The following is a 259,118-nucleotide window of genomic DNA, read 5'->3' as shown; positions in this document are numbered from 1 at the left end:
CAAAACGTTACTGCTCATTAACAATGCACCTGGTCACCCAAGAGCTCTGAGTTGAATGTTATTTTATCCCTGCTAACACAACATCCATTCTGCAGTCCATGGGATCAGGGAATAATTTTGACTTTCAAGTCCCCTTATTTAAGAAATACATTTTCTAAGGTTATAGCTGCCACAGAAGTGTTTCCTCTGAAGGATCTGGAGAAAGTAAATTAAAAACCTTCTAGAAAGGAGTCACCATCTTAGATACAAATCTTCTGGAAAAGATTTACCATGTTAGATGCCTTTCAGAACATTTTGATTCATGGAAGGAGGTCAAAATTTCCACATTAACGGGAGCTTGAGAGAAGCTGATTCCAGCCATCATGGTTCGCTTTGAGGGGTTCAAGACTTCAGTGGCAGAAGTAACAACAGATGTAGTGGAAATAGCAAGATAACTAGAATTAGAGCTTGAAGAGGTGATTGGATTGCGACAATCTCATGATAAAACTTGAACAAATAAGAAGTTACTTCTTATGGATGAGCAAAGAAAGTGGTTTCTTAAAATAGCAGCTACTCCTGGTATAGATGCTCTGAACATTGTTGAAATGCCAACAATGGGTTTAGAATATTATATAAACTTAGTTGATAAAGTGGAATGAGCATTTCAGAGAATTGACTCCAATTTTGAAAGACATTTTCTACTGTGTGTAGAACGCTATCAAACAGCATCACATGTATGGAGACATCTTTCATGAAAGAAAGAGTCAATCTATGCAGCAAACTTCATTTTTTTCTAAGAAATTCCACAACCATCCCAATCTTCAGCAACCACCAATCTGATCAGTCAGTCGCCATTAGCATAAAGGCAAGACCCTCCACCAGCCAAAAGTATTATGGCTTGCTAAAGGCTTAGTTGATCGTTTGCATTTTTTAGCAGGAAAGTACTTTTTAATTAAGATACATACTTTAGGCCGGGCGCAGTGGTTCACACCTGTAATCCCAGCATTTTGGGAGGCCAAAGTGGGTGGATCACTTGAGGTCAGGAGTTCGAAACCAGCTTGACCAATATGATAAAACCCTGTCTCTACTAAAAATACAAAAATTAGCGGGTGTGGTGGCATGCGCTTGTAATTCCAGCTACTCGGGAGGCTGAGACAGAAGAATCGCTTGAACCTGGGAGGCAGAGATTGCAGTGAGCCCAGATCGTGCCATTGCACTCCAGCCTAGGCAACAAGAGTGAAACTCTGTCTCAAAAAAAAAAGATACATACTTTGTTTTTAGACACGATGTTATTGCACACTGAATAGACTACAGTATAGTGTGAACATAACTTTTATATGCACTCGGAAACCAAACATTTTGCATGACTTACTTTATTGCAATATTTGATTTATTGCAGTGGTCTGGAACCAAACCCACAATATCTTTGAGATATGCCTGTACATGGCCAATAAGTTATTTCCCTGTGTTGGGAGCAATGATTAAGAGTTTGGTTATATGGTCTAACTATTTGCTGATCTCTATAAAAGGACTAGTGGTTTACAGAGATATAATTTCTGTTGAGTGAGAAATAACAGAAAACCTGGTATGTTATTTTTATTTATTTGTCTATTTGCCTATTTTGAGTTCAACTCAAGAATTTTGTGCCCATTGGAAGGAGAACAGCTCATTAATATCTGGTCTGGTGAGTTTTCGTGTTCCTGTGTTTAATCTTGACCCATGGTTGAAATGGTAGAATTGAAGCTGTAAATTCTCCATATATCTGTCTGTGTGTCTGTAATTTATAAACGTCTTTATACCTCTCTATGTGAGTATAAGATATTGTCTTGCCTCTGTAAGGTATTACTAATTAAAATCTAGTTTATTTTTGTCAAAGGATCTCTGCTCTGATTGGCTTATAGAGATAAATAAGCACTTACATAAATTTAATTTCTAAAATTACCTGAAAATAAGTAAATCAAGACATTCCAAATGTAATATACTTTAAAGAAAAATAGACGGCCGGGCGCGGTGGCTCACTTCTGTAATCCCAACACTTCGGGAGGTAGGCAGATCATGAGGTCGGGAGACAGAGACCATCCTGGCTAAGAGGGTGAAACCCTGTCTCTACTAAAAATTTAAAAAATTAGCCAGGTGTGGTGGCTTGCGCCTGTAGCCCAGCTACTCAGGAGGCTGAAGCAGGAGAATTGCTTGAACTTGGGAGGCAGAGGTTGCAGTGAGCCAAGATCATTTCACTGCACTCCAGCCTGGGCGGGAGAGCGAGACTCCGTCTCAAAAAAGAAGAGAGAGAGAGAGAGAGAGAGAGAGGGAGGGAGGGAGGGAGGGAGGGAGGGAGGGAGAGAGGGAGAGAGAAAGAGAGAGAGAAAAAGAAAGAGAAAGAAAGAAAGAGAGAGAGAGAGAAAGACATATAGAAACTAACTCAGAAATATTTAAAGAATTCAAGCTAAGAAAGAAGGAAAGAAAAAGAAAAATATATAGAAACAAACTCAGAAATATTTAAAGAATTCAAGCTTACATCATTAAGGTCAATCTGTAGTGAAAGGTGATTTCTTTTTTTGAAGTAGTGTAATGTTAATAAGAAATGGGTAGGGAGAAGCATTGATTTTAGAATACCATTCCACCATAATTGCATATCTAGTCAGGGATTGAGACAATGAAGAAGGGTGGGCATAAAAACCTCAGAGACCAAGGTCTCTGCTAAAGAGAAGGCAAGTATTTTGGACAATCACACAGAGATTCATCTACTATGGATGGGATTCAGGAACTTGAATTGGCTGGGGTGTGGGTAGCCAATATGGCAAAAGTATGAGTTAAACCTCACTCAGAAGGACTGAGGTTTGAAAGAAAATGGAAGTACTTCAGAACTCACATTTCTATGAAATGGAGAGAGCTTGGACACTCTCTGGAAGTTGTTCTCCCTGGCAAAAACTAAAGTAGGTAAGACTGTCCTCTCTTCTACTGGTATTGCCAGAGCTGATTACAGAAAAGAGAGGAGGATTGAGAGGTACAGCGGAATGAAGTCAGTGTGTCTCCCGTCCTGAGAAGTAAATCACTAGTGTAGGTACTTTCAGAGTGTGACCGAGATACAGGGAATCTCATTAAGGACTGTACGACTAGAAATAGAGAAGGCTAGAGCTACTGAAATGTGACAGAGGATGAAACTCAGCATATGAATTTTTCAGCAAATAGCAGAGACCCTTAGAATTATCTGAAAAGTGATTGTTTTTCAGATCCTTGAGCAAGAGAGTGACCATTTCAGCTATCTGGTCTAGAATATCCAGATTGACTCAGGAGACAAGGCAGAGCCAGGTTTATGATGGAGGAAAAATCCAGAACAGATTAGAAAAGAAAGATTTTATTTTGACATGCCTATATAAGGCCTTCATTAGTTTCTACAGGGCAGGAGTCACAAGTTAATATTAATAGCACAAGAGGCTGGGTGCAGTGCTTCACACCTATAATCCCAGCACTTTGGGAGGTTGGGAGTTCAAGATGAGCCTGAGCAACATAGCAGGACCCTGTCTTTAAAAAAATAAAAAGTAAATAAAAATTAGCTGAGCATGGTGATGCACACCTGTGGTCCCAGCTACTCAGGAGTCTAAAGCAAGAAGATCACTTGAGCCTGGGAGGTCAAGGCTGCAGTGAGCTATGATCATGCCACTTCACTCCAGCCTGGGTGACGAAGTAAGACCCCACCCCTGCTCCCTCTCCCCCACAGAAACAACCATAACAAGAGCCTAGCACTTAGCAATTTGTTAAATTCCAATTTAAAAAATCTTTCCAGATACTATTAAAGTTCTATCTCTATACCAGATGGACGCCAATGACATTTGCAAATTCAAAATTCATTCACTCAGTCATTTATTTATTTATCCCCACACCTAGTTTAAGACATAAAATATTACAAATACAGTTGAAGCCTTGGCATCCATCTGCAAACCCTTTTCCCTCCATCTCCCAAGATGAAACTACCATCCTAAATTTAGTGCTTTTCATTCTCATGTGTGCCATTATATATTTTTATGTGTGTAAGTATTATAGACAATATATAAAAATTTTATATAACATATTTTGGAACTATATGTAGATGGTATCATACTCTGTATCTTTCTCCAACTTGCTTTTCAGTCTCAACATTATGTTTTAAGATTTAACCATGTTTTTACCTGCAATTCTGGTTAATTCATTTTTCACTACTATATTCCAAATACAAATCACAATTTATTAATCCTTTATTCTGCTGATATACATTTAGTATTTCTCCTTCTCTCCTCCTTCTCATGCTCTCTATGCTAAGACCTTGATGAATTCCTCAGTTCTACTAATTCATTAATTTTTTCCTTAACTGAGACCAGTCTACACTGTATTTTGTCTATTCAGTATTTATTTCAATTGCTATGTTTTTTTTATTTCCAGGATTTCGTTGTTGATTTTTTCTGCATCCTCCTTTTTTGTTTTATTTCTGCTTGCTTTTATAATTCCTTATTCTTGGCGAGTGTCTCACGCCTGTAATCCCGGCATTTTGGGAGGCCGAGGTGGGCAGATCACGAGTTCAAGAGTTCGAGACCAGCCTGGCCAACATGCTGAAACTCCGTCTCTACTAAAGATACAAAAAATTAGTCGGGCATGGTGGTGTGGCACACCTGTGATCCCAGCCACTTGGGAGGCTGAGGCAGGAGAATCGCTTGAACCCGAGAGGCAGAGGTTGCAGTGAGCCGAGGTTGCACCATTGCACTTCAGCCTAGGTGAGAGGTCAAGACTCCGTCTCAACAACAACAAAATTCCTTATTATTTTTTTCTTTTAAGTCTCTCAAACGATACTAACCATGCTTGTTTTTTGTTTTTGTTTTTTTGTTTGTTTGTTTGTTTTTGTTTTTTTGAGACAGAGTCTTGCTCTGTCGCCCAGGCTGGAGTGCAGTGGTGCCATCTGGGCTCACTGCAAGCTCCACCTCCCAGGTTCACGCCATTCTCCTGCCTCAGCCTCCCGAATAGCTGGGACTACAGGCGCCCACCACCACGCCCGGCTAAGTTTTTTTTTTTTTTTGTATTTTTTTTGTTTGTTTTTTTTTTTGTTTGTTTGTTTTTTTTTTTTTTTTGAGACGGAGTCTCGCTCTGTCGCCCGGGCTGGAGTGCAGTGGCCGGATCTCAGCTCACTGCAAGCTCCGCCTCCCGGGTTTACGCCATTCTCCTGCCTCAGCCTCCCGAGTAGCTGGGACTACAGGCGCCAGCCACCTCGCCCGGCTAGTTTTTTGTATTTTTTAGTAGAGACGGGGTTTCACCGTGTTAGCCAGGATGGTCTCGATCTCCTGACCTCGTGATCCACGCGTCTCGGCCTCCCAAAGTGCTGGGATTACAGGCTTGAGCCACCGCACCCGGCCTTTTTTTGTATTTTTAGTAGAGACAGGGTTTCACCATGTTAGCCAGGATGGTCTCAATCTCCTGACCTCATGATCCGCCTGCCTCGGCCTCCCAAAGTGCTGGGATTACAGGCATGAGCCACCGTGACCGACCCTCCACGCTTGTTTAAAGCTCATTTTCTGATTATTCTGTTATGTTCATTTTGTCTGGAGTAAATTTATCTTCCCTATTTTGATTTTGTTGGTGGCTGTTCTGAGTGTGAATTTCTTCATGTGTTTTGGAACTTTCATGTGCAAACATCCTGATTAGGAGATTTTTATATTTTCTCTCTGTTGACCCTGTTTGTCTTAATTGCCTCTATTCCCCCTCAAGGGACTCCTGGACCAGAATCAGGTTTTATATTGGTGGCTTGGGTCTGTCTAGCTATGCTATCAGAGATATTACATTTCCAGTCTGTGAGCTAGTGGATAGCTTGGCCCAGGTACTGGATGGGAAGCTGTATCCCTTTTCTCCTGCCTCCCTAGGCCATGGCTATAGAAGTAGTCACTGCAGCACTTTTCAGCCTTTCTTCATGAGTAAAGTGGCCCTTAGTTTCAACAGTGAGCCTGAATCCATCCCTTCTCTTTCTTGGGAAGACTTTTAGTTCCTGTTAACTTTTAGTAGCAAAATTCCTAGATAGGAGGCCCAGCATGTCTCAGCTTTGGTGTTTCTGGGCCTCGAAAAAAGTTAATATTGCTTTTGAGCATGATGGTGTTTTCCAGTTCTGTTTTGTTATGATTTCTCTTTTTATATTTTTATCTCTCACTGCTACGTGTTTGGAGCAGAGAAGGTCTTCAGTGCAAGAATTTAAATAGTATCTTCACTAGAAGTACAAATATACAGTATTATGTAATATCCAGAAATAATTTCTTTATAAGCTGAAAGTCTGTTCCTCAAGAATTATTGAGATGTAGTGTAGCACAGTAAAATGGGAAGACTTTTTTTTCTTTCTTTTTTGAGACAGAGTCTCAAAGCTGGAGTGCCAGTGGTGTGATCTCAGCTCACTGCAGCCTTAACCTCCTGATCTAAAGCATTCCTCCTGTTTCAGCCTCCCAAGTATCTGAGCACCACTATGCTTGGCTGATTTTTTATTTTTTTGTAGAGACAGTGTCTTGCTATCTTGTCCAGGCTGGTCTTGAACTCCTGGGCTCATGCCTCCCACCTCAGCCTCCCAAAGTGAGCCACCGCACCTGGCTGGAAGACTCTTGAGTCAAATAGACCTCAGTTTTAACACAGACTCTGACGCTTCTCAGTTGTGGCATTGGGCAAACATATTACCTCTTTGGTCACAGTTACCTGTAAAATGGGGATAATAGTACTTATAAAATATTATGAAGATGGCTGGGCGCAGTGGCTCATGCCTGTAATCCCCGCACTTTGGGAGGCTGAGGCGGGCAGATCACAAGGTCAAGAGATCGAGACATCCTGGCCAACATGGTGAAACCCTGTCTCTACCAAAAATACAAAAATTAGCCGGGCGTGGTGGCATGTGCCTGTAGTCCCGGCTACTTGGGAGGCTGGAGCAGGAGAATCTCTTGAACCCAGGAGGCGGAGTTTGCAGTGAGCCAAGATTGCGCCATTGCACTCCAGCCTGACAACAGAACGAGACTCTGTCTCAAATTAAATAAATAAATAAATAAATAAATAAAAATGAAGATAAATAAAATGATAGATGTAAAGTACCTGTCAAAAGATGCAGAGGGGCAGAAATATTTGGTTTTTTTAAAAAATCACATTTATGTGCAACTTTTTTCATCACATGAACTTGATTAATAAAGTAGCATAGCCGGGGGCGGTGGCTCATGCCTGTAATCTCAGCACTTTGGGAAGGCAAGGCGGGTGGATGACCTGAGGTCATGAGTTCGAGACCAACCTGACCAAAATGGAGAAACCCCATCTCTACTAAAAACACAAAATTAGCTGGGCATGGTGGTACATGCCTGTAGTCCCAGCTACTCAGGAGGCTGAGGCAGGAGAAGGGCGTGAACCCAGGAGGCAGAGCTTGCAGTGAGCTGAGATTGGGCCACTGCTCTCTAGCCTGGGCGACAGAGTGACACAATGTCTCAAAAAAAAAAAAAAAAAAAAAAAAGAAAAAGAAAGTAGCATATAATGAGTAGATACTATACATATAACAGAACTTTCTGCTGTTCTGTTCCTTTGGAAAATAGTACAGAGAAAAATTAAAAACAGAAGACAAAAATTATACAAAATGAGATGTAATATCATACAGATTCAATACTTAAGAGAAGTATCTATGTGATACTTTCAGATTTTTCTGAAAAGTTATCTATTTTGGTTATTGTACATTAGCATACTCCTTTGGAAGACTGATGTTAATCTTTCTGTCCATCAGGAAAATGAGTATCCTTTGTTAAATAAAAATTTCCCTAGTTAGCAGTTACATAATCATATATACATGCTGATAACATGTATATATAATTATAGGGTATAAAAATTACTTTGCTCTTTTCTTCTTAGTCTGTTTTGTGTTGCTATAACAGAATACCTATGGGTAGTTTATAAAGAAAAGAGGTTTATTTGGCTCACAGTTCTGCGGGCTTGGTTCAAAAAGCATGGTACCACCATCTGCTCAGCTTTTGGTGAGGGCTTTTATGTTGGCTCAAGGCATGGCAGAGAAGGTCAAAGGGGAAGGGAACATGTGTAAAATCCCAGGGGCGTACTGGCTTTACAGCAATTCACTCCCATGGGACCTTCCCACAAAAATTAATGCAGTCTTGTAAGACTGAGAACTCACTAACTATTGCAAGAACTGCACCAAGCCATTCATGAAGGATCTGCCCCCATAACCCAAACACCTCCCACTGGGACCCACCTTCTAACACCACCATATTGGGAATTGAATTTCTTTTGTCTTTTTTTTTTTTAAATTATTTATTTTTTGAGACAGGTTTCACTCCTGTTGCCCAGGCTGCAGTGCAATGGCATGATCTTGGCTCACTGCAACCTCCACTTCTGGGACTCAAGTGGTTTTCTTGCCTTAGCCACCCGAGTAGCTGGGACTACAGGCACACACCACCATGCCATGCTAATTGTATTTTTTGTAGAGAATGGGTTTCACCGTGTTGCCCAGGCTGGTCTCAAACTCCTGAGCTCAAGCCATCTGCCTGCCTTGGTAGGATTTGTGAGCCACTGTGCCCAGTCATGGGAATCAAATTTCAGCATCAGTTTTGGAGGGGACCACAGTACCTCTTATAAAACAGAATTTGGCAAAATATAGATTGCAAGGAAAAGCTAAAAAATAAGGATGAAAAGCCCATTCAGAATGTCTCTCAACTCCCACACATGTACTTCGCTCTCAGCCTCCAAATTCTGGAAAATGTTCTGTATAACCTACCAACTCTTTCAATAAAATATCCCAGGTTGTCATGGTGACATAGTTTTTCCCCTACAGAACCTTATAGTCTGTTATGGTAGTTTCCTAATTTTTTATGGTTGTGGAATTCTTTCTTTCTTTTTGGTACTGTTTCTCATTTTTCCAGCTGAATATTATATCTAGGCTTGCTGAAGTGGTAGCAAATTATAGATTTAATTTGAAGCAGGACAGATTTAGCCAATGGTCTTACAGTCATCAGTCAGTCAGTCTGTAACGCTGATAGAGTACTCCATGGGTATGTGTTCTGCAGTGGTCCTTGATGAAAACATCATAACACTTAGCCCTTGCTAGAATGTCTAATTTCTTTCTCTAACATGTGTAGGCTAAGAACTTTTGATGTCCAGGCTTTTAAAATGAAGAACGATAGAAATTTGGTAGTCAGGATATAAAATTTAAGTTAACCCTTCCCTTTCCTCCATCCCTAAACCCTTCTTTTTTTGTCACCTAGGCTGAAGTGCAGTGGTACGGTCTTGGCTTACTGCAACCTCCGCCTCCCTGGTTCCAGCGATTCTCTTGCCTCAGCCTCCCGAATAGCTGGGACTACAGGAATGTGCCATCACGTCCGGCTAATTTTTGTATTTTTAATAGAGATGGGGTTTCACCATGTTGGCCAGGCTGATCTTGAACTTCTGACCTTGTGATCTGCCCGCCTCGGCCTCCCAAAGTGCTGGGATTACAGGCATGAGCCACCGTGCCTGGCCAACCCTTTCTTCTTCTCAGCCCCAGAATGGTGCTTTGCAGATTTGTGACAACTTATACTACAGAGACTTGTGGATGTTATGTAATTGAACTCGTCTCTAGCAGATGACCTTAGTGCCTGGCCTGGTTTGTTTTAGGGTTAAAATGGTTTTTCTGGGAAGGTATTAAGGAGCAGGAGCCAGTCTAAGGGGCTCCTTAGACCCAGGAAAGAATGAAGAGGCTGAGCAATGGAAAGTCAGAGGAGAAATGAGAAAGCTGCATGTAAGAAACAGCAAAAGTGCTTTCTGTGATTGTCTGATACCCATTTGAGGAGAGAAACCATGTCTATTGTTTGTTAAATAATGAATGAATAAATGGCTATTTGGTGGTCACGTATTCTGCCTCTGCCCATGCCAAAGCTAGATATTGATCTGGAAGTAGTGTATGTTCTTGAGGACAATTAACATCAAGGAGTAAGGTATGTATCCTTTTGTTCCTTTTAATGAATGTTTCGTTTATTGATATCTAAACCTTGGGTGTCTGGAATACTGGAGGTTAAAAAAATGATTTAAGGGATTCTTTGAGTTATTATAATATTTTGAAAAAAATCTAATAGAAATGGAAGAAAAATTCACAGCCATAAAGCAAAAGTTCACCAAAACCTCAAGTGTCTTCGTTTTTGATTGATAACATATAAGCTTAATATGGTAAGATTTGTTATTCTGGTCAGAAGCTCAGATCTATCAATGACTTCAATTGGCAAAAACAAAAAAAAAGATATTATTGTAATATATTTAATTTAGTTATACATTAATTGCCTTTTATTTGTGATTCATTAATCTGGACAGCCTTCATTCTACAAAATACAATTAGAACTTCCGGCCGGGTGCGGTGGCTCACGCCTGTAATCCCAGCACTTTGGGAGGTCGAGGCGGCGGATGACGAGGTCAAGAGAACGAGACCATACTGACCAACCAACATGGAGAAACCCCATCTCTCCAAAATTACAAAAATTAGCTGGGCGTAGTGGCGCACGCCTGGAGTCCCAGCTACTCAGGAGGCTGAGGCAGGAGAACCGCTTGAACGCGGGAGGCGTAGGTTGCAGTGAGCTGAGATAGCGCCATTGTATTCCAGCCCGGGTGACAGAGCTAGACTCCGTCTCAAAAAAAAAAAAAAAAAAAAAAAAAAAAGAGCTTCCATTGGCCAATAACAGAAAAATGGGGGCCGGGCGCGGTGGCTCAAGCCTGTAATCCCAGCACTTTGGGAGGCCGAGACGGGTGGATCACGAGGTCAGGAGATGGAGACCATCCTGGCTAACACAGTGAAACCCCGTCTCTACTAAAAAATACAAAACTAGCTGGGCGAGGTAGCAGGCGCCTGTAGTCCCAGCTACTCGGGAGGCTGAGGCAGGAGAATGGCGTAAACCCGGGAGGCGGAGCTTGCAGTGAGCTGAGATCTGGCCACTGCACTCCAGGCTGGGCGACAGAGCGAGACTCCATCTCAAAAAAAAAAAAAAAAAAAAAAAAAAAAAAACCCAGAAAAATGGGTTTTGTAAGATGGGAACAAGGAAACAAAACAAGAACAATAGAAAAAAAAAAACTTGGCCAGGCATGGTGGGTCACACCTGTAATCCCAGCACTTTGGGAGGCTGGGACAGGTGGATCACCTGAGGTCAGGAGTTCAAGACCAGCTTGGCCAACATGGTGAAACCACTTGTCCACTAAAAATGCAAAAATTAGCTGGGCATGGTAGTGCACACCTGTAATCCCAGCTATTCGGGAGGCTGAGGCAGGAGAATTGCTTGAACCCGGGAGGTGGAGGTTGCAGTGAGCTGAGTGGAGTACAAGCGCCCTTGTACTACAACCTGGGCAACAAGAGCGAAACTCCATCTCGGGGAAAAAAAACAAGCAAAAAACAACAACAAAAAACCTAAATGGTTAACATCAGGTTACTTTTTTTGTAAAGGATAAAGTAGAGGAGACTTCCTTACTATGATGACTCAGACTAGAATCTCTTGTTTTCAGAAAAGAAACTGGTATTATTTGGAACCTATGTACTTCCTTAAAGTTTCAGTTTGGTTAGGTGGCATTGAGGGTGAGTGACTCCATTTTGGTTTGGTTTGTTTTGGGCCCATTGCAGGAGCTCAGTTCAAACAACGACCTTTCATAATCTTGTTCAACAATTCTTCCCTTTTTGGTCAGGCTCTCTCCTAGGTGGGAGTGTGACCAAAACTTAGGGTGTTAGTGCTACTCTCAGTTACCAGCACTCTGGGTTTCCAGTCTCAATACACCATTCATAGGTTACAATGTCCTCAAGATCATACATTTCTTTGTTCCAGCCAAAGAGAGATTATTTGACGTTTGATGGATGACTGCATGCAAACATTTAAAGCTTTTGATAGAATACAGCATACCAGAGAGACTTCTATTATGATTATCAGAAGAGTAATCCGAAAGTTTGGAGTATGGGCTTGAGCCAGGGTCCCCATGAACCAAACCAACTAAAATCGATTAGATCACAGAGCGAGCCAGATGAGGAGTCTACTCATTTTAACCAAGTAGCCTGTTTGTTAATTTTTGCAAATAAGGCTCGACAATATCTGATGTATTTATCCATGTGCAACAAGAAATGTCAGCAACTGCACAGACTCATCCTATTCATTTAGCAGATAATCTAGCATCCTATGACAGGGTTAAATTAAAACAGGGAATGAGAACAAGTGGATCCAGAAGTTTAACTCTATAAGAGAGACCATGAGTACAATTTGAAAAAAACAGTGGCATTAGGGATGTTGCTAAAGTTAGCCAATGGGTGAACTAATGGATCTTTAAAGCCATGTAAAGGTTCAGGTTTGACATGACAGATCCAGCACTTCTAGTTGTCTGCAGAAGCTACTGATTGTGAAATTCTAATTACAACATTATCCTGCCAAGTGAAAGAGGTAGGTATAAGCAAAGAAAAATTAAGAGAGGGAAGAGTCTCATTATGATGGGGAGTCTTTTCTGATGTCTTGGGAAAAGCTAAAGCATGAAGTCATCAACCTCCCATGGCCTTCTATAATTTTCATTTAACAGTTGTACACTGTCTTATATCAGCATTCACCATTTTCATAATTTCTAGAAATATGTTTCCGCCATTTTCCATGTTAATTAACAGATCCAAATATGTTTAGCTTCTTTATACTGTACAAAAACAAGATGCCAGTATATATTTTTAAATTCTTTTTTTTTTTTTTTGAGACGGAGTCTTGCTTTGTCACCCAGGCTGGAGTGCAGTGGCGCGACCTCGGCTTACTGCAAGCTCCGCCTCCCAGGTTCACACCATTCTCCTACCTTAGCCTCCCGAGTAGCTGGGACTACAGGTGCCCGCCACCACACCCGGCTAATTTTTTGTTGTTTTTGGTAGAGACAGGGTTTCACCATGTTAGCCAGGATGGTCTTGATCTCCTGACCTCGTGATCCGCCTGCCTCAACCTCCCAAAGTGCTGGGATTACAGGCGTGAGCCACCACGTCCAGCCTATATTTTTAAATTAAGTTCAACAATTAATGTTTCAGTATTTTAACTTACTCAGAAATGACTCAGACATTTCATGAATATCTATCTCATATAATATAGCTAAGATTGCAAGTTATGAAAAAGAATTCTGTAATTATTACATTAGCCTAATTTACTCATTCTTACCAATCATGTTTGAATTGCTCATGGCAAACTTCAGATGATTGCCATGATTACTTTTTAACAAGTCAGGCAAGTATCAAAAATATCACAGAAGCAAATAAATGAAAAAGTTAAGTATGATTTTTCCCTCTGTTTTTCTTTCATTAATGACATGCATTAACCAATTTATTTTCATCATGTATACAGCTCCTAGGTTGAATTTATAGTATTATGACCTTAACCATCTAGGAGATAAAACTTGTTTGACTAGTAAGTTTATGTTTTAAAACTGCATGCTTGGGCCAGGTGCGGTGGCTCACGCTTGTAATCCCAGAACTTCGGGAGGCCAAGGTGGGCGGATCATGAGGTCGGGAGTTCAAGACCAGCCTGAACAACATGGAGAAACCCTGTCTCTACTAAAAATACAAAAATTAGCTGGGTTTGGTGGTAAATGCCTGTAGTCCCAGCTACTCAGGAGGCTGAGGCAGGAGAATCGCTTGAACCCAGGAGGCGAAGGTTGCAGTGAGCCAAGATCATGCCACTGCATGCCAGCCTGGGCAACAAAGCAAGACTCCATCTCAAAAAAAAAAAAAAAAAAAAAAAAAAGAGAGCTTAGAGCGAGCATGTAGGTCCAAATATCTCCAAAACTCACCTGAGTGACAAAGCATCCATTTCTGCTAAAACTGGATTTGATGTATTTTCCTCTAATTTGGTCTTGAGGTTGTCTCTGCAGAGTGGCTATGAATTCTAGCCCTGTCCTGGTGGAAAACCAAGAGATTTGCTCTTGGATATTTACAGTATGCCTTTCATGAGATACTTCTTTATCCTGGAAGGCAGCCTAACACCTAAATGACTGGTCTGCAATGTGTCCCGCTGAAAGGAAACTTGTTTATATTGCAGATGCCCATGTGGCTCCATGATTGACCTGTGTCCAGTTTATTCCTATCATGAGAGCCACTTTCTAGGACAGCCCTGACCAGGAGAAGAGTTAGGCTCAGCTATGTCAGCCAGGCGAGACACAGAGGGAGGCGCCTGTAATCCCAGCTACTCAGAGGCAGGAGAATCGCTTGAACCCGGGAAGTGGAGGTTGCAGTGAGCCCAGATCGCGCCGCTGCACTCCAGCCTGGGCGACAGAGGAAGAAAAAAAAAAAAAAAAAAATTGGCTGCGCGTTGTGGTGTGCACCTGTAATCCCAGCTACTCAGGAGACTGAGGCAGGAGAATCACTTGAATCTGGGAGGTGGAGGTTGCAGTGAGCTGAGATGGCCCCACTGCACTCCAGCTTGGGCAACAGAGTGAGCCTCATTTTTTTTCAAAGGAAAAGAAGAAGCCACCTGTATTTTGTTTCCCAGGACTGTCATAAAGTACCACAGACAAGGTGTGTTAAACAATAGAACTTAACTTTCCCATGATTCTGGAGGACAAGAAGTTCAAGATCCAACCTGGCTGACAGAGCAATACTCTGTCTCCAAAAAAAGAAAAAAAAGTTAAAGATCAAGGCTGGGTGGCTCATGCCTGTAATTCCAGGCAAGGTGGGAGGATCACGAGGTCAGGAGTTTGAGACTAGCCTGGCCAACATAGTGAAACCCCATCTCTACTAAAAATATAAAAAAATTAGCCGGGCATGGTGGTGGGCCTCTGTAATCTCAGATATTCAGGAGGCTGAGGCAGGAGAATCATTTGAACCCGGGAGATAGAGGTTGCAGTGAGCCGAGATGGTGCCGCTGCACTCCAGGCTGGGTGACAGTGTGAGAGTCCGTCTCAAAAAAAAAAAAAAAGAAGTTCAAGATCAAGGTGTCAGCAGGGCTGTTTTCTTCTGAGGGCTTCTCTTCCTGGCTTTTTAATTTACTAATACTAATTGGGGTACAACATGCCCATAGATGCCTATCATCTGTGTCTTCAAATGGTCTTTCCTCTGTGCCCTAGTTTCCTCTTCTTGTAAGGACATAAGTCATGTTGGACAAGGGCTCATCCATATAATTTCATTTTACCTTGATTGCCTCTTTAATGGCTCTATCTTTAAATACAGTCACATTCCGAGGTACTGCAGGCAGAACTTTTCCGTATATGAATTCTGCGGGGACACAGTTCAGCCCATAACACCATCCTAATGAATGTGAATGTGTAGCTCATTGTGGTTTTGATGTACATTTCCCTGATGACTAATGCTACATCTTTTCATGTGCTTATTGGCCATTGGTATAGATTCTTTAGAGAAACATTTTCAGATCATTTGCCTATTTTAAAATTGAGTTATTTATCCCTCTATTGTTGGGTTGAAAGAGTTCTTTATATATTCTGGATACTAGACTCTTGTCAGATACATGATTTGCATATATTTTCTCCCATTCTGTGGATTCTCCTTTCACTTTGATAGTGTTCTTTGACACACAAAGCTTTTAATTTTGATGAATTCCAATTTATCTATTTTTACTTTGGCTGCTTGTGCTTTTTGGTGTCATAGCAAACCATTTCCTATTACAAGGCCATGAAGATATACTTACGTTTCCTTCTAAGAGCTTTATGCTTTTACCTCTTACATTTCCATCTTTAATCTATTTTGAGTTAGTTTTAGTATGTGGTGTTAGGAGGGGTCTAAATTCATTATTTTACATGTGAATATCTAGTCTTCCCAGCACCATTTGTTGAAGACTATTTCTCTGCTCTCCCCATCTCTCCTTCCTATTGATTGCTCTTTGTTGAAAATCGCTTGACTGAAAACGTATGGATGTATGTCTGAACTCACAACCCTATGCCATTATCTATACAGTTACCTTTATGCCAATATCACACTGCCGAGATTACTGTAGCTTTGTAGTGAGTTTTGAAATCAGGACATATAGATTCTCCGATCTTTATTAAGATTGTTTTGCTTTTCAGAGTCCTTTGCATTTCCATATGAATTTAAAGATTATCTTGCTCCTTTCTGTTAAAAAGAAAAAGTTGAAAATAGGGATCACACTGAATATGTATTCAGTTTGGGGAGTATTGCCATCTTAATGACTTTCAATATTTTATTATTTTAGGTGTACAAGCATTACATTTCCTTTGTTAAATTTATTCCCATTAGCCGGGTGTGGTGGCACATGCCTGTAGTCCCAGCTACTTGGGAAGCTGAGGTGGGAGAATCGCTTGAACCTGGGAGGAGGAGATTGCAGTGAGCTGAGATTGCACTGCTGCACTCCAGCCTGGATGATAGAGTGGGACTCCGTCTCTAAAATAAATTAAATTAATAAATAAATAAATTTCCAAATACTTTATTATTTTTGACAGTATTTTAAGTAGAATTATTTTCTTAATTTCATTTTTGGATTGTTCATTGTTAGAGTATAGAAATATAATTAATTTTCATATAGGGGTCTTGTATGTTTCAACTTTGCTAAACTTATTCTTTGGCTCTAAAAGCTTTTTGAGAGTGTGTGTAGATTCTTTAGAGTTTTCTGTATATAAGATCATGTTGGCTGGGTTTGGTGGTTCACGCTTGTAATCCCAGCACTTTGGAAAGTTGAGGTGGGTGGATCACTTGATCCCAGGAGTTTGAGACCACCCTGGGCAACATAGCAAAACCACATCTCTACAAAAAATATGAAAATTAGTCGGGCATGGTGGTGCGTACCTGTAGTCCCAGTTACTGGGGAGGCCGAGGTGGGAAGATCACCTGAAGCAGAGGTAGAGGGTTGGGGGAGATGAGAGGGTGGGTTGAGGCTTCAGTGAGCCATGATTTTAAAAAGACAAACAACAACAACAACAACAACAACAACAACAAAAACTAGAAACAAACAACTTTGGCTGGGTGCTGTGGCTCACACCTGTAGTTCCAGCACTTTGAGAGGCCAAGGCAGGCAAATTGCTTGAATCCAGGAGTTCAGGACCAGTCTGGGCAACACGGTGAGACTCCATCTCCACAAAAAATACAAAAATTAGCTGGGCATGGTGGTGCACACCTGTAATCTTAGCTACTTTGGAGGCTGAGGTGGGAGGATCACTTGAGCTCAGGATGTTGAGGTTGTGATGAGTCAAGATTGCACCACTGCAGTCCAGCCTGGGTGACAGAGTGAGGTCCTGTCTCAATTAAAAAAAAAAAAAATCATATCTTCTGACAATAAAGATTGTTTAACTTCTACCTTTCCAACCTGGATGACTTTTATTTCTTTTTCTTGTCTAATTGCCTCGGCCAGAAGTACCAATACAATATTGAATGGATGTGGAAGAGTGGACATCCTTGTCTTGCTCCTGCTTTGGGGGAAAGCTTTCAGTTTTTCACCACTGAGAATGATGTTAGCTGTGGGTTTTTCATCAATGCCTTTTTTCAGTTTCAGAAAGTTCACCTTCTATTCCTAGTTGGTTGTGTTTTCTTATCATGAAAGGATGTTGGACTTTGTCAAATGTCTTTTCTGCATCTGTTGAGATGATCCTGTATTTTTTCCCTTTATACCATCAATATGGTGTACTACATTGATTTATTTTCATATATTGAACTAACTTTGCATTTCGGGGATAAATCCCACATGGTCATGTCACATAATCCTTTTACTATGCTGCTCAATTTGGTCTGCGAGTTTTTAGTTGAGGATATTCACAAGGAAATTTTTTTTCTTCTGATTATTTGGCTGTGTTACCTGGGTAATACTGGCCTCATAAAATGAGTTGGAAAGTGTTCTCTTTTCTTCTTTTATTTGACAGAGTTTGAGAAAGACGGGCGTTAATTCTTTTTAACATTCAGTTTCACTGAATTCATTGGAAAAAGCTTCTAATCCTAGGTTTTTGTTGACATTTTTGGATACAGACTTAATGTCTTCACTGGTCTATTCTGGCTTTTCTTTCTTCTTGAGTCAGTTTTGTCTTTGTCTTTGGTTCCTTTAGATGTGGTTTTCTTTGGCTTTTTGGATGTATTTAAAATAGCCAATTTAAAATTTTTGTCTATCAGCACCAACATCTGAGCTTCCTCATGGACATAGGTTTTAATTGACTGCCTTTTTATCTGTGTATATGGGTCATACTTTTGTTTCTTAAAATGCTTCATAAATTTTAATTGAAAATTGTTTTACATGTTCTAACATGACAACTCTGAAAGTCAGAGTATCTCTCCTTCCCAGAGTTCATTGTTAGTGCTTATTGTAGTAGTTGTTTGTTTAGTTTTCTGAACTAATTTTGTTAAGTCTGTTATTTGTTGTGTGTGGCCACTAAAGTCTCTGTTCTGTTGGCTTATTAATTAGGCAGAGATTGGACAGCAAATGATTGGACAGTGATTTCCTTAGATGCTGGAACCAAAAAAATAGCTTCCAGTCTTTGCAGAGAGGCCTTGTTTTTATTTTATTTTATTTTTATTTTTTATAGTGACAGGGTCTCACTGTATTGCCCAGGCTAGTCTCAGACTCCTGGGCTCAAGCGATCCACCTACCTCAGACTCCAAAGTGCTGGGATTACAGGCATGAGCCACAATGCCTGGCCTTATTTTAGTTTTCGTTTTTATTTACTTATTTATTTTGAGACACAGTCTTGCTCTATCGTCCAGGCTGGCATGCAGTGGCATGATCTTGACTCACCACAACCTCTGCCTCCCAGGCTCCAGCAATTCTCTTGTTTCAGCCTCCTGAGTAGCTGGGACTACAGGTGTACACCACTATGTTGGGGACCAGCCTCAACAACACCCATAGGGTACTCAAAGTCTGGTGGTGACAAAGGAATGAGAAGAGACAGGTTAAGAGTCTATAAAGGTGGGAGCCAGGGGGCCAGTTGCAAAATGGAGGCTGCAAAAGGTTCAGAGCTCTGGTCTCTATACTATTTATTAAGTACAATTACTTAGATTTAAGAAGCAGATGTTTAGGGTGAAACAGTGAAAGAGTGGCAGTGTGTCATAGGCATAATTTATAGCAATAGCTGTTTAAATGAATCCTTTTTGTGCTCAAACAGCATATCTTTAACTTATCGGAGAGTAGCTAGTGGGAGCGACTTAAATAGGAGCCTGCATGTCTGTCTACATTTCAGTGTTTTAAAGGAGTGTCTTTCACTTTGAAAACAGTGTTTACAGATAAGAGAGCGGGTCTTGCTCTGAGCATGGGAACATGATGGCAATTAGGAGGCTTTCCTCCTCAGAGTCCTCCTGTGGCTTTCCAGGACTTATTGTCCCATATTTTTATGGCCAGTTTATACAGGCACCCCACAAGCCGTTTTCCCGCATGAGAAGAGACAATTTAAGAGTTTATAAAGGTGGGAGCCAGGGGGCCAGTTGCAACATGGAGGCTGCAAAAGGTTCAGGGCTCTGGTCTCCACACTATTTATTGAGAACAGTCACTTAGATCTAAGAAGCAGATGTTCACGGTGAAACAGTGAAAGGGTGGCAGTGCGTCATAGGCGTAATTTAGAGCAATAGCTGTTTAAATGAATCACCTTTGTGCTCAAACAGCACATCTTTAACTTATTGGAGAGTAGCTAGTGGGAGCGGGCTTACCTAGGAGCTTGCATGTCTGTCCACATTGCAGTGTTTCAAAGGAGTGTCTTTCTCCTTGAACACTGTTTACAGAGAAGAGAGCAGGTCTTGCTCTGAGCATGGGAACATGATGGCAATTAGGAGGCTTTCCTCCTCAGAGGCCTCTTGTGGCTTTCCATGACTTATTGTCCATATTTTTATGGCCAGTTTATACAGGCACCCCACAAGCCCTTTTCCTAACACCACTATGCCCTGCCAATTTTTTTTTTTTTTTTTGCATTTTCTTGTAGAGATGGGGCCTCACTGTGTTTCCCAGGCTGGTCTCGAACTCCTGGGCTCAAGTAATTCACCTGCCTCAGCTTCTCAAAGTGCTGGGATTATAGGTGTGAGCCACTGCACCCAGCAGAGGCCTGTTTTTATGCAGGTGTGCATCTTCAACACTCAGCCAGGCAGTTTACAACCCTGCCTTAGCCTTCTCATCTTGCTTGTACAGAGCTTCAAGGTTGGCCAGATGTGAAAGCTTAAAGCCTTCTCAAGTCTTTCCTGAGCATCCACATAGCTCTGGTCATGTGCATGGTCTTCTAGATTCTCAGGAATATATTGGAACTTTTCAAGGCCCTTATTCTTCCAAAGCTTTTCACTCTCCAGCCTTTTCTCTCAAGCTTCTTAGGCAGTTGATTGTTTGCTCAGCTGTCATCCATTACTTCAGGCAGCAATGACAAACACATTTACCTATAAATATTGTGGAAAAATGTCCCCTGGTTAACGGCTTCAGCATTGGGACAAGGTGAAGATAAGCCTTTTGAGTTGGTTTTCTGAAAGCCACCAGACAAATAAGACCAAATATTTATTTATTTATTTATAGTAATCATTACTATTTTATAAAAATGTGGTCTCTTCTCCCTCAGAACTGGTTCTAGGAATGTTGGCTGTTATTTTCAAGGATATCCCTGAGCTGAGGAGCAGGGGATGGGCCTAGGGTAAGTCAAAATGCCAGAAAGTTTGCTGTTCTTAGAGATTCAGACTATTTTCTTTTTCTTTTTTTCTTTTTTGAGACAGAGTCTCGTTCTGTCGCCCAGGCTGGAGTGCAGTGGTGTGATCTCAGCTCACTGCAACCTCCGTCTCCCGGGTTCAAGTGATTCTCCTGCCTCGGTCTCCTGAGTAGCTGGGACTACAGGTGCCCACTACCACACCTGGCTAAGTTTTTGTATATTTAGAAGAGACGAAGTTTTACCATGTTGGCCAGGATGATCTCGAACTCCTGACCTCATGATCCACCTGCCTCGGCCTCCCAAAGTGTTGGAATTACAGGTATGAGCCACCGTTCCCAGCTGCGATTCAGCCTATTTTCTTAAGTAAGTGCTCCTGGGTTGCTGTAAGCTTTTGGTTAGTTTCCAGAGTTCTGAAAGAGTTAATACTGAGAGTTTTGTTAGGTTTTTCATAGTTTATGCAGAGCAGTGAACTTTTGGAGATCCCCCCAACAAAGAATCAGTTTTTGGTTTCATTGGTTTTTCTTTATTGCTTTTCTCTTTTTCTACTTCATTGTTTTTCTCTTTTTTAGAAAATGTCATTGAGTTATTACTCTTTTGTTTATGTTTTTTTCCCTTATTCTTGCTCTGGGGTTTAACATTTTTTTTTTCTAGCTTCTTTTCTTTTTTTCGAGACGGAGTCTCACTCTGTCACCCAGGCTGGAGTGTGGTGGCCAGATCTCAGCTCACTGCAAGCTCCACCTCCCGGGTTTACGCCATTCTCCTGCCTCAGCCTCCCGAGTAGCTGGGACTACAGGCGCCCGCCACCTCGCCCGGCTAGTTTTTTGTATTTTTTAGTAGAGACGGGGTTTCACCATGTTAGCCAGGATGGTCTTGATCTCCTGACCTCGTGATCCGCCCGTCTCGGCCTCCCAAAGTGCTGGGATTACAGGCTTGAGCCACCGCGCCCGGCCTCTAGCTTCTTAAAGTAGAAGCTTAGTTCATGACCCTTCCTCTTGTTTACTATAAGCCATCAAGGTTATACATTTCCCTCTAAGCTCTGCATTAGCTGTGTCCCACACATTATGACATGCTTCCATTTTCATTCAATTCCAAATATGTTTAAAAGTCTTTTGTCATTTATTTTTGATCCAGGAGTCCTTAGAATTGTATTTACTTTCCAAATATTTACGAATTTTATGGGTAACTTTCTATTATGAACTTCTTGTTTAATTCCTTGAGGTCACAGAGCAAATCCAATTTATATTGGTTTTAAAAAATTGGTTAACATTTACTTATTTATTTACTGAGATGGAGTTTTGTTCTTGTTGCCCAGACTGTAGTACAATGGTGCGATCTCAGCTCACTGCAACCTCCGCCTCCCAGGTTCAAGTGATTCTCCTGCCTCAACCTCCTGAGTAGCTGGGATTACAGGCATGTGCCACCATGCCCAGCTAATTTTGTGTTTTTAGTGCAGACAGGGTTTTGCCATGTTGGTCAGACTGGTCTCGAACTCCCAACCTCAGGTGATCCGCCCCCCTCGGCCTTCCAAAGTGCTGGGATTACATGCATGAGCCACTGTGCCCAGCCTGTTAGCATTTATTTTATAGCTCAGGATATGGCCTGACTTGTTGAATGTTTTCCGTACGCTTGAAACAAACATTTTCTGCTACTATTGAGTGGAGTGTTCTATAAATGTCTATCAGGTAGAGTTGGTTGATAGAGCATTTCAGGTTTTCTGTATCCTTATTCATTTATTTGTTTACATATTTTGTCAATTACTGAGAGAAGAGTGTTGAAATCTTTTTTGTTTTTTTGAGACAGAATCTTGCTCTGTCGCCCATGCTAGAGTGCAGTTGCACGATCTTGGCTCACTGCAACCTCCGCCTCCCTGGTTCAAGTGATTCTTGTGCTTCAACCTCCCAAGCGACTGGGATTACAGATATGTGCCACCACACCCGGCTAATTTTCGTATTTTTAGTAGAGATGAGGTTTTGCCATGTTGGCCAGGCTGGTCTTGAACTCCTGGCCTCAAGTGATCTGCCCATTTCAGCCTTCTAAAGTGCTAGGATTACAGGCATGTGCCACCAAGTCCGGCCTGAGTGTTGAAATCTTAACTATACTTGTGGATTTATCTATTTCTTCTTTTAGTTCTAATGGTTTTTGCTTTTTACATTTTTAGTTTTGTTATTAGGTATATACACATTTAGAATTGCTCTGTCTTCTTTATGAATTGAATTCTTTAAGTTTTGTCCTCCTTTATTCCTGATCATATTTCTTTGTCTTAAGTCTTTCTGATAGTGTTTTCGTGGCACACGTTTTTCCACTTTTTAAATTTTTAATCAATAGTATCTGGTAAATCAAAGAAACTCAGAGATCATGGAGAGGAGGTTGCTAAGGATGATCTCAAGTACCTAACTAATGTAATTAAATGGAGAGGAAAACCAGTCATGGAGATAGAAATAGGTGTATGAGGGGAAAAAATGTTGAGCTTTTGATTTGTTCTGTTTCCAGTGGTAGATATATAATAAAGATGTAGGTAAAGTAAGTCAAGTCCTGGAAGAGAGATATGCTGGGAGATAGACATTTGCAAGTCAATGGGAATAAAGAACAAAGGATCAAAGGCAAAATCTTGAGAATATTGAAAGTTTCTGGAAGGAAGAGAAAACAGCAAAGGAGACTGAAAAAAAAGAGTGAGTTATCTGAGTATAAAAGAGAAAAGAGAAATAATGCTGACTCATGTGCTAAGAACACAGAAAAGTTTTAAAAAGTAGAAATGGTCAGAGACTTTCAAAATCCAGAAATATTGGGCAAATTGAGGTCATTGGAAACGATTTTCAGAGCAGTTTCAGAGTAGCAATAAAGAGGTGAAACCAGATTGAACTGGACATGGGTATAAATGGGTGATGATGCAATATTGATGTAGATTACTTTAAAATCAACTTAAACAACTTTGACAGTGAGTGGAAGGAGAAAGAAAGGAAGAAAAGAAGGCAAAATGAATAATGTCCTTTACTCCCTTCTCACCTGGCTAACTCCCATCTCTCTTCCAACATTCAGTCTTCTATCAGAAAGCCTTAGGTGATCTTTCATTCTGAATTGGTATGATCTGTAGCACTCCGTATATACATTCACCGTGGTACTTATCACAATATATGTCTTTATTTTTCCTACTAGATGGTACTTGAGAACAGGCACTATCTACATTTTTTTTTTTTTTTTTTGAGAGAAGTCTTGCTCTTGTCCCCCAGGCTGAAGTGCAATGGCAGGATCTCGGCTCACCGCAACTTGCTCCTGGGTTCAAACGATTCTCCTGCCTCAGCCTCCCAAGTAGCTGGGATTACAGGTGCCTGCCACCACGCATGGCTAATTTTTTGTATTTTTAGTAGAGACAGGGTTTTACCATGTTGGCCAGGCTGGTCTCGAACTCCTGTCCTCAGGTGATCAGCCTGCTTTGGCCTCCCAAAGTGTTGGAATTACAGGCATGAGCCACCGTGCCCAGTCAGAGAACAGGGACTATCTTTGTAACTCCAATGCCAAATTGGCATCATGTGTGGCACATAGTAGGTGGTGAATTCAGGTTTAATGAATGACTAATAGACCGACTTAGATATATGTAGGTTGAAAAGAAGGAGCCAGTGGTGAGAAAGAGATTAAACATACAGAAAGGAGATTTGGAATGTCATTGAAACAGTCTTAAGGTCGGCCAAAGAGGGTGGGATTCAGATCACAGGTGGAGTCATTGGTTGTAAAAATGAGCAAGTAATATGTGCACGTCTCAGACTGGCATGGAAATATGAGAAGATGAAGGAATTGGTACTAATGGTTATAGCTGCTTCTTCCTCTTCTTTTTTCCTTGTAAGAAGGGTGGTGGTGCAGAGAGTAGGGAGGCAAAAGGAAGAGGAACAGAGTCTTTAGGATAACGGCAAAGACTTGCAATGAATATTTTGGGGAATGAAAAAGAACCCCAATCACAAAAAGATAAAGGAATTGCCAAGTGTTGATAACAACTTCAGCTGAAATTGGAAACTGTAGTGAGTGGCTTGGAGAGTTCTAGTGACATATATATTTTTTTCTTTCTTTCAGCCAGAGGCAGACTCCAGATTTTCGAACCTGAGGGGATTTTAAAAAGATTGATACTGGCTTGGGAGCTTTTTGGGTTGGGAGCTTGCTGTGTAGATGTGTTACAGAAAGGCGCTCAATGGAAGGAAATTCGTCTTAGAAAGAAGTAATGAATATGTCTCAGAGAATGAGATGTTGCTGTGGGTATTTAAAATGATAGACCGTGAATAGGTAAGGAAAGAAGGTTCTAGGCTATGCTATCTCTCCATCCCTTCACCACTCCACGTTAAGTTTGTACTACGGCGGGGCGGAGGCAGGGAGGACCACACTCTCCTGGTGTGGCGTGGTTATACCAACTTTCACAAAATCTAGAAGGTGACGGAGCTAGCGTACAAGAAGTCGTCTTTGGTGGAGAGGCCTGAGGTCTCCGCAGTGACGGGGATGGCAGCGTGACCTCTTAATCTTTAACTACAGGCCAGTCCCAGTTGCCCCAAAGGGGTTAGAATCTAAGGGTGTAGTCTCCCCTCCCCCTAGAAGCGGGAAACGGCCTGGCCCGGAAGCTTCTTTGCTGACCCGGAAGCAGAGCTGTGCAGCTGAGGCGCCGCCGTGGAGCCGCCTTGGAGCCACCGCCCCCTCGCCGCCTCGTCGCTGCGTTGGGGAACCTGGACCGCGGCGGCGCCGGGTTGCCCTGATGATCCCGGGCGGGCGGTGGCGGCGGCAGAGGCGGCGGGAGGATGACCTCTTACCGGGAGCGGAGTGCCGATCTGGCCCGTTTCTACACTGTTACCGAGCCCCAGCGACACCCGAGGGGCTACACAGTATATAAGGTCACCGCCCGGGTGAGTGCGGGTGTCGGGGTTGGGATAGGAGCTTGGATTGGGTCCTGAGGATCTGGGGTGGGGACCCTGGTGTGAGGTACCTGACTCTGGCTCAGAGCCGAGGGTGGGACTGGGTGCTGCACCTACTGGCGGGACTTGCGTGTCGGAGGTTGGGATTTCTGGAGTAGTGACTGAGTGTGGTATGCCCAGGGCTTCACGGTAGTAGGTCGTGGTAGAGCCTTTTTTCTGGGGGTGGGGTAGTCACTGGTTGATGGTTTTAAATTGATGACTCAGTTCCCATCCCGTTTGGACTTTCTCTTTTGAGTTCGCAGTTTGCAGAAGTGGTTTTGCTTGCTCCAGGAAGATAATGCAGACTTAAAAGTGTTAATTTATGTATTCTTTGGCTTATGTAATATAAGTTATTTTTTCTCTTGACCTTTATCAGGTTTGCTGTGAGGAAGACAGACTCTTGGGACAGATGTCAGTGTTAGGCCACCAACCTAGGAGCTGTGGATCCGGGCTTTGTCAAACCCTTAAGTTTTTCACGTTTTTCAGTAGGAGACGTGAAAAAGATCTGCTGAGGGTAGCTTGTGTGAGCTACCATAAGGTCATATTTTAAAGTTGGGAGGCTCCTTTACATCAACTAACTGGTCCAACCACTTTATGTTTCATTGCTTTTTCCTTGAGTTTTAAAGAGAGTCTGCATCTTCTAGGAAAGTAAGAATAAATTAAAATTAAATATATATATATATATGTGACGTATGTGTGCATGAATATGTGTATAGCAGGCATTTTGTACACATCACCCAATTTAATTCTCATTTTAATGATGAGGAAACAGATTAAAGGAAGTTTAGTAACTTACCCAACTTTACATTGCAAGGCAATAGCAGATGTGCCTGGGATCCGAAACCAGTTTTGCCAGACTCCAAGTTATATAAAATGTTAAGAATTAACTTTATCATTATCAATTTTTAAAGAGGAGAGGTACATATTAAGTAATAATAGTTCAGTATACATTTGGAGGATGTAAAGTAGGCCTTCAGAAGAATCTTTTTTTTTTTTGAGACAGAATTTTGTTCTTGTTGCCCAGGCTGGAGTGCAATGGCATGACCTTGGCTCACTGCAACCTCTGCTTCCCGGGTTCAAGTGATTCTCCTGCCTCAGTCTCCCGAGTAGCTGGGATTACAGGCATGTGCCACCATGCCCGGCTAATTTTTTTGTATTTTTAGTAGAGACCCCGTTTCTCCATTTTGCTCAGGCTGATCTTGAACTCCTGACCTCAGGCCATCTGCCTGCCTTGGCCTCCCTGTGGCGTGAGCCACTGCTCCCAGCCTGAGAAGAATCTTAAAGGTTAAATAGATTTAGATCAGTTTGGGACATGGGAGTGGCACGTGGTGTATGGAAATGGTGCACAGTTCAGATAAATGTGAGAAGGAGGTATGGATGAACATGTCTGTATAAGGATAAGGAGAAGATCCGACCTGCTGTTGCCGATTGCTGTAAGGAGAATAGAGGGAAGTTTGTTGCTCCCTGTTTGCACAGAAGGTTGTTATATGGGTGGAATGTTAGTTTCAGGTTGTGTAAGAAATTTTGTGAGATTGAGGGGCCCTTATCATACCACTCTTGAAACCTTCTAGTCATTGGGCCCTTTGAAAATCCAGACTTAGTTTCCTAACACATAGTGTATGGAATCAGAACAGTTTTCAACATACGTAATGTTTCTCTCACAGCATCCTACTTATCCCTTAATTTAACAAGAAAGTTATATTGTATTAATTTAGTTGCGTGTCTATGTCTCTTAGTGGATTTAGAGCAGTTCTCTATCATTGACATTTGTTTCTGCTTATATCGAATAATAGATAAAAGAAGATGCATGTGCATGGCACACAGTGCCTGAAAAACATTGTTGAATGTTTTCCTCTTCATTGTACGCAGCACACCCAATAAATGTTTAGATCCAGGCACTAAATACTGTGAGGGACATAAGGCTGAATAAAGCATGGATCTTCCTTTCAAGGATACACATAGTAGAAGAGAGTTTAGGATACTTAAAGAAAAGTGATATAACACCGGAAGTTCCAGCAGACACTGCAGAAAAGGGCTGTGGGAAGACAGATTGCTTCTGGATCAAGAGATTGGGGAATATGTACCAATCAAGATAGTTGAAAGAGGGGAAGAATCCAGAAAAGGAGAGGGTATGAAAGGTAGATAGTTGAAGGGGTAGAGTCCATAAAGACCTGAAGGTGTGAATGTGTGTGGAACTTGAATTGGAAGCACTGAGTATAATTATTTGTATTGTTACTTTACAAAAGGGAAGGTTAACCAAATGCAGATTTTTTTTTTTCCAAGGTGTGGTCTCACTCTCTTGCCCAGGCTGGAGTGCAGTGGCGCGATCTTGGCTTACTGTAACCCCGCCTCCTGGGTTCAAACGATTCTCCTGTCTCAGCCACTCAAGTAGCTGGGGTTACAGGCACCCGCCACCATGCCTGGCTAATTTTTCTATTTTTTGTAGAGACGAGGTTTCGCCATGTAGGCCAGTCTGGTCTCGAACTCCTGACCTCAGGTGATCCACCCGCCCCAGCCTCCCAAAGTGCTGGGATGACAGGTGTGAGCCACCGCGCCAGCCAAATTCAGATCTTAAATATCTGAAGCTGTGACCTATTTACTGAACTAAGTTTTGACAATATAAACTGGAAGATAAAGTAACACATTGCCTTAGAAGTAACCAAATTTATATATATGCGTGTTACATATTGCTGTGGTTATTTGAACTTGAAAATTGCACACACTGCCTTTTTTCTTCCCGTATATGTTTATGTCTTCATTTATTGCTTTTGTTACCGATTTTGTTTTTAAAATGTAACATCTGAGAGTCAACATGGAGACATACTTTCAAAATAACTGTGTTTAGTATTATAAAATATTTCTTGAGAGTTAAGGAGAGAAACACCTTTTTTCAGGATAATTAACTAGGTAAATAGTGCTCTCTTGAGAGAACTTCATGAGATAAAAATTAAGAATGGCTTCTGTATATTTTCTACTACTGGTTTACTTCTAGCTTCAAGGAACAATTTTCTATATTTTTAATCCTTGCAGGGTTATTTCTGTAGGAGTAGAGTTTTAATCATTGGAAGTACCAGTGTTAAATTTTGGATAGCAAAAGAGCTTTTTCATCTTCTTAAATCTCCTGTGTGCTTTTTTGCAGTTCTCTGAAACCTGGCAAGCTTAGATGATTTTGAGGCCAGTTACAAGCGTTCTAACAGATTCCACCGTTAAACTCTGTGTTATTTCTTAATTTTTATCTAGAATAAGTACCTCTATTCAGAATTGGAAAGTTCTTTCATAAGTTCCCTTTGATTCTTTAGTTGAAGGAGATACAAGCATACGAGAACCATCAGCAATGTTTTCAGTTATTTCATGCTAAGTGTACAAAATTCTCATAATGTAGTATAGATTTCTCAGCAACAGTAGGTGAATGGCAGTTCTTGCCTGTATTCATTCCATGAGTATAAAAAGTATGTTTTTATTCTCAAAAGATAGTGCTGCAGTATAACTTACTTTGTTTACGTTGAGTCATAATTTACATACAGTAAAATTCACCCATTTTAAGTGTCCAATTTGATGAGTTTTGACAAATGTATACAGTTGTGTAACTACACCATGTTCATCACTGCACAAGTTCCCTCATGTTCCTTTACAGTCAGTCACTCCCCCTCATTCCATATCTCTAGGCAACCACTGGTTTGCTTTCTGTCATTGTAGATTGGGTTGCATTTTCTAGAATTTTGTATACAAGGAATCATACAGTATGCACTTTTTTTTTTTGGTCTGGCTTCTTCCACTCAGTATGATTATTTGAGATTTATCCATGTTGTTGTGTGTTTCATTCCCTTTTATTGCTGACTCATATTCCATTGTGTGGTTATACTACATTTTATCTGTTCACCTGTTGATGGATATTTGGGTTGTTTCCAGTTTTTGGATATTATGAATACAGCTATTATGAACATTCATATACAAGTCTTTGTATGGACATACGGTTTTATTTCTCGTGATACCACATGGCTTTGTTTATGTAGCTTTATACTAAGTTTTGAAATCAGGTACTCTAAGTACTCTAACTTTCTTTCTCAAAATTGTTTTGGCTATTCTAGATTGTTTGCATTTGTGTATAAAATTTAGAATCAACTTGTCTGGTTTCTCCAAAAATACTTGTCCAGATTTTGATTGGGATTATGTTGAGAATGTAGATCAATTTCAGAAGAATTGGTATCTTAACAGTATTGTCTCTGAGCCATGAACATATATATCTACCCTTTTATTTAGCTCTTCAGTATGAGCAGTGCTTTGTAATTCTCAGAATACAGTCTTGCACATATTTATTTTTGTTTATTGATCTTTTTCCGAGATGGAGGTTTCACTGTATCGCCCAGGCTCGAGTGCAGTAACGCAATCATAGCTTACTGCTGGTTGAACTCTTGAGCTCGAGTGTTACTCCCTCCTCATTCTGCCGCCTGGGATTGTGGGCACAAGCTACCTCATTGGCTTTGCACATATTTAAAGTAGTCTGAGTTTATTTTGAAACCAGGAGAATGTATAAATCCTCATTTTATTATACATAGCTAGTGTTTGTTGAGTAATAACAGTAAACACTTACATGGCACTTACTGAGTCAAGCAGTTTATATTAAATTAAGACGTTTGTCACAGGGGCCCAGTGAGTAGGTGCCATTATCATTTCTACATTTTCAGTGAAGAAGTTGAGGCACAGAGACATTTAGTAACTTGTCCAGGGTCATATAGCCAGCAAGTGGTAGAGTCTACATTTGAACCCAGGTAGACTGGTCCCAATCACAGTGCTTTTAATCCTAATGCAATGCTGCTGAATACCTGTATTATAAAACACTTCATTAGGTGCTGTGAGTGTGCATATGGGGACACCTATGTGTCCCCACAAGGGCATTACTATAGTTTGGCAAAAGTGATGGATACACATGAATAATACGTGACTGTGATGATGTGAACAAAGGGGAGTAAGGGAATTAATGGGAAGTACTGAGCTTCACATAAGTGTGAAAAATTACCATTTCCAAAGCTTCAAATCAAAACGCTATATTGCTTGGAGGGAACCTGTCCTTAATTCCTGACCATATTCTTGAGTAGCCTGCTTGTGCCTGGGAAAGGAATTATTTGTAGTTTCCAAATTAGGCTAGAATACTACGTTCTTCCATATCTCTCTGTTAGATGCCATTTTCTCTGTCTGGAATACTCTTTCCTTTTGTCTTGGCAATCTCTGCTCATCTCATCTCAGGTGTCAGCTATATCCTGTGTTCCAGAAGCTTTTTTTTTTTTTTTTTTTTTTTTTTTTTTTACGCGTTGCTCTCTGTATGTCTTGTATCTCCTCCATTATCATAATGTGCTTGTTTGACACCTCTTCTGATGGCAGAGTCTATTCTTTTTTGAGAGTCTCACTCTGTCACCCAGGTTGGAGTGTAGTGGAATGATCATGGCTCACTCTAGCCTTGACTTCACAGGCTCAAGCCATCCTCCCATCTCAGCCTCTCTAGTAGCTGGAACTACAGGTACATGCCCCCCTGCCTATTTTGTAGTTTTTTGAGAGACAGGGTTTCACCATGTTGCCCAGACAGATCTTGAACTCCTGAGCTCAAGCGATCCAGCCGCCTTGGCCTCCCAAAGTGCTGGCATTACAGGCGTGAGCCACCGTGCCTGGCCGACTCTGTCTTTTTAACTGTGTATTCTTGATGTCTGGCACAGAGCCTGGACTATAGTAGGGATTTGAGGGTAGGCTGGAAGGAGGCAGCACTTTGCTTTTCAAGTGTTGAGTTTTAAATTAACATACAATACAATTGACTTATTCTGTTGTATAATTCTTTGAATCTTAACATGAGTATAAATTCATTTATCTACCACCATAATCAAGAAACAGAAGTTTCATCATCCCAAAAAACTCCTTCATGCTGTCTCTTTTTCATACCCTTCCCCCTACTCCTTATATCCTGGCAAGCAGTGATCTATCTCTACAACTATACTTTTGTCTTTTTGAGAATGTCATATAAATAGAATCATACAGTATTTAGCCTTTTGAGACTGATAATTTGCCTATTTTTTTCTTTGGGTTGTTTGTTTTCTTACTCTTGAGTTTTGAGAGTTCTTTATGTTCTGGGTATCTTTTTTGGGGGGTCCGATATGACATTTGCAAGTGTTTTCTCCTGATCTAGAGCATATCTTTTCATTCTCCTAAGTATCTTTTTTTTTTTTTTCCCTTTGAGACAGAGTCTCCCTCTGTTGTCCCGGCTGGAGTGCAGTGGCATGATCATGGCTCACTGTAGCCTTAACCTTCTAAGCTCAAGCAATCCTCCCACCTCTCAGTCTCCTGAGTGGCTGGGACTACAGGCATGTGCCATTGTGCCCGCCTAATTTTTGTATTTTTTAAATAGAGACCCAGTTTCACCACGTTGCCCAGGCTGCTCTTAAACTCCTGGTCTCAAGCAATCTACCTGGCTTGGCCTTCCAAAGTGCTGGGATTACAGATGTCCACCTGGCCTTTTTTTTTTTTTTTTTTCAGAGATGGGGTCTCGCTGTGTTGCCAAGGCTGGAATGCAGTGACTATTTGCAGGTGTGATCATAGTGTGCAACAACCTCGACCTCCTAGGCTCAAGCGATACCCACCTCAGCCTTCCAAGTAGCTACGACTACAGGTATGCCACTGCACCCAGAACAGTATCTTCTGCAAAGCACAATTTGTAATTTTGGTGAAGTCCAGTTTATCAGTTCTTTCTTATGTGAACCATGCTTTTAGTGTCATACCTAAAATCTCTGCCCAACCTGAGGTTACAAATATTTTTCCCAATGTTTTCTTCTAGATAACTTATTGCTTTGCATTTTATATTTTGCTCTATGACCCATTTTGAGTGTTTTTTTTTTTTGTATAAGGTGTAAGGTTTGGGTGAAGGTTCTGTTTTTGCCTCTGGTTGTCCCATTGCAACAAAACACCATTTGTTCAAGAGACTAACCTTTCTTCATTGAATTGCCTTTACTCCTTTGCCAAAAGTCAATTGACTATATATATATGTGTAAAGCTGTTTCTGGATTCTCTTATTTTGTTCCATACCATACTATCTTGATTATTATAGCTTTATACTAAATCTTAAAATTAGACAATATTGTTTCTCCAATTTTATTCTTTTTCAGAATTATTTTGGCTACTCTAGTTCCTTCGCTTTTTCATATATATTTTAGAATCAGTTTATCTATAGCTACAAAAAATCCTTTTGGGATTTGATTAGGAATGCATTAAATCTGTAGATCACTTTAGGGAAAAATGGACATCTTTTCTATGTTAAATCTTCAAATCTATGAACACAGTATGTCTTGCAATTTATTTGTGTTCTCTGATCTCTTCTATCAGCATTTTGTAGTTTTGAGCAAATTGATTCTCTGTATGTTTTGTTAGATTTATTCCTCACTATTTTGTATTTTTGTAGCTATTGTCAATAGTATTTTTAAAAATTTTGGTTTTGAGCTTTTCTTTGCTAGTATATAGAAATTTGGTTCATTTTTGTGTTGCCCTTATATCATGTTGACCTTTCAAACTGACTTACTAGTTCTAAGACTTTTTAGTGGAATTCTTGTTTTTTTCCTGCATAGACAATCTGTGTTGTTTGCCAAAAGGCATAGTTTTATTTATTCTTTCCAATGTGTATGTCTTTTATTTCTTTTCCTTGCTTTATTACACTGGCTAGGACTTCTACTCCACAGTCTTGAATAGGAGTGGTGAGAGTAGACTTCCTTGCCTTGTTCCTGATATTAGGAGGAAAGCATTCAGTCATTTATCCTCTAGTATAATTTTTTTTTTTTTTTTTTTTTTTTTTTTTTTTGAGACAGAGTCTCCCTCTATTGACCGGGCTGTAGTGCAGTGGCCGAATCTCAGCTCACTGCAAGCTCCACCTCCCGGGTTTACGCCATTCTCCTGCCTCAGCCTCCCCAGTAGCTGGGACTACAGGCACCCGCCACCTCGCCCGGCTAGTTTTTTGTATTTTTTAGTAGAGACGGGGTTTCACCATGTTAGCCAGGATGGTCTCGATCTCCTGACCTCGTGATCCGCCTGTCTCGGCCTCCCAAAGTGCTGGGATTACAGGCTTGAGCCACCGCGCCCGGCCCTCCTCTAGTATAATTTTCATGGTAGAGTTTTCGTATGTGGGAGGCTGCATGTTTTATTTATTTTTATATATATTTTTTGAGACAGAGTCTCACTGTGTCATCCAGGCTGGAATGCAGTGGCGCTATCTCATCTCACTGCAGCCTCCACCTTCTGGGTTCAAGTGATTCTCCTGCCTCAGCCTCCCAAGTAGCTGGGATTACAGGCATGTGCCACCACACCCGGCTATTTTTTTTGTATTTTTAGTAAAGACGGGGTTTTGCCATGTCGGCCAGGCTGGTCTCGAACTCCTGGTCTCAGGTGATCCGCCCACCTCAGCCTCCTGAAGTGCTGGGATTACAGGCGTGAGCCACTGCGCCCAGCCTGCATGTTTTAATTTTTAGTTTTGTTAGCTTTTAAATTTTAAAGTAGTATATAGTCATACACATTTCAAGCAATAATTTAAGTCACTTTAAAGGAAAAAAAAAGAACCTACTGAATTTTAAATCCTTAACCTGTTAGGATTATTAACAAATGTCTGGTATTAAAGCAGTGGGAATTGTTAGATTTCAGTTGTTAAATCAGTAGTTTCTTGAAGATTTCTTGAATAAATACTTAGTTTTGGCTTAATCTGGAGATATTTTCAACAAACAAAATAATCATAAGGATACGGAGGGCAATTAGTTTGTTGTAAAATATATTTATGCTTAAAATTTTTGAAAAACGGCTCTCAAGGTGTCTTGTGTTTCCTGGAGTTTAGTTTTATTCTACTCTTCCTTTGTTTTTGAATTCTAATATTGTTTAGTAGAAAACTATCTAATATACCAAAAATTTCAATAAATGGAACTTAAAAAATGTAAATCATTCCTGATTTCATCTTGTTTGTTGACAACTTGATCTCAGATATTAAGATTTTATGTTAAACTGCAAACTTTCTTTAACATTAAGGATTTTGATTTTCCTTGAACCTTGACTGGAAAATAGTTTAGAATATTGCTATAACTGGTAAAATTTGAGGTGAGAAAAATAACTTTAGCAAACATTATTGAGTATCTAGAGATAATTTGCAGTTTTAGCTTCTTTATTCTCCCTGAGATTTTGGGATTTTAATAATATAGAAAGCCACAACTCCTTACTGTCTTTGTCAGTTTGGATTTTTATAACAAGATACTGTAGACTAGATGGCTTCAACAATAGACATTTATTTCCCACAGTTCTGAAGGCTGAAGGCTGGGAAGTCCAAGACCAAGATGTCAGCAGATTTCTTCCTGATTTGCATACAGCTACCTTCTTGCTGTATGGTCTCATGGCTGAGAGAGATCATTGTCTTTTTCTTGTAAGGGCAGTAATCCCATCATGAAGGGCCCACCCTCATGACCTGATTACCTCTGAAAGGCCTCACATCCAAATCCATCACCTTGGGGATTAGAGTTTCAACATGAAATTCAATATGAATTTTAGGGGGAACACAAACATTCAGTCTGTAGTACTTTTGACATAATGCTTTCATGAAAACTTGTTAGAAAGGTGAATGTCTAAAATTTGTCCCATGGACTTATCTATCTTATATGGGAGTTCTGTCACTCCAGAGAACTAAAAATTATAAAATGTCTAATTATGGTTTGTGTAGGTGTTGCCTCTTGGGTCCAGACTGCCTGGCTGGTGGGTAATAACCAGCCCAAATTTTCTTGCCAACCAGTGCCACCTGTGGCTCTGCAGGGAAAAGCGGGAGAGTGGAACTGAGATGCAGGTAGTCGTGAAAGGGAAGTTGAGTTTGGTAAGGTAACAATTGCCTATGTGAGTTGGGTGCTTTGACCTACTTTTCCTGCAAGACTTTTTTTTTTTTTTAATGTATGAAGTACAGTTTAAATATGTCAGTATATTTACATGAAAGTATGGATTTTATGAAAGTTAATGTTTGAAAATCAGGACTGCTTGCATTATATTGACGAATGTGCCACTTAGTATACCTAATCACCATAAGGATAAATGTTCAGAATAGTGTAGCCTTCCATTTCTGCATATCGTACTATTCCTGTCCCACATTCAGAGATTGATATCTTTGGAAAATGAAAAGAGTGGACATGTTTTCCATGTTAGATTATTTGTAGCTTGACACTTAGTGTAATTACTAAGTATTACTTTTGTCACTTTTTTTTCTTAGCTCTGCTACCCTAAACTAGCAGCTGAACAGTGATAGTGAAGTAGCCCTCAGAAGACTTGATTACAATACTTTGCTCATGAAAGTAGCTTCTTAAATTTTGTATTTAACTTCTTATCAATACTGGTTTCTAAAGGGGCTTGTTTTATCTTTTTTTTTTCCCTAGGAAATATTATAAGATTGAATAATTTTTGTAGTTTTGTTTTCTAGTATAGGTTGAGCATCCCTATTCTGAAAGTTTGAAATCCAAACTACTCCAAAATCTGAAACTTTTTGAGTGTCAAAATGATGCTACAAGTGTAAAATTTCACACTTGACGTCATGTGATAGGTTGTAGTCATGCACACAATTATTAAAAATACTGTATAAAATTACTTTTGGACTATGTATATAAAGGTATATATGAAACAAATAAATTTTGTGTTTAGCCTTGGGTCATATCCCCAATATATTTCATGTATGTGCAAATATTCCAAAATCCAAAAAAAAATCCCTAATCTGAAACAATTCTTGTCTCATGCATTTTGGAAAAAGGATATTCCACCTGTAGCTATTCTTTGTTAATCTTAACAAAGAATGCAGCTTTTTGTATATGTCTGAGTTAACAGTGTGATTTCTAATCATCATTATGGTGATGGTGGTAATCAGATAAGAGAGTGCTTTTGAATCTTTTTTTTTTTTTGGACGGAGTCTCGTTCTGTCGCCAGGCTGGAGTACAGCGGCGTGATCTTGGCTTACTGCAACCTCTGCCTCTCGGGTTCAAGCCATTCTCCTGCCTCAGCCTCCCCAGCAGCTGGGACTACAGGCACGCCCCATCACACCCAGCTAATTTTTGTATTTTTAGTAGAGACAGGGTTTCACCGTGTTGGCCAGGATGGTCTCGATCTCTTGACCTTGTGATCTGCCAGCCTTGGCCTCCCAAGGTGCTGGGATTACAGGCGTGAGCCACTACACCTGGCCAAGACAGTGCTTTTGACCTGACTTTTAAGGAAACCTGGAGATATTTATTAAGAAGTAGATAGAGTAAGTTAGCATACTGGAAACGATTTCAGAGACCCAGTGACAATGTGACCTGTTGATTGTTATGGAACTGACTTAGGCCAAGCCTCAAAGTCTGATCTTTGTTTTCAGAATAGGCAAGGGGGCTGACTTTGGGTCTTTTATTTTACTTTGATTTAGTACTGAGCTGGCAGAAAAAGCAGTTCATGGGCAGTGCCAACATCATTATTAAGACCCCATTCATTTTAGTTCCAAGCCCCTTGTTTTTTTTTCTGCTTTTCCAAAGTGGTTCTTCAATTTCTGTATATTAGTTGACTTATAAGACACAGGGTTTACCTAACTGTAATGCCTATAGGCATTTTGTCAGAGATATTTTGTCAGGAATATTACCTGAATACTTGGAATTTTAATCTTGAGGAGAGCCAAGTGACTTACGTTCTAGAGAGAGCACTTTGGAGTCATGGAGTTGTGAGATCTGGTCCTGCCTCTGTTATTTGATTGAGTCTCTTTTCTAGGTCTTTGGTTATTTCATCTTACCAAGCATGGTTGTTGTGATTTTTGAATAAAGTAGAGTATTTAATTTCTTAGCACAGTAAGAGATAGTTACTTTTGCTTTGAGACATATTTTTCTAAATTCATAATTTGCTGTTCATGAACATAGGCAGATGGACTACAAAAATTGTGGTAGTATTTCTCTAGTGCTTCAAATTTTAGTGGGTGTTGCACTAAATAAATAATGAGGATGATAATAATAATAAATAACATAAAAATAAAAAGTTTAGTGACTAGATGTCTTTGGGAAATACTATGTATCTTCCTTTTGGGGATTTACTAGGCATATTAGTGTATTAAAGGTTTGAAGAATTATTCTGTAAACAACATTCCCTTCTTAAACAGAGGTAAACTGAATTGATTACTAAGCCCTTCCTGTGAGAGCACTGATTTTAAAGAATACTGGTATTCCATGTAACATGGTTTGTGAAGCACTGCTGTTGTTGGGTAATACTTTTTAAAAATTTTTTGTGTTTTTAGTAGAGGGTAAGGTAATACTTTTTAAGATGACTTGGTGATAAATTTCTAAAAAGCAAGAAGCTTTTCAAGATACATAGTACTAACTGAGTCAGTGGCAGTTAATGCTTGCAGTGGAAATTTGTGAACTTTATTTTTATTTTTATTTATTTTTTTTGAGACGGAGTTTTACTCTGTCACCCAGGCTGGAGTGCAATGGCATGATCTTGGCTGTCTGCAACCTCCGCCTCTCTGATTCGAACAGTTCTAGTGCCTCAGCCTCCTGAGTAGTTGGGACTACAGGTGCATGCCACTGCACCCGGCTCATTTTTGTATTTTTGGTAGAGGTGGGGTTTCACCTTGTTGGCCCAGCTAGTCTTGAACTTGTGACCTCAGGTCATCCACCTGCCTTGGCCTCCCAGAATGTTGGGATTATAGACGTGAGCCACTGGGCCTGGCCAAATTTGTCAGCTTTTTTTTTTTTTTGAGACAGAGTTTCGCCCTTGTTGCCCAGGCTGGAGTGCGATGGCGCGATCTCAGCTCACTGCAACCTCCACCTTCCAGGTTCAAGCGATTCTCCTGCCTCAGTCTCCCTAGTAGCTGGGATTATAGATGGATGCCACAACGCCTAGCTGATTTTTATATTTTTAGTAGAGATGGGGTTTCACCATGTTGGTCAGGCTGGTCTCAAACTCCTGACCTCAGGTGATCCTCCCACCTTGGCCTCCCGAAGTGCTGAGATTACAGGCACGAGCCACTACACCCGGCCTTTGTGAACTTTTCTTTTTTTGAGATGGAGTCTCGCTCTTTTGCCCAGGCTGGAGTGCAGTGGTGTGATCTCAGCTCACTGCAAGCTCCGCCCCCGGGGTTCATGCCGTTCTCCTGCCTCAGCCTCGCGAGTAGCTGGGACTACAGGCACCCGCCACCACGCCTGGCTAATTTTTTGTATTTTTAGTAGAGACGGGGTTTCACCGTGTTAGCCAGGATGGTCTCGATCTCCTGACCTTCTGATCTGCCCGCCTTGGCCTCCCAAAGTGCTGGGATTACAGGCGTGGGCCACCGTGCCCGGTCTTTTTTTTTTTTTTTGAGGCAGAGTCTTGCTCTGTTTCCCAGGCTGGAGTGCAGTGGTGCGATCTCGGCTCCCTGCATCCTCTGCCTCCTGGGTTCAAGCGATTCTCCTGCCTCAGCCTCCCGAGTAGCTGGGATTACAGACGCCTGCCACCGTGCCTGGCTAAGTTTTGTATTTTTAGTAGAGATGGGATTTCACCATCTTGGCCAGGCTGGTCTTGAACTCCTGACCTCGTGATCCACCCACCTCAGCCTCCCAAAGTGCTGGGATTACAGGCTTGAGCCACCACGCCCGGCCCTTTGTGAACTTTTAATGAAAGCAATCACTGTTTTAAATTCCAACTTTTGTGGAATTTATTGGTTGAACTTTATGACAAACTCTCTTGAAATTTTTCCAGAGAAAAATTACTGAGTGCTAGCTCAGTTTTATTCATTGTCAGTATGGTTATATTCTTCCCTCTGATTTCTGATTGATATTCTTATTTTTCATTAACTTTTCAGTCACGGAAGATAATTACACAGAAAGAGTTGTTACTCATGGATGTTTGCACTCAATTCACATTATCCTAAACATTTTGTGGTTTTGGTTTCCATTTTGGGGGACACATTTGTAAAGTATTAAAAATGAGATGACACATTTGGGAATACTGAATCCCTAATAGTGGGGTACTAAGTAGTTGAAGTTGATAATGTATTTGGGAAGTGATTGTATTTTTATAATGCAGTCGTGTAAGAATCAGACCTAGTATATTCTCCATTGTACTGCAGTACCTGGCAGCAGAGTAGGCACTAATATGTGTTGAATAGGTGAAATAAACAAAAACCTAATGGTGATGGAATTTTATGGAAATAAGTAAACTTCATTATTGCTGAAAATACCACAGATAAATAGAGGGAGGCAGTGTAATGTAGTGGAAAGAGCACTAGACCAGGAGTCAGACAGTTGAAGATCTCATTCTAACTTTGAAGGTGAATAGCCATGTGACTTTAGACAGGACTCTGAACCACCTTGTTTTCTTATCTGTAAAAGGGGAAGTCATAATAACTACTCCTGCCTAACTCATAGGTTGTTGAGAAAATGAAGTGATTCATTAATATAAAATTCCTTGCAAATGTAAATGTACAAAGTCAAGTTTTCCCTATGCCTAGCACAGTGCCTTGAACAGTATTAGCACAAATATAGACTGTTAATAATAAAAAGGAGGCTGAAATACAAGAGTTTAAAGCTGATTCTTGGAGTGCTCACAGAATACTAGGGGGCAGAAGGATGAAGAATAACCTGCAAAAGAGAAGCAAAAGCACTAGAGAGGAAAGAGGAGAATCAGGGAAGTATAACCCTGTACTTTTAAGACACAATTTTCACTAAACTTTAGGCTTGTCAGGTAATACCTGAGTAGCTTTTGCTTTGATTTTCCAAACCCTGTCTAACTTTCCTCCTTCTTTATGAAGTGTTTGGTGAGCACAGAGTAGTTTCTTTTGTAAGCCTAAAATTAAAGACCTTCACTTAGGTAGTTATACTTCAACTTTGATTTTCTGTATGTTGCTTAATAATCATGAGTTACTTTTGTTACCGAAACACAGGGGTTCCATCTAGGTCCTGCTGCTTGTCACACAGAAAGCAATCTCTGAGACAATGAGTATTGCTAAGGAAGCCGGCTTTAATCAGGTGCTGCAGCCAAGGAGATGTTCAGATCCATTTCCCTGAGTGACTAAAATTAGGAGTTTATATAGCAGGGAGGAAATGTGATTATGTATGGGAAAACAGGAACTACGAAGGGTTAAGGAAGCCATCGTGATGGATGAGAGGTCTGGCATCTCATTGTTTGGATGCAGTGATCTGGTGAATTTCAGTTCATTTGATTCTGTAAAAGGAAAATAAATCTTGGGGCCCCCAAATCACTAAGCTAAAGGTAAAAGTCAAGTTGGGAACTGCTTAGGGCCAACCTGCCTCCCATTCTCTTCAAATTCACCCCTCGGCTCACTGAGATAACTATTAATACATACCAGATCGCCTCATTTGGAGAGACTAATCAGAAACTCAAAAGAATACAGCCGGATGGGTACGGTGGCTCACGCCTGTAATCCCAGCACTTTGGGAGGCCGAGGTGGGCGGATCACAAGGTCAGGAGATCGAGACCACGGTGAAACCTCGTCTCTACAGTAAAAAATACAAAAAAAAAAATTAGCCGGGCGCGGTGGCGGGCACCTGTAGTCCCAGGTACTCAGGAGGCTGAGGCAGGAGAATGGCGTGAACCCAGGAGGCAGAGCTTGCAGTGAGCCGAGATCGCTCCACTGCACTCCAGCCTGGGGGACAGAGCAAGACTCTGTCTCAAAAAAAAAAAGAATACAGCCATTTATCTTTTATCTACCTGCGACCTGAAAGCTCCCTCCCCACGTCGAGTTGTCCCACCTTCACCTCGAGTTGTCCCACCTTTCTGGACTGAACCAGTGTATATCTTACACATATTTATTCATGTCTTATGTCTCCCTAAAATGTATAAAATCAAGCTATGCCCCTACCACCTTGTCACATGTTGTCAGGATCTCCTGAGGCTGTGTTACCGGCACAGATCCTCAACCTTGGCAAAATAAACTTTCTAAATTAACTCAGACCTGTCTCAGATTATCGGGGTTCACAATATTAATACTTTTTGAGAAGCCTGAAGGCCCTTTCCTGAAGGTAACTCTGATAAAACAAATGTTAAGTTTCAAGCTTTATTACCAGAAGGGTCAGTTTCCATGTTTATCCAAAAAAACCTGTCCATGGGACTGTTGGGTCAGTTTCACTTTTATTATCAAGAAGATTATTAAAAGTCTTACATCACTAAACCATGACTGGTTGACTGCTTTTGGGATGCCACTTTGCTCTGCACAGTGAGGATTCAGTGTCATGGGAAGGATCTAGGATGAAGTGTTTCTCAATCTGTTGCTTAGCACACTACTGTTATCTGAGGTATGGAAATACATTTGGGAAATACACCCTCCTCCGCTCTGCACTTCCCTCCCACCCCACCACTGTGTACCACTCGATTGTGAACTCCAGGAAGAAAGGGACTTGCTCACCGATGTAATCCAGCACATAGATGTATGTAAACCACAAAGAGGACAGCTGAGAAATAATAATCAAATTTGTTATTTCTGATAAGATGGTTTTAATATTGTGGCTGTTGTTAGGGGATGGCTAATGGGTTTTTGTTTGTGCAGTACACATGTATTTGATTTCCAGGATGGGCTCATCTGAAGAACACCCAAAATGTGATACTTCTAATATGTATGCCAAACTAAGAAATAAGTTCTTCCGTCTCAAAAATATCATTTGCTTCTATTAAGGAAGATTATTTAAAATAGTTAAGATACCTTAATATATTTATAAATTCAGGAAATGTATTAAATTGAGAAAAACATACATTGTGAAATTTTAAGTACATTTGAATAGATCTTGCTGTGAATGATCATATGTTGTTTTTGGTGGGTGGATTATTAGTGGATTGGTTATCCATGACTTTTCTTCTCAATACATTTCATAAAAATGTAAGAAACGGCAGGGCACAGTGGCTCACGCCTATAATCCCAGCACTTTGGGAGGCTGAAGCAGGTGGATCATGAAGACAAGAGATCGAGACCATCCTGGCCAACATGGTGAAACCCCATCTCTACTAAAAATACAAAAATAGCTGGGCATGGTGGCACTTATCTGTAGTCCTAGTTACTTGGGAGGCTGAGGCAGGAGAATCGCTTTAACACGGGAGGCGGAGGTTGCAGTGAGCTGAGATCGCACCACTGCACTCCAGCTTGGGCGACAGAGCGAGACTGTCTCAAAAAAAAAAAAAGAAAGAAAGAAAGAAATGCTTATAAGAAGCAAAATTAGTCATACTATATGAAATACTATACTTTTGGAAAGCTGTGTGTGAGGGGACAGGCTGGTATTTGAAAGTAATAGTTAAAATCAAATATTTGAATAATGTATAGTTGTTAGTTACCTTTTGTAGTCTCTAATACTAAATCTGTGTTGTCTAATTTGATAGCCATTAACCACATGTAGCTATTTTGATTTAAATTTAAATTAAGGCCTGCAGTGGCTCACACCTATAATCCTAGCACTGTGGGAGGCTGAGGTGCGAGGATTGCTTGAGCCCAGGAATTTGAGACCAGCCTGGGCAACATAGGGAGACCCCCATCTCTACCAAAAAAAAAAAAAAAGTGTGTGTGTGTGTGTGTGTATATATGTGTGTGTGTGTGTGTGTGTATGCCGACTGTGGTGTTGTGTGCCTGTAGTTCCAGCTACACAAGAGGCTGAGGGGGGAGGATCAGTTGAGTCCAGGAGTTTGAGGCTGCAGTGAGCTGTGATCCTGCCATGGCACTGTAGCCTGGGTGAGAGAGTGAGACCCTGTCTCTTTAAAAAAAAGTTTTTTCTGAATTAATTTAAATGAAATAAAATTAATGTAGTTTCTCAAAGTAGCCATATTTCATGGGCTCAGTAGCCACACACATGTGGCTAGTGGTGGCGGTGTTGAACACTGCAAATAGAGAACATTTTTTTCCATTATCACAGAAAGTTCTATTGCATAGCACTTTTGTATAAATTAATGAAAATTGCTACAAGATTTCACCAACTTTATATATTCTGAAAGTTGGAGAATAGAGTGCAAGATACTTGTTCTCCGGAATTCTTAGGTGGGACCGTTTATAATGGTTAACCTGTCTGGTAGGGGACAGAGGGAACTTTTAAATTATAGAGTTCTTGCTATGTTCTTATTTGTTGTTCACAACAGCCAGGCCAGGCAGTTAGTATTATCTCCATTTCATAGATGAGATCAAACCTGTAAGTGGAGGAACTGTAATTTGAACCAAGGTTTGTCTGAGTGTAAATCCTCCATTTTTTGTTCTTGTTTTGGACTTAGGGGTGGTGCTGAATGGATTCTAATCCCTAGTTCATGGTGTATTGTCATTGGCTATCAAAGACCCTTTTCTTCCTCACACTCATAGGCAACCATTTTAATGCGTGTTTGATTTATCTTTTTTTAAAATTTTTTTTAAAGTGAAAGCAAGTTTATTAAGAAAATAAGGGAATAAAGAATGGCTACTCCATAGGCAGAACAGCCCGATTTATCTTTTTGTTTATTTTTGCAAGATACACCATTGTAGCTTCAAAACTGTTAATTTGACACTTACATGGATGGTACTGTATTATATAATCTGAGATTTTCCTAATTTAGGATGCTGTTTGATGATTAAACACCTAGCCTTTTCAAAAGTTTTGTGAAAAAAATCTTTTTACCTGGTGTTAGACTTTTTGGCCTTTGTAATCAGAGAAGTCTGAAAGAATCTCCTGTTTTCCTCTTTGCTTAGGGAGTATTGATAGAAGGATCATTTGTCCCTGAATATTTGTAAATAATTTATATTACTTTTGTTTTCTTCATCATTAGGCAGCCAGTAATTACTTCTCATACTTCTCACATAGTGCATCTGAGCATTGTAGCTGCTTTTTTTTAATTGAAATTTTTATTGTGCTAATTGTAGATTCATATACAGTTGTAAGAAATAATGTAGAGAGATTCCTTGTACACTTTGCCCAAGTGCAGCTGCTTTTTATGCTTCTAATTTGTATGTAGGCTTGCTGGGAAGGGGAGATGTAAACAAGCTTGTTAGAATTATGTTAATTAAGAGTAAAGGCCGGACACTTTTTCTTAAGAATATAGTGAATATATGAACTTTAGCATGTGGACTTACTTTTAGCTGCTTTTTTGCTTAAGTTTTAGTATTGTTAAAATAACATTTTTAGCCAAATTAAATTTAAAGAGTTTAATTGAGCAAAGAATGATTCACAAATTGGTCAGTCTCCTCAGTCAGTTTAGGTCCAGAGAGACGCCAGCACAGCCACGTGGTGGAAAATTTATGGGCAGAAAAAGGAAAGTGATGTACAGAAACCGAAACTGAAACAGCTGCATTGGTTCCAACTAAGCATTTGCTTTATTTGAACACTGTTCGAACAGTTGGCCCCCTTCGGCCAAAACTTGGTGATTGGCACCAGAGTAGGTTACTGTCTTTTTACACATCTATTTACATATCTGTTTCTCCGTTCATTATGTACAGAGAAACTTTTAGGCCAAACTTAAAATATGTAGCCTAAGGGAGGTAACTTTAGGTTAAGCTTGATTTCACAGTATGTATTTCAGATAGTGAAGTTATTATATAGCTGAGTTTTGGATAAATGATATAGTTTTTTTTTTTTTTTAAAGTAAATTGAATTTTTCATACAAATACTATTGCAGGTTAATTATACAAATATGAAATCTTAAATTTTGATAATGATTAGAGATTTCTATGTATGTTTTGTTTTAGGTTGTTTCTCGAAGAAATCCAGAGGATGTCCAGGAGGTAACATTTATATGCAGATTTTATTTTATGTATTTGATAAAAATTTAATTAAATGCTTTTTTTTGAGGAAATCGCCTGAATCATTTATACATCAATCTCTTTTTTTCTGAGACAGAGTTTCGCTCTTGTTGCTCAGGCTGGAGTGCAGTGGCACGATCTCGGCTCACTGCAACCTCCACTTCCCAGGTTCAAGCAATTCTCCTGCCTCAGCCTCCTGAGTAGCTGGGATTACAGGCATCTGCCACCACGCCCAGCTATTTTTGTATTTTTAGTAGAGAGAGGGTTTCACCATGTTGGCCAGGTTGTTCTCGAACTCCTGACCTCAGGTGATCCACCCGCTTGTCCTCCCAAAGTGCTGGGATTACAAATGTGAGCCACTGTGCCCGGCCTGTACATCAGTCTTTATATGTTTGCGTGAAGATTGTCTTCAGTTCACAAAACAGTAGCTGAAGTGTCCTATTTGAGACCTACTAAAAGTGTTAAGTTTTAGTAGGTGTTAAGTTATATAAATAAGAATTTAATGAATTATGGTGCTGTTTACTAAGTGATAATTGTTATGGTAACTGGTGTTTACAAGATGTCGGTATCACTCACGGGTCCCTATTTACCCATTTCAAGATCATAATGCCTGTGTAATAAAAAGTATTTGGTAACTAATACTTATTTTAAAGATTCTAACAGTAAATTATGGGTCTCCAACTACTTTCACTTTTATGTTGAATTGACATGTTGACATCTTGGAAAACTGCTTTAGGCATAGATGTTTCTTTTTTTAAAACTTTTTAAGTTAGTAAGTTCTTTTGCAGATTCTTCTGTGCATTTTTTCCTTCTTTCTATAGTGATACCAACATGTTATGCTTTGCTTAATATTGTGGAATTCTCTGTATTTACTTTGCGCTTGTTGTACATCTTTAGGAATCCTTACTGAGGAGCTTGCTGCATTGAATGTTTCTTGACTTACTTTCATTTTAGTCTCTGCTCATTTTCACTAAGACTAGAAGGAAATATATAGGAATTTTTCCCCCTTCCCTAATGTGTTTAAAACAGATACTTTAAGTTTACAGTGCTGATTCTGCAACAGTGTTTTTTTTTCCCCACAATTAAATATGAATGTCTTTGGGTGGTAGGTTCTTTCTGTTTAGCCACAGGTCTCACTACTCTACAGAAAATACCTGGCTTGATTCATACATTGAAGGTGACTGTTTGGTACTGGTTGGTATGAGTGTATGGCCCCAGGTTTAGATAATATTTAATGTTTTTTTTTTTTTTTTTTGAGACGGAGTCTCACTGTGTCGCCCAGGCTGGAGTGCAGTGGCACGATCACTGCAAGCTTCATTCACCTCCTGGGTTCACACCATTCTCCTGCATCAGCCTCGCAAGTAGCTGGGACTACAGGCGCCCGCCATCACGCCCGGCTAATTTTTTGTATTTTTAGTAGAGACAGGGTTTACACTATGTTAGCCAGGATGGTCTTCATCTCCTGACCTCGTGATCCACCCACCTTGGCCTCCCAAAGTGCTGGGGTTACAGGCATGAGCCACCGCGCCCGGCTGATAATATTTAAATTTTATACGTTATCATTTCTGGCTATGTCTGATTTCATAGTTGTTTTTGTCCTATGATTTAAAACAGACATATTTTTATACAAAAATTCAGCTGGGCATGGTGGCAGGTGCCTGTAATCCTAGCTACTTGGGAGGCTGAGGCAGGAGAATTGCTTGAACCTGGGAGGCAAAGGTTGCAGTGAGCTGAGATCGCATCTCTGCACTCCAGCCTGAGCGACAGAGACTCTGTCTCAAAAAAAAAAAAATAAATAAATAAATAAAAAGAAAAGATTTAATATGATTTTCCTGAATTTTCCTGATGGGTTTTAAGACAATTCCTTCATCAGGAAACAGGAAGAATATTGTAATATTGTTATTTTGAAAGAAATATATATATATATATGTATCAGTGAAAGTAATTTGCACTGTTGATTAAAGTACTTTTCTGTCTTGTATCAATTGATGAGTGTGAACTAGTCTTTAGATTTCTAGTTTACAACTCTTAAAATTGAAAATGGGTGTATTTCCTTTGAATGCACTGTCTGATTGCTGTGCTGTAGTTTGTAGCTTGATGTTCCCATTTTCCAGGGAGAATCCTGAACCAACCTATCCATGAACATACTCTCTGCCATTTTCTTAGTCCTTTTTTCGGGAAAACTCTTTTATAATAACAACTGTTGGTGAACCTTTCATCAGAAAACTCTTGTAAGTGTCTTTTAGTTAGACAATTGCATGGTTCTTTGTTAGAAGTGGTATAAATTTTTAAAAGTCTTCTATTTAGTTGGCTTCTGAAAATATAGGATAATCTTGAAATTATAACAGCACTTTTTTTAGTTTCCCATTTAGTGTATTTAAACATTGGAATTCTCATTTGGGAGAGGAATTCACCCCGTGGAGTTTGTTTTTCACTTCCTTTCACTTTCCCTTTCCATTAACTTATTCATGTATTACTGCTTTAGACTATAGTAAGGCTTCACAAGGGCTAGTGAGGACTAGATGTACTGATAGTTCCACCAAATATAGGGCTAGTAATACGCTAGCCTTATAAAATGGGAGAAATTTTGTTGTTTTTCTTTTATCTATACCTTGGCACATGCCACCACATATCAGTGTTATCTTCCTAAGAATGCTAAACAATCTGTGCTCTCATTCAGTAGATTGTGTAGAACATGAATAGACAGCAGAAAAGTGAAGAAGAGATGGTTTTGAACCCCTTACCCTTTTTTAAACAAATTAACCTATACCTGTTTCTTTCTACAGGTAGGGTATTTCACTGGTGAAATTTGGGGAAGGAAAAGAACTGAAATAGGACTTTCTATGTATTATGTTGGAAATCTCTAACTTTTAAATCCTTTTTTAAAAAAATAGTTTTATTATTTATTTATTATTTTTATTTATTTATTTCTTGAGATGGAGTCTCGCTCTGTCACCCAGGCTGGAGTGCAGTGGCGTGATCTCGGCTCACTGCAACCTCTGCCTCCCAGGCTCAAGTGATTCTCCTACCTCAGCCTCCTGAATAGCTGGGACTACAGGCACCCGCCACCATGCCTGGCTGATTTTTGTATTTTTAGTAGAGACGGGGTTTTACCATGTTGGCCAGGCTGGTCTCAAACTGCTGACCTCAGGTGATCTCGGCCTCCCAAAATGCTGTGATTACAAGTGTGAGAAAAAATCATTTTAGAAAATAAGTACACACTCATATATCAATGAAATATATCAAGGGAAAGGAAAGGCTCTTGAACAGAGGGAAAAGAAAATTCTTAAGCAAATGGTATGGTAGTGCTGTTGATTGTAGGAAGAGATAATCCAGCAAATTTTAAATATTAATACTATGCGAGAGTGAAAAGGACAAAGTTAATTCAATTGGTGGTTCTGTAAAATACAGGAATCTAAAAGGTTTTTGGTGTTATTAAGTGTAATTATCTGAAAAGGAAACATTTATGTAAAAAATATTTAAGGGAATGTTTTTAATGAAAATTAAGTTTTTATTTGTATTTTTTATATGGTTATCACTGAATTAATATTTCATTGAGACATTTTCTTCAGAGTGATTTTAATAAATAAGGAATTTGTGGAGACTTGGTTCAGTAAAGAAATAGGTGTTATAGACCTATTTTTCCCGATGGGAAAGTACTGAACATTAATTCGGGAAAATAATTTCTATATGTGTCTTTGAGGACTTTGTGTGGTCCAGGTATGAACATCAGTACTTGCTGTTGTAGTGGAAGTATACCTTTGTTCACTTTTGTATTTTGAAGATTTCTGGAAACTTCAAAACTCAGAAGGAGTAAGAAGAAAAGGAGGCAGTGGATGTGACATTTTGCGATGCTGTTAGGTATTTTGGTTTTGCAGCCATAGGGTTGAGAAGAAGGAATATGAGAGTGAATAAATTAGGGCATGGTGAAGAAACACAGATTCTCATTTGGGGGTTCTAATTCTTGCTTTGACAGACTATCTACTGGTTCATATACCATGGTATTTTAATAATTATCATGATTAAATTGTTGAATTTTGCCCCTTACGTTTCTCTTGCAGTATTTAAAAAAGACCTTAACTAGAATAAAATATTTATCTGCAAATCTAATTGTTTCCATGAGCTACAGTCTTTTGAATAACTTTCATGTCCAGGTCATAATGACCTTAACCTTAGGTAATGTCCGGTTTATAATGACATTCACTTTATATAAGGTACTGCTTACATAAGCCCATCACCCATTTCTCCTTTAATTCCTTGGCAATGTAGTACAATTGTATTTTGATATATTTTAAAAATACAAAAATAACAATATTTTGTTCCCATCATTTCATTGTTAGAATCCTCACATCTCATTGCACATGCTGAGAAACCTTTCCTGAGTGATTACTGCCTGTCTGCTACTGATCTTTTAATCTATGGGTTAATAGGTCCTGCTCAGTTCTTGCTCTTCAACCCTAAACCTGTCTATCTCATTGAATAGCTCCAAGCAGCTCCCTCACGAACTCCTAAGTTAAATGTGTTGAAAATTGAACCTCTTTCTTGCCTCGGAACTGCTGCTTCTTCCTTGCTGTTCACTTCAGGGCATGGCACCACCATTCTGTAGCAAAACTTACTACACAGCTATTTATTCTTCAGTGTTCTTCAGTTTATTTATCATTTTAGGCAAATACTGAGTATGTACTTTTGTTTAAAAATTGCCTAAATTAATTGCCTTCATTTAGTAATATATACTTGACATCTCACTCTCCTTTTAGAAACTTCACCCCCAGTTCCCTCCCCTTTTTTAAAAATTTTTATCAGTCTACTGACCACTTCCCTTCAGAACTCTCTAAGGTAGTACTTTTTGTGAAGGCTTCTCAGACGTACAAGTCTGATTTAGGTACTACATCTGCAGCACTCTTGAGCTGCCCCTCTCAGCATTTTTCAAGCCATCTTATGATGTTGTTGTTTTATGATGTGTTGGCTTATTCTTCCTAACTAGGCTGTGAACTGTTTGAAGGCAGGGCCTGTATTTCCCTTGTCTTCATACTTTGTGACAATATGATGCTTAGTGGAAAGTAGGGCCATAGAAATATTTGTTTTGGTGACTCTTTTTGTTGTTGAGTAAATGAATACAAAGGAAGCATCAGGAGGAAGCAGTTTTTGAAAAATGAATTCATATTATAGTCTGCCTAGCCTCCTAGGATTATAACTGTATTAAAAACAATAAACATTAAGGTAGAATTTTTGGCAGCATGAAAAAGTTTGCTGAAGAATTTTATACATGCAGAGGGTAGGTTTTTTGGCAAGAATCTCTTAAATCACACCTGATTACCTGCTTGACCTGTTATTTGCTCATTGGCATTATACTCTATTGTACATGAAAAACTTGTTAGAAAAGTTTGTTAGAACTGAGATGGTTAAGCTTTTCAGAAGTAAAGACCCCAGTATCTGAAGTAATGGGATTTAAAACTCAATTTTACCCTATTTTCTAGAGATCGAGGGGCTGAATCTGTGATATCAAGGCCATGTTTCAAATCCTTTTTCTTTACAAGGTTTTTTGATTTTTTTAAATATAATCTGAGTAAGGTTAAATAATAATTCAGACTAATGAAGGAAAACACACTTTTACATGTTGTCTAATCTAGGTGATAGTTTTGTTTTGTTTTTAAAAATATACTAATTTTAATGATGTTCTGGTCAGGATTCAGCTTGCCTGCAGACATCTTATTACTAGTGTAAATTAAGATTTATGACATGAAAGTCCATGTTAATTGCTTACTGCATAGCTATTTCTTCGGTGTTACTCAGTTTATCCTTTTAGGCAAATACTGAGTATGTACTTTTGTTTAAAAATTGCCTAAATTAATTGTTTTATCTTTATAAATGTATTATTTTGAGAAAGAATACATGTTTTGACATCTAACTCATTTGTAGGCCAATTGTAATTGGTTTTTGAGCAGATGAAGTGACATTTTATATAGAATACATCTTCTCCATATTGGGTTGAATATTTTTCCAGTGTGAATAAAACCATACTTGTTTAAAATGAAAATTTGAAACCAAAACAGAATAGTTTGAGGAAGAATTGCCACTTTACATGTAATATATTTTTACTTTTTTTTTTTTGTGCCCCTGGTCAGCAGGAATCTGCCTTATATTTTTAAAGCAAATACTATTAGTTAATTTCAGTCAGTTAATCATATTGGTTAGGACATGTGTTTGCCTTTGCATGACAATTTTGAATACTTTAATGAAAAGATTATTTGTTGTTCAGATATCTGAGCCTAAATGGTTATGAGATACATGTTTAATTTTTTTCTCTCTTTAGATAATTGTATGGAAGAGATATAGTGATTTTAAGAAACTACACAAAGAACTATGGCAAATTCACAAAAACTTATTCCGACATTCAGAATTGTTTCCTCCATTTGCTAAAGGAATAGTGTTTGGTAAGTGATAATTTTGAAATTGTAATTTAAAAAAGTGATAATTCATTTTATATATATACTGAACTCTAACATAACTACACTATGAAGTCAGAAGCCCCTTTGCTTATTGAGATAATTCATATTGTTCAGCAAGCACTTGAAATTGTCTTTTCTTCTTCTTGTTATAGTTTTGTGTACCCAGAATATATTTACTCTTCCCATCTGTGAAACAAAACAACTTCAGTTCCAACCAACCAAATAAAAAACCCTGTTGTCAAAATAATTGGTGTAGTTTCTGTCCCCTGTCTGGATTTTGACTGGGAATATAGAATATTCATGTGTTTTTTTTTCTATAACTGTAACGTAAATGTTCTTATAGGGACAGAATTTTTTTATTTTGAAATGGAGTCTTGTTCTGTCACCTAGGCTGGAGTGCAGTGATGCAATCTTGGCTCACTGCAACCTCAACCTCCTGGGTTCAAGTGATTCTCCTGCCTCAGCCTCCCGAGTAGTTGGGATTACAGGCACCTGCCACCACGCCCGGCTCATTTTTGTATTTTTAGTAGAGATGAGGTTTCACCATGTTGGCCAGGCATGGTGAAACTGACCTCCTCACCTTAACCGGTCCGCCTGCCTTGGCCTCCCAAAGTGCTGGGATTACAGGCATGAGCCAGAACATTTTATCCTGTTACTTTTTGCAACCAATTTCTGCATATGGAATTGCAGAGTCAATGTATATGCACATTTATTTTTCAAACTAGACAGTTTTTTTTTCAGGTTATGAAAGTAGTATATGCAAATAACTCAGATGGTGCAGAAAAATACTTAAAACTTAAATAGAAAGAAATTCAACAATAATACCATCTCCTAGATAGTATAATATTTTGGCATATTATTGTAGACTGTGAGTGTGTGTGTGTGGCGTATTTTTGTGCTTATGAATATGTGTATGCCTATTTACCCATCTATGTATAGAAACCTCAAAAATGGAATCTTGCTATGTATGATTTTGTAACCTGGTTTTATAAAACAGTATATACATTTTTTCTTTATTTTTTATATGACAGTATATTATGATTGTCTTTTCATGTCAATAAAAAGATCTGTATTACTAATTTTAATACGTACATAGTATTCCAGTTTTTGAACTGATTTATTAACCAGTCTTCTACTGGTATATTACTTTTGGCCTTTTGCTGTTATAAATAACATCACAGTTAATATTCTTATTCATACATTACTGTGCTGGTATACAGTAGGGTGAATTCCTGGGAGGAGAATTACTCATTCAAGGGGTCTGCATATATTTGAGACTTTTGATGCATATTGCCTCTTTTTTTTTTTTTATTATACTTTAAGTTCTAGGGTACATGTGCATAACATGCAGGTTTGTTACATATGTATACTTGTGCCATGTTGGTGTGCTGCACCCATCAACTCATCAGCACCCATCAATTCATCATTTATATCATGTATAACTCCCAATGCAATCCCTCCCCCCTCCCCCCTCCCCATGATAGGCCCCAGTGTGTGATGTTCCCCTTCCCGAGTCCAAGTGATCTCATTGTTCAATTCCCACCTATGAGTGAGAACATGCGGTGTTTGGTTTTCAGTTCTTGTGATAGTTTGCTAAGAATGATGGTTTCCAGCTGCATCCATGTCCCTACAAAGGACACAAACTCATCCTTTTTTATGGCTGCATAGTATTCCATGGTGTATATGTGCCACATTTTCTTAATCCAGTCTGTCACAGATGGACATTTGGATTGATTCCAAGTCTTTGCTATTGTGAGTAGTGCCGCAATAAACATACGTGTGCATGTGTCTTTGTAGTAGAATAATTTATAATCCTTTGGGTATATACCCAGTAGTGGGATGGCTGGGTCATATGGTACATCTAGTTCTAGATCCTTGAGGAATTGCCATACTGTTTTCCATAATGGTTGAACTAGTTTACAATCCCACCAACAGTGTAAAAGTGTTCCTATTTCTCCACGTCCTCTCCAACACCTGTTGTTTCCTGACTTTTTAATGATTGCCATTCTAACTGGTGTGAGATGGTATCTCATTGTGGTTTTGATTTGCATTTCTCTGATGGCGAGTGATGATGAGCATTTTTTCATGTGTCTGTTGGCTGTATGAATGTCTTCTTTTGAGAAATGTCTGTTCATATCCTTTGCCCACTTTTTGATGGGGTTGTTTGTTTTTTTCTTGTATATTTGTTTGAGTTCTTTGTAGATTCTGGATATTAGCCCTTTGTCAGATGAGTAGATTGCAAAAATTTTCTCCCATTCTGTAGGTTGCCTGTTCACTCTGATGGTAGTTTCTTTTGCTGTGCAGAAGCTCTTTAGTTTAATTAGATCCCATTTGTCAATTTTGGCTTTTGCTGCCGTTGCTCTTGGTGTTTTAGACATGAAGTCCTTGCCCATGCCTATTTCCTGAATGGTACTACCTAGATTTTCTTCTAGGGTTTTTATGGTATTAGGTCTAACATTTAAGTCTCTAACTCATCTTGAATTAATCTTCGTATAAGGAGTAAGGAAAGGATCCAGTTTCAGCTTTCTACTTATGGCTAGCCAATTTTCCCAGCACCATTTATTAAATAGGGAATCCTTTCCCCATTTTTTGTTTCTCTCAGGTTTGTCAAAGATCAGATGGCGGTAGATGTGTGGTATTATTTCTGAGGACTCTGTTCTGTTCCATTGGTCTATATCTCTGTTTTGGTACCAGTACCATGCTGTTTTGGTTACTGTAGCCTTGTAGTATAGTTTGAAGTCAGGTAGCGTGACGCCTCCAGCTTTGTCCTTTTGACTTAGGATTGTCTTGGCAATGCGGGCTCTTTTTTGGTTCCATATGAACTTTAAAGCAGTTTTTTCCAATTCTGTGAAGAAACTCATTGGTAGCTTGATGGGGATGGCATTGAATCTATAAATAACCTTGGGCAGTATGGCCATTTTCACGATATTGATTCTTCCTATCCATGAGCATGGTATGTTCTTCCATTTGTTTTGTGTCCTCTTTTATTTCACTGAGCAGTGGTTTGTAGTTCTCCTTGAAGAGGTCCTTTACATCCCTTGTAAGTTGGATTCCTAGGTATTTTATTCTCTTTGAAGCAATTGTGAATGGAAGTTCATTCATGATTTGACTCTCTGTTTGTCTGTTACTGGTGTATAAGAATGCTTGTGATTTTTGCACATTAATTTTGTATCCTGAGACTTTGGTGAAGTTGCTTATCAGCTTAGAGATTTTGGGCTGAGACAATGGGGTTTTCTAAATATACAATCATGTCATCTGCAAACAGGGACAATTTGACTTCTTCTTTTCCTAACTGAATACCCTTGATTTCTTTCTCTTGCCTGATTGCCCTAGCCAGAACTTCCAACACTATGTTGAATAGGAGTGGTGAGAGAGGGCATCCCTGTCTTGTGCCAGTTTTCAAAGGGAATTTTTCCAGTTTTTGCCCATTCACTATGATATTAGCTGTGGGTTTGTCATAAATAACTCTTATTATTTTGAGGTACATTCCATCAATACCGAATTTATTGAGCGTGTTTAGCATGAAGGGCTGTTGAATTTTGTCAAAAGCCTTTTCTGCATCTATTGAGATAATCATGTGGTTCTTGTCTTTGGTTCTGTTTATATGCTGGATTACGTTTATTGATTTGCGAATGTTGAACCAGCCTTGCATCCCAGGGATGAAGCCCACTTGATCATGGTGGATAAGCTTTTTGATGTGCTGCTGAATCCGGTTTGCCAGTATTTTATTGAGGATTTTTGCATCGATGTTCATCAGGGATATTGGTCTAAAATTCTCTTTTTTTGTTGTGTCTCTGCCAGGCTTTGGTATCAGGATGATGTTGGCCTCATAAAATGAGTTAGGGAGGATTCCCTCTTTTTCTATTGATTGGAATAGTTTCAGAAGGAATGGTACCAGCTCCTCCTTGTACCTCTGGTAGAATTCAGCTGTGAATCCATCTGGTCCTGGACTTTTTTTGGTTGGTAGGCTATTAATGATTGCCTCAATTTCAGAGCCTGCTATTGGTCTATTCAGGGATTCAACTTCTTCCTGGTTTAGTCTTGGGAGAGTGTAAGTGTCCAGGAAATTATCCATTTCTTCTAGATTTTCTAGTTGATTTGCGTAGAGGTGTTTATAGTATTCTCTGATGGTAGTTTGTATTTCTCTGGGATTGGTGGTGATATCCCCTTTATCATTTTTTATTGCGTCTATTTGATTCCTCTCTCTTTTCTTCTTTATTAGTCTTGCTAGCGGTCTGTCAATTTTGTTGATCTTTTCAAAACACCAACTCCTGGATTCATTGATTTTTTGGAGGGTTTTTTGTGTCTCTATCTCCTTCAGTTCTGCTCTGATCTTAGTTATTTCTTGCCTTCTGCTAGCTTTTGAATGTGTTTGCTCTTGCGTCTCTAGTTCTTTTAATTGTGATGTTAGAGTGTCAATTTTAGATCTTTCCTGCTTTCTCTTGTGGGCATTTAGTGCTATAAATTTCCCTCTACACACTGCTTTAAATGTGTCCCAGAGATTCTGGTATGTTGTATCTTTGTTCTCATTGGTTTCAAAGAACATCTTTATTTCTGCTTTCATTTCATTATGTACCCAGTAGTCATTCAGGAGCAGGTTGTTCAGTTTCCATGTGGTTGAGCGGTTTTGATTGAGTTTCTTAGTCCTGAGTTCTAGTTTGATTGCACTGTGGTCTGAGAGACAGTTTGTTATAATTTCTGTTCTTTTACATTTGCTGAGGAGTGCTTTACTTCCAATTATGTGGTCAATTTTGGAATAAGTGTGATGTGGTGCTGAGAAGAATGTATATTCTGTTGATTTGGGGTGGAGAGTTCTATAGATGTCTATTAGGTCCGCTTGGTGCAGAGGTGAGTTCAATTCCTGGATATCCTTGTTAACTTTCTGTCTCGTTGATCTGTCTAATGTTGACAGTGGAGTGTTGAAGTCTCCCATTATTATTGCATGGGAGTCTAAGTCTCTTTGTAAGTCTCTAAGGACTTGCTTTATGAATCTGGGTGCTCCTGTATTGGGTGCATATATATTTACGATAGTTAGCTCTTCCTGTTGAATTGATCCCTTTACCATTATGTAATGGCCTTCTTTGTCTCTTTTGATCTTTGATGGTTTAAAGTCTGTTTTATCAGAGACTGGGATTGCAACCCCTGCTTTTTTTTTGTTCTCCATTTGCTTGGTAGATCTTCCTCCATCCCTTTATTTTGAGCCTATGTATGTCTCTGCATGTGAGATGGGTCTCCTGAATACAGCAGACTGATGGGTCTTGACTCTTTATCCAGTTTGCCAGTCTGTGTCTTTTAATTGGAGCATTTAGTCCATTTACATTTAAGGTTAATATTGTTATGTGTGAACTTGATCCTGCCATTATAATATCAACTGGTTATTTTGCTCATTAGTTGATGTAGTTTCTTCCTAGCCTCGATGGTCTTTACATTTTGGCATGTTTTTGCAATGGCTGGTACCGGTTGTTCCTTTCCATGTTTAGGGCTTCCTTCAGGGTCTCTTGTAAGGCAGGCCTGGTGGTGACAAAATCTCTAAGCATTTGCTTATCTGTAAAGGATTTTATTTCTCCTTCACTGATGAAACTTAGTTTGGCTGGATATGAAATTCTGGGTTTAAAATTCTTTTCTTTAAGAACGTTGAATATTGGCCCCCACTCTCTTCTGGCTTATAGAGTTTCTGCCGAGAGATCTGCTGTTAGTCTGATGGGCTTCCCTTTGTGGGTAACCCAACCTTTCTCTCTGGCTGCCCTTAAGATTTTTTCCTTCATTTCAACTTTGGTGAATCTGGCAATTATGTGTCTTGGAGTTGCTCTTCTGGAGGAGTATCTTTGTGGCGTTCTCTGTATTTCCTGAATTTGAATGTTGGCCTGCCCTACTAGGTTGGGGAAGTTCTCCTGGATGATATCCTGAAGAGTGTTTTCCAAGTTGGTTCCATTTTCCCCCTCACTTTCAGGCACCCCAATGAGATGTAGATTTGGTCTTTTTACATAATCCCATACTTCTTGCAGGCTTTGTTCATTTCTTTTTCTTCTTTTTTCTTTTGGTTTCTCTTCTCGCTTCATTTCATTCATTTGATCCTCAATCGCTGATACTCTTTCTTCCGGTTGATCAAGTCGGTTACTGGCGCTTGTGCATTTGTCACGTATTTCTCGTGTCATGGTTTTCATCTCTGTCTTTTCGTTTATGACCTTCTCTGCATTAATTAGTCTAGCTGTCAATTCTTCCACTCTTTTTTCAAGATTTTTAGTTTCTTTGCGCTGGGTACGTAATTCCTCCTTTAGCTCTGAGAAGTTTGATGGACTGAAGCCTTCTTCTCTCATCTCGTCAAAGTCATTCTCTGACCAGCTTTGATCCGTTGCTGGCGATGGGCTGTGCTCCTTTGCAGGGGGAGATGCGCTCTTATTTTTTGAATTTCCAGCTTTTCTGCCCTGCTTTTTCCCCATCTTTGTGGTTTTATCTGTGTCTGGTCTTTGATGATGGTGACGTACTGATGGGGTTTTGGTATAGGTGTCCTTCCTGTTTGATAGTTTTCCTTCTGACAGTCAGGACCCTCAGCTGTAGGTCTGTTGGAGCTTGCTTGAGGTCCACTCCAGACCCTGTTTGCCTGGGTATCAGCAGCAGAGGTTGCGGAAGATAGAATATTGCTGAACAGCGAGTGTACCTGTCTAATTCTTCCTTTGGAAGTTTCCTCTCAGGGGTGTACTCCACCCTGTGAGGTGTGGGGTGTCAGACTGCCCCTGGTGGGGGATGTCTCCCAGTTAGGCTACTCAGGGGTCAGGGACCCGCTTGAGCAGGCAGTCTTTCCCTTCTCAGATCTCAACCTCCGTGTTGGGAGATCCACTGCTCTCTTCAAAGCTGTCAGACAGAGTCGTTTGCGTCTGCAGAGGTTCTGCTGCTTTTTTGTTGTTGTTTTTTATCTGTGCCCTGTCCCCAGAGGTGGAGTCTACAGAGACAGGCAGGTTTCCTTGACCTGCTGTGAGCTCCACCCAGTTCGAGCTTCCCAGCGGCTTTGTTTACCTACTTAAGCCTCAGCAATGGCGGGCGCCCCTCCCCCAGCCTCGCTGCTGCCGTTTCGGTTAGATCGCAGACTGCTGTGTTAGCAATGAGGGAGGCTCTGTGGGCGTGGAACCCTCCCGGCCAGGTGTGGGATATATTCTCCTGGTGTGCCCATTTGCTTAAAGCGCAGTATTGGGGTGGGAGTTACCCGATTTTCCAGGTGTTGTGTGTCTCCGTTCCCCTGGCTAGGAAAAGGGATTCCCTTCCCCCTTGCGCTTCCCAGGTGAGGCGATGCCTCGCCCTGCTTCAGCTCTCTCTGGTCGGGCTGCAGCAGCTGACCAGCACCGATTGTCTGGCACTCCCTAGTGAGATGACCCCAGTACCTCAGTTGAAAATGCAGAAAGCACCGGTCTTCTGTGTCTCTCGCGCTGGGAGTTGGAGACTGGAGCTGTTCCTATTTGGCCATCTTGCTCCGCCCCCTATGTGTTATCTGCCTCATTGTTTTAAATAATTGTAGCATCATTGTCCTTTATACATTGGAAAAACTTTTAAATTATTATTATTATTATTATTTTTTGAGACAGAGTATCACTCTGTCACCCAGGCTGGAGTACAGTGGTGTGATCTTGCTCACTGTAGCCTTGACTTCCTGGGCTCAGGGGATTCTCCTACCTTGGTTTCCCAGGTAGCTGGGACTATAGGCGCACATCACCATGCCTAGCTAATTTTTCTATTTTTGTAGAAATGGAGTTTCACCACGTTTCCCGGGCTGGTCTTGAACTCCTGGGCTTAAGCGATCTGCCTACCTCAGCCTCCCAAAGTGCTGGGATTAAAGGTGTGATCCACTGCGCCTGGCAGGTAACTTTTAAAGAGGCATGTGGCTAAGTAAAATAAAAACAAAACAAAACAAAGGTAGTATTGAAGAATATACAATAAAAACAAGTTTCCTGCTCCTTCCCTCCACCCAGTTTTGCTTCCAGACATAACTGAATTTTATTCCTATTTTTTGTTTTTCAAGTACTTTTTTCTGTATCTGTAATAAGCCTATACCATTTTTTCTTTTTTCTTTTCTTTTTTTTTAAAGATGGAATTTTGCTCTTGTCGCCCGAACTGTAGTGCAGTGGAGTGATCTCGGCTCACTGCAACCTCTGCCTCCCGGGTTCAAGCGATTCTCCTGCCTCAGCCTCCTGAGTAGCTGGGACTACAGGCATTTACCACCACACCCAGCTAATTTTTGTATTTTTAGTAGAGACAGGGTTTCTCCATGTTGTTCAGGCTGGTCTTGAACTCCCGACCTCATGATCCGCCCACCTTGGCCTCCCGAAGTTCTGGGATTACAGGCGTGAGCCACTTCGCCTGGCCCATTTTTTCTTGATTTAACAACTTTTACGTATCTATTGACTCACTACTCTGGTGGGTATTTAGCTTGTTTACCCTGTTTCTCTGTATTATTACATAATGTTTTTAGTTCTTCTATTGACTTTCTCATTCCGTAACTGTGGACAATATCATTTGTCTAAGATGATTCTAATAGCATTTTTGATCTTCCTCCTACCTCTTTAGCTCTCTTCCCCACTTAACATTTGAAATCTATACTTATATTTTAACATTTGTCAAAGGTGGTGATATTTATATTCTTTTTATTGGTTATAATTAAGCTTGTAATGTATAGAATAATTCTCAAAGCTGTAATTTAATGAACTTCATTTATAACATTATTATTTTTTGAGACAGAGTCTCACTCTGTCACCCTGGGTGGAGTGCAGTGGTGTGATCACACAGCCTCCACCTCCTGAGTTAAAGCAATCCTTCCACCTCAGCCCCCTGAGAAGCTGGGACTACAGGCACGTGCCACCATGCCAGTCTAATTTTTGTAATTTTTGTAGCAACAGGTTTCCACCATATTGCCCAGGCTGGTCTTTAACACCTGTGCTCAGGCAATCCTCCTGCCTCAGTCTTCGTAAGTGCTGGGATTATAAGCATGAGCCACTGCACCCCGCCTTATAACGTTATTATGACAGAGCAAATATTGTTCATTATAAAGTCAGGTTGTGTACCACAATTACCTTTTGTTCTGCAAGGTTCGATAGTTACAATTACTGTGTCAACATAAGAAAAATGTGTAAGTGAAGTCTCTGTTTTCCTTATACTACATTAGGGAATTGAAATCATGCTACATTTTAGTTTGCTAAATATTTGGACCATGCCTTTTGTGATAGCCAGCCTCCAAGATAGCCTCCTATGATTCTCGCCTCCTGGTATTCACACCTTTGTGTCTTCCCTTCTGTCTTAGTCTGTGTAGTGTTGCTACAAAGGAATAGCCGGGGCTGGGTAACTTATAAAGAAAAGAGGTTTATTTGGCTTATGGTTTTACAGGAGGTAAAAGATGCATGAGGCCTCCATCTGCATCTAGGAAGGGCCTCAGATTGCTTCCACTCATGGCAGAAGGGGAATGAGAGGCCACCACATGGTGAGAGAAGGAAACGAGAGAGAGGAGGAGGTGCCAGGCTTTTTCCAACAGGTTTAGTTCATGGGAACTAAGAGTGAGAACCAGCAAGCCAGTCATGAGACATCCATTCCCGTGATCCAAACATCTCACACCAGGCCTCACCTTGAACATTGGGGATCAGATTTCAACGTGAGACTTGGTGGGGTCAAACACACCATATCTAAACATAGCACTTTCCCAGATTGTACCAGGGTTGGTCTGTGTGACCAATAGCAAAAGTGATGATATATCTCATTCCTGAGATTTGTTTATAAAATACTGTGGCATCTCTCTTAAGGTTTTTTTTTTTTTTTTCCCCCTTTCTCTTTCTCATAACTTGCTCTGAGGGATACCAGCTTTTCCTATGGTAAGAACATTGTGGTAGCATATGAAGAGGCCCACATGGTGAGGAACAGGGGCTTCCAGCCAAAAACTAGTAAGCATGAAACCTGCCACAGCCATGTGAATGAACTTAGGAGCAGATTCTCCAGTCCCAGTTGAACTTCGAGATAACTGCAGCGTTGACTGACACTTAACAGCAATCTCATGAGACGCCTGGGTTAGAGCCACCCAGCCAAGCCACTTTTGAATTCCTGACCCTCAGAGACTGATTGAGATAGTAAATGTTTGTTGTAGGCTACCATGTTTTGGGATAATTTGTTACACAGCAATAACTACTTAATAGACTTTGTAACAAAACTGAAAATGTGGAGAGTGGTTTTGAAATGAGCTGTGGGCTTTGAGGAAAGTGTTGATAAGTGCCTGAAGTACCTTAAATAAGTGATTAATTGGGCCTGGCGCAGTGGCTCATGCCTGTAATCCCAGCACTTTGCGGGGCCGAGGCGGGCGGATCATGAGGTCAGGAGATCGAAACCATCCTGGCTAACATCATGAAACCCCGTCTCAACTAAAAATACGAAAAAAAAAAAAATTAATAAAATTAGCTGGGTGTGGTGGCTGGTGCCTATAGTCCCAGCTACTCGGGAGGCTGAGGCACGAGAATGGCGTGAAACCGCAAGGTGGAGTTTACAGTGAGCCGAGATCGCGTCACTGCACTCTAGCTTGGGCGACAGAGAAAGACTCTGTCTCAAAAAAAAAAAAAAAAAAAAAAAAAAAAAAAGTGATTCATTGGAGCCTCATGGTATTTGGTAAGACTGCAAGTGAGGATTCCCAAGGAAGTTAGGTAATTGTTACTGGAAACTGGACGGAAGATCCCTCTTATGTAGTTGCAGAAAGTTTAGCAACATTGTTGCCTATAGTTATGTGGAAAATTGAAAACGTACCAGATGAACTGGGTAAGCTAGCTGGAGATTTCCACCCAGAGTATTTACAGTGTGGTGCTTCTTGCTGCTCATAGTAAAATGTGACAGGAGAGAGAGAAACTAAAGGAAGGATTGTTAAACAAAAAGGACCTGGGACTTGTTTTGAAAGTGCTGTCTTTCTGGATAGCAGAGAGTACTAAAATTAAGAAATGACTTCTGAGCAAACGTGGCCTAAAGATGAAGCCCAGTGTGAACTAAAATGTTTCTTAAGACCTCAGAAAGACTCAGTCAGACAAAATGCTTTCAGTAGAGATTAAGGTTGTGCCTTACAGAGCCTCTCAAATAGGGCTTCGTGGAAGTGTAAGCCTCAGCCAGCTCAGTAGAAGCCAAAGCTACAGAAGGGTTTAACTTGAGATTTGTGGCTATCACTTTTGTCTAATTGAGTAAACCCCAATAAGAGTCATAGGTGACCCCCCCCAAAAAAAGTTAAAAGTATATATGCAGAAGCATTGTTAGCTTGGACTGACAAGCACAAAAGCAGTACAAAGTGAAAAGAGACTTTTGTCTCCCCCAAATTTTACTGGCAGGAAGGCTAAAAACAACCATGAAGCCATACACCTTGCTCTTTTTCATCGAAAAGGAGGTATGACTCAGAGGGTGGAACCAATAGCTCAGAGGGCAGAGCCATAGCCTTGGAGAATTTATTCCCAGCCTGTGAGCCTTAATCAGAAACTTCTAACATTTGCCCTGCTGGATTTCAGAATTACTATGGACCCATTGATTTCTTTGGGGCTTGCATGTACCCCCTTTTTGTACAGGAATGTCTATAGCAGTTATTCCATGCCTATCCCACTGTTGTATATTGAGTGGGTAGAGGGGAGGTAACTTGTCTATAGTTTCACAGGTTAGGAAGATTGTACTTAAGGGGCTCCTCTTAGGGAATGACACCTGAAGAACCTCAATCACACATGGATCTGACTTACATGATGAGATCCTGGACTTTGAATTGCTGCCATAATGGGATGAGACTTTTGGGGACCTTGGGAGGAGGGTGAGGAGATCTTGTATGTGGGAGGAGTGTGAATCTTTGAGGGCCAAAGAGCGGTCTGTGTTGGCCAGCTTCCAAGATGGCCCCCAGTGGTCTCTGTCTCCTGATATTTATGTTCTTGTGAAGTCCCCTCCCACATTGAACCAGGACTAGTCTGTATGACTAGTAGCATATGCAGAAGGGATGGTATGTCACTTCCAGGATTAGGTTATAAAAAAAGACTGTAGCTTCCATCTTGTGCGCTCATGCTCCCACCTCGCCTCCAAGTGTCATTACATGTTTTGAGGAAACTGGTTGCTGTATGGTGAGAACACTCAGGCAGCCTCTGGAGATGAGGGATGTTTCAAACTTATAGAAAGTTGCAAGAAGAAGAATAGTACAAGAACTGCTGTATACTTTTCAGCCAGATTTACTTACTGTTAAGCTTTTATCCCATTTACTTTATCATTTGCTGGTGTCTCTCTCTTTCTCCTTCCCTTTCTCCCTTTCCCTCTCTTCCTCTATCTCCTCTCTCTCTCCCTCTTCCTCTCTCTTCCCCAGCACACACACATAAAATATATGCACATAATTTTACATTATTTTAAGTTTTAAATTTTTAACTTTTCTTTTTTTGAGACAGGGTCTCACTTTGTTGTCCAGGCTGGAGTGCAGTGTCAGAGTCAGGGCTCACTGCACCTCGACCTCCAGGGCTCAAGTGATCCTCCCACTTTAGCCTCCCTAAGTGCTGGGATTACACGTGTGAGCCACCACACCTGGCCATAATTTTTTAATAAGTTATTCCAAATTATATTCCAAGTTTCATGTCCCTTTACTCCTAAGCACTTCAGTTCTTCACTAAGAAAAGGGATATTCTGTTACGTCGATGAAGTTCACTTATCAATTTGAGTAAATTTAATATTGATACAATACATTTTTATAATTTACCATCTGTATTCCAATTTTGTTAGTTGACCTTTTAATGTCATTTTTCTTCTCTCTGGTATAGGATCCATTCTAGGATTGGTATTTTACTTAGTTGCTGTCTTTAGTCTCTAATCTGGAATGTTAATATAGCTGTTTTTTGTTTTTCATTATATTGGCATTTTTTTTTCTTTTTTGAGACGGAAGTCTCGCTCTTTCGTCCAGGCAGGACTGTAGTGGCGCTATCTCGGCTCACTGCAAGCTCTGCCTCCCGGGTTCAAGCCATTGTCCTGCCTCAGCCTCCTGAGTAGCTGGAACTACAGGTGCCCGCCACTGGGCCCGGCTAATGTTTTATATTTTTAGTAGAGACGGAGTTTCACTGTGTTAGCCAGGATGGTCTCAATCTCCTGACCTCGTGATCCACCCACCTCAGCCTCCCAAAGTGCTGGGATTACAGACGTGAGCCACTGCGCCCGGCCTATGTTGGCATTTTTGAAGAATACCTTCTCCCTCTCTATCCATATCCTTTTCCCCGCTTTTAATGAGAGTGATCCTCATTTTAGGTTCTCTGATGTTTTCTCATGTTTTGTTCTAGGTTATGAATTCTTCCTGGCTGGATACTACATAGGTGTCCTCAGAGTATCTCATCTGAAGGCACGTGATGTCTGTCTGCCCCTCATTAGTGATATGAATTTATGTCACTTGGTCAAGGTATTGTCCAGCTTTTCCACTATGTTAGTTTCCTGGGGCTGCCATAACAGATTACCATACACTTGGTGGCATAAAACAATGGAAATTTATTTTCTCACAGTTATGAAGCCCAGAAGTCTGAAATCGGTACCACTGGGCTGAAATCAAGGTGTCGGCAGGGGATATCCTCTTTTCAGAGGAGAGACACTATTCCTTGCCTCTTTCAGCATTTGGTAGCTGCCAACATTCCTTGGCTTGTGGCAGCATTACTTTAGTCTTCAGGGCCCTGAACTTCAAACCTCACTCTGCTCCATCTTCATATTTCCCTCTTTGTGAAATCTCCCTCTGATTTTCTTATAAGGACATTGTGAGACATTTAGTGCCTATCCAGATAATGCAGGATAATGTCCCCATCTTGAAATCCTTCATCATATCTGCAGATTCTTTTTCCAAAAAAGGTAATATTTACAGGTTCCAGGAATTGGCTTTTGGGGACCATTTTTCAGACTACTATACAATGTATATTCATCTTTTTTTCTTTCTTGAAGCTAATAAGTAACCTTTGGGGAGACATTTGTAAGGTCATGAAAACATCTTGCTCTTCTACAAAATTATCCCCTGGAAGCATCCATTGATGATTCTTGCCTAACCCAATGTTTATATGATAGTTACAGAATAATGATTTTCCAATTCCTGTACTCCACCACCTTTGCTATTACCCTTCCTTCTCCCTTTATCTGTATCTGTGTTTATGCATCTATGTTTCTCTTTGTATCTATACAGCTGTGTATCTGTATCTGTATCTGTATAGCTATATATTGTATCCATGAATCTGTCCATCTATCCCTGATTGATCTGGACTCACTTATCTTTTTTTTTCTAGTAGTTTAGAATTCATTAATACATTTAATTATTTTGATGCACAAATTGTCCCAGCTTTGATCAGTAGGAGCCCTTTTAAGCTGGATTCTGTGTCCTTGTAACTTCCTCTCATCCTGTTTTCTTTTTTTTTATTTCAGCACTTACTATTTTTAGGCATAACAAGATGTTCAGTGCTCGTCTTGAATTTATTCTGCTCCTGCCCTGAAATCTGCCATTTCTTCAAGGAACCCTGGTTGCTTTTTGTGGATAATGGTGTTAAAGACTATGCTGCTTCTCAGTTTATTGTATTTTAGCTCCAAATCCATCCTTCATTGCCTTGTTAGACCTCCTTTTCCAGCTGGTATGGATGAGCTTAGTCAGTAGAAGGTGTTGGATGGACGCTGTAGGAAGTAGGGTTTGGGTGTGCTTCTGTTCCTATTTGCTCTGTGTTGCCAGTGGCATGTGTGGGATGCCTGGTGGTACTCATCCCCTAGGAAATTTTGTTGTCAGTTACTGGCTGTGGCTCCTTCCCTTCCAACCTGGATCTGCTGGCACCACAGCAGAGTTTCCTGCTTGCCATTCTCGGCCTGTAGTTCCTTGCCCATGAAGTTTGACCCTCCTAGTATTATATTAGAACAGCTATGTCAGGGGCAACCAGTGGGTTACAGCCACATTGCCTCCAATGAGATCTGAATTCTAGCTTTGGGGAGGAGGCACCTCTTTCAGGTATTTCCTTTGGTTCTCCTCCTCAACCTAGGCATTCCTAAGAGTTGTCTTTTATTTCCTCTTAGTAGTTAATACTTTGTAGATAGTTAATACTTCTTTATAAGACTACCTGTTCAAATTGCTGTATGGATTTCATTTTCTATCCGGACCCTAGCTGCTACTGAGATCACTACCTGGGCAGTAGGTATGCTCCTTGCAACTTGCTTCTAAGCTTTTTTTCAACAGTCAGAGTTAGGAAATGTAATACATTTATCTATATGCATAGGTATAATGCACATATTTATACATACCTCTAATAATTTTCAAACCTCTGTATATATGTATATGTGCACGTGTATTATATAGACATACATATATTTTAGAATTGTTTATAATACCTTTAGTGAAACAACATTTTATATGTTCAATTATATATTTAGTTCTTTCCTCCCACCCCCTGCTTTTGGGTTTCTGGTCTTGACTAGAAATGTCTCCTAATGTCTACATGTTTTTCAATGATTATTATAGTAATAATTTTAAAAAAAGTTTAAAAAGTAATTATTGAGGAACTTATATTTGAACAGGGTGTCAGATGATGTTTCACTTTTTTTTTTTTACAGATGAACTTATAAGATCACTTGTTAGATAATTCACCTTTTTCTCAAAGAAGTTGAACTATTTGTTATGTATAGACTTCATATGAGTTTTCACTAATTAAAGATTTTCCTTTTTTGGCATTTATTTGTCTATTCTTATATAAATACCTATTTCTATATCACATTGATTTTTGGGCAGTGGCTTTACAGAGTATGTTCTGATAGCTAATACCAGCTGTATTTGTCATCAACATTGGGGAAATTGTTGCCTTTCAAGATCAGTCTGGAGTTCCTGGGGCTCCTACAGTGATAATTCTTTGTTTTTTGTTTTTTTTTTTTTTTTTTTTTTTGTTTTGTTTTTTTTTTTTTTTTTTTGAGACGGAGTCTTGCTCTGTCGCCCAGGCTGGAGTGCAGTGGCCGGATCTCAGCTCACTGCAAGCTCCACTTCCCAGGTTCACGCCATTCTCCTGCCTCAGCCTTCCAAGTAGCTGGACTACAGGCGCCCGCCACCTCGCCCGGCTCTTTTTTTTATTTTTTTAGTAGAGACGGGGTTTCACTGTGTTAGCTAGGATGGTCTCGATCTCCTGACCTCGGGATCCGCCCGTCTCGGCCTCCCAAAGTGCTGGGATTACAGGCTTGAGCCACCGCGCCCGGCCGATAATTCTTTGTTTTAAGAGGCTGTGCCAGTTATCCCTTTATTGCTTCTTAGCTTCAAATCTCTTCATTTACTGCTTGGTTAATGGTAGGATTCTTTCAGTATTTTTTCTTTATGGTGAATGCACTGTTAAGCTTAGCAACAGAGGGCACTCCATTGCTAAGGTTCCAGGGATTGGCTTTGGGGGACCATTTTTCAGACTACTATGCAATGTATATTCATTTTTTTTGAGTATAGGGGGCTTGTCTTCCTTCTTCCAGAGTCATGTGGATTTTTTTTTTCTTGCTCTTTTTGCATTGTTGCCAGAGCCATTCTGCCTTGGCCACCCAATCTCTTGGTAAGCTTTCAGGCTCAGCCCATTTGGTGATCACCTAGCTAAGGACACCAAGGTGCCACAGGCCTATTGGAGACTGAGTTACTAACTCTCTGACTCCTTCTGTGTACCTGGAATTTGTCTGTGTATCTGCCCCTCACCTTTGGCCTGCTAGCACCCTGCAGAGTTGTTTCCTGTGTCCCCTGTTCCCCCTCCCTGGCAACACATTTTGAACTCTAGACCTGGTTGCCCTTCTGGAGAGTGGGCTCCTAATAACCCCCCTCCTTCTACATGCCTGTCTGCTAGCCTTGGCCTGCTTTAACCGCAGAAAGTTGTTTCCTATGGTCTTCCCACTGCAGATACTAGGTACCCCAGGACTTGCATTATCTTGCTGGTGAGTTCATTCCTCACACCATGACTGTGTGCTCACCTGCCAGCCTTGGCATGCTTGAATTCTAGAGGAGTCTTTCCTGCTTTTCTGGCAACTGTGGTTCAAGGTTGGCCCAGGGAACCTAGCAAACTTTTTTTCCATCCAGTGGCTGCAGCCACACCTTCTCTACAGAGATCCGAATCCCAGCCTTGGAGAAGAGTTCCCCTTTCTAAGTTGTTCCTTCTTTGGGTATTCTCCCTCACCCTAGGATATTCTTCAGAGTTCTCTTTACCTTTATTTTTACTCCACTCTCATGACTAATACTTTTCTTTTTTTTTTTGAGATGGAGTCTTGCTCTGTCGCCCAGGCTGGAGTGCGGTGGTGTGATCATGGCTCACTGCAATCTCCACCTCTGGGTTCAAGCGATTATCTGACTTCAGATTCCCAAGTAGCTGGGTTATAGGCTACCATGCCCAACTAATTTTTGTATTTTTAGTAGAGACGGAGTTTTGCCATGTTGCTTAGGCTGGTCTCGAACTCCTGAGCACAAGGTGATCCGTCCACCTCAGCCTCCCAAAGTGCTGTGCTGGTATTACAGGCGTGAGCCACTGCGCCTGGCCTCATTTTTTAATATTAAACTTTTCCCTGTTCAAATTACTATGTGGTTTCTGTCTCTTGATTGAACCCTATATTGATACTCTGATTTAGGAAGAGTTCTGAATAATCTGAAGTGATTCTGAATGACCTGTTTCCATTGGCTGGTAGTCTACACGGAACAGGGGTTTCTCCAGGCTGATTGCAGGATTACAGTATTCATGGAACTTGACACTTGCTTCCTCAGAATGTTTTACGTTTCACACCTCTTTGAGATTTGGGGACAAGATACAGAGAATCTTACATAGTATAGCAACATCAGTGGCATTTGTGCCAGAATGAAGTGATCATCAAAAGCTTATTGCTACAATTCTTTAATTTTAACAAATATTTAATAGTAACAATTTATGAGTTTTTAATATCTTGAGATATATGTAGTAGTGGTAACTTGGGCACATAATAAAAAGAAAAGCATTTATATTTTCTTATGTGAAAGCAATTGAGGGATGTGGGCAACAGTCAATAGCAGTAGAACCATTAGTTCTGATGGGGTCTTCAATCCATTCTGTTCCCCTACCAAGCATTAGGGAGTTTGTGAACTCTTACTATTGTAGGCTGTTAGCATGTGACTGCCTGCTTATGTCTTTTAATCTTATACTCCATGGTGCTTCACATTTCTGTTTTCTCTTTTAGTTACTATCCAATATCAATGGTTCCTTACTTTTTTTTCTTGATACCTTTCCCATTTAAAGATGTATGTGCTCTTTGCCATTGCAGCTACTACCGCTTTTGACCGCCATTTTGCTGTTTTTTTTTGAGATGGAGCTTTGCCCTTGTCACCCAGGCTGGAGTGCAATGGCGTACTCTTGGCTCACTGTAACCTCCGCCTCCTGGGTTCAAGCGGTTCTCCTGCCTCAGCCTCCCAAGTAGCTGGGATTACAGGCGCATGCCACCACACCCGGCTAATTTTTGTATTTTTAGTAGAGACGAGGTTTCACCATGTTGGCCAGGCTGATCTTGAACTCCTGACCTCAGGCGATCCACCTGCCTCAGCCTCCCAAAGTGCTGGGATTACAGGCGTGAGCCACTGCGCCTGGCCCCATTTTGCTGTTAAGGTGCCTGGCAAGCATGTTTACATGCCAAAAATCTATTACTTCATACTTTTATTTTGCTCAACTTATTTTTCAAGTATTTATATGTCAGGTACGGTCCTACATGCTGAAGATACATTCGTAAGACTGAAGCAGTCTCTGGATCTTGTAGCTATTAATAATCTTTGACTAATTTCAGTCCAGTTATCAATTATCTAGAAATTTTATGGGCACATTTAATTCAAGAAGCTTTCTAAAAATTGGCACTGAGGATATCATGATGCAAAGAGCTCCTCTAAGAAACTTAGAGTCTTATGGTTGAAGAAGTGAACATTGGATCCAGAGTTGAGAAAGAGAACTGTTTCAGGATGTGGGATCCTCACTGTCAAGTTTTTAACACTTGTGGCACTCTAAATGTGAAGATGAAGATAATTTTAAGAAGTCATCAGTCTGAGTTTTAAGAATCATGCTTCTAAACCTGCAGCCAGTATTGTTTTCTTGTGTTCTAAAAGTAAGAACCCTCCTTTGCCCTTTAATTATAGTTTTCTCCTTTTCTCTTTGATTCCTTGACAACACCCAAGCTGCTTCGGTCTTATGAATGTATCTTCAGCATGTAGGACTCTGCCTGACATATAAATACTTGAAAAATAAGTTGAGCAAAATAAAAGTACGAGTTAAGATTTAAAAGGTAGAGTAGTTATAGGTAATGATGTCATTGGAAGTCAATCCCAAGGCCAAAATTAAAATGTTTGAATATACCTAGTTTGGAGCAATAGATATACAACAGGAAGAGTATAAATTCACACAGTTTCTTTGGAGGGCAGTTTGAAATAAACCTTTTCTATTCTGTTTTTAATTAATTTTTATACACATCTATTCTCATGTCTACATGGGAGATATGTATCAATGAGTATTAGATGTTTTGGTCTTAGAATTGCTCTTTATATTCTTAAAAATTGAGGACTTCAAAGGACTGTTGTTTATATAGGTTATAGCTATTAATATTTACCATACTAGAACTTTTAAAAAATGTATTAAATAAAATTAAAAAATATACTACATGTTAACATAAAAGGACCTTTTTATGAAACATGATTCTTCAAAGCAAAAAGAAATAACAAGAAGAGTACTGTTGGTTTATGTTTTTACAAATCTCTAATGTCTGGCTTAAAAGGAGATAGTTGGATTCTTATATCTGTTTCTGTATTCAGCCTGTTGAGATATGTTGTTTTGGTTGGAGTATATGAGTAAAATTCAGGGTTACACAGATAATGCAGTTGAAAAAGGGAATTTTTTTTTTTTTTTTTGAGAGGGAGTCTCGCTTTGTCGCCCCGGCTGGAGTGCAGTGGCGCGATCTCAGCTCACTGCAAGCTCCGCCTCTTGGGTTCATGCCTTTCTCCTGCCTCAGCCTCCCGAGTAGCTGGGACTACAGGCACCCGCCACCATGCCTGGCTAATTTTTTTGTATTTTTAGTAGAGACAGGTTTTCACCATGTTAGCCAGGATAGTCTCGATCTCCTGACCTTGTGATCCGCCCACCTCGGCCTCCCAAAGTGCTGGGATTACAGGCATGAGCCACTGCGCCTGGCCCGGGAGGAGGGTTTTATTTTTTTTTTTTTATTTTTTTTTATTTTTTATTTTTTGAGACGGAGTCTCGCTCTGTCGCCCAGGCTGGAGTGCAGTGGCCGGATCCCGGCTCACTGCAAACTCCGCCTCCCGGGTTCCCGCCATTCTCCTGCCTCAGCCTCCCGAGTATCTGGGACTACAGGCGCCCGCCACCTCGCCCGGCTAGCTTTTTGTATTTTTTAGTAGAGACGGGGTTTCACCGTGTTCGCCAGGATGGTCTCGATCTCCTGACCTCGTGATCCGCCCGTCTCGGCCTCCCAAAGTGCTGGGATTACAGGCTTGAGCCACCGCGCCCGGCCGGGAGGAGGGTTTTAATACCATTTTCAGATAATTAAAGGTATCCTTTGATACACCAAAACGATATGTGGTAATTTCATGAAGGCTAGTTGCATTGTGGAATCAGAACCCTATAAATGAACCTTTTGTACTTTGTTACATTATAATCCATTTGTATGTCTTAGATTTGAATATGTATCTTTTACCTGGGCATGAGTTTGTAACATCACGTATTGGTCATTTGAAAAATATTGGTTTCCTGAATTATGCAGATTTTGTAAATGCTTACCCATTTTATTATACAGTGTTAAAAATCATTAATATCATCACAGATTTCTAAGGAAGAAATTTTAAAGTATTGGGAAGCTGTCAAGCTCACAGTGGTTTGACAGCTTGAATTTTATCACTGATAATAATACTGTTGGTTATTTTCCTTGAATTGTTAGCCCCATGTTTATGTTTGAGAAAATGTCTGTCAGATATCCAAATCTGAATAGTTATAGTTTGTTTCATTTCACAGAATTTAAAAAAGAAATGTTCTCAAGGGTTGAGATTTAATAAAGTTAATAATTTTTACTGCTTTATCAAGGACATTCGAAGTGAAACTGGCATGACTTTTTTTTTTTGTTAAATATGAGTGAATGGCAGTAAGGAATATAATAATTGCAAGTAAGTATACTTTGGTGCTGTTGCCTTGATTTCATGCTAAGAGGTCAGAAGTTTTATTACCATTGCTTTTAGACCATCAGTGCAAATGTTAGTGCAATAAAAATATGCAACTGCTTTTGTAGTATTATTATGAAAATGGTTTGACCTTGTTAATTGCCTGAAAGGCCCTTCAGGGACTACCTGCAGTCTGTGGATGACCCATAGAGAACACATGTGCACACATATATACCCATACACAGTGTGTTTATTGCAGCATTATATTCAGTAGAAGAAAACTGAAAATTGAATGTTTCTCAATCTGTGATTATGTGGATGTGCCATAATTTAGCCAAGTAATAGGATTCTGGGGCTGTTTGAAATACACCTGTATGGGCCGGGCGCAGTGGCTCATGCCTGTAATCCCAGCACTTTGGGAGGCCGAGGCGGGCGGATCACGAGGTCAGGAGATCGAGACCATCCTGGGTAACACGGTGAAACCCTGTATCTACTAAAAATACGAAAAATTAGCCAGGTGTGGTGGCTGGCGCCTGTACTCTCAGCTACTTGAGAGGCTGAGGAGAATGGCTTGAACCCAGGAGGCAGAGCTTGCAGTGAGCCGAAATCGTGCCACTGCACTCCAGCCTGGGCGACAGAGTGAGACTCCGTCTCAAAAAAAAAAAAAGACACTTGTGTGGAACAATGTCCAAGATATGTTTTTAAGCTAAACAAAACAAATGTTGCATATAATGATGTTTAGTAAGATCCTGTGTATGTGTAAATAAACATATTTGAGTCATACCTATACACATTTGTGTAGTGTCTGTCACCTCTGAAGGAATGGTAGGAGGGATATTTTTACTTTTTGCATCGCACTTTGTATACTGTGGAATTTAGCACATTTATCTTTAATGTTAGAGGATACATAGCTGGCTTCTTAAAAAAGAAGCTTGTCACTGGGTGAAAGAGAGTGGCTTTTAAATTGGTTGAAGTTCTTAGCTGTTACTATCAGCTGCTAATGGATTATCTTAAACTTTTCTCCACATCCTTCCATATTATAGAATGAAAGTTTCTTATTAATCTTAATAAGTAAGTAAGCAATTTATTTCTTTTAATAAATGGTACAGTCCATTTGTAATATTTGATAACTGTAATGAACCTTGTAGGCAGCAGTTGTGGTTGTGTGGAAGGAATTGTTGGTTAATAATTACTTTTTTTTTATGAGGCGGAGTTTCGCTCTGTCACTCAGGCTGGAGTGCAGTGACACCATCTCAGCTCACTGAATCCTCCACCTCCCGGGTTCAAGCGATTCTCCTGCCTCAGCCTCCTGAGTAGCAAGGATTACAGGTGCCTGCCACCGTGCCTGGCTAATTTTTGTAGTTTAGTAGAGATGGGGTTTCACCATGTTGGCCAGGTTGGTTTCAAACTCCTGACCTCAGGTGATCTGCCCCCCTCAGCCTCCCAAAGTTCTGGGATTACAGGTGTGAGCCACTGCACACAGCCAATCATCTACCTTTTTATAGGTCCTCTTACATTAGTAAGTAAACTTCAGCAGCAAAGGAGTCCTATAGTAATTTTACATATCATCGAGCTGATGTAGTTATTGTTCTAATGGTATGGTGAGAAGTACTTATTTTTTGCAGTCAGATAGATTTAGACCCATATCTTTTGTTAACTATTTACCACCAGTGTGATCTTACACAAATTAACATCTGAGTCTAGTTATCTTATTGGTAAGGTAAGGATAATACCTTACTGTTGTGACAATTATATCTGTATTATATTTAGCTCCATGCTAGACGCATATCAGCTAATGTTAACTATTACCTGTTGCTCAGTGAGTTTGCCATTCCCTAGCATGCCTTACTCTCTTGTGTCTCCTTCTTTAGTTTTATGTTGCTCCACTGTGGAGTTTCTGGTCAGGCTTTCAGAAGATGTCTCTTCTAGGAAGTTTGGCATGCTTCTTTTCAGCTGAATTAGCTGTTTACCCTTCCTGGTTATTCATCTCATCAGTATAGCACTCAACTCATGTATTTTTCTCTATTTTGTTTTTAAATTGACAAAATTTCAAATTTACGCTCCACCCCCCACCAAGAGAATAGTATAGTGAACACATATATACCTTTTTTTCCCCCCAAATTCACGGATTGTTAACATTTTGCCACGTTTTCTGCATTTCCGTCTCTATGTGTGTGTCTCTCATTTTTTCCTGAACCATTTGAGAATAAAATGCAGACATTATGATATTTCATGCCTACTCCCGATATTTCTGCTATGATCATAATAACATGTTGCACCTATGAAATTTAACATTGATGCAATATTATACAATAGGCAGTCCATCTTCAGATTTCTGTAGTTGTCCTTGAAATGTCCCTTTTAGCTTGTTTTTTTGTTTGTTTGTTTCATAATCGTGCCTCTCTTGGTTTGTTTCTTTAATCTAGAATAGTCCTTATTTTTTTTCTTTTTGATTTTTCATAACACTGACATTTTTAAAGAGCGTAGAACAATAGTTTTGTCAGTTTCACAAGCTATGTCTGTCTGATTGTTTTCTCATGAATAGATCATTGTTTGTTGTATCTGTCATCAGAGTATGACTTCCTGTGAGAAAGAGACAGGCAGCTCCCAATAGCTAAGAACTGGCCAGGCACTATATTGGTTTGACCTTGGTGTTTCTTACAGTTGGCCTGGAATTCACAATTAGGCTGTGTTGTTCTCCTATTGAACACAAACAATTTCATAGAACATGAACATTAGACAAGATCACTCCATGTCCTTGGATGACAACAAAAACAAGACCATCCTGTAGTCATGTCTGAACACAGACAAAAACATAAACATTGTTCAAGTCACAAAAATGACCAAATATCCTCATTCTGGTTACAATGAATGACTACTGCTTCTTTATAAATCAGCCTTAGCCTTGCTTCATTTTTCCTGCTTCATAGTAAGATATGTTAAAAATCATAGAATCATAGAATTAGAATTGAGAGAATCACAGGATTACCTCCATTTCCTGACAGCATCCAATCCAGGACAGAACCCCACATTCTTGAACCCTTCCCAAAAGTAGCTAACACAGGCCAAAGCCCTATAAGTCCTTTCTGATACCCTCTTGGTGAAATGCCCCAGTGTTCCCAATGGTATGTATTCTCCTTAGTTGCAAGAAGTAATAAATTCAGCTTGTTTAACTACAAGTATGTTCCTGGTGCAGTTTGGCTAGAGAGAATTTAATGCAGAGAATCTTGACCTCTCTTTCTTTTTACTTTGTGAATGAACTTTTGATATAGTTAAGATTCGTCAGCATTAAGCTTTTCTAGATAATTTCATACTGGTCACGTATAAGTTTTAGTTCCATGAACTAGCTTTTGATGACTAACATGTGCATTTTAAAAAAGTTGTAAACTCTGCTATTTAGGAGTTGTTCTAAATAATAAACACAACATAGGGAAGATTCCAAAGACAGTTATAAATCAAACAGAGAGGCTTTATTTCTAGTGACTAATGAGCTTAGTTAGAACGTTTGGATTTAATTCCCTCCCCTCCACAGCTTTTAATAAACCATTGTTGGGTGATTGGGGGTAGGGGAGTGGTTTATATATATTATACACACACACACACAAATATATAGGTATACCTCAGAGATATTGTAGATTTGGATTCAGACCATCACAGTAAAGTGAGTCATACAGAATATTTTGGTTTCCCAGTACATATAAAAGTTTTGGTTTATACTGTACTGTAGTCTATTAAGTGTGCAGTAGCACTATGTCTTAAAAAATATACATACCTTAATTAAGAAATACTATATTGCTAAAAATGCTAATTTTCATCTGAGCCTTCAGTATGTGGCAATCTTTTGCTGGTGGTGGGTCTTGTCTCCATGTTGATGGCTGCCGACTGATCAGGTGGTGGTTGCTGAAAGTTGGGGTGGTTGTGGCAATTTCTTTTCTTTTTTTTTTTTTTTTTTGAGACGGAGTCTCGCTCTGCCGCCCAGGCTGGAGTGCAGTGGCCGGATCTCAGCTCACTGCAAGCTCCGCCTCCTGGGTTTTACGCCATTCTCCTGCCTCAGCCTCCGGAGTAGCTGGGACTACAGGCGCCTGCCACGTCGCCCGGCTAGTTTTTTGTATTTTTTAGTAGAGACGGGGTTTCACCATGTTAGCCAGGATGGTCTCGATCTCCTGACCTCGTGATCCACCCGTCTCGGCCTCCCAAAGTGCTGGGATTACAGGCTTGAGCCACCGCGCCCGGCCTATTGTGGCGATTTCTTAAAATAAAACAACAATGAGATTTGCTGCATCCATTGAGTCTTCCTTTCACAAAAGATTTCTCTGTAACGTGATGGTGTTTGATAGCATTTTACCTACTGTAGAACTTCTTTCAAAATTGGAGTCAGTCCTCTCAAATCCTGTGACTGCTTTACCAACTAAGTGTATGTGACATTCAAAATCCTTTGTTGTCATTTCAACAGTGTTCACAGCATCTTCACCAGGAATAGACTCCTTTTCAAGAAACCACTTTCTTTGTTCATCCATAAGAAGCAACTCCTTGTTCGTTTAACTTTTATCATGAGATTGCAGCAATTCAGTCACATCTTCAGGCTTTTCTTCCAGTTTTCGTTCTCTTGCTATTTCTACCACATCTGCAGTTACTTCTTCCACTGAGGTCCTGAACCCCTCAAAGTCATCCATGACGGTTAGAATCAACCTCAAAATTCTTATTAATGTTGGCCAGGTGTGGTGGCTCATGCCTGTAATCCCAACACTTTGAGAGGGCAGGGTAGGTGGATCACTTGAGGTCAGGGGTTCGAGACCAGCCTGGCAAATATGGTGAAAAATTAGCCGGACGTGGTGGCACATGCCTGTAATTCCAGCTACTTGGGAGGCTGAGGCAGGCGAATTGCTTGAACCCGGGAGGCGGAGGTTGCAGTGATTTGAGACCGCACTACTACACTCCATCCTGGGTGACAGCATGAGACACTGTATCAAAGAAAAAAAAAAAAGTTGATAGTTTTACCTTCCCCTATGAATCACAAATGTTATCAATGGCATTCAGGATGGTGAATCCTTTCCAGAAGGTTTTCAACTTCTTTTGCTTAAATCTGTGAGATGAATCACTTGTATGTCATCTATAGCCTATGAAATGTGTTTCTTAAATAATAAATAATAAATCAATGTTGGGTAATTGGGGGTGAGGGAGAGGCTTATATATCTTATATACACACAGAAATATATAGGTAAATAAGGAGGATTGAAAGTACAGAATTACTCCTTGATCCCATGTACTGCAGAATTGATGTTGTGTTACCTGGCATGAAAACATCATTAACTCCTTGTACATCTCCACCAGAGCTACGAGTGAACCAGATTCATTGTCAGTGAGCAATAATATTTTGAAAGGGCAGGGCGCAGTGGCTCACACCTGTAATTCCAGCACTTTGGGAGGCCAAGGTGGGTGGATCACGAGGTCAGGAGTTCAAGACCAGCCTGGCCAACATGGTGAAACCCCCATCTCTACTAGAAATACAAGTTAGCCAGGCATGGTGGTGTGCACCTGTAATCCCAGCTACTCAGGAGACTGAGGCAAGAGAATCACTTGAACCCGGGAGGCAGAGGCTGCAGTGAGCTGAGATCACACGACTGCACTCCAGCCTGGGACAGAGTGAGACTGTCTCAAAAAATTTTGTTTTGAAGGGAATCTTTTTTTCTGTGCAGTGGGTCTCAACAGTGGTCTTAAAATATTCAGTAGACCATGCTATTAACAGATGTACTGTCATTGAGGCTTTGTCTGTTGATGGAACACAGGCAGAGTAGATTTAGCCTAATTCTTAAAGGCCCTAGGATTTTCAGAATGGTCAGTAAACATCGGCTTCAACTTAAAGTCAGCTGCATTAGCTTCTAACAGAAGACTCAGCCTGTGCTTTGAAGTGTTGAAACCAAGCATGACTTCTCCTCTCTGGGTATGAAAGTGTTGGATAGCATTTTCTTGCAAAAGAAGGCTGTTTTGTCTCCATTAAAAATCTATTCTTTAGTGTAGCCATCTTTGTCAATGATCTTCGCTAGATCTTCTTTATAACTTGAAGCAGCCTCTACAGAGCAGCCCTTGCCGCTTCACCTTGCACTTTTATGTTACGGTGATGGCTTCATTCCTTAAACCTCATGTACCAACCTCTGCTAGCTTCCAACTCTTCTTTTGCAGCTTCTTCACCTCTCTCAGTCTTCATAGAATTAGAGAGTTAGGGCCTTGCTCTGGGGTATGCTTTGGTTTAAGGGAATGTTAGGGCTGGTTTCCTTTCTCCATATCAGCAATAAGGTTGCTTCACTTTCTTATCATTCATGTGTTCATGGGAATAACATTTTAAATTTCTTTCAAGAACTTGTTTTTTGTATTCACGACTTGGCTAACTGGTGCAAGAGGCCTGACTTTCAACATTTCTTCGTTTGTGTTATGCCTTCCTTACTGAGTCTTGCTCTGTTTCCGACGCTGGAGTGTAGTGATATGATCATGGCTCACTGCAGCCTTGACCTTTGGGACTCTAGCGTCCTGCCACCTCAGCCTCCTGAATATCTGAGACTACAGGGGACTACAGTCATGCTACAGGCATGTGCCACCGTGCCTGGCTAATTTTTTTTTTTTTTTTGTGGAGATGGAGTTTCACCCTGTGTTACTTAGGCTGGTCTCAAACTCCTGGGCTCAACTGATCAGCCCACCTCACCCTCTCAGATTATTGGGATTATAGGTGTGAGCCGCTGCACCGTGCCTTATTTCTAGCTTTTGATTTAAAGTGAGACACCTGTAACTCTTCCTTTCACTTGAATACTTAGAGGCCATTGTAGAGGTTAGTTGGTGTCCTTTCATTATTGTTGTGTCTCAGGGAATACTGCGGCCTGAGGAAAGGGAGATTGGGTACAGCTGGTTGGTGGAGCAGTCAGAACACATACAACATCTATCACCTAAGTTTGTGTTTTATATTCTTGTGGTCTGTGGTGCCTCAAAACAATGTTATTGTATTGCAAATGCCAGTACCAAAGATGACTGATCATAGATCACTGCAACAGATATAATAATAATGAAAAAGTTTGATTGTGACATTTACCAAAATGTGACACAGAGACATAAAGTGAGCACATGCTGTTGGAAAAATGTTGCCACAAATTTTCAATTTGTGAAAAATGCAGTATCTGTGAAGAGCAGTAAATTGAAATTCAATAAGATGAGGTATATAATGTTGCACAGTAAACCTTGGGAACAATTTGTTCTGCATTTTCTCTGTTTACCTATAATTTTTCTACTCTGTTCACAGGAAAATAAACATTGGTACTAGGAGTGGAAATTCAAAGCTGCAGTAGGAGAAGCACCTGATTATGATTTCTCATGTTGTTACAGCCTTTCAAGTGAAATTTTGATTACGTTGAAGGATACACAAGTACAGAGTAGTTGCAAGGTTATTGTCTGTCATGAGGATGACTATTGAATCTTGCTGCTACTTTTTTGAAAATTTTCAAATTAGGTTGTCTTTATTAAATATATTAATTGTAGAAATTATTTCATTAAAATTCATCTGTGTTTTTTCATTTATGCTACCATTACTGTTTTTTCTCTTTGTGGTGGACTTTATTTACACAACATTTTATTGTGAAAATTTTCAAGCATATAGGCAAGTTGAAAGATGTGTACAGTGACATTTTGCTATATTTTCTTTATCATATATCTCTCCATAATCTGTCTTGTTTTTATGCATTTCAGCATGAAGTGCAGATACAAGTGTCCTTCACCCATAAATACTTTAACATATTATCATTAATAAGAGTTCAATATTTGTTAACATTTTGTTTAGATAAGTTTACATACAGTTAAATGCACAAATCTTAAGTGTCCCATTGTATGTGTGACAAACATATACCTATATAACCCAAACCCCTATCAAAATATAGAGCATTACCAACACCTAAAAGTTTGCTTCTTGCCCCTTCCCTGTCAATCCTTGCCCTCAAGCTCCCCAGAAGGAACGTTTTCTACTATGTATTAGTTTTTGTACGTCCTGGATTTTAAATGGAATCATGCTATACAGACTTTTTGTATCTGACTTCCCTCCTGCAACATGTTTTTGGGATTCATCCATACTATTGTGTTCATCAGAGGTTCATTCCTTGTTATTGCTGTTTGGTTTAAATGTACCACAGTCTGTTTATCCACTGTCCTGTCAATGGGCACCTGGAATGTTACCAGTTTGGGGCGATTTTTAAGTAAGTCTATGATAAACATCTTTATGTGGACATATGTTTCTCTTGGTAAATAGCTAGGAATATAATTTCTGGATCATAAGATAGGTGTATATTTTATTTTATAAGAAACTAAGAGACTTTCCAAAAGTGCTTGTATCATTTGATATTCGCATCAACAATGTATGAAATTTCTGGCTGTTTCACACTCTTACCAACACTGGGCGTTATCAGCTTTTTTAATTTTAGCCATTCTGGGGCATGTGTAATGGTATCTTATTGTGGTTTTAACTTTTCAGTTCCTTGATTACTAATAGGCTAAAGATTTTTTCACATGCTTATTAGCCACTAATATATCTTTTTTTTTTTTTCTGAGTTATCTGTTTACATCTTTTGCCTATTTTGTGGGGCTAGAGTTCTTTGTATATCTTAGATACCAGTAGTTTGATGTTTTGCAAATGTTTTCTCCCAGTCAGTTGTTTGTCTAATTCATGTGTTAATGGTCTCTTAAAAATTTTATTATTATCAGGAAACGAGAAAACATTATTTCTTTTTAGATTCAGCAGGTACATGTGCAGGTTTGTTACCTGGGTATGTTGTATGGTGTTGAGATGTGGGCTTCAAATGAACTTTCCACCCAAATAATGAATATAGTACCCAATAGATAGTTTTTTAAACGGTTATCTCCCTCTTTCCATCCCCACTTTTGGAGTTCTCAGTGTCTGTTGGGCCCATCTTTGTGTCCATGTGTACCCAGTGTTTAGCTCTCACTTATAAGTGAGAGCATGTGGTATTTAGTTTTCTATTCCTGTGTTAATTCACTTAGGATAATGGCCTCCACCTGCATCCATGTTGCTGCAAAGGACATTATTTCATTCTTTTTAATGGCTATGTAGTATTCCACGGTGTATATGTACCACATTTTCTTTATCCAGTCTGCTGTCGATGGGCACCTAGGTTGATCCCATGTCTTTGCTATTGTGAATAGTGCTATGATAAACGTGAGAGTGCAGGTGTCTTTTTGATAGAACGATTTATTTTTCCTTTGAGTATATCCCTAGTGATGGGATGGCTGGGTAAAATGGTAATTTTATTTTTAGTTATTTGAAAAATCTGAAACATGCCTTCCACAGGGGCTGAACTAATTTACGCTCCCATGAACAGTTTGTGAGCATTCCTTATTCTGTGCAACCTCGCCAGCATCTGTTATTTTTTGACTTTTTAATAATAGCCATTCTGACTGGCGTGAGGTGGTGTCTCATTATGGTTTTGATTTGCATTTTTCTAATGATCAGTGATGAGCATATTTTCATGTTTGTTGGTTGCTTGTATGTCTTCTTTTGAGAAGTGCCTGTCTGTTCATGTCCTTTGCCCACTTAATACCATTCTTCTGTTGTTATTCTGAAGTATTTTAGGAACAAAGAAATGAGTTTGTTCCTTTATCGTATTTGTTCTGATAATAGGATTCAATGTAATTGAAGCTTATTTAATGCATAACCCTTTATTTTTGGTTGTGCACTATTCTGAAAAAAATGTCTCAATTCATATCTGCTTGTCAAAGTTTAGTGGAATAGAAGCAATAAATCAATAGAAGTACAAGAGGATATGCTTTTGGCATTTATTCCATTGCTTAAGTGTTTTACTTTAGCTTAATGGGGAAGATTGAAGCTTCCAATTTTTTTTGTATTTGTTTCAGATAGAAATAAGATCTTTTTAGGATACTATTAAATATTAAGAACACTTCCGTTAAGATTTCTCAACAAGTAGTTAATGCATTTAAAGATATTCTTAGGTAGTCTAGTGGGTCAAAGCATAAAATAATGTGTGCATTTTCTGGGTTACTGTTCTAAGCTTTTAGATATTTACGCAATTATTAATATTAATTTATAGGCACTTGAATTTACTTTTTTAAGGGATAAATATGTTGTACTATAATCATAAACACTGATTCATACTTTCTTATTTAGGCAAAATAAGGAATAATGAGCATTTAATCTAGCTGGCCAGTAGATTTTTTCCTAAGATTAACTCATTTAGATTGTTTTCAAGCCAGAGAATTGGTTTTACCTATTGGGGTTCTTGCAAATTTGTTTCTAGATAATATTAGTGATAGGTAAGTGAGTAGTGTCATTTTAGATTTGGTATTGTTATTGGGAGGGTTGAATTTAATTGTTGCACTTGAACTGAGAACTAACAAAAACAAATGTAGCATAATGGATTATGTTGGGTTTGGTTATTTGTGAGAAACTTAAGATAGAAGTCAATTTCTTCCTCATGACAGAAGGTTTGGAGGTAGCCTCAAGCATGGCAGCTGCACAGTGACCCGGAATCCAAGCTCCTGTCTTGTTGCTCTGTCATTTTTTAATGAGATGTAGTCTTGCTATGTTGCCCAGGCTGACTTGAACTCTTAGGCTCAAGTGATCCTTCTGGCCTCAGCCTCCTGAGAATCTGGAATTATAGGTTTGCACCACTGCACCCTGTTTGTGTCATTTTTAACCTTCCACTTCTTGGTTCTTCTTGGAAGGGGGAAGAGACAAAGAAGAAAAGGAGAGAGAAGTTGTATGTCATTTGTCTTTTAAAAAGATTTCTGGGAAGCTACAGTATAACTTGTTTATGTGCTGTTTGCCAGAACTTAGTTTATATGTATGCCTAACTGCAAAGCAAGCTGGCAATTACAGTTCCCCCCACCACCCCCACCCCCGGGCTGTCATGTACCCATTTGAATAAAAATTGAGGAAGAGACTGGGCACGGTGGCTCACGCCTGTAATCCCAGCACTTTGGGAGGATGAGGTGGGCGGATCACAAGGTCAGGAGATCGAGACCACGGTGAAACCTCGTCTCTACTAAAAATACAAAAAATTAGCCGGGCGCAGTGGCGGGTGCCTGTAGTCCCAGCTGCTCAGGAGGTTGAGGCAGGAGAATGGTGTGAACCCGGGAGGCGGAGCTTGTAGTGAGCCGAGATCGCACCACTGCACTCCAGCCTGGGTGACAGAGTGAGACTCCGTCTCAAAAAAAAAAATAAAAAAAAAAAAAAATTGAGGAAGAAAGCAAGAACAAATATTTGGATAGCAGTGGACAGCCTATTCTATAGTAAGTAAAGCAGTATACAGAATGTTAGGAATCTTCTAATTGGCTGCCACTTGCCTGCTGACCTTTATTTGGTCCTAGGCTCTTTCAGGATACTGGTAAAAGTTATAGACCCTATCCTTAGAAAAATGCACCTGTGTATATATATATGCATGGAATTCTGTGGGATTATTGTCTCTGGAACCCATCCATGAACCATTGCCTAAGAGGTTGTGTATGGATCCACTGTAAAGATTTCCTGTTATAGGCTGAGTATGGTGGCTCATGCCTGCAGTGCAATCCCAGCACTTTGGGAGGCCTAGATGGGAGAATCACTTGCATCCAGGAATTCGACATTAGCCTGGGCAGTGTAGTGAGACCCTCTCACTACAAAATAATTAGCTGGCTGTGGTGGCATGTGCCTGTAGTCCCAGCTCCTTGGGAGGCTGAAGTGGGAGAATTGCTTGAGCCTGGGAGGTTGAGGCTGCAGTGAGGTTGAGATCACTCTGGGTGACACAGTGAGACTGTGTCTCAAAAAAAAAAAAAAAAAAAGATTGTCTGTGATAACATTTTACTCTAAGTCAAATATTTATTTATTTTTACATGGCTTTTAAAAGTTTTTGTTATTCACTCACACAGTCAATAGAAGTTTGCTAGCATGCTCTGTATTTTAGTCACTATGATAGAACTTGAAGATTCAAACCGTAATATTCTGTTAAATGCTTACTGTGTGCCTGGCATGGAACTGGGAACCTTAAGTACATTATTCATTTCCTACATTTTACAAATAAGGAAATAATCTGCCTGAGATTTTACAGCTAGTAAATGATAAAGGTAATATTTGAACTCAGGCCCTTTTAGTTATCATGAAATAGACACTTAACCATAAGCGTGAGACACACTGGGCAGAGGATATTTTAGTGGTTCAGTTTCATTTGCCAGTCATATAGGCACTTGCCTTGCCTATATAATTAGGAATCTCTTTGTGCCTCAGTTTTCTGTTAATACTCTGCAAAAGCACTTAAAATGTTTAAGTATGTGATGATGCTACTTTTCTGATTTTGTATTTTTTTATTGCAATCAGTATGATACATGGCATATGATAAATGTCAACTGGTAATCTAAGAGTACTACAAAATGATCATATTTGAAAATGTCTTATCAGCATTTAAATTGTATATATCATTTAAAAATTCTATGGAAACCACCTTTTGATCACCTTGTAAAGCAGAACTGGCTGGTGCTGTATGTGTGTTCTTTTTTTCTCACAAGCATGCTGTTATGTATGCTGACAGCATCACACATGGAATTTAGCATAAAAGCTTTTTGCTTCAAGCTGAGGTTTTTGACCCCGCTGATAATACAGATGTTCTCATAATTTCCTCTCTTCAGCCCCGTTATAAATCAAAAAGAGTAGAAAAGGGAAAATTATATGAGTAATTACAGTATTAGATTACTATAGAAAACCATTTCACTTCTTTAAAATTCTCTTTTCAACTTTAGTTTCAAATCACTAGCTTCTTAAATGGTAACTTACTTAAATTGACAGGCTCTAAATTATGAACATACCGTTTATTTATCAGTTGACACCTTTGCCTCTTGTTTTATCAGAAACATTTTCTTTTCTAGCGAGAGTACTGCTGATTCTAATTGTAGAGATTAGATTTGACTTCAGAAGTTTGCATAATAAGCAAAGCAACCAAGTGATAGGCCTGCTGCTACTTTCTGATCTGTGGACATAAACTATCATAAACCAGTTTTTGATCATTCTTCCCTTAAGAGTTGATTCTTATTTAATTGTAGGGCGATTTGATGAAACTGTTATCGAAGAGAGAAGACAATGTGCTGAAGACCTGCTACAGTTCTCTGCCAATATTCCCGCTCTTTACAATAGTAAACAGCTTGAAGATTTTTTCAAGGTTTGGTAGTCTTTCTGGAATATTTTCTATTTTATTAAATACTTTTGTTTTGTAATTCATAGTAAAGTAAAATAAAAAATGCCATTTACTTTTGAATTTCATTATTCACTATAAAAGTAGAAATTAATAGCTCTATAATAATGCTTATGGCATATCTCCTATTTTTTGTGTAGAAATTTATGCTTTTTTTTTTTTTTTTTAAAGGAACTGGTTCTGCTCTATTGCTTAGCCTGTTGTTCAGTGGCCATTGACAGGTGTGATCATGGCGTACTACAGCCTTGAGTCCCTGGGCTCAAGCCTCCTGTTGCCTCACACTCCCAAGTATTTTTGATTCATGGATCTTAAAAAATTGGTGCAAAGAGCTTAGAGATTATTTAACTCACTCTGTCATAATTGAAATACATTAAAAAAATGAAGTATCATGAAACTCCAGTACTTACCTTCACTTTTTGAAGTGTCTTTCAGTGGCAGATTACTCTTGGAATATAAGCCACCGTAAGTCTATATTACATTTGTTATAATTATATTGACTTGTATAAAGATATAACAAAAATATAAAACTGCACAGTTTTAGAGAGCAGACCAGTGCAAATTATATTGCTGGAGATCATTAGATATTAGTGTTTTAAGTTCCTAGACATGTAATGCTTTCTTTTAAGTGTTCTATTTTTTTTCACCATTTTTAATAATAATTTTCTAATTTATTTTGAACTGAATCGGTGTATGTTGTCAGTTGATATCATTGTATTTAATTACCACATTTTTCCTGTTGCATTGAGTTAGCCTTCTAAAAAAAAGAAATCTAAGTGATTGTGCTGTAATTGTTTTTACTTCTTTAACTAAAATCTACTCACTTGTATAAGTTAAATTTCTTAGACTATATAACCAGTGATATGTATGAAAGGTGAGATATTTAATTTTTCTGATTTTAGTGGATCTACACAGATTATTTATTTATTTATTTGTTTATTTATTTATTTTTGCCAGTGCTTCGTCACCCAGGAATTTATTTTTTATGATCTGTTTCATCTACTGAAGAAAGTTCTTTTGAAAGACATTGCAAATTTACAGTAATAGAAATAATGATAGTAATAGAAGAGTAAAAATAACATTTCTCATGATTGACCATGTTGCTTAACTTTTCACCATTCTGCAAATTAGGCTGAGATAATAAATGTGATTTCTGCCTATGGCCCTATGCAGATCTTTAGGATAAAGGCCAAGTCAAATTGATAGAGTATTTATATCTTTGCTGTTCTTTGTTACAATTGTTTCTATGTGTCAGGGAGTATGTTTTTTATGGAAAAAGACTTTATTATTAAACAAGAATATTGCTTTATAGAAATTGTGAAAAGCTGTCGTGCAAATTACCACATGCCATATGACTAAAAAAAATTAGGGATTACGGAAGTCCTTTTGAAGACTAAACAATTTAAGTAAAAGTTATGTGTTCATTGTTATTTCTTCTGGATCTGGGAATTCGTGATTGTAATCATTGCTGTAAGTCACTGGGAAATGAGACTGTCAGTTTCAGGGTTTGTGAAAGATTGGACAGTTTAAGAGAAGTCAAACTAATCTTGGAAAGTATCTTAGAACTATCTTTAACAGTGTGCTAGGCAGGAACAGCATACTGATTTGAGAATATCACAACAGTGGTATTCAGTCATTTTAAATAGAGGTAATAAAGCAAGCAAGAAAAAAACAAAACAAAACAAAACAAAAAAAACAACTTGTTCCATTAGCTTGAACAAAAAAAAGGTATTTATTTCTCATATGACAAGATGTATGAGTGAGGAAGGTAGTCCAGGGCTGGTATAGAGCTCAGTAATGTCATCAATGACATAGGTTTCTGGGTTTGGGTGTGAAAGGCAAAAGGCCAAAAGAAACATGCCAGTTTTTAAAAGCTTTCCCAGAAACATGATCTAGAGATAGTCCTTCTTACATCTCATTGGCCAGAACTGGGTCACATGCCCATCCTTAATTTGAAGGAGTCTGGGAAGGTGACTCTTAGCTTTCTAGTTCTGATCATGGATGAAGGTTGCGGGGAAGGTTTGGGGTAGCTAATTCACAGGGTGTGCTATAGTATCATAGTTTATTTTTCTCTTTAGAGACATTGATGATGCCACATGCAAATGACCATATAGCCACTTGCTTACAAAACTTTACTTACTTTAAAAAACCACATATATAAGAGTAGAATGAATAGTATAATGGATTTCTATGACCCATTGCCTGGTTTCAGAAATTATCAGTATATTGCCAAACTTGTTTTATCTACACCTTTCCATCCCATACTCTTCACTGGTTGGTTATTTATTAGTATTAGTACAGTTACTAATTTTAAGTGTACAATTCACTGATTTTCAGTAAATTTATAGAGTTTTGCACCTGTCACCAACATACAATTTTATTTTATTTTATTCCTTTTTTTTTTTCCCCTGAGACGGAATCTCGCTGTGTTACCCAGGATAGAGTGCAGTGGCAGGATCTTGGCTCACCACAACCTTTGCCTCCCGGATTTAAGTGGTTCTTCTGCCTCCACCTCCCAAGTAGTTGGGATTACAGGAGTGCACCACCACACCTGGCAAATTTTTGTATTTTTAGTAGAGATAGGGTTTTGCAATGTTGACCAGGCTGGTTTTGAACTCCTGACCTCAAGTGGTCCGCCTACCTTGGCCTCCCAAAGTGCTGGGTTTACAGGTGTGAGCCACTGTGCCTGGCCAACATCCAATTTTAGATCATTTCCATTACCTCACCTCTGGGTCTGCTTGCTATGGTGATCCCCTTTTCCATCCCAGCCTGGGGCAACCACCTTGTTCTGTCTGTAGATTTGCCTTTCCTCATCATTTCAAATATATGGAATTACACAATATATGAGCTTTTTGTTCACAACATATGTATATAGGTTTCTTTCACTTAGCATAATGTTTTTGAGCTTCATTCATGTTATGTATCAGTATTTTGTTATTTTATGTTGTGAAATGTATTTCATTGTATAGATAATACCACATTTTCTTCATTCATTGATAAATTCATGGACATGTTTGGATGTTTCTACGTTTTGGCTGTTATGACTAATGCTACTGTGAATATTTGCATACAAATCTTTGTGTGGATGTATGTTTTCATTTTTCTTGGGTGATTCCTGAGGAGAGGAATTGCTGGGTCTTCTGATAAGTTTATGTTTTTAAGAAATTGCCAAACTGTTTTCCAAATGGAAAATAGCCAGTAATGTCTGAACTTACCAGTTGTTCCACAACCTCATCAACACTTGGTATTGTCTGATTTTTTAACTGTAGCCATTCTAGCATGTGTGCAGTGGTATTTCACCATAGTATTAATTTCAGTTTCCTGATGGCTAATGATGTTGAGCATGTTTTCCTATGCTTTTTTCATATATCTTTGGTGAAATGTCCATTAAAATCTACTCATTTTCTTGATTGGGTTGTCACTGAGTTGTAAGAGTTCTGAATATATTCTGTATAAACAGTCTTATCAGATGAGTGATTTGTAAATACTTTCTCCCCAATCTGTGTAGCCTTTTAGTTTTCTTAATGGTGTCATTTGAAGCACAAAAGCTTTTAGCTTTGATGACGTATAATTTGTATATATTTTTTCTTTTTTGGGTTATGCCTGTCATACCCAGGAACTTTTTGAGCATGCCAAGATCATGAAGATTTTCTTCTGTGTTTATTTTTAGAAGTTTTAATGTTACAGTTAGGTCTATGATTCATTTTTAGTTCATTTTATATACGGTGTGAAGGAACAGTCTAAATTCATCTTCTGGTATGTATATATCTAATATTCTGAGCATCATTTGTTGAAAAGACTATCCTCATTGAATTGCCTTGGGACTCTTGCTGAAAATAAATTGACTGTAAATATGATGACTTATTTCTGGACTGTTGATAAGTTCTATTAATCTATGTGCCTGTTCTTATCCTAATACGATACTGTCTTGATTACTGTAGCTTTTTAAGTATTGAAGTCAGCTAGTGTAAGTTTGCCTACTTTACTGTATCAAAATTGTTATGACAGTTTTGAGTTATTTGAACTTCCGTAAAAATTATTAGTGTCAGCTTATCCATGTGAACAAAAAGTTCTCATAGAATTTTAAAATTATTTTATTATTTTACTTTTTTTTTTTTTTTTTTTAAAGAATTGGAGTCTCACGTTTGTCACCTAGGCTGGGATGCAGTGGCACAATAATAGCTCACTTTAACCTCAAACTCTTGGGCCCAAGGGATCCTCCCACCTCAGCCTCCCAAGTAGCTGGGACATGCACCACCACACCCAGCTGATTTTTAAAGTTTTTGTAGAGACAAGTTCTCACTGTGTTGCCCAGGCTGGTCTTGAACTCCTGGCCTTAAGTAATTCTCTTGCCTCAGCCTCCCAAAGTGCTGGGATTACAGGTGTGAGTCACCACACCTGGCCGAAGGTATTGGAAACACCTGCTAAAATCCTCCAGTTTGATGCTCTCCCAGCTGAGCTATTTTGGCTTGCGCCTCAGAATTCTGATTGGAATTGTATTGAATCTGTAGTTGTTTGGGGAAAGTTGTCATTTTAACAATATTATCTTGCAATCCATGAAAATGAAATGACTCTACATTTATTTAGATATTCTGTAATTTCTTTTTCTTTTTTTTGAGATGGAGTCTCGCTTTGTCGCCCAGGCTGGAGTGCAGTGGTGCCATCTCAGCTCACTGCAAGCTCCACCTCCCAGGTTCACACCATTCTCCTGCCTCACCCTCTCAAGTAGATGGGACTACAGGCACCCACCACCACGCCTGGCTAATTTTTTTGTATTTTTAGTAGACACGAGGTTAGACCATGTTAGCCAGGATGGTCTCGATTTCCTGACCTCATGATCCACCTGCCTCGGCCTCCCAAAGTGCCAGGATTACAGGCGTGAGCCACTGCACCTGGCCCAATATTCTGTAATTTCTTTAAGCAATGTTTTGTAATTTTCAGGGTATAAGTCTGGAGCTTCTTGCCTTAAACTTATTTGTAAGCATTTTAATCTTATGATGCTATTTTGAATGAAACTGTTTTTTTTTCCATGTAGTAGTATGTTTTAATGGTTCATTCATGTTGTAGCATGCATCAGTACTTTATTCTTTTTTGTGATTGTATAATACTCCTTTGTGTGGCTATGGATATACCACATTTTGTTTATCTACAATGTGTGTGGGTGCATATTTGGATTATTCCCCTTTTGGCTATTATGAATGGTGCCGTTATGAATATTGACATGTAAGTTCTTGTGCAGATATGTATTTTTGTTTCTCTTAGATATACTAGGAGTGGAATTTAGGTGGGAAGTTTTTTTTTTTTTTTTTTTTTTAATTAGAGATTTAGAGGGTGTGTATGTGTGTACATATATTTATGGTTTTTTTTTTGAGATAGAGTCTCACTCTGCCACCCAGGCTGGAGGTGCAGTGGTGCAATCTCGGCTCATTGCAAGCTCCACCTCCCAGGTTCACGCCATTCTCCTGCCTCAGCCTCCCGAGTAGCTGGGACTACAGGTGCCCGCTACCATGCCTGGCTAATTTTTTTTTTTTTTTTAAATAGAGACGGGGTTTTTTTAGGTAGAGACCATCCTTGTTAGCCAGAATGTTCTTGATCTTCTGACCTCGTGATCTGCCTTCCTCGGCCTCCCGAAGTGCTGGGATTACAGGTGTGAGCCACCGCGCCTGGCCACATATATTTATGTTTTGAAGGTTAACCCAGGAATTTTGATTTATTTATATTTGCTATTTCATGAGTCATAGTCCTTTTAATTCTTTAATCATGTTTTCCTGTGATAATTTGAACATATTTTTAATAGCTGCTTTGAAGTTTTTGCCAAGTCCAACATCTTTGTCCCCTCACAGATAGTTTTGATTGACTGGTTACCTCCCATGTTTGGGTCACATACTTTCCTGTGTCTTTGTATGTCCTGTAATTTTTTTTTTTGTTGGAAAATCTGTATTTTGGATAATATACTATAGAACCCTAGGTTCTGATGTTCTTTTCTCCCTGAGGATTCTTGCCATTTTACGTTAGTGTGTTTAGTAACTAACACTTTTTGTTAGTGTGTTTAGTCTGTAGTAAATCTTTGGAGTCCATTTCCTGTGAAGTGTGTGACTGCTGATATCTCTGCCCAATATTTAATTTTAATTTTATTTTTAAGCCAGGCTATGTAGGGGTTAGACCTGTGTCAGCATAGCTTTGTGGTCAGCCAGTGCTCGGTCATTGCTTGTGCTTAAACGCCTGTGCATTATATGCTTTCCTTTTAATGCTGATGATTTTTAAATGTGTTTTCAAAGTCTCAGCTGTTTTAAAATTTGCCCTGGCTTTTACTTTCCTCTGAAGTCTCTAATTTCCTCTGTGCCTGTGCACTGTCTCATGGTTTACCAGGTATTTGTGGATAGCTTGACCCCTCTCTGGTCCCTACATAGATGCGTAGTGAGCTTTATGAAGACCCCCTATGGCTATGTTATTTTTCTGGATCTCCCTGCTGTCTGGTCTTTTCCTGACTTCAGCTTCAGGCGTGCTGAGCCATCACTTTTCCTTGCTATATATTTGGCCCTGAGATTGCTACTATTATTGACAATAATATTTGGGGTGGATTTTTATTTTTTTCTGTACTTCAATCCAAATCATGTTAGCTTCCTCAAAAGTGAACCTGCTGGTTTTCAAGACTTGCCTTGCCTTTATATAATTACTGTCACCACCCAGCTGGCATGGGGGTTGGGAAGAACAGAGGCAAGAACATCACAGACTTCCATAGTTCTTACCTGTGGTTCCGTAGTTTCTTAGTAGCCACTGTTTCATTTGCTTTATGCTTTTAGTCAGTTTCCAGAGCCCTCCATGGTGGTTTTGACAGATTTCTCCAGATTTATAATTGCCTTTTGGGGAAAACATTTGCTGGATCTCCTAACTTCACTATACCAGAAGTCCTTCCCTGTTAGACTCTTCATTAACAAAAAAACTTTGAGATACTATGTATCCCAAAATTTCTGTGAAATTTTTTTACTGCATACTCAGAAACACCCAAAAGGTTATTTTTGAATTAGAAATTTAAAATTAGGATTGTGTCATTATTTTACTGCTACATCCCTCTAGTTCCTGTATAATGGTTTTTGTTGTGTTTCATTAAATATTTGTTCTTTACTATTTATTTTTTATAACAGTGTTTATTAAACTAGGTAAATAAAATATTTAGGATTATGAGCTAAAACATTTTGCATTTTAAATTTTACCTTACAAGATCTTATGTTAACTAATAAACATCTCTTGAGTGCCTACATTGTTCTAAATACTTTGTATTTTTTATTTTGCATGAAATATGTAAAATAAAATAACATCTTAGTTAGAAGACATTTTATAGGTAGGTAACTTAAATCGCACACCTAGTGGTAGAAGAGGTAGTTGATAGTTGTCTTTTAACATTCTCTAGAATACTTGAAAATCTTGATTTGGTTTGGATGTTGTTTAAAAGATGGTTTAGTCTACAATAGATACTCTTTTTGCATTTTAAATTTTATCTTACAGGAAGATCTTATGTCAACTAATAATAAACATTTATTGAGTGTCTACATTGTTGTAAATACTTTGTATTTTTTATTTTGCATGAAATATGTAAAATAAAATAATGTCTTAGAAGACATTTTATAGGTAGGTAACTTAAATCGCACACCTAGTGGTGGAAGAGGTAGTTAATAGTTGAAAGATACTTTCTTTTAAAATTTATTTTGTCTTTTAACATTCTCTAGAATACTCGAAAATCTTGATTTGGTTTGGATGTTGTTTAAAAGATGACTTAGTCTACAATAGATACTCTTTTTGGAGAAAAGTTCAAATATAAGCTGTAATCTGAATATTGTAACAAAGGGCAGAATAAAGTAATACAAATTGTTGTTCCTAAAGAGAATAATCATTTTTAAAGTTTTAGTTCACATAACACTCAGGGAAGTAAAATTTGGTAATTTGAGAGGGACCATTTCCAACTTCTATTCCTTAAAATTAAGTTGACAGAGAAGGGACTTCTGATTAGGTAAAGATAGTCATTGATGGCCGGGCGCCGTGGCTCACACCTGTAATCCCAGCACTTTGGGAGTCCGAGGCGGACGGATCACGAGGTCAGGAGATCGAGAACATCCTGGCTAACACAGTGAAACCCCATCTCTGCTAAAAATACAAAAAAGTTAGCCGGGCGTGGTGGCGGGCGCCTGTAGTCCCAGCTGCTCGGGAGGCTGAGGCAGGAGGATGGCGTGAACCTGGGAGGCAGAGTTTGCAGGAAGCCAAGATCACGCCACTGCACTCCAGCCTGGGAGACAGCAAGACTTCGTCTCAAAAAAAAAAAAAAAAAAAAAAAAGATAGTCGTTGAATTTTTTTGTGCTGAAGTAGAGAGGAAATGGGGGCTTATAATTCTTTTGAGCTTTATTATTCTGTTAGTTGTGTTTGGAGGGATAGAACTGTTGGTAGAAGGTAGAAGGGAAGATATTAAGGAGCAGAAGAGCTATTGTTTTAATTATTTAAGGATTATAAGCTCTTATATCGTGATTGGAGCATTCACTTCATAAAACCATAGCACAACATCATACCACCACTACTTGTCTGATGGTATCATTCTCTAGCTGCATGTAGAGTAAGATAACTTTTTGAGGCTGAATTTGCAAACCTAAATAGGGAATTAAAATGATGGCCACATAGAGAAATCAATTTTATATTTTTTTATATCTTTAAAAAATATCTCTACTGAAAGTACCTTAATTTTTTTTTAGTTTTACCTGTATTGTATACAAGTGGTTCTCAAAGTTTAAATGGCTTCTCAGATCACCTGAGGTGCTGTGTGATATGTTGTAGGGTATAATTTGATAAAATTCAATGAATTCCTGATGGACCATCATTTATCACTAATTAAAATGACCAGTCCCCAAGGATACTGAACAATATTCTTTAGTTCGTGTTTTTTTTTTCTTCTTCTACGTTTGCTTAATGAGTACTTGGGTAGAATTAACATAATATACTTTTATAAAAAACCACATATTATTATAAACATGATAATATTCCTATTGAATTTTAAAATAATAGTCTATTTCTAGAGCAGTTTAGGTTTATAGAAAAATTGTGCAGTAAGTACAGAGTTTTCTCATGTATCTCTTCTTCCCCCACAGCCCCCAGTTTCTGCCATTAAATATCTTGGGTTGGTGTAGTACATTCGTTACAGTCGATGAACCAATATTGATATACCTATTGATTTTTTTGAAAACACTTGTCATCTAGTTTAATAGATTAGTTGTTTCTGTAAATTTTTACACATACTTATTTGGGATAACTTTTTAATTTAGTATAGTTTATGCTCTTAATGCTAATGAAGCACAATTGCTCTTATCTTTTTAGGGTGGAATAATTAGTGATAGTTCTGAGTTAATTGGTCCTGCTGAAGCTCACTCAGATTCCCTCATTGATACCTTTCCTGAATGTAGTGCGGAAGGTAAGAGATTTTAATTTTTTTGCATTTCGAAGGTTTTGATTGCAGAAGACTATAAATCATATCTGCATTGCAAAAACACAGATGTATATAGGAATTTGGGAGTATTTCACTGACTCTAAGATACTTTTTTTCTTCACATTTTACTGTCACTGATATTGGGTGCATGATATTGGGTCAGTGATATCATATTTATTTGACAGCTTTTTGTCTTAGTGGTATATAAAATAATCCTCCAATTAATGGCATCTTAGAGGTGATGAAATGTGTAATGAGTAGTTCTGAATTTGTGTTGTCTAGTGTAAGAATGCCTTACCTGGCCGGGCATGGTGGCTCATGCCTGTAATTCCAGCACTTGGGGAAGCTGAGGCGGGTGGATCACCTGAGGTCAGGAGTTTGAGACCAGCCTAGCCAACATGGTGAAACCCTGTCCCCACTAAAATAGAAAAATTAGCTGGGCGTGGTGGCAGGCGCCTGTAATCCTAGCTACTCGGGAGGCTGAGGCACAAGAATCGCTTGAACCCAGGAGGTGGAGTTTGCAGTGAGCCGAGATTGTACCACTGCACTATAGCCTGGACAACAAAGCGAGACTTTGTCTCAAAAAAAAGAAAAAAAGCCTTACTCATTTCTTTAGTGCATCTGACTTTTAGACAATTAATTTCAAGACTGGCTTTAGAGATTTAGTCATTTATCCAGAAAGAATAAACCCTAAGGCAGTTTTAGTGTTTTTGATATGTTTTTAGATAAAATGAGTCTAAATCAAATTTTAATCACTTTCATTCAAGAATGGTTAATCTCTTGTTTTATTCCTCTATTAAGGCACACTTGAATTTATAGGAAGATGAAAATATGTACATTTCAGCCTTTGGATTTCTGTAACTAGTTTTTTTTCAGGGAAGGTTACGATATTGAAAAAAGATTTGGGGACGGGTAGGAGGGGTTTTAAAATCAAAGCAGATAGATTTGTTTTATCTGGCTTAGGTTTGGTTTATTAAAGGTAAAAATAATAGACTAAATAGTATTTCTTATCTCAGTAAGAATTTATGGTGGAGGAGGATGCTTTATGAGGATGAGGCAGCCATCATCTCATTGTAGTGCTATTTTTGTGAGAGTATGTACTCTGTCATACAGCAGCAGCCACGCTGACGTAAATCTGTTGCAGTAAATTTCCATCGTGATTTGGTAATAGCAACATGTTCTTATCTATTATGTGGGCTGATGCACTTACATTTTTTTTCTTTTGGTACTACCATATTGAGAAGTGGTTAGCTTTTATTGTTTTTCATTGTACTTTCCATTGACTTAACATCTATTTATTTAAACTTTGTGTTCTGTGTAATGCATGGGGCCCACATGCCCAGGGGTCTTCATTGAGTTCTCAATACCTTTGACTCCACCCTGATTCTGCCAGGGTCATAGAAAAACATTGTTGACAGTAATTTTACTTTATAATCTATTATGGTTTTTTTTGGGGTGGTGGTGGTAAAATCATCTTTTTTGTGACCTATTTTAATCAGAGATCCTTGTGAAGGTTTGGAAAATCTAGTCCCTGCTTGGGATCCCAATGTGATTTTAATAGAACTAGTTTCTTTGGAAGGTGACTTTTCTGGATAACCTAAGCTGGCTGTTGCCTCAGTTTCCCTACTCCTGAGAAAGAGGAGTACACATTTTCCACTTGATTCCATGCTGATTCTGTGACACCCAATAGAGAACAAGTAGGAGAGTTAGAAAGATTTGTAGGAGAGGCTGGGCATGGTGGCTCATGTTTGTAATCCTAGCACTTTCGGGAGGCCAAGGCAGGAGGATCACTTGAGGTCAGGAATTTGAGACCAGCCTGGCCAACATGGTGAAAACCCGTCTCTACTAAAAATACAAAAATTAGCCAGACAAGGTGGCTGGTGCCTGTAATCCCAGCTACTTGGGAGGCTGAGGCAGGAGAATTGCCTGAACCATGGGGGTGGAGGTTGCAGTGAGCCAAGATCACACCACTGCACTCTAGCCTGGGCAACAGAGTGAGAATCTGTCTAAAAAAAAAAAAAAAAAAAAATTATGAGAGTGTTCAACGAAGAGTGCAATAGTCAGAAATGCAGAATGTTTCTTTTTTCTATTTTTTTGATAGAAGAATCAAAGGTTTTGTGATACGGGAGTAGTTATATTCTTCTGATACCTACTGTAAGCTTCTGTTATTAGGTGGGAGTCAACCATGGTGAGAGAAGAGTATCTCGGGAGCCTATTTTAGTGTAAGGCAATCATGGATGCAAGTTCTGCAGAGATCTTTCTGTTCTTTGCTCTAGTCTAGGCCAGAAGGGGAGAAGCATAATTATTAGGAATGAGTTTGCTTGGGATGGTATTCTAAAATATCGATGGCTGTTCAAGGTGAACAGATGGCTGTATTAATGCTAAAGGAGACACAACCTAAAGCCAGGGTCAGCATGTAGTTTATTGTCCAAACTGGGACTCTTCTGAGAATCATAGACAGTGCTATGAATAGTTATACCAAGGCCGCGAACATGACACAGGACAGCCTCAGGCAGATTGAGCTGTAAGGGTGACCCTTCCTAAAGTAGTTGTTTCAGAGTTTACCTCTGAAGTTTCAAAAAGATGTGTTTTCTTTGGAAGGATTTACCTTTTAGGAATGTGCTTTTATGAAAGAAAGTGGGGCCAACATTTCTGTTAAAAACATGGAAAACGACTTATGACATTTAAAAAGAATGTTGACATTTTATCCTGTCAGTGCGGTTTAGTTTTTCAACTACGTTACCATCTCTGAAACACACTGTGATCCATGAAGAATGAAAAACATGGGACTGGTAATGCTGTTAATGGTTATGTTGTTTTTCTCCCCTCCCTTTAAAAGTTGTATGCCTGGCAAATTAATCCTGCGGAAAGATACTAGGTTGATAAATACAGGTAGATCAATGTGTCAGACAGCTTGCAAATTCATTGTTATTTTAGAGGGAAAATGGCTTTTAAATATCCTGAGGTTGTTTGGCATAGTGGGAAAGTGGAAGATATACTTAATACCAAAAGGTCTGCAAACTCTGGAGACAACCAGGGAGAGGAACATCTAGTAGCAAAAGAGCAGGAAAGTCAGCAGCCAGCCAAGCCCCACAGGTATGCAGCAAAATGGAGGGTTGTTAGAGGGATCGTGGTGACAAATGCTTCAGTTTTGGATTTAGAGCTAAAATGTGAGGAAGTGATTCACCTTTTGAAAACTTCTCTAAGTTTACTGTTTTAAGCCGTGTTTTAAAGGTGGATTGTCATTTTTCATATTTGTGAATTAGCTAGCTGGTGGAGTGAGCCGGAGGGGGTAAATCTTAATATATAATCTGCTGTTTCAATGTTCTTTAGTTACAGTTAGAGTGACATGGCAAGTTGATCACTTCTCAGAGAACAGATGTAGAGGTGAAGTGATCATTATTTTTGTTAATACCTTAAAAATGCAGTTGACAGATCCTAATATACTTTGAAATGAAAGTTTTCTGAGGAAAACATGAAGATCTGGATTTCTGTTTATTTGTTTTGTGATAGGGTCTCACTGTGTTACCCAGGCTGGGTGCAGCCTTGATGTCCTGGGCTCAAGTGATTCTCCTTCCTCAGCCTCCTGAGTAGCTGGGACTACAGGCAGGCGCAACCATGCTTGGCTAATTTTTCTTTTTAAATTTTTTGTAGAATTGGGGGGGGGGGTCTCACTATGCTGCCCAGGCAGGTCTCGAACTCTTGGACGCAAGTGATTCTCCTGCCTTGGCCTGCCAAAGTGCTGACGTTACGGGTGTGAGCTGCTGTGCCTGGCCTGTTTTTAAAAATCACGGTTACTTTGTAGTAGCATGGGATAGAGAAACCCCTTTAAGGTTTTGTAAAAAAATAATTTGGTGATAAACTGGTAAATATATTTTGTTTAATATGAAATCGAAAATTAGGAAATTATTTAGTAGGTTTTTAAACAAAAAGTTAATACTGTTTTACATTTTAAAAATGAAATCCTGGTTACTCTTGATCTCCTTTGTTCAAAGAAGTTAAACTATATTTTTTCAAAGATGAAAGAAGATATAATTTGTTGCTAACATCTTATTTCCATTATGTCTCTTTCAACTTACGTCTTTTCCTTGAATTAAATTTAGCTGTGAAGTTACTAGGACATTTGTGGAAACCTGCCCAAATCGGTGCTTATCAGTTGAGCTCCTTGACATATTTCTCTCACCTGTTGGCCTTTTTGAAGGGCGTAGATTGCTTCACTGCCATGCTGGCCTCGATATCAGAGACTTGGATGTTGGTATAGTCTCATGTGGCAACCTGTGTCATTTCCTCTTCCTAACACATTACTTTTCAGTTTGAGGAGGGACATTTTTTCTGGTTCATGCAGCAAATGAGAGAAAATAATTAGGTAATTGTAACCATAAAGAAAAGCTGAGTGATCAGCTTATTGTATGTAGCAGATCTTAAGAATGAATATACTTAAATGTCTTCTGGAATAACAAAATCTACCCCCGCTTTTTTTTGGCTGGAAATTGTGGATTAAGAACTCCCCAAATGCTTATTGTAACAATTGTAGAGATACAAAAGGATCTATTAAACTGTCTTGAGTTAACCATTTTAAAGTAAATGAAATGTACATTTTGAGAATAGCATCTGTTGCTGGTCTTTGTAACGGATCCCTTAAACGACATTAAGCTCAAGATTTGTATGTTTATTTGATGGCAGGTGGGGGTAGATTTTGTTATTCCAGGAGACATTTAAGAATATTAGTTCTTAAGATCTGCTGCATACAATAAGCTGATCACTCAATTTGTCTTTGTGGTTACAGTCACCTAATAATTCTTTCCCACGTGTAGACATGAAGATTATGATTAAGCTGTGTTAAATTGAATGGTGTTGATTATATTTAAAGCACTGGTTGGTCTAATTGGAAAGGTGTATAGTTATTTAAGTTTGAAAAAATCTTCTGTATCAAAATACCATTTATTATGTCTTATTATTTGTGTTATTTCATTTAATAGATTTAAACTTTGACACTTTGAGGAAGGTTATTTTAAATAGGAATATTTGTCACATGATTGGTTACTTAATAACCTAAATCTATTTTCAAGACAAACTTAAAGTCTATTTACTACATGGTGTAGTTTAAGCTGACAAAATATAGAAAGTATGAAATATTAATTTAAATGTAAATGTATAGAAAGTGCAAGTAATTTAAATTAAAAGTAAAATTAAGTGCAAATGTCCACTAGGTGGCACCATGAGAACTCTAAATCTTGTTACTGGCATTTTTCTAGGCCCTTTGGTGTTATGTATATTAGAATATCTCTTGCATACTCCGCTGAAAGAGATTCTGTTTTGTTATGTGCTTGTTTACCCAACTTAGTTTTATTCTCTGACCCTAATTGAATTTTCTTTGGTAGTGGAGCTTGACAAAAAAGAATAGGTCATTTTTTTTCCCCCAAGATAATCACAAATGAGAATGTACCAGTGTGTGTAAATTATACACATGACACCGATGATAAATATTGACTCTTAAAAATTCTAGGGCTATTGAGGATAATATTGGATATTAGGAGTTTGGGGGTTAGGTGGGACAAATAACAGATTATCATGGTATGCTATGGGAATCATTAGAAATGATATACATAAATGTCTTGTTTTACAATACAGAGTTTGAATTTCAGAGAAGTTTAGCCATGTGCCTAAGGTACTCCAGGTATTTGATAGCACTTACAGAACTATATTTTGAAATGAAGAGATTCCATTTTATGGAGAGGAGGCAGGGAGAAGGCATATTTGGTATAGAAAATTCAGCATGAGCTACTTGCATACTGGTAATGGGCTTGATATCCTGGAGTCTAGAGAAAGTTATGGAGAGTAGCAGAGTACAAAGTTCATTTGGTAAAAAATGAAGCCAAGCAATGGATCTTTATTATGATAAAATAGCAGTATTAGGGTTGTAATTAAGATTGCTGTGTTGTTTTCTGGGCTTATTTTGTTGTTTTACCAGATCTGTATGAGATATTCTGATGCTCTTTTCATACATTTTCAAGGAACCATAGACATGACCCAAGAACGTTATAAAAATGTGAAACTTCAAAGGAAACGTTCTTTTTTGTAACAATAGCTATTACTAAATGATGAATAGAGAATTACATACAGGAATCTTAACTAGCATTAAGTTTTAGATTTAGGTATTCACTTAAAATCATATTTATAAGGGCTTCTTTCTTAATGGAAACTGATATGTGTGTCTTCTACCTTAGGGTAACCTTTGTTCTGCTGGCTAGATAACTTGCTTTGTGCATGGAGCATGAGTCATTGCTACTAGGAAAAATAGAAATTCCTTTTTGTTGACTATGGCAATATTTGAACCTCAGGGCTCAGTGAAAGCTATCAGCTAATAATAATGAGGCCATGTATTTTATATATAGTCACCCATGAGAGACCACCTGTTGTTCTAAAGGAAACCGATCTCTTTTTACAGATGGTCTTCAAATACAGATTTCTGATAGTTTATAGTATAAAGATTTATTCTATGGCAACTCAACCTGTTCCCCTGGGGCCTGTCTTTCAGAGATGGTGTCCTAGACAGATTTCACTATACTGCCCTACTCTGAGCAGTTCAAAGCACAGAGGTAAGGGTAGGTAGGTGAACTGGGATGCTAAATAAACGCCTATGTCTGTAGCTGCTTTTTAACAAGTCACCTGGGGCCCTCTAATAGCCCTGAGACTTGAATTTCTGTGATATGAACCTGGAGGCAGAATGCTTTCATAGAACCTTTGACTTTTTCCCCTTGTATCACTTCCAAAAAAAGCTTAGGTTTTTGCCTTGATGGTGTTGGTGAAGGATGCACCTTTTACTCTTGCGATGGCCCAGAGGGCCTCTTTAAGTATGGGGTTGACTTCAGGTTGGTTTAACTTTTGACAAATAGTCTCTATATTATATCAAATGTCAGTAGTTGCCCTGCCTTATCCACAGTATCCTTCCTACCTGGACTGAGAACCTGTCACTTGCTTGTTGCTCCCTGTATCTTACTAGTTAACTTTTTTCTGGGCTTTAGGGAGCTAGTTTGCGCTTCGTATGATATTTATATGTAGCTTTGTATAAAATAAGTTGAATCGTAGTGTGATTTCTAGGAGTTGAACAAGCACTGTATTAAGCAGATGTGTTAAGTATATAATATAAATTAGGCATTGAATATTTACGTATAGTATGTTTATAAATAAGATTCATTGCTGTGGTGGTGAAGGGAGTTTTTAAATGTTATCTTCCTTGAACTGGCTGGAAAATACTTCATTGAGAAGAAGGGAATTTAGAAACTGCTTAAATATGGAAGAGAAAGATACCAGTGAGTACTAGAAGATGATTAGTTGCGTTGTATGGTCGAGGAGATATGGTAGGGTTAGGCTTTTCAGGCATGGTAAGGTGCAACTTCAAGAGGAGAGTTAAAGGAATAAGGTGGGCAAGGAAGAGGTGTCCGGGGTTTGCCTGCTTTAAACAGATCTGTCTTTATACTCATGTCTAACTCCTTTTTTAAGTTTGGGATTCTTGGCACTAGCTGCTGGTTGATCCATATAGGTTTATATTTCACAAATGATGTCTGTATAACTTTCTTTTACTCAAATAAATTCCCAATATTGGCCCCTGATGCATCTCTTTTGATATTTTTCAGATACTGAGCTTAAGGGCTTACTAAATACACAAAGTATATTATTAAAATCTATATTATAGAATTACCTATAATCTTACCATACACAGAAAATCACTGTTAATAGTTAGTGTGTCTTTCAAGCCTTTTTTCTATGTGTGTTGTTTTTAAAGTAGAATTATAGTATACATACTCATTTGTAGTTTGTTGTTTTTGCATAATATATCAAAAGACACTTTAGCATTAAATATTCTATAAAATGATTTTAATAGCTGTATAATATTTTATCATAAGGAGCTATTATAATCTATTGTTAGGAATTTGTTATTGCCACCTTTTTACTAATTTTTGTGATGGACAGATGGACATTCTTGTATGTAGATCTGTTTTGTACATTTCTGATTGGTTTTGGTATAAATTGCTGAATTTCTGGGTGAAAGATAGAAGCAATTTTGCACTTTTGGTATGCATTGGCAAACTGTCCTCTAAAAAGGTTAAAATAAATGTCTTTTTATTTCTCTTTGCTCCTTCTGGTTTGGCTATATAAATTTCTCTTTTTTATCTTCTGGGGTGTATGTGTGCTTGCTTTTAAAGATGCTGAATTAAGAAATTATTTAGAATTTAAAAAGGAACACTTTGTATAGAATGTTTACTTAATCTTACTGTCTTTCTAGGTATTTTAATCATCTTACTTTTTTGATCTAATCTCATTTAATTATGATTCTCATTGCTAATAAAATGAGATTTGAAAAGTAAGAGGAAATATGACTATGGTACTGGTTTTTTGTGGTCAAAAGCCAAGAAACAGAGTATACATAACTTTGCCCTCTTGCCCTTTGGTGTTATTGTTATTGTTAAAAGGAAAAATGGGGCAAAACATGAAACAGAACAATGTGATAGATGGTGTGAAGGTTGTAGTGACAAGACACCAGAGAACAGACAAAAGAGATCTCTAATACAGCATTTCCTTTCTTTTGTGATTAGCTATATAAACCGGAACTTTTTTCAACCTTGTCTATTTGTTTATTAGTTTCAGTGGGCTAGGTTATATATTGGCATCATTTTAGGAAATAAGTTTACATTGAGATACATAACATGTTTTAAAATGATTTAAGAAAAATCTCATAAAATTTATATATATTTCTTAGGATAATAGGTAAATAACTTTGTAGATTGCTATAAAAGATTCTTATTATGAAGTACTGTTACTGTCTGTATGGTTGAAATGTCAGAGAACTGAAAAGATTTTTACTAGGCTCAATGAATCTCATTTGAGATTGTTGGTTTAATGAAATCTGTTGCTTTTTGGGAATAGAATTTGTTCTTTTTGGGCATTCTAAGGACTTGAAAAAAGTTGGAAATGAGGATATATATTGACAGGGTACCAAAGCGGCATCTAAAGCTGATTGGAAATTTGAGCTTAGTGGCCAGTAACATGTTTTTACCCTAACTTACTTTATTCGATATGAAGTAGGCAATTTGAATTTAAAATAGGGGTTGGCAAAACTGTGTTCTATGGGCTGAATCTGGCCTGCCACCTGTTTTTGTATGGCCTGAAAACTAAGAATGGTTTTTGCATTTTTAAATGGTTAAAAAAATTAAAAGAATATGATTTTGTGATTTTGTGATGGGGAAATTATAAGGAATTCACACTTCAATGTCTAAATAAAGTTTTACTGGAACAGAGCCATGCTTATTCATTTATATATTGTCTATGGCTGCTTTTGCACTATAACAGCAGTGTTGAGTAGTGACAGAGACTACATATGGCCTGCAAAGCCTAAAATATTTACTTTCTGGCCCTTTATAGAAAAAGCTTGCTAATCCCTGATCTAGAATTTTATAGTCTAATTCACTTTTAATTTTGATTTAGTATATAATCCTGAGGAAATCATTTTCTTTTTAATTTTTTCTTCTGAGAAACTTGGCAGATAATGTTCAGTGGTGAATGCAGATCTCATAGTTATTTCTAAACTAGTTTTTATATAACTGTTGTCAATCTTATTTAATGATATAGATCACTGACTCTCAAATGTAATCTTCAGATCTCTGGGTGTTTCCGAGATATTTTCAGGGAGTTCATAAAGCAAAACTATTTTGATCATAATGCCAGAACATTCTTTGTCTTTTCACCATGTTGACATTTGCCCCGATGATGCAAAAGCCGTGGTAGGTGAAACTGCTGTGCTTGGGCATGAATCAAGGCAGTGTCACCAAACTGTAACAGTACTCATTGCACATACTTATAAAACCAATGCTAATTTTTCCTAAGTAGTAGAAACTGTTAATTTTATTAAATCTTAACCCTTGTTACTTGTCTTTTTAATATGCTGTGTGAAAGAACGAGAATTATACATAAAGCACCCTGCATCCTGAACTACCATGGTCATCTGGAGGAAAAGCACTTGTGCAGTTGTTTGAGCCATTAGCTGAACTAGCTGGTTTTTTCATGGGACACCATTTTGCTTAAAAGAACAATTGACAAACTGTCATTATTCAGACTTGTGTATTTGGCCCATTTTTTCTTGAAAGGGAGTGAAGTTAGCTGACACTTCAAGGAAAACAACTGATATTATTTGTTGCCAATAATAAAATTGGAGTTTTCGTTTCAAAATTAGGATTTTCCGATAACCTCTGTCTGCCACTTTGGGTTTGACAGTTTCCCAATACTTAAAGAATTTTCTGATGAGATTAGTAGATAATGAAATGTTGACATATAATTTTTTGGGATAATGAAATGTGCTGTCAACATTTAGAAGATCTTTGTAACTAAGGGAACCAATATTTTCAGGATGACCAATGGGTGATGTTATAAATTCATGCACAGGTGAAAGATCCATTCAGTGTGTAAGAGAGACCAGTGGATCTGAATGTAACAGAAACAAAAATTTCATTCATAGGACTTTATATTCCACATTACAACTAAGCTTTAAAAAACTGTCACTTGTTGAGTTTTGGTGTAGTATCAGAGAACAATATTCATAATTATTTGAAAAGGCTAATACTTGTTTCTTTTTCAGTTACATTATCTATGTGACATTTCCTTCATATCTTTCATCCGAAACAACATATGACAACAGATTGTGAGCAGAATCAGATACGAGAGTCTGGCTATCTTCTGTTAATCCAGACATTAACAAGATTTGCAAAAATGTAAAACAGTGCCACTTCTTTCACTGACTTTTTTTGTTTTGGAAAATATAGTAATTTTTCATAAAAATTATGTTAACCATGTAATGGGGCTTTTTTCTTTTTTTTTTTTTTTTTTTTTTTTTGAGGCGGAGTCTCGCTCTGTCGCCCGGACTGGAGTGCAGTGGCCAGATCTCAGCTCACTGCAAGCTCCGCCTCCCGAGTTTACGCCATTCTCCTGCCTCAGCCTCCCGAGTAGCTGGGACTACAGGCGCCCGCCACTTCGCCCGGCTAGTTTTTGTATTTTTTAGTAGAGACGGGGTTTCACCGTGTTAGCCAGGATGGTCTCGATCTCCTGACCTCGTGATCCGCCCGTCTCGGCCTCCCAAAGTGCTAGGATTACAGGCTTGAGCCACCGCGCCCGGCCGTAATGGGGCTTTAATGCTTTATTTTAAACATTTCTAGACTTCTTTTCTAAATATCAATATTGGTATTTAATAAATATTCACAGATACAGTTCACATGAACAAAAGCTTTGTAGAGTCCACAGTGATTTTGAAGAATATAAAAGGCAGTCCTGAGAGCAGAAAGTTTGATATGTATTATAGATCATGCTCGTTTACCATGATGTCAGTTATATGAACTAAGAGAAGGAATTTTCACTGCTAAATAATTCAGTAGCACCTATTACTTATTTTTTGTCTGAAAACTAAGGTGGAAAAATACCTTTCCGAAAGCTTGTAGAAGAGGTTAAGATAAAATGTCTAAAAATTCAGTCTTTAAGAAATGCTAAATAGTATACATTTTCCAGATATGGATGGCTACCTAAAAGCACACTTCTGAGGACGCATTGTATAGTTGTTATATAGTTACAGGTTGAGTATCTCTAATCTGAAAATCTGAAATCTGAAACACTTCTGTCCCGAGCATTTCAGATGAAGGATATTCAACCTGTTTATATAATTGTTATAAAAGTTATAATATAATGATAGTCTATTATGCTTTATATGCATTAATTCTATTCCTCATTTAAAGTCTTGCATAATGAGTAATACTATGGAGTAACCTGCTGTTGGTCACATAGTGAGTTTTAAGAGCTGGAGCTGGGCTTGGTGGCTTATGCCATCTAAGCTACTCAGGAGGCTGAAGTAGGATTGCTTGAGCCCAAAAGTTGGAGTGCAGGTGAACAACATAGCAAGGTACTGTCCTCAAAAAAAAAAAAAAAAAAAAAAAAAAAAAGAGAGAGAGAGAGAGAGAGCACTGAGATTCAAGTACTTTTTCCTTTATCAAAATGCTATTATTTATAGCAACTGTGTGTACAGGCAGCAGTTTTCTGTAAATAGCTTACAGGATCTTGTGGTAAAGGTTCTTTTTGACAACCAAACTAGATAAAGATTTGTCTTCAATTTTAGTTTGATGGTTAAGGCAAGAAGTTGTCTTCCAGAGTTACAGAGAGACCGTAAAGTGAATGGACTAAGCCGAAACAAATTGCTAGGCACTGACTTCCATCAGTAAATTACAGCCTTCCAAATTGACTTGGATAATACGAAAAATGAATAATTAGTATGATTTGTATTCGTTTGGCTGATTCTCAATTTAATATCTGTTTACTATTGTGATCATATTTCTAGGCTTCTCCAGTGACAGTGATCTGATATCTCTTACTGTTGATGTGGATTCTCTTGCTGAGTTAGATGATGGAATGGCTTCCAATCAAAATTCTCCCATTAGAACTTTTGGTCTCAATCTTTCTTCGGATTCTTCAGCACTAGGGGCTGTTGCTTCTGACAGTGAACAGAGCAAAACAGAAGAAGAACGGGAAAGTCGTAGCCTCTTTTCTGGCAGTTTAAAACCCAGGCTTGGCAAGAGAGATTATTTGGAGAAAGCAGGAGAATTAATAAAGCTGGCTTTAAAAAAGGAAGAAGAAGATGACTATGAAGCTGCTTCTGATTTTTATAGGAAGGGAGTTGATTTACTCCTAGAAGGTGTTCAAGGTATGATTTTATGTATATTAATATGTTTTGGCATGCTCTTTTGTTGGTACATGGGAAAAAATTACATACATATATCTTCTGTTTAGTCTTATGGAAATAATACTGAAAATGAGAAATTACTGAAGCTTAAAAGACCTATGTATGGGTATATACTTTAAGTTCCATGAGATGTTAGACATTATTGGAGGTGCTTAACCCTCTATTTTTAATCAATTAATCCACAAAAACAGGATTAAAAAAAAGTCAACATGTCTCGAAGTCTCTTGTATGAATAATAATCTTGCTTTTCTGACTTGAAAAGGCAGTGTTTTACCGGCCTTCATCTCTCTCAGGAGTAATTCACAGAGATTCTTGATGACCTGAAGAGACAAAATGAAATGGATTTTTAAACTAAGAGCATAAAAGGTTCTTGGGTTTGCCTACTATTCTGTTCTCTGTAGTTGTAGTAAATTCTCATTTAATTAATGGAAGTGATGTGGGACATGTAGAGCTGAATGTAACCAAACGTCTATATATAGAACTTACTTTTTTGAAGTATTAGCTATTGTTTTAACCCTTAAATTTTTCCTTATAGAAGCAGAGTTAAGCATTCTGCGTTTAGTTACATGACTTTTTAGATGCAGTATTCAAAGATTGATACTGACATTCTTCCAGTGGTTTCATTTACAGAAAATCATCATTTTCATTGTTCTGTGGTCTTGGATTTGTCAGTACAATTCAGATTATCAGTCTCCTGTACTGCTAACATTTTTTAACAACAGTACTTCTCACTATGCCTAGTATCCTGTAGTCCGGAAGCCTTTTGTAATTTCTGGAGTATAAACTTTCAGTTTTATAAAATGGTGTACCTGCTTGTTTATGGAGGGTCCTAACTGCTTCTTAACCAAGATTTTGACCATTTCTCTTATTTTTAGGTTTCACTCCCACTTCCTGATGCCACCAATTCCTGAATTTTTGGAGAGTTTTACCATGCCATGTAAATCAGGCACCTCTCTTGATTTTCTTTTAGTAACCTCTCATCCATCTACCTTTTTTTTTTTTTTTTTAAATTATATTCCCATGGCAGCTTTTATATTCTAAAATTTTGTCGCTGTTACCTTCTCAGTTTCTTTGTCCTTGTGGGGTTTTGTCTTAAATAATTTTTTTGACTGCCATGTTAATAGAGTTTCTGGAGGGAGAGTAGCTAAAGAAATGTGTTCAATTTGCCATCTTCACCTGGGAATTCAGATTTCACAATTGCTACTTAATTTTGGTGGGCCCGAGGATCAAACAGCTATTAATGTTTTGTGTGTATAGCAATAAGAGGAGCTGGAGTCTTGTTTCTTTTTTCACTAGTTATTGTCTTACTGAAGCTGCTAATATAACTATTTGGAACCTGTTAACACAGTTTTAAATAATTGATTCTAAATTCATTTCTCATTAATTTTGTCATCTTGATATGATTATATAATAGCTATCACTTTTAAGGTTTCTAATTGATAATCTAATTTTGAAGTTACTTGTTTTCATGCTTTGATGGAAAGATCATTTTCATCCTAATTTTATTTTTCAAATGGTTTTATAATGTTAGGTTTTTTTTTTTTTTTTTTTTGAGATACAGTTTTATTCTGTCACCCAGGCTAGAGGGCAGTGGCATGATCTCAGCTCGCTGCAGCCTCTGCCTCTGGGGTTCAAGTGATTCTCCTGCCTCAGCCTCCCTAGTAGCTGGGACTACATGTGTATGCCACCATGCCCGACTAATTTTTGTATTTTTAGTAGAGACAGGGTTTCACTTTGTTTGCCAGGCTGGTCTCGAACTACTGACCTTAGGTGATCTGCCTGCCTCGGCCTCCCACAGTGCTGGGATTACAGGCATGAGCCATCGTACCCGGCCATCTGTTGGGTTTTTTGTTTGCTAGTGGAGCATTCTGGTCTTAAAGATCTATTCATTTTTATTCTTTGCCTTAACTCTCATTTTAGGTTGGGAGTTTAAAATCGGTATGAGTTATAAAAAATTCTGCTCTGACATTTTTCCGTTTCTTTTCAGATAATTATGTGCTGAAACATCACGGGTGTTTAACTGACAAATAAAACACATCAGTGTGGTCAGTGTGACATTTTTCTAAGTTATTTGCATTTAATCTTAGAACATTTCATAATGTTACCACTTGATGGCACCAGAAAAATAAAAATCTGTGCTTCAGAATGAGAATTATAGATGCATGTCAGAAAATAACAAATAATGTGTCATTTGGTTAGTTACTTTGCTGATGATGGTAGTGAATTATTTCTCCACTAGAACTTGATACCAAACCTACTAGACTGCTATTGTAAGGAGCATTACCATTTAGACATATATCTCCTATTTAATGCATGTTTGTCTTTTTGAAACCACAATATCCATTCCTGCTCTGGATTGGTTTCTGTTGTTAATATGTCACAATTCCAGAAGTTAATAACTGACTAAATTGATTTTAGTCTTTTATTGTTTATTCATAATGTGATCAATTTTTATTCAGACAAACTATGGGAACCACAATCATAGAAATCTAATTTTTAACCAGTATATAAAAGAACCTTTGTTTCAGTCCTTCTGGTTACACATTTGACCCTGTGTCAAATGTAAGGTCAGGACAGTGCTTCCAGTCCATGGGTTCTGTACTAGCATACTAGTCACCATCTGACAGACATATGGACATTATCCTTCAATTTCTAGGGAAACTGGGGGCTCTAGTTGTGAGGTTGATTTGACCTTTATGCTCAGAAGAGATGTTTCCTTGGGCGAAGTTTGTTCTAGGGTGACAAAACTATTAGTTAAATATCTCTATAGCCAGTAAAACCTATGAATCATTTAAATTTAACTCTTCATAACATTTGTTCTTGTGACCTTTATTGACATGGATTGGCATGCCTTACAATAAAAAAAGTATTTCTGGATATCTGATAATTCAGATAAAAGAATCTTTCAGAGCTAAGTAGTGCTTTATACAAAGATTCTTGTGGTTTGGCAAATTTTGTTATTTTGTTACTAAGCTATTCATCCTAAAGAAGTTTATCTGGGTTGTTAGTAGGTCTGATAAAGATGGCTTGATGTTTTTCTTACTTAACTGATATTTGCACAGCTGAGACCACATGCAAAACACAATAGCAACAGCTCTCTTTGCCCATCGGGCAGAGAATAAGTATACCCTGATAGTGGTAACTTTGAATTCTCTTTGAACCTGACACTTCACTTACTCCCTTTTAGAAATGGTTCTTGGAATGAAAGTACTGTCTACTCTTCTAAATTCTCAAGTCTTTATGGATTTAAGACAGAAAATCCAAAAGTCAGAGTTGAAGGAATCAACTTGAATTTTTGAAAAGGATATTGCAATATATATCACACTTTCCTGTCCATCTTGTTTATATATTACTGAAAGTGGCTGATATGATTAATCTATGTGTGGGCTTATTGGAGTCGTTGTGATAATATAAAGTGATAAATGGGTTACATAAAGGTATTAATAAAATATTTAAGTAATTTATTACATGCCTGTCACTGTACAAGGTATTTTTCTTACATTATTTTTAATCTTCAAAAGAACCCTGTAAGTTGAACTATGACTGGCCATACTGGACTTTGTCTAAGGACACCAACATTTAGAGGGTGCAAACATTTAATATAATGATTCTAAAAGCTTGGCACCTAGTTAGCAAGAATAATTATTTAAAACAGGAAGCTACCAGATGGCGAGCATTGTTAGTAACACCCATCTGTGGGCTACATTATGAATTACAGAGCTGATTTGAGAGCTGGTTTTGTGTAGTTTGTTCCAGGTGCCAAAAGTACTGGTTTGATGTCTTTGTAAGGTAGATGTTGTGATCCCTGTTTTATAGGTGGAGAAAACTAAGACTTACATAAATTAAGTAATTTGCTCAAGGACACAAGCCAGTAAAAGTTGAGCTAGGATTTTAATCTAGGCCTTTCTGAGCCTAAATCGTGTCTTCATATTGTGCTGTACTACCTCTCACATGTTCCCCCTAATTAGATTAGCATTTTAAAATGAAGAAGTGGGAAATCCTCTCCATTGTCGAATATTTGAAAACTTTCTTATTTTGAGTATTTGTCATTTTTTCTTCTATCGATTTGTTTGTTTTCACTCAGCCATCTATTCATCTAGTTGATTGTTCAATAAGTATTTATTTCTTGTATGTACCTGGCCCTGTAATAGGGAATATAAAATGGTTATTTTCTAAGAATATAAAATAAAATTGAGCAATGGCCCTTCAAGAAGAGATGTTTCTGTCAACTTAATAGCATGCTAATAGGACCCATGATTTTGTATTGTATATCTTGTTGAAAATATCTGGTAGATTTGCTGCCATAGTCATACCTGTTGCTTTTCACTTAACTTGATGTTGATGCCCCACTTAAAAAATGCCCCATTATTTCCCCCTGCCCTTCTCACTCTTTTTCTTTTCTTCTTCTCTCATTCTCTCCCTTCTCCTCTCCTTCCCTTTTACCTCCTTTCCCCTCCTCTTCTCTTCTCTTGCATACATTATGAGTGAAATTTCATAATATATTTCTGGATATTGTTGATATCCAGTTTTTCTTTGAAGATTTTATTGGTATTTTTGACCAGAGAGACTATTTTTAATATTAGTACTCAGATAAGAGATGCAAACATTTTCATTCTGGTAAATGGTATAATAAGCAGTACCAAACCATTTTTTTATAGTTTATTCTTGGGTAGATGTGTGCTGGGCTGTCAGGGATGTCCAGATGTATTTCAAACACCATGATTTTATGTGGAGCTTGGACCATTGATTTATTCCATGAATAAGAGTTATTCAAATATTTAGAAACCCAAAGGATAAAGTTTTTGGCTTTGGAAATAGATGGATATATGAAAAAGGTAGTAAGTTTAGGTTTGATAAAGGGAAGCAAGTCATATAATTTTGGTATTTAGGGAATCTTAGAACCAATCCCCTGTGGATACTGAAGGGCAGCTGTGTAAGATTATAATTCTGAGACTAGAGGTAGTTTTTCTTCTTCCTTTTCAATTTGGATGGCTTTTATTACTGTTTCTCACCTAATGCTCTGGCTAGAACTTCCAGTACAATGTACAAGAACATTGGGAAAGCAGACATGCTTGTCTTGTTCCTGATATCTTAGGGGGGAAGATTTCAGAATATGATGTTAGTTGTTGGTTTTTCATAGACGCCCTTTATCATGTTGAAGAAGTTCTATTCTATTCCTAGTTTTCTGTATGTTCTCTTGCAAGGGTGTTGGATTCTGACAAATGCTTTTTCTGCATCACTTGAAACAATCACATGCTTTTTTTCTTCTTTGTTTTGTTAATGTGGTATATTACATTGATTTTCTCATATTGAACCACTCTGGAATTCCTAGGATAAATCCCACTTGCCACAGAGATTTTTATCTTAAGTTTGAACCCAGTTGTGCCTTTTGGTATCTCTTATGTATTTTGTTTATCATTGTAATACAGTTGGAAAAGAGGGACTACTTATTGAGGTATGAGCCTTCTATCCGTCTCCGTCTGGAAGTTGAGATCTTATTTTTCAATAGGGAGGAGTATTAAACAAATACAGAATATTTCTTATTTTATTTTATTTTTTCCTTCAGTTGTGACCTGTGACCTGAATGTCATGAAAATTTTCTGCAGCCTTTTCTGTTTTAAAATAAAATGTGTACTTTTCACGATGATTTAATAAATTGCCTTAGTTGAGAACTTTTCAGATCTTAACTGTTTTGAAACTGGCTAGAAGGAAGCATTTTAAATCAGTCTAATTAAGATTTTTAAAAATAGAGATTTGAAATGATTGAAATATGCCACTTAGTCTTCTGTCTTCCCTCCTCATCAGCATTCTGTTTTTTCCTTTCTTTAATTGATCCAGGAAGTGTCTGCCAATAGGAGAAAGCAGTTACTAATGCAGAGAACTCAGAAGGAACTATTTCATAGGTTCAGAGAGAAGACTTTAGATTCTGTGTTCTCGATATTCACAAATGAAAAGAGAGTTGTTTTTTAAATTATCCTATACTCAGGTAATTCTCTTTCAGGTTTTGTGTTAAGACTAGATTTTCAGCTCCAGGTAGCAAAAACCTAACCAACTCAAAGAGGCTCACATAGAAAACATTGTTTTAGTCCATCTGAAAAAGAGTGTTTTATTCCATATGAATGATTACATATAGCTCAATTCAGGTGTTCAAGAAATGCCAACAGGTCTGTCTTTTTATTTGCCTGTCTCTGTTCCCACCCTGTACTTGCTATCGCCTTTCTCTTGTTTGATTTTGTCTTCATGGCATGAAAGATAACACCTGACTAGCTCCAGGTTTACAAAGACTTTGTCCTTAGGATCCTGGAGGAAGAGGGTTTCTTCTCTCATAGCTCCAATGAAAGCCCCAGGGAGGATTGGCCTGGCATGCGTCACATAGCTTTCACCTCTGTCTTTGTAACCTGATTAGGCATAGGTTATTTGGTCATCCCTGGGAAGGTGGACAGAGCTATCCCTGATGAACTGCATGAACTGAACAGCATAACCATGGAATGTGGAAGGAGTGGATCAAAATGAGGAAGGGATGTTAGGCAGAAACAAACAAAACACATTGAAATGTTATCTTCTACTTATCTGTCATGGCCCAACAGTGTCGTTTATTATCCTTTCTCCCCTGGTGTTAAAAAACAAAAATGATTGTTTTGGTTGTTCATGTGTGTTCTCTTATATGTTTCTTAGATGATAATTCTCTAGAGAACAGGCATGATATCTGTTTTTTTTTTTAAACTTTTAACCGAAGTATAGTATATATACAGAAAAGTAAATATCGTAACCATATCGCTGAATGTATTTTCACACACATGACATGTGACTGGCATCCAGATCAAGGAGCAGAATTTGGCCAGCACCCTAGAAGCTTCCTCATCTCCCCTCTTCAAAGGTAATTCTTTAACAGTGTTGAGTGGAAGAGGTCTGCTTTTTCTTTTAAAAAATACTTTGGAGAAGGAGTCTCACTATGTTGCGCAGACCATCTTGAACTCCTGACCTCTAACAATCCTCCTGCCTCAGCCTCCCAAAAAGCCAGGACTTCAGTGTGAGCCATGGCACCTGGCTCAGGTCTGCTTTTTTCTATTCCCATTCCTTACAAGGGTAGGGTTCCAGTTTTGAGAACCTGCTTTCTGTTGTTTCCACCCTCTTCTCTGCAATTATGGATGATGATGATGGGGAATGGGTTGGTGTCTTGTTTCTCTTTTATTTCTGTAGGATCCTGACCTTTCTCTCATTTTCTTTTTTCCCTTTGGCCTTTTACTGCCACATCTTGAAGAGGTATCACTCATTTTCTATATATCTGATTTTCCCCAGTAGGAAGGCTTTACCAAGGCTCTCACTTTTTATTTTCTTCACTTTCGAGTCTATAAAGCCTGTTTTTTTATTTTAAAATTTTATTTATATATTTATTTTTTTGAAATGGAGTTTCACTCTTGTTGCCCAGGCTGGAGTGCAATGGCACAATCTCGGCTCACCACAACCTCCGCCTCCCAGGTTCAAGGGGTTCTCCTGCCTTAGCCTCCCAGGTAGCTGAGATTACAGGCATGCGCCACCACACCAAGCTAATTTTGGTTTTTTAGTAGAAACGGGGTTTCTCCATGTTGGTCAGGCTGGTCTCGAACTCCTGACCTCAGGTGATCTGCCCACCTTGGCCTCCCAAAGTGCCAGGATTACAGGCGTGAGCCACCACGCCCGGCCAAAGCCTGTTTTTTAACTATCAAATGCCAACCTGTGTTGGTTTAAGTTCAATTTGCTCTCCCTCTCTCTCTCTCTCTCTCTCTCTCTCTCTCTCTCTCTCTCTATATATATATATATATATTTTTTTTTTCTTTTCTTTCCTTCCTTCCCCTACCCACCAAGGAATCTCTTAAACTTTTCTTCCTCTGGTCACCACATCCATTGGCCTGCAATGGGGGGCCCTGGGAGTGCTATTGTAATTTGGTTTGTTTTTCTGTTTACAGGTAATTCAAAGGTCGTGGTATCTTTGTTTTCTAGTGGTGCTGAAAATATGAGTCATATGTGGGTTTATTTGCACTCTTGGTTTTTTGTTTGTTTCTTAGAGTTATGTGGAGACATTTGAAATTTGGTGACCACTGTTGTCCTCTAGGCCCAAGAGTTCACACAGATTGATTTCAGAATGTTCAACAACTTTTGTATGCCTAAAATAAACTTTACTTTGTTGTGATATGCATTATCCTTTTTATATCTCATTGGATTTAATTGCTAATATTTATTCATTTATGTACAGGCTTACCTTGTTTTGTTGTACTTTGTGGCACTTTGCAGATTTTTTTTTTTTTTAAACCAAAAAGAAGTTTTGTGGCAGCACTGTATTGAGCAAGTCTTTTGGGGCCATTTTCTTTTTTTTCTTCACAACTTTCATTTTAGGTTCAAAGGGTACGTGTGCAGGTTCGTTACATGGGTAAATTGTGTGTCACAGGGGTTGATGTACAGATAATTTTGTCGCCCAGGTAATCAGTGTAATATTTGGTAGTTAGTTTTCCAGTCCTCACCGTCTTCCCACCCTCTACCCTCAAATAGGCCCCAGTGTCTACTGTTCTCTTCTGTGTCCATGTGTACTGAATTTTAGCTTCCACTTATAAGTGAGAACATGCAGTGTTTGGTTTTCTGTTCTTGTACTTAGATGATGGCCTTCAGTTCCATCTTTTGTTGCTGCAAAGGCCATGATCTTATTTTTTTTAAAATAGCTACTTAGTATTCTGTAGTATATCTGTACCATATTTTCTTTATCCAGTTCACCATTGATGGGCATCTAGCATGATTCCGTGTCTTTGTTATTGTAAATAGTGTTGTGATAAACATGTGTGCATGTGTAAAGACATGTGCATGTGTAAAGACATGTGCATGTGGTAGAATAATTTATATCTTCGGACATAGACCCAGTAATGGAGTTGTTGGATTGAATGGTAGTTCTATTTTCAGTTCTTTGAGAAATCTCCAGACTGCTTTCCACCAGCAGTATATAAGAATTACATTCCTACCGGCAGTATATAAGGATTCCATTTTTTCTGCAATGTCACCGGCATGTGTTATTTTTTGACTTTGTAATAACAGCCATTCTGACTGGTATGAGATACTGTCTCATTGTGGTTTTGATTTGCATTTCTCTACTGATTGGTTATATTGAGCATGTTTTCATATGTTTGTTGGCTGCTTGTATGTCTTCTTTTGAGAAGTGTCTGTTCATGTCATTGGGGTTGTTTTTTACTTGTTGATTTGAGTTCCTTATAGATTCTGAATATTAGGCCTTTGTCAGATACATAGTTTGCAAATATTTTATCCTGTTCTATGGGTTGTCTGTTTATTCTGTTGATAGTTTGTTTTGCTGTGCAGAAGCTCTTTAGTTTAATTAGGCCTAGTTGTCAGTGTTTTTGTTGCACATGTTTTTCGAGTCTTTGTCATGAAGTCTTTTCCTGGGCTTATGTGTGGAATGGTATTTCCTAGGTTTTCTTCCATGGTCTTTATAGTTTTAGATTTTACTTTTAAGTATTTAATCCATATTTAGTTGATTTTTATGTATGGTAAAAAGTAGGAGTCCATTTTCAATCTTTTGCATATGGCTAGCCAGTTATCCCAGCACCATTTTTTGAATAAGCAATCATTTCCCCATTGCTTGTTGTTGTTCGCTTTGTCGAAGATCAGATAGTTATAGGTGTTCTGGGTTCCATAACCAAGAAATAAAGAAGGGTTTCATTGGTTTGTGTATCTGTTTTTGTACCAGTACCATGCTGTTTTTGTTACTGTAGCCTTATAGTATATTTGAAGTTGGGTAGTGTGATGCCTCCAGGTTTGTTCTTTTGCTTAGGATTGCTTTGGCTATTCAGGCTCTTTTCTTATTCCAAAGGAATTTTAGAATTTTTTTTCTTATTCTGTGAAAAAATGTCATTAATAGTTTGATAGGAATAGCATTGAATATGTAAATAGCTTTGGGCAGTATGGTAATTTTAATAATATTGACTCTTCTATCTATGAGCATGGAATGCTTTTCTATTTGTTTGTGTCATATCTGATTTCTTTCAGCAGTGTTTTGTAATTCTTATTGTAGAGATCGTTTACCTCCCTGGTTAGCTGTATTCCTAGGTATTTTATTATTTTTGTGGCTGTTGTGAATGGGACTGCATTCTTGTTTTGGCTCACAGCTTAGACATGACTGATGTATACAAATGCTACTAATTTTTGTGCAGTGATTTTTGTATTCTGAAACTTTGCTGAAGTTGTTCATAAGATGTAGGAGCCTTTGAGCAGAGACTGGGGTTTTCTAGGTGTAGTACCTTGGGAAGAAAGATAGTTTGACTTCCTCTTTTCTTATTTGGATGCTTTTTATTTCTTTCCTTTGCCTGATTACTCTGGCTGGGACTGCAGTACTATGTTGAATAGGAGGGGTGAGAGATGGCATCCTTGTCTTGTTCTGGTTCTCAAGGGGAATGCTTCCAGCATTTGTTGATACAGTATGATGTTGGCTGTGGGTTTGTCATGGATGACTCTTACTGTTTTGAGGTATGTACCTGCGATGAGTAGTTCATTGAGGATTTTTAACAAAAAGGGATGTTGAATTTTATTGACAGCCTTTTCTGTGTCTATTGAAATCTATTTATGTGATGATCACATTTATTGACTTGCATATGTTGAACCAACCTTACATCCCAGAAATAAATCCTACTTGATCATGGTAGATTAGCTTTTTGATGTGCTGCTGGATTCAGTTTGCTAGTATTTTATTGAGGATTTCTGCATCTTATATTCTTCAAGGATAGTGGTTTCAAATTTTTTTCATTGTGTCTCTGCCAGGTTTTGGTATCAGAATGATGCAGGCCACATAGAATGAGGGAGGAGTCTCTCCTCCTTGATTTTTTTGTGCTTTTTTTTGGAATAGTTTCAGTAGGATAGGTACCTCCTTTTTTTTTTTTTTGAGACAGAATTTCATTCAGTGCCCAGGCTGGAGTGCAATGGCATGATCTTGGCTCACTGCAACCTCCCCCTTCTGGGTTCAAGTGATTCTTCTGCCTCCACCTCCCAAGTAGCTGGGATTACAGGCGCCCATCACCATGCATGGCTAATTTTTGTATTTTTTTTTTTTTTTTTTTTTTTTTTTTTTTTGAGGCGGAGTCTCGCTCTGTCGCCCGGGCTGGAGTGCAGTGGCCAGATCTCAGCTCACTGCAAGCTCCACCTCCCGGGTTTACGCCATTCTCCTGCCTCAGCCTCCCGAGTAGCTGGGACTACAGGCGCCGCCACCTCGCCCGGCTGATTTTTGTATTTTTAGTAGAGATGAGGTTTCATTATGTTGGCCAGGCTGGTCTCGAACTCCTGACCTCAGGTGATCTGTCCGCCTCAGCCTCCCAAAGTGTTGGGATTACAGGATTGAGCCACCATGCTTGGCCACCTCCTCTTTTTTGTACATGTGGTTGAATTTGGCTATAAATTCATTTTGTTCAGGGCCTTCTGTTTGGTAGGTTTTTAATTACTGATTCAATTTCGCAACTTATTATTGATCTGTTCAGATATTCAGTTTCTTCCTGGTTCAGTCTTGGGAGGTGGTATGTTTCCAGGAATTTACCCATTTCTTCTAGGTTTTCTAAGTTTGTGTGCATAGAGGTATTGGTAATAGTCTCTGAAGGTTTTTTATTTTTATTTTTTGAATTTTTGTGGGGTCAGTAGTAATGTCCTTTTGGTCATTTCTGATTGTGTTTATTTGGGTCTTTTCCCTTTTTTTCTTTTTTAGTCTAGCTAGAAGTCTGTGAATCTTATTCTTTCAAAGAACCAACTTAAAAAAATAGTTTGTGTGGTTTTTCTTGTCTCCGTTGCATTCAGTTCTGCTCTGATTTTGTTTCTTTTATTTTGCTACCTTTGGGAGTGGTTAGTTCTTGTTCTTCAGGTTTCTCTTGGTGTGACATTAGGTTGCTTATTTGAGATCTGACTTTTTAATGTTGATGTTTAGCACTGTTAACTTTACTCTTAACACTGCTTTAGCTATGTCCCAGAAATTCTGGTATGTTGTATCTTTTTTTTTTTGTTAGTTTTGTTGGGTGGAGTGTTCTGTAGATATCTGTTAGGTCTGTTTGGTCAAATGTTGAGTTTTGGTTCTGATTATATTTGCTGATATTCTGCCTCAATTATCTGTCTAGTTCTGTCAGTGGAATGTTGAGGTGTCCCAGGATTACTGTGTTGTTCTCTAAATCTATAGGTCTCTATGAACTTGTTTTGTGAATCTGGTTGCTCCATTGTTGGGTGCATATGTATTTATGATAGTCAAGTTTTCTTGTTGAATCGAACTTATGTAATGCCTTTCCTTGTCCTTTTTGATCATTGTTGATTTTAAGTCATTTTTTTTTTGGAATGAGAATGGGAACCCTGTTCTTTTTTGTTTTCCATTTGCTTGATAGATCTTTCTTCATTCCTTTACTTTGAGCCTGTGGGTGTTACTGCATGTGACATGGGTCTCTTGAAGATAGCATATAGTTGGGTCTTGCTGTTTATCCAACTTGCACTCTGTGCCTTTTAATTGGGGCATTTAATCTGTTTACGTTCTTCTGGTTAAGAACCATTGCTGGGGAGCTAGTGCGGTCTTTTGGATGTAAGGAGATGCTCTGGCTCCTAGAGTTGCCAGAGTTCTTGCACTGGTTCTTTCTCGTCTGTGTGGGCTGATCTTCCTTTAACTGTGGTGTAATTTGAGTATGGTCAGTTGGCTTTATTTCTGGATGTTTTCAGGTGGATGAAAGTTTGTAAAGGGTCTTTGCTTGTGGCTGAATTCTTGGCATTGGTTTCACAAGGTTGCAAATTATTTTTGATGTTGAAGTTTGGGCTGCCATCCAGTAGATGGCGGTTAAGCAACCACTACCCTGATCAGTCAGCAGCCAGCAACATAGAGGCAGTATTCCCTCTACAAGCAAAAAGATTGCCACTTACTGAAGGCTCAGATGATCATTAGCATTTTTTTAGCAATATTTTAAAATTAAGGTATGTACATTGTTTTAAAAGATGTAATGCTATTGCACACATAGTACACTATGAATGGTGTAAATGTAATTATTATGTGCACTGAGAAACAGAATGTGTGACTTGCTTTATTATCATATTCACTTTTTTGCAGTGGTCTGGATCAGAACCTACAATATCTCCAAAGATATGCCTGTATATGTATTTTTATTTTTCATAGATTATGTATATTTAGCAAATTTAAAAGTAAATTAAAGGCATCATGGCCTTTACTACCCCTGTGTATTTTATATCTCTAGAATATAGGGTCATTCTTCTTCATATCAACAATGTATTTATTATACTTAACATATTCTATGGGAAGGATTTTAATTGTAGATTCAATTTCTTTAGTAGATATTCAGCTATTATATATATTTCTTCTTTTGTGAAACTCAGCAAGTTTTATTTTTCAAGAAATTTGTCTATTTCACATAAAAGCTGAAATTTTATTGTAGAAGAGTTTATAGTATCTCCTAATCTTTTGGATGTCTGTTGAGTTTTTCCGGATTTTGGTTATTTGTTACATATTGTTTTCTTAGTCACTCATGTTAGCATTTTATCAGTTTTTTTAATGTTCAAAAGAATTAACATTTATTTTGCTGTTCTATGTTTTCTGTTATACAGATTTGTATTCCTTTCTCTCCTTCTACTTACATGAAGTCTGAGTATTCTTTTTATATTTGAGTTAGAAGATTACATCTTTGAGTTTCAGCCTTTTTTTCCATATGCATTTAGGATTATTAAATTTTCCATTAAGTATTTGTTTAGCTACCTCCTATAGATTTTGATATGTCAAACCTTAGTTATTATCAGTTCAAAATATTTTTCATTTTTTGTTTTGATGTTTAAATCTCATTTTATTAGTTTTCTATTGGTGCTATAACTACTTAACATAAACTTAATGATTTTCGAAACGGATTTTTAATTTTATGGTTTTGTAGGTTAGAAATCTGACATGAACCACACTGGGCAAAAATTATGGTGTGAGCAGCACCTTTTTTTTTTTTTTTCCTGGAAACTGCACGTAAAAATAACTGTTTTCTTGCCTTTTCTAGCTTCTGGTGGCCACCTGCATGCCTTTGCTTATGGTCCCCTTTGTCCATCTCAAAGCCAGCAGTTTTGCATTGCTCTGACCATTCTTTCATGCTTACATTTCACAGTGATCTTCAGCCAGGAAAGTTTATCTGGTTTTAAGGAGCTATATGATTGGATTGGGCTCATGTGAATAATCTAGGATAATTGCCCTATATCAAAACCCTTAACCTTAATCACATTTGTAAAGTTTCTTTAGCCACATAAAATAACATAGACACAGGTTCTGGGTTTAGGGCATGAACATCTTCAAGAGTCCACTCATTATTCTGCCTCCTGTACCTGTGAATTACTTAGAAGTATGTCATAAATAGCATAAGCATATTGTTTAATTTTCTGGCAGTTGGAATTCTTTAGTTTTTTGGTTTATAGAGACAGGGTCTTGCCTTGTTGCTGAGGCTGGGGTACAGTGGCACGATCATAGCTCACTGTAGCATCAAACTCCTGAACTCAAGTGATCCTCCCACCTTAGCCTTCAGAGTAGCTGGGATTGCAGCTGTGAAAGAATTCATAGAAATGGGAGTCTCACTGTGTTGCCTAGGCTGGTCTTGAACTCCTGGCTTCAAAAAGTACTCCAGCCCCAGCATCCCGCAGTGCTGGGATTATAGGTGTGAGCCACTGCACCTGGCCCCCTTTCTTGACCTTTCTAAGTCTACTTTGCCAGCTTCTTCTTCCCCACCTGATCTTTAAATGCTGAAATTCATCGTGACTTGGTTATCAACCTTCTTAGGCTCTTTACCCTATTCTCCTTAGGTGATTTCAGGATTACATACTTTAATAACTGTCTACAACAGCAGTGTACAATAGAAAAATCATATCAACACATATGTGATTTTGAATTTTCTAGTAGTCACATTAAAAAAAAAAAAAAGATTTAGGGCCGAGTTCAGAGGCTCACACCTATAATCCCAGCACTTCGGGAGGCTGAGGCAGGCGGATCACGAGGTCAGGAGATCGAGACCATCCTGGCTAACATGGTGAAAACCCATCTCTACTAAAAATGCAAAAATTAGCTCAGCATGGTGGTGGGTGCCTGTAATCCCAGCTACTCGAGAAGCTGAGGCAGGAGAATCACTTGAACCCGGGAGGCAAAGGTTGCAGTGAGCCGAGATCGTGCCACTGCACTCCAGCTTGGGTGACAGAGCAAGACTCGCATCTAAAAAAAAAAAAAAAAAAAAAAAAAAAATTTATACTACTGACCAAGATGGGTAACTAAAAATACCAGACAATATATTTAACAATGATTTTCAAGACACTGGGTGTCAGGTAATGAAAGACAGTGATTTCTGAGAGGAAACAGATGAAGTTAGGCTCACGATTGTCTCAGGTTGCTGTCTTGAATTTCTAGGTTGTGGTGCAGGGAGAAGTAAGCCATTTGGATCCTGGCAGAACCTCTGAGTTAAGAAGATGAAGTTGAGAGGCTAGGAAGAATGAAGTTAGAGTTTGTAGTTAGAGCTGCCAGGATACGATATTTAGAATTATTGCCTGATGTCCAATGTCTTGTCTAGAGGAGAGATAATAGTACAGAGATTGGTAATGTCTCCTGGAATATACACAGAGTACTCATTAGTGTATGCATGTGGGGAAGCTATTCAAGACCAAAAAAGATATCCCAAAAGGATTCCGAGACTCAATTCTGGTTGCTCACACGGGGCTGGGAATAATGTCTTCCTAAGAAGTAGTCTCAGAAACCTCAAGTATGTGGCATTAGATAGAATACATAGAAGAAATAATAATACTGTGGAATAATAGGCCCATTCCCACAAGAATTTAAAAAATATATAATTTTATTTTTTTTCAATTGTTTGGTAGGTACATAGTAGGTGTATATATTTATGGGGTGCATGAGATGTTTTGATACAGGCATGCAACGTCAGATAAGTACATTATGGAGAATGGGGTGTCCATCCCCTCAAGCATTTATCCTTTGAGTTACAAACAATCCAATTACACCCTATGTTTTTTTAAAAAATGTACAATTAAGTTATTATTGACTATAGCCACCCTGTTGTACTATCAAATAGTAAGTCTTATTCATTCATTCTGTTTTTTTTTTTTTTTTTTTTTGGTACATGTTAACCATCCCACCTCCCCGCAACCCCCAATTATCCTTCCCAGAATCAGGTAACCATCTGTGTGCTCATGAATTCAATTTTTTTTTTTTTTTTAATATTTAGATCCCACAAATAAGTAAGGACATGCAATGTTTGTCTTTCTGTGCCTGGATTATTTCACTTAACACAATGATTTTCAGTTGCATCCATGGTGTTGCAAATGACAGGATCTCATTCTTTTTCGTGACTCAATAGTACCTTTTTGTGTATATGTACCATTTTTTCTGTATCTGTTCATCTGTCAGTGGACACGTAGGACACATAGATTGCTTCCAAATCTTGGCTATTGTAAATAGTGCTGCAGTAAACATGGGAGTGCAGATATCTTTTTGATATACTGATTTCCTTTCTTTGGATTATATACCTAGCAGTGGGATTGCATTTTGTTTTTTTGTTTTTGTTTTTGTTTTTTTTTTTGAGACAGAGTGTTGCTTTGTCGCCCAGGCTGGAGTGCAGTGGCGTGATCTTGGCTTGCTGCAACCTCCACCTCCTGGGTTCAAGCAATTCTCCTGCTCATCCTCCTGAGTAGCTGGGATTGATTACAGGCACCCGCCACCATGCCCGGGTAATTTTTTGTATTTTTAGTAGAGATGGGGTTTCTCCTTGTCAGCCAGGATGGTCTTGATCTCCTGACCTCGTGATCTGCCCGCCTCTGCCTCCCAAAGTGCTAGGATTACAGGTATGAGCTACCATGCCAAGCTGTGGGATTGCAATTTTTTTTTTTTGTTTGAAGAACCTCCAAACTGTTGAACTATGTACAGCATAGTGCTTGTACTAATTTACATTCCCACCAACAGTGTACCAGGGTTCCCTTTTCTTCACATTCTCACCAGTATTTGTTATTGCCTATCTTTTGGATATAAGCCATTTTAACTGGGCAGGGATAATATCTCATTGTAGTTTTGATTTGCATTTTTCTGATGGTCAGTGATGTTGAGCACCTTAAGTCTGTTTGCCATGTGTATGTCTTTTGAAAAATGTCTGTTCATATCTTATGCCCATTTTTTGATCAGATTATTAAATTTTTTTCCCTATAGAGTTGTTTGAGCATCTTACATATTCTGGTTATTAATCCCTTGTGAGATAGGTAGTTTGTAAATATTTCCTCCCATTCTATGGGCTGTCTCTTCACTTTTTTGATTGTGTCATTTGCTGTGCGGAAGCTTTTTAACTTGATGTGATCCAATTTGTCCATTTTTGCTTTGGTTGCTTGTGCTTGTGGGGTATAACTCAAGAAATCTTTGCCCAAACGAGTATCCTGGAGATTTTCCCCAATGTTTTGTTGTAGTGGTTTTATAGTTTGAGTTCTTAGAGTTTGAGTCTTTAATCCATTTTGATTTGATTTTTGTGTATGGCAAGAGATAGGGGTGTAATTTCATTCTTCTGCATATGGGTATTCAGTTTTCCCAGTACCATTTATTGAAGAAACTGTCTTTTCCCCAGTGTACGTTCTTGGCACCTTTGTTGAAAATGAGTTCACTGTAGGTGTGTGGATTTGTTTCTGAGTTCTCTATTCTGTTCCACTGATCTATGTGTCTGTTTTGATGCCAGTACCTTGCTGTTTTGGTTACAATGGCTCTGTAGCATAATTTGAAGTCAGGTTATGTGATTCCTCCAGTTTTTTTCTTTTTGCTTAGGATCACCTTGGCTATTCTGGATCTTTTGTGGTTCCATATAGATTTTAGGGTTGTTTTTTTCTATTTCTGTGAAGAATGTCTTTGGTATTTTGATCGGGATTCCATGGGATCTGTAGATTGCTGTGGGTCATATGGACATTTTAACAATATTGATTCTACCAATCCATGCACATGGAATATTTTTCCATATTTTGATTTCCTCTCCAGTTTTTTTTCATCAGTGTTTTATAGTTTTCATTGTAGAGCTCTTTCACTTTTTTGGTTAAGTTAATTCTTAGATATTGAATTTTATTTGTGACTGTTGTAAATGGGATTACTTTTTAAATTTCTTTCTCATATTGTTCACTGTTGGCATGTAGAAATGCTGATTTTTGTACAATGATTTTGTATCCTGCAACTTTACTGAATTTGTTATCAGTTCTAATAATTTTCTTGTGGAATCTTTAAGTTTTTGCAAATACACGGTCATATCGTCTGCAAACAAGGATAATTTGACTTCTTCCTTTCCAGTTTAGATGCCCTTTGTATCTTTCTCTTGTGTGATTGCTCTAGCTAAGACTTCTAGTACTATGTTGAATAACAGTGGTAAAAGTGGACATCCTTCTTGTGTTCCTGATCTAAGAGGAAAGGCTTCAATTTTTCTGCATACAGTATACTATCTTTGGATCTGTCATATATGGCTTTTATTAGGTTGAGGTGTGTTCCTTGTATACCTAGTTTTTTGAGGGGTTTTATCATGAAGGGACATTAAATTTTATCAAATGCTTTTTCAGCATCCGTTGAAATAATTATTTGGTTTTTATCTTTCATTCTGTTGATATGGTGTATCATATTGATTGATTTGCATATGTTGAGCCATCTTTGCATCTCAAGGGATAAATCCCCTTGGTCATGATGTGTGATCTTTCTAATGTATTGTTGAATTCAGTTTGTTAGCATTTGTTGAGGATTTTTGCATCAATATTTATCAGAAATATTGGCCTATGGTTTTCTTTTTTTTTTTTTTTTTTGATGTGTCTTTGTCCGGTTTTGATATCAGGGTAATACTGGCCTCATAGAATGAGTTTGTAAGTATTCCCTCCTCCTCTATTTTTCAGAATAGTATGAGTAGGACTGGTATCATTTCTTCCTTAAATTTTTGATAGTATTCAGCAGTGAAGCCATCAGGTCCTGGGATTTTCTTTACTGAGAGACTTTTTACTGTGGCTTCAATCTCATTATCTGTTATTGGTCTGTTCAGGTTTTGTGTTTTTTACTGGTTCAATCTTGGTAGGTTGTATGTAAGTAGGAATTTGTCCATTTCTTCTAGACTTTCCAATTTATTGACATATAGTTGCACATATTAGCTACTAATGATCCTTTGAATTTCTGCAGTAACAGTTATAATGTCTCCTTTTACATTTCTGATTTTGTTTATTTGTATGTTCTTTTTTTTCTTAGTTTGGCTAAAAGTTTGTCAATTTTGCTTACGTTTTCAAAAATCCGGCTTTTTGTTTCATTCATCTTTTGTATTATTTCATTTCAGTTCATTCATTGCTACTCTGATCTTCATTATTTTTTCTACTCATTTTGGGTTTAGTTTGCTCTTGCTTTTCTAGTTCTATAAGATGTGTTGTTAGATTGTTCATTTGAAGTTTTTCCTCTTTTTTGATGTAGGCACTTATAGTTCTAAACTTCCCTCTCAGTATTGCTTTTGCTTTATCCCATAGGTTTTGGGATGTTGTGTTTTCATTATGATTTGTTTTAAGAAATTTTCAGTTCTTTTCTTAACTTCTTCATTTACTTGCTGGTCATTCAGGAGCATATTGTTTAATTTCCATGTATTTCTGTAGTTTCCAAAATTCGTATTGTCATTAATTTCCAGTTCTCTTGTGGTCAGAGAAGATCCTTGAAATAATTTCAATTTCTGTTGAATGTTTTAAAACTTGTTTTGTGACCTAACATATGGTCTGTCCTTGGAAATGATCCATGTAGTGAGGCAAAGAATGTGGATTTTGCAGCCCTTGGATGAAATGTCCTGTAAATATCTATTAGATCCATTTGGTCTGTAGTGTAGATTAAGCCTGATGTTTCTTTGTTGCTTTTTCTGTCTGGAAGATCTGTCCAATGCAGAAAGCGGGGTGAAGTCTCCAGCCTTATTATATTGGGGCCTATCTCTCTTGTTAGCTCTAATAATATTTGCTTTATGTTTTTGGATGCCGCAGGGTTAGGTGCATATATATTTAAAATTGTTATATCCTGTCACTGAATTGACCCCTTTATCGTTATATAGTGACCTTGTTTGTCTCTTCTTATAGTTTTTGTTTTGAAATCTATTTTGTGTGATACAAATGTATCAGAAAATATTTTTAGTATCCATTGGTGTGGAATATCTTTTTCTCTCCCTTTATTTTCAGTCTGTTTGTGTCTTTTTACGTGAAGTGTGTTTCTTGTAGGCAACAGACTCCTGGTTCTCATTTTTTCATCCATTCAGTCAGTTTATGTCTTGATTGTAGTTTAGTCCATTTGCATTCAATGTTATTATTTATAAGTAAGGACTTACACCATTTTGTTATTTTTTTTCTGGTGGTGTAGTGGTCTTTCTTCTTTCTTTCCTTCCTGTCTTTCTCTAGTGAAGGCGATAGGATTTAGTTTCTTGCTTTTTATTTTTTTGTATGTACATTATATGTTTTTTTGTTTGGGGTTACCATGAGGCTTGCAAATATATCTTAAAACCCATTATTTTAACTTGATAACAACTAACACTTGTATAAACAGACAAGCAAAAGGAAGACTAATAAAAACTCTACACCTTAACTTTGTCCCCCAGCCTTTAAACATTTTGTTGTTTCTATCTTATTGTGCTGCCTGTGTCTTGAAAAGTTACTATTTTTCACTGGTTTATCATTCAGACTTCCTACTTAGGATAAGCACTGCTTTCACATTCCATACATTTAGATATATTGCTTTCATTTTCACTCAGCTTGAAATAATTTCCAGTTATCTTTGTTTCTTCTTTGATTCATGTATTTTTTAGATACGCATTCTTTAGTTTTCAAATATATGTGAATTTTCCAATTTTTTATTGTTGATTTCTAGTTAATTGTTATAGTTAGTGAATATAGTTTGCATGATTTAAATTATTTTACATGTGTTAAGACTCGTTTTGTGGCCTAGTACATGGTCTGTCTTGGAGAATGTTCTATGTGTGCTTATAAGGAACACATACTCTACCGTTTTTGTGTGGAGTATTCTGTAGATTCAGAATTTAGGTTGGTTGATAGTACTGTTCAAGTTTTCTACATTATTACTGATTTTCTGTCTCTCTGTTCTAGCAATTATTGAGACATCTCTGATGAGTATTGTTGAATTGTCTATTTCCTTATTTCTGTCATTTTTTGCTTCATCTGTTTTGGAGATCTGTTAGTAGATACATGCATGTTTATAGTTGTTACAGTTTCCTGATTAATATAGCCTTTTAACATTATAAAATGTCTATTATTGTCTGTGGTAACTTTTTTTCTTAAAATAGATTTTGTCAGATATTGGTATAGCTGTCCTCTCTTATGACTACTTTTTGCACAGTATGTTTCCATTTTTTTATTTATAACCTGGTTGCGTCTTTGAATCACTGTGTATCTTCTGTAGACCGGATATAGTTAGATCCTGTATAGTTTTTTTAAAATCCAGTCTTAGAAATAAGCTCTGCTTTTGATTAACATGTTTAATTTATGTACACTTAATGTTTGACAATGTATAGAATTCAGCCGTTTGAAATGGTATTAGTTAAATACATTTGTAGATGTGTAAGCCCGGTAACTCAGTATTATGACTTCTTGCTACTCTCACCCTGTGTTTGATTACTAGCCTTAACAGGTAAGATCTGTCTTGTTCTCTTGCCTTGTCTTGGCAATGTGTTTCTTATTCCAGCACCCTTGAAACTAGGGCTCTGTTCAGTTTTGATCAGACCCACCTACAGGTTCCCGAAAATAACCATTTGACCTAAAACTCAGGCTTGGCAGCTGGGAAACAACATTTAAGTTGTTGTAATACTTTTCCAATCTTTGTGGGAACAAGGTGGGGATAGACAGATACCCATAACATCACAGTAGCTAATATTCAGGGAAAGCAAAGTTTAATTAATTTTAGTTTATTCTACTTACAAAAGGAGTAGCTCAATTTAGAACAATTTGCATCAAAACAAAGAGTTAAATAAACTTGGACACATAGGGCTACTTTTCCAGTATTTTTTTTTTAACTTTTTTTGAAAATATGTAGACAAAAAGTCGTGTTCCCTGAAAGTTGTTTATTACCAAGGTTTTTCTGTGCTAAAATTAGTAGTCACAGATATGTGAAAAATTGCCCTCTTTTTTAAGGAAGAGAAGGAACCCTAGAAAACTAGTGTAGGTTTGTAGTTCTTCCTTAATCTTAGATTTAATTTGCTCTGGAAACATAGAACTTTAGAGATTACTTACCTAGGGCCACCAGGAATGTCCATCTGGGAATGATTATTGGTATACACTATTACTTATTATATAATAGTAGTAGTAGTAATAATGGTTATGATGATCTCTCATGTAGTGAGAACTCAAGAAGGACAAAGTTCATATGCAAAACAGTATGTTTGCTTTTTCATTTGTCATTTCAAGATATATGTTTGGTGGATCTAGATGGAATGGATTTTACATCATTAAAAAAAACAATGAACCCTTAAACTTCTGTTGATACTCAGGAGGCTTAGTGTACTATAGCCTATTGGCATAAAGTGCTGAATTTCCCACAGGGTTACCACAGAAGGAAGAAAGTCTGGATGAGTAGTTTCCTGGCATATGCTTCTTGAATTGTTGGCTATTTTGGTGTCAAATTTTATGTTGAGAGTTTTCATGTTTTAATGACAAAAATGTTTACTGGAAATTATAGCTTGGAAAAGAGAGCCACTTTCCTGCTTCAGTAGAAAGCTAGGTAAAGCACTGATGTGGGGTAAAGTAGCTGTGGAGTTTTATATTCAGATTCTATGAACAGTAAACAGAGCATCTAAAATAACCACTTGCACATTGCAACAAACACATCATCATTTGCTTAAAAAAGAGTTATAATTACAGTTGATGAAGCATGGACACCATAAAAAATGCATTAGTTTGGCTTGACACATTAATTACCTGTTTTTGCAGATGTTTTTATGTATTGTTGTGTGAACAGTTTACAAAATAATTACAGGAAAGTCATATGGAAAATAAACTAAGTGGGTGGTTTCTCATTTAAATATTTTCATTCATGTGAATCTGTGAGGCACAGCTGCTCTATAGCAAAAGCGGAGAGATAGATGAGGATTCTCGAAGTGTTTTTTATTAGCCGATCTCTGTCATCAGTATCACCACGTTTTTATATCTTTAGCAATACAGTTTAAAAGCATTTGAGATGGCTGGTTTATTCCCTGTGAGTACTCAAAAAATTTTTGATTCTGATCAGAAGAAATGTGATTATCTATGATTATTTTAAAGTAAACCAAATGAAACAAAAAACTCTAAATGAAAATCTATTATTTTAGTACTGACAGGGTATTAGGCACCTTGAGAAAGAGTTAATCGTTATTTTGTAATTACTTGAGTTATGCAGTTTTATATTACTTATAGCTTGTTATATCTTTATAATTGAAGTTTGTCATGTGTAAATTACACAGTTTAGCTTATTTCTTCTGTCTTATGAAGTATTAAAACTGTAAATCTGCTTTTTCTCAGAAGCATACTGTGTTGCCATTAGTGTTCTCAAAATGGGTTTCATCTGAAAAATAGCCAGGTCATTATACAGAGATATTTTACCTTTACAAAATATTAAGGGACACATCTTTCAAAATTATAACTGTCAAACAATAAAAAGATAGCTTTTTAGACATCATTCTGTTTACACAGTGGTTTATACTTACTTAGAGTATCTGTGCTATATTTTCCTCGTGTTGTGACAATTTTTCGTAAAATTAAATCAAAATATAGATTCTCTTTTTAGTCCAATCATGCTTCTTTTGGACTATGTTCACCTGTATTCCTTTTGTTTGCATTTCAGCTACACAGATGATGAAGACCATAATTAAAGATACTTTCCCTGACATGCATTTTATATAGCTATTGTTTAAGTTAGAGAAAGGCACTAAATTATAGAAAGAGGTAATTGATACATCAGTAGGCATGAAGGTATTGTTATCAGACCTTATAATAGTGGTGGCAAGTCATATACACCATGGAATACTATGCAGCCATAAAAAAGGATGAGTTCATGTCCTTTGTAGGGACATGGATGAAGCTGGAAACCATCATTCTGAGCAAACAATCACAAGGACAGCAAACCAAACACCGCATGTTCTTACTCATAGGTGGGAATTGAACAATGAGAACACTTGGACACAGGGCGGGGAACATCACACACTGGAGTCTGTCGTGGGGTGGTGGCATGGGGGAAGGATAGCATTAGGAGAAATACCTAATGTAAATGACGAATTAATGGGTGCAGAAAACCAACATGGCACATGAATATATATGTAACAGACCTGCACATGTTGTGCACATGTACCCTATAACTTAAAGTATAATAAAAAAAAAATAATAGTGGTGGCAAGTAATTTATATACTTATCCGTTCATTTGTTTAACAAAATTTTATTGAAGGTCTTCTACATGTAATGTTCTATGACAGTGCTGAGACGACTATAAACATTGAGATGACCATGTGCCTGGAACATAGTAGATAACTCAGAAACTATTAGGCATCTTTTAAAGGGGATAGGAGGGGCAGGAATAAATGGTAGAGAACATTTTCACTCTGGTAGCTTATATAAAGAAAGTTAATTGTTGGGGAGGATTTTCTCTGTTACTCTGAAATTGTTTTCAAATGTGATATAGTCTGAGAGTATTACTTGACTCATTCTTTTTGTTTTTGGAGACAAAGTCTCACTCTGTCACCCAGGGTGGAGTGCAGGGGCACCATCTCAGCTTACTGCAGCTTCTGCCTCCCAGGTTCAAATGATTCTCCTGCCTTAACCACCTGAGTAGCTGGGATTACAGGTGTGCACCACCATGCCCAGCTAATTTTTGTATTTTTAATAGAGGTGGGGTTTCACCATGTTGGCCAGGCTGGTCTTGAACTCCTGACCTCAAATGATCCACCTGCTTTGGCCTCCCAAAGTGCTGGGATTACAGGTGTGGGCCACTTTACCTGCCCTCATTCTTTGAATTGTTTAAATATGGAGATATATCTGTTCGTGTTAACAGCCATTTGAAGAAAGATGGAATGGGGTCTGTTCTAATTCTGATGTATTAATACACTAAGTCAATTTAATTTTTAAGGTAGAGATGCATTAAAGGAGTCTGAAACTTCATGGGTTGAGAATAATAAACTGCTTGTTATCAGTAATTCTCTTGATCACTTTACATCATTTCAAAGGAAAAATATGGGAATTAATATCATGGCATCAAGAAAACAATTATTGGACTCTAGATTCTTCCGTAGATTTGCTACTTCTCTTAAGATGTATCTTATGGCCAGTGAAACAATGAGCAGAATCCTATTTTGGGGGTCAGGAGACTTTCCATATTTAACAGTATGGCAGATTAAAAATTCATAATGTACGTGGTGTTTCATTTCCAAATTTTCTCTGATTATATTTTTATTCCTTCTCATAAGGAAAAATTTTAGTTCCTTAGTTTTGGCCCTTTCTTTTTCCTTTGATGTCTGTCATTAGCTCTTTGTGATGTTTTATTCTAAATTTTTTATAAGCCATTTGACTTTAGAACAAGAGAAACTTAAGGGATTGCTATTATTATTATTTGGACAAGAGTTTGGACTGCAAATTATTATTTGGACAAGAGTTTCTCATCACTAAGAGACTGGCCATTTTTATTGCCTGGCCAATATCTCTATCTGTTGCCCAGGCTTGAGTACAGTGGTGCCATCACAGCTCATTGCAGCCTGGAACCCCTGAGCTCAAGCAATCTTCCCATCTCAGCCTCCCCAGTAGCTGGGACTACAGGTGTGTACCACCAGGCCTGGCGAATTAAAAAAATTTTTTTTGTAGAGGTGGGGTCCCACTATGTTGCCCCAGCTGATCTCAAACTCCTGGGCTCAAGCCATCTTCCTACCTCAGCCTCTCAAAGAGCTGAGATTACAGGCGTGAGTCACCCTACTTGGCCAGCAATGTTATTTTGAAGGGAGTAAATAAGTCTTTGGATTCTCTCTTTAAAATTGCATAACAAGGAAAAATAGGTTAGGGAGCAGAAATAAATTGTTGAGTCTAAAAGAACACTGTCTCTGTAGGTATTTAACACTCTATGATATAATGATGTATAATATGTGTTTTCATTTAGTGTTACTGATAGCAGAAAAACTGCTAAACATCATTGAAAACAATCATAATTGAGGCATTGCTTGGGCATCAATATTATGACTTTTGCTTTTACTATTCTTTGGTGACTCTCTGAATTTCTAGGGGTCACATGAAATTGGTTTTGAGAAAACATTAATAGGGGGTTGACTAAATGCAAATGGAAATCAGATTCCCTGACTGGTTCATGTTATACATGGAAAGGCTGATGGCTTCAGAGTTGTGGTAGACATGTAGCACTATAAATTACTGTTCTTCTCAAGGTTGCCTTTTGTTGTCAGAACACTTAGCATAAGGCAGAAATGGTAGGCTGTACCTGAAAAGAACAAAACACCATTATACGTAATAAATCAGCACTTAAAAAAAAACTAACTATAACTACCAAGGCCATCTCAAGTGTGAGTTTTCTTTTATGTGACTAAAGTTGTTAAAAAAAATAAAAAGAAAAAAGAAAGCAAAAAAGCAGCAACAAACAGAAACTCAAACCCGGTTTGATTTGGATGTTCTTTCTATTGTGATAAATCTGAATGAAATCAAGCATGCTCGACTAAGCACAGGGCCCACTGGGAGAGTATTTGTGGTGTAGCGAAATAAAGATAAGAATATAATAAAATGTGACTAAGTAGAGTCTTATGTGGGGATTAAGTTCTGTGCATGTGGCCAAAATCAAATGGAGTCAAAATACTCTTAATAACCCCTTAAAATTTCCCATGAAACACAGATACAGACACATTGTCTTTCAAGATGTTTAAATTGGCTTGTTCTTCCTCCAGCATGGCTTTTCTTTTGTTAAACAAATGATGAGGCTGTTAGTTATATTCTTTTTAGTGACTAGGGGTAGAATTGGAAGAACTATTTTTTATTCTAGGTTGCTAAATGAATTGTATTAGTTCCGTGAGTAAAAATGCCCCTTGAGTTTTTTTTTAAATGGGTAAATGAGAAAAGGCCATTGTTTTCCAAATAAATATTTGGGTAATAAAGATGTTCAAGAGACCAGTTTTTTCCAGAAAGGCCTATTCTCTTTTACATGGTATGACATATACCTCTTTGTAGCTCCAGTTCTCCTGTATGTTTGTCTGTTGTCTTTGTCTTTCCATTCTGATTCCACTTTGTTTTGTTGCCTGACAGGCACCTTTCTCAAATTCTTACGTTTATTTCTCTGTATCTTTGTTTCCATACTCACCTGTGCTTCTCCCATGCTCTGTATTTTTCTTGTTCTATTCAGAAACGGTTGAATAATCAAATTCAAATTCAGTTACGATACTTTATATTGAAAGGTAGCTTAAGATAGTGGCAAGTACCCTGAAGTATGGTGTATGACATGGTTTAGGTTCAGGCTCTTAAAGTAACTGTGTAACTGAGAAAGACATTTCACATTCCTGAGACTTAATTTTCTTATGAAAGAGAAGAAATATATTTCTTATAAATAGAATGTAGTATAATGAAGGGTGCCAAATGGTGATGGCTTCTTGGATAAGTTAGAATTTCTGGATTCCGTTATCTGTATACCATGCCTTCTATAAAACTTTTCTTAGTGACTGAAGTCAGAGATGGTGCACTGAGAAACACAGGATGGGTAATTGAGTGTTTCTGTAAATTTCATCAACAACTTTGGATTTTCTCCTCACATCTACTCAGCCACTCCCTGTCAGAGATCACACACTGTAATCACCCTGTATGATCAGAAATTGAGAAGGTGAAGAAACACAGGTTGTCACAATCCACATTAAGACATCTTTCATGATACACCAGAACTTTTTAACATAAAGGTTATTGAATAATGGGAACAGTTTTTCTTTAAAGATGGAATCTTGCTCTGTTCCCCAGGCTGGAGTACAGTGGTTCATGCAGTGACATGAGCATGGCTTACTGCAGCCATGATTTCCCGGGTTCAAGTGATCCTCCCGCCTCAGCCTCCCAAGTAGCTGGAACCACAGGTGCACACCAAACATGCCTGGCTAGTTTTTGTATTTTCAGTAGAGACAGACATGGGGTCTTGCTGTGTTGCCCAGGCTTGTGTTGAACTCCTGGGATCAAGCAGTTCTCTCACCTTGGCCTCCCAAAGTGCTGGGATTATAGGAGTGAGCCACAGCCTAGTTTTTCTTTTTTGAATGCGTAAGCCCAGTAGAAATTCTTGATCTAGCTGAATGATTAACAGATAATCATTGTGGACTGTGTGTGTGCGTATTTTAAAATGGAGAACAAGAAATCAAGCAGGTTAGAGTTAAGTAAACATTTTTTAGTCAATTAAAATCTGTTTAAAGTCACATTTGTCAGTAATTTGACTAGTTAGAAATATCCTGGAACTCTGTAGAGTCATCTTTTTTTTTTTGTTGCTGATGCTGACAAACCTGAATAAACATCCAGGAGCAGAAATCTTCAAGAGATAGTTTTTATTCTTGAATGCTGCTATTGATCAGCAGTGATGATGACCTCCTTTTAAGGGACTGATAAGGAAGGAACCATAGTATTTACGTATAAGGTTACTTTTTTTTTTCCGAGACCGAGTCTCGCTCTGTCACCCAGGCTGGAGTGCAATGACGTGATCTCAGTTCACTGCAACCTCTGCCTCCTGGGTTCAAGTGATTCTCCTGCCTCAGCCTAGTGAGTAGCTGGTATTACAGGTACCCGCCACCATGCCTGGCTAATTTTATGTTTTTTGTTGTTGTTGTTTTTGTTTTTTTGAGATAGAGTCTCTCGCACTGTTGCCCAGGCTGGAGTACAGTGGCATGATCTTGGCTCACTGCAAGCTCCGCCTCCTGGGTTCACGCCATTATCCTGCCTCAACCTCCCGAGTAACTGGGACTACAGTTGCCCACCACCATGCCCAGCTAAGTTTTTGTATTTTTAGTAGACCAGGATGGTCTCGATCTCTTGACCTCGTGATCCACCTGCCTCGGCCTCCCAAAGTGCTGGGATTACAGGCATGAGCCACCGTGCCTGGCCAATTTTGTGTTTTTAGTAGAGACGGGGTTTCTCCATGTGGGCCAGGCTGGTCTCAAACTCCTGACCTCAGGGGATCCGCTTGCCTTGGCCTCCCAAAGTGCTGGGATTATAGGCATGAGCCACTGCACCTGGCCTATGTATAAGGCTACATTTAAAAAGCCTTTCAGTATTTCCATCACTTCATTGTAGTTTCCTTGGAAGTGGAACCACCATATTCAGCAGGAGTCCATTTCAACTTCTGGCTTCTGGTTCTTGTTTCTCTGTTGCTATGGAGACTGCCTAGAAAGTGGCAGAAAAACCAAAAGTTTAAAAAATAGTAATTTGATTATAAAATATGACTTTAACTCTAGCTTTAACTAGGTGTTCCATATCTTGGCATTTTCAAATTCCAAATTATTTTGTGAGATGAGTTGATTTTTTTTCACAAAGCAAATTTTGAAACGTTATTAAAGCTTAAACACACTGAATTTAAAGGTAAATTGCCATAGTTTTTATTATATTTGAGCCTAAGGTGAATCAAAAATCTTAAATGGGGATTTAAATTAGGGCTTGGAAGGCATAATCTGAAACGAGAAGAGCTGGTGAGAATGGAAATAGCAGACTGCAGACACAGTAAACCCTAAACCAAAGGACTAGTATTGTGTAGAAATAGTGAATAGCTGTTATTATATGGCATATTTATCTTCAAAGTATGTTATAGTTATTTAAGTGATTTTCACAGCAGAAGATACTCATTTTTCAACTGAGTAGAAAAGCCCTCTAAAACCTTGCATTTAGAAGTAAGCAGATTGTAAGGGTAGAGGTAGAAGTACACTGACATTTTAATTGTGGGTTGAGGAGTTGGAGAGTTAATAAATAAATGTAGATGGTTCCACGGTTAAAAAGCAATAGAATTTTTCCCCCCACCAAGACCAGTTATATTTGTGAATTCCTCATAAAAGAGAAGAGGTGGAATAGTAATGTAAAAAGCGTGAAAGGAAAGTTACTTAGCAAAATTGCAATCCCAACTTTGTTGCAGCTTTTCGTTGAGGTCTGTATTTAGTCAGAATTCTTTGGTTTGCATGTGCGGAAATCCAAATTTGAACTACTTCAGGGAAAGAAGGGCAGGAATGTGGCTTTGCCTGAAATCAGGGATGCCAGTTACGTTAGAGGAATGTAGGTTCACCTGAAAACACTGGGATTTCTTTCTATTTTCCTTTTAAGTCTCCCATATCTGCTTTCTGAGTCAAGTTCGTTTTTTCACATTGGCCTTTTTTTGCATTGGCAGAAACCGGCTGTTGGCAGTTCGTACTCCTCTTATTTACAGCTTGAGTAACAAAGACGGTCCAGTTTGTGTTGTGCCAATTCCTCCCTTCTCAAACTGTGGCCAGGAGGATAGGATTCTATGATTGGCTCAGCTTGTGACTAGGGGGGCCCACCCTTGGCTAAATGGACCTTGGTGATTAGAGGGACTGACATCTGAAACAAGAAAGCAGCTTTCATTCAAACCACCTGGTTAGTGATGGGGGAAGGGGTGGAAGAGTATGATGGGAAGAAGAAAGGGTCATTTCCCAGAGGCAGGAGAAGATGCTGTTCCAGGCAGAAATAAGAAGAGGGTTCTACTAGTAGTCTTTTGGGGGAAATTATCTCTTTTTTATAATTCATTTCACTTCAGTTCAGCAAACTAGGAAACGTTATTTTATAGGATTTGGTTTTTAGAAAAAACCAAGGTTGTAAACACACACACACACACACAAAACATCTGTTGCATTTGGTCCTATTTGTTGAGTTGCTTAGCTGTATAATGTCTGGACTACAGCTAGTCTTTTTGTCTTCAGAGCTTTTTACAGATAGACATTTCTTATATATTTGACTCCTACTAAAATACGTCAAATTATCAATACATATTTAAATAGGAGAATGTTAGAATTTGGATAAATGAAATCAGTGGGGGGTAATAGTTAGACTTGGTTGATATTAATAACTTTCATGTCTTTTCCAATTTTGAATATCTCTTCTTTTCAGTTAGAAACGTGAATAAGCAGCACATTGGGTACAAGGAAGTTAATTTTCAGGTTGAACTGAAGAAAGTTTATTTTTTACATATTCAGATTTTTTTTTTTTTTTAGGAGAGTCAAGCCCTACCCGCCGAGAAGCTGTGAAGAGAAGAACAGCTGAGTATCTCATGCGGGCCGAAAGTATCTCTAGTCTTTATGGGAAACTTCAACTTGATGATGTATCTCAGGTATGTCTCATATTTTGTTGTGTATTTTCTTCAGTGATTTTTTGCTGTCTAGTCTGTCAGCTTTATTTGTAATTAGAATGTTATAGGATTTTGATTTTTTGAATTTTATTAATACTTTTCATAAAGGTTGTTGGTAGAAAGAAAAGCATTATAGCAAACCACCAAAAGTGGAATAAAATGAGACTTGCTTTCTCCTTTTCTTGGTCTTTTATTAGTTTCTTACTGTACCCTTAATTTCCTCATCTGTAGATTGACAGTAATTTATACTGTTATGATATCTATTTGTATTTGGACTTTTTAAAGTTAGATTGTGATTCTTGTATAATTGTTCTCCAGTTTTATTGATTCATGTTAAAACTATTCATTTTAAGCATAACTTACACAAGTATATGCTATTGGTCACTTGAAATTATAAAAGCATAATTCTAGCAGGGATAGTTAGGTTATTTGGGACTTCCCCTAGACTTGTCTAAGGCAGATGAATGCTGAAAACGTTAGAAGCATTGCAGGTTATTATTGTTTTTATGCTGTATCAACCTGGATTTGGCAAATTTCTGGAGGAAACTTTTCTGTTATTTTTTTCTTTATATCACACTAAGTTTTTCTGATGCAATTTAAGAATTGTGTCTTCTGGAGATGGGAAAAAGGGTTTAGTTTTTTTTTTTTTTTTCTTTTTTTTTTTTTTTGAGATGGAGTCTCAGTCTGTCCCCCAGGCTGGAGTGCAGTGGCACGATCTAGGCTCACTGCAAGCTCTGCCTCCTAGGTTCACGCCATTCTTCTGCCTCAGCCTCCTGAGTAGCTGGGACTACAGGTGTCGCCACCATGCCTTGCTAACTTTTTTGTATTTTTAGTAGAGACGGGGTTTCATCATGTTAGCCAGGATGGTCTCGATCTCCTGACTTCATAATCCGCCTGCCTTGGCCTCCCAAATAGTTTGTTGTCTTCATTGATCTAAGAGTCAGGCAGCCTTGTTCATATCCAGCTCTGCCACTTGAAGTCATAGAAGATTGGACAAGATGCTTAATCCCACTTCTGAATGTCAGTTTCTATATCTGATTAATGAGAATATAGTAATTTTTTGCTGGGTAGTTACTAGGATTAAATGAAGTAAAAAAAAAATCACTCATGTGGATTACACAGGTACACATAAATCAAATGCCTCTCTAGCACAAAGATCAGCCCATAAGCCAAAAACTTAAGTTTTAGCCTCATTCTTCATTTCCCATTCATATACCGCCTTACATACTTTTTCCCACACATTTTTATGCTTTGTATACTTTTTGAAAATGATAAGATAGCAGTTATCAAAACTGTACTGATCAGTGTAAGACATTCTGAGAATTTCTGATGTTAAGTGTTTGACCATGTCTTATAGAACAAAAGGATTGTATTTCAGCTTGCAAGCAATATACTTATGTTGCTTTAACATAATGATTGTGTTTTAAATGACATTATTCTGCTGATTCATTTTCAGATTGTGAATTACTGTGACTCTTCTAGTCTGTATTCTGTTTGCTAATCTATCCTATTCTCTATCATGGTTCTTTTAATTATATTATTAAGTTTACTTCCTTTACTTTTTTGCCATTGAATTTTATCTTTTTAAGTGGAATATTTATGTGAACATTACTTTTTCCATGGGATTGGCAACCTTCCTCCTGTGTAGTACTAATGTGTATATATACTCAATTTCATTTTGGAGGGGGGCATTGATAAAAGCATTAACATAATTCCCTGCAAACTTGTTTTACTAAATATGTCTTATAAATATTATAAAAATTGTTTTAAATTGTTTACTTTTTAAATTTTTTTTTTTTTTTTTTTGAGATGGAGTCTCGCTGTGTCACCCAGGCTGGAGTGCAGTGGCGTGATCTTGGCTCACTGTAACCTCTGCCTCCCGGGTTCAAGCGATTCTCCTGCCTCAGCCTCCCAAGTAGCTGGGACTACAGGTGCATGCCACCATACCTGTTTAATTTTTGTATTTTTAGTAGAGATGGGGTTTCGCCATGTTGGCTAGCCTGGTCTCTAACTCCTGATCTAAGGTGATCTACCCGCCTTGGCCTCCCAAAGTGCTTGGGATTACAGGCGTGAGCCACCGCGCCTGGCTAATATTCTAAAAGTTTTAGGGATTTAAAATTATCAGTATTCTATTCATTCTTATAACATTAAATTTGAATGGTCTACCTATACTTATTTATGTAATCCTCCCACTTTTGCATTCCTGTTAGTTTCCTATAGGCATGTCTATGAAGCAATAATTTCTTAGGTAAATAAGTACGTTGAGCCTCCTGTGTAGTTTAGACTAGAAGAATAGAACCATGAAGTATATCAGTCAGAATTTCTTCAAGTATAACTGCTAATGAGAATAAAACAGAAGAGATCTAATATAGGAAAGGTGATTACATTTGATTATACACTAACTCGTTAAGCATCTGTTAAGACTGTGTATAGAATCAAACTAGGTATACTTTGGAGTTATACAAAAGATGATGACACAGCCTGCTCTTGCAAATCCTGTAGTATAGTTGAGGACCTATATATGTACATAGTTGAGCAAACAAAGTTACACTGGTAAGAGCCATGTAGAAGAATGGGAAATTCTATCAGAAAGGATAAAAAGGGGTGTCATCTGAATCTGATTTGACATGTAGGATTTTTTCAGTTCTTAGGCAAGGAGGCTAGAGGAGAGTAGGCACAGTATTTTTCTCTCATGGTAAACATTTGCTTTTTAAATTTTCCTTTTGTATGTTATTTTGTTAAGCCTGGCCCTTTTTGGCCAAGAGCATGCTTGATTATTTTCTTATGTATAATTTAAAAGTCTTTCAGAGGATTGTGATTAGCTTGGTGCATTTATTATTCCACCTCTTTAACCATCTTTGGGCCTGAATGTCAACCAACACGATGAGAAGATTTGTATAAATGATTTCTAAGGCCCCTTTAGTTCATATTTAGTGCAAAGCAGATATTACTTCTCTCTGGAATCAGTGTGCAAACATTTCTTTCTAGCCTGGTTGATTAAGACAATAAAGGAACCCTTTTTGACTTTTTAAATTTTTGTTAGTTACTGTTTTCTCCTTTGGTACAGTCTGTCATGACTCCTTCCACCCAGGTTTTCTGTGATGTTTTAAGTGTTTGCTTTACTGAACTTTAGAGATCCTTATATAGTAAATACAAAAGTTCTAAGTTTCCCAGTCATTCACGTTAATGTCCTTTTTGCAAAAGCACAGAAAGGAAAAAAAGCACTCTCTTACTCTTTTTCTTCATTGCTTCATTACTAGAAGGTTCCAAGAAAATTTAGGAGCAGGTTTCAGAAAAAAAAGAAATGAGGTTTTTTTTGAAGCAAAGGTTGAATCTTAACTGAAGGAGACAGATTTCTTTCTTTCTTTTTTTTTCTTTTTTTAAAAAATAAATCTTAGGCAACACTGAATGATTTAAGAAGTAATGTTAAAAGAGGCTCTCCCTGGAAAAGATTTAGAATAGTTTTTTTGCTTTTTTTAGCTGTAGGAATTTGAAACTCTGGATCAAATTTAGAAAAATACAATAAATGATCTAAATTTAGAACAAAATATTGTGTAGTTTTTAAAGTGTGGATATGTTTTTATTTAGTTACAAGGTGTGAATGAAAATTAATATGTAGAATGTATACCTTTCCTGAATATTTGTAGATTTTGAATGCAACTGATATAATAATACTGAAAGTGTTTTTCTATTGTGCATTTTGTTTGCTTGTATTATTAATTGATATTATTCCATTATTCCTTAGAAAATATTTTAAATTTGCTCTCAGTGAGACATTTGCTTAAGTCAGTAATAGGCCTGCAATTCAGTGTCAGGCTTGAAATGTGACCTAGTGCGGCTCAGGAGACTGGGTATTAGGGTTAGTAGATTGCCCGTGAAAGTCTTTGCAAAGCCAAAAATTCAGGGATGAAGCCAAATTCAGGAGCTCTGGCATAATTAGACATTAGAGTTCAGAGTGTGGTTTCTTGATACACTCTTTGTGGTACTTTCCTTTTGCCCTTGATTGCTTATTTTCCTGCAATAATGGTTACTCTCTCTCAGGTTATTTGAGGAGTAAGTAAACCTCTTTTAAATGTGGTTGGTGAACCAGCATCATCAGCATTACCTGAGAGCTTGGTGGACTTGCAGAATATCAGATCTACTGAATCAGAATCTTCTCTTTAACAAGATCATCAGGTTTAATTTAATTTAATCACATTAAATCACATTAAATCACATTAAAATTTAAGAAGTACTACACCAACAGATTGGGAAGAATAGAGAGAGCTCATTGAGAACAGGAAATAATATCAAGTGAAAAAGACAGTGGGCAGGCTGAACAGCAACTTCAAAAACAAATCCCCAAACAGAAACAAAGCCTTTTCAAGAATGTACAACAGGTCTATAATCCCAGCACTTTGGAAGGCTGAGGCAGGTGGATCACTTGAGGCCAGGCATTCGAGACTAGCCTGGCCAACATGGTGAAACCCCATCTCTACTACAAAAAAAAAAAAAAAAAAAAAAAAAAAAAAAAAAAAAATTAGCCAGGTGTGGTGGCACATGCCAGTAACCCCAGCTACTCAGGAGGCTGAGGCACAAGGCTATCGTTTGAGCCTGGGAGGTCGAGGTTGCAGTGAGCCGAGATCGTGTCACTGCACTCCAGCCTCAGCGACAGAGCAAGAACAACAATAGTAAGTAGGTTTTAACTGGTGTGCCAATTCTAATCCATGAGTAGTGGCTGCCAGGAGCGTTGTATTGAGAAGAGTTGTGAGACTGTGGGATTAGCAGAGATTCCTGCCATGGAATTGACCAGTTGAATGATATGTACTTGCCACCTCTGCTTTTGAAGATTGTTGGGTCATGATGTATTCTTATCTCTTCCCTTGTCTCTCTTCCCATCTATACCAGGTATAGATGAATACAACTATTCTTTGCCTCTCTGGGCATCTTCTGCTATAATAGCTAATAAATATAAGTGAAAATCTTACTTTTCCATCAAGGAACTCAATCATATTACATAGAAATACCCTGCTTCTCCCATCGCACTTCATAGCACAATGGGCTGAGTTTCACCTAACAACATTCTTTTATTTCATGAGTAAGATTTAATCCTCTGTTATCTATTACCTACTTTTGCTAACCTTGCTGCGTCTCAGTTTTCTCATCTAAAAAAAAAAAAGTTGGACTTGATCTCTAAGGTCTGTTTCTGCTCTTAAAATTCTGTGGATTTGTATGTCCTTTTGCCATCTGAAGAAAGGAGTAGATCTATAGGATTCTACCCAATTTAAGCACTACATATGAGAAATACAATTTTTTTATTGATGATTTTATTTCATGATCTTTCTTTGTTCATTTCTGTGATCTCAAACTTTTATAGATGGTTAAAGTAGAAAGAGAACTTTAATGATCACTTTGCCTTTGGTCATTTCCCCTTCAATTTCCCCATTCACGTCTTTCCAAGAGTAACCTTATTAAATCACTGTTTTCATTGGGTTACTTCTCATGGAAAAACTTGTTGTCTAGACTTCGGAGACTGTATAGTCAAGACTTTTCTTCTTGGCATTCAAGGCCTGCGAAAACTGACCCTAAGTATATAATTTTATTTTCTTCTGTTCTCCAATTTGAACAACTTTTGCCCACCAGGCTAATGCTTTCCAGTTGTATACAGTATAGAATAACTTTTTCCTAATCTAATTTCCACATAACATTTAAAATCACCTTTAATCCCACATCTTTCTGAGACCACAGTTTTTCATACACTAATGACATATTTGTGTAGTCCCATATTTTTAAGATAATGTTTTATTGTTATTTAACTTTTCATGTATTTGTCTTATCTCCTCAAATAAATGGTGAACTTCTTGAGGTTAGACTGGGCCTTTTGATGATTTATAGCCCTTTCGGTTATCATGCACATAGTTGGTGCACAGTAATTATTTGTTGAAAGTTGCGATAGGGATTTTGTAGTTTGCTTTCTTTGCTCTTTAAATTGCCAAAGTGAACCAGTAACTTTCTTTGGAAACTGAAAGAAACAGTGACATCTGTGAATAAGAAGGTATAAATAGGAGATAGGGATGTTGGAGATACTTGGCCATATTTTCTAAGACAAATGTAGTGGACTAAATATCATTTAAAGTATTCTTTTTTTCCCTCCCTACAACTTTTCCTTAGCATTCCTTTTGCCAAAATCACAAACAGTTCTTACTTGTTCTTGTAGCAAGAAGCAGCAGCAGAAAAGAATTTTTAATTTTCAGAATGTGTTGATTAGTAAAAGGACTGCAAGCTTTAGAATAGTAGTTGGAGTTCTTCCACTGTCTCTCTTTCTGACCACAGACAAACATTCCAGCATTCTGAGAATCCCTTTATTCATAAAATGGGAATTATATAATACTAACTTCCTGTAGGTGCATCGCCTGGTATGGGGTGAAGAATAGAGATGAAACAACGTAAATGAAGATAGAAAAGACTATTTCTACTGGCTGGGTGTGGTGGCTCATGCCTTCAGTCCCAGCACTTTGGGAGGACGAGGTGGGTGGATCACCTGAGGTCAGGAGTTCGAAACCAGCCTCACCAACATGGTGAAACTCCGTCTCTACTAAAAATACAAAAATTAGCTGGCCATGGTGGTGGGTGCCTGTAATCCCAGCTACTCAGGAGGCTGAGGCAGGAGAATCACTTGAACCCGGAGGCAGAGGTTGCGGTGAGCCAAGATCGAGCTGCTGTACTCCAGCCTGGGCAACAAGAGGGAAACTCTATCTCAAAAAAAAATTTAAAAAAGGCTATTGCTGTTACATGTTGGTTACATTATACACTGAATGACTATAATGAATATAATGTTACATTATACACTGAATGAGTATACACTGAATGAATATAATGAATGCTGTTACATTATAACACTAAAATACCTTGCTGAATGTTTTTATATCCCTAAAAAGGTTCCCCTTAGTTTAAAGGTTATTATCTAGTCTAATTGTCACTATCACCAACTTTCTCAAGCATCTTTAAGAAATAAAAAGTCTCTTTTGAAACTTAAATACCATTTCAGGTACAGTTAAATTATTGTTTTCTTGCTAAATCTAAAAACAAAACAAAAATGGAAAACAATTAGAATTGCTGCTTTCAGAGAATTTCACAAGTGGTAGTTTTCCCAGTTGTAAGTGACACCTAGTTTTCCAAGATTCCTTCCTTTCTCCCTGCTCGCCTCATTTCTGCTCTCCCTCATGTTTTCCAACTAAATACTAGCAATATGCGAGGCACTGTGAATATAGAGATGAATAAGACACATTTTCTATTCTCAAGGAGCTGCCTGTCTGGTGATGTTGGTCTGTACAGGGACAAAAATGGTATCTCAGTAATTCCCTTACCATGGTGTTTGATCAGGATGTTTTATCTTCAGTTCATAGAATCAGAATGTTTCTTCTGTATTCTAATAGATTTTTGATAGCAAGAAGGTCTGCTTTAAGTATGTAGTAAGGCTTTGTGTCTCCTGTTGTCCTTTGCAGCATCACCATTTTAATATAGGATCAATATAGCAGTACTTTATAGTTGTAAATGTCATATGGAGGTGCCCTTAGAATTTATCTAATTTAATGGCTTATGTTACTGATAGAGAAAAACTAAAACTAATAAATGGAAGTTGGGATTATTTTAAAATTGTGTGCAGAATTTAAATGTTCCTTCCTATGTTCACTGATTTTTTGAATCTTTTTTTGTGTGTAGCTAACAGACTGTTTTCCACATCGAAGAAAAATTTATTTCTCTTGTAAATCATCTCATAAGCAGGCTCAGTTTTAGTAATTATTGGTTATATGATGAAGCTTCTTAATTTTTCACCATTATTGGTAATTTTTCTGGTTGAATTTGGATGGACCAGTCCCTCTGAAAACACATAATACGTAAAGTAACAATTATAGAGCTGTAACTTCATGATGAGAAAGAATGGCTTGTGCCTCTCCCTACCCATGTGTGCTTATTATTATTTTTAGTTTCCCCACTTCCAAATTACTGTTGAGGTGTCTGGGGTAAATATAATACTGGGATTGATTGTTGGCCCAGTTATCCATTTGTTACAAAGTTTTATGATAGCTGTATGGTCTGAATTGAGTTATTGCTCTAGCAACTATCAGCTCATTAATTTTTCTTTTTAAAATTTTTTTCAATGTTATGATTTATTTACTTGCAACTTTTTTCTTGCTTTTTCTTTTTGATTTTCTTTAGTTTTTATTTTTAATCATATTACAGACAAACAGAAACTTCCTCCTTTCATCTTTCCATTCTCTGATTTATGATGAATTTACTTTCCTTTGGCCTGGCATTTGCTTCAGCAGGCAGCCTTCCTTCAAGTACCTCCCTGATTGATGTATAATCTTTGATATCTTCCATTAGCCTCCAGGATCACTAAGTTCAAGGCCCCCTTGGAACCTAAGGAGCCCTGCCGAGGAGCTGAAGGCCTTCAGAGTCCTTGGGGTGATTGACAAGGTAATTCTTCAGTGTCTCTTCAAGAGTTCAGTCATAAATCGACTGCATGCTGACATTCTGTCTTTGAAGCTTTGGATCTTAAGGATATGAAACAAAAGGAGAAAATGACTCAAATGCATCTGCACTTTAAAATAACAAAAGCAGAAGAGAAAAAGCTTTTATCTGAGCAATTCATGTAAGGTCATGCAAAATATATTTGAGCTAAAGGAGAAGGTGCATATTTGTTGGCATTCAGTTGAGTAAGGGATTTGGTTTTATAAAAGTGTTATAGCAGAGTAAAGATGTACTTTGTGTTTAATTACAATTGTGAGCCAGTAGTTGTTCAACATTAATTAATACAGTCATTTTAATGGTCAAAAAGAAAAGTGGAATCCCCTTATAACTACCATTTGTTGAGCACCTACTGTGTGTCAGACCCTATATTAGGCATTTTATATGAAGCAACTTAATCTTTCTTACAATTTTGTTTGCATCTTGGTGGAAAAGTGATGTTTAGAGCAGATTAAATAACTTGGCCCAAAGTCACGTAACTAATTTAGGATGGTGCTGGGATTTGAATATTAATTTTTGTGACTCAAAAGCTGTGCTTTTTCTAGTACACTAACCCCTCACTTCTCACACACATGCATTTTAATTTTGGGGGTAAAAATACTGGCCTCACAGAGATATCTGCCATTGTGTATGTGCAAATTTGGTGACATCTCACACCAAATGTTAACAATACTGTTCCTATCAGATGGTTTACAAGTGTAAACTAAAAGCCACAGACAACAAACTATGTTTTAAGTATATTTGCTCAACCACCACTTTACCATTCAAAGTAAATAAAATGCTTTATTTAATATTAAGGGATAGGTTAATTTAGATATTTTTTCACCATTAGCTGTTTTTTATGAAGCACCTTAATGTTCATTTTTAACTTAACTATTCATTGAGTATTTGTAAAGTATGCATGTGAGTCCATGCTAAAATTGAACAATATGTAGTATTCTCTAGCAATTTAGACAGTAATAGTTTGAAGCATTCCCAAGGGAACATTAAGTTGGATATTATATAAAACTGTCAGTGTCTTAAGTTCTGGCAAGGATCATTTTTCTCACATTCATGTTACTGAATTTTGAACTTAAAAAATTCTAAGCTGTAGGATTTTTCTTTTTTTAAGAGCCTGAAATATTTCCATAACCATGTTTTCTGTGGCTTTTCCAGTTTGGAAAACATTCAATTTGAGAGTAGATGAAGACAATATAGTAATTGAGTAGTTTCTAGATTCTCAGATTTCTTTGCAGGCAAGTATACCTTCTTGAGGTACAGTGTCTGCCCCCTCTCTTAGATCTATTTATTTGACAAAGTATGGCCTTTCATTGCTATACTATAAGTGTAAGTAAGTTACCTAGTTACTAATACTAATAGCTATTAGTCTCTCAGGTTTGTTTAAATAAGGGCTTTTGGCTGGGTGCTGTAGTTTACACCTGTAATCCAAGCACTTTGGGAGACCGAGGTGGGCAGATCACTTGAGCCCAGGAGTTTGAGACTATCTGGGCAACATGGTAAGACCCTGCCTCTACAAAAAAATAGAAAAAGTAGCTGAGTGTATAGTCCCAGCTACACGGGAGGCTGAGGTGAAAGGATCCCCTGAGCCTGGGGACTTTGAGGCTGCCGTGAGCCGTGGTCATGCCACTGTACTCCAGCCTGGGTGACAGAGTAAAACTCTGTCTCTAAATAAATAAATAAATATCAAGTCTTTAAAAAAAAAAAAAAGAAAAGAAAAAAGCCAGGCGTGGTGCCTCACGCCTGTAATCTCAGCACTCTGGGAGGCTGAGGCGGGTGGATCACTTGAGGCCAGAAGTTCGAGACCAGCCTGGGCAACATGGTGAAACCCTGTCTCTACCAAAAATATGAAAAATTAGCTGGGCATGGTGGCACACACTTGTAATCCCAGCTCCTTGGGAGGCTGAGGCAGGAGAATCACTTGAACCCGGGAGGCAGAGGTTACAGTGAGCCGAGATTGTGCCAAGAAAGAAAATAGAAGGACTTTTGACAGTGGAAGAATTCCTAAGTTCTGCTGAGGAATAATTTGGTACTGTCTTTTCTTACTCTGTTTAGCTGGGAAAGGTGTTTGGTGTTTAAAAGGTGACATTTAACTTTTTTTTTTTTTTTTTTTTTTTATAATTAACAGAATCTCACTCTGTCGCCTAGGCTGGAATGCAGTGGCACAATCTTGGCTCACTGCAGCCTCCACCTCGTGGGTTCAAACGATGCTTCTGTCTCAGCCTCCTGAGTAGCTGGGATTTACAGGCGCACACCACCATGCCTGGCTAATATTTTTTTGTATTTTTAGTAGAGACAGGGTTGCACCATGTTGGCCAGGCTGGTTTCGAACTCCTGACCTCAGATCATCCACTCGCCTCAGCTTCCCAAAGTGCGGGGATTACAGGTGTGAGCCATGGTGCCTGGCCTAATTATTCTTAGTAGAGATAAGGGAATATGTATTTGGGGAATTAAGAAACTTTGGGAATTAATAAGTCTTTAAAATTTATAACATATTCCTGTAAAAACATAAGTAGGTATAGGCTGGGAGCTGTGGCTCATGCCTGTAATCCCAGCACTTTGGGAGGCCAAGGTAGGCAGATCACCTGAGGTCAGGAGTTTGAGACCAGCCTAGCCAATATGGGGAAACCCCATCCTACTAAAAATATAAAAATTAGCTGGCCATGGTGGTGGGCTCCTGTAATCCCAGCTACTTGGGAGACTAAGGCAGGAGAATTGTGTGAACCTGGGAGGCAGAGGTTGCAGTGAGCCGAGATTGTGCCACCGCACTCCAGCCTGGGCAACAGAGCCAGACCCTGTCTCAAAAAACAGAGAGAGAGAGAGAGAAAAAAAAAAGCAGGTATATTTTTTGAAAGTTGAACTGTTTTTTAAAGATAAGTTACTTTCCATTCTGCTGAGGACTACCTAAAATTTGGGTTTTAGAAACTTGAAGTATGGAAGAGAAATGTTGAATAAATTCAAAAGGTTAGAAAATACCCAGGTTATATTGATCTAGTCCTGCAGAACACAGTTTCTTTGATTCTGTTTCATTACAGTATTTGTTTTTTATGAGTTATTTTGAGTGTTATCTATTAACTTAGGAAAAACATGGTTCTGAATTGAACTGCATTAGGATTAGTATTTCACAAACGTTTATGTAGAAAAAAATAAAGCAGATTTTTTATTAATATCTAGATTGTAAGCTCTGTGAAAACAAGATTGTGTCTTTCTTGGTCACCACTATGTTCTCAGTACCTAGAATCACTTGGCACATAATGGGTGCTCAATAAATATTTGTTGAATAAAATAATCAAAACTTAATTTAATTTTAAGTATATATAGAGTGACACCTACTGGTACAATATGAGACTGCTATCTGGTACCATTGTATGAGGTGACAACTCAGAAAGTGTTTACCCAGAGGGATAGTAATTCCATAGCTGTATGTTGATCTGGTATTCAAAGAGAAGTAAATGACTTTCTGCTTTTGAATTGGGATTATAAAATCCCTCATTAAAATAGATACACAAAAATCATATATGAAGAATAGCCAGAAAACAGGGAAATACTTAACCTGATTAAATAAAAAAACTGTGTAGTCTTCAAGTAGTTGAGGGCTGTCTTGAATAGGGAAACTCTATAACGTTTTCTCAAATCTTGAGGGTGAAAAGGGCTATTAATTGTGTCAGAACAACAGGCATAAACTAAAATTAGATAAACCAGGATGCCTGGTTTCTCTGTGAAAAAGGTAGTTAGGGAAGAGACTTGCATGTTATGTCCTCATAGGCTATAAGTAGAACCAAATTAGTACAAATTCAGGAGAAACAAATTACTGCTCATAAGAAATGCCTTTTGAGAATTAGCATATTGACCAAAGGCATACTGAATTCCTTTAGATCTTATGAGTTTCTTGTCATTTGAGACATTCAGGTGAAGGCTGAAAGATTGATTGTTGGGATGCTATATAATGAACTGGATGGAATTTTACATTAGATAACTTTTAAATATTTCTTTGATCCTGCAGGTTTATTTACACAGTCTTTGTGTAGCAATAGCAGGGGAGAGTAGAAATTAGTGGAAAAATATTATAAGTTTTTATGGACACAGGTGCAATTCTTTTTGTTGTATGTGTGTGGTAAGAATATATGGGATGTGCTTATATTTGTATGTGTATAAAGATTGTTTATATATGATAATTTGTAATTGGGTTAGAAGAGTCTAGATTGGTAGTTTGACTGGTAGTAGAATGCCCGAGTGCTAAGAGAGTTTCCGAGAAAGGTCACTGTTGTATAACTTCTCTATAAAAAGTATAAAGGAGCCCATAGTTTAGTATACAGTAATGTACCAATGTTAGGTTCCTGGTTGTGATATTTAATTAGAACTATATAAGGTGTCACCACTGGGGGAAGCTGGGTGAAGGGTACACGAGACTCTTTGTACTGTTTTTGCAGCCTCCTGTGAGTTAAAAAAAGAAAAGGGTAAGGGGAACATTGATTACTTGAAACTCAGGGTATACTAAGATTTGATTCCCTCATGGCCAGTTAACTGTTCTGGTTTGTGTGTGGCCTGAATCATTCTGTGTGTACATGTGTGTATGGTATTCACAAGGAAGATCAGTGAGGATCATCTATCTGGATTGCCAAAATTGTCACTGAAAAACTACTTAAATATGATGCTTTGCAAGTCATTGATATAAGAGATGCCACACATTTTGTAAGTCTGTGACTATTTGCCAGGTCAGATGCCTTGGCATTTTGTAATCAAGATATCTTCCCAACTTTTGTCTGATGCCTGCCAGGCAGAATTCTTAAGCTCACTTGCCATTGGAAAAATGTAGGCATTTCTATTTTAGAGCTAAAATATAATTGAGAAAATGTGTGGAAATTGCTCAAATTGAGTAGCTGTTTAAAGACTGGTACTTATTTTTTAAAGTACCTAAATAATATCTTCTCTGATAATATGTGGAAAAACCTTCTGTATTTGGAACACAGAAGCATCAATATTTGGGTATTTGCTCATTCAGGGAACACTGGGTTGAACTGGATTAAATCAAAAGGACATAGCACAACATTTTTTAAGTGCTAAAAGGAAAGAACTATCAACGCAGAATCTATATCCTGTGAAAATGCCTTTCAAGAATTAAGGGAAAATAAAGGTATTCTCAGATGAAGAAATGCAAAGAGAATTTGTTGCTGATGAGTCTACCCTAAAAGAATAAAGTGCATTCTCTAAACAAAATGGAAACAATACATGCAAGAATCTTGTCACATTAGGAAGAAAGAAAGAACATTGGAAAGGGTAAAATATAAGTAAATACAATGGATTTCCTTTCTCTCTAGCTTTAGAAATTATCTTTTATGGTTGAAGCAAAAATTCTAACACTCTCTGATGTAGTTCTAAGTTTTTGCAGAGAAAATGTTTAAGGCAATTATAAATGTGGGAGAGTAAAGGGACATAAAGGAAGATAAGGTTTTTATGCTTAGCTTGAAATGGTAAAATGATGATAACTATAGACTACAATAGGTTATGTGTATATAATATAACTAGAGCAACCACTAAAAAGCTTTTTAAAGCATACACTCAAAAATGCTATATAGGCTGGGTGCAGTGGCTCACACCTGTAATTCCAGCACTTTGGGAAACTGAGGCAGGCAGATCACCTGAGGTCAGGAGTTTGAGACCAGCCTGGGCAACATGATAAAACCCTGTCTCTACTAAAAATACAAAAATTAACCATCATGGTGATGCACGACTGTAGTCCTAGCTACTCAGGAGGCTGAGGCATGAGAATCACTTGAATCTGGGAGGCAAAGGTTACAGTGAGCTGAGATCATGCCACTGCACTCCAGCCTGGGCAACAGAGTGAGACTCCATCTCGAAACAAACAAACAAACAAACAATACTATAGATAAACCAAAATGGAATTCTAAAAAATGTTCAAATAACCCACAAAAATGCAGGAAAATAGAAACAGAACAAACAGAACGCAAAAAATAGCTGCAAACTTAAGCCCTAACACATTATAAATATGCCAGTTAAAAAAACAGAGATCAATATTGGATTAAAGATATGACCCAACTTTATGGTATTTATAAGAAACTCACTTCAAACATAATATAATGATATAAATATGTATATCATGATGTATATGTCATATATAAACCATGATATATATATGTAAAAAGTAAAAGGATGGAAATGACATGTCATGCAAACATTACTCAAAGAAAACAGGAGTGGCTATATTAATACAAGATAAAATATGCTTCATACCAAAGAAAATTACGAGAGACAGAGAGGACATAAGATAATGATAAAAGGGCAATCTACCAAGAAGACATAGCAATCCAACAAATGAATGTGCCAGACATCAGAACTGTAAAATATATGAAGCAAAGGCTGATAGAAAGTGAAAGGAGAAATAGGCAGTTACAGTTGGAGACTTCAACACTCTGTCTGAAAAACTGATAAAACAGACAGAAAATCAGCAACAATACAGAAGAACTCCATAATACCATCAACCAACAAAATGTAACTGACTTTTATAGACCACTCTACCCAAGAACAACAGACTACACATTCTTTTTCAGTGCCCATGGAACATATACCAAGACAGACCATTTCTAGGACTGAAAAACCTCAACAAATTTGGAATTATTGAAATCATACTGGGTGTGTTCTCTGACCATATCTGAATCAAATTATTAATCAGTAACAACAGGAATCTCTCCAAATACCTAGAAATATAGTTATACTCCTAAGTAATTCATGGGTTAAAGAAGAAATCTCAAAGGGTATTTAAAAAAAAAACCAAAACATATAGTTGAATGAAAACAAAAGCAGAACGTATCAGAATTTATGGGACACAGCTAAGCCATTGTTCAGAGAGAAACTTATAGCACTAAATGATTATGTCAGAAAATGGGAAAAATCAGATCTAGGTTCCTAACTCAAAAGAACTAGAAAAAGAACAAAATAAACCTAAAGCAAGCAGGAGGAATGAAATAAAGGTAAAGAGCAGGAATCACTGAAATTGAAAATAAAAAACCATAGACAAAAATTATTGAAACATAAAGCTGGTTCTTTTCAAAGATCAGTAAAATTGACAAACCTCTAACAAGAGTGACAAAAAGAGAGAATACACCAATTATTACTGTCAGGAATGAAACAGGTGTGGATCCTGCCTACATCAAAAGGATAACAAGGGAATACTACAAACAGCCCTACACATGTAAATTTGATAATTCAGATGGAATGAACCAATTCATAGAAAAATACAAACTACCACCCAAAATAAAATAGATAATTTGAATGGCTCTTTAACTATTAAGGGAACCAAACTTATAATTAAAATATCACTAAGATGAAATCTTGAGACCCAAATAGTTTCACCAGAGAATTCTACCAGACTTTTGAAGAAGAGTCAGTACCAGTTCTACACATATTCTTCCTGAAAATGGAAAAAGGGAAACAGTTTCCAGTTCATTTTATGAGAGCAGTATTACTCTGATATCAAGACATTAGAAGAAAGAAAATTAGAGACGAATATTCTCATAAATGAAGATGCAGAAATCTTCAACAAAATATTAGAAAATAGCAACAAAATCCAAAATGAATTCGATACCATGAATTTATTATTTAAATTCATTGATTTCATTAAATTCATATTACATTTATCTTTTCAAGAAAACCAACTTTTCTTTTCATTGATCTTTTGTATTTTTTTTGTCTCAATTTGATTTATTTCTGCTCTGATCTTTATTTTCTTCTACAAATTTGAGGTTTGGTTTGTTCTTACTTTCTAGATCCTTGAAGTACATTATTAGATTATTTGAAATTTTTCTTTTTTTAAAAAAATGGGCATTTATTGCTGTAAACTTTTCTCTTAGTGCTGATTTTGCCATATCCCATAGATTTTGGTATGTTGTGTTTCCATTTTCATTTGTTTCAAGAAGTTTTTACAGTTTTCTCAATTTCTTCATTGACCTATTGATCAGTCAGGAACATATTGTTTAATTTCCATGTGTTTCTGTATTTGTGACGTTCCTGTTATTGATTTTGAGTTTTATCCCATTGTAGTCAGAAAAGATACTTGACATGATTTTTAAAAAAATGCGTTCATACTTGTTTTATGGCCTTTTTGTGGTCTGTTCTATAGAATGTACCATGTGCTGATGAGAAGAATGTGTATTTTCTGACTGTTGAGTGAAATATTCTGAAAATGTCAGTAGGCCTATTAGATTTAGTGTGTAGTTTAACTCTGTGGTTTCTTTGTTGATTTACTGCTGGATGATCTGTCCATTACTGAGAGTGGCAGTTAGAGGTCTCCTATTATTGTATTGCAATTTGTCTTTATTAGATCTATTATGTTTGTTTTATCTACTTGGTTTTATAATCTTAGATTTGTAGTCTGTTTTATCTAAGTATAGCTACTCCTGTGCTTTTTTGTTTTCCAGTTGCATAGAATATCTTCTTCCACCCCTTCACTTTCAGTCTATGTGTCTTTATAGGTAGGGTAGGTTTCTTGAAGACAGCATATAGTTGGGTCTTATTTCTTTATTCAGCCACTCTATGCCTTTTAATTAGAGAATTAAGGCCCGGCACAGTGGCTTATGCCTGTAATCCCATCACTTTGGGAGGCCAAGGCGGGTCTTGAGACCAGCCTGACCAACATGGTGAAACCCCATCTCTACTAAAAAATACAGAATTTAGCCAGGCATGGTGGTGCGTGCCTGTAATCCCAGCTACTTGGGAGGCCGAGACAGGAGAATCACTTGAACCCAGGAGGCAGAAGTTGCAGTGAGCCGAGATTGTGCTGTTGCACTCCGTCCAGCCTGGGTGACAGAGCAAGACTCTGTCTGGAAAAAAAAAGAGAATTAAGATCGTTTAAATTGAGTATTGTTATTATTATTGATAAGTAAGGACTTACTTTACTTTTAACAATTTTTTTTTTTTTTTTTTTTTTTTTGCTTCTGGTTGTTTTGACACTCCTGTCTTTCTTTTTTTCTTCCTTTGTGGTTCTGTCTGTCTTTGTGGGTAAGTACTTTTCTCTGGTAGTATGTTTTAATTTGTTGCTTTTTATTTTTAGTGGAGTCTTACAAGTTTTGTTCTGTGGTTAGCAGTTACCATGAGGCTTACAAAAAATACTTTATAGATATAACAAGAGACAGTTCATCTTAGGTCACAAATAATAAGAATAGAAGCAAAGGCAAAAAAAAAAACTACACAAAAATAATCTGCAATTTAACATCATCACCCCCACATTTTGACTTTTAGTTGTCTCACTTTAAATTTTCTATGTTACCTGTTCTTAACAGGTTGCTGTAGCTATTATTATTTTTGATAAGTTTGTCTTTTGGGCCTCATACTGGAGTTAGGAGTGGATTTTGCATCACTGTCACAGTATTATAGGATTCTGGGTTTATTTATATACTTAATTTCACCAGTTTTTAAAAAAATTTTTTCCCCTTCAAATTGAAGAACTCCCGTTAGCATTTCTTATAATGTAGATCTGATAGTGGTGAATTCTTTCAGCTTTAGTTTGTCTGAGAAATAGTTATTGTCTTCTTCATATCTGAAGTATAATTTTGCTAAATACAGTATTCCCAGATGGCAGTTTTTTTTTTTTTTTTTGGTTTTTTAAGCACTTTGAAAATGTTGTTTCACTCTGTGTGCTTTCTGTTGAGAAGTCTTGACAGACAATGTGGAGGTCTTTTATATGTTATTTGCTTCTTTTCTCATGCTGTTTTTAGAATCCTCTCTTTGCCCTTGACCTTTGAGAATTTGGTTATTACATGCCTTGAGGTAGTCTTATTTGGGTTGAACCTATTTTGTGTTCTGAAATTTTTTTGTATCTGGATATGTATATCTTTCGGAAAAATTTCTGTTATTTTTTTGAGTAAGCATTCTAGCCCTTGGTGTTGCTCAACTCCCTCTTGAACACTAATAATTCTTAGCTTTGGTCTTTCGAGGTAATTTTTTATATCTTATAGGCAGCTTCTTTCTTTTCCACTCTTCTTTTTTCTTCTCTGATCCTGTATTTTCAGATAACCAGTCTTTGAGTTTGCCAATTCACTCCTCTGCTTCATTCATCTTCTTTGAGAGCCGCCAGGAAGTTCTTCAGTTCAGCAAATGTGTTTCTCAGTTCCAAGACTTCTGTTTGATTTTTTGTTTTTGAGACAACGTCTCACCATATTGCCTAGGCTTGACTGCAGTGTCACAATCATGGCTCATTTCATCCTCTATTGCTTAGGATCAAGTGATTCTCCCATTTTAACCTCCTGAGTAACTGGTACCACAGGCTTGTGCCACTATGCCTGGCTAATTTTCTTTTGTAGAGATGGTGGTCTTCCTGTGTTTCCCAGACTGGTCTTGAACTCCTGGGTTCAAACAGTTCTACTGCCTTGGTTTCCCAAAGTGCTGAGATTACACCATGCCTAGCCTTTGATTTTAAAAGATTATTTCAATTTATTTTTTAAAAATTTTCTCTTTTTTTTTTTTTTTTTTTTGAGACAGGATCTCACTCTGTCACCCAGGCTGGAGTGCAGTGGTGTGATCTTGGCTCACTGCCGCCTCCACCTCTCAGGTTAAAGTGATTCTCATGCCTTAGCCTCCTGAGTAGCTGAGACTACAGACATGCGCCACCACGCCTGGATAATTTTTGGCATTTTTAGTAGAGACGGGGCTTTACCATGTTGGCCTGGCTGGTCTTGAACTCCTGACTTCAAGTGATCCACCTGCCTCGGCCTCCCAAAGTGTTGGGATTACAGACAGGCATGAGCCACCATGCCTGGCCTAATTTTTTTTTTTAAATTTCTTTGATAAATTTTTGAGTTGCTTTTCTACGTTATCTTGGAGGTCACTGACTTTCCTTAAAACTACAATTTTGAATTTGTGGTTAGAGAACTCGCAAATTGCTTTCTTGTTAGGATCAGTTGCTGGATTTTTGTTTTGTCCTTTTGGGGAGGTCATGGTTCTCTGTTTGTTGTTGTTTCTTGTGGGTGTATTTTATGTCTTTGCATTGAAGGATAGTTATTTATAGATATTTATGGAATAGTTAGTTATTCTAGTTTTTTTTTCTGTCCATCTTGTTTTGGTTTCTCCTGGATATATTTGCTTAGTGAATCTTTGCATCTAGCTCACTGCCTCTTTTTAGCTCTAGGAGGTACCTAAGCTTGGGTTGACCTCGGCTCTGGTAAATGATCAGAGTGATGCCTGCTCTGAAGGTGAGAGGTCCCAAAGGGACTAGGCTGGCGGTGTGTTAAGGCTAGCTAGAGGTTTGTGCCTAGGAGTCCAGTGGAACATACCTCTTCTGCTGAGCAGCCACTCAGATTGGGCACCTCTGTTTGCTTAAGAGCAGAGCAGACTTTCCAGGGTTGGGGATGATAGTCCCACCTCCTGTCTTTGTCTCTACCTGTTCTCAGGAATATTTCTCCCTTTAGGCAGTCACGATGCTTCCCATGGATTAAGGTGGGGACAGGTCTCCTGCTTGGGAACCCAAGATGTTGGGGAACCTGGCTGACCACCTCAGTCTTACCTTTTCCAATACAGAAATGTGAGTTGGGTGGAGGAGGGGGCAAGATTTCTGCTCGATGCCAGGCAGAATGGAGGGGGAAGGGTGTCACAGATGTGGAGGTCTGATTCCCTTAGCATCTGTTCAGAGTTGTTTTTTGTTTGTTTGTTTGTTTGCTTTATTCTTACTTCTCTGTGGCTCCAGGAATTATCTCATTATCATATTTGAGTTCCAGGTAAAAATCTTGGCACTTGTATATTTGTTTGTTTGTTTGTTTTTCTATTGGAGAGGGAGGAGTGAAAACAGCTTGCACTTATATTTCTATGTATAAACAATGCACACATAAAAACTGGAATTAAAAATACAATACCATTTATAATAATATTGAATTACTAGGTGTAAATATAACAAGACATACAGAGCTTTTATGCTGTAAACTTCATAGCATTGATGAAAGAAATCAGAAGTCTGAATAACTGGAGAAATATATTCATTAGCAGACTCACCATAGATGTAAATTCTTTCCAAATTGATACACAGTTTTAAACACAGTTTCTGTCAAAATTTCAGCAAGATTTTTTAAAAAACATAAATATAGACCCAATTATCTTAAAACTTATTTAGAAAGTTATAGGAACTATAATAGCTAAAATAGTTTTCTAAAAAGAGTAAGGTGGGAGAGTCACTCTTTTTGATTTCATGACTTTACAGTAATCCAGGTTGTGTGGTGTTGGTATAGAGACACACATGTAGAGAACAGTATACAAAATGTAGAAATAGTCCCACAAATATGGCTAATTGATTTTTGACATAGGTTGAAAGCAGTGTAATGTAGGAAGGTTAATATTTCCAATAAATATTGCTAGAGTAATTGGGTATTCTCTAGCAATAAAAGTGTACCTTGGCCAGGCATGATGGCTTACGTCTGAACTCCCAGCACTTTGAGAGGCCAAGGTGGGTGGATCATTTGAGGTCAGGAGTTCGAGACCAGCCTAGCCAACATGGTGAAACCTTGTCTCTACTAAAAATACAAAAATTAGCCAGGCATGGTGGTGAGCGCTTGTAATCCCAGCTACTCGGGAGGCTGAGGCAGGAGAATCGCTTGAACTCAGGAGGCAGAGGTTGCAGTGAGCCGAGATTGTGCCAGTGCAGTCCAGCCTGGGTGACAGAGTGAGCCTTTGTCTCAAAGAAAAAAACAAAAACAAAAACAGTGTATGTTGACATATCCTCACACCTCTTAAATTGTTTTTGTTTTTAATTTTTGTGGGTACATAGTAGGTGTATGAATTTATGGGTTACATGAGATATTTTGATACAGGGATGCAATGTGCAATAATCACATCAAGGGAGATGGGTATCCATCCCCTCAAGCATTTATTCTTTATGTTACAAATAATACAGTTACATTCTTTTAGTTATTTAAAAATCTACAATTAAGTTGTTATTGACTATAGTCATTCTGTTGTTTTAGCAAATTCTAGGTATTATTCATTCTGTTTTTTTGTACCCATTGACCCTTCTCACTTCCCCTTCCCAACCCTACACTATCCTTTCGAGCCTCTGGTAACCATCTTTCTACTGTCTATCTCCATGAGTTCAATTATTTTAATTTTTAACTCCCATAAATAAGTGAGTACATGCAAAGTTTGTCTTTTTGTGCCTGACTTATTTCACTTAATGTAATTTGACCTCAGCTTCCATCCATGTTGTTGCAAATGACTGAATCCCATTACTTTTTATGCCTGAGTAATACTTTGTTTTGTATATATACCACATTTTTAAAATCCGTTCATCTGTTGATGGACACTTAGGTTGCTTCAAATCTTAGCTGCTGTGAATAGTGCTGCAATAAACATGGGAGTGCAAGTATTTCTTTGATTTATTGATTTCCTTCCTTTTGGGTATATACCTAGGAGTGGGATTGCTGCATGGTAAGGTAGCTGTATTTTTAGGTTTTTGTGGAGCCTCCAAACTGTTCTCCATGGTGGTTGTACTAATTTAGATTTCCACCAAGAGTATGAGGGCTCCCTTTGGTCCACATCCTTGCCAGCATTTATTATTGCTTGACTTTTGGATAAAGGCCATTTTAACTGGGGTGAGATGATGTCTAATTATAGTTTTGATTTACATTTCTCTGATGATCAATAATGTTGAACAGCTTTTCATATGCCTATTTGCCATTTGTATGCCTTCTTTTTAGAAATGTGTATTCACATCCTTTGTCCATTTTAAAAATTAGATTATTATTTTCCTTAAGAGATGTTTGAGCTACTTATATATTCTGGTTATTCATCCCCTATGAGATGGGTAGTTTGCAAATATTTTCTCTCATTCTGTGGATTGTCTCTTCTTCACTTTTTTGATTGTTTTCTTTGCTGTGCAAAAGCTTTTTGCTTAATATGATCCTGTTTGTCCATTTTTGCTTTGATTGCCTGCACTCGCAGCATATTACTCAAGAAATTTTTGCCCATACCAATGTCCTGGAGAGTCTCACCAGTGTTTTCTTTTAGTTTCCTAGCTTGAGGAATTACAGCCTTTAATAATCAATTTTGATTTGATTTTTGTATATGGTGAGAGATAGGGAGTTAGTTTCGCTCTTTTGCATATGGATATTCAGTTTTCCCAGCACCATGTATTGAAGAGATTGTCCTTTCCCCAGTGTATTTTCTTGGCACCTTTGTCAAAAATGAGTTCACTGTAGATGTATGACTTTATGTTCCCTATTCTGTCCCATGATCTTTGTGTCTGTGTTTACGCTAGTACCATGCCATTTTAGTTACTATAGCTCTTCAGTATAATTTAAAGTAATGTAATGTGATTCTTCCAGTTTTGTTGTTTTTGCTTAGGATTGCATTGGCTATTCTGGGTCTTTGTGGTTTCATATAAATTTTAGGATTGCCTTTTCTATTTCTGTGAGGAATGCCATTAATATTTTGATAAAGATTGTATTAAATCTGTAGATTCCTTTAGTTAATATGGTCATTTTAACAATATTGATTCTTTTAATTCATGAACATGGAATATCTTTCCCTTTTTTTGTGTGTCTTCAATTTTCTTGCATCAATGTTTTATAGTTTTCATTGTAGAGATCTTTCATCTTTTTGGTTAATTCCTAGGTATTTAATTTTATTTGTAACTATTTTAAATGGGATTACTTTCTTGATTTCTTTTTCAGATTGTTTTTGGCATATAGAAACGCTACTAATTTTTGTGTGTTGATTTTGTATCCTGCAATTTTACTGAATTTGTTTATGAGTTGTAATAGTTTTTTAGGGGAGTCTTTAGATTTTTTCAAATGTAAAATCATATCCTCTGTAAACAAGGATAATTTGACTTCTTCCTTTTCGATTTTGATGCCCTTTATTTCTTTCTCTTGTCTGATTGCTCTAGCAAAGACTTCCAGTACTGTATTAAATAATAGTGGTGAAAATGGGCATCATTGTTATATTCTAAATCTTAGAGGAAAGGCTTTCAGTTTTTCCCCCATGCAGTGTGAAACTAGATATGGGCCTATCATATATGGTTTTTATCACGTTGAGGTAAGTTTCTTCTTCTTTTTTTTGAGATGGAGTCTCGCTCTGTCACCCAGGCTGGAGTGCAGTGGCATGATCTTGGCTCACTGCAACCTCCGCCTCCCGGGTTTGAGTGATTCTCCTGCCTCAGCCTCCCAAGTAGCTGGGACTATAGGCATGTCACCATGCCTGGCTTATTTTTGTATTTTTAGTAGAGACAGGGTTTCCCCATGTTGGCCAGGCTGGTCTCGAACTCCTGACCTTAGGTTATCCACCCGATTTGGTCCCCCAAAGTGCTGGGATTACAAGTGTGAGCCACTGTACCTGGTTGAGGTACGTTTCTTCTATCCCCAGTTTTGTGAGGATTTTTATCATGAAGGGATGTTGAATTTTGTAAAATGCATTTTAGCATCAGTTGAAATGATAAGGGTTTTGTCTTTCATTCTGTTGGTATGATGTATGAGATTAATTTATTTGCATATGTTGAATCATCCTTGCTTCCCTGGGATAAATCCCACTTGGTCATGATAAATGATTTTTTTAATGTGTTGAATTTCCTTTGGTAGTATTTTGTTGAGGATTTTTCCATCAGTATTCATCAGACATGTTGTTCTATGGTTTTCTTTTTTTGATTATCTTTGGTTTTCATATCAGGGTAATACTAGCCTCATAGACTGAGTTTGGAAGTATTCCCACCTCTGTTTTTCAGAGTAATTTCAGTAGGACTGGTGTTCTTTAAATGGACATGGATGCAGCTGGAAACCATCATTCTTAGCGAACTATCACAAGAAGAGAAAACCAAACACCGCATGTTCTCACTCATAGGTGGGAACTGAACAATGAGATCACTTGGACTCGGGAAGGGGAACATCACACACTGGGGCATATCATGGGGAGGGGGGAGGGGGGAGGGATTGCATCAGGGAGTTATACATGATATAAATGATGAATTGATGGGTGCTGACGAGTTGATGGGTGCAGCACACCAACATGGCACAAATATACATATGTAACAAACCTGCACGTTATGCACATGTACCCTAGAACTTAAAGTATAATAAAAAAAAAAAAGAAAAAAAAATAAATGTTTGGGATAATTCAGCAGTGAAGCCACTGGGACCTGGGCTTCTCTTTGCCGGGAGACTTTTCATTATGCTTTTGATCTCATTACTTGTTATTGATCTCTTCAGGTTTTGGATTTCTTTATGGTTCAGTCTTGGTAGGTTGTATGTCTCTAGGAACTTACCCATTTCTACTAGATTTTTCAATTTATTGGCACATAGTTGTTCTTAGTAGCCACTAATGATCCTTTGAATATCTGTGGTGTCATTTGTAATGTCTTCTTTTGCATCTCTAATTTTATTTCTTTGGGTCATCGCTCTTTTTTTTTTTTTTTAGTCTGGCTGAGGTTTGTCAATTTTGTTTACCTTTTTAGAATACCAACATTTTGTTTTGTTGATCTCTTGTATTATTTTTCTCATTTCAAGTTTATTTCTGCTCTAATCTGTATTATTTCTTTTCTTCTAATTATGGGTTTGGTTTGCTCTTTTCTGGTTAAGATGTATCATTAGGTGGTTTATTTTACATTTTTCTTTTAATTTTGATGTAGACACTTCCAGGTGTAAACTTCCCTCAGTACTGCATTTGCTATATCCCATAGATTTTGGGATGTTATGTTTCCATTATCATTTGTTTCAAGAAATTTTTCAGTTTTTTCCTCAGTTTCTTCGTGGACCCATTGGTCATTCAGAAGCGTATTTCTTAATTTCTGTGTATTTCTGTAGTTTCCAGAAATTTCTCTTCTTACTGATTTCTAGTTTCATTCCATTGTCAGAAAAGATGCTTCATATTATTCCAGTTTTTTTTTTTTTTTTTTTTAACTGTTTTAAGACTTGTTTTGTGACCTACCATATGGTCTGTTCTTGAAAACGATCCATGTGCTGAGGCAAAGAATGTATTTTCTATGGCCATTGGAAGAGTGTTCTGTAAATACCTGTTAGGTTCATTTGGTCTATAACACAGATTAAATTTTATGTTTTTTGATTTTCTGTTTTCTTTTTTTTTTTGAGTCAGAGACTCGCTCTGTTGCCCAGGCAGCAGTACAGTGGCACGATCTTGGCTCACTGCAACCTCTGCCTCCCAGGTTCAAGCAATTCTCCTGCCTCAGTCTCATGAGTAGCTGGGATTACAGGCACATGCCACCATGCCTGGCTAATGATTTTGTATTTTTAGTAGAGATGAGTTTTTACCACATTGAGCAGGCTGGCCTTGAACTCCTGAACTCAAGTGATCTGCCTGCCTTGGCCTCCCAAAGTACTGGGCTTACAGGTGTGAGCCACCATGCCTGGCCTCTTTGTTGACTTTCTGTCTGAAATATTTGTCTGATGCTGAAAGTGGGGTATTGAAGTCTATAGTTTTTTTTTAGTTTTTATTTTTATTTTTTCTGATGGAGTCTCACTACATCGCCCAGGCTGGAGTGAGTTGTCAAGATCTTGGCTTACTGCAGCCTCCACGCTCAAATGCTACTCCCACCTCAGTCTCCTGAGTAGCTGGGACTATAGGTGCGCACCACCATGCCTAGCTAGATTTTGTATTTTTTGTAGACATGGGATTTTGCCACGTTACCTAGGCTAGTCTCAAACTCCTGGATTCAAGCAATCTGCCCATCTCAGCCTCCAAATGTGCTGGGATTGCAGGAGTGAAGCACCATGCCCAGCCTACAGCTATTATTGTTTTGGGGTCTATTTCTACCGCTCTAATAATATTTGCTTTATATATCTGGGTGCTCCTGTGCTGGGTGCATATGTATTTACAATTGTTATATCCTCTTGCTGAATTGACCCCTTTATCATTATATAATTACCTTTGTGTCTTCTTATAGTTTTGTCTTGAAATCTATTTTATCTGGTGTAAATATAGCTACTTCTGCTCTGCATGGTTTCCATTGGTATGGAGTATCTTTTTCCAGCTCTTTATTTTCTGCCTGTGTGTCTTTATAGGTGAAGTAGGTTTCTTGTAGGCAAAGGATCATTGGGTCTTTTAAAATCCGTTCAGCCACTCTGTGTCTTCTCATTGGAGAGTTTAGTCTGTTTACGTTCAGTGTTATTATTGATAGTTTAGGACATACTTCTGCCATTTTGTTTTCTGATGATTTTGTGGTCTTTTCTTTTTTCCTTTCTTCCTGTATTCCTGTTAGTGAACATGATTTTTCTCTGGTGGTTTGATTTAACTTCTTGCTGCTTATTTTTTGTGTATCTATTGTATGTTTTTTGATTTGAAGTTACCATGAGGCTTGCAAGTACTGCCTTATAACCCAGGGGTCCCCAACTGCTGGGCCACAGACAGGTGTTACTCCATCGCCTTTTAGGAGCTGGGCCTCACAGTAGGAGGTGAACTGCAGGCAAGTGAGCATTTATCACCTGAGCTCTGCCTCCTGTCAGATCAGTGGTAGCATTAGATTCTCATAGGAGTGCAAACGCTGTTGTGAACTGTGAATGTGAGGGATCTAGGTTGCATGCTGTTTATGAGACTCTAATGCCTGATAATCTGAGGTAGAACAGTTTCATCTCAAAACCATGCCCTACATGTGCCCCCTGCCCCCAAGAGAAATTGTCTGAGGTGGAACAGTTTCATCCCAAAACCATCACCCTCACTAGTCTGTGGAAAAGTTGTCTTCCATGAAACTGGTCCCTGGTGCCAAAAAGGTTGGTGACTGCTGATTTATATAACATTCTTAAAATGACAAAATTAGGGAAATGGAGAAGAAATCTATGGATGCTAGTGTTTAGAGATGGTGGAGGAGAGAAGGGTGTGTGTGCGTTGGAGGGTGATTTTCAAGGGGTAGCAGCAAGGAGAGGTTTGTGGTGATGCAACACTTGTTTTTTAATTTTCTAGTTTTTTTGTTTTTGTTTTTGTTCCTTTTGGAGAAAAGGCAAACACATTTATTTAACAAGAGAATCACAGAGTGATCGTCCTGATGGAACACTTCTGGGTCTTGATTGTACTTGTGGTTATGAGAATGTACACATTTGATAAGATGCCATAGAACTATTAATATGTACACACATAATTTTCTGTTGGTCAGTTTTCTGACTGTAATAGTATACGGTAGAATACATACGATGTAGCCCTTAGGGAAAACTTAATGGAAGGTACGTGAGAATTTTCTGTACAATCTTTGCAACTTTCTAGTGACTCTACAATTATTCCTGAAATAAAAAGTTTTAAAAATTTGCAGTGTATTTATTGGTCTGTCTTTTAAAATTATTTCAATAGTTTTTGGAGAACAGGTTGTGTTTGGTTACATGAATAAGTTCTTCAGTGTTGATTTCTGAGATTTTGGTGCATCTATCACCCAAGCGCTGTATACTGTACCCATTGTATAGTCTTTTATCCCTCACTGCCCTTCCAGCCTTTCTCCCGAGTCCTCAGAGGTCATTATATCATACTTACACCTTTGCATCTTCGTAGCTTACCTCCTACTTATGAGTGAGAACATATGATGTTTGGTTTTCTATTCCTGAGTCACTTCACTTAGCATAATGGTCTCCAACTCCATCCAGGTTGCTGTGAATGCCATTATTTTATTCTTTTTATGGCTAAGTAGTATTCCATGGCGCATGTGTGCGTGTGTGTGTGTGTGTGTGTGTGTGTGTGTGTGTGTGTGTGTGTATACACCATATTTTCTTTATCCACTTGTTGGTAATGGGCATGTAGGCTGGTTTCATATTTTTGCAATTGCAAATTGTGCTGCTATAAACGTGTGTGCAAGTGTCTTTTTCATATAATGACCTGGTTTCATATAATGACTTGGGTTGCTGGATCAAATGTGAGTTCTACTTTTAGTTCTTTAAAGAATCTCCATACCGTTTTCCATAGTGGTTATACTAGTTTACATTTCCACTAGCAGTGTACAAGTGTTCCCTTTTCACCATATCCACACCAAAAATAATTTTTTTTGATTGTTTAATTATGGTTTTTCTTGCAGGAGTAAGGTGGTATTGCATGGTGGTTTTGATTTGCATTTCCCTGATAATTTGTGATGTTGACCATTTTTTCATATGTTTGTTGGCCATTTGAATATCTTCTTTTGAGAATTGTCTATTCATATCCTTAGCCCACTGTTTGATGGGATTATTTGTTTTTTTCTTGCTGATTTGTTTGACTTCCTTGTAGATTCTCCATATTAGTCCTTAGTGGGTTACATAGTTTGCAAATATGTTTTCCCCCTCTGTTGGTTGTCTGTTTACTCTCCTGATTATTTCTTTTGCTGTGCAGAAATGTTTAGTTTAATTACATCCCATCTATTTTTCTTTGTTTTTATTACATTTGCTTTTGGGTACTTGGTCATGAAGTCTTTGCCTAAGCTAATGTCTAGAAGAATTTTTCTAATATTATCTTCTAGAATTTGTATGGTTTCGGATCTTAGATTTCAGTCTTTGATGCATCTTGAGTTGACTTTTGTGTAAGGTGAGAGATAAGGATCTGGTTTCATCCTTCTACAAGTGGTTTGTCAATTATCACAGCACCATTTGTTGACTAGGGTGTCCTTTACCCACTTTATGTTTTTGTTTGCTTTGTTGCAGATCTGTTGGCTGCAAATATTTCGCTTTATTTCTAGGTTCCATTGGTCTACATGCCTTTTTTTTTTTTTTTTGAGACGGAATTTTGCTCTCATTGCCTAGTCTGGAGTGCAATGGCGTGATCTCGGCTCACCGCAACCTCCACCTCCTGGGTTCCAGCAATTCTTCTGCCTCAGCCTCCTGAGTAGCTGGGATTATGGGCATGTGCCACCATGCCTGGCTAATTTTTTTTATTTTTAGTAGAGACGGGATTTTTCCATGTTGGTCAGGCTGGTCTCGAACTCTTGACCTCAGGTGATCCACCCGCCTCAGCCTCCCAAAGTGTTGGGATTACAAGCGTGAGCCACCGTGCCTGGCCTCTACATGCCTGTTTTTATACCAGTATTATCCTGTTTTGGTAACTATAGCCTTGTAGTACAGTTTGAAGTTGGGTAATGTGATGCCTCCAGATTTATTTTCTTTGCTTAGTCTTGCTTTGGCTATGTGAGCTCTTTTTTGGTTCCATATGAATTTTAGGACTCTTTTCTAGTTCGGTTAAGGATGATGATGGCATTTTGATGGGAATTGCACTGAATTTATAGATTGCTTTTGGGAATATGGTCATATTCACAATATTCATTCTACTCATCCATCAGGATAGGATGTGTTTCCATTTGTTCGTGTCATCTATGATTTTTTTCAGCAGTGTTTTGTAGTTTTCCTTGTAGAGATCTTTCACTTCCTTGATTAGGTATATTCGTGTGTGTGTGTGTGTGTGTGTGTGTGTATGTATGTATTTTTTGCGGTTGTTGTAAAAGGGGTTGAGTTCTTGATTTGATTCTCAGATTGGTCACTGTTGGTGTATAGCAGTGCTGCTGATTTGTGTACGTTGATTTTGTATCCCAAAACTTTATTGAATTCATTTATCAGATCTGGGAGCTTTTTGGATGAGTCTTTAGGGTTTTCTAGGTATATGATCTGTCTGTTTTGTCTGCTATTTGAGTAGTTACTCCTGCTTGCTTTTGGCTTTAATTTGCATGGAATATATTTTTCCATCCCTTTTCCTTAATTTTATGTGAGTCCTTATGTGTTAGGTGAGTGTGTTGAGGACAACAGATACTTGGTGGATTTTTATTCATTCTGCCATTCTGTATCTTTTACATGGAACATTTAGGCCATTTACATTCAATGTTAGTATTGAGATATGAGGTATTGTTCTATTCCTAATGGTAGTTGTTGCCTGAAAACCATGGCCTTTTTTTCATTGTGTTAGTGTTTTATAGGCCCTGTGAGATTTATGCTTTAAGAAGGTTATATTTTGGTGTATTTCGATGTTTTGTTTTAAGATTTAGGACTCCTTTTAGCATTTCTTGTAGTGCTGGCTTGGTAGGGCACGTTCTGTCAGCATTTGTTTGTCTGAAAAATACTTTATCTCTCCTTCATTTATGAAGCTTAGTTTTGCTGGATACAGAATTCTTGACTGATAATTATTTTGTTCAACAAGGCTAAAGATTCCCCAATTCCTTCTGGCTAATAGAATTTCTGCTGAGCTGCTTTTAATCTGATAGGTCTTCTTTTATAGGTTACTTGATGCTTTTGCCTCATAGCTCTTAATATTGTTTCCTTTGTCTTGACTTTAGATAACCTGATGACTATGTACCTAGGTGATGATCTTTTGCAATGAATTTCCCAGGTGTTCTTTGAGCTTCTTGTATTTAGATGTCTAGATCTCTAGCAAGCCTGGGGAAGTTTTCCTGGATTATTCCCTAAAATAAGTTTTCCAAACTTTTAGGTTTTTCTTCTTCCTCAGGAATGCCACAGAGTAGTAGGAGGGAGGAAGGAAGAAAAGATACAAAATGTCAAAACTCAAACGGGAAGAATAGACTACTGAGCCAAGTGTATATCTTTTCAAGAAACTGAATCAATAATTAATAACCTTCCAAAATAGAAAGCACTGGGACCAGATGGTTTTACTGATGAGTTTTACCAAACATTTACAGAATAAATTATATCAGTTCTCTACAATCTCTTCTAGAAGACAGAAGTAGAAGGAATACTTCCAACTCATTCTATGAGGCCAGCATTATTCTATTACCAATTTTTAAATTTACCCAAATAAAATTAAAACTTCAGTTCCCTCAGCATGCATCCACCCAAGACTGAACCAGGAAGAAGCTGAATCTGTGAACAAACCAGTAACAGGTTCTGAAATTGAGGCCGTAATAATTAGCCTACTCCACCTCCCTACCAAAAAAAGTCCAGGACCAGACAGATTCACAGCTAAATTCTACAGATGTACAAAGAAGAGCTGGTACCATTCCCACTGAAACTATCCCAAAAAAATTGAGGAGGAGGGACTCCTTTGTAACTCATTTTATGAAGTCAGCATCATCCTTACACCAAAACCTGGCAGAGATACAATGAAAAAGGAAAACTTCAGGCCATTATTTTTGGTGAATATCAATGCAAATTCCTCAACAAAATGCTGGCAAACCGAATCCAGCACCACATTAAAAAGCTTATCCACCATGATCAAGTAGGCTTTATCCCTGGGATATAAGGTTGGTTCAACATATGCAAATGAATAAACATGATTGATTCATCACATAAACAGAACTAAAGGACAAAAACCACATGGTTATCTCAATACATGCAGAAAATGCTTTTGATAAAATTCAACATTTCCTCATGCTAAAAAAAACTCTCAATAAACTAGGTATTGAAGGAAGTACCTCAAAATAATAAGAGCCATCCATGACAAACTCACAGCCAACCTTGTACTGAATGGGCAATAGCTGGAAGCATTCCCCTTGAAAACTGGCACAAGACAAGGATGCCCTCCCTTGCCATTCTTATTCAACATAGTATTGGAAGTCTTGACCAGGGTAATCAGGCAAGAGAGAGAAATAAAGGGCATTCAAATAGGAAGAGAGAAAGTCAAACTATCCCTGTTTGTACAGTGCTATATCTAGAAAACCCCATAGTCTCAGCCCAAAAGCTTCTAAGCCAATAAACAACTTCAGCAAAGTCGCAGGATACAAAATCAATGTGCAAAAATCACTAGCATTCCTATACACCAAGAACAGTCAAGCCATGAGCCAAATCCAGAATGTAATCCCATTCATAATTCTCACAAAAAGTTTAAAATACTGAGGGATAAAGCTTACTAGGGAGGTGAAAGATCTCTACAAGGAAAACTGTAAACCACTGCTCAAATAAATCAGAGATTATGCAAACAAATGGGAAAACATTCCATGCTCATGGATAGGAAGAATCAATATTGTTAAAATGTCCATATTGCCCAAAGCAGTTTATAGATAATGCTATTTGTGTTAAACTACCATTGAGATTCTTCGCAGAACTAGAAAAAGCTATTTTAAAATTCATATGGAACCAAAAAGGAGCTTGAATAGCTAAGGCAATCCTAAGCAAAAAGAACAAAGCTGTAGGCATCATGCTACATGACTTCAACCTATACTACAAGGCTACAGTAACCAAAACAGCATGATACTGGAACAAAAACAGATACACAGACAAATGGAACAGAATAGAGAATCCAGAAATAAGACTGCATATCTACAACTATCTTATCTTCGACAGACCTGACAAAAACAAGCAATGGGGAAAGGATTCCCTATTCAGTAAATAGTGCTGGGATAACTGGCTAGCCACATGCAGAAGATTGAAACTAGATTCCTTCCTTACACCATTTTCAAAAATTAACTCAAGATGGATTAAAGGCTTAAATGTAAAATACAAAACTATAAAAACCCTGGAAGACAACCTAGGTAATACCATGAAGGACATAGGCACTGGCAATGATTTTATGTCAAAGATGCCAAAAGCAATTACAAAAAAACAAAAATTGACAAATGGGATCTATTTAAACCAAAGAGCAAACTTTAAACTGCACAGCAAAAGAAACTATCAACAAACAGACAATCTACAGAATGGGAGAAAGTTTTGGAAACTATGCATCCAGCGAAGGTCAAATATCCAGCATCTATAAGGAACTTAAATTTACAAGAAGAAAAAACAACCCCATTAAAAAGTGGGCAAAGGACATGAACAGACACTTTTTAAAAGAAGACATACATGCAGCCAACAATCTTATGCAGGAACAGGAGACCAGATACCGCATGTTCCTACTTATAAGTGGGAGCTAAATGATGAGAACACTCAGACACATAGAGCAGAACTACAGACACTGGGGCCTGTCAGAGGGTGGGGGGTGGGAGGAGGAATAGCTTCAGGAAAAATAACTAATGGGTACTAGGCCTAATACCTGGGTGATGAAATAATCTGTGCAACAGACCCCTATGACACAAGTTTGCCTATGTAACAAACCTGCACATGTACCCCTGAACTTTAAAAAAACAAACTTATGTTCATACAATATCCTGCACAAGGATGTTTATAGCCACTTTATTAACAATTGCCAAAGTGTGGAAACAACCAAGTTGTTCTTCAGTAGGTGAATGGGGAAATCAACTGTGGTACATTTAGACAATGGAATGTTACTTACCGGTAATAAAGAAATGAGCTATCAAGCCTTAAGACTTGGAGAAACCTTAAATTCATGTTACTGATTCAAAGATGACAGCATGAAGAAGCTTTATATTATATAATTCCAATTGTATGACATTCTGGAAAAGTCAAACCCATGGAGACAGTAAAAAGGTTAGTGGTTACCAGATACTGGGCAGGAAGTAGAGATGAATGGTGGAGTGCAGAGGATTTTTAGGGCAGTGTAACTATCCTGTATGCTGGAATGATGGATTGTCCCAATCTATAGAATATACTACAGCAAGATAGAACCCTAACAGAAGCTGTGAACTTCAGATGATAATGAGTCATTGGTGTAGGTTCATCAGTTGCAACACATGTGCCACTCTAGTACAGAATGTTCTTAGTTGTGGAGGTTGTGCGTGTTTGAGGCCAAAGGAACTTTTTATTTTCTGCGCAACATTTGTGTGAATCTAAAATTGTTCTAAAAAATGAAGTCTGTTTAAAAGGAGAAAAATCAATACAGTCACTAACCATGTTTGGTGAAAGGCATGTGATACCTTCAACAGTGTGCCTTCATCTAAAATCGTAATACTATAGTTGATGTTAAAATTTTAAGAGATATAGGGGAAATTTTGAGCTGAGCGTCCCAGACAGCGGGTTAGGTTTTCCAGATGTGGGACCGACCACTGTAAGTTTCTGGGTGGTTTTTAGTTTGCTTGGGATTACATATTATGTCTTAGGATTACATATTATGTGTACACCATGCACAATTCTAAGCTCTCTACATACATTATTTAATGCTCTCAATCAGTTTTCTGATTAAAAAAAAACCCCGAAGCCAGAGAGCTTAAGTGTTTTGTATAAACACACTAAGTTACAGATCAAGGGTTTGAACTCAGGTCTCTTTCCAAAACTGTAGCTCTGTATCATTATTCAGAACTGAATTTCTGTGATGATTATAACATTTATATTCCTTCTCAACTTACTGTATTACAATATCATTATTCATTAAACTTCCTTTAAAAAAATCAGTGTGCCCTAATTAACGAATTTACAATATGAATAATAGCATTTAGAAAAACCACAGCAACTGGGCGTGGTGGCTCATGCCTGCAATCCCAGCACTTCGGGAGACTAAGGCAGGTGAATCACTTGAGATCAGGAGTTCGAGAACAGCCTGGCCAACATGGTACAACCCTGTCTCTAATAAATATACAAAAATTAGCCAGGTGTGGTGATGGGTGCCTGTAATCCCAGCTATCCGGGAGTCTGAGGCAGGAGAATCACTTGGACTCAGGAGGCAGAGGCTGTAGTGAGCCAAGATCATGCCACTGCATTCCAGCCTGGGCAATAGAATGAGACTCAGTCTCAAAAAAACAAAAACAAACAAACAAACAAAAAAAAACACACCAAAAAAAGCAGTCAAAACCCCCTACAATGACAAATAGGGTTAATTGAATGGCTGAGCTAGGGTCATATTTTATCCTTACTAGACACCATCATTGCATGTTTTATAAATACCTTGATGCTTTCCAACCATTTTAAAAGACAAACGTATTTTAATTGTGATTATATTTATTGATTAAAAAAATTAAAAATGGGAAACATAACATTATTATGCTATTCTAAATTATTCTCTTTAATGGTCTCATAGTTTTCTACTGTGTACTGTGGTTTATTTAATTCATTCTCTTTAGGTTGTTTTCTTATTTTTTTTCTGCCTGTGATGAATATTCTTAGAGGTCAATCATCTTCTATTATGTTTTCTTTAGTATGTTTTTTCAGAGTTGGAGATTATGGGTCAAACAGTATATATGCATATTTTAACCTCTCCAGAAATATTACACTATTTTAAACTTCTGCTAGTAGTACAGATTGAGTCCTTTATCTGACGTGCTTGGGACCAGAAGTGTTTCAGATTTTGAATTTTTTCAGACTTGGGAGTATTTGTATTATGTACATTTACTGGTTGAGTATTCCAAATCCCAAAATTTGAAACTCGAAATGCTACAATGAGCATTTCTTTTGAGTGTCATGTCAGTTCTCAAAAAGTTTCTGATTTTAGAGCATTTTGGATTTTGCATTTTCAGATTTGGGATGCTCAACCTGTATGTGAGAAGGTTTACTTCCTCATATCCTTACTGACAACATCTGCCATTTGCTGATGAAAATTTGGATTTCACTATCATTTTAATGTGCAATTTTAATTGCTATTAGGATGTATTTTAAAAAAATTTTATTGACTTGTGTTTCTTTTTATGAAATGCCTATTTTAAGTCCTTTTCCTAAATTTTTTTATTAGAGGTTTATATGTTCTTACTGAATTTTTAGGAGCTCTCTCTTTATAAGAATATGTAAACTTTTGTCTTGAATATACAGGTATATTTTCTTTCAAGACAAAAATTTTCTGTTTCTTACATGTTCATCGTAGAAAAATCAAACAATAAGCTAAAAAAAGATATAATTCACCTATAACCCTGATACCTACTGAGAATTATTTTTACATTTCGATGTATACTCCTACTGTCTTCTTTCTGTGCATATATACACTGTTAAGGCCCCATTAGCCTGTGTTTTCACATAAGGCCATAATGACATTAACATATAAATTATAAAGACTTGGTAGCTTTTACCTGTTAATAGTGGGGTGTCCTTTTCTACCTTTCCCATCCTGTAAGTATTTCTGAGAGTATGGTCTCAAATAAGTTTGAGAATGAATGTGTGTCTGCTGGAAGCTCCTGTTTTTCCACCATTTTCCAGTCCTCCAGAAGTTTGCTGATGGTCCCATGTCTGAATTAGACACCCCTCTTCTTTGTTGCAGTTGCACCTGTAATTCTTCAGCATAGCACTTCTTAAACTGTTTTTAATTGCCTGTCCTCCATGCTAAACTTTAAGCTCTTGTAGAACACAGACTCTGTCTGCTGTGTTCATGGTTTTTCTTTATGTCTGATATCTGTATGTACATAACAGGCATTCAGTAAATATGTGTTGAATTGACTTTTGTTGAATTTTAATACTCGATTGGAGGGTTAGACACCTTTCTATCTATTTGCACACTTTCCCTTCGTATATCCAAGTATATATATATGATGTCAATTTTTTCTTTTATCTTTTTATTCTTTTCCTTTATGGTTTGCTTTTGGTGCTATTAATTAGTTTCTTTTTAATAACCCGAAAGATACCTTTTTGTATCCTTTCTTTATTTGTAGTACAATAAAGTTTGTTTTCCTTGTTGGTAAGCCTGAAAAATCTCACTTTAGTATTGTTAGAGTATACTGGAATAGATGATATAAATACCTCTAAACTCTCACTTATAGCAGCCTAAATGTTGTAAAGAAACGTTTACAACATTTGTAAAGAAAACGTTGTAATAATTTACAACGTTGTAAATTATTGTTGTAAAGAAAACGTTTTTTAATAATTTGCCAATCAACAATTTCTAATTTAATTGTCATTTTTTTGTCTTTTTTTTTTTTTTTTTTTTTGAGACAGGGTATCATTCTGTCACCCAGGCTGGAGTGCAGTGGCATGATTACGGCTTACTGCAGCCCCGACCTCTTGGGCTCAAGGAATCCTCCTACCTCAGCCTCCCATGTAGCTAGGACCACAGGTGTATGCCACTATTCCTGGCTAATTTTTTTTTTTTTTTTTTTTTTTTTGTAGAGATGGCATCTTTCTTTGTTGTCCAGGGTAGTCTCAGTCCCCCGGGCTCAACGAGATTCTTCCACTTGGCTTCCCAAAGTGCTGGGATTACAGGCTTGACCCACAATGCCTGGCCTCACTTTTTATAATATACTTAAATGAGTTTGGTGATTTTAAAAGTACCCTAGCATTTAGCACATGAATACATCTCATTTCGATTAGTGGCCAAAGTATTTTTGGGCATTGTGAGCATTTTACCAATCCCGGGCTGCTTATGGTATGTTATAGTATCAGGTACCTCTTTTTGGATCTGTGCTCTAAGTAGAATTGTGTTGTATACTTTGCTTAGTCCATTAAATTTTTACTTGTCCGTTTGAGGATCAACAAGAAAAAGTCAGAACGTACTTTCTACTTTTTAATATACTCTACTGACTCATTAGTACACAGCCATGGTGAGACACTTGAGATGTTCTGCTGAAGACAGTTATTACATACTGAGATTCTGGAAGGACAGCAAGTTAGATAAAGATAACTCATGCTTTTAAGAGTCCCATGGAACTTCAGTCATTGTGAAGTGAAGAAAGTGATAAGGTAATAATGCATGAAGCAGTTTGAGTCACTGTGTTGTGGATGGTGGGAGGTAGCCCTCTTAATCAAAGCTTTAAGAACGACCAGGAACCTAAGGAATAGTTACCTATACCACCAGATTATGCAGATAATGTTGATGACAACAAACTTATATCATATATATATATATATATATTTCAAAAGCATGTAGCAGTCCCATAGGTTTTATATATATGGAATCAGTATAGTGTTTGATTATAATTAATGATATCATCTTAAGGACTACATCTAATATACTTATTTTGAAAATAAGGTGCAACCACATATTTTTGACATAAATTATAGTTATTTTTCTTCAATTCAGTGCTTTGATATTTTATTCTGTACCCCTATCAGTTAAGTGTATATATTATTTAAAATTAAGAGTATACAAGTTAAATATCTCTTACTCGAAATGCTTGGGACCAGAAGTGTTTCAGATTTTGGTGTGTTTTTTCTTTATTTTGGAATATTTGCATTATATTTACCAGTTGAGTGTCCCAAATCCAAAAATCCCAAATCTGGAATGCTCATTGGAGCATTTCCTTTGAACATCATGTTGGTGCTCAAAAAGTTTTGTATTTTAGATTTTGGATTTTTAGATTTGGAATGCTCAACTTGTATATACAGTGCATTCTATACTTGCATTTGGATACTATATTTGGATTTGTGGGTGTTTTTATTCCAAAGAGCTCAACTTCCCTTAGTATTTAAAGCATGGTTTCCTAACATTTTTAGAGATAGCATTGTATGGACACTTTTATAATAGGACAACCTTTAAGTAATTTTGAAATAAAGGGACTAGTTTCCTTTTACCTCCTAGGGCTTGGGTTTTATAATCTTAGGATTAGAAAGGGCTTTAAGGTTATCTGACCCAGTGCATTACAGATCTTGTGGTCTATCTACAGTGCCCCATTAAATGGCTCTTCAGCTTCAGGGCCTTTTATTTATCAATTTAACAAATACCTTTTGAATGCTGCCCTGGGGCAAGCACTGTGTTAGGTGCTGGACATATTACAGTATATCAGACATGGTTCTTCTTTTTAGTCTGGTTGGAAAGATATAAGTAAATACATAAATTGTAAAGCAGCACAGAAGAGGCCATAAAAAAGCATGAAAAAAGACAGAGCCACTTAATGTCACAAAGTCATTTCATTTTACACAGTTCAAAGTCTTAGAAAGTCCTTTTTTCTCTTGAGCCAAATACTGCTTCTTTAGGTCTAAATACTGCCCTTCTCCAGTGACCATCTTTCAGTTATTTCAAGATAGTTAGGTTGTGTTTCTGATTGGTATTGTTTGTGTGTTAATTTCTTTAAAATTTTATCTTGCTAAAAATTGGCCTAAATGACAATTTGTTATATATTTTTGGGTCTTCCTTGTATAAAATGTTTTTTCTTGGGGTTAATATATTGCTTCTAGGGCCAGGCATGGTGCCTCACACCTGTAACCCCAGCACTTTGGGAGGCCAAGGCGGGCGGATCATGAGGTCAGGAGTTTGAGACCAGCCTGGCCAGCATGGTGAAACCCTGTCTCTACTGAAAATACAAAAATTAGCCGGGCATGGTGCTGCGTGCCTGTAATCCCAGCTACTTGGCAGGCTGAGGTAGGAGAATCGTGACTCCAGGAGGCAGAGGTTACAGTGAGCTGAGATGGCAACACTGCAGTCCAGCCTGGGCATCAAGTGAGACTCCGTATCAAAAAAAAAAGAAAAGAAAGAAATATATATATTGCTTCTGTGGAATAAATATGCCACCCCAAAATATACTGCTTTGGCACATTTTGAGATGGCTATTCGGAAAAGCTACAGAAAGAGGAATAGCTCTGAAAAACTGTCCATTTGTTGGGGAGATTTGCATCTCTGGTAGAAATCCACACTAGGAAAGTAAACAGCAGACGGAAATGGACTTTCTTTGAGAATCCCTTATCTGCCTTGTTTGGATTTAGGAAAAAACTAACTCTCAGGAAAAAGAGACTGAAAGTCTGACACTGTTGAAGGTGTGACAGAGAAACTTTTTCAACGGGCTACCATCTATTCTTTCTGAGGGCTGCTGCCTGAGAGATTTCATTTGCAATACAAAATAGCTTTTGTTCAGCTTGCATTTCTTCCCCTCACCCTTCCACAACCTGTAAACTACCTTCCCCGACCCTGGAACTCCAAGCCCCTGACTCTTTTCTGTATGTATACAAACTTTAGTCATTTGGCCCTTCTTAGAGTCTCATATTTTGTGTGGCTCCCCTGCACATGTGCATGTTTATAAATTTGTATACCTTTTTTGTTGTTGTTTTGTTTTGTTTTGTTTTGAGACACTGTCTCACTCAGTCACCCAGGTAGGAGTGCAGTGGTGTGATCTCAGCTCACCACAACCTCTGCCTCCTGAGTTCAAGTGATTCTCCTGCCTCAGACTCCCAAGTAGCTGGGATTACAGGTGCCCACCTCCATGCTGGCTAATTTTTCTATTTTAGACATGAAAAGACATGAGACAAGGTTTCACCATGTTGGCCAGGCTGGTCTTGAACTCCATACGTCTAGTAATCTGCCCACTTCAGCCTCTCAAAGTGCTGAAATTACATGCGTGAGCCACCATACCTGGCCTTGAATACCTTTTCTTCTGCTCATCTGTCTATTGTCAGTTTGTTTTATAGACTCAAATTATCAAACCTTCAGAATGGGGAGGAATTAAAATTTCCTTTGCTCTTATACGTTACTTTTCCCCCCATTTGCTGTATTTTTATATGTATTCATCTCTATTTCCCAACACTCTGATATAACTTTAAAATATCTCTCAAGTACAGACACCTCAAATAATCCATCAGATACATGGTTTCCTCAGAGCCTCCTCTTCTGGATTCTTCATTATTCTGCTCAAGTCTGCATTGGTTTCTTCTCTTGGCATACTACCTAGCTCTCCTCTTTATACTTCCACTTTTTGTTATTCTCGGAATCTCTTCATCAGTCTTCTGTATTACTTTTCAATTCCTGATTCTTTGTGTGTGACTTGTTTTTCCTCCTTCTCGGCCTTTCTCTTCGGAGGCCTGTAGGATTTTCTTTTCGTCCCTGGTGTTCTATAATTTCACAGTGATGTTGCAGTGTGGAACTCTTTTTCATTTTTTGAGCTGTGCCTTTGCTCATCTTTTTTCCATTTGAGTAACAATCTAGATGTTTTGTTGAGAGATCAAACAAATGTCAGTATCTGTGTGTTTTATCTCTTGGGCCAATTGGTTTTCTCAGAGAAGAACATCATAATCTACTTAGGGAGTTAGTTTAAGACCAGCATCATTGTGGGAGCCCAGTGGTGTAAGCAGGAATGATGTCCTCACCATTTGGTGTACAGGTTTTCACATAATGCCTCTGTTTTCAGTACCACTCCTCAGTCCCACCTTTGGCTGTTTGTAGCACCTGTCTCATTCCACATCTTCAGAGGTTGAACCTTTAGTCTTCTGCTTGTGTGGAAAAGGGTGGCTATCTCACTGGCTCTGCAGTGGCATGGATTGTATATACTTTTTTCATGTCTTCCTGTTTTTAGGAGATAATTTCAGGATATACTTAAAATCTAAAACCTTTTCACAGTTTTAAGGATAAAGTTTAAACTTCAAGCTAAGCTTATAAAGTTCTTTGTGATCTAGTCCTTCCTTTCTCTATTGGTTCTTAACTTGGTTTTCCCCCTTCTGGATGAACTAAGACCACACCACAGCATATTATGTTGCTATAGCCCCATGGAACTTGGAGGGATACAAATGCATCACATTTCACACGTTATGTACCCCTCTACCTGGAGTGCCTTCTTTCCCTTTTCTTCCTCAATTTCTTATTCTTTTTTTTTTTTCCTTTTTAGACGGAGTCTTGCCCTGTCGCCCAGGCTGGAGGGCTGGAGTGCTGGAGTGCTGGAGTGCAGTAGCACCATCTCGGCTCACTGCAAGCTCCCCCTCCCAGGTTCACGCCATTCTCCTGCCTCAGCCTCCCGAGTAGCTGGGACTACAGGCGCCCGCCACCACAACCGGCTAATTTTTTGTATTTTTTAGTAGAGACGGGGTTTCACTGTGTTAGCCAGGATGGTCTCGATCTCCTGACCTCGTGATCCGCCCGCCTCGGCCTCCCAAAGTGTTGGGATTACAGGCGTGAGCCACCGCGCCCGTCCCAATTTCTTATTCTTAATTGTTGTTTTCTCTTAATAGCCCCCCCTCGCTTTCATCTGCTGTCTGATTTAAATATCTTTTACCTGTATTCTTTTACCACCTCAAACTCATCTTTGATAATGTTACCAGAAAGGAATATTGATCCAAACCCCAAGAGAGGATTCTTGAATTTCACGAAAGAGAGAATTCCGGATGAGTCCGCAGAGTAAAGTGAAAGCAAGTTTATTAAGAATGTAAAGGAGTCCGGGTGTGGTGGCTCATGCCTGCAATCCTAGCTCTTTGGTAGGCTGAGGTGGGTGGATCACCTGAGGTCAGGAGTTCAAGACCAGCCTGGCCAACATGGTGAAACCCTATTTCTACTAAAAATACAAAATTAGCTTGGTGTGGTGGCACATGCCTATAATCCCAGCTACTTGGCAGGCTGAGGCAGGAGAATGGCTTGAACCTGGGAGGTGGAGGTTGCAGTGAGCCTAGATCATGCCACTGCATGCCCATCTGGGCAACAAGAGCAAAACTCTGTCTCAAAAAAAAAAAAAAAAAACAAGGAATAGAAGAATGCCACTCTGTAGGCAGAGTAGGAGCATGGGCTGCTTGACTGAGGATACTTATGGTTATTTCTTGATTATAGAAACTGAATAAGGGGTGGACTATTCATGAGTTTTTTGGGAAAGGGGTGGGAATTTCCCAGAACTGAATGTTCCTACCCTTTTTAGACTATATAGGGCAACTTGCAGGGATTGCCATGGCATTTGTAAACTGTCATGGTGCTGGTGGGAGTGTCTTTTAGCATGCGAATGCATTGTAATTAGTGTGTAATGAGCGGTGAGGACGACCAGAGGAGACTTTTGTCATTATATTGGTTTTGGTGGGTTTTGGTCGGCTTCTTTACTGCATCGTGTTTTATCAGTGGGGACTCTGTGACCTGTATGTTGTACCAACCTTGTGTCTCATCTGTGACTAAGAATGCCTGACCTCCTGAGAATGCAGCCCAGCAGGAGTCAGCCTCATTTTACCCAACCCCTGTTCAAGATGGAGTTGCTCTGGTTTGAACACCTCTGACAATAACATTTATCTTTATTATACAGTAGTTTTTGATGTTATTTCTGTGCCTTTTGCAGTAAGCCTTCAGATTTCTGAAGTATACTTGACCAAGTATACTTGTTGAGTAAGTTTGAAGGTAACAAAAAGAGACGAAATTGAGTCTTAACATTTCACATAATCTGTAAATCTGTGTCTCAAAATATATACTTCAAGCATCAGAGCAAGAGGATATTACAAACTGAAAACCGTCCAAACATTCCTGCTTGTCCTGTTTCCACCGTTTCTCACAGAATATACCTGTAGATTGTTGACAGAGTACTTTGTTGCAGTCGATGAACTTGTCAATTTGAGAATGAATATTGTGCCTTTGTGTTTCATATGTGCTTTAAAACATTTTGAAATTTTTCAGAACATGAACACGTTGTGTCTTATACTCAATAAATTTTCTAGGTCATTTAAAAATACTGTTAAATTTTAATCAATACCAGAAGTTTGGCTCCATCTGCTACAAAAGTACAAACTCATTAAACACATTTTAAAATAATAGCATTTAAAGTTTCCTTGCCCTCGAGGGATTTTCTTCTGAATTGGAATCAGGCTACCTTTGACATTGACAGCTTAGTTGGATATGTATTGATTGACTTGAGAATGTTGTTTCTGTGTCTATTATCATTATGAGAGAACATTTATTAACTGTCTGACTACATACTGCCCTAATTCTATAAACGAGAACTATGTGGATGTATTTGGTGCTTTTTAGGGACTTATTTTAAGCGTATTTATAGAGCACATCTAGCAGCAGACAGAAAATATTAAACCAGGGTATGAATGGACAGTGAAATAGTTTACATCAACATCAGAGTATTTGGTTTTTCTAGCAAATGCAAATAAGAAGCTAAAGCTAGATACAATAGACTATACTTTTAATTGAATTAATTTTCATCTAAATTTAACAGTGTCAAGTTATCATCCCACGTGAACTTCAGAATTCAAACTAGAAAAATAGAATAAATGCATTCATTATGGGATTGAATGGCATGAGCTGAACTTGGGCCTATAAACCCAGAACTTTAGAGTTTTAACCTCTCTTTAGCATAATCCCTTTATGGCCTTGGGCAGATTCTTCACAAAAACAGAAAACAGACTATCAAAATGAGAATGACAAAGTTGTAGAGAGATCTAGCTTTTAAAGCATTTGGATATGAGAAGAGCCTCCTAAGTGGTTGTTTTTCCTAGCTCGTTAGCAATTCTGTTTTAAACCCAATTTCTCTGTCTTTTATGTTCTGCCTTCTGCTGTATTTATATCCATTTTCCTTACAAAGACACACCATGTCCTTTGGAAGCAGGTTTTATGAAGTAATAGATGTATAGGCCTAGAATTTGAAAAATTATACAAAGTAAAATTTTTTTTACATAAATGATATTTCTTTGGTAGGTTTATTGTTCACTAAATCATTAACTTCACACTTTAGTGTGAGACGTCATTGAGGAATGGCTCACGTTCATTGACATTTGGCTCATATGAATATGAGAGATTTTAAATTTGTGTTTGTAATTTATTTATTGGGGAATAACCTGGATTTTGCATCACTTTAGTGTAGGACTCGTTTTAGTTATTTGTGTAAAGATATGTAATCCAAGGATCTGGCCAAGTGATTTTTAGATGGGAAGTAGAGAAGCGTTTTGTTTTTTAAGACTATTTTTTGAGGGCAGTTTTGGGTGACAGCAAAATTGAGAGAGACAGAGTTTTTCCATGTGCCCCCTTGACCTCACCCATGCATAGCCTCCCCTATTGTCAACAGGCCCCACCAGAGTGGTACATTTATTACAATTGATGACCTTTCATTGACACATCATAATCACTTACAGTTAATAGTTTATATTAAGATCATTCTTGGTGTTGTACATTCTGTGGGGTTGGACAAATGTATAATGACATGTGTCTAGCATTATAATATCATACAGAGTATTTTCACCACCCTAAAAATCTCTGTGCTCTGCTTATTCATTCCCTGCCAACATGTGGTAACCACTGATCTTTTCTATCTCCACAGTTTTACCTTTTCCAGAATGTCATATAGTTGGAATCAGTATGGAATCAGTATGTAGCCTTTTCAGATTGGCTTTCTGATTTGTTTTTCTAAAGACCTCCAGAGTGGGCACAAAAGAACCAGCGAGTAGGCAAGGGTAGGAGCAAAACTGCAAATTTATTTTTGGTCACCTAGCTTCAGGGAAGGAGGTGGGTAGGGAGAGGTCTGTCGGCCTCCGGCAAAGGAGGCCAAGAGAGTCGCCCAGTGAGCTCTCGTACGAAGTTCCTGCAGTCCCGACAGGAGTGGGGGACTAAGGAAGTTTGCGTGGCGTGCTGGCCGGGAGCGGCTTTTCTAGGAGTGGGAGGGCAATAGGTGGGGCACGGGCGTGTCGGGGGCATTCCGCAGGTGCGACCAGGTAAATCTTGGTCTCTTTGGATTGATGTCACCTGGCGCATGCCCGGTTGGTCTGCACCTTCCCGGGCGCCGGCTGCATTTTCGCACACACGGGAAAAGTTGGTGATGAAGAACCCGGAAGTGCGCCATCTTGCCTCCATTCATCCAGTCCAACCTTTTATTGATAATAGTGATAAAGGGCGCCGTGGTCTGTCTGGCTACTTCCTGCTGTTATGGGGCGTCGTTAAGGTCGGGGCCTATGGTTGGTATTTGGACGTACGGATGAAGAATAAAATAAGGCACAGTATTAGTATAGGAATGAGGAATGGAAGCATCTGTTGGAATATGGGCAAAACCCAGAAGGATAGTCCTGGCAAGGCTGGGGAGTATGAGATAGTTAAGAAAATTTAGTAAGTTTGAGGCGAGTGGGGGAAAGTTGAACTGATTTCTCGGCCTAGTAAGGGGGTAGGGCATGAGGGTATAATGAGGAACGAGTGCGCAAAGTAGTTGTTGGCCAGGCAGCAATTAAGGAGTGGAGTTTTTCGTGGAGTGGATGGCTTTCCGCTTACTCCTACTACAGAGATATTGGATGGAAGGCTAGGTCCAGAGAAGGACGGCAAAACAGAATAGGTAGCCTCGCTGTTGATTAAAAAATTGTCTTACCCGCTACCAGGAGAGTTACCCGCGGCTCGGCGAGGGTGACGGGGGTCCCCAAGTCTCGGCACCTTCAGTTGTCGTCGTCCAGATGTAGGAGCTGGAAGGAGCTCCCAGGATCCTGGGAAAGGGGGTCATGTGGAGATGCAGCACCTGTTCTCAGGGTGGAGCAATCAGACTTCCAGTGTCCTCCCTGCTGGCAAGCAGGGCAGGGGGTTGCTGGTGGACGAGGGTTAGGACATTCACTGGCCCAATGTCCTGATGCCTTGCACTTATAGCAAGGCTGCGTTGGGGCTCGGGGACCTTGCAGACACCTGTTGGCATAGTGTCCTGCCTTGCCGCACTTATAGCAGGCTCCTTTTGTAGCCTTGGAGTCTGCGGGATGTGTGCTCTCTGGTTTGGGGTTACGACTGGGCTGTAAAGCCGCCGCTAGGATGCGCTTTTGCTCCTCAGGGTGTAGGGTAGAGGTTAGGATAACCTGGAGGTCATGCCAAGTTAAGTCATAGGCCTGACAAAGGTATCTAAATTCCTTTATGTATATGGTAGGGTTAGCTGAGAAATCACCTAAACACGTCTCAATTTTGGAAAGATCTGCCAGTGAAAAAGGGACATGTACTCTGACTACCCTCTCCGCCCCAGCTACCTCTCGCAAAGGTGCTAACACTGTAGGAGGGTGTGGGCGCAGATAGGGGATTCAAGACAGCCAGTTGGGGGCCCCGAAGGAGGCATGGGACCGAGTGGATTACTAGTAGATAAGGAGGAGGAAAGAGGAGTCTGGATGGGGGGAGGAGGAGGAGTCTGGGCAGGAAGGGAGGGGGTGGAGAGAGCGGGGAGAGAAGGAGGAGTATAGGGCAGATCGGGACGAGAGCGTAAGGCCCAAAAGCCTTGTATGTAATTAATTTCAGACCACTTGCCTAGCCGCTGGCAGAAATTGGTGAGGTCGATCATGCCACAGTGGAAAGGAAAATTAACCGCTTCCTCCTAAGGAGGAAGACCTTGTTCCTAAGGAACAAGACCTCCTAAGGTCTTGTTCGAGCTGTAAGGTTTTTAAATTGGCTAGGAGGCACCCTAAGGGGGTGCTCTTTGGAAATTTGGACTGGGGGTTTCCCATTTGTTTCCTCTTTACTTACACAATGGACACAATGGAAATGGAAGTGGATCTCTGCCTGGCTTCAAAGCGTCCTTTGGAACCACCAGAGACAGACTGGAGGCTCTTGGAGCCAAGGTGGAGATTACCTTCAGGCGGACGTCTCCGTCCTGAACGGGTCTCCCGAGCCACTTGGTGGCTCAAAAGTGGGCCTTGGACCTGCGCAGGATTTTTGGCCGAGGGAGGTAAAGAGGAGACAAGGGCACTTACCCCAGAGAGGCCGTGAGAGTGATGGAAGCGGGTCTCAGGTCCTGGTCCGTCTGCGGCGTGGGAGCAGGAGGAGGTTCCTCAACCCTTAGAGGCCTGAGGAGGGGTCTCCTCCCGGGTCTTCGGCACCAACTGATTTTTCTAAAGACCACCAGAGCGGGCACAAAAGAACCAGTGAGTAGGCAAGGGTAGGAGCAAAACTGCAAATTTATTTTTGGTCACCTAGCTTCAGGGAAGGAGGTGGGTAGGGAGAGTCGCCCGGTGAGCTCTCGGACGAAGTTCCTGCAGTCCTGACAGGAGTGGGGGACTAAGGAAGTTTGCGAGGCGCGCTGGCCGGGAGCGGCTTTTCTAGGAGTGGGAGGGCAATAGGTGGGGCACGGGCGTGTCAGGGGCATTCCGCAGGTGCGACCAGGTAAATCTTGGTCTCTTCGGATTGACGTCACCTGGCACATGCCCGGTTGGTCTGCACCTTCCTGGGCGCCGGCTGCGTTTTCGTACGTGTGGGAAAAGTTGGTGATGAAGAACCCAGAAATGCGCCATCTTGCCTCCGTTCGTCCAAACACTTTCTTCACTTAGTAATATGCATTTAAGGTTTCTTTATGCTTTTCATGACTTGACAGCTCATTTATTTTTAATGCTCAATGGTATTCTGTTATCTAGATGAACCCAGTTTATTTATCCATTCACATATTGAAGGATGTGTTGGTTGTTCCAAGTTTTGGCAATTATGAATGAAACTTCTGTAAACATCCATGTGCAGGGGTTTTTGTGGGCATATATTTTCAGCTCCTTTGAGTAGAGACCAAGTAGTGTAATTGCTGGTTCATTTATGGTGAGGGTATGTTTAGTTTTGTAAGAAGCTACCAAACTGTCTTCCGAAGTGGATGTGTTATTTTGCATTTCCACCAGCAGTGAATGGAAGTGTCTGTTGCTTTGTATCTTTGCCAGCATTTGGAGGTGTCAGTGTTCTGGATTTTGCCAATTCTAGTAGGTATGTAGTGATATCTTGTTTCAGTTTGCACTTTCTTGATGACATACAATGTTGAGTATCTTTTCATATGCTTATTTGCCACCTGTATATCTTGTTTCGTGAGGTGTCTGTTAGTCTTTGGCCCATTTTTTAATCAGGTTTTTAAAATTATTAAGAGTTCTTCGTATATTTTGGCTAATGGTCCATTATCAGATGTATCTTTTATAAATATTTTCTCTCTGGTAGTGGCTTATTTTCTCATTCTCTTGACACTGTTTTTCATGGAGTGTAAGTTTTTAATTTTAATGAAGTCTATCATCAATTGTTTCTTTCATGAGTGGGTTCTACCTTTGATATTATATCTAAAAAGTCATCACCATACTCAGAGTTATCTAGGTTTTCTCCTGTGTTATCTTCTAGGATTTTAATAATTTTATGTTTTACATTTAGTTCTATGATCCATTTTGTTAATTGTTGTTAGGAGTGTAAAGTCTGTACTAGATTCACGTTTTTGCATGTGGAAGTCTAGCACCATTTTTAAAAGGGCTCTTTGCTCCATTGTATTCCCTTTGCTCTTTTTTCAAAAGTGAGTTGAGTGTATTTATGTGGGTCTCCTTCTGGGCTCTCTGTTCTGTTGCATTGATTGATTTGTCTGTTCTTTAGCCAGTACCACACTGTCTTGATTACTGTAGCTTTATAGGAAGCCTTGGAGTCAGGAAGTATCAGTCCTCCAGCTTTGTACGTCAGTATTGTGTTAGCTATTCTGGGTCTTTTGCATTTCTACATGAAGTTTAGAATCAGTTCATTGATAACCACTAGAAAAGCATTTAAATTTTTTCTTTATCTTTAATGATCCTGATATTAGTCTGTCAAAAAAAACTTTGCCAATCATATTTCACTGGCCCTCGGAGGAATGAAACAATGTAGGAATGACTAGCTTTTGAATTTTGAGTAAATTTTATTTGTAAATCTGTTTTAGTACTATCAAAATATGCTTATTTTCTTTTTCTAATATTATTCATAATCTATTCATATCTTGGAAGATAAACTTACTCTGGTAGGATTTGCTCTGTTTTCAGCTGTTGTCACAATGACAAACTGATTTTTAAAAAACCATCATACGGCCGGGCGCGGTGGCTCAAGCCTGTAATCCCAGCACTTTGGGAGGCCGAGACGGGCGGATCACGAGGTCAGGAGATCGAGACCATCCTGGCGAACATGGTGAAACCTCGTCTCTACTAAAAAATACAAAAAAACTAGCCGGGCGAGGTGGCGGGCGCCTGTAGTCCCAGCTACTCGGGAGGCTGAGGCGGGAGAATGGCGTAAACCCGGGAGGCGGAGCTTGCAGTGAGCTGAGATCCGGCCACTGCACTCCAGCCTGGGCGACAGAGCAAGACTCCATCTCAAAAAAAAAAAAAAAAAACCATCATACTTACCCAAATTACTAAGTATTTATAGGTATAAATTGAATTCACATGGGATATACACACACAATACAGTATTGTGTCATAGAAACTATTGATATTGGCATTCAACAGGCTATGTTTGTATTAATCAAGTTTAAATATAGGGTAAGATAAATGTGCTTTATTACTTTTATTACTACAGTTTTTATGGTACATGAATGTTTAATAATGCCTTATTTTTAAGTTAGTTTATAACTAATTCTCTGTGGAAGCATTGAAGAATCTTTAAAAATCTAGATTAAGATCAGAATTAACACAAAACAATGCATCTGCTGCCATTTTATTTTACTTTTTTGAAATGGAGTCTTGCTCTGTCACCTAGGTGGGAGTGCAGTGGTGTGATCTCACCTCACTGCAACCTCTGCCTGCCAAGTTTAAGTGATTCTTGTACCTCAGCCTCCCAAATAACTGGGGTTACAGGCATGTGCTACCTCACCCAGCTAATTTTTGTATTTTTATAGAAAGAGGGTTTTGCCCTGTTGGCCAGGCTGGTCTTGAACTCCTGGCCTCAGCAATCTGCCTGCCTCAGTCTCCCAAAGTGCTGGATCGCAGATGTGAGTCACTGTGCCCAGCCTTCTGTTGCCATTTTAAAACTAAGAATTAAAAGATGCTTTTGTGTAATTTTCTGGAAAATATCTTCTATACTTATTTTCTTCTAACTACATTTAAAATACATTTTAAAAAGCAGAAAGCAAAGATGAAGTCTAAGAAAATTTCCTATGAATACATTTCTTTTACGATGAATACATACCAGTTATTCAATGTTAGAATTGAATATAGTTAGATTCTTGAGATTCTGTTTTTAAAAGACACCACAGTATTTTGTTTTTATATGAGGTATTATGGTAAACATGATCATTACCTTAAATATATGGCATCAGGTTTTTAAAGTGGTATTTTGCAGATTTTGTTAAATCTGTCTCAAAGTCTATTTTCTCATGTTATGTTTGAAGTATGGATATGATAGTACCAGAAAAGCAAGCCTTTCAAAACATAATACTCTACTTTTGTGACTTCATAAAAAATACAATCTTTATTATTATCCATAGACTAAATAAAACACCTTACATTTTATATTTCATTTTATTCACCATAATCCATATTTTCAATTAAATTGCAGGTGATTTTAAATATGACTAGACTTTTTTTTTTTTAATAGAAAGATCACATAATGACTTAAATCTATTCCATTAGGAGTAGTATTTCTCTTGTCTTTTTGTTCAGCCATTGGAGTCCCCTGTGACCTTGGGTACTTTTTCCATAGGCTAACTGATGGTTCATGATGTTCTGTATTTTCTGGTAGTTTGCCTGTTGCCTGCCTCTGGGTTCATCATCCCCCTTATGCTGACTTAGGCAGTATTTCTTCAGTCTCTTATCTCGGGGCTTTGATGCATATGTTCTGAAGGTGGCCACAGTGACTTTGGGTAGCAGCAGATGGTAAACCTTCAGGCTGCCACAGGCTAAACTGGTGTTAAGTTGGAAAGTTGACGTTTGATGAAGAATCAGTAGTGCATATGAAAGAGCTTTGACTGCTGAAATATCTTTTAATTAAAAATTAGCATACTAAAACCTTTGTGAATGTCTGGGAGTTTAAAGAAATCTACAATTCGTTGTGTTCTTATAGAAGTAGTTATTTACCAGTTTAGTCTTATGTTACTTATTCTTCCTAACCTGGTTCCTTTTCCCCTGTTTCTGCCCCAATTTGTTGGTAGTTAAGATAAATAAGATAACTACATAAATTGAAAAATAGGATGCTTTTAGGAATCCCAGGTATTTGGATAAACAGAGTATATTTTGAATTATGGCATTTTGGATTTTAATAACTATGAAGAGATATGGATTTTAAGTACAATCTTCATATAATTCTGGTAGATTTGGTCTGTTTTTTCTACATTTGAAGGTATTTCTGGATCAAATAGGAGCCTGAAGAACTCAACCTGCCTCAAAGAGATATTTCATTTTGTTCTAAATTAGTTGGTGATTCTTGACTCTGACATTCTTAACTTTGTTAGCTTTGCAGAAATTGATGCAGCGACTTCTGATGAGCTAAAGCTGTAGGCGTAACATATTTTGCTTTTGGAGTTACTGAGCAGTGGGTACAGGGAACATTGCTAACCTTTTTGGATTATTTGTTCACTTCATGATAATCTGCTATGTGGGAAGTTCTAGCACAAATAAAACATTGGTAAGGCTCCAAAGGATTTTCTTTGTTACCCATAAATCTTAGGGGTACCTTATATATTTTTCTCAATTTAAAATGTATCCTTGAGAGTAGTAGCTGAAAATATCTTTTAGACTGGAGTTATAAGTATCCATGTCAAATTTTACTCTTTAAGCTTGCATTTTCATCAGTGGAAAACTTACGAAACCAAAGACAGATTGGTTTCATGGCATAACATGAGAGAAGTGTCTCTGCATGGTCTGTTCATTCTGATGCTCTTGATGGTGCAGCTTCTGATGGACTAAAACTGTAGGAGCAACATGTTTTGCTTTTGGAGTTGCTGGGCAATGGTACAGGGAACATTGCTGGCCTTCCAATGCCAAAGAAAGAGAAGTTAGACCGCAGTTGGGAGAATTCTTGATATTAAAGGTTGCCGAGTACTATTCCTTGTTTTCTAGTAGTTGCATTTTTATAAAGATGCCTTATGAAAATAAGGTGTGGAATTAAGAGTAGAAACGCATTTTGGATGTTTTAAGAATACAAAGTGAGTTTTATTTTAGCAGAAAATATGAATAACATTTGATAATCATGCATGGTGTTAGGGGAGGAAAGCAAAGTTTTAATGCTCTAGGTTTGTTGTTCAAAACCATTTCTATAGAAGGATAACGTTACCAGCTTTTGTAAATTTGCCCATCTAGTTAAAAATTCAGATCTAATACTAGTCAAGTATGGACTATTTTTGAAAGAGAGTATAGTAAGTGCAATCATGTTCATATGAAAGTATGTTGGGAAAAACTCTTACATGCAAAATTGGGCTTGTAATATTTTCTCTAGTTTCTTTATTGTGTTGATTTTATTCTTTCTGTTATCGTTATTTATATATGAATTACCAGGAGCATGACTTAACACAGTTGATATCTCATTCAGATTATAAGCAGCAAACACAAATCAGATTATATGCGACACCATTAAGGGATGCTCTGTGTTTGTCCTGTAGTCTTTTTGTTTCTTTTCTTTTTTTCAATAGTTTTTGGGGTACTGGTGGTTTTGGTTACACAGATCAGTTCTTTAGTGGTGATTTCTGAGATTTAAGTGCATCCATTACTCAAGCAGTGTACCCTGTACCCAATACGTAGTATTTTATCCCTCACCCACCTCCCAACCTTCCCTCCTGTGTCCCCAAAGTCCATTAGATCATTCTTAAATGCCTTTGCATCCTCATAGCTTAGCTCCCACTTACGAGAACATACGGTATTTGGTTTTCCATTCCTGAGTTACTTCACTTAGAGTAATGGCCTCCACCTTCATCCAAGTTGCTGCAAAAGACATTATTTCATTCCCTTTTATGACTGAGTAGTATTCTATGGAGTATATATACCACATTTTCTTTATCCACTCATTGGTCGCTGGGCACTTAGGTTGGTTCGGTATCTTTGCAGTTGCTAATTGTGCTGCTGTAAACATGTATATGCACGTGTCTTTTTCATATAATGACTTCTTTTTCTTTGGGTAGCTACCCAATAGTGGGATTGCTGGATCAAATGGTAGTTCTACTTTTAGTTCTTTAAGGAATCTCCATAATGTTTTCCATGGTGGTTGTACTAATTTTCTGTAGACTGAAGCATTATTTTAACTAGTATTAATTGTTCTGGAGTCCCATGAAGTAACTGGCACCAAAGTAGAGACAGACGTTCCCTCAAATTACCCAAGTAATCTTTCTTTTAAAAGGAATTGGAGCTGAAGTTATTTTCAGGGACTTCCAAACTTCCATTGTCAACATTTAAATGAAATATCTTAAGATTCATGAATGGGGAGACACTTAATCCCCACTGAAGGGAACTCTCCACACTTCTTCACCACAGTCATAGTTTCTTCGTAGTAGCATATCTCTTTTCTCTTCTCCATATTATTTTTCTTTCTATGCTTAAAAATCATCATTTGATACTTTTGGTGTACCCCTTCTCCCTCTTTTCTTTGCAAAGATGGTTGCCTACTTAAATATTACTCCTTTCTTAATTCTAGTTAACAAATAGACTCTAACCTGTAATCAGTTGGAGCTTTTCCTACTACTATTATGAAAGAAAAGTGGGCAAGTTTCACTGTGCTGTTGGAATTGAAGAACAGATGAGGCTAATCCTTAAGGAATAAGTTGTCTGCTTCCCCCTTGCACCCTCCCTCAAGTTAGGAGCTGTTATTTCATGTATTAGTATGGGCAAAGATGAAGTAATCTCTTCTGTTAGACCATATGCTAATATAGGGCTGATAAGTAAGTGTGAAAAATGAAAGGGAGAAACACACTAATTGTATTCTTTCAATAAGGTATGCTATCCAAGATAATTATTTCATGACAGTTTTAGTTATAGTACTTGTTTTATCATGAAATAAAAGATGGTTTTAGGAGGCTTTTATTGGAAAGACAATTGTATCAAGCTAGTACAAATTAGATTTTTGTCTTTATAAAGGTGAGCAAACCCATGAGCAGTTTTTAAATTGATGTGTTCTAGTCTACAAATGAACAAATTCTGTTTGAGGGTTAAAGAAGCTATTATTTTGTCCTTTATGCTGACAGTTCCATTACAGATTGGCCTACTGTTGGCATTAAAAAAAATGTTTGGCTCCTTATGATCTTTGTGCATGCAACTATAATATTAATGCAGCACCATAGCACTGTTCATTAAGAAATGACTTTAAATGAGGTTGAAGCGTGTAAATTTGGAAAGATACAGATGTTAAATGCAGTCGTTTCTCTTTGTGTACAGCTGTATGGCTAATAATTTCCAAGCGGCTAAAGCTCTTGTTAGCAGGAGTGCTGGTGTGTTAAGAATGGCTCTATAAATAACTTTAAGAACTGAAGTTGAAGGTGCTTCTTTTAAAGACTATTGTTAACTAAACATTATTGCCAAACAGATGGAAAGCATTCACCAGCCTGATGTTTTTGGGTCTAATTATATTATCACCAGCCCTGTACGGCTCAGTTGAAGAGGTGTATCCAGAGGCCAATTTATAATCATTTAGCCAACACCTGTTTGGGAGAAATTGACAGTCAAAGGGCACATTTTTAAAAAATCACATATGTTCTTATGTTTACTGCCTCAATGTGAACGTTGTCTAGTTGCACACAAACTTCATAGGAGAAGAAAATATAAACAAAGCAGCATTTCCCAGCCTTGTTTATCCATCTTAATTTTGTTTTGTTTTTTTTTGGGAGATGGAGTCTCAGTCTGTTGCCCAGGCTGGAGTGTGGAAGTGGCATGATCTCAACTTACCGCAAGCTCTGACTCCTGATTCAAGCGATTCTCATGCCTCACCCTCCCAAGGAGCTGGGATTACAGGTGCCCACCACCATGCCCGGCTAATTTTTGTATTTTTAGTAGAGACGAGGTTTCATCATGTTGGCCATGGCTGGTCTTGAACTCCTGACCTCAGGTGATCCATCCACCTTGGCCTCCCAAAGTGCTGGGATTACAGGCATGAGCCACTGCACCCAGCCAATTTGACCTTTTTATCTGATCTGCTTCATGCTTCATGGCTAAGTGAGATCAGTAAAGAGGTATCACTCCTGATTTATGCAGGTATATTTTGTTGAGTCAATTAAGAGGCTTTTTATAGGGAGAAGTTCTTTCCTTTGATTGTACAGCTTCCATGCCTTTTACCTAGTGAGATGTATTCTACTTCATATAGATGTGTCTTGTTCAAATAGAATTGGCTTTCTGGTAAGTGACTTAACAGTCTCACCTCATATAGGCCAAGTGCGATGGCTCACTCCTCTAATCCCAGCACTTTGGGAGGCCAAGGCGGGTGGATCACAAGGTCAGGAGATCGAGACCATCCTGGCTAACATGGTGAAACCCCGTCCCTACTAAAAATACAAAAAATTAGCTAGGCGTGGTGGCGGGCGCCTGTAGTCCCAGCTACTCGGGAAGCTGAGGCAGGAGAATGGCGTGAATCCAGGAGGCGGAGCTTGCAGTGAGCCAAGATCATGCCACTGCACTTTAGTCTGGGCAACAGAGCAAGACTCCATCTCAAAAAAAAAAAAAAAAGTCACACCTCATATAACAACAAATGAGACTGAAGGAACACTAAATGTCTTCACAGATTCAACAGATGTTCAAAATATATTTATTGAGCTCTCCTTTGCAGAAAGAGGGCCATGGTGCCTCCTTTTACATTCTTGATATGTTGATTTAACTCTTAAAGTTCACAGATGTGTTTTCATATTTTGGAGGCTCAAGATTTGTGTTGATTATAACTCAAAGGGCAGCTATGGAAAGAATAAGTCTATCCCATCTGAAAAATAATAAAAGTCAAACCCTTTGTTTCAACTGATGATCCCACTATTTCGTTTCAGTGTTTTTCCTTCTTCTGACATACTTTGCTATTGAAAGGCTTATATATGTCACCTCTATTTTCTTATCACTCATTATTAACTCCGTGCAATCTGGCTTTTATCCTCAGCAGTTCACTGTACAATGCTGTATTGAAAGTTACATATGACTTCCTAACTGCCCTAACTAGTGATGGTTTCTCAGTCCTCATTCTTCTTGGCTTCTCTCTGTTGTTTGGCATAGATTACACTCATCTTAAGCATCGTCTTTCTCTGTCATCTGAACCACCATGTTTTCTCTTTGTACTTTTCTCACTACACTTTTGGTTATTGTTTTATTTACTCACAATATTTCAACTATATATATTTTCAAAATTCAGAAATAAATAGTATAGCTTAGCAGTTAAAGAGAAAGAAACCTGGAGCCAGACTACCCTCTACCACTTACTGTCTTTGTGAGTATGGACAAAGTCCCGAGGTTAAAGAAGTTCCAGTGTTTCAGAGTGCACTCCAGAGAGATACAATCAGTTTTATGTTTATTTCCTTATCTGTAAACTTGATTAATAAAAGTTACCTACCTCTTTGGATTATTGAGAGAGTTACATGATTTAATTCCTTAAAGCCCAGCACAGTGCCTGAAATAAAGGAAGTGTTCCAGTGGGATTCATTCTTGTGTCTTTAGTTTTTATCTTTATGGAGAATGCTCAAATATAAATCATTAGTACCGACTTATTTTCTAAGCTCTATTCCCATGTCGTCATTTACCTTACAAACTTTTAGACTTGAATTCACTAACCATATGTTTATTAAACATTCACTGTGTGAGAACAGTGTATTGTGTGATAGAATAATTTTTATGCTATTGGTTTTCTATTGCTGTCATAACAAATTACCACAAAGTTGGCAGTGTATAACAACTAAATTATTAAAGTTCTATAGGTCAGAAGTCTAACACAGTTGCTGGTTTGAAATCAACGTGTTGGCAAGGCTATATTCCTTACTGGAGGCTCAGGAGAGGAATCTGCTTCCAAGCTCATTCAGGTTGTTGACTGAATTCTGTTCTTTCCACAGAGTTGTAGGACTGAACTCTGTTTCTTTGCTGGCTATCAGCCAAGGACTGCTCTGTACTCCTAGAAGTTGCCTAGGTTCCTTCTTAGGCTTGCTATGAGATCCTAGAAGCCTCTCTTCAGTTCTTGCATGTGGGCCTTTGCACCTGAGAGCCAGCAGCCATGCATCCCTTTCATGCTTTGAATATGATTTTCCTTTCAGCCATATCATTTCTGTGCTTTGCATTTCTTTTTGTAGAAGATAGTTCTCTGTTTTTGAAATGGATTCATGTGATATTTTGGAACCCACCCAGATAATCCACTGTAATCTCTCTGTTTTAAGGTCCGTACCTTAATTATATCTGCAAAGGCCTTTTTGCCAGTAACATAGCACGTTCACAAATGCTGGGGATTCTTAGGGTATGAACATCTTTGGGGCCCATTATCCTGCCTTACCGCATGCACATAAAGAGCTTGAAGTCTCATTGGGAGACAGACCCCCAAATTGAAGGGTTAGAGATGCTACAATAGATGTTGGTGCTGTGTAAAACAGCAGAAGAAAGGAAGAAAGTAGTCAGTGTTACTGAGAGATAGAGTGACATTTGTGCTGTGTATGGAAAGATGCATACTTGTTTGATAAGTGGCTGGGGGAACATTTCAGGGAAAAAGAAGCAATAATAGTGATAGCAGTAATAGCAACTGGCTGTACTTTTATAAGATTATCTTACTGAAATCCTCACCTTTGTTAGATACTGTTACCGACCTTTATAGCTTCTACATAATAAGAATGTCTTATGTCCATAAGAAGACATGTCTGTAATGTCTTTTAATGTAGAATAGGATGGTCAAATTATTTCACTGGGGCAGACCTGGTGGCTTATCCCTATAATCTCAGCACTTTGAGAGGCCAAGGCAGGTGGATCACTTGAGCCCAGGAGTTCAAGACAAGCCTAGGCAATACAGTGAGACCCCTGTCTTACCAAAAAAAAAAAAAAAAAAAAAAAAGATTCATCCAGGCATTGTGGCACATGCCTGTAGTACCAGCTACTTGGGAGACTGAAGTGGGAGGATCGTTTGAACCTGGGAGGTTGAGGCTGCAGTGAGCTAAAATCACACCACGGCACTCTAGCGTGGGTAGCAGAGTGAGACCCAGTCTCAATGAAAATAAAATAAAACAAAATAAATCATTGACTTGTTAGGAGGATTAATATTGATTACACATGGGTAAAGTATAGGACATAGTAAATGCTTAAAATATGGCAGATTAGAGAATAGAGGGTGGATAAGAGAAGTGCTTAGGAGGTAGAATTGATTTGATTGGTTTAGAATTGATTCTAAATACTTGGTATTTAGAAGGTGATCAGTGTATAATTGTTGAATACTGGATCAGTCACTTGTTCTGAAGGTGGGAGACAGGAGAGAGTTCATAGTAACTTAGACCACTGTTTCAGAGCATGAATGGAAGATGGTGTTACTTAGTACCATAGGAGGAGGAGCAGGCTGTTTGTGTGTTTGTTTGATGAAGTCAGGGCCTTGGGAAGAGGATATGCGGTACCTGTGAGAATATTGTATTGAAATTAATGGAAATTTAAGTAGTGTAGGTCAGACACTCAGAAGAGAAGACAAAGATGAAGTTGTCACTATTGTTTCAACTTGATTATCTAAAATGGAATTTTCCATCTTCTCAAACTGGTTTTCCATCTCAACTTTCCTGTTTCTTCTCACCTTTTAAAAATTCTTTGTTTTTTTTAAGCTTAACATCTTTTTTTTTTCATCCTTAATTTCTGTCTCTTCTTATCCAGTGGTGGGCTGGTAGATATTTGACAGCTCTCTGGTAGGGTGAAGAGGCTCATTTGCAGTGTTTGCTGATTTCTGTAGTACAAATCCTCCTCCCATGGCCAATTTCAGTCTGCGGCTGCTTTTGTTGTATAATGACAAAGTTGAAAAGCTATAACAGAGACTGCATAGGCCAGCAGAGCCCCAAATATTTACAGTCTGGCCCTTTAAAGAAAAAGTTTACCAATCTTTGCTATTGTAGTATTTCCAAAATAATAAAGCCTTAATAGGGTGGGATAATTTCATACTTCTGTTAATTTATTTTATCCATCAAGATGAGGGGTGGGAATGAGTAGTTTAAGGGGGCAATGTGTGAGAGGTTATGAAGGGTCTTGAGGTCATTTTATGGGCTTAAGCTTTTTCTCTCAGTGAGATAAGAAGAGTGCCATGTTCTAACTTATGTTTTAAAAAGAAAACCCTGGCCACTGCTTTGAGCATAGACCACAGGGCAGCACAGATGGAAGCAGGGAGGTCAGCTGGGACACCATAGTTACAAGTTAGGTGAGAGCTGGTCTTTGCTTGAATCAGAGTATTAACTGTGGAAATGGTAAGGTGAGTTCAGATTCTGGATACATTTTGAAGACAGAGCTGATAGGATTTGGTGGAAAGAGGTGTTAAGGTGAATCCAGGGTGAAGTGGTACCAAAAGGATGCCTTAGGCTAGAGCCTGAGTTATTGAGATCACATTATAGCAAGTTGCTACATAGGAGATTTTAGAAAGAAAATTGAGACTTGAACAATTTTTTTTGAACCACTTCCTGTTGATCATATATGTTCCAAGAGGGAAAACTCTGTTTAAAATAATATGTCCTTTACTTCTAAGAAATACATTTTAAAATACTTTAGGAAACAGTAATGTTTCTAAAATATGTCATTTTTAGAAAAGGAAACCATAATAAAGCCTATTTTGGATAAGATTATTTTGATCCTATAATTTGCCAACTTAAAAAAACTTATTCAGAAATGAACAATTTTGGGGAGGGGATTAAATTTCAGCCCTGCCCCACTCTTAAAGTTTAGTTTAAAGCTAAGACTTAATGTTTCATTGTATTGTTAATCAATTATTACTCATGTCTTTTATGTAGGTTTTACTTGTAATGGACACAAGGACAGAACAGACTTTCATTTTAAAAGTAAGTAAAATTTGTAGCCAGGTGCGGTGCCTGTAATCCCAGCACTTTGGGAGGCTGAGGTAGGCAGATCACCTAAGGTCAGGAGTTCAAGACCATCCTGGCCAACATGGTGAAACCCCCATCTGTACTAAAAATACAAAAATTGGCCGGGTGTAATGGTGGGCGCCTATAATCCCAGCTACTCGGGAGGCTTAGGCAGGAGAATCACTTCAACCCAGGAGGCAGAGATTGCAGTGAACCAAGATTGCGCCATTGCACTCCAGCCTGGGCAACAAGAGTGAGACCCTGTTTCAAAAAAAAAAAAAAAAAGAGTAAGTAAAATTTATATGTTTAATGAATTTAAAATTTTAATTTCAAATTATGCTTCTGAAAGAAAATATTTTAGTTAGTATTTAGTTAATACTAACTAAGTAGTTAATATTTCCCCCCTAGGTTTTGAATGTCTTTTAATGTTGTTTCTGGTGATATTTATTTACTTTTTTTTTCTATCCTTCCATCATGGTTGATAGCATGCATTTAACAATATTTTTTTTTTTGATACAGAGTATGGAGGAAATAATTTGGATAAATTGAAGAATCATTTCATGTTGTTTGAATGTGTAGTGTGTAAATACATCTCAAGAACATTTTTTATAGTCATGAAGACTACACACAGTCTCACCTTTGATTATCACTACAGTTCTTAAGAGCTAAAATTTTGCCTTAAAGTCTTGTTACAGGTATTTTGGGAAAGCATTATCTGCATTCCTGGTCCTCTTTTTGATCTAAATTTAATTTTGATTCTATACATAATATAATTTATAACTAAATTAATCAGGAGAGAAAGAACCCTCAATTTTGAAATTTTGAAATTGTATTTGGAATGGGCTGTGCTAGTACATATTCTGAAAATAGCCTAATTTAAGCATTTTCACAGCATTCAGAAGATGAATTTATTAATTTTATATTTCTTTTTCTGATGCTTTTTCTTTTGCTGATAAGGCATGGCAGTAGGTCACATTGACACATACTGAAACGTGTGTGTGTGTGTGTGTGTGTGAATATACTTTATCATTGACATTTCCCCAGTTTTTGAAAACAGAGTATGACACCAGAAAATAGACAAACCTTATTCCTTGTAAGAAGACTTAATATTGTTTGCATTTCTGGGGGATAGGATTTTAAAATTGCCTGCTTAATCTAAGAATATGTTTTATGTCTCAGGAGTTTGCATTGGTCTTACAATGTCTACTGCTTTAAAGATATAGATAAGTAAAATAAAGCTTAAGAAAAGGTCACAGAGAAATAACTGTGTGTCATCCTGATGACTTAGTTTGAGAGCATCTCTAATAAAAACACTGACCCACGTAATTGATTTTAATGGCAGCTTTGTGGCATCTTCCTTCTCTGGATTCACGCCAGATGCCATCAGCAGAGCCTCCAGGGACTGGGGGGCATAGAGCAGCAGATGAGTGGTTTCTCTGAAGCCCAGAGTAACTCAGATAGATTAGTTTGGTTGATAAACACAGAGCACAGCAGGCTCCAAAGGCAACTGAGGATACAACTGACCTTTTTGTTCTCTGTCAGGGTCTAAGGAAAAGCAGTGAATACAGCAGGAACAGAAAGACCATCATCCCCCGCTGTGTGCCCAACATGGTGTGTCTGCATAAGTACATCATCTCTGAGGAGTCAGTATTTCTTGTGCTGCAGCATGCGGAAGGTTGGTTTGTAGTTTGGATTGTTTATGCAGTGAAGAATGTCACCTGCTTAGCTTCCAGTTTCTCTCTGTCATTTCATGAGCAGATAGAATATATGAAACATGTTTAAGAAACCATTTCCTATTCCTCTGCTCTACCTCCCTATTTTGAGTTGTGAGGGAAAATGAAAACCCAGGTGAACAGCAGATTTCATGTGAACTATGGTACCATTTGTAGATTTACTTCACTACTTACTTTCTCATGAAATTTACCTAATATAATGAGAACTTTAATGTGAATGTGTGGTAAAAGAGCTAGATTTTATTTTAGTGATATTTTGTTCGCTTGTTCCCTGCTGAAAGGATACATTATGTTAGATGACTAAAATGAAAAGCATCCCCTGAAGAATTAATTAATTACCTCCTTCTTTTAGAAGTCAAGGGTGTTTGCTTAACATTTGACGTTACCTAGTTATTCTGATCTGAGTTTTTATGAATACAGCCATTGGCATCACATATGGGTACAAAGCAGAGGCATAGTTCTCTGCCTTCAAACTGTTTATGAAATTTCAGCTCTTTGTAGAGGGAACAGGTGGCAAAAAATATTATGTTTTGATTTTTTTTTTGCCCTTTAATACCTGAATTTAAATAAATAGTTTTTTATTTAGGATGACTGCAAACACATATAAATATAAATTCACTTAATACATATTGCCATTTGACTTTTAAGAGGTGTTCGTAAAATAGTAAAAAAATTTTAATTGTTTCCCATATTTCGTGAAGGCATTATTATTTTTATATAACTATTGTACTTTACTAATAGGCATAACATTTGTATTTAATACAATTTTTTAGGAAAAGAAGTCATTGCTTTCTGGAATGAGGTCTCATATGATAACGAATGCAAGATTTTTGATGGGGGCAATAAACAATATTGTTTATTGTGAAGTACAGCACAAGATAACTACAGATGGAGGGAAGACCTCCATATGCAGTATTTAATAGGAAATTCAGAAGGGGCTCTATGGTCTCTCAGGTATTAAGAGAGTTAATTGTGTGTGTGAATTGGATAACTAATTCACCTTTGTTCAGACATTATAGACAGCTTTTATCTGAGGATACCAGTGCATTACAGACATTATTGAATTAGAGGTCATGTCATCTGATAGCGAAATACAGCCACCTCTGGTGTGGAACAAAATAACTTGCGTAGTAATAATCCATAATAATTTAGAACAAGGTCAGTAGGATGAATGTAATTATAGTCAATATTCTATTACCCAGTGTGGATTATTCATGTTGGAGATTATCTATGGCAAAATTTTCAATCTTAGCTTACCTCTGTTATTTGTAGCTGTATCTTCCTCTTCTTCCTCTTCCTTTTCCTTCTCCACATAATTTTTCAGGTTTTTTCTACCATCTTCTCACTATCCCTTATACCTCTTGAAGCTGATGTTTCAATTGATTTTACTTGAATAGTGTGGAAAATTTTTATAATCTTTTAAAGTCATAGACTTATGACTTTTAAATTTTCTACTATTTTAGATCCTTCTTTACTATCGACCATACCTGACTTTGAATGGTCACATGACCATAAAATTTGTCTCTTTTGACCATTCATTGTAGGTGTCTATTGTTTAATTTTAAGATGGTTTTGTAATATAAAGATAGTAAATTACAATGCAAATAGAGACTCTGGATTCATTAAATATTCAGCAAATTTATTGAGCATGTACTGTATAGTAGGCTCCTTTTTAGGTGAGCAAGACAAGAACATTCTTTTTTTTTTTTTTTTGGTTGGGGGTGGTCAGGGTCTTGCTCTGTCTCCTAAGTTAGAGTGCTATGGTACAATCATAGCTCACTGTAACCTTGAACTCTTGGGCTCAAGTGATCTCCTGCCTCAGCTGGGATTACATGCATGCAACATGTAATCCCTGGCTAAGTTTTTAAAGTTTTTGTAGAGATTGGATCTCTCCGTGTTGCCCAAGTTGGTCTTAAACTCCTGGCCTCAAGCGATTCTCACGCCTCAGCCTCCCAAAATGCTGGGATTGCAGGTGTGAGCCAGCACGCCAGGCCTGCAACTTAAAATTCTTGTTGTGAAAAGTCAAACAGAAAAACAAAAAGCAAGAGAACATTGGATAATAAAAGGAACTATACAGATCTTTAACAAAGGGAGATCTAACAGATAACAACTGGGGGACTATGTTGAATTAAGTAGTCGAGGGAGCTCTCTCTGAGAAGGTGGCATTTAAGAGAAGTTCTGAATGACGAAAGAAACAATCATCTGAATGTAAGATACAGGTACGGGGATGAGTGTAAAAACAAACTTGGGATGTTTGATGACCAAGAAAGGCATCATTTGGTTGGAATGGAGCAGAGCGAGGACAATGTGAGGCACTTGTTGGTACATGAGGCTGTTGGAGAAGTAGACAGGAGCCTTGTACAGCAGAGTAAGGACTTTGGCTTTTATTCAGGTGCATTGGGAAACCATTGGACTTCTTGAGGGGTGACACAATCTGATTTACATTTTAAAAAGGTCACTGGCTCTTGTATGGGGAATAGGTTGTAGAAAGGTAAGAATAGAAGCAGTAAAAAGGCGAATACTGGAGGCTAGTCAAAAGGTGCTGCTGGCTTAGCCTTCTGGGGCACCAGTGGAGATGTTTGAGGATAGAGTCAATGGGACCTGTGATGGATTTGAGATTAGGAAGAGGAAAATCTGCAGTAATTTCTCAGATTTGGCTTCAGCAGTGCAGTGAACTGGGTGATGAACAGTGTGTTTTCTTTTACACATCAGTGACAGCGCCGTAGATTAGGAAGTTGGTCTGTGTCATAGAAAAGTAACTTTTCATATGTGCGAATAGTTATTACTGAGAAAGCAAACCTTGAACAGTTGTTTTCTCCATAACATGAATGCTTTGAATATTTATGATTTGTAGATTTAGCTTTCCATTGCTTACAGAACTACTCATAATTTATGTGAGTGTCTTGGACTCTTTCTTTCCGTTTTTAATTCATTTCATTAGAAATATATTGAGTGCTTGCTGGGACACAGGCATAGTTCTAATTTGGCAGTGAACAAAACAGAAGACTTTGCCTGCATGGAGCTTACATTACATTACACTATAGAGGCAGAACAGACAATAAGCAAATATTTAAGTAAATGTATGACAGATGGAGGTAAATATGCTATGGAGAAAAACTAAAGAAAAGGGGAAGGGAATGCTAAAGGGGTGAGAAGGGGTGGTTTGCTATTTTTATATAGGGTGGTCATCTTATTGAGAAGGGACATTTGACCAGAGACCTTCAGGAAGCGAGAGAGGGAGCATTGTAGATATATAAGGAAAGGATGTCTTGGCAAGAGGAGACAAATAGGTCCCCAGGCTTAGAGGCAGGGGTGTGCTTGGTGTTCAAGAAGCAGCAGGATCAGTGTGGCTGAAGCAGAACAGAAAGAGCGGTAGGAAGAATGCTTAGAGAAGTGAGGAGGCAGGCAGGCAGATCCTGTATAGCATTATAGGCCACGTTAAGAACTGGACTGTTATTCTAAATGAGCTAAGACATTATTGGGTCATGCTGAGCAAAGGATTGATGAGATAGGGATCATTTGCTACTTGGTGTAAAACAGAATGTAGGAGAGCAGAAGGAAAAGCAGGGAGACCAATTTTGGAGTTGCTGCAGCACCCCAGGTGAAAATGCTGATGGCTTGGACAGGGCATAAGTGGTGTAGGTCAGGGGTCCCCTGGCCACAGACAGGTACCTGGAGGTGAGTGACGGACAAGTGAACATTACTGCCTGAGCTCCGCCTCCTGTCAGATCAGCAGTGGCATTAGATTCTCATAGGAGCACAAACCCTATTGTGAACTGCACATGCAAGGGATCTAGGTTGCACACTCCTTAGGAGAATCTAATGCCTAATGATCCGAGGTGGAACAGTTTCACCCCAAAACAATTTCCACCCTCACCCCCACCCCTGTCCCTGTCCATGAAAAAATTGTCTTCCATGAAACTGGTTCCTGGTGCCAAAAAGATTGGGGACTGCTGGCATAGGTGGTGAAGAATGGTTATTAGAATCTGAATGTATTTTGAAGGTACAATGGGCATGATTCTGTCTTACATGATTTCAGAGTGTTTGGCTCAAATAATTGAGATAATGTAGTTTCCATATACTAAGCTGTGGAAGAAGTAAATTTAGAAGGAAAATCAGGGATTCCGTTTTGGACATGTGAATTTGAGATGCTTATTAAATATTCAGGTGATGTTGAGTAGACAGTTAGGATATATCAGGCAGGATTTTAGGAGAGAGGTTTAAAATGTTTACTATTCCTTTTAATAAAGCTCTTTCTTAAACTATTTGAGAGAGAAAGGTGGGGAAGCAGAATGTATTCAGTCAAGGCCATGAGAGTTTAAGTTTCTCAGCTTAGGGATTGTGTAATATTCATCATCTATATGATGAATTAGTAAAATACTTGGTATTTAGAAGGTACTCAGTGTATAATTGTTGAATACTGGGTCAGTCAGAGAAAAGATGAAAGACCAAATTAAAAGACAGAAGTTGCAAAAGTCTCTGACTGTGGATATACAAAATAGAAAGGAGGTAGAAAAGAATTTCTCTCCAAGTTACTTAAGGCCCCAAGGAGTAAAATGATTCTCCTTTTATTAGTTAGTTTTCTAAAATTATAAAACTAATTTATAAAATAAATTCAAACAAAGTAGAAGTTTGTAAAGTAAAAATAAAAATTATCCCTCCCTATTCACTTTGTTGCCTAGACCTATTCCCCAGAAATAGGCACTCTTTTAATGGTTATCATATATCTTCCAATAACTTTCCTACCTACCTGTCTGTTTTTAAAAAACTTAAATGGGTGTTACATATTGCCTTGAGCTTGAATTTTTTCCCCCCATCTTAACAGTGTACCTTGGACACCTTTAATATATCTGTATATTTAGGTATGTATTAAGAGAGGCAGTACAGTATAGGGATTAAAAATAAGCACTATGGAGCCATGCTGTGTGAATATAAATGCTGGCTCACCATTACTAGTGTGACTTTGGGCAAGTTATTTAACCTTTCTGTGCCTCAGTTTCCTCATTTGTAAAATAGAGATAATATTAATTACCTACCTTATAGGGTTGATGTGAGGATTAAATAGTTGTATATGTAAAAGGCTTAGAATAGTATCCGGTACATGGTAAGCACTATGTATTTGCAAATGGCTATTATTGATATTTACATTGTTTCCAGTACTCAATATAAATACATGTATTTATACATACATGTTTTTGTTTGTTGTATTTTTTGAGAATTATATGTAGGACAGATTTTTTTCATGTTGAATTGCTTGGCCAAAAGATGGTTTTTGATTGCTGCGATAGTAGTGTTTTATTATACATATGAAATTTAAGTACTAATTCTGACCAAGCAAATTAACAAACTTACTTTGCAATCTTATAGAAAACCAAGAGATTTAAAATCTGAGGAGAGACAAAGAGTTTTAATTAAACATTATGAATTCTTAGTTTTATATCTTAAAATGGTTCAATATCTACAATTTTATGTCCTTCAAAAAGACTTAGAAAAGTATCATTTATAATCTTAAAATTAGACAAATTTTAGGTACTTTAGCAATAACAGGTTTTTTTTAAGGTTAATGTATATCTTTGGAAGAACATATGACCCCCAAAATGATGTTATACTTATAGATCCTTATATTCTTACTTATAGATTCTTTTCCTTGAAAGTTTTTCAAAAAAAAATGTAAAGATATTATCTTTTTATAACTCAGTTTAATAAATATTTATTTAATACCTGTTTTACAAGCTAGATAGAATCCTCTGCCTGCAGCTATTAAGACTTCTCAGTCTCGTAAAGGAGATAATAAAAGCATAAAAGTAATATTAATATGATGTTGTAAATGTCATAAAGGGTATGAAGGTGAATGATAGAGGATTCAGAGAAGATATATATTGTGTCCAGTTAAGGGATAGAAAGAAATTGGTAAAAGAAAACAGATTGTGAAGGACCTTCAAGAATAGGTAAGATTTTCACAAGCAGATAGTGGGGAAACTATTAGGAAAAAAACATTCCAAGTATAAGCATGGTATGAGGAAAAGCCCATCATGAATTCTGTGTTGAGTAAGGGGAGAGGACCAAATCACGGGTTGATAACTGTATTACTCAGGAGTTCAAATGCCTATGCAGAGTTGGTACATGATTCAGTAGGTGGAGGGAATTTGGCTTCTTGAATGCAGAAATGGCATAAGATCTGTGCTGAAATAGAAGATTAATTAGGTAGCAGTTAGTAGGGTAGAATGCTACAGGAGGGACTTAAAGTAAGGATCTAGTTGTAGTTATAGCATTATCCCCAAAAATGAAGACTTTAAGTACATTGAATTTTAGATTTCAGTAGTTTATTCAGGTGGAATTGGCCTAGGAATGAATGGAGCTTTTCTTAGAACTTTATTAAAAGGTACCATTCCTTGCTGATCAGTGGAACTTTACAGATGCAGGTACTGCTTATACGGTACATCTCATCATCTGATTTAACAAGCAGTGACTTTTATGTCGTGCACATTGTGTAGGCAGTAGACATACAAAGATGAAAAAGACTTGATCCTTTCCTCAAAGTAGTCATCATCTAGGAGAATTGAAAACCACCCAAGTCATTTTATTTGGATTGCACACAGGAATCTTAGGTTTAGGTTCCAGCATTGTTAGACTGACACAATGTAGGTATTTGTGGTAAGACAATGTGAGTATTGTTGTCAACAGACTAAAGAATATAGACTCAATGCATAGCTCCTTTTAAACTTCAGTTGAAATATGGGGAAATGTGAAACACTGAGTATACTCTAAAGAGGACAGAAAGCATTAGCTAAGAAAAAAATGAAAGGAAAAAGTTAAATGCCATAACGTCCTGTACCACTAACTGTTATCAAAGTGGGGAATATGACACAAAAATTAGCTGGCTGTGGTGGTGTGTGCCTGTAATCCCAGCTAATTGGGTGACTGAGCAGGAGGTTAACTTGAACCTAGGAGTTGGAGGCTTCAGTGAGCTGAGATCCTGCCACTGCACTCCAGCCTAGGCTATAGAGTGAGGCTCTGTCTTTAAAAAAAAAAAAAAAAAAGTTAAATAAATAGAATAGGGAAGATGGTTAACTACATCACTGCTACAAAGAGGTGTATGAGAATTCTATGATTAATATTATGACCATTAGCCTTTATTGAGCATTTATTCTATGCTAGGTACCATGTCAGGTGCTATATGTATTTATTGAATTTCTTGAAATGAAATGTGAAGTAGGAAGAGGTATTTTTGATATTTCTGTTGACTTTTTTACACATGCAATTGACTGTCAATGATTATTTTCTGGTTTAGGTACTCTTGGCATATGATGCTTAATGATTACACTAAATATGTGCTGAAAAATTGTCTTCTTTATATGAATAGAGGGATTTATTTTTAACACATCATTCTTTTTTATTTTTATTTATTTATTTTTATTATACTTTTAAGTTCTAGGGTACATGTGCACAACATACAGGTTTGTTACATATGTATACATGTGCCATGTTGGCGTGCTGCACACATTAACTCATCATTTACATTAGGTATATCTTCTAATGCTATCCCTCCCCCCACCCTCCCCCCCACCCCACAACAGACCCCAGTGTGTGATATTCCCCACCCTTTGGCCAAGTGTTCTCATTGTTCAGTTCCCACCTATGAGTGAGAACATGCGGTGTTTGGTTTTCTGTCCTTGCAATAGTTTGCTCAGAATGATGGTTTCCAACTTTATCCATGTCCCTACAAAGGACATGAACTCATCCCTTTTTATGGCTGCATAGTATTCCATGGTGTATATGTGCCACATTTGCTTAATCCAGCCTATCATTGAACACATCATTCTTAATTTTTCATTTCTTTGCAACTGCAATTCTGTCTCCACAAAGTATACTTCTGAAGTTACTGTTTTTGAGATTTCTGGATCAAATTTAATTAATTATTCTTTCTTATAATACTGTTCCTAGTCACTACTGTTATAGCAAGTTTTTGATACTTAGCTATAATTGTTTAACATAAACATTATAATTGACAAAAGGGATTGAGGTGTTTTAATGGTTAAAATAAAATAAAACTATGGTGAAATAATAACTACAAGTATTGCTGGTAAAATACTGTATTTTTTTTTATTTCTCTGATTTACATGAAAGTGATTTTTATGATTTTAGTTTTAAAGATATATGTCAGAATACACAGTCAGAATTTCCATAACTTGCTTCATTAATGGTTGCCCAATTAATCTTCCTCAGTAGCTTTACTTATACAACGTATTACATATGTGGCAGGGCATAAAAGGGGAAATATATTATTAATATGTTATTTATAAAGGCATAATTATATACCACATGCCAAATTCCTCCAATCCTGGACCGGGACATTTTCAAAATGGAATAATAATATTGTTGATTTTTTCCCCCCATTGTAGTATACAATTTAAACAGCACTTATTTATGTATTTCCTTTTGACCAAGGGGTCATGCTTGAAAAATTATTATGTAAACAGAGCAGAACATAAACAGATGCTTCTAAGACTAAATGATACTTAACTTTAGAGTAGAATTTTAGCTGTGAAATTTCATATTAGTGTTTGTTATAACTAATTTCCCTTCAAAGGAAGAAATAGGTTGTCACTTAAAAAAATTGTTATCAGGAGATATGCTTGAAACCATACTCACCATTCAGCAATAACAACCATTTTATTAAATATGCTTATCTTATGGCACACTTGATGTTAATGACTATTATTGACTTGTTTTGATTGATTTTTTTAAGATAGCTTTTGCTTTTCTAATGGCTTAAATAAATAACTGTTAATTTGGAGATGTTAATACTTTTGTTTGTTTTGTTATACTTGTTCACAGGTGGCAAACTGTGGTCATATATTAGTAAATTTCTAAACAGAAGTCCTGAAGAAAGCTTTGATATCAAGGAAGTAAAAAAATCTACACTTGCAAAAGTTCACCTACAACAGCCAACTTCTAGTCCTCAGGACAGCAGTAGCTTTGAATCCAGAGGAAGTGATGGTGGAAGCGTGCTTAGAGCTCTGCCTTTGAAGAGTAGTCTTACTCCAAGTTCTCAAGATGACAGCAACCAGGAAGATGATGGCCAAGATAGCTCTCCGAAGTGGCCAGATTCTGGTTCGAGTTCAGAAGAAGAATGTACTACTAGTTATTTAACATTATGTAATGAATATGGGCAAGAAAAGATTGAACCAGGGTCTTTGAATGAGGAGCCCTTCATGAAGACTGAAGGGAATGGTGTTGATACTAAAGCTATTCAAAGCTTCCCAGCACACCTTGCTGCTGACAGTCACAGCCCCAGCACACAGCTGAGAGCTCACGAGCTGAAGTTCTTCCCCAATGATGACCCAGAAGCAGTTAGTTCTCCAAGAACATCAGATTCCCTCAGTAGATCAAAAAATAGCCCCATGGAATTCTTTAGGATAGACAGTAAGGATAGCGCAAGTGAACTCCTGGGACTTGACTTTGGAGAAAAATTGTATAGTCTAAAATCAGAACCTTTGAAACCATTCTTTACTCTTCCAGATGGAGACAGTGCTTCTAGGAGTTTTAATACTAGTGAAAGCAAGGTAGAGTTTAAAGCTCAGGACACCATTAGCAGGGGCTCAGATGACTCAGTGCCAGTTATTTCATTTAAAGATGCTGCTTTTGATGATGTCAGTGGTACTGATGAAGGAAGACCTGATCTTCTTGTCAATTTACCTGGTGAATTGGAGCCAACAAGAGAAGCTGCAGCAATGGGACCTACTAAGTTTACACAAACTAATATAGGGATAATAGAAAATAAACTCTTGGAAGCCCCTGACGTTTTATGCCTCAGACTTAGTACTGAACAATGCCAAGCACATGAGGAGAAAGGCATGGAGGAGCTGAGTGATCCCTCTGGGCCCAAATCCCATAGGATAACAGAGAAACACTATGCACGGGACGATCCCAGGATGTTATTTGTAGCAGCTGTTGATCATAGTAATTCAGGAGATGTGTCTTTGTTACCCAGCTCAGATCCTAGGTTTCAAGGACTTGGAGTGGTTGAGTCAGCAGTAACTGCAAACAACACAGAAGAAAGCTTATTCCATATTTGTAGTCCACTCTCAGGTGCTAATGAATATATTGCAAGCACAGACACTTTAAAAACAGAAGAAGTATTGCTGTTTACAGATCAGACTGATGATTTGGCTAAAGAGGAACCAACTTCTTTATTCCAGAGAGACTCTGAGACTAAGGGAGAAAGTGGTTTAGCGCTAGAAGGAGACAAGGAAATCCATCAGATTTTTGAGGACCTTGATAAAAAATTAGCACTAACCTCCAGGTTTTACATCCCAGAGGGCTGCATTCAAAGATGGGCAGCTGAAATGGTGGTAGCCCTTGATGCTTTACATAGAGAGGGAATTGTGTGCCGCGATTTGAACCCAAACAACATCTTATTGAATGATAGAGGTCAGGAACTTTTGCAAATGCATTTCTTTTTATTCGCTGTTGCTTCCAATTAACTGAGTAGGCGTTTTATCTTGTAATTAGTATCTTCATTTCCTGTCTAGAGCTTCATTATCAGTGCAGCAAATTCACCCCCAGTAATAGCTTCTAGTACTTAATGATGCCATTATTCTTAATGATACTGTTTTTAGCTACAAAAGGAGTAATTACAGTTCACTTCTGCAGAAAATGGAAGAGAAAAATGTTTTGATTTCTCCTGTCGTTTTGTTTTTAGGACACATTCAGCTAACGTATTTTAGCAGGTGGAGTGAGGTTGAAGATTCCTGTGACAGCGATGCCATAGAGAGAATGTACTGTGCCCCAGGTTAGAGCAATCTCCTAAAATGTTTCACTTGAAAAAGTGATTCGGCAGCTCTCATTTCTTTATAGAAGTTGTATTTTTGTATTTTTCACTAGCAGTTTACATATGTGTTGGATTGGGTTATCTGTTTAACCCTTCAAAAAAAGAAAATTTGGGGCTGAACCAATTAAGTAATTCATAGGTATATATGTGTATGTGTGTCCATATATTTATTATTGTTAAATGAGTTTATATCTCACTAAGAACTGCAGTGAATTCTTAGAAATGTCTTAGCTTCTTAGTGATTACAAGGACCTTTAAATACCCTGACCCTCTTTAGATTTGTAATTTCTTTCTTTCTTTCTTTCTTTCTTTCTTTCTTTCTTTCTTTCTTTCTTTCTTTCTTTCTTTCTTTCTTTCTTTCTTTCTTTCTTTCTTTCTTTCTTTCTTTCTTTCTCTTTCTTTCTTTCTTTCTTTCTTTCTTTCTTTCTTTCTTTCTTTCTTTCTTTCTTTCTTCTTTTCTTTTCTCTTCTCTTCTCTTCTCTTCTCTTCTCTTCTCTTCTCTTCTCTTCTCTTCTCTTTCTCTTCTTCTTTTCTTTTCTTTTCTTTTCTTTTCTTTTTTGAGACGTATCAAAAAAGATCTGTTTGAGACACAACAGATCATACAGGCTGGAATGCAGTGGTGCTGTTATGGCTCACTGCAGCCTCCAGCTCCTGGGCTCAAACAGTCCTGTTGCCTCAGCTTCCGAGTAGCTGGGACTACAGGTGTGCACCACCATGCCTGGCTAATTTTTTTTACAGCATTTCTTGTAGAGATGAGGTCTTTCTGTGTTGCCCAGGCTGGTCTAAAACTCCTGGGCTCAAGGGTCTGGGATTACAGGTGCATGCCACTACTCCTGGCTAATTTATTTATTTATTTATTTTTTGTAGAAACAGGGCCTTGCTGTGTTGCTCAGACTGGTCCTGAACTCCTAGCCTCAAGCAATCCTCTTGTCCCAGCCTCTGGAATAGCTGGGATTATAGGCATGAGCCATGGCACCTGGCAAAATGGAGGTTTTTTTTTTTTTTTTTTGAGACGGAGTCTTGCTCTGTCGCCTGGGCTGGAGTGCAATGGCCGGATCTCAGCTCACTGCAAGCTCCGCCTCCCGGGTTTATGCCATTCTCCTGCCTCAGCCTCCGGAGTAGCTGGGACTACAGGCGCCGGCCACCTCGCCCGGCTATTTTTTTGTATTTTTAGTAGAGATGAGGTTTCACCGTGTTAGCCAGGATGGTCTCGATCTCCTGACCTCGTGATCCGCCCATCTCGGCCTCCCAAAGTGCTGGGATTACAGGCTTGAGCCACCGCGCCCGGCCCAAAATGGAGGTTTTAAAAATGCAATATGATTTTAGTGATGTGCCAGCCTGGCATTTTATAACAGATTTTTGTAGACACAACAGTTTTATCTTGCCCTTACTGTATTGTCTTTATTTTTTAAAAATTAGAGATTTATTCTAATAATAATTCTAATAATTTATTCTAAAAATTTAGATTTATTCTAATAAATCAAGCAAAATTTATTTATTAGATCTTTTACTGACAATTATAGGTAGCATAAGCATATGAATTGCATTTGAGTTGGTTTTTCTTAGTCATCAGTGCAGATGGGGCTGTGTTATGAATCCAAAGTTTGTTCACCTTTTGCTTACCGTTTGGCCTCTTTGGATGGCCAGAGTCACTTCACCTGTCACCCCATTGGCCTTCAAAGGAGTTTCAAGCTGATTTTTTTGACATAATCTGCTTAGGTGTTGATCAATATAGTATTTAATACTTACCAGCTAACTAATGTATTGATGCTAACCTTGTTTCTCTGCATAATGGGAAGTGATGATAATAAGGATTAGAAGAGCTAGATTGTTTCTAGTTACAACTTTCATTGTTAAGAATTATTTATGCAGTAGAGAATACCAAAGTTTTCCAGCCTATAAAATAAATATCCCAAAACATTCCTGAAAGCAACTGTTAGGGTTTTATTTTCTTTCCTCCTTCTTCCTTCAAATTAAGACTGTTTGGTTTTTATTTATTCTTAGACACAATAGAGCACACCTACATTTTTTTTCTCAAATAGATAATGTGATGCTATATTTTGAAATTATATTAGTTAATAGGATAAAAAATTTCATGTTGAATTCACTTTATTACAGTTACTTGATTAAGAAAAAGCCAGATCCTCCCCACTTTCTAATTTGATAAGAAATAACATTTTAGGTTCCAATGTACTTAGAAATATATTTGTTAATTATAATGAATTTGAAAGTTTTAGGATCAAACTTAATTTGGGAGTTTTTTTGAATCAAGCCTGTTACATCCTAAAGTGAAGTCTGGTGCAAACCATATAACAAAACCAAACATTTATGGAATATTGTTTAATATTTGTAAGTAGCCCTTATTTCTAATTTTTGTTGTATTTTCCTTTTTTTCCCCTGGTTCCTAGTAAGTGTATATGTTGTTACTTATTGGAAACTATCTGTAAATTTGCGCTTGAGCATTATAGCAGATGGTTTTTCTTTATTCTCAAGCACAGTCACATTTACTTTAATGTCCATAACATGTTGGTATCCTGAGAGTTTTACTATGTGTAGAACAGAACCATATTACATTCATCAACAGATATACACTTTCAATTTCATATACTGAAATAAACCAAATTTAATACAGATCAGTTTCTAAGTTCTAATTTTTAAGCCTTGTCCCAGAAATTACAAGTCTCTTAGTTGACCAGCAGGTGGCAGTCTACCATTAATGGATTTTGCTGTCCTCTTCCAGGTTGTCCTTCACTAGCATTTGAAAAAAAGCTGTAGTCTGAAGAGGTGCTTTGTTGTCATTATTTGCATAAAAGAATTGTGCTTCCAAGCTTTGTGAGTTGCAAAAGTGTTCTAGTGTTATGGCATGCTTTGTGAACAATGTGGAAAGGCTTTCCATTCATTGGGCCTGTTAATTTTAGCAACTAGGTAAAACAAAACAAGTAATGGCCTTAACAGAAAAGTAACACCAATGTTCTAATTAAGATGACCTTAAATCTAGAGAGTTATAGAACTCGGTTAAGTCTATGTGCTCGCACCCCTCACTTACAACTCAAGGGGAATTAGAGCAAAAATTTGTAAATTACTGTTTGCCCCAAAAGTTCATAGCAGTGCTACTGATAAATCAAACCTACAAATAGGTTTCCCTCTCCTCGAAGGATGGAAGCAATGATAATATGTTAATATTTCAATGCTTAAAAATACAAATCAGTAACTACATGGGACATAGATTGTTTAACCACCTTTTGATCTACTCTTAGGAACACCAAGGGTTGAAGTATTTTCCTCTCATATGATCCCCTCCCTCTTACTTCCCAAGCCTAACCTTAGTATTATTGTCCAAGTAACTCTAAAGCATGTTAAGCAGCTGATGTTTGGTTAGAAAGAAAAGTTGTCACAAGATTATGATGAGAGCAACTCACTTCTGTTTAAACAGTGTGCACCCTCTACCCTGCCACTTCACCTCCTGGGAATCCTTATCACATATTTGTCCTGAAAACATTATCCACCTGCCCTGTACTTTATAATATCAGCAGTGTATCTTTTTATCTTGTGGATGATGTGCCTTTATATTTTGAGAAAAATTTCCAGTAACAGATTCGATTTGCATGGACAGAAACTTGAGCAAATGCCAAACTAGCAGGGGGGCCATTATTCTGCTCTATAAATAAGTTTAAAAAAGAAAAAACACACACACAGAAACCTGTGAATCAACATGTTTTGGTCTAATTGAGGGGAAAAGCAAGACAGATAAATTTTGAAATGCAAATGATCACCTTCTGTTATTTAAGTATAGTTTCTGCCAACTTTGTGATCCTAGATTTTAAAAAGTCGTAATTATTTCAACAATGTATACTCCCAAGGATGCCCAAGATTCACAAGTTTCTATAACAAAACTGAGAACTTTTTAAAAAGTTGCCACTTTTTTATATTAAAGAAAACAAATCCAACAACAAAAAGACAAAAACCATGGAGCTTTCTCTGTCTACATCTGTGAAAAAGCCAGCACATAAATGGCTGCAGCTGCAGACCCATCAAGAGGGTCTTGAGAATACGAATTCACTGATCAAACCCAGCCCTGTTTTCAAAGTAGAAGCCATTCCTTTTAGGTTCACTTTGTATCCTTAGATTATCTAGGATGATTCTCTAGAAAGGTTTTATTTTAAATAAACATCATTCATGGTAAATGGGTTCCTTTCATACCACAGAAACACAGAATGGAGTTCAGGAAGAGAAAAGGCAAAAGAAATAGTCCACAAAGTAGGAACAGATTGTATAGTATGACAATGTAAATATAACACTGTCTGGTTTCCACATTAGGAGACTTTTAGATACTTTATTAGGATACTTTTACACAGGTTCTTGTATTTTTTTTTTGTTGTGAGAGATTAGAGAATAAAAACTGGAGTAAATTGGTTATTTTTCTCTGGAGGACTTTCTTTTGGTTACTCTGATTTTATATCCGTTTTTACACACATAAACACAAAAGTTTTAGCCAAAATATTTTATGTGCTTTATCATTTGATTTATTAACTTATGATAAAGAATAAACCTTTGGTTATAGTGTTTTAAGTATAAAGGAAAAATAAAATGTCAAGAAAGTATTTTTTTACCACTTTTTTTCTTGACTCCTATCATTCAAAAACAGCTAGAAAATAGAACCTGTACTACTAAGCATATAAAATACAAAAAAAAAAAAAAAGAAAGAAAACTGATTCTGAGGTGGGAGGATTGCTTGAGGCTGTGAATATGAGACTGCGGTGTGCTATGATCATGCCTGCAAATAGCTACTGCACTCCAGCCTGGGCAACATAGCATGACCTTGTCTCTTAAACAAAAATACAAGAAAATGATATTCGAAAGCTTAATATACGATCTGACACAAGTGCATAAAATTATTTGTGTTAGTTAACCTAATATAGTCACTTAAGTTTCCCATTCTAGTTTTGAACAAGTTGATATGGTATCCTATCAGTATGTGTCCTTCACTTTTATTTTCTGCCCCGTTATGAGTCTTTAATTTGAAATGCTTGAAATTTACATTGATATTTGTCATGAATACTTTTCAGACTTGAGGATTTATAGGTGCATATATGTGTAAATTGAAGAAGTCCAAAATGCTTTTCACTGCAGCCCGATCTCCATGCTCCCAGATGTCAAATGACAGCTTTGCTTCCTCTCTCAGGCAATTTCACACTTGCAAACAGCTCACAGCTGACGGTGAAAAGTGAAACATAGAAAAATCATGCTGAAAACTATCTGTAAAAATTCAGTTTTAGAGCATGACATTTATTGACTACTTTTCTTTGTTCTTCTAGCCTGACTTTATCAAATAATCCATGAATATGTTTTGGGGAATAGTTTTCCCTGCCCTTCTCCATAAACATGCTTTCTATGGCATTTGATTCTTTATAGGCATGGAGCTCTATGTAATAGTTATGTATCTGATAATTAAAACTAGGACTCAGACCATGGATGGTTTAAAATATCTTTAGGCTAGCAGAAGTTTTTAAGGTTTAGAACATTTACACGGAATTGAGAACTACCAAACCTGCATATTGTCCCAGATCAGGTATAAACTCATTGCTTGACCTCGGGAAATTTATTTAAGACTTTCTAGGCCTCAGTTTAACAGTAGTAAAATAGATTTGTTGGGTGTAAGTAAAATCACAGATGTCAGATCATCTGACATCCTCCTTACACAAAATGTACTCAAAATGGAAGTTTATCTTATTAAGGCAGGCTTTTTCCCCCAAGGGTAAATATTGATTTCTTATCTAATGTTAGTAGAGTTAAAAAGTTATTTCTTTTGGATGACTTTCTGAGTATATATTTTTACTCATTTGTAGAATTTGTACATAAAGTATATCATGTGGAAATAAGGGATTTATGGAAAATACTTTCATTTAGAGGAATGAAGCCAAAACAACTTTTATTTGGGGTAAAAGTTGAATGTCAAGATTCTCAACAAACAAAATTGTTTAAATAAGAAAGAAATATTTAGATATGAGAATTTATGGGACCTGGATAATTTCAGCAAACATGAGAAATCTAATTTTAAGAATGTGAGATTGATAGGGAAAGCAAATAAATATAGATGTATATTTCAAAATAATAATGACATAACCAGGAGGTACTACTTTTTTTCCTAAAACAGAAAGAAGGTGGCAGCAAGAGGGAACTATAGGAATAATTTTCAGTAAAATATTTATGGTTAATATTTAAATATTATGTTTCAGACAGTAACTGTTTTATTTACCCTTAAGCAAAACTTCAGCAATAGCTAGCTCTCTTGTACATAGTATTTTAATATTTTCCTTGAATGATTAACAAGTATGTTTAATTCTTTGCCCTCAGTTCTTACCATCAAAAAAAAACAAATCTATTTCTTCTTCAGGAGAATCAGTTAATTTTTCAGTTTGCCATAGAATAGTGATGCTTTTCCACTGAAGAAAATTTGATACACTTCACCACTGTATATCCATGAAACTTGTAATATGAGTATAGAGTACAAGCAAAAAAGGCTTCAAGTTAATGTAAGTCTTACATTGTCTAGGCAAGGCCTTTGTGGTGCAAAGAAGATCAAAGGATCACTTTAGGAGGACTTGAGGGTCTAGAATCCTGGAATCCATGGGCCAGTCACCATCACATCTCAGTTAAGGTTGCTCCATATTGAAAGAGACTAGTCTGAAATCATGATTCTCCTATGAGGCCAGAATGTGATTTGTCTCTAGTGGTGAGAATGAGACAAAGTAAGAGCGAAGAGTTCAGTCCCTGTTATATGGCATCTTAGCAACTGACGCATTAGCACATCCCAAGAGAAGTTCAATGAATTGATGTTTTGATACAGAAAAGGTGAAAAACAGTATCTCTGTACATTTCATAGTACTACCTGATATTTGGAGTGGAGGGTTTATGTCAAACTTTAGATTAGATTATTAAAAGTAAGTTAATCTTAACCTTTTATTTACCCCAAACCTTTTTCTTGATGATCTTGGGCAAATTTCTTTTTCAGAAGAGGAACATGAGACTAGAGACTTATAAAGTATTAGCTACAGTGTAATGCTTTTTATTTTTCATATATCAATTGACTTTTGTCAAGCTATTCAGTAATTGGCCTTACCTCTGCATTATTATAAAGAAGAAAGTGAACTGTCTTTTGCCTCTGATGTTTAACAAAGATGTAATGCTGAGTCTTAAACATTATATACTAGAGCAATTGGCTAACTACTTTTATCAAATCATCAGTTTCTGTATCCCATAACATTTTATAAATTTTAATCTCCATTAGGTTACCAGGTCTTAGTCCTCCTAAGCAATTCTTCACAAATTCTTCCTTCGAATAAATGTTTAAAAATGCTAAGGTTTTAAAAATTGAGTGAGGATAAGGCAAGTAGGATTTCTGAAGCTCCTTTAATAGCAATGCATGTAGTTCTCTGCCTAACACAGCAGCAGAGCGGCAGAGAGGGAGCAAGTGAGCGAGAGAGCTATGCCTGTCATTCTCACAATTTTCAGTTAGCCTTTTTCTCATCAATCAACTGTAATGGCTTTGGTTGGGTAACACTATGACACCCGATGGCTATTCAGAATGGAGTTGTGATATGATCAATGGAAAATGGAGCATGCTGTTGGTTTTTTCCTACTAGAAATTCAGGGTGAGAGAGTAAGCAAGATTGTTTAGAGCTCAGAATTATAATTATAATCAGTCAACCAGAAGTCATGTGGTAGTTACTCATTTCTTATTTTATCTCACGAGAAAACCGTATAGTAATGATACCTATAAACTCCCTTGAACAAGTATTCTTGGCTGTGGAGTGCTGAATCAAGTGGAATTAAGGCGTTTTGACCCAAGTTGTACAGATAATTGCAGGGAAGCTCAGAACATGGTTGCCAGGTCACCAGGACAACAAGAAATTCAGAGCTAGGTAGTGGGAGAAAAGTGGAGTTAAGCCTAGCCTGAATTAGCTGAGTGTGGTCCGCACTCAGGTCCAGTTCCCCACAATATAGCAGGCCCAGGGGTTCAGGTAATTGAATTACCTAAAAGCCAGCTGAATAAATAATGAGGTGGTGGCAGGAAGCAAGGCTAGAGACCGAGGTGAGCCAAAACGAATGTGTGTAGGGTGGAGCAGCACCACATCTCCCCTGTCACCTTGCAGCACTGGGAGAAGAACGGGGCCCCAGCTGCTGCAGACTTCTCCCTCTGGACCGTGCCAGTCTCTGTCGTTGGTCTTCTTTGGATAATACGCTAATTAGAGTAATGTGATTCCAGGAACTTTCAAACAGTTCGTGTACCCCGCTCAACAAATACGGCATTTGAATAAGCAATTGAGTACAATGCTGGAGGACTTTATGGAATAGAGAATGGATAATTAGGCAGTCAATGTTTTCTGAAATAGTATAAAATAAGAAAAAAGGAGCAAAATGCCCATTTGAAAGGATGGGCTAGGAAATGAGAATTCCAGGCTCTAGTTAGTCTGTCACCTAAGAATGAAGATCTGCCTCGGAAATGTGAGACTGTAGGGAAGTTTCTTCTGTCTGACTTGACTCATTTCAAGTACAAGGCCCCTGTGAACAGCTTTGCATCTTTGAACACTTGTAAACTTTAAGCTATTAAGCTTTGATATTTTAGTTTGTAACTATTAGAGGAGCATTCCAAACCTGGAATTAAAATGAAATTTTATTGTCATAGTTGCTGTGGCTTTTAGTTTTGCTTTTGGTTGTAACATTTTCTATTGTCATATACAAAAACTTTAAAAAATTTGTCTCTGTATTTAAAATAGTACCCCGGCTAGGTAGCGTAGTTGTCCTACAATGCATGTAATAATGAATTTGTTTTTGATAACATTTAAAAAATATTTCTAATTGATACAAATGATCTCACCAGCCCACCAGTCACATAGAACCAGCTTACAAATTTGTGGCACATTTTATGGAATTAGGTGCCTAAATTCCTTTAATTGAACAGGAATAGAAAAAAACTCTTGAGTTATCTCCCTGTTCTGTCTTCTTTATTCCCCCAGGGTTTTTCAGCTTTTTTTTTTTTTTTCCGAGATAGAGTCTCGCTCGGTCACCCAGGCTAGAGTGTGATGGTGTGATCTCGGCTCACTGTAACCTCCACCTCCTGGGTTCAAGCAGTTCTCCTGCCTCAGTCTCTCAAGTAGCTGGGATTACAGGCGGCCACCACCATACCTGGCTAATTTTTTTTACTTTTAGTAAAGTTGGAGTTTCACAAGTTGGCCAGGCTGGTCCTGAACTCCTGACCTCAGGTCATCCACCTGCCTGGGCCTGCCAAAGTGCTGGGATTACAGACGTGAGCCACCATGCCCAGCCCAGCTTTCTTTTCTTGATGTAGCACACGCCACCTGTGCCAGAGCAAACTGTACCATCCAGAGGCAGTCATTGTGCTTTGCATGGAGAGCACTGGAAGGTGTCCATTCCACCACCTGAGTTTAGGCTGCCTTCATCTCTTGCCTGGAATAGTGTAGTCAGCTGACTGGCCTCCACTCATCCTCTAATCTTTGTTTCTTCCTGCGGCTGAGTATGCTTTAGATAATGTTTTAAACTTTTTAACCTACAACTTGTAAAAGTGCAAAAGAACTTGATGTAGATCTGCATGCTCAATGGAACGTAAAGAAAACGAATGTGATGAGGGCTTTGGTGGTGCTTTGAGTGCCTTGAATGGACAGTGCTACAAAATACAAGATTGATATATTTATTCAACAAACATTTATTAAATGGCTCCTGTGTCCCAGGCACTGTGCCTAGGAGCCAGAAATAAAAGACACAATTGGTATAATATTGACGGTTACTTTTGAAGATTTACATGAAAAGGAGTCTACCCAAACAGAAGAAATATACAATTGGTTAACTAGGATGTTAATAGACCTTTATAGGTGAATAGTTGTATTTATAGAATGGTAATTTTCTGAGCTAACAAAAGACATGCTTAGCTGTCCCCCTTCCCACAGTTTAGTTCCATATATTGTTGGATACAAAAAATGCTTTCTTCTGTGTTTCTTTCTCTTTGCTCTTTAGTCATCAGCTGCAGTGGAAGACTAATGCTCAGCTCCTGCATAGAAAATCTTTATACACAGCAAGAGCTGGTGAGAGAAATTGACTAGGATTTTGTAATTCTAGTCCCTTTCAATTAGCAACAGATGCTGCAGGGAAAGATTGTCTGTATAGGAACACAGTACTAATGTTTCTGTGCCCTAGCTGACATGGAATGCTCATTGCAAAAGAAAGATGTTCTTTTCCTTGGTCAAAGTTGTCACCAATGACAGATTAGATTTTTTTAACCTTTCTCCTAAATCCATTTAATGAAGTCTGACTCCCTTAGAAGAAAGTTAAATTCTTGACCAATTGTAACAGCATTTCTAATTGAACACTTAAAGAATTTATAGAAAGTTTAGACGTTCCAGCTTCCTTTCTGATAGTATAAAGGTATACAATGTGCCTAATTTTAAGGTTTATAAGAATTTGCCTTTGTTCTTATGTTGTCTTATTTGTTCCTTATGGGTTTTTTTTCCCCCAAAAGAGAGCTTTGGAATCCTTGAGGTCAAATATTTAAAGTGAACATTTTTATTATTTTGAGAAAAAGAATCCTGTGGCATTAGAAAACGATATTTACCTTTTACCTCCTTCCCTAGTGTATTTACTACTGATTATCATTTTAATGTATTGTATGGATCTTGTGGCCTTAAGATTGGCCTGTCATTCTGATATTTGGATAAAGCATTATGTTACTTATGTGATAAATTCTTCCAGCATCTAACTATTGGTTTAGAGTATTACATAAACACTATTTACAATGATTGCTGCTTTTTAATTAAATTTATATGACTTCTTAATAACAGTTCCACAGTTGCTATAACTTTGAGAGTGAAAAGAAATGAGGCTTTTAAGATTCTATTCATTTAAAAAAGCCTAGTTAAGAAAAATAGTTTAAGAGTTCTGAATTACAATAGAATTTCTCTATAAGTGAAATTCTCTTCTAAGAAGATTCTGAACATACTGTATTTCCTTCTGTTTCATGGGGAGAGAAGAGAGTAACAACAGAGCATATTGCCAGAAGGAGGTTATGGACTTGTCTCTGGGAATTTTTGGAATGGGGATGGGTAACTATATTGTTAGTAAAGGTAAAGTGAAGAATTAGATGATTTATGTGGTTCTTCTTTAGTGGAAAAACCAGGGGACTGAGTCAAATGGCTCACCAGTCTGATGGTGTGTCTTAACATGTATCTGTAAATGTGGAATATCAGATTCCCTTATTAAGCATTTTAAAAGTGATGTCTTTTAAAGAAAAGCAAATTCTGAATTTGGGATGTTGAAAGCCCCACAGTTGCTTGAAATGCAAGATGCTTCATCATTATAAAACTTTATGGAAACATTTTTGTTTAAAGCTTGAGTTTAACTTGCAGTTTCTAGTTTTCTCAATTTTGTATACAATTTCCAGTATAATGTTAGATCTGTCTTTGGTTATTTTTGCATCATGTCTGACAAATCTATGCAGTTTAAATTGTATAATCTTAAAAGGCAGTGCCTGTACCCTTAGATAAGCATACATCATGAAGCATACATCATGATTTTAATATGTTGGAATCACATAGTCTCTCCAATGTCTTTCAAACTTCCTCAAGTCTGAGAGTATGTACTGTTCTTCTTTCCCTTCCTTTCTCATCGCTATATAGACATCTTATGGTTGAGTTCAAGCTTTCTGCTTTTTTGCTCCTTTACTTTTGGGTGCTAAGATTATTATAGTTGCATGTAGGGTAAACATTATTATTTTGGCTGTAAGAGGGAGACTTGGAAGACTCTGAATATCATAAGGACTATAAAACTTTGTTATTCTGTGTTTTAGCAAGCTCTTTGGCAATATGGGCTACCAAGACAGCATTATTTTTCTGAAAAATATCTTGGCTTATTGAAGAGTGTTCTATGAGGTGTTAAACATGAGTAAAGCAAAGGTAGGCAAAGCACATTTTATGTTGTGATATCTTTGTTTTATTTAATCTTGTTTATTCACTTGTGAAATATGATAGTTTGAATCATTAGTATGAATCAGTAAGATTCTATATTGTAGTTAGAATATCAGAATACTGAAGTGAAAGTTCTAGAATTTGACTCAACAGTTTGCACATATTTGATGTCCTTAAAAATTTATGGATGAGTTGAAATTTAATCAGGAACTGATTCTGTATCTCCATTACATTAAAAGATGATAATGGTTAGATTTAGTGACCCTGATTCATTTCACTTACCACCAGGTAATTAGTCTTTTAGGGAAAGAGAGGAGTGGCTGTGTATAGAAAGGAGAAAAGGAAGAAGATTGAGGAATGCTTGCTCATCTTAGCATAATCCACTCTTTGGGCATCTTAGGTTAATGGAGGGAGAAGAAGTTATGAGAAAGGCTCATGAGTGCTTTTGAAAACACTTTCAGGATCATAAAATTACAGATTATAAGAGGTTGAAGGAATGTTAGAGGTCTGGCTGTTCTCATTTTCAGAGAAGCATAGTGATATACTCAGCCAAGCTCAAACAGCAGCATAACCAGAGCCTTGGCAATACATCTGTTTGACTTAAGGATAAAAATCCAGGATTCTTTGATATCACTATCTCTTTTTGAGTTTTTATGGGAATAAACTGAGAAATTATTTTCTGAGGTAATAGTTTATTTTTCTCTGATCATGTTTCTTAATGCCCGTAGTGTGCCACTGCACTTGTAGAGAATAAGGATACTGTTTTACCAAGCCTAGAAATTGCAATTATAGAATGTAGTGGTAGGGAATGGGGCATGCCCAGAAACTTAACACCTTGTGTTTTATAGGAAAAATGTTTTGAAAATTGGCCAAAAAAAAAAAAAAAAAAAAAAAGTGGTAGAGTTTATCCTTTAAAATATTTTTCTAGGCCAGACGTGGTGGCTTATGCCTGTAATTCCAGCACTTTGGGAGGCCAAGGCAGGAGAATTACTTAAGCCTAGGAGTTTGAGACCAGCCTGAATAACATGGTGAAATCCTCTGTCTACAAAAAATAAAAATAAAAAAATTAGCCAAGTGTGGTGGTGCATACCTGTGGTCCCAGCTACTTAGGAGGCTGAGGTGGGAGGATTGCTTGAGCCCAGGAGGTCGAGGCTGCAGTGAACCGTCATCCTGCCACTGCACTCCAGCCGAGGTGACAGAATGCGAACCTTTTAAAAAAAAAAAAAAAAAAAGAAAGAAAACAAAACAAAATGTTTTTCTGCTTGTTTCCAGAGATTTTTCAAATTTGAGTTAGGAGTTAAAGGGGATTTCTCGACTTCACTGTGTTATTCTTTTAAAATAGCCTCAGAGACTTACGTGGTATTTCTTTTCATTCTCTACTTTTGATTTTAGGCACATATACCTGATGTTTGTAGTAACTATCATGTTGCTTTATGTATAAATCAGTGTTGTTGGTTTATGCTTGGGTTTTTTTATATAGAGTTTGCAAGTAAAGTAGTTTTAGAGTAGTGGTCTTTGACAGCCACACAACTCAGGTTTCTTTTTGGCAATATGGTTTCAGTGTATATCTTAAAATTTTTAATCTAAGAATTACTGGTATTTAAGGATCTTAAAAGGGCAACCAAATAAAGTCCTTTGACTTTATTTTTTTTCTGTTTTAACACCTATAAAGAAGAAATTCTACAAGTACTGACCTTCACCTGTTCTCATATTTAAGCTTCCTAGCTGTTAGGAAGTTCTTCTTTATATCTTACCTAAATACAGCCTAAATACAGAACTCTTTGTCGTAACTTAGAGTCATGTATGAAAATCAAGGACAGTTGGTCGTGATATCAATATCACATTAATTAATGAATCCCTGCTTGATATAAAGTCATTTTGAACAGTTTCAAGCTGCATTGTTAAGGGGATAGATTTAAAAATTGTTCAATGTCTTCTTTTCTGGTTTCCATGAAAAACCAATTTACCTGTTTACAGTTCTTATCCTTCTCTACTACTCCAATGTGATTAAAGACATTCAGCCTAGCTGCCTTCATAGTTTCAAAAGCAGTTTTTCTTAGATGGGACCAGCAGTCTCCTTAGACCTAAGTGCTGTTAGAAAGCTGAACTAATCATATCCAAGAGGAGGCAAGAAAGAAAGTCAATGGGGAGGAAATGAAGCAGGCTGTCTGTAGAAGAGAGAAGAGATGAAGATCCAGGAAAGATGGAAAATGGGGAGTGACAGAGGTAGACTGGTTGACAGCACTAAAGTGTCTCCAACAGTTATCTCAGGTGCCACTTGGTGTCTTCTTAGACTAACTAGCTAGCAAGCCCACTGAAGAGTGGGAATATAAGTAAACTTTGCAGGGGTGTCCAATCTTGTGGCTTTCCTGGGCCACACTGAAAGAAGAATTGTCTTGGGCCAAATAAAATACACTAACACTAATGATAACTGATGAACTAAAAAAAAAAAAAGTCGCAAAAAAATCTCATCATGTTTTAAGAAAGTTTACAAATTTGCATTGGGCTGCATTCAGCCCACAGGCTGTGGGGCGCTCAGGCTTCCTCTAGAGGATTCTTAGGTCTCTTCCTGCTGTCTGTGTTGCCTCCCATTCGATTGGGGCTCATCAGACACTGTGGCAGTCCACATTTGGAGCAGACACTGGTCGTTATTTACCTGTTAAGGACCCTGGCAGAAGATTACTTAGGGATTTCAAAGCAGCATAAAGCCTAGTTCTTAGACTCCGCAGTTGAGCAAGTTCACAGAAACCAATACAGGAATCAACCTTGTCTGTCTCATGAAGTGCCTCTCAAATTTTTCTGCTTATGTACTTGACTGTAGAGGTGATATGAAATGAGTATGTCAGGGGACCAGTGAAATAAGATTCTGAGGTTTCTTTGAAACCTTTTTATCTTGCAAATCCATGCAAATTTTACATTGTGTTCCATAATAGGTCTATTTATTTTAAAAAATAGTAATTGTAAAACAATACTGCACCCCCTCTTCACAAACAAAAGTCTTTGAGACTCAGGAATAGGCACTGTACTTACCTTGTGACTTCAAGAACACACTCCCCCTACGCCTCCCCACTAACACATTTCGTCTGGGGTGCATGTTACCTGCAGTGGTGTGGAAAACAAACATGTAGCTTTTGAGGATCTAGGCTACATTGTTGATGGCACTTTGGACCTTTTGCTGAATTTAAAAGGTACCTTTATAAATATGTTAGCCATTGATTAGACAGACCCATCTGGGCAATCCTCTGCTCAGTTTTAGTGGGGAACCTCATGAGCAGGGACTTAAGAATGTGGCTTCAGTCTAGAGCTCCTTAGCACATGTTATTGGACCCTATAAACCATCTCATTAATTTTTACATTTCTCGAAGCTAACTGGATCAACTGTCCCACTTCTTCCTGGACACATAAATACAATATTCTCTCCTAAAGTCACCATACCCAAATAAGTTCTTCCATAAGGTTGCTTAGAGATTGTAAATAATTCCTGTAAAGTGTTCAATATGGTTTCTTACATGTAGTGAACAGCCAGGAAACGGTAGCTGCTATGTTATTATTGCTGCTATCATTATACAATGTGTACCTACTGTGAACAAAACAGCATTATAAATGGAAAGTTTTTAAAACTGATAGCTGACAGATAACTTTGGATCTTGAATTGTAAACAGGTAAAACTTTTTTTTTTTTTTTTTGATATGGAGTCTTACTCTGTGGCCCAGGCTGGAGTCCAGTGGCATGATCTTGGCTCACTGTAGCCCTTGCTTCCTGAATTCAAGTGATTCTCCTGTCTCAGCCCTCCAAGTAGATAGGACTACAGGTGTGCACCACCACACCTGGCTAATTTTTGTATTTTTATTTTTTATTTATTTTTTGAGATGGAGTCATGCTCTGTTGCCCAGGCTGGAATGCAGTGGCGCAATCTCGGCTCACTGCAACCTCTGCCTCCTGGGTTCAAGCAATTCTCCTGCCTCGGCCTCCCAAGTAGCTGGGACTACAGGTGCCCACCACTATGCCTGACTAATTTTTTGTATTTTTGGTAGAGACGGGGTTTCACCGTGTTAGCCAGGGTGGTCTCGATCTCCTGACCTCATGATCTGGCCTCCCAAGTGCTGGGATTACAGGCGTGAGCCACCACACCCAGCCTATTTTTGTATTTTAGTAGAGATGGGGTTTCGACATGTTGGCCAGGCTAGTCTCAAACTCCTGACTTCAGGTGATCCTTATAATACTAAGAAGTATACACTGCTTGTGATATGATTAAAGAAAATGGAATAAATGAAATTCTTGAACAAAATGATACTTAAGAAATAAAACCACTAACTACACTAGGAGGAAAACTGATTATAGCTTCACATTATTTAACAGTGTGGCCAAGGCATAGAATTCTGTGGAGGAATAGTGCCTAGTAGAGTGCTTAGTTTGTGCTGCTTCATGTGTATTGGTTGAATGAATTTGATGGGTTGATACCTTATTATGGAAGCCGAATTATATATATATATATACCTGATTAAGCAAGAAATTTGAATGTTATCTAATGGTCAGTGAGAATTTTGAGCAGGGAAATGATGTCATTCATTGCTTGTTTTAGATTGGAAGGAAATGTACAAAAGGTTGTATTTTATGATAGAACTATGATAAATTTCCCTTTTACTTTGCTAACATTTCTAAGAACGCACACCCTTTATAAAGTCTAAGAGTACACTTCCAAAGGTGATAGTGGCTCCCTGTGAAATGGGAATGGGGGTGAGGGCAATGTATTTGCATCTGGGAGGGGTAGCATATGTACTTTGAAAGAGAGCATCCAGGGATATGTCCTTCATGAGTATCATTATTGTAGAGAATCCTTGAGTATCAAATCATAGAACTCCTAGAGCCCCTCAGCTCTTACCCTCATGTTATAGATGAGATCAAGTGAATTTCTTGACTCAACCCAGGACTCCTGATTCCTAGTTCATTGTTCTTTTTAATGCATTAAAGTTGTGGAAAAAAACATGCAGGTAAACAGAAGGGAGGATTGGTTTATGTAATTTTGTCTTCCCTCCTCCAGAGTAACTTTTCCAACAAGCCTCAGTGTTTTCATATCATCTTGCTGTACTTTAAAAATTTAAAAATTTGTGTCAATTACATATTCATGTAGGTAATAAAAAAATCTCACTGGCCGGGTACAGTGGCTCATGCCTGTAATCCCAGCACTTTGGTAGGCCAAGGCGGGTAGATCGCCTTAGCTCAGGAGTTCGAGACTACACAGGGCACATGGTAAAACCCCGTGCCTATTAAAAATACAAAATAATTAACCGGGTGTGGTGGCATGCAACTGTAGTCCCAGCTACTTGGGAGGCTGAGGCAGGAGAATCGCTTCAGCCCCAGAGGTGAAAGGTGCAGTGAACCAAGATTGCGCCGCTGCACTCCAGCTTGGGCTACAGAGTGAGACTCCTTCTCAAAAAAAAAAAAAAAAAAAAAAAAAAAACTCACCAACCCAGAGGCAAATCAGTAAAACATCTTGTCATATTTTCTTACCAGTCTTTTTTCTAAATGTGTACTTTTAAAATTAGAATTGTATTGTTTTACAGCTTTTTAAAAAGCTATTGTTTTATAGCTTTTTATATGTTTTTATATACAAACATTCACTTAAGTATATGTGTTTTTATTTTATTTTATTTTTTGTTTTTTAATTTTTATTTATTTATTTTTTTGAGATGGAGTTTCGCTCTTGTTGCCCAGGCTGGAGTACAATGGCATGATCTCAGCTCACTGCAACCTCCGCCTCCCGGGTTCAAGCGATTCTCCTGCCTCAGCCTCCTGGGTAACTGGGATTACAGGTGCTCACCACCACACATGCCTAATTTTTGTGTTTTTAGTAGAGATAGGGTTTTGCCGTGTTCGCCAGGCTGGTCTTGGAACTCCTGACCTCAGGTGATCCACCTGCCTCAGCCTCCCAAAGTGCTGGGATTACAGGCGTGAGCCACCACGCCCGGCCCTATTTAAAATGGTTATGTAGTAGTAATCCATAATACAGATGTGCCACAACATATATGATTAAATCTCTATTGTTAGGTAGTTCTCAGTTTTTCAAACAAGCAACTATTTTATAAATGCAAAGAGTTCTAAGAATATTAGGAGACTTCGAGTCATTCACTTACTAGTTTGAATTAGTTAATATCTGCTTTCTTTTTACTACCTAGTTGAGAGCGGCTAGTTGGAGAATGGAAACTGTGATTTGGCATGAAGCACTTTAGGAAGAGAGTGGGCTCAGAAAGGGCTGTGAAGGGGTAGAGTTCCATATAGACTATTTGAACCTCGGAAAAAGGGATGTAGAAAAAGGTTGCTGAATGGAGTAATTTCAGTGTTTTGCATAGGAGTGACTCTTTTTCTGGTCCATGTGACTTTTGCTTGAAGACTATTGCTCAGGCTATTTTGTAAGTTTGGGGTTCTCCCACACAAATAGATTGACTAAGCACTGGTTAAAAGGCTAGGCACCTGAGTACCACTTACATGTTGTACTTTCCAAGTTCTAACCTAACTACTTATAAACTCGAAAATAGTTACGAATTGTGGGTTACCTATAGTCAAATAGTAGGGTTTTTTTTTTTTTTCCAGTCAATTGGAAATGAAAGGGCAGGTATTGGCAAGGCTTAGGGACTAATTCAATGCCATTAGGAAAGCACAAGATAATTTAAGGGCTAAAAGCCTCAAAAAAAAAAAAAAAAAAATGGTGAAATGAAGAGTTGTTGCTGATTGGTGCAGGAACCTGAAAGATGAGACCTGAAAACTCAAATTACATTTCAGGAACTTGTGCTGGCGAGAGATAGGGATAACACAGATAAAAGTGTAATTTGTAGATACTCTAAAATCCCTTATCTTGGCCAATAATTTCAGCCATGGCTTAAAATAATGTATCTATCTGTACTTTAGCAAAATGGGTAGATTTGCATTTCACATGTTCCTCCTTTGGTTGAAAACAACTGATTACATAGGAAAGGGAAGATGATACTCTAAACTAGGTCTTCATTCTGCTACAGTATGACATTGGACAGGGCATTTCATCTCTCTGCTTTCTAACCTGCAAGTAAAAGGACGATTAATATTGGTTTAGATAATTTTTAAAGTTCCTTTAGAACCTGAAGAATCTTTATTTCTAAAACAAAAATGTCACCCATGAGGTAGAATTGGCTATACTTTCTCAACTGTAAGAAATTAAGCAAAATGCTGATCTAGTAGGTTCACATAACTTTTAAGTAAAGCATCTTGAAGGTGTCCCTCTATCAGCTGAAGAACAAATGTCTGAGTTTAATATATGACTGCATCAAAAAAAAAAAAAAAAAAAAAATGCAACCACAGTAGGTGACCAAAAGGATAAGTAACTTTCAGGAATTTTGAAAGCCCAGTAGTATTTAGTATATGCCCTCTCAGCATTAAAAAGGTCACCTTGCTAATACATGTTAATTTTGAAAGTTTAATTGACCTTTGGAATTTTAATATCAACCTTTTTTGGTGTGTTTAGAGGTTGGAGCAATCACTGAAGAAACTGAAGCCTGTGATTGGTGGAGTTTGGGTGCTGTCCTCTTTGAACTTCTCACTGGCAAGGTAAGCAGTGACCTGGATGTTTAATAAATGTACTCAGGTGCTACCTTGATTTCAGATTGAGAATATTAGCCTTCACCCTTAGTTTTTAAATCAGGGACTAAGCAAGAAAAACTTTGATACCGAAAGCAGGTAGACAAATACAAGTTTATCGAGATTCCAGATTTTTTTTAAAGTTGGATTGCATTACATTGAATAAATTGATGGTAAAATTATTTTATGTCACAATATTTCATAGTGAAATATGACTAAACCTTTTTTCTTTTTAATTTTCCATGATTCAGCTTTAACAGGGTCAAATCTGTAAGGTTTATATAAGGATGTATTAAAATTCTCTGGATGTTTTAAACATCTTGTCTGAAACCAGGAGGGAGTTCTTATTTAAGAAAATTAATGTAGATATTAAAGTTAGCATTATCTTTTTCTCAGTACCATAAATTTTTCCTATCTGTTCTAGCTTAAGGACAGAAATTATACTCTCAGATGAATGACTTTTGAGTATGATGTTTGAGTTAGTAGACTTTAATAAAGTATTGTGCAGATTGCTTCCTGGGAAGAAAACAGAGAAAATGTACAGTTACGCTTTTGTAAATAGTCATCTACCTACGTGTGTAGATAATACTGACCTAAGATTGTTGGAGAGTTTACAAATCACCTTTACGGCCATTTAAACTGTAAAGCGCTATATATGTATGTAAAGTATTATAACTAACAATTTCTAAACTTTGAAGAGTTTTTAAAACATTAAAACATTTTAAAGGGATCAGATCCCTTTTTAGTTTTGCATATAATTTAAGCATTTCTATAATATTCTGAGCCATTAATTTTATAACCAAGGACGATGGGACAGTAGCATAAGCTTATGATGTGATCATGGTGATTGTCTTCATTTCAGTTAAAAGTTCTATAGGCTCATAGCCCTCATCCTAAACAGCTTAGGCGGCACTGTGTTGATTACTACACCTCCAATTAAAATGGTTGTTGAGCGCTCTGTACTTGCTGTCCCTAAATCCTATGATACAACAAAATATGATGTTATTTGGGATAAGAAGTGTGCCTGATTGATTGTTTCAGACTCTGGTTGAATGCCATCCAGCAGGAATAAATACTCACACTACTTTGAACATGCCAGAATGTGTCTCTGAAGAGGCTCGCTCACTCATTCAACAGGTAATTTAATTGACCTCTCGGCCAGGTTTATCAACCATGCAGATTAGCAGAGCCCACACCTCCAAAACCTTAAAAAGAGATTAGTTTGGAGCAAGAAAAACCCATTTAACCTAAAACAAAGATGCATTCAGAATTAATACTGTATATTTTCAGGCTTTTGCTATCATCAAAGTATTGATTGGGTCAGAGAGTATAGTTAAAACTTCTTGGTATTAATTTTTTTTCCAAAATTCAGGACTCACATTTAGTCAATTCTGTATATTTGTATAACTCTGTGATTTGAGTATTGCTTTTAGCTTGTCTGGGGCTGCTCTAATTTTGCAGTTGCATTTTGTAACCTTCTATGAATGGCTGTTTTCAGTTTTTAATTCTTATTTATAAATTTACTCAGGTTATTTATAAAGCTACTCAGGTAGCTTAGGAGGGGCATATTAGAAAATCTTGTCAAGTTAGATACTTCATCATTGGTGGAACTTGGGCATTGGTGTCAATGATTACATTTCTGGTGGGTTTGAAGAAAGAGACTATTGATAATTAAAGTTCAGTATCCCAGAGACAGGCTTGGAACTCCAGTGAGCTGCTTAGATTGATTCCCCATACTTAAATTATTCCTCTAGTTTTGTATAGTGAATTTTGCTGAGTATATTGAGGGTTGTTAGTACTCTGGTGCCACAGGCCCTTTGCTGGGCTATCAGCTGGAACAAGCAGGCCTGGGATCCTTATACTTTGATGAAAAATATAATGGAAAAAGTTATTTGAAAAAGATCAAGAACTAAAATTATGTAATGAAACATGGATTGTTTTTAAAAATCAGGGAAAACAAAAATTGAAAGAAAAGAGGGCAGGGGAGCATATATTAGAAAGATAATTAACTAGTATTCTCTTGAAGAGTGATTTTGCTTTCATTCAACAAATATTATATACAAGGCACAATGCTATAAGCTACAAAGGTAAGACACGTAAATAACCATACCACATGGAAATTAATAAAGGCTGTCAAAGAGTTTTAAAAAATACTATGGCAAGTCAAAAGAAGGAGGCAGATATAATCAGTGGAGTGGTTGTATTAGGGAAAGTTTTTGTGGAATGGATGCTACTTTTGCTGGGCCTTAGAATTTCAGCATGGCAAGGCAGGATGTGGGGAGAACAGTCTTGGTGGAATGAATGGTTTGAACAAAGGCAAGGAAGGAGTCTGAAAGACCCAAGTTTAGGAAACAAAAGTTTGATTTATCTGGACTAGAGAGATAAGTAAAGATATGGGTAGTAGGTGAGCATAAAAAAATAAGTTGGAGTTCTCTTATGGGGTTCTATCATCACAAACACAAGAGTAGAGTGATAATATTTAATTCATTAAAATTTGAGATTTGGCCGGGCACAGTGACTCATGCCCGTAATCCCAGCACTTTGGGAGGCCGAGGCGGGTGGATCACGAGGTCAGGAGATCGAGACCATCCTGGCTAACACGGTGAAACCCCATCTCTACTAAAAATACAAAAAATTAGCCGGGTGTGGTGGTGGGTGCCTGTGGTCCCAGCTACTCGGGAGGCTGAGGCAGGAGAATGGCATGAACCTGGGAGGCGGAGCTTGCAGTGAGCCGAGATTGCGCCACTGCACTCCAGCCTAGGTGACAGAGTGAGACTCCGTCTCAAAAAAAAAAAAAAGAGATTTGGAGTTTGTGGAGAGGAGTAAGTAAAAGATTTAGAGTTGTACTTCAGGAAGATTAATTTGCCCAGAGTACGTAAACTATAAAGAAACAATCAGGTTGGGAATGCTGAGATGAGAATACCTAGAGCACTTTAGATTAAGAGGTAATGAAGAGATACATAAAACATTTCATTCTAATGTGAAAAAAGAGCAGCTATTCATTTGATTTCATCTTATTTGTTGTGGCACGAGATAAATTCAAAGTATTTTTTAGTAAATAATTTAGGAAAGACTAGCAACTGCTATTTTTTTGTTTCTCTTCCTTAAAGAAGTAGTCATTATTATCTAATACTAAAAATAGAATTCCTCATAATAAGTTATCAAGTTCGGCTTTTGTCTTTATTAGAAGTTATGTTGTAAAGGAATGCAGGCTTAAGGTATGGTAAGTCTCCAAACTCAGATATGTATATCTTATATAGTAAATCAGCATTATGTCATTGGCCTGCCTAAGGAAACTACCACTCATGTTGAGGAAACATCATCAGGAAAGGGAAAAGGGGTCTCTTGGCATGATTAGCAATTTGTCATTTTGACTTTCCTTTTCCACTACCTCACAGGTCATAGAGGTCACTTTAAAAAAAAATCACAAGATGATTTATATGGAAATAATTCTACTTGGGGGAAATTTTCTCCTCTTTGGTCTTTTAGCTCCTTGCTTTGTTGTTAGATTTCATAATCCCCTGTACCCCTGGTTCATTTATCTGTCCAAGTCAAGCGAATGGTGCCAAAGTAAACATAATTACGTTTTAAATGCAATCTTAAAAAAAATTCCTCAGAGCATGTATGTTTGTGCTTTAGCATGTACATTAGTTAATTATGACACAGTTGCTTGGTCAGTTTTAGGAAATTGTGTGAGGAAAAGACCAAAACAAATTTTTTGTGTCCTCATTGCTCAGCTCTGTTGCCTATTTTTCAGGAGAAAGGAGGTTGGCAGCTGCTGTCTTGGATTCATTAACTTGAATGTGCCACTGGCTGACATTTTCTTAAGCAGTAGAATCTTTCTGTGACCTCTCTTTGAGATGTATTATAGCCTTTAAAACAGCAGAATAAGCAAGATAGTCATGGTTAAAACAATTACACTTTTGCCTATAGATTTATACTTGCAAATATATAGAGGAGTTCATGAACTAATTAAATTGACTTTAGTAAAAGTCAAAATATGAACCTTTAGAATTTCACATTTAAAGTAACATTTTAGAAAGAAACCAGTTGTTTATAATGAAGAAGAAAGAACTTACATGTTTATATGTTTCCTGAAATACTAAATATAATGCTGTCATTGCAGTTAATTCTTACAAATATTTGAAATGTTAGATTTATATTAAAATGTTTGATGCCTTCCACATTTCAGTCAGTAAACATAAATTGATTGTAAAAGTGGATTTGATACATGTAGGATATTCCTATGATGTTTGTTTTGTAACAATAGCTTTTCTCTTAGCAAATCGTAGCAACTACTAATATAAAAATTCTTTGAGCAATTAGGTTTAATAAACAGTGTAGTATGGTTCAGTTTGAGTGCTAGACATAATATCAAGTAAAAGACTGTTAGTATAGTCTTTTGAAGTGTATGCTTCACTCCCCGTATGGATTTAGTTATACCCAAGTGAAGTAATAGATTCTTAGCATTTGCAGATCTCACTTTCATGAGGCAGTGTAATGTTGTTGTTAAGGCATGGATTCTGGAATCAGAATGCTTGAATTCAAATCTTGTCTTTGCCACTTACTACCTGTTTGATCTTAAACAAGTTACTTAATTTCCCTTTTCTTATCTATAAAATGGAGATAATAGTAGCTATTCATAGAATTGTGAGTTAAATGAGTTAACCTGTCATAAGCACTTAGAATAATACCTGGCATGTGGTAAATGTCATGTATATCTTTGTTAATATTATTGATGGGACAGTGAAGAACATTCATGACACAGTAATTTGCAATTTGATGAAGCATGTATTGGAATTATAGGTCTGCTAATGAAGAATGAGGCTACTGCTATTGGCATAGGTCAACAAAATTTTTTTTTTTTTTTTTTTTTTTTTTTTTGAGACGGAGTCTCACTCTGTCGCCCAGGCTGGAGTGCAGTGGCTGGATCTCAGCTCACTACAAGCTCTGCCTCCTGGTTCACACCATTCTCCTGCCTCAGCCTCCTGAGTAGCTGGGACTACAGGCGCCCGCCATCTCACCTGGCTAGTTTTTTTTTTTTTTTTTTTTTCTGTATTTTTTTTAGTAGAGACAGGGTTTCACCATGTTAGCCAGGATTGTTTCGATCTCCTGACGTTGTGATCCACCCGTCTCGGCCTCCCAAAGTGCTGGGATTACAGGCTTGAGCCACCGCGCCCAGCCAGGTCAACAAAATTCTAAAAAAGTAGTGGACTGGCATATAATAGCAAACAATTGACACTTATTGTACAAATAATTGAATTAATCATGAATGAAAGAAAAATTAGAAATAATGAAAAAGAAAGAGAAGAAATAGAAGTTTTGGTTAACATCCAAGAGTGGAATTTCCTATATATTGGACTACAAATATTGTAAATAAATAATTTAATATTTCAGTTGCACTTGACTACATTCTGTGGAAAAAAGTATTTACTGTGAGTATTCTTAAATTTGAGTGGCTGTGGCTTCGTAAGTTAGTTGGCAGAGTTTCTTTCCCCCAAAAAGTATGAAGTTAGACAGATTTGGTGAAAAATCTATCATTTCAGTGCTCTGGAAATGGATCAAAGGATACAACAATCTGAAAGGTATTTATGCTTAAAAAATAGCTGAACTGGCCAGGCACAGTGGCTCACGCCTGTAATCCCAGCACTTTGGGAGGCTGAGGTGGATGAATCACTTGAGGTCAGGAATTTGAGACCAGGCTAATGTGGTGAAACCCTGTCTCTACTAAAAATACAAAAATTAGCTGGGCGTGGTGGTGGGTGCCTGTAGTCCCAAGTACTTGGGAGGCTGAGACAGGAGAATTGCTTGAACCTGGGAGGTAGAGGTTGCAGTGAGCCGAGATCGTGCCACTGCACTCCAGCCTGGGCAACAGAGTGTGGCTGTGTCTCAGACAAACAAACAAACAAAAAACAGCTGAACTCTGGGAAAGAACAGTGGGGACTCTTGACCCAGGGCTGCTTTCAATCTCCCCTTCCTGCTTGATCAGGTGCAAAGGTTCTGCCAGGGTGGGGTAAACCATGAGGACTGATCCTGAGGCTGCATAAATGTGCACAGGAACAGGGAATAGGCCCAGCAGAAAGTAAAATCCAGGGCAGATGTGGTTTTGTGGCCTAAACTTTGAGTGTGTTCTCCTATGCATTGGCAGAGAACAGAAGCTTGAAGGGCTGAGATACTTGAACACAACCTCTGTTCAGTCATTGGTTGACCCATAAGCTATGCAGACACAGGGGTGACCCTGAGAAAGCCAGCTTTAAAAAGAAAAAAAAAATGTGGAAACTTGTCAGCAGCTGCACATTACAGTGCAGTGGGAAGGGAACTTAGCAACTTTATAGATCTAACTGAAACAAGTTACCAAACAAAGAACAAACAATCCAATAGCAATGATAAACTTCATGGGGAAAAAAATCAGACTCTAGAGTTGCTAAAATATACTATCTAAAATGTCCTGTTTTCAGTGAAGTGTAATGTAAGACATACACAAACAAAAATGTGTGTCCCATATTCAGGAAAAAAAAAAGCAATCAGGAGAAATTGTCTCTGAGTGTACCCAAACAATGGATTTCCAAAGACTTTAAAGCAGCTATTGTAAATATTTCCAAAGAACGAAATGAAACTGTGTTTAAATAATTAAACAAGTGACAAAAATGAATCAATAAAGAGATTCTGTAATAAGGAGAAAGTATATTTTTAAAAAACAGAACTAAGTAGAAGTCACAAGTTGAAAAATATAATAACTGACATGTAAAATTCACTAGAAAAAAAATGACTGAAGTAGCTAACAGCAAATTTGAGATAGAAGAAGAAAGAATGAATGAACTTAAATTAATAGAAATTATTGAATCAGAAAAGTAGACATAAAAATTGAAAAAAAATGAACAGACTATGGAAATCTGTAAGACAATAGCAAATGTACCAGTATACATATAATGATAGTCCCAGAAGGAGAGGAGAAAGGGTAAGGGACAGCAAAAAGAAATAATGGCTAAAATCTTTCCAGATTTGATGAAAAGCATTAACTTATGCATCCAAGAAACTCAACAGACCCTATGTAGGAAAATGCAAAGAGGTCTACACTTAGACATATTTAGAGATATCCACACTTAACCAAATTGTTGAAAGACAAAAACAAGAAAATTTTGGAAACAGTAAAAGGAAAATAACTTACATAGAAGGAAGCATTAATGTCTAAATAATTATCAAAACATGGAGGACAGAAGATAATAGAATGATACAAAGTGCTGAAATCAAAAAGCAGCAGTAAACCAAGAATTCAGCAACATTATCCTTCAAAAATGAAGGTGCATAAAGACATTCCCAAATACAGAAAGACTGGGAGGGTTTATTGCTAGCAGAATTGCCTTACAAGAAATACCACAGGAATTCCTTCAGGGTGGAAAGAAATGACACCAGGTAGTAACGTATGTCCAAGGAGGAAATGAGGAACACTAAAAATTGTAGATATGAGTTCATAGAAAAGACTCTCTCTCTCTCTCTCTCTATATATATATGTGTGTGTGTGTGTGTGTGTGTGTGTGTGTGTGTGTGTGTGTGTGTATATGTATATATAGAGAGCTACATGCAATTTTATCTTTTAAATAAAATATATATACACACATACATATATATATATACATTGTCTATTACTAAATTGTTTTTCCTTTCAATTCAGTTCAATTTTGTTTCCTATATTTTGAGGCCATTAGTGCATGTACATTTGTAATTGTTACAGCTACTCACGTACTATCACTATGAAACATTTGTCAGTCCCATCTTACTATTAAGATAGACAGTAAATATATATACACATACATATATACATACATTTTGTCTTTTAAATAAAATATATATTACATACACACATATACATATGTATGTATGTATACATATATATTTGTGTGTATTTAAAAGACACAAAATTGCATTTATATATTTTATTTAAAAGACATAAAATTGCATGTGTATATATATATATGTGTATATATATTATTTAAAAGGCATAAAATTGCATGTAGCAACAATTATAAAACCATGCTATTGGGTTTAACACACATAGAAGCAATATCTAAATATTTATGATGATAATAGATGAAGGGGGCTATGGTGGAGCAAAGTTTCTACCTTTTGCTAAATTAAAGTTACTACTGTTTTGAAGTAGATAAATGATCTTATAAGATAAGTGATATATTAAGTGATAAGATACATATTGTAGGGATACAGCAACACCCCCCGCCAAAATCCTAAAAACAAAAAAGAAAGTAGAGAAACTAAAATGGTACAGCACAAAGCACTTAACACAAAAGAAGGCAGTAAAGGAAGAACAAATAAGACAGCAAATCTAGAAAACAAGTAGCAAAATAGCAAATATAAACCCACCATGTCAATAAAGTGAATGTCTAAACATGCCAAACCAAAGGCAGATTCTGTTAAGCTGGATCTTCTGTGTGTGAGAGACAAACCTTAAATTAAAAAACGAACAGATTGAAAGACAAAGGATGGAAAAGAATAAACCATACCAACAGTAACCACAGAAGAGCTGTAGTGGCAATATTAAATATCAGACAAAATGGGTATTAAGATAGATTTACTAGGGACTGACAAATGTTTCATAGTGATAGTACATGGGTAGCTGTAACAATTACAAATGTATATACACTAATAATAGCCTTAAAATATAGGAAACAAAATTGCACTGAATTGAAAGGAAAAGCAGACAATTTAGTAATAGTAAGTGGAGGCTCAATACTCCATTCTCCATGGTTTATAGAAACCCAGCAAGGACATTGAAGACTCGAACAAGCTGTAACTGACATGTATATAACACTTCACCCAGTGACTGCAGAACACACATTCTTAGCAAGTACATACAAAACAGTCTCCAAGAAAGATCACATGCTAGGCCATAAAACAAGTTTTAGCATTTAAAGGGATTGAATTCATACAATGTATTCTGAATTATATTGTACACTGATTATAATAACCATAACAATCAAAGTAGAAATCAACAAGAGGAGATCTGCTAAATCCACAAATATTTGAAAATTAAACCGTATACTTCTAAGTTTTGTATGAGTTAAAGAAGAAATATCAAGAAAAACTAAAAAAAGTTTTAAATGGAACGAAAAGGAAAACACAGTATATCAAAATGTATAGGATATAGCTAAATCAATTCTTGAGGGAAATTTATAGCTTTTTGACTATATCAGAAAAAAAAAGGAAGGTTTCAAATCAAAATCTTAGCTTGCACCGTAAGAAACTGAAACAAAGCTAGATATGGTTGTGTGTTTCTGTAGTCCCAGCTACTTGGGAGGCTGAGGTGTGAGGATCACTTGAGTTCAGGAGTTCAAGACCAGCCTGGGCAACATAGTAAGACCCTGTCTCTAAATTTGAAAAAAGAAAGAAAGAAACTATGAAAAGAAGCTGTAAAAAACAAAGTAAATCCAAAGCAAGCAGAAGAAAGGAAGCAGAAATCAGTAAGATAGAGAACAGAAGAAAAAGAGAAAAATTAGCAAAATTGGGAAACCTTTAGCTGGTTCCAAACTGTGCATAAAAAGGCAAAGGACTATAATGTCCAAAACAATTTTGCAAGAGAACAAAGTTGGAGGACTTAACGCTACCTGATTGTAAAGCCACCATAGTTTTAAGACCACAGTGTTTTTCTAACAAATGGCACTGGGAAATTGAATATACACATGCTAAAAACAAAAAGAACTTAGACCCATATTATTTGCAAAAGTTAACTCAAAATAGCTTATATATTTGTATATAAGAGTTAAAGCCATAACAATTGTAGAAGAAAACAAAGGAGAAAATCTTTGATGTTGGGTTAGGCAAAGAAGTATTAGATGTGATACTAAAAGCGTGGTCCATAAAAGGGAAAGTTGATAAAGTAGATTTCCTTAAAATTAAAAACTTGTGCATTCAAAAGTCACCATTAAGAAAATGAAGACAATAGGGCGGGTGTGGTGGCTTATGCCTGTAATCCCAGCACTTTGGGAGGCCATGGTAGGAGGACCTCTTGAGCACAGAAGTTTGCAACTAGCCTTGACAACATAGCAAGACCCAACCTCTATGAATAAATAATAAAAATATAAAAATTTTAAAGAAGGAAAATGAAGACAAGTCAGACTGGGAGAAAATATTTGCAAATCATGTACCTGATAAGGGACTTATATTCAGAATATATAAAGAACTCGTAATTCAGTAAGATAGACAATTCAGTTTTAAAATGGGCGGAAAGTTAGATATTTCACCAAGGAAGCTATTTGAATGGCTAACGAGCACATGAAAAGATGCCTCAACATTATTAGTTGTTAGGGGATATAAATTAAAACCATAATAAGGTACTACTCATATCAAGAGAAGGGCTGTTATCAAAATGACAGTACCAAGAGCTCAGGATGTAGAGAAACTGAAATCCTCAAACTTAAATGTTTGTGAGAATGTAAGATGGTACAACTACTTTAGAAAAGTTTGGAAATTTTATAAAAAGTTAAACATAAGCTCATTCTGTGACGCAGCAATTCTACTTCTAGGAATGTAACCAAGAAAAATGAAAATATATGTCTACACAAAGACATGTACATGAATGTTAATAGCAACATTATTCATTATAGCCCCAAACTGGAAAGTCCAAGTATCTAAAAACTAGTGAATGGATTAATGAAATGTGGTACATCTAAACAATGGAATACTAAGAAAAAGGAACGGACTGTTGATACTTGCTACAATGTGGATGGATCTCAGAAACATAATGATGAGTGAAAGAAGGCAGCAGCAAAAGACTACATATTTTATGATTTCAATTATATGAAATGTTCAGAAAGGGCAACTTTATAGAGAAAAAAGGCAGGTCAGTGGTTGCCGAGGGCTGGAGATGGGAGTGGGGATTAACTGTAAATGGCATGAGGAAGCTTTTTAGGGTAATCAAAATGTTCTAAAACTGGATTGTGGTGCTAGTTGCACAACTCTTTAAATTTACTAAAAGTCATCAAATTGTACACTTTATAAGGGATGAATTTTATGCTATGTAAATTATCCCTCAGTAAAGTTGTTAACACAAAAATTTGACATTATTAAACCACAAAATTTTTTTTACATATTTTACACTCGTGTCCTGTTTCTGAAGAAACCAAAACTTGTTTCATTCATTAGATTAAATTATTTCCTTTGTGTCAACTATGCCAAAGACTAGTAATTTTGAAATACTAAAAAGCATATTCACACTTAGGTAAAGTTTAGTCTCAATATATACATAGTTCATTAGGGGTCGAAAGATTTACTGTGCTTCCCAAATTTTCTAATCATGGTGGAAGTAACTGGCTATCTCAGAATCTAGTGCAGTATCTAATTAATGTCATGGTGTACTTTTGGGGTAGGAAATTGATAGGTATAGCTATCCTATTATACTCCATGAGGATGAGGGAAACAAAGGAAGTTACTCAAGGCCATGTTTTCCATCAGTTGAAAAGCCATAAACTCAGTTCAGGTGTCTCTCACACCCCACAGCTAGAGTGATATTAGATATAGCTCACTTTCAAGAAAACATGGTCACTTGGGTATTAATCAAGACTTTGTTACCAGGGTTGAATTTAGAAGTTGTTTCCTTTCAAATATTGGTTTTCCTTTGATTTGCCAGTTGGATTCTTGTTACTCACTTAATCTGTCTTTTTTTTTTTTTAGCTCTTGCAGTTCAATCCTCTGGAACGACTTGGTGCTGGAGTTGCTGGTGTTGAAGATATCAAATCTCATCCATTCTTTACCCCTGTGGATTGGGCAGAACTGATGAGATGAATGTAATGCAGGGTTATCTTCACACATTCTGAGCACCTCCGTGACAGGCATCTCCAGCACTGAGGCACCTCTGCCTCACAGTCACTTATGGAGCACCAAAGCATTTGGATAAAGACCGTTATAGGAAATGGGGGTGGGGGTTAGGGGAATGGCTGAAAGAGAACAATTCGTTTACAATTACAAGATATTAGCTGATTTTGCCAGGGGTTGTTATATACATACCTTCAACCGAGGTGTGATCTGAATTTAGTCCACATTCGGTGTTGCAGATGAGTTGTAAAGCCAACCGAAAGAGTTCCTTCAAGAAATTCCTCTGTAGGAAGCTGTAAGTGTAGAATGAAGTTTTACTTGAAAGGACCTTTACGTGGCAGCTAACAGTGCTTTTTGCTGACCAGGATTGGTTTATATGATTAAATTAATATTTGCTTAATAATACACTAAAAGTACTTCATGAACAACGTCATCAGTGCAACTTAAAAGTGAGAAAAATAGAATATACATGTAATTTCTGACAGAAAACCTGTACCCTGATGCTATATAATTAATGTATGTTGAATGTGGTCCCAGATTATTTCTGTGAGAAGACACTCCATGTTGTCAGCTTTGTACTCTTGGTTGATATTGCTTATTTAGAGAAGGGTTCATATAAACACTCACTCTGTGTCTTCAACAGCATCTTTCTTTCCCCATCTTTCCATTTTCTGCACCCTCTGCTTGTTCCCTCATATTCTGTTCTTCCAACTCCTGCTAACACACATGCAACAAAAAAGGGAAGGAAGTGCTTATTTCCCCAAATTGTGTAAGGACTAAAAAATCATGATGTCAAATAAACATGGTGAAACATTAGATCTCTTCTTCATTTAATAACCCTCCCCTCTTGTTTTTCTTAAAGAAATGCCTCCGTTCCTTTCCTTGTGAAATATTATCAGTTTCTACCATTGCTTCTCATGCTTGACTTTGTTTTACTTTTTGGCTTGGTATACTAAGAAGCAAAGGATCTCATCTAAATGGAATTGAATGGCAGTCCTAGTTTGTTACTTTGGTGATGAGATTTTTAGATTTGAACTAATCTATCTGACATCATGTAGAAAGAATGTAAGTATTCACACATCTCCAAACATTTGTATTTGTTACTTCTTTTTGTTGCTAAGGTAGCTCCTATAGTTATACATTGTTGCAAAAATTTACAAATGTTTTACAAGTGTTAATGTCTGCCTTTTTTTAAACTTTAGCCAAAGAAGAAGTCACTATTTCCAAGTTAGAAACCACCAGAAATAACTGAAATTTTTGATATGTTCTAATCTTCTTTGTATTTCTGAGATCTGTGTGAGAACCCACCCCCACTCCAGGAGCATCTGTACAGCTTCCATCTGCCATCGACCAGGTCCTCTCATCAAATTAAATGGAACAGAAAATGCTCTAGTGAAACAAAGGAAATGTGCAAGCATTTTTCCTTTTTCTATTCTATTTCCCTTTTTCCTTTTTGGCCCCCGTATAATCCAAGCCCCAGCTGAAAGGCTGCAACAACACCAGGTTGGGGAGCAGGTCACCAGGATCGTAGTTCAGTCAAGATGACATCACTCTCTGGAACTAGATTTCAACTCACTAGTCCCCTGGCCTCATAACAGGAACTTATGCAGGTGAGACACAAGAATGACTTCCTGTGTAGGACTAGTAGGAAATATGCAAGTACTTAGAGCTGGCCATTACAGAACTTCCTTCCAGAAGTGCCCTGTGACATGAAAGTAGGACTTCACAACTGAGATGAAGATCCCTGCCTTACCACATGATTTGAGTTTCTTGGATTCAAAGAAAATTAATGTCAACAGATGGTTGCCATGTCAGTCTGTTGACAATTCCATTGCTTCAGTTTCTCCCCCTTTCTCTCTGTATGTTTGGTTGGAGCTTGTGCTTAATGTAAATACATCATTCATAATTAGAATGGACATGAATTATTTTAGTAGTAAACACAGGATAAATGACTTTGGGGTGATGAACCAAAGTCTGTTTTTATTTGATGATGTGTACATATTTTAAGCTGTAATTCTGTGATTGGTACTGATTTTTATGGTTGGTTTTTTTATATTTTGTTTGTTTAAGCAGAGGAGTGGAATATGGGGTCAAAATCATACAAGAAGTTGCCATGAGTGTTTCTTATTTGATTTTTTTTATTGTGGTAAAATATACATAACATTCACCATTTTAACCACTTAAAAATATACACTTCAGTAGTGGCATTAAGTACATTCACATTTTTGTGCGAGATCACCACTATCCATCTCCAGGACTTTTTCATCACCTCAAATGGAAACTCTGTACCCACTAAACAATAACTGCTGCCCATTCCACACTCCAGCTCCTAGCAACCACTATTCTACTTTCTGTCTCTATAAATTTGAATGTGACTATTCTAGGTACTTCATATAAGCAGAATCATACAATATTTGTTTTTTTTTGTCCTGGCTTATTTCACTTAGCAAAAAGTTTTCAAGGTTCGTCCATGCTGTAGACTTTATCAGAATTTCCTCCCTTTTAAGGCTGAATATCATTCCATTGTATGTATTACACATTTTGTTTAGCCATTCATCTGTCAATAGACATTTGGATTTTTTCTACCTTTTGGCTGTTGTGAATAATGCCATTATGAATATTGATGTACAGATATTTGTCTGAGTCTCTGTTTTCTGTCATTCAATTTTGTGTTTTATTTTTATATGAAATTACCAATATCATTCACTATTGTTCTACCATGATCTTTATAGAAGGGTTTTTCCAGATAGATTGCAAATATCATTATCGTGCAGTGCCACTTATTCTAAGATATAATATAAAAATCTACTGTTTCTATGTCAAAGATGGATAAGTTAAGCTTCCCAAGAGTGAAAAGAATGTCATCATTTTAGCAATTTAACTGTGACACGAAATAATACTATTTGAGACATGGACCTTTTCAAATTACTTGTTATAATAACTTTTTTTTTTTAATTTGATGAATAATAGTTATGTATATTTATGGGGTACAATGTGATATTTCTATACATGTATACCTTGTAGAATGATCAAATCAGGCTAATTAACTTATCTATCACCTCAAATACTTATCATTTCTTTGTGGTGAGAACATTTAAAATCCACTCTTTTAGCTATTTTGAAATATACAATACATCGTTAACTGTAGTCACCATGCTATGCAATAGATTGCCAGAACCTATTCTTCCTGCCTAATTGAAACTTTTACCCTTTGACCAACGTCTCCCCTTACTTCATTCTCCCCTGGCCCCCAGCCTCTGGCAACCACCATTTTACTTTCTACTTCTATTAATTAACTGAACTGTTGATAATATATTTAAACCTATCTTTTAAACAGCTGCAATACCTATTGTGTTTTGACCTTCATGCTTTTCCTGTCTTCATTTACTTCAAGGTCAGTGTGAACCAAGATTGACCTTTGCTTTCAAATGGTGCATGTACTGAAGAGCATAAAATGTATAGATAATACTCATGCTATAACCAGTAACACTGTATTAGAGCTCCACATCTAGTATGCCTTGATTGAATTCACTTGCCCACAAGTTTGGAATCCAAATAGAAAGAGGTCTGACTAGAGCCTCGAGATTCTGCCTCGCAAGGGCTCCCCAGAGCGTATTTATTGGAATCACTTAGGGATATCTTTCTAGTAAAGGCCAAAGCATAAAACTGATCATCTTTTTTCCTTAGAGGAGTTGATTTAAACTCTGGTATATCTAAATGGTCTGGGTAGTGGAGCCTGGTTATTTCAAGCTCTGTCTTCAAGAATTGTGCAATAATGCAAAGTCTTAGAGTGGTGTCCTGGTCATGTCTCTGTGACTGATTAGCCATAGAACCTTAATCAAATAACACTCTCCTGGACCTGTTCCCTCACCTGTAGAATGAAAGGATAGATGAGTTCTAAGCTCTGCATGTATATGATGGATTTTCGGTTTTTCAGAGAGAGCTAATTTGATAAAACAACATTATAGGAAAGGCAAGGTTAATGAAAATCTTGAATTGGTACTTAACTGTTTTCTTATTGTTTTTCTAGTAATCCCAGATGCTTGGGTTGCTGCCGTACACCTGCTCAGTAGTGTATGTAGCCCTTGGCAGTTATATGGTTATAAAAATTGTATATAAAATGAGATATTAAAAGGTTATTTCTCATTCAGTTCTACACCGGAAAAGGAAAGTTGAAAGTCCGGATAGCAGTACATAGAAGTGAAAGGAGGTTAGGGCCACACCTACATTTGCCTATTTCCTAGACCTTTCTCAGTAACTGTGGTAGTATCCGTACACCTGTTGCCCTCATCTATCAGATTTTGTGTGTTTATTTGACTCAGTCCTTTGGCAGGCATAATCAGAGTAAAAAATGGATACTTTCTGTTCCTATTTAATGCAGAACATTAACCTCTACCAGTCTAGGTAATTTAGATTTTTGATTATTTTATGTCCACTAGGCTCATTTTAAGGATTTCATATTAAACCCTCGTGTTAGTTACTGAATGGCAGAAGCTGTGAAGTCAGCTATTTCTAAATAAAGTTGTAAACAGAATAGCAGCAGGGAAATGGAAAGCAAAGTACTACAAGTTTTTGTGACTCAGCATCACTTACTCTCTCAAGGACAGTAAATAGGAAACCGGAGAGCAAGCTTCCTTTTTGGTAAGATTTATGATCCTCGTGGTGATAATGTAGTCAGATGGTATGGCCTTGTATTTTTGGTCCCTATCACATGATTTCCACCCTTGATCTAGCTGTCTCATCCCAGGGAGGAATGGAGGCAGAGAGAATCTGTGGCGGTGTAAGAAAGAAAGTAACCTGAGTGAGTAAGTTGGGCCAGGGAGATGCAGCACAGCACTTAGCAGGCATGTTGGCCTAGGTACCTGCAGCAATAGAGAACCTTCTTCATTGATCTGGATTTAAAGTCTGATTCTTTCTTCTTCCCCAAGGAAGAGTGAGGCAAAAACTGAAACTATTTCTACTATCCCAGGAAAAGAGATGGCCAACCTGCCTTTTAAGAAAGAATTAATTGATGTGCTTATCCTAAGTCAGTTCTATCTCCATCTCCTTGCTAAAGACAGCTGGTACAACTGGTAGTTAAGGCAGAGGCCATGAGTGTTTGCAGAGGGCTGCTGTGATTTCTTTTGGGCAAGAATGCCTCTTGATGTGGTAGGAAAGAATGACAAATGAGTCAGCTTTGAGGCACATTTAGAATTGCTGGCATGTTGTTTTTGTAAATCTCAAATTGAAACATATCAAAAATTTCATATCAACTCTGTTGATCAAATTCTTCCTAAAGCTGGGTGCAGTGGCTCACGCCTGAAATCCCATCACTTTGAGAGGCCAAGTCAGGCGAATTGATTGAGTCCAGGAGTTTGAGGTCAGCCTGGGCAACATGATGAGACCCTGTCTCTACAAAAGATACAAAAATTAGCTTGGGCACAGTGGCATGAACCTGTAGTCCCAGATACTTGGGAGGCTGAGGTAGGAGAATTGCTTGAGCCCAGGAGGTCGAGGCTGCAGTGAACCATGATCACACCACTGTACTGGGCAAAAGAGTGCAACCCAGAATTAAAAAATAAAAATAAAAAAAAAATAAAAAAAACTTCCTAAAGTTTGGGTATTTGGTTAGGAATCCACAAGACAGATGTTTGATTAACCCCACCAAGAGGCACATGTCAAAAGGGACTGTAGAAGAATTTCAGCCTGTTTCAGCGCCAATATGACTGAAATGTGTTGTTGCCCTTTTCATGTAGGATATGCATATAAAATTGATCCAATGGAAAAGAAGAAGAAAAGGAGAGGTAATGTTTGCAAGACATTTAAGATAATTTGTAGAACACTTAAGTCTCTCAGGATTGTAATAGGAAGAAAATGTGTTAGATATTTGAAGGGTCTGTCTTTAGCAAAAGGATTCTAAATGACTAAGAAAACTTCTTCAAAATTGAACTCTTCCCCCGACCGTGTGCTTCTACTGCTCTCTCATTTCTTCTTTCTCTCTTCATCCCCTCTTCATCCACCCCTCCCTCCCATTATGGGCTTCTCTGGTCTCTGAACAAAAGATATGGCACCTGCCTTCAAGGATCTTATAAAACACAGGGGAAAGAAAGAAACATAAATAATAAGTAGGGCAGAATGTGGCAAGTGTTATAAAGTACAACTGGAGTATGGTGAGCATACAAAGGAGAGATCTGAGGAGCTGCAGGAAGCCTTCCTGTATAGGAGCAGGACCTTGAAGTGTAGATAGGATTTTTAAACATAAGAATTTTTTTTCCTTTTTTTGTATTTTGTTTGGAGAGAAGGAAAGTTCTTGGGGGGACAAAAAGACTGTTGTGTATAAAGGCATGGAGATGGGAAAATGGAAAACTGTACGTATTCTGTTTTGGCTGGTTCGTAGATAACGTGAATTTAAAAGGTAGGTTGGGGCCAGGTTAAATGCCATGCTGAGACATTTGGACTTCATTCTCTAGGTTGTGGGGAACTAGTGAAGGTTCTTGGAGAGCTGGCATTATTGCAGCGTACAGTTAAAGAGATAATTTTAGCGTTAAAATGGAGAATAAATTGGAGAAAGAGAGATTAGAGGCAGGGAAAGCAGTTTGGAGTTACTGCAGAAATTCAGGCAAGAGATAAAGTCCGGAGTTAAGGTGGTAGAATATAAATGAGAGGGTACTTAATCATACTCGTCTGTTTCTCTCAAGTGTATAGAGAGAGGTAGAGTATTCCTATCAAATAATTGCTTTCCCTTTTTCTTGAAGTCAGTTTATACTGGGAGATTATGGACTGCTGTTTGTAAAATCACCCCCAAGGAATCACCAGAGAGAGACAAACCAGGAAAGCTTATACACTTTTCCCCCCATTGGTTGATAATGATATTCACTATTCAGAGCTTAAAACCCCTGGGTCTCAACTCACTCTTTGATCATTTTGTGGCACTTTTTCCCACATTTTGCTTTAAATAGTTGGTTTGCTTTCTATTTGGATAGTGTTCTGATCTTTGCTCTTAGAAGACATTACATCCTGCCAGGTGACTTCTCTCTTTGTACCAGACCTCTGACATACATTTAGCTTAGCTCAGTGGTTCTCAAAAAGTGGTCCCCAATCTGGGTCAAGGGAATATGGATGATTTTTCCTTTTCTTGCAACTTTTCTTTAAATTTGAAATTATTTCCAAATAAAAGCTTTAGGAAAATAAAATTTTAAAAAGTGATCCCCAGATCATCAACATTAGGATTACCTGGGAATTAGTTGGAAATGCAAATTCTTGTCCTCATCCCAAACCCATTGAATTGGAACTCTGAGGGCTGCCACAGCGGTCTGTGTTTTAACAAGCCCTTTCAGATGATTCTAATGCTTGCTCAAGTTTGGGAACTATGGCTTTGTTTGAATCCAGGTTATCGCCTCTGCCTTGCTTGATCATGGGCAGCCTACCATGTGGTATATGTTTTGAGTTTGGAGACATTTTCAGTGTTGATCATATTTTCTAGGAAGCTTGCCCAGGATTCCTTGTGTCAGTGGGAAAGGGTGATAGGAGAAGATAGATAATGAAGACAAGGAGGAAGGGAAAAGGCAAGGGGATCAGACAGTTGGCTAAAGAGAAAATCGGGGGCAAAATGAAGAGCACTTGGGCAGTAGTTCAGTTCCCCCAAAGAGATTCAGGCAGTCTGTCAGAGTTACTTGTAATCAAATTACTCACCCTTTACAGACAGCTTCTGTTATCCATTTCAGAAATAGATGGCATAAACATCAAATTGTAGTTATAATTCCTTTGATGACTTGTATAGTGTTGGGTTTTCTGCTGCTTCTTAAGCAAAACCACAGTGGAAATTCAGTATTTAGTCCCTGCGTTGTTCAAAATCTGAATGCAAAGAATCAAAACCAAGTTTGGGAAAGATACCAGAATGTTCTCATTGGATTCTGACCTTGTAGCGGAGCTGCTCTGTGTTTTCTTTAAAACTGGGGAACTCAGCGGGGGATGGTTTCTGGGTAAGCTTGGTTTTACCTTTTAAAAATGGACTTCATAGCAGTAAAGTGAAATTAGATGTTTGCTGAAGGTTAAGTGTGTATGTGTGGGGTGAGGGGAATGTGGGTGATTATCTTTCACTTTAAATTATGGATCTTTTGTTTATAAAGGGTCAAGATTATTAGATGAGAGTTTTAATAAAATATATTTTGACCTCTCAATGGGCACCTGCAAAATGTTTAGATAATCTTGTGTCTTTAACAGGTAGGATTTCAGAGTCAGCAGTTGCTTCATCTGTCTCTATGCTGTGCCTGGACTCAGCCTTAATAATAATGTGCTGTTCTTTTTTTGAAGCGACACTATTGCCAAAATCGCCATTTGATAGAACAGGCTTTGCACTGCTTTTTTCCAGTGGTGGGCAGGGATTCCCACTAAATGTCCTTCCCCTCCCCTCCCGACCCACACACACACTGATTGCGACCAGAGGCACACTCAAGTGTTTCTGGTTAGGAAATGTAGTACCTGGTGAACAGAGAGAAGCCAGTTTGACCCTAGGAGAAGCAACCCTCAGCTGGTAAATGACCTTAGGGGCTATTTCCCCCATCTTCTGACTGCAGAGGCCCGGGTGCTTTTCACCATATAGTCTGTCTCTTATTCTCACTTGCGCATATACCTGTCTTTCAAGTGTAAGGCTCCGAGTAACTCTTCATAAACATGATATGGGGGAAAGGGGACACTGGATAGAGTTTGCTATTTTGAGAACATGCTTTTTATTGTCATCTCTTCCTTCAAACCCTAAACTGGGGTTCAGCCCACCCTTTCTGGACCATGCCTCCACCTAATGTGATTAGGGCAGGGCCTGAAGCCTCTGTCAGGCCGGTACTTCCTTACCAGCAGAAGTCACAGCAAGGCACAGAGCTGCCTTTTGCCCACACCCCATTCCTGTGATCAGAACACCCCGATCATACCTTTCCAGATTATAGACTGTGATTTGTATCTCGCCCTTGCCGTTTAGTTGGCCTTGCTGGCACTGGTAAATCTTGGCACCCAGAGAGCAGGGAGCGACAGACATCCTGATGTTGCCACTCTGTGTCCCTCTGCTGCAGATTTAAGCTATATGCTGTAGCTTATCTCCACTGTGGGCTATCATGGTTTGAGGGAAAGGAGGGGAGAGCAGTTGCTGCCTGCTGCAGCTGTCTCCTTTTGAATCAACCACCCCCACTCCCCAGGTGCCAAAACAACTCGCTGGGTTTAGAATGCTCCCATCTCTACCTCTCCCGCCCATTGCAGCATTGGTAGCAGCTTTCCAACGAGTCTTTTGTTGTGGAAGCTCTAAATCCATGGTAGGGAAATTACCAAGAGACTCTTCCACAGTCTGCCCTCCCTCCCCTTGCTCCGTCTCTTTCTTTCCTTCCTTTGTCTCCTTCTGTAGCTAGGGTCAGAATCCCTAGCCAGACTGAGAACATGGTTGCTATTCCAGGACCCAGATGCCAATATGTGGCAGCATCTGGCTTATTGGCAAGCATTGCCGGCAGTTGTGCTGGCTGCTCCTAGGCCTGTCATGTGGCTGAGCCTGCTGATGGGGGCCCTGTCACAAAACGGAGTTTCTTTGAGAATATGGTTTCAACCAAGGAGCCCACTAGAAAACAATGAGCTGCACGGAGAGGACATGAATTATTGGGCAGGATGACTGCGGACTATAGCTTTGATGCTGATCCTGGACCTGTTTTGCAAAAATTTCTGTTTCATGTTGTGGAGACGGTTCCTTGTGTAACCTTACCTTCTTGTGCTGTTAGTGTTTCAGGTGCCTTAAGGCATGGAACTCCTTGAAAGAGAAACACAAATCACTAAAAATGTTGAGATAAAATCCTGCTCCTCAGAGGCGCCTGCTTGGCACAGGGAGCGCATGATAACAGCTTGCTTTAGAAAGGTGACATTTCTGCTGAAGGCTGAATAATAAAAAATGCATTTTAAAAACTCAGCTCTTCCGTGTCTTCTGATGGTTGACTTTCGGAGTGAAGGCCATTTCTTCGATGTGAAGGGTCTTTTCGAGGCTAGCCTCTCTAGCCCTCAAGCATGACCATATTAACTCTTGTCATCATTGATGAGGCTCTGGAGCTTTTAAAATTAATTAGCACATAATAAGGCTTTAAATACTTCCTTCAAGGTGCAAACACTGAGTGCTCTGAAATGTGTCAAACACCGTCCAAGGCATGGAGGGGTAGAGACAGAGATGAAGAACATAGGGTTTCTACATTCGAGGATGCAGGTTATTGGTGACCAGATTACATATGCTTTCGTTATTTCATTTCTATACAACCTGTTCAATTAGGGCAAGTGATACGCTCTGTGTTTTACAAATGGAGAAACTAAGGTCCTAGGAAGTTGACTTGCTCCAGTTGGCATGGCCAGCTAATGAGACCTGTGATTGGAAACTAGATGGTTGTAGTTCTGCTTCACTAAGTGGATGTACATTGAATTCTTGGTTATAAATTCCTAATGGCAGGAACTGTGTCTAACTTTCTGCAGCTCTACTCACAACTAACAACCTCCAGTCGCTCGTACATCTCCCTTCCCAAACACGTACACGCTATAATACAGGGACTCTGCGAAACTGAGGCCTGTGACAGACTGGGGGAAGGAACCAAGAAGAAGCAAAAATTAGCTCGAATTAAAAGATGTGCTTCTGCTCCAGCTGTTGCTGGGAAGATAGTGAAGAGGGCAGTAGCATACTGCCCATGTAATCCCCTATAAAAGCATACAGAGCAACTGGATAGCAAAATAAATTCATAGACAACATTTGCAACAAAACTAGGTGACAAAACACGAATCCCAAAGTGCAAGTAGTTGGGGATGAAATACCTGTAGCTGCAAGACTTGCATGGTATGTGAGAGAGGAAAGGAAGCAATAGTGCAGCTTCTAACTTGACCTCAGAACAGGAGAACCCCAAATAGCCAACTGGTGTTCACTGGGAAGCTCAGTGGCCCACTTTGAGAGCAGCAGCTGAAGGCGGAAGGTGTTTTGCCCACTCTAACACCTAGTAAGTGCTAAGAGCTCGAGAGGGGGATTAGAGGCCTGACCTTTGAACTCTCAAAATTGACCTGCCAGCACTGCCTTCTAGTACTGGGCCCTACACTTAGGAGAGATTGCTGGGAGTGGAATTAAAAGGGAACAGTGTAGGGACAAGAGAAGGGTCCAGAGCAAAGGAAGGGAAGAGCAGTTGGGAAATTTCCAAAAGCAAGATGTCATGCTTTAAAAAACCACCAAAACAACCGAAGAAGGAGCTTGGTGAAGTTAGAAATTTTTTTTTTTTTTTTAACTTAACCCACTTTATTCTCATAGTTTAGAAAAGCTAATTTCACGTAAAAATGCACAGCAGAAAAGAATCAACATTAAGTGCCACTCAAAGATAAGAAAGAAATAGGCACAGACTACCTTTACAAACAACAGGAGCATTCCAGAAAGATGTGTTCACAAAACAGAGTAAAACTAATAATTTCAAAATGAACTGAAAGATATTTAAAAAATTATAGAAGATATGAACCAAGAAAAATTAGAAGGCTTAGAAATGAGTTGACAACTCAGGAAAAAATTAGAAATTAAAGAAAAATATTATTTCAGAAATGAAGACTAAATTAGAGGGCAAAAAAGTGAATAGGCTGGACACAGTGGCTCATGCCTGTAATACCAACACTTTGGGAGCCTGAGGCCAGTGGATCGCTTTGGCCAGGAGTTTGAGACCAGCCTGGCCAACATGGCAAAACCCTGTCTCTACTAAAGTACAAAAAGCCAAGCATGGTGGTGCACATCTGTAATCTCAGCTACTCAGGAGGCTGGGGCACAAGAATAGCTTGAACCAATGAGGTAGAGGTTGCGGTGAACCAAGATCTTGCCACTGCACTCTAGCCTGGGTGACAGAGTGAGACTCGGTCTCAGAAAAACAAAAAAGTGAATAAACACAACAAATATGAATCAACACAAAAGAAATAAACCTTAACAGAAATACAAGTTGAAAAGGAATTAAAATTTTTTTAAGTAAAAAGGATTCAAGAGAAAGTGCCAGATATTGAAGTAGGCAAAGAAGATGGCACTTGTTTAGTAGATTACAAAGAAAACCAAAGCAAGGGAACTGAACTAATAAGAACTAATTCGAGAAAACTTCTGAAATTTAAAAAAAAAAAAGTGCCATATGAAAAAAGCATACTGCATACCTGAGCGTGTTTACAGTATGACTAATACCAAGAAAAGAAAAAAGTACTTTGAGCTTCTAGAAGAAAAAAGCACATTATTTACAAGGGAAAACGTTTCTAGTTGCACTTCTCAACAGCATTTTATAGAAGGGCAAAAGTAAAAGAACATTTAAAATAATGAAAGAAAGCCAAGAATTTTATATCCAGCAAAACTGACTTTTAAGTATAAAGGGCACGTGTGGTTATCAACATGCAGAAACTCAGACAGTATTTTTCCCTGTCTTAGTTTGGACTACTATAACAAAGCACCACAGACTGGATGACTTACAAACAACAAAAATTTGTTTCTCACAGTTGTGGAGGCTGCAAGTCAGGTAAGGGTGCCAACACAGTTGGGTTCTGGCGAGGGCTGCCTTCTAGGTTGCAGACAGCTGACTTGCTGTGTTCTCACATAGTGGAGAGCAGAGAGAGGAAGCAAGCTCTCTGTGACCCTTACAAGGACACTAATCTCATTCATAGGGACTCTACCCTTATGACCTCATCTATCCTAATTACCTCTGGAAGGCCCCATCTCCTAATACTGTCATATTGGGGGGTAGGATTTCAACATGAATTTTGGGAGAACACAAACATTCAGTCTATTGCAGTTTCCACGAGTTATTCCTAAGAAACCTAGTAGACAATGTGTTGTAGACAACTGAAATGAGAAAGACATCAACATACAAACTTAAGAATTAAAGAGTTTCCTGTAGAACTACCATTAAAGGAGGACTAAGAAGGAGACAGTACAGTGTGTAATGGCTATATGCTCTGACCATGTAATAGAACTGCTTTTCTTAATGGAGAAAGTAGCAAGAGTATATACAAACGATTTGCAATGTTTTTGGTAATCTTGGTGGTGGTGGTATTGTCATTCTGAGATTTGCTGTGTCATGTGGTGCTATGATCTGAAACTTGGTGTCCTCACAAAATTCCTATGTTGGAACCTAATACCCAGTGCAATAGTATTAAGCTGTGGGGCTTTGGGGGAAGTAATTAAGTGATAAATGGGACTAGCCTTCTAATAAAAGAGACTGAAGAAAGCTGCCTTGCCCTTTCCACCACGTGAGGATGCAGCAAGAGAGCACCATCTTTGAAGCAGAGAGCAAGCCTTCACCAGATGCTGAATCTGCTGGCACCTTGGTTCTGGGCTTCCCATCCTCCAGAACTGTGAGCAAAAGAATTAAGTTGTTTATAAATTACCCAGCCTAAGGCGGAACCGTCTGACGTGGGACAAAACAGGTACGTAATGTTGGAATGTCATAATTCTGCCATTTCTTCTTCTTTTAAGAACCAGAATAAAAGAGTCTGATGTCAAGAAGTGGTTACGTAAAAACTGAGTATTGAATTTGAATAGAAAGTCTCAATATAAATGTATGAGATTTTTTTATCTTTGAATCAATAATATTTCCTAGTTTATCCTACTGAAAGCCCTTAGAAACAGTGTCCAACTTAGCAGAGAGTGTGTCTAGAACCCAGATGGTGGTTTTGAAATAACTTTTATTCTAAAAGAAATTAGGGCTTCTTGGAACAATAACTGTGGTGCAGGAAGTTTACAAAATGAAGCCGAAACATTTTATAAGAGATAATACAGAAACTATCAAAGATTTTTGGGGTCATGGCAAAAGGACTCTGGCTACAGATGGATCCGTTTGACCTTCAAAAATAATAAGAATTGATACATCCTATATATTTAAATGCACAACTTGATAATGATATTAAAAGGAATTGATCAACTTTGGAGAATTACAGGGAACCAATTCACTATCTTGAAATCTGGGAAATAAAGGGATTCAAACATTTATCCTGATTTTTATGTGAATTATACCACTGAGTATCTAAATGATGAGAGGTAGAGTGTCTTTATTGTCTTTATAAAACTATTCCGGCTACAGAATGAAAAAAAAGTGACAGAATATTACCATTTTGCAGTCTTCAGTGGATGGATACAGGCATTAAGCATCAACGGTTGGTAAGATCACAAAAAGAAAGACAATCAGACAGGAGCCTCCTATAGTATTGCCACACACCACCTTGCTAAAGGCATAAAATCTGGGTTTGAAACTGATGTGGATTGAATTGCCAGCTTGCAGGAAATACAGAAGGCACAGAAACATGTTGACTGCCACCATAAATATGCAGTTGGCAACAGACACTGTGGGCAACTGTAGGACAATTAGTCTGGGTTCTTTAACAGATAATTTGTAAAGAAATGAAAAGTAGGTAAGAGAAACCAATAGATTAAGAAAGAATTGAAAGATATTTTTAAGAAGTGAAAGACTAAACAATAGTATCTAGAGATGCATATTTGGGTGATAAAATGATTTTTAAAATGCACAGAAATGAGAACTATAACAGGATAATTGGTAAGTTGGGGGAAGGAAGGTTATGATTGGTTGGGGTACATGAAGAAACTTCTGGGGTGCCTATACAATGTGTGTGTGTGTGTGTGTGTGTGTGTGTGTGTGTGTGTGTGTATTTTTTTAAGTGGAAAAGATAAAGGCATCCGGATGCTGGCTATCTTGTCTGTTTCTCAGACATCATTTCTACAGGGCTACTGCTAGCCTTTATTGGTATCTTTGTGCAACTTAGGAAATGACCACCCTTCCTCGAGGCATTTACTACTATTGGCCAGTAAATATAAATCTACAATACCTAGAATGTAACAAGTGCCTCTTTGATGGTGTCCTTGTGCGGTGTACAATATGTACAACTTTATGAAATGGGCTTGGGTCTCTTTGATGGTGTCCTTGTGCAGTGTACCACATGTACAACTTTATGAAATGGACTTGGGTCTCTCGTTCAAGCTCATCTCTGTTCAGTGTTATCAAGGAAAGGATTTTTTTTTATTGGTTTTTGCAAGCACCATTTTGTTCTTTCAAGAACTTTACGGCAATGTGATTTTGCAATCCAGTGGGATACAGAAAGCGCTCTTCTAGCTAGTATTTTTCATGTTCATTTTAGCATGCAATATCCCTGAGGTAGAATTAAGTACTTCCTGAGATGT

General features: G+C 37.9%; 1 protein-coding gene across 10 annotated transcripts; it reads left to right on the top strand.

The window, feature by feature from the left end:
• The first annotated feature begins 25,126 nt into the window (after nucleotides 1–25,126).
• On the top strand, nucleotides 25,127–244,759 carry RPS6KC1 (ribosomal protein S6 kinase C1). Of its 10 annotated transcripts, XM_030935920.1 has the most exons (16): nucleotides 25,267–25,403; nucleotides 31,971–32,103; nucleotides 45,121–45,156; nucleotides 51,488–51,608; nucleotides 85,828–85,943; nucleotides 95,332–95,425; nucleotides 107,814–108,176; nucleotides 139,443–139,558; nucleotides 147,944–148,036; nucleotides 199,899–199,946; nucleotides 201,513–201,645; nucleotides 210,542–212,137; nucleotides 212,409–212,498; nucleotides 232,008–232,090; nucleotides 233,162–233,257; nucleotides 243,803–244,759. In XM_030935920.1, the coding sequence occupies exons 7-16, from the start codon at nucleotides 107,885–107,887 to the stop codon at nucleotides 243,911–243,913; spliced, it is 2,658 nt and encodes an 885-aa protein (XP_030791780.1). In that variant the 5' UTR covers nucleotides 25,267–25,403; nucleotides 31,971–32,103; nucleotides 45,121–45,156; nucleotides 51,488–51,608; nucleotides 85,828–85,943; nucleotides 95,332–95,425; nucleotides 107,814–107,884; the 3' UTR covers nucleotides 243,914–244,759. The 10 variants fall into 10 exon arrangements, with proteins under 10 accessions (XP_030791776.1, XP_030791779.1, XP_030791778.1 ...); XM_010372946.2 differs by lacking the exon at nucleotides 31,971–32,103 and having other exon boundaries at nucleotides 25,135–25,403; XM_030935922.1 differs by lacking the exon at nucleotides 85,828–85,943.
• The last annotated feature ends 14,359 nt before the right edge of the window (nucleotides 244,760–259,118 follow it).

This window comes from Rhinopithecus roxellana, chromosome 8 (assembly GCF_007565055.1).
Source record: "Rhinopithecus roxellana isolate Shanxi Qingling chromosome 8, ASM756505v1, whole genome shotgun sequence".
Classification (NCBI taxonomy): Eukaryota; Metazoa; Chordata; class Mammalia; order Primates; family Cercopithecidae; genus Rhinopithecus; species Rhinopithecus roxellana.
Note: the sequence above shows the minus strand (reverse complement) of the source record. Positions and strands in the feature narration are given on the sequence as shown.

Excerpts from the sequence above, each read along its gene's own strand:
- RPS6KC1 (XM_010372946.2), top strand. The coding sequence starts at position 25,299 with ATGACCTCTTACCGGGAGCGGAGTGCCGATCTGGCCCGTTTCTACACT. Across the intron at positions 25,404-45,120 it reads TATATAAGGTCACCGCCCGG|GTTGTTTCTCGAAGAAATCC; the intron begins GTGAGTGCGGGT and ends GTTTTGTTTTAG. Across the intron at positions 233,258-243,802 it reads CTCGCTCACTCATTCAACAG|CTCTTGCAGTTCAATCCTCT; the intron begins GTAATTTAATTG and ends TTTTTTTTTTAG.